Source organism: Cotesia typhae, unplaced genomic scaffold, assembly GCF_013202065.1.
Source record: "Cotesia typhae breed Kobodo isofemale line unplaced genomic scaffold, CoteBio_Ctyphae scaffold_13, whole genome shotgun sequence".
Classification (NCBI taxonomy): domain Eukaryota; kingdom Metazoa; phylum Arthropoda; class Insecta; order Hymenoptera; family Braconidae; genus Cotesia; species Cotesia typhae.
The window spans coordinates 7,954,138-8,162,318 of record NW_027423774.1 but is presented as its reverse complement, the minus strand read 5'-3'; the positions used below and the strand labels follow the sequence as shown (position 1 = coordinate 8,162,318).

At 31.4% G+C, this 208,181-nt stretch overlaps 13 protein-coding genes and 1 long non-coding RNA gene across 24 annotated transcripts; 3 read left to right on the top strand and 11 right to left on the bottom strand.

Annotated features, from left to right (window-relative positions):
- Positions 1–2,031: 2,031 nt before the first annotated feature.
- On the bottom strand, positions 2,032–13,605 carry LOC141534468 (uncharacterized). The gene is made up of 13 exons (XM_074253833.1): positions 13,592–13,605; positions 13,090–13,274; positions 11,448–11,641; positions 7,021–7,227; positions 6,689–6,781; positions 6,245–6,337; positions 5,977–6,162; positions 5,008–5,193; positions 3,983–4,093; positions 3,724–3,880; positions 3,172–3,269; positions 2,214–2,426; positions 2,032–2,149 (listed from the first exon to the last, which is right to left on the bottom strand). Exons 2-12 carry the CDS (start codon positions 13,253–13,255, stop codon positions 2,334–2,336), a joined length of 1,584 nt encoding a protein of 527 aa, XP_074109934.1. The 5' UTR covers positions 13,256–13,274; positions 13,592–13,605; the 3' UTR covers positions 2,032–2,149; positions 2,214–2,333.
- A 6,230-nt stretch (positions 13,606–19,835) lies between these two features.
- On the top strand, positions 19,836–20,320 carry LOC141534519 (uncharacterized). The gene is made up of 3 exons (XR_012480429.1): positions 19,836–19,975; positions 20,049–20,127; positions 20,217–20,320. It is a non-coding gene; the product is annotated as an uncharacterized LOC141534519 (long non-coding RNA).
- Positions 20,188–24,704, bottom strand: LOC141534518 (uncharacterized). 3 transcript variants are annotated; one of them, XR_012480427.1, is made up of 4 exons: positions 24,032–24,704; positions 23,658–23,971; positions 22,209–23,562; positions 20,229–20,738 (listed from the first exon to the last, which is right to left on the bottom strand). XR_012480427.1 is itself a non-coding variant. In XM_074253910.1 (4 exons), exons 2-3 carry the CDS (start codon positions 23,531–23,533, stop codon positions 22,625–22,627), a joined length of 813 nt encoding a protein of 270 aa, XP_074110011.1. In that variant the 5' UTR covers positions 23,534–23,562; positions 23,658–24,704; the 3' UTR covers positions 20,235–20,738; positions 22,209–22,624. The 3 variants fall into 3 exon arrangements, 1 of the variants encoding a protein (XP_074110011.1); XM_074253910.1 differs by having other exon boundaries at positions 20,235–20,738; positions 22,209–23,226; positions 23,323–23,562; positions 23,658–24,704; XR_012480428.1 differs by having other exon boundaries at positions 20,188–20,738; positions 23,264–23,562; positions 23,658–24,704.
- A 3,271-nt stretch (positions 24,705–27,975) lies between these two features.
- On the bottom strand, positions 27,976–32,381 carry LOC141534834 (uncharacterized). Of its 3 annotated transcripts, none has more exons than XR_012480497.1 (4): positions 31,809–32,377; positions 29,617–29,768; positions 29,140–29,236; positions 27,976–28,613 (listed from the first exon to the last, which is right to left on the bottom strand). XR_012480497.1 is itself a non-coding variant. In XM_074254422.1 (4 exons), the coding sequence occupies exons 2-4, from the start codon at positions 29,796–29,798 to the stop codon at positions 28,392–28,394; spliced, it is 501 nt and encodes a 166-aa protein (XP_074110523.1). In that variant the 5' UTR covers positions 29,799–29,842; positions 31,809–32,381; the 3' UTR covers positions 27,976–28,391. The 3 variants fall into 3 exon arrangements, 1 of the variants encoding a protein (XP_074110523.1); XM_074254422.1 differs by having other exon boundaries at positions 29,617–29,842; positions 31,809–32,381; XR_012480498.1 differs by lacking the exon at positions 29,617–29,768 and having other exon boundaries at positions 31,809–32,350.
- Positions 32,382–33,468: 1,087 nt separating this feature from the next.
- On the bottom strand, positions 33,469–35,740 carry LOC141534833 (sperm-associated antigen 7 homolog). Its single transcript, XM_074254421.1, has 5 exons — positions 35,453–35,740; positions 35,298–35,365; positions 35,123–35,211; positions 34,391–34,728; positions 33,469–33,910 (listed from the first exon to the last, which is right to left on the bottom strand). The coding sequence occupies exons 1-5, from the start codon at positions 35,529–35,531 to the stop codon at positions 33,816–33,818; spliced, it is 669 nt and encodes a 222-aa protein (XP_074110522.1). The 5' UTR covers positions 35,532–35,740; the 3' UTR covers positions 33,469–33,815.
- A 17,711-nt stretch (positions 35,741–53,451) lies between these two features.
- On the bottom strand, positions 53,452–59,726 carry LOC141535437 (uncharacterized). The gene is made up of 5 exons (XM_074255360.1): positions 59,554–59,726; positions 58,927–59,337; positions 55,852–56,462; positions 55,545–55,746; positions 53,452–53,867 (listed from the first exon to the last, which is right to left on the bottom strand). The coding sequence occupies exons 1-5, from the start codon at positions 59,696–59,698 to the stop codon at positions 53,452–53,454; spliced, it is 1,785 nt and encodes a 594-aa protein (XP_074111461.1). The 5' UTR covers positions 59,699–59,726.
- Positions 59,727–63,562: 3,836 nt separating this feature from the next.
- Positions 63,563–180,369, top strand: Rhogap100f (Rho GTPase activating protein at 100F). 2 transcript variants are annotated; one of them, XM_074255129.1, is made up of 18 exons: positions 63,563–63,874; positions 64,415–64,510; positions 66,448–66,670; positions 68,172–68,285; positions 71,709–71,891; positions 84,359–84,517; positions 88,017–88,246; positions 88,326–88,584; positions 119,188–119,437; positions 119,521–119,946; positions 120,022–120,185; positions 122,686–123,037; positions 147,275–147,882; positions 148,031–148,447; positions 148,535–148,724; positions 148,798–149,081; positions 159,957–160,324; positions 177,562–180,369. In XM_074255129.1, exons 3-17 carry the CDS (start codon positions 66,473–66,475, stop codon positions 160,296–160,298), a joined length of 4,176 nt encoding a protein of 1,391 aa, XP_074111230.1. In that variant the 5' UTR covers positions 63,563–63,874; positions 64,415–64,510; positions 66,448–66,472; the 3' UTR covers positions 160,299–160,324; positions 177,562–180,369. The 2 variants fall into 2 exon arrangements, with proteins under 2 accessions (XP_074111230.1, XP_074111231.1); XM_074255130.1 differs by lacking the exon at positions 177,562–180,369 and having other exon boundaries at positions 148,794–149,081; positions 159,957–160,135.
- Positions 95,976–177,198, bottom strand: LOC141535275 (uncharacterized). Of its 5 annotated transcripts, none has more exons than XM_074255134.1 (3): positions 176,406–177,198; positions 176,112–176,267; positions 95,976–96,745 (listed from the first exon to the last, which is right to left on the bottom strand). In XM_074255134.1, exon 3 carries the CDS (start codon positions 96,715–96,717, stop codon positions 96,154–96,156), a length of 564 nt encoding a protein of 187 aa, XP_074111235.1. In that variant the 5' UTR covers positions 96,718–96,745; positions 176,112–176,267; positions 176,406–177,198; the 3' UTR covers positions 95,976–96,153. The 5 variants fall into 5 exon arrangements, 2 of the variants coding, with proteins under 2 accessions (XP_074111235.1, XP_074111236.1); XR_012480571.1 differs by lacking the exon at positions 95,976–96,745 and adding an exon at positions 119,285–119,412; XR_012480570.1 differs by lacking the exon at positions 95,976–96,745 and adding an exon at positions 173,621–173,821 and having other exon boundaries at positions 173,959–176,267.
- On the bottom strand, positions 96,755–98,064 carry LOC141535274 (uncharacterized). Its single transcript, XM_074255132.1, has 2 exons — positions 97,083–98,064; positions 96,755–96,963 (listed from the first exon to the last, which is right to left on the bottom strand). Exon 1 carries the CDS (start codon positions 98,060–98,062, stop codon positions 97,322–97,324), a length of 741 nt encoding a protein of 246 aa, XP_074111233.1. The 5' UTR covers positions 98,063–98,064; the 3' UTR covers positions 96,755–96,963; positions 97,083–97,321.
- Positions 101,546–103,772, bottom strand: LOC141535276 (uncharacterized). Of its 2 annotated transcripts, none has more exons than XM_074255137.1 (3): positions 103,416–103,772; positions 102,877–103,136; positions 101,546–102,612 (listed from the first exon to the last, which is right to left on the bottom strand). In XM_074255137.1, the coding sequence occupies exons 2-3, from the start codon at positions 102,907–102,909 to the stop codon at positions 102,220–102,222; spliced, it is 426 nt and encodes a 141-aa protein (XP_074111238.1). In that variant the 5' UTR covers positions 102,910–103,136; positions 103,416–103,772; the 3' UTR covers positions 101,546–102,219. The 2 variants fall into 2 exon arrangements, with proteins under 2 accessions (XP_074111238.1, XP_074111237.1); XM_074255136.1 differs by having other exon boundaries at positions 103,543–103,772.
- On the bottom strand, positions 104,433–108,055 carry LOC141535273 (uncharacterized). Its single transcript, XM_074255131.1, has 7 exons — positions 107,685–108,055; positions 106,532–107,208; positions 106,328–106,458; positions 106,053–106,259; positions 105,625–106,000; positions 104,702–105,162; positions 104,433–104,559 (listed from the first exon to the last, which is right to left on the bottom strand). The coding sequence occupies exons 4-7, from the start codon at positions 106,188–106,190 to the stop codon at positions 104,485–104,487; spliced, it is 1,050 nt and encodes a 349-aa protein (XP_074111232.1). The 5' UTR covers positions 106,191–106,259; positions 106,328–106,458; positions 106,532–107,208; positions 107,685–108,055; the 3' UTR covers positions 104,433–104,484.
- On the top strand, positions 132,948–137,718 carry LOC141535116 (uncharacterized). Its single transcript, XM_074254909.1, has 8 exons — positions 132,948–133,723; positions 135,411–135,511; positions 136,226–136,411; positions 136,485–136,652; positions 136,754–136,898; positions 137,139–137,248; positions 137,353–137,433; positions 137,500–137,718. The coding sequence occupies exons 3-8, from the start codon at positions 136,283–136,285 to the stop codon at positions 137,716–137,718; spliced, it is 852 nt and encodes a 283-aa protein (XP_074111010.1). The 5' UTR covers positions 132,948–133,723; positions 135,411–135,511; positions 136,226–136,282.
- Positions 152,640–159,507, bottom strand: LOC141535112 (uncharacterized). The gene is made up of 3 exons (XM_074254904.1): positions 157,307–159,507; positions 155,140–155,357; positions 152,640–152,684 (listed from the first exon to the last, which is right to left on the bottom strand). Exons 1-3 carry the CDS (start codon positions 157,683–157,685, stop codon positions 152,640–152,642), a joined length of 642 nt encoding a protein of 213 aa, XP_074111005.1. The 5' UTR covers positions 157,686–159,507.
- Positions 180,370–186,696: 6,327 nt separating the features above from the next.
- LOC141535431 (uncharacterized) lies at positions 186,697–190,349 on the bottom strand. The gene is made up of 5 exons (XM_074255355.1): positions 190,005–190,349; positions 189,144–189,362; positions 188,049–189,059; positions 187,008–187,977; positions 186,697–186,923 (listed from the first exon to the last, which is right to left on the bottom strand). Exons 1-5 carry the CDS (start codon positions 190,347–190,349, stop codon positions 186,697–186,699), a joined length of 2,772 nt encoding a protein of 923 aa, XP_074111456.1.
- Positions 190,350–208,181: the final 17,832 nt, after the last annotated feature.

The window sequence follows — 208,181 nt, the reverse complement described above, 5'->3', positions numbered from 1 at the left end:
CAAGGAATCAGTTACTTACCCTGTGGAAAAAGTCTGATAAATCCCAATAAAATACGATGTTTGATTGGAAGTTATTGCATACTATTGTGTTTTTGAAACAGCAATTTCAGATATTTACCGATTAACGAAAAAAATAATGGATTCATTGGATTTTATCTGGAACAGGAACGACAGATTTGATTGTATCAGTATTTTCAATTGGTTATAATCCTGAAATGTGATACTTGAATTAACCGATAGAGTCAATGAGGCTGTATCAGTAAATTACACACATTATAGTTTTCGATGGAATTATAATCAGTAAAAACAGATAGAAAAGTATAATTAAGTATCGGTAATTCTGAGCTACTGTTTTGATAAAGAAATTACGGATAAATTTCCAATGGTTTTCATGTCATCCATGATTAAAAAAAAGTATTGAACCTATGCAACTGTATATCTATATTGTATGTATATACAGATATACAGTGTGTGTAATTCAATACTTTTTCAATACTTTTCAATACTTTTTTTTAATCAGGGATTTTATCAGTCAAATATACATGGTACTCTTCAGTATAATTTTCCATTCTGTCAGTATATCAATCTTTATCGGACAATCCGAACCAGAAGACAATCAGATTGTATGAGTATAATCAAAATATAGATTTTCCATTCATGTACTGTTGAAAAACAGTAATTGCTGATTAATTAATTAATCGTTTTCAATTCTTATTTATATGTATTTTATTAGATATAAATTATATAACGCAGTATATGAGAATTAATGGAAAAGTTTCAGCAATATACGCTTCGTTTTTTAATGTACTATTCCACTATAATATTGTATTTAAATTAATCAGGTTTTATTCAAAAGAAAATGATCTCATTGAATGAGGCTGATGCACATGCATATTTAATATACACGTAGTGCTCAAAAAAAGTAATTACCGTTAATGAAAATCTTCTTTTAATATTTTTTTATATGTATAATATAGTATTTATATGTATAATATAGCTTATAATAATATATGAGAAAGTATCGGCAATACATACATATCCTTCAACGCATGAATCCATTCTTGTTTTACATTTAGGTTTATCAGGTAATCCAAATCAAAAAATGATAAAATCGTATAGGGTTTGTTCCAATTCATTTTCTCCATTCACAAACTGTTTTAAAACAGTATTTTCAAATAAATTAGATCTTTTTATAATTTCCTATATGTATTTCACCCAATGAAAAGTAATATTGCTAATAAAAATCTATGATAATGTATAAGCAATGTTATAATAATTTTTGAACGTAATAATTCATCTTAGCGTTATATTAAAATTTACCAGATAAATCAAATTGAAAAATGATCAAATGACATGAGGGTTTGATCAACAATAATTGATAATAAATTTAATATTTTTAAAATATCATACGTATCATATATATCCCTATTGAAAAACTCCAATAAGATCCCATCAAAAACGACAAAAGCCACTTAGAAAACAATAAAATTTATGGGTTTCTAAGTGGCTTTTGTCGCTTTTGATGGGATCCTATTGAAAATTTTAATCAAGGATATCAGGAATATAACATATTGGCAATAATTGTACTTTGTTATATTACTTGACAAAATTTATTTATTATTTTATTTATTACTTAAAAATTAAAGATAGAAAAAAAAAAGTTTAGTTATCAGCGGCGTCTTCATTGCTACTAGTTTCACTCTCAGAATCAGTACTTTCTTCACTAGAACTACTATTGTCACTGGAGCTAGAAACTTTTTTTCTGGATTCTGGCTTTACTCTTTTTCTTTTTCCATCAGCCTTTTTCTCAATTTCATTAGCCTCTTCTTTTTCAGTTTCTATAACACACAAATATTTATATACTGTGAATGAAATTTGATGCCATAAAATGTTTAGATCTAATTTTCATCGAGACAACTAGGATTAAATATTGTTTATGAATGTTCATGTAATTAAGTTAATGGTATCTCAATATCAATATACAAATATCATTGATAACTTTAAATTATTCTTACTTTTAAGTGGTATTTTTTTGGTCTTTCTAGATCTGAAATTTTTCCCCGAATATATTCCACGTAGTCGTCAATCTTCTCATTGATATGTTTTTCTGACAATTGCCTGTGTTCCTTTAGATAATCTCTGTAAATACCTGTAAAAAAATTTAATTACCCTCAACAAAATTAATTTTTTAACTAAAAATAAAATTAATTTACCTCTAACAGCAAGCATTTTGATGGGATCTAGTTTTGGTTTGGCAAGTCCTTTGGTTCTGTTGCTTCTTTTACCTGTTATACTACTGGTCTTTAATACGTCTCGAGTAAATATATTTACTGCTATATTTTTACAAAGATAGCATCAGTCCCAGCTGCAGCTTTTGCATTATTATAATCTTGAACAGTAATCCAGACATTTTGACCACAATGAATCTAAAAATATTTCGATTACAGCAATTAATAAAAAGTATAAGAGACAAGCGGTTAATTGCAAGCTGTACTTTCATATATGGCTCTTAACCGTAAGATGGACGGTGGTGTTTATTACTCGATAGGTCTTATTAGGTGACTGAATAGTAGTTACGGACAGTGTCTCGGATACCTTAACTGGTAGAGTCCCGGTCTGAGCTGTCTGAATTATTTTTTCAGTTACCGAAAAATTCCTACTGAGTAAAGGTCCTCCCCTTCGCCTTTATCCTTTATATCCCTAATTCCCAAATTTGTCTTTAATGACAAATTTAACTATCATATATGGCTCTAGTACTCTAGTGATTAGATCTTTTCTCTTGAATTTATTGTTAAATCAGATGTTTAATAGAGCATTTTTCCGACTTGGATCAATTAATTTTTTTTGCGCATTTTTATTTTCATCGCAGCATATATTTTCATATATCGAGTAATTGAAAAATAATTAATAAAAGTAAATAAACACTCCAAGTTAACACTTGAAAAAGATTTCTATAGAATATTTAATCGCTGATCATTTATCAAATTATAGGTCTCTTTTAAAGTTTGATAAGTAAACTTGAGATAGCTTTTCATGCAATCGACAAAAAAAAATTGAAAAACAAGTATTTTTTAGGATACTTTTCATTAGAGTAAACGCAGCGATTCAATTTTTTCTACAGCAACAATAAAATAATTAGATTCAAATTTTTTAGTTTAAATAAAAATTTACCATTTCGGTGTCTGTCCGTATAAAACCAACTGGCGGAAGCACTTGTATATTTTCGAAATCTATTGCTTGAACTGCTGTCGGTACTGTTGCGCGTGTACCTGAAAATAATCATAGATATGAATTAATCCATATCAGTTCTAAATAAAGTATGCATTATTGTCGATCGCAAAATGTAAATTGATTCATGTTACATGAAATGTCGATTTTTCCTTTTAAATCGTATTAGTTATGTTGGCTAACAAGTGATATTTAGAGATTCAATGATGGTGCGAAGGTATTATTAAGAAAAATTATATAAGCTAGTATATATTACGTGTATTTTAACTTGAAGAAAGTACGAACTATTTCGATGTATTACTTGGAGAAATAATCTCAAAAAAAACGAAAATAAAATCTATGACAGTTTACGAATATTGGTCTTTGTTATTTTAGTTTTATTACTTATATCAAATTGTAGAGTTTTTTTAACCGATTTTTGCACTAGTTTCTTGTATTACTGATATAGTAACAATGAATTTAAATGGAAATGATTTATAATATATATAATATTACTTTGAATCTGCTGCCAATTTGACAAAATTGTCTGCAAAGCTGCGGTGACTACTTGCTGAAAAGCCTCTTGACTTTTTTTAATGTCATTTATTTCCTGTCTTACTTCGTTCATAACGCCATTTTCCGATTCATTTCTTTGATTTTTGATTTTACTCTTCTGTAACACAGTAAAGTATGTTATATTAAAGCGAAATAAATTATTAATATTTGAAAAACTGATTCATTTGATTTTAATAGTTTTATTACTTTAATTACGCACCTTCGAACTTTTGCTACGTTTCGGCTTTTTGTCTGAAAGCTTACTTTTCTTCTTCTTCTTCAAAGACTCATTCACAGGCTGATCGAAAGAACGAAAAGGTTCACAGGAAATCTGTAAGTAATATGATAAATAGAAAATTCGAAAGAAACACACTGGCTTTTACATAAATAAAATGATAAAATAACTATATTATTCGTTTTGTTAGAATTCATTTGTTATACATTCTTTGAATGACAGGTAACAATTTATTATCGTTTGATTATTTAAGCTTAATATTTTATAATAAATTATTTAATTAAATAGAGTTCTAAAATTCACAGTTTGATTTCTATTAGTTATGAGAAAGCTTCAAATTTTCATAACTGATGGAACAGTTAAAAACTGAAAAATTAATGATGTGATTTCCAATTAACAGCTTCATTAGTTATATTGTATTTTCGCATACTAAAGGGGAAAAATATCACAAAAAAGCCGGCAACAATTTTTACCATTTTTTTGAGTAGCTAGTAAGACGGTAAAAATTCAAATTTTTATTTAATTATTATAAAAAATTTTTATATTTTATTGAAGTTCGTTTCATATTTTTCACATTTGCAAGATATAAAAGAAGATAAGCACTCGAAAGAATCATAAAATATTTCGAATATTTTATAGTTACTACACTGAAAAAAAATTTACTTGATTCAAGAGAAAAATTCTTGAACCAAGAATATAATTTTGAAGAGGGTAATTGTCTTGAATTGTCTTGAAGAGGGTAATTGAAGACAAAAAATTCTTTAATCAAGTAAAATTTCCTTAAATCAAAAATTTTTCTACTCAAATCAAGAATATTCAGTTCTTCAAAATTATATACTTGGTTCAAAAACATTTTTTTTTCTGTGTACTTATGTACGATATCCACTTATTTTTTTATCGATAAAATATGAAGCTTAATATATTCTCTACACTTAAAAAATATTAATTTTTATTAAAAGTTATTACGTTATTATCATATTATCATGATAAATTAATCATTGTATACATACGTCATCTTGCTCAGCGGCACTTTCTTCCAAGACAGTTTTTGTTGATCCACTTTCGAGAGAAGTATTGTTGGCATTCAGGGTAGTTGCGGTCGAGTCTTTAATCAAGTTAATGTGCTCAAGAAATTCGGGAGTTTCAGCAATTTCTGATACCGTTGGATCAACTTCTTGAGATCCACTTATTTTTGTCTGAAAATATGTTAAGATAAAATTTGAAAATTTGCATTAAGCAGAAATAATGCAAATTCTATCAAATATTGATAAAATTTTTCATCCTTTTTATTTCGACAGGCCAACATTATTATTTTTAATTTATTTCCTAATTCTCGTCAACTTAGAGGCGTTTTTAAACTCAAAAATTTGATTAATAAGAATCAATTTTTTTTTAAGAAAAAAAGTCTTATGTTGAGCAAATTGAAGGACATTTCAAAGTTCGACTAACAACTCGTAAAGTTGTGAAAATGAATGGAATGGAAAAATTTCATAGAATTTAAAGCTTAATAAAGAATTTTTATTAAAATCGCAATTTGAGTAATGTAAATGAAAAAGTAATGTAAATTAAAACTTATTACAAGTGCTTTCGGAAAAACTTCACATAAATTTATGTATGTATACTAATTTCAGTGACGTATTCAGGGTTTTCAGTATTCTATAAATACATACATAAATAAATTTTTGAACTTATGGTATTTCTTAAATCCACATGCCAGATTTACTTGAGAAGTAACAAAATCTGTAAAAAGTTGCGCGTTAAAGATAATTTTAATAGTTACATTTCTATGAAATTCACAAGACAAAAACCGCTACGGTTTAATGAATGTCACTAATACTCTCAAAATTTTTATAGTGCAATATCAACATATTGTTAACCTAAATCATAACAATTTCTAAGATTTTAGCATAATTTTTTAGATAGAGATAAGTGTTCCGCTCACGGATATTTCAATTTAAAATAATTTTTTATCATATTACTTGAGATAGTTGGTCATTGTCATGTTCCTCTGAAATAATTTCTTTTTGTTTATTTCCCTCGACTATATCTCGATTTGGAAGTCCATCTGGAAGAATATCATGTGCGTCGCTTTTTGTTACTGTAATAGATTTATCGTCTTTCTTAACTTGTAATTTTACTAATCCTGTTGATTTCATAGATCCATTCTAGAAATATTTATAGATTGATATTAGATACTTTAAACATTTTCGAAATTGTCTGATATGAGCTATTTTTAATTATACTGACATTTTGCACCTGTCTACTGCCACCATCATGACTTAAATAGCTTGTTGTTTTTTCTATGATAGAGTTTCTCTGTTTTTTAGAATCTGCCGATTTCTGAAAAAGAAAAAAAAATATATATCTATACAGTCACTCACTTCGATAAATACTTTATTATAATTTTCACTGATAAATCAATTTTTATACTACGTATGAGAAAAGGACATAAAAATTTTTTTTCCCGCATCTGCAATAGATAACTTTTTACTGTAATAAATTTACTCTATTTCAGTTAGCAGTTTACTCTAAATCAGTGAGCATCGTTTAAGAGCTAATCTTAGAAATTTTGTATTTTTGCCTTCAATTATATTCGTTTTAAATTATTTAATTCTGATCTTTGAATGTATTTAATTATTATTATTAAAAATAAATAATATTATAATTTACAATTTAGTTTTAAATTTTTACCTTCATCCCTTTAGATTTTTTGTCTTTACGATTTTTACGAGATTTTTTGTTGGGCATAGTTTCCATCAATGATTCCGGATCACGCTTTCTTTTCTGTAAAATAGTATGAATTATCGCCGACTATTTGAACGGAATTTAGATATTGTAAACAAAATTTTTTACATATACAATAAAAACAAAAAAACACTTCATAGATGTAAGATGCAAAATATGTCTAATAAATTTTATAAGCAAGAATATTCAAATTTTGATCTCATAATAAATAACAAAAGCGAAATTTTTAATTTATATAGAAAAATGAAACAATCTACAGTAAAATGGATGCAACTGACTTTGACTTCCTTCGACTTTTTTTCAATCTTCATTGAAAGTAGGTCCAATTTTTCTGGATGTAGTGTTTTTGGAGGAGTAGTCACTTCTTTCAGAACATTTTCATGATCTTTACTATGATTTAATATGAATTTTGAATTTTCTTTATCATTATTGTCATGAACTTTGGTTGCCAAATTGTCATGAACTTCTGTCCCATTACTAATAGCCTGTTAGTATTAAAATATTCAAATTTTGTTTATTCAATAAAATATGATTTAATATACACAGTTTAATTTTGAAAAACTTTTTAGACATACTTTCTAATTAAGCAATATTAACAATGAAAGTAAAATTACAGTAATAGTCAATGCTATAAAGTAAGTTACAGATAGTGAGTTCATAGAAATTTATAAGTTATAGTGCTCTGCTTTAACATTACTTAAATATTTATTTGTTATTAATTGGTTCAACCATTTCTGTTATTATAATAAACTAGTTTTTGTGCGAAAAATGTAATGAGATAATGTATGAATTTTCAGAATTTTTTAGCATAATTTTAATAGAGAAAAATGACTAATAATACATGAAAAAAGATTACTATAACACATAATATTAACATAATACAATGAATAATTATGTCCCCAAATTTTTAGGGAAGAAGCAAATGTAATCATTTTCACCAGTTGAAAAAAAAATAACTTTTGTTCGTATACTTTGAATACTGGCGATCAAAATTTCTTGTCTTATGCTTCTTACTTGTAAGATATGAGATAATTGAACATTTTATTGGAAAGCTGTTTGAACAGTTAATATTTGATTGCTATAAAGATAACACGTATTATTTAAAGAGAAAAAACCATTAATCCGAATAAATTTTTTTGTATCTAACTGAACTACAGTATCGTTTGTTTTTGTAGGACGTGTATAAGCTGTGCTGCGAAGCACCATTTTATTATAAATACATCGATCATAAACTTTAGTTGAATGAGTATTGTCAAAATATTGGTGCATCAATAGAATCAATTGATCGTCCGGTGATTTCTCAGTGCCAATCAGTAAAGCATGATCATCACTTCGTGTACAGTTCTTCAGTTTTCGTGGCTTAAACAGATCCTTACAATAATTACGGCATTTCACAGATTCAGTATTATAGTCAATGTTGCATCTAATATTTTTCTCTTTCAATATAGAATTAACTATTTGATTTGAGACACCACTACCTCCTGTTATGTAACGTTTAATAAGAAAAATCATGCTTTCAAAAGGAAAAGCAGAACTTGACCACAATGGTCCACTTTGCCTAACTGATTCTACAACATGCAACAATGAGTGTAAGTTAAATGTCATCGAGTTAACATCGTAAATTAGTTGACAATCACGTATAAACTGAAGTAAATTTATTTCACATAGTAAAAGATCTTCTTCACTTATATTGTCTGTCATCAACGTATATATACTTGAAACTAATAGGAGGTACGACTGAAAACATTTTTCATCGAGAATACCCGCTAGACACGGTACACTATCAAATAATAGCCACGATTCCCATTCTGAAGCTTTCCATTTTGCTGTTTGATCTACTGTTCTCACAAGTCTATGAATTTCTTGAGGTCTTTTAATGTGTAATTGACGAGCCATGATCTTTTTTTCGTTGTTGAGGATTTTAATAATATGGAGTTCCTGGTTTAGTCCACAATGCCCATAAATGTCGGGATACACCTAATAAAATGCCGTGCATGTAATCTAAAGGAAAACCCCACACGCAGTCGAAATGTTTCAATTCTAGCATTGCACAATTACCTTTGACGCCGTTTATTGACTTTCCCAATTTTTCCACTTGTTCTACATCTTTAATATGACTTTGATTTGTTCGCAATAATGGAACTTGTTGAGTGATAGGGTATCTCATAGCAGAACTATCGTAAACTCCAGTCGCATAACACCAACTACAACCTAAATATCCGTTGAACTGGAAACGGTTTTGGATAACTGGTCTAGCAACCGAATCTACGCATAATAAAAGACAGAAAAATTTTAAATTTCTTATTCGATCCTCATTATCAGTTATATTTATACCAGCTTCCATTATATTATTTGCTTTTTCAAGAAATTTTGACATGTAAGTTTGCATAAATTCGGGAGATGGCTCAGCCGATGTAATGTATAAACCACCAAGAAGAACGTTACGAAACCGCAATGTTGGTGATAATTCATTTATATGAAGTTGTATTGACCACATATTTCGTTTGGAGCTTTTTGTAAGTGGTGCGCCATCTGTGTTGACGTTGTAAGTCAATACGCCTGGTGAAAGTTTTTGTACAGCTTTATACAGTTGGCTGTCATATATATCATTTATAACTCCATCATTTCGCGGTTATCTCAATTTTTCCATTGTATTTAATAAATCATTTTTTACTTCCGTATCTCTGAATAATAATTTCAATTGATATTTCAAATCAATAATGATAAATTGATTTTTACTCGCCGATGATAGTTTATACTTTGCTTTACAGTCAGAACATTGAACTTTTATTTTTTTGTCCTTATCCGATAATTTCCTTGTATGTAAAATGCGTTGACATTTTTCTGTCTGGCAATAAAAATTTGATTGAATTTTCTTTCTTGGAGGATTATATGCTTTCGATCGTGAATAATGGGAAGCATTCCAAGATTCAAATGCTGGACCAGCTAAAACTTTTATTAAATTAATTAAGTCATCTTGGTCATTTCTTGTCAAATGTGTAGATACTGAAAATGCCGTAACCATTAGCAATACATCTGAGACAGTACTACTTGACTGTGGAAACATGATTGTAGAACCATTCATTTTATCACAGTTAAAACGAAATGAGTCATCGGTCGATGAATTGTCCGAATCCGACTCGGTAGTTTGCTCATATTCTGAATCTTGCTCTGAATCTACTTCACTTTCACTATCAGAAGTTTCTTCATTATCTGAGTCACTGTCGCTATCAGAAGTTACTTCACTATCTGAGTCGCTGTCGCTATCAGAATACGGCTTATCATTTGAGAAGTTACTTTCGAAACTTAGTTTATCATCTAAAGTATTGCCGTTTTCTAAATATCTTGATGATACGTCACATTGATTGTGAGTAGATTGTTGTTGATGAGGATCCGAACAATCTATCTGAGTTTCCTTAGAAATACAATGCGAGTCTACTAAGCTAGTACTGAAGTCCATGGTGGAATTTTCTTCCATAGGGTGTTGGTGTTGTTCTAATGACACTACAGAAGTAGAGCTAATGGATGACTAAAGCAATTTTGTCGTATTAGAAACTAATGGCTTAGTTATTGGAAAATCTGTATTATTAGCATCAAATATGTTTTGAGGACTGTTTTCTATAAATTGATCAAAGAGAACTTAGGTTTTGCCATTTCAAAAAAAATAATGAATATAGATTTTTTTCCAGAATGCATGTATACGTTACCTCCTGAGAATAAATTTTTTTCATACAGCTGTTTTATTTTATTTTTATGTCGAGATCGAGTTGCTCTACTAACTTGATAAGGATTATAATCTTTAAATAAATATTGTTTATTTATCCGTCGGCTCTTTTGCTGTTTCATCTCTATCGATAATGAAGAATCGAACTGCATTTATAAAGATTGATTAAATGTGAAATCTTGAATAATTATGCTTAAAAATTAGAGATAGTAAGAAAACGGTAATTTTCAAAAGTAGCTTTACTATCGGCGATGGGTTAATTCAGAAGTTAAAAAATTAAAAATACATTTTTAATTTTACTGATTCATACGATACTATTGAAATAAATTGAATCGCTAAACTGTAGTTCAAAGTATCAATTTATGAGCATATTACCAATATAATAATAATATATTATTTTCTCAAAATATAATAGTCCAAGACTAATTATAACTAATGATGATACATACATAATAAACGAAAAACAAGTATAAAAAAATCATTTCAATAACTGATCTCTTTTACTAATCTATTTTGTAAAAAATAAAAATTGAAAATCGCGTAAAAGACACCTAAAAATCAAATGAAAGAAAAGAAGAAATAAGAACAAGTTCGTAAGAGTTATTTTATCAAATACTTTACTTTTAATTCCAAAAATAACATTAGATTTCAATGCTAAGATATGACTAATTTTTTTTTTTAAATACTATAGTAATGAATAGAAAAATTTTTTCAATTGAAAGATTTGAATTTCAAATCTACAATGTGACAAGTTTTTTAGTGTTGATATTATCGGAAACTGATTATTGATTCCTTGTTATTGGGGATTGAAGCACGCTAATGTAGTGCATGATTAAAATTTATAGTTTTATAGTTCCAATTTAAATGACAGTTTTTTTATGATAGACAATTCCAATAGCTAGGTTTATTTAATAATTTTCATTAAAGATTTATGAAAATCTAAGAATTAATTTAAAATAATAATGCCTTAAAAAAACTTACCGCAAATTTAGCCTTCAACTGTTCTAATTGTTGGTTGACAACAGGATTTATGTCAACATTTGAAGTTGTTTTATTTTTCGCACTGCTTTCATCAATTTCAGTGTCACTTAATTCAGTGGCTGTTTCTTGATTTTGAGGAGGTGGAACTGTGATTCTTTTTGATTTTATTTGTTTTTCGAGTACATCAATTGTATCTGAAAAATAATAAATATTATAAGCACATCCATCACATTACACCCCGGGAAAAAATGATCAGACCTGACCATGCCTGTTCATGTATGATCAGGCCTGAAATTAGACCTGATCATGCCTGTTCATGTATGACCAGGCCTGAAGTTATACATGATCATGCCTGATCAGTTCTGTTCATGCCTGCTCATATCTGGAGTACTAAATACGCTCAGGCCTGATCAGGCCTGTCCATGCCTGACCAGACCTATCCATGCCTGCTCATGTCTGTTCATGTCTAAAGTGTTAAATACGTTCAGGCCTGTCCATGCCTGATCAGACCTCTCCATGCCTGATCAGACCTGTCCATGCCTGTTCATGTCTGAAGTGTTAAATACGCTCAGGCCTGTTCATACCTGTTCATGTCTATTCATGTCTGACCATGCCTGTTTATGACTGTTCCTCTCTGACTATAGTCAGAGATATGATAAAAATTTTTTCTTTGACGAAAAAAATTTTTGGTCATCACAAAAAGTGCAAAATTATTTTTAACATTACGTTTATTTAAATAATTTTGTAATAAAAATTTATTACATTTTCTATGGGATGTTATGGTCTGCTCTGCTCCTGCCTAATATGAAAATCATTACTTATTATATTATTTAAATAAATGTGATATTATAATGAGATTCGGTTACATAAATAAATTAGGACTATCAAAATATATTATAAAACCAATTTTAACATTATATTTATCATAAACTTATTCGATACTCTATGTACTTCATAGAATTGTTACATCTAATATAGCAGCACAGCAGGCGGGAAATTCAAGGCAAACGGATAACACCAGAGTTAAACAGCATTGAGCATGGTTGGTAGTTGGATGGTTGACCGCTGGTGTTACATCCTTACAATAATATGTAATTATTTTTTTTTTTATTTTATTTTATTATAGAGAATTGCGTACGACTCTATCAAGTACTACAACCATAAAATTAAGCAAAATAATTAATTAAAAATAGTAATGGGTTTTCAGACCTGACCATGTCTGATCAGGCCTGATCAGGTCAATTCATGCCTGATCAGGCATGGTCATTTTTCATGTCTGATCAGGGCTGAAGACTCATGCCTGTTCATGTCTGATCAGGTCTGATCATTTTTTCCCGGGACGATAGAAAATATAATACATTATGCCAAATTATAAAGATAACAGTGGTAATAAGAACCACATTATAAAATATTTTAATTTCTTTGAGTGGATAATAGTGTAAAATACTGTTATGCATTCGTACAGACAAATTAACTAAGTTTGAAAAAAAAAACCTTTGAAACTTTACATTTATACAGTTATTAAAATCATTTGGTTTCATTTATATTAAAATTAGGACAAATTTTGTTTGTAATTTTAAAGTGTTCAATACATTTTCTTAAGAGTTTAAAAGGGACACATTAAATTCAATAGAATACGTACCTTCAACGAATAGCAGCAAAGCTTTTTTTGGTGGTTGATTTTCATATAAGATATAGTGTTGTTTGTTTCTATTTACAGGTAGCTTTACTTGATCATAATTTTTTACCCATGTAAATGGTATAGTATCATATTTGTCTTCATCTACTAACTTGATGTAAGCAAACATGGTGATTATCCGTAGGTCACTAGAATATAATAAATAGATTCAGTTAAGTACATAGTACATACTTTTCTAAAATCAGAGCATGCATACTAAATTGAATATCTATATTTAACAAATTTATTCTAATCCAACATCAAACAAATATGTAAAGTAAGAAGATACTAGTTTTGTTAACAGTGTATGTCACGTATTTTAAATATTTTTACGTCTCTGAACAAAAATCCGGCTTCGTAAGCCTACTTTTATTAATAAAAACAATTGAAAGTTCCTAAAGTCATTTTTGACCTGCTATAAATATATGATAATTATAATGATTGCTGACTTTTCAATAGTACCTACTAGATTCTACCTTGTTAAACCGGAAATATCAATCCAATCATATCAATTACGGCACTTGTTCGAACAAATTTATTATGACGGTTATAATTTTTTTATAAAATCTCATAATAACTCTTTAATAAATAAATAAACTTTTAGTTCAATATTTAATTAAATTAACAAATTCAAATAATATCTCAAATATTGAAATATATTTAAAAAATTACGAAGTAATTTTTACAATGCAAGTTAAAATTAAAAATTTTATTGCATTTAAAAAAGTAAACACTGTACTGTCTACTGTTTTAAAACACTCATAATGTCAAGCGATAATTGAAAAGTTTTCAATCAGCAAACAATGCAATACTAGAATTTAGAAATAAAAAACAAAACTTTTTAATTTAACGCATTAGATATTAATAGTTAAGCTGGAAATCCACATAAAATCTTTCAAAACCTCATGGTTATCGATCGTTTAATAAGAAAATTCTAACATACAATTGCTGACTTTTCAATAGTATCTACTAGATTCTACCTGTTAAACTGGAAATTCTGATCCAATCATATCAATTACGGCACTTGTTCGAACAAATTTATTATGACGATTATAATTTTTTTATAAAATCTTATAATAACACTTTAATAAATAATTAAATTCTGATTTCAATATTTAATCAAATAAATAATTCAAATAATCTCTCAAATATTGAAACAGATTTCAAAAATTACTTGGTAATTTTTTACAAAGCAAGTTAAAAGTAAAAATTTTATTGTAATTAAAAAAATAAACACTGTACTGTCTACTGTTTTAAAACACTCATAATGTCAAGCAATAATTGAAAAGTTGTCAATCAGCAAACAATGCAATACTAGAATTTAGAAATAAAAACAAAACTTTTTTCATGTAACGCAATAGATATTAATAGTTAAGCTGAAATCTACATAAAATCTTTTAAAATCTCATGGTTGTCGATCGTTTAATAAGACAATTCTAACATACAATTGCTGACTTTTCAATAGTACCTACTATATTCTACCTGTTAAACTGAAAACACTAATACAATCATATTATGCACGGCACTTGTTCGAATTAATATATCACTACATTAACAAACTTTATTTTAAAATTGCAATACTATTAAGTAATGTTATTATTACGTTAATCATAAGCAAATAAAACAAAAACTCTGTTAAATATTCACGCACATTGAAACAGTTATTCGGTAATTTTTACAACACATAAAAATTAAAACTTATTTTCATTGTTCAAAATAATTACTGCAGAGTCTCATGTCGTAAAATACTTACAAAATTAAACAATAATGAAGAAGTTTTTAAATATCAAAAAATAATTATTCTTCCAAAACTTAATAAAAATATTCAGTACTTACGTGTATGTTGGTGTCAATGGATTACTTGAAATTATATTAAATATTAAATTTTAATTATTTAAATAATTTTTTTGTCAATTTAACACCGCAGTTAATTCACTGTGAACGGCTAAAAACAACTGAAACGACAGCCAACGTGACTACCGGCTTCTACACACTTTGGCGGGCTTTAGTTATGTACAGCCGATTCTCGTTAAGAGTTCGATCTCTTGGCCAATGAAGAGTATAGAGACGTGTGGAGGGAGTATGGGAAACTTCTATCTACGGACTTGTAATGAGCGATCTTATAACGCGACTCGACTGTCTACGATAGAACTCTTATACTTTCAAACACTTCAGATTCGACTTCCCCTACTTTTCAGTGGAAGCTTTTTCTCCATCTCGTACCCCTTTATTTTACTAGGTAAGTGAGAAAGACAACTCTTACTCTTCTTTATTATTAAAAATACTCAAGATTGTGGTGTTTATTTTGTTTGTAAGAAATAAACATTTTATTAAAGTTGTATAATTTTAAAAACTACTACAATTACATAAATTCATACTTAATAGAAAATGAGAAATTAAATATTATTTTCTCTTAAGTAATCCAAATGTTGTCAGTCATTCTTCTTATTTCAAATTATAAAATTAAACACGTAATTTCTTTTAGCTTATAGGTACTTTGAAGTAACGATTATTTTTTATTTTGTAAAGCAATTTCAGAGTATATCTAATTACTTTTTGTGTCTAAAATATCTATCAAAAAATAATTAATATCATAAAGATTGTTAATAATTTTTTTAATGAGATTTATTTGATTGTACGGTTAAAACAGTAAATTCGTATACGATCCTTTTAATCATAAAAATCAGTAACTGCAAATGAGACATTTTGGATTTTACAGGTGAAACTGAAATTAAATTTGTTTAAACTTAAAAACTGAAATAAATAAATGAATTGTATTTTGTAATGAATATCTGACTCAATCGGTACTCAAAAAAAATTTCTGATAAAAATTGTTTCTCATTGTTTCTCATTATGGGAAGATTTATATAGGTGTATAACATATAGAAAATCAAAGAAATATTGTTGTGATATCCTATAAAATTCATACAAAAAAAAAACTGCAATTGCTTATAGTTTCAATTACGGTTAACTTAATGGAATGTCAGTTTCAGTTATTGGAATTTAATGTGTTTTTGAAACAACATTTCCTCATGAATAAATATAACATAATCTCATTTCTGTATTGTAAATATATTATTATTAACGATAGAGATGAGAAAAATTAAATGAGCAATTACTGTTAATTTCTGATAGAAAAATTGAGCAGACCATCCTGTGTAATACTAATTCAACTATAAGTTGGAAAATCCGATGCATATATAGCTTGTACGACCTAAATGCATTTGCAGACGAAAAAGTATAGCTTCGAGCAACTGTATATGCTTATGAAATTACTGTTTCGATCGGGATGTATTTAACCCTATGAATACTCTAACCGATTATCCGAGTAAAGTCCAATCAATTGAAAACAATGATACAATCCTATGAATTACGATAAGGAAAACACGGATAGATTTTAATTTTTGGTAACAACGGATAAGTTATGATAGCATTTATATCGGAGCATTTTTTGGTCCACATAGACGTATCAGGATTCTTATGGGAACTTAATATTTTCTATCAGGCTTTTCCACAGGGTACATTCCAAAGAGAACCCTATTACTCATGGGGATATCAAACCATCTAATATCCTTGTTGATACCAGTAGATTTGTAAAAATTTGTGACCTGGGGTTGAGCAAATTTAAGAAAATGACTTTCTCGTTGAAAAGCACTATTGGCCGTACCAGATTTGTTCGAGGAACTCCATTATACATGGCTCCTGAATTATTATTACAAAATTCAGAAGCGAATGTTTATTCTGATGTTTGGGCTTTAGGTTGCACCCTAGTGGAATTATACTCAGAAAAAACTATTTGGGGTGATATAAACAGCGAAGATGGATTAAAAATGATATTACGGCAGAAAAAATACCTGATTTGACCTGTATTCCACTATATTTGAGATCTGTACTTTCCGAAAGTTTTTCTTATGATTGCCAAAATCGGCCTTCAGTATTAGATATTTTGGAACGTTACGCCAATTTGGGGTAAAAATTAGATCTATAAATTATAAATTATGAATAATAATTATTTAACGAACTCATATTTAATTTTCTCTAATTGAAACTTATTTTAAAAAGTTTTTAAATATAAAAAAACTTTAATTATCGTTTTCTAATTACTGTGACGTTACTTATTGCAAGGTAAATGTTTCTAAAACTTTAAAAAAAAAAACTTGCATTACAATTATTTTATTTTGATTTAAAAATAATTTTCATTGTTACAGTTGTTTAAAACATAGTCACATCATTTTTTTATTAATATTCTTGTGATCTCAACGTTTATTTTAAGTTAAATAATTAGTTATTATTAGATTTATAAAATCAGAATTATTAGTCATGTGATCGTATTGGTAAAACTAATTTTATGAGTAACACTAATGAGCTAACTGATATAAATTTATAGTGATTAAGGACTTCTGTCTAAAAAGTTTAATTAAATAAGCTATACTTAAGGCGGCCTTGAGGTTAATTAATATAACTCTATTAAGTTTCCAAAGAATAGATATTTTCCAATAAAATAAAAGAATTTAGTTTATAATTTAAAAAACTTGATTTTATATTAGCAACATTAAATAATGTTACATCAGTCCTGGTTTAATAGTATAAATAAAAATAAAAACTTGGTAATTATAAAGGGTCTCTCTTTTTTTTTCTATAAAAATTTAAAACAAAACTTGTTTTTTTGTAAAGCTTTACTTCGTAATCAAAGTTTCTGGATGTCTATTAATTTTGCTATCATTTGTCAATTATAAATAAAAAATAATAAATAAAAACCCTTCAGCTATGATCTGTATGCTTGTGTCATGGTCCGGAGACATTCTAAACAAAATGCATTAATCCATATCTGAAAGATACAACAATGTATCGATGGTCTGATAAACAAAACAAGTGATAAAAATAATAACAATAGTTATAAATATAAAAAATCTTTTTCACACCTTAAACCAATGTCTATTCTGATTAATTAAGTAAAAACTAATAAAAAATACTTATTCTTCATCCTAAATTGTTAAAAACTGGTATAAACAAATAATAAAAATTATTCAATGGCGATAAGTAAATAATAATTAATAATATAATAAAAACAATTTTTAGTTATGGATATTTATCATTTAGTTGCTAGAATACCAATTTAAACAGATTCAACACCTACTCTTTTTATGTGTCAACAAATATAAGCATTGATGAGCCTTTTTCAGTAATTAATGATGTACCAAGTATAATAAATTGTAGTACTCTTGTAAATTTAATTACTGAACAAGCTTCCAAGGGTGAACGTGGTAGCTGACTATTTTGTGATGGAATAAAATTGGATGAAGTAACCGAAATACGAATTGAATTTTCTAATAAAGTATTTTATAAATACATGTATCAATTTTTTATTGATATTAATAAATTTTTAACTCCTACAGAAATTTTGAAGATAGACCATCTTTGGATTATGACTAATCTAACAAAACTCATAATATCCCACATTATTGGAAACCTCGACTCCCTGGTGAATCTTCAAGATCTTGATCTTTTTTGTAACGGAATAAAAAAAATGGAAAATTTAAACTGTTTGGTTAAATTACAAGTTCTTCTTATTGCTGGCAACAAAATTTATGAGATTGAAAATGTTGAAAACTTGAAAAATCTTAAAATTTTTAGTATCGCTGACAATAAAATCGACAAATGGGATCACGAGAGTGATTATTTTTAATTTTTTTTATCTAAATAAATTAATACCACGACTTTGTAAATAAAATTTATCTTTTAGGTATTATATTTAAGAAAATTTAAAAATATGATAGGGAATCCTTGCACTCTACAAGACAATTATAACTATTATCTTATTGCTTTACTGCCTCAAGTGATTTATTTTTCGTATATCTTAATAGATAGAAATAATAATAGATAATAAAAATAAGAGATAGAAATATATTGAAAAATGTAACTAATGATACCCTGGAAATTATATGAAGAATATAAAAAAAAGTTTACAACAGTATGTCAAGAATTGAAAAAATTTGAAGTAGATCAACACGTACCTCGCAACTTTGAGATCACCGTGGAAACACGTTGTTAGGGCGAAAGAAATTAATGAATTTTTTTGCCCTCCGGGCGGAAAGTGGCAACTTTCGTCCCGCTGCGCTAAACAAAATTGCCGCTTTCCGCCTTCGTCGGACAAAAAAATAGTATACAGCCCTTAGGAAGTAAAAAAGAAAACCTCAGATCACATGTTTGTTGACCTCGGCTTCGCCTCGGCCAACAATTACATGTGATCTGAGACTTCTCTTATTTTCCTTCCCAAGGGGTGTAATATACTATTTTTTTAGTCGTTTGAAAAGCTCGAGAAAATGTTCGTGATCAAGTAAGACAGTAAGTTTATCAAGAATTCTGTTTAAAGAATTAATAAATTTTATTAAAAAAATTTTTTTTTATTTTTTCAAGGTTCATTGAGAGAATGAAAACAGAAAGAAACGGAATTTTCAATTAATTTTATAATTTAGTGAAATCTGATAAAAAATCGAATGAACAAGAAATAAAAGTAGCGAAAACTCAAGAATTCAACGAAAGTTTGACGAATATGTGCACAAAGCTGATGTACAGCGAAGTTGTTTTGCATGAACAAATAGATGATATGTTTGAGATTTTTAAGATAAATATGATTGACTTGAAGAATCCATTTGTAGAATTAGTACGAGAAATTTTTTTTCAAATTCGTGATATTTCTCTCTGATATCGCGAGGCAATAAATGCTGCGATTAAAAATGATTTAAATAATGTTGGAGATTTGACGGTGCCAGCGAAATTTGTTGACAATTATGGCGACGTTGATGTTTTAAACAATACTTTGATCGCTTCACATGATATTCATATACAGGTAATAAAAAGATCTTAGAATATAGAAAAACTGAAAAGAAATAAATAATATTTATATACTTTTTTCTTCAAAGATTGTTGCGGTAACCGCGATGACAGTATCATTGAAAGAATAAGCCTTTGGCTTGAAGAGTTGTTACATGAATTCAGAAAGTAAGTTTAATCGAATAGATTTTTAATTAGTTACTTTATTAAATTATTATTTTTTTTTAGACATTTTAGAAATTTCTCATTTTTTGCAGTTTCAGCGAGAACGGATGCATAATCATTTTTGTATTAATGACGCACTTGCACTTGATTTTGCAGCGGCTCTCAAAAGATAATTTTAATAATAATTATTTCACAATTTAAGTATATTTATTTATTTATAAAACGAAAGAAATTCTTGAATAGCACACATGATCGTTGTATTTATTATTTTATATTATTAATTTATGAAATATGTACAACTTACAAAAAAATAAATAATTAATATATTTATGTAAAATTAGTCAAATCTAAATTCACTTTGTTAATTTTCGTTCATCTTAAAAATTATACTTTTCAAACATAAATTATATTATTCAAAATCGTTACACTCGATTAATATAAAATTAATTTTTTTTTCTTCAAAGCTTCAATATATAGATGCAAATCTTTCTGAACTTCAGGCTGAGATATAAAATTTGTAAAACGAAGGGTATTGAATTTAACATCTCAATTTTTCTTCAGCCATTCAATTAATTCACTTCTTAAATCCATTTTAGTGGTATGTCGTCCTACAGCTAAAAATAAAATAATTATAAGTTATAACATACAAACTATTATATAATTCAATTTTTTATTTTGTACTCATAGATTTTTAAATGGTTTGCATGTGGAATTTTTTTTTGTTACAGTTTATTAAAAGCGAATCCTAAAAATTATCAAATGTCTGTCAGTTTCAGTATCATAAATTTAATATGATAAACATTTGGCGTGGGCAATTAAGTAAATTAGTTCACTAAGAGAAAAAATTAATTCAGAAAAAAAAACCAATGTTGTAATAAGAAATTAATTTGTTGAAAATTTTCAACACTTTTACTTCTCAGCATTTATTTCGTGAATGACAAGAGCTACAGAAAAAATGTAAACAATAACCTTGTACAAAATTCAATTTCCTACTAAAAATCAAGGTCCTTAGCACTAAGTTGCTAAAATCAATATTTCTTGTCATTCACGAGATAAATGCGAAAAGAAGCAAATTTCATGGAAAAATTAAGTTTAAAGGCCCTGCACTACCTCACCGGTTCGAGTTACGGCTTAGCCGTAAAAAAAACACTTTTGTACAGCATTCAAATCTGAAAAAAATTCGTCCATGGCCCAAACGATGCTATGAAATGCCACTGAGATATAGAAATTTAAAGATAATAAAATCAGAGTTTCTGTATTTTTTTAACGGGAAATCTTTAGACGCCTAGGTTGAGGACTTAATATTAATATTAAAGGCCTAAACTTTTAGGGAATTTTTTTTTGGATACGTGCAACAAAATTTCACGATGAGACCGAAAATAAAAAAATAGTCGAAAAAAAGCACCCTAATATATATAAATGGATGTATACATCCAGTAAAATGGATATATATTAAAATAAAAAATTGTCTGGTAAGAAAAAAATGGATAAATTGATAGGAAATTAAAAAAATTAAGTTCTGAAAAATGACAGGTGTAGATTTTGATGTAATAAAGACCTTCATTTTTTTATTTTTATGCTAAGTCTTTTTTTTTAATTGTTACAGTCCAATTTATATAATAATAATAATTTTGAAATAAAAAAGAAATGCAGGTCTAAATTAGTGCAAAAAAGATGCAAATATATTATTTCTAATTCCTCCTTCAGAAAATGTTGATTGTAGCGCTTGTTAAAATTTTATTTTTTAAATTTCGATTCAAAAAAAATTTTTTTTTTTAAATATAAATAAATGAAGTTGTAACTATCCAAATTATGAATAACTTCATTTTTTTATTTTTGTAAATTCAGTTCCTTCGCCGAGATATCGATTCTCAAAGTTATCGATTGTCTGTTGTCCGCTACATTCACACTCATGAATTTTTGACATTAGAGATCCGAAGATTCCGATACCCGTGCTCGAGAAATAGAATTAAAATTAATTTATAAATTATTAATAATAATGATAATAAATATTTAAATAAATACAAGCGTTCATCAACTACATTAATCACAACACCAGGATTCCAAGCTATAAAATTGCTCACCGGTGTGTCTGATGAGGACCACGAAACAAATCAATTGACGGCCCACATCTGTAGACTGTATTAGTTGGAGTTTGAACTTTTGCCTTTAGTATTCTCACTTTGAACTCAATCAAATTATTTTAAGACATAAAACAGTGTTTAAAAAATAATGGAAAGATTGAGTGTTTTTGTTTTCGATTTTTTTTTAAATATCTTGATATTTTGTTTGAAACTATGTATAAATTTTTAACAAACTTAAGATTCTAAAATAAAGTTCAAGACATCTACCAATTGACAAAACAATTCATTGTACAATTTAGGCTCCAGAGTATAATCAAATTTGAGAATATTAACAGCATTTTCATCAATTGATTTCTTGTAATCCCTTGCCCCAATTACCTCAGGAAGATAATACAAACAATTTGGTTTTCCTGAAGCTACATGACGACTTTTTGTTTTCTTATACGATGCCGATTCCACTCATGACGAATCATTTTCAATTCAGCTCTGATTAAATGCCCAAAACAGAAGCGTAAACATTCAACATGTAATATTGACGAATCATTATAAAGACCTCTCTCGCGTAAATCTTTAAATAAATTGATCCAAAAATCTAAACCATGACGTCTGAGTTGAGACCAATAACTTTCTATACGCTGATTAGACGTACTTTTGCCTTTGATAAAACTTTTCCAACCAGCTAAATTATCATCATGATGAAAACGTAAAGTTTGCTGAAGAGCTTCAACAATACAATTTTCTGTACCACAATCTGATCGAATTAAAGTTGGAAGTAACTTTAATTTTTGTACCGCTTTTAAAAAATAATGGGCAATAATTTCCGGTTTATTATTTGATGTAGCGACTTCCAACCAAATAATTTTTCTAGAAAATCCATCAAGACATCCGTGAATAGCGAACCCAAAGGGTTTCAATTTATCGTAGCCATCAATGTGCCAAAGGAAATTAGGTCCAGGAACAGAATATTTACGTCTCAACAATCGTCGACGAGACCTCTCTTCGATAGAATCTGAATCAACTATATGTAAAATTTTATTAACTGTACTCCTCTTTACTTTTAAGCCATAAAGCAGCTTCAAACGTTGCCACATTCTTTTATAGCCAATACACGAACCACTACTGTATATTTCGTCAATCACGGCAGAACCAATTTTCTCCATGGAATCTTCAACAATATTTTTACGCTTCAGTTCAAGTTTTTTAAGAATTCGAATTAAATGTCGACGAGATATTGAAATGTTGTGATATTTATATAGAAAATTTACTATTTCGTTATATGTAAATCCTTCGTTAAAATACTTCCTTATCAATAAATCACGTGCCATCTCTTCCAAGTTTGTTGAAACAATTAATGCTGAAAATTAAATAAATATAATGACATAATAAATACTTAAAAACATATTATTCATAAAAACGAAAAACATGAAAATGACAACAAAAAATAGATACCTAATGTTTGATGATCCTAAATTATTTAAATTATTTATTTATTTAATGAAATAATAATGAATTATTTTAGTATACAAATATAAATTACAGCGTAGGTAAATCCACATGAAACATACACATCATATATTATGATTATTATTCATAAGAAGGAACATTTAGCGCCACCTTTAGATTATTGAGATAGACATACTAAGTATGTCAACGGAGTTGAAAAAGTCAGTGCTACTATCATACGTAGAGGGAGGGACAAAATGCAGAAGGTATAAGGAACTTTTGAATTGTAAGGTTGGTGAACCTGCTGTACTAAAGATATCCTATAGAGAATCATAAAGGGGCGTTTATGATGGTTAAAAATGTTAAGCAGTGCTACCTACTAGCGACTAAGCTTATTGCTAAAAAAATAGATAAAACAGGCCGTTCTAATTGATGTAGCATTAATCTAATAGATGGCGCATACATGGGCATTTTTGCCTTAAATAATTTTTCATAGCATTACAGGGCTCATAGTGAACGTATATGTTTTACATTCATAATGCAGCTAATAAGTGCTCTATTGCTCGAGGAATATTATACTCCAATAGATGATTTTACTAATTGTGAAATAAAATATATATCATTTATTTACAGAATTTAGAAATAATTGTGCAATAAATAATTTAACAGTGGTTTAACAGTAGTGTGAAAAAAAAAATATTTATGAATAAAATTGGAGTGCAAAAAATTGCAATAATAATAATAATAACACAAATACAAATAATACAAATTATACTAGTAATAATAATAATAATAATGATAATAGTAACAATATGAAATAAATAAATAAATAAATAATAATAATAATAATAACAATAGTCAACAGGTTACCGAAATCGGTGATGAAGAAAATATTATTTATTAATATTTTTTACAAACATATAAAATAATGTAATTATGAAATTTTAAAATATCCTTTTGTGATGTTTAAAGTGTACAATTTTATGAACATTAAAGGAGATTTCAATAAAATTTCTTTAATTAGATTTTTCAAAGACCTTTCCTATTTGCAAGTAAAAAGTGGGTGTATAAATTAAATAATTTACAACAAATAATGCTCCAATAGTTACAATCTACAATAAACACGTGTTTTCTATTAAGGTAAGAATAATTAATCTAAATTGAGCTTTTTTATAAAGTAAAAAAATTACAAAAATTACTATTGACAAAAAAAGATAAAAGTTTTTAGACTATGTAAAATAAACCACAAGGCAAGGTCGGCCCGATAATCTAGTAAAAGAAATATAAATATGGTCGATACTCTGCAAAGATTTTGAAAAGAGTAAGAGCAGGTACATAAATCTAGTGAACCCATCTACACATAAGAACTTTAATTCGTTGTTTCATTAAAGATAAAATATAGTTGGCTTGGTACTTTTTATTAAAAGTAAAAATATTAATAACTACCGCGGTCCACCTTGCCACAGATAGCTCGAAATAATATATAATAAATTCAATATTATCAATCAGCTGCTGAGTATGTGTTACAAATAAAGGCGTATGAATATTATTCCACGAATTTATAAGCAAAAATAAAACGATGTAACTCATTGAAAATTAAATTTTACCGGTATCCAGCAGAGTACTCAATAAGACTACAAGTCGAGCAATCTCTTGACACGGATGGCACGAAATGTCATTGTGAAAATCAAATTTAATAAATACAATCCCGAGTATTTGTTATAATTAAAAGCGTGTGAATTATATCCCCCAACTGAGAAGCACAATTAGCACGAGAAACTCATTAAAAATTGAATTTTACTAATATTCAGCCGAGTGATCATTAAAATTAAAAGTTCGGCAATCTCTTGGCACGGATGGCACAGGATTTCGCATCGAAAATTTAATTTAATAAATAGAAATCGAGTATTTGTTATAAATAAAGCTGTGTGTATTATATTCCGCCAACTTTTTAGGAACCAATAGCCCAGAGTGAAATTGAAAATTAAATTTTACTTATATAAAGCTGAAGGTTCAATTTAATTACAAGTCAGACAAGCTCTTGGCACGGATGGCAGAGAATTTTATATCGAATATTTTATTTAACAAATTAAATTCCGGATATTTGCTATAAATAAAGCTGTGTAAATTATTTTCCACCAATTTACAAGCACCAATAGCCCAGAGTGGAATTGAAAATTAAATTTTACTGATACACAGTCGAGTGCTCAATAGAATTACAAGTCAGACAAGCTCTTGGCACGGATGGCAGAGAATTTTATATCAAAAATTTTATTTAACAAATAAAATTCCGAATATTTGTTATAAATAAAGCTGTGTAAATTATTTTCCAACAATTTACAAGCACCAATAGCCCCAAGTGGAATTGAAAATTAAATTTGACTTATATTAAGCCAGAGGTTCAATTTAATTACAAGTCAGACACGCTTTTGGCACGGATGGCAGGGAATTTTATATCAAAAATGAAAGTTTTTAAATAAAATGTCGAGTAGTCGCTATATATATACACGGGTATGAATTATATTGCACTTATTTATAACCACAATTTGCCTAGAATAAAACATCATTTACTTTGGATGTGTTGGTTTACATGATATTTATTATTTATTAAAATTACATATTATTGATGCCTCGATTGTTTAAGAAAATAAAAATAATTATGGTGAATAATTGATCGGAATGTCGTTGGCATGGATGGCACTGAATTGTCCATATCAAATGCCGTTTTGTTAACACCTGTTCACGTATATATTCGTAATTTTGCTAGTCAATTACTTACCTGTGTCGTCTTAGCTAATTTATTGCTCCAGAATTATTCATCACAAATTTATTGAAGTTCATAACTGCCTAATCATTTTAGTATAAATTTTTTCGAAAAAATTTTTTTTTGAAAATTTTTTTTTTTGAATTTTTTTTTGAAAATTTAAGCACTTTTTGGAACGAAAATGTGGAAAAAGCTCGAAAAAACCATTTTTTTCTCATTTTTAAAAATTATGAGCTTTTTAGAGCAAAAACGTGATCCTTTAATTTTTCAAAAATTCGATCAAGTGAAACAAAAAAACGGCTGGCTGGATTAATTTGATTCTTTGTAGGGTTTTTGTGGACATATTGAACTGTAAAAGGCATACTTAACATTAGTGGTTTCCTCAATATTTTCGATCCAGCGCTTGATTTTCCAAAAAACCACTAAAAGCCCTTTTTTTGTTGCATTTTCAAATTCATGTGACGGAAAGAAAAAATTTTTTTTCGAAAAAACAATGGACAGTCGTTAAGGGGAATTCATTCAAGTTCTTGAAACCCACCTTTAACTTTCTGTGCGATCATTGGTTGCTGAGATATCGATAATCAAAGACAAAAAGATCCTTTTCCATTTGAAGACCGATATCTCAGCGAGGAGTGGACGTATCAGGGTGTTTAAAAAAGAAATTAAAGCTAAATGAACAAAGTATCCGATCCTTATGGTGGTTAAGCTAAAAAAATTTTTCCACGCCCGTAGACCAAAAAAAACTAAAAAATTTTGAGAATTTTTTTGTTGCTGGTTTTTCTACGATTACTCAGAAACCGCGGAGGCTACAAAATTTTGAAGTTTTAATCCAAAAACTAGACACTTGGAGCTACAATTTACTTTTTTTTTATTTCCTGTACGACCATTTCTCTCAAAGTTACGGCCTGTTGAAAACTACCGAAAAATTTGGAATTTTTTTTTGATCCCTTAATTTTTTCCAGTAGTGTATAATTATATATAAGTATATATAACTATATATAATTATACACGATTATATATGGAATTGTATATGAGGTTATATATAATCATATATAATTATATATGACTATATATGGAGTAATATACAGCCATGCAGGATTATATATAGTTCCATATACAATTATATATAAATATATATAATTAGATATAATCATACATGATTATATATGGAATTGTATGAGGTCATATATAATTATATATGATCATACATGATTATACATGGAATTGTATATGAGATCATATATAATCATATATGACTATATATGGAGCAATATACAGTCTTGCAAGATTATATATAGTCCCATATATAATTATATATGCTTATGTATAATTACCATATATAAAAATTTTTTTTGGTAATCACAAAAAGTGTAAAATGATGTTCATAATTACGTTTAAATAATTCTGAAGTACAAAATTTGTTACATTTCCTATGAGATGTTTTGGTCTGCTCTGCTACTACCTAATAGTAAAATCATTATTTATTTTATTATTTAAATAAGTGTTATATTATAATGAGATTCGGTAAATTAAATAAATTATGAATTGTGACTATCCAAATATATTATAAAATCAATTTTTATATTATATTTATGATAAACTTATATGATACATTATGTAGATCATTGAATCATAAATATCTAAGACAGCAGCATAGCAGACAGAAACTTCAAGGGGCACGGAGATCACCAAAGTTAAGCAGCATTGAGCAGGGTTAATAGTTGGATGGGTGACCGCTGGTGTTATAACCGTAAAATTGTGTCTAAACATTTTTTTTTGCATTTTAATTGGTTATAGAGAATTGCGTAGGACTATATTAAATACTCTATCCATAAAATTAACCCAATAATTAATTAGATGTAATTAATATATACTTAAATATTGTTATATATAATTATATATAAACATGCATAATTATATATAATTATATATGATTATATTTGGCCATTTTTCATATATAATCATATATAACCAATTTATATATAAATATATATAATTATATATAAATATTTTTTCTCGGTTACTACTGGCTTTTTCATTGTAAGTTTGTCGATGGTCTTGAGGGAACTCGGGCATGATTTTTGGGCATGAATTATTTTATCGCCACGTGGTTTTTTTTTCTCCATCTCTTGGTGGAGCTTGATTGCATTTTCCAGAAGGAGTTGTCGTTGCTTAAACGGTCCATCCCTACCGATAATCTGTAACAATAAAAATCGAAACTTATTAAATCGTTAATTGCAAAAATGACCACCATACATAAAATGGTCAAAGCAAAAAACTTCGAAAATTATGAAAAGTGCTAGATAAAAACAATCGACATTTCTTTTAATTCGAAGTACATATAAATAACAGCGATATGTGGTTACAGGGAGAAGTTGCTCCATGACCAGAAAATGAAATAAAAAGTAAATAAAAACTTCAGAGTAGCCCGAGATAAAATTTAATAAGACGAATAGTTTAAGAACAATAGAAAATATATAATTTCGTCAATCTTCTAGTAATAAATTCAATTTTATAAAGTCAACAATATTTGTTTGATTGAATGTGATAGTGAAGAAAATTATAAGAGTAATTTGAAAATAATTAACAAACACTACAATGTTAATCAAAACATTATAATATTAAGAATTCATCGAAAAAAGATACTCTATGTTTGTTTCAGTTAAACCATTTAAAGAAATACAATTTTTTGTATTAAAATATTCCGACATCATTGTAACTTACCATTGGTGCATGGTTATGATTCAAATGACACTCATTAACCTGCAGTGTCTTTTTATGAGGAGAAGTGCTAACTGATAATCTCGCAGGACACGTATCTCTGTAAATAATAAGTGAATTCCTTAAATGATTTTATATTTACGTTGCATAAGCTCATTCACACCAACAAAAGTAGTATACAATATCAAGAGTTAAAAATTGATAAATTTCAAGACTTTCATCTTTTGAAATGAAGCCAAAAATTCTGCATTTACGAGAAATTTCTGAAACTGAAACGAGCTTTTGATCTAGCAATTTACCTCTTGATTATTTATCATTTAAATCTATCAGAATGGTGTTTTAAAATTAAATTATTTTTCTCTTTAATGGGTTTTAAATTATTAACATCAGAAATAAAACAAAAGTTTAACTCGTTACTTCGAATAAAACTACAGATAAAGAACAAATAACAAAACCTCAAAATTTGAATCAAATACTTACGCTGAATCGAGCTCGTTCTTCTCACGAGTAGAGCATTTATACTTGATACGATCGTAAATCAAGTACGGATTGAAATCTACGTAAGACCTCTTCTTATAAATTTTGATTAATGAATCACTAGTGTGAACATTGAACTTGTTCTGCGTCGTCTCCTGGTAATTTAATAACCAACGGTTCAACATTTCATACGACGAAAATTTTTAGGGATGTCTTCAGCGTTTTCAGCCTATTTTTGCAATAAATAATATTATTATTGACAATAAAACTATAAAAATGATAATAATAGACCGATACTATTTTGAAAATGCGAGAGTCTCAAAATATTTGGTTCGCAATAAAAGAAAATAAAGAAAGAGAGAGAAGATTATGACCTGAGAGCGCAGCAGCGACGCCTAGTATAAAGAGCGCCTAAATCAAAGAGTTTTGGATAAAATTTTACTCTGGGTCATTTGTGCTTAAAAATTGGTGAAATATGATTAATACCCGTGTATTTAGAAGAAAAATTGAACATTTTATGAATAAAATTTCATTTTTGCAATAAAATACCGTGCCATCCGTGCCAAGAGCTTGTCTGATTTGTAATTTCATTAATACTCGTTACATCTAATTTTTATTAAGTAACTCTGAACCATATTTGCTAATATATTGGTAAAAATAATTCACACGCTTTTATAATAGTAAATAATCAGAATTTTATTCATTACATTCAATTTGTAATATGCAATGTCGTGCCAGATAATTGCCAGAGTTGTATTGGTATTTAGTGCTCGGCTGGATACCAGTAAAATTCCATTTTCAATAAGTAACTCTAGGCAAATTGTGCTAAAGAATTGATAAAATATAACTCTGTTTAAAAATATTCATTAAAAAAATTAAAAAAATTCGCTGCAGTCAAATTATATATCGATAGATATATACTGAGCAATTGAAATCAATTGAAATTATTGAAAAAAATTCAAATCTCATGATAGTGAATTTTTTCAATGAATATTTTTAAACAGGGAATTCACACACTTTTATTTACAGCAAATAATCGGCATTTAATTCATTAAACTAAATTTTTGATATAAAATTCCCTGCTATCAGTGCCAAGAGATTCTCTGACTTGTAATTCTATTGAGCACTCGACTGTGTATCAGTAAAATTTAATTTTCAATTCCACTCTGGGCTATTGGTGCTTGTAAATTGGTGGAAAATAATTTACACAGCTTTATTTATAGCAAATATCCGGAATTTAATTTGTTAAATAAAATATTCGATATAAAATTCTCTGCCATCCGTGCCAAGAGCTTGTCTGACTTGTAATTAAATTGAACCTTCAGCTTTATATAAGTAAAATTTAATTTTCAATTTCACTCTGGGCTATTGGTTCCTAAAAAGTTGGCGGAATATAATACACACAGCTTTATTTATAACAAATACTCGATTTCTATTTATTAAATTAAATTTTCGATGCGAAATCCTGTGCCATCCGTGCCAAGAGATTGCCGAACTTTTAATTTTAATGATCACTCGGCTGAATATTAGTAAAATTCAATTTTTAATGAGTTTCTCGTGCTAATTGTGCTTCTCAGTTGGGGGGATATAATTCACACGCTTTTAATTATAACAAATACTCGGGATTGTATTTATTAAATTTGATTTTCACAATGACATTTCGTGCCATCCGTGTCAAGAGATTGCTCGACTTGTAGTCTTATTGAGTACTCTGCTGGATACCGGTAAAATTTAATTTTCAATGAGTTACATCGTTTTATTTTTGCTTATAAATTCGTGGAATAATATTCATACGCCTTTATTTGTAACACATACTCAGCAGCTGATTGATAATATTGAATTTATTATATATTATTTCGAGCTATCTGTGGCAAGGTGGACCGCGGTAGTTATTAATATTTTTACTTTTAATAAAAAGTACCAAGCCAACTATATTTTATCTTTAATGAAACAACGAATTAAAGTTCTTATGTGTAGATGGGTTCACTAGATTTATGTACCTGCTCTTACTCTTTTTCAAAATCTTTGCAGAGTATCGACCATATTTATATTTCTTTTACTAGATTATCGGGCCGACCTTGCCTTGTGGTTTATTTTACATAGTCTAAAAACTTTTATCTTTTTTTGTCAATAGTAATTTTTGTAATTTTTTTTTACTTTATAAAAAAAGCTCAATTTAGATTAATTATTCTTACCTTAATAGAAAACACGTGTTTATTGTAGATTGTAACTATTGGAGCATTATTTGTTGTAAATTATTTAATTTATACACCCACTTTTTTACTTGCAAATAGGAAAGGTCTTTGAAAAATCTAATTAAAGAAATTTTATTGAAATCTCCTTTAATGTTCATAAAATTGTACACTTTAAACATCACAAAAGGATATTTTAAAATTTCATAATTACATTATTTTATATGTTTGTAAAAAATATTAATAAATAATATTTTCTTCATCACCGATTTCGGTAACCTGTTGACTATTGTTATTATTATTATTATTATTTATTTATTTATTTATTTCATATTGTTACTATTATCATTATTATTATTATTATTACTAGTATAATTTGTATTATTTGTATTTGTGTTATTATTATTATTATTGCAATTTTTTGCACTCCAATTTTATTCATAAATATTTTTTTTTTCACACTACTGTTAAACCACTGTTAAATTATTTATTGCACAATTATTTCTAAATTCTGTAAATAAATGATATATATTTTATTTCACAATTAGTAAAATCATCTATTGGAGTAAAATATTCCTCGAGCAATAGAGCACTTATTAGCTGCATTATGAATGTAAAACATATACGTTCACTATGAGCCCTGTAATGCTATGAAAAATTATTTAAGGCAAAAATGCCCATGTATGCGCCATCTATTAGATTAATGCTACATCAATTAGAACGGCCTGTTTTATCTATTTTTTTAGCAATAAGCTTAGTCGCTAGTAGGTAGCACTGCTTAACATTTTTAACCATCATAAACGCCCTTTATGATTCTCTATAGGATATCTTTAGTACAGCAGGTTCACCAACCTTACAATTCAAAAGTTCCTTATACCTTCTGCATTTTGTCCCTCCCTCCATACGTAATAACATGTCACTACCGGGCTTCCGTAAATTTACGATAGCCAATTTTGGGGCTATACAACATCATATTCAATTATATAATAGGTGTCGTCTTTGATGCATTACGCGGCAAATTCGCTTTAATTTGAATTATTCAATTTAATTTACAATAAATTACAAATAATACATTTTGTATAATAATAATAAATTTTGAATTCAAATAAAATGTAGCTTCCGAAAAATAACATATGACAATTTATTGTGGAAATTTCATAACAGTTCGTTCAAAAATTTTTTCAACAAGTCATCAGAAACATTACATTTCATCAAACCCATTTATTACAGTCTAGCTTTAAAATAAGAAGTATAACGATTCTAACCCTGTTTCAGGATAATTAAATATTTAAGATACATAGTAAGTCTCATTTAGTACTTTAAAAATTATTTTGAAAAATTTAATTCTAAATTCTTTTTACATTCATTTTCCTAAAGTTGCAATATAGTCTTATTTTTTGTCTCAAATTTAATGTTGAAATTTTATCTGGGCTAAATCTATTTGTTAGTTACATTTCAGTAAGTGTTGAAGTTTTTCATTTAAAAACACCAATTTCTAAAAGTTGTAGATTACACTTTTTCAGTGCGAATTTAATGTTCATCGTTGATTGTATGGTGTAGAAAATTTTACAGCTCTCAATTCTCGAGATTAAAAATGGGGAAATACGAAATTTACAATTTTAAGGAAAGATATAATTTTTATATAAAATGAGATAGTACTATATACACTTGAAATTATTATTTATTTTTGTATACTTATGATTTTTACAGCTAATTAATCAACCAAATAATTTTATACTTCCTAATTTGAATATTCTGGCTGTAAAATTAATTCAAAGCAACCATATTTAAAAATTGGAAGTATAGAAACTGCACAAAACGGTAGAAAATTTGTCATGGGTACTATTTCATTTGATTATTATGGTGTACTTCCTTTTTTTTTTTTGTAACAATACTAAATATAAAATTTAAACTCTATTGAGTTGTTAGAAACTAAAAATTAAGTATATTCATTGGAAAAAAATAAAAGTATACGGAAACTTCATTAATTTAATTTAGTTTATAATAGAATTATCCGTTCATTTCTTTCATCTTTTTCTTTTTTGCTTTTATGTCTGCAAGCGTTTGTTCAATACTCCTCTGATCTTTTTTATTTTCACAAGGAACTGAAAAGTAAAATATGAATTATTAAAAGAACAAATTCAACAATTTCCAAGTTTACACCTCACATGCTTGTTCAAATAAATAATGATATTTGGTATGAATTCAATTTTGACAAAAAGCCCGCAAAAATCTAATTACGCTCAAAGAAATCGAATAAAAATTAAATAAACACAGGCCATTAAGTGACTCAAATGAATTTTTCAATAAAATCAAATTTTTTGACGAACAATTTGTAAGAAATGAATTAACAGAAAAATATTTTCAAAAATCTTGAAAACATCGATAAAAGAATTAACTTGACTCAAGAGAAAAAATGTTTAACAAAGATTATCTTGAATCTAGACAAAAACATTTTTGAGCCAAGAAATATAACTAATTACATTAATGAATTATAAGAAATTATTGGATTAAATACATCATTATTGTTATTATTTTAAGCTGGAGGTGTATAGAAAATAGAATTACTTAAAATAAGAACTGACCACATCCATAACTACTATTGGCTTCAGTTTTTCTCGCAGCTTCTAAAGCAGCTTCTTCACCAATAATATGTTTATATTTATCTTTATAGTTAGTATTTGGAATAAAATCAATTTTACGTTTCTTTGAATGAAAATTTTCTTGTTTCTCTTTTGCTTCTCTTTCTTTATCTTCTTTTAATTTTTTAGCAATATCATCATTCCACTCTTCTCCACGGCGTAATACATTTAATTGATCCTCAGATGGAGCATATTCTTTTTTAAATAATCGAATATGTCTATCAATTCCCTCTTCTCCGAATGAGTGAGCCAAAATACTGGCAACTTCAGCTACATCGTAACTGAAATTCAAAGTTATAAAATTATTAATAATTTTCTTGAGAATAAATCATGTCAAATCATGACGAAAAACCAAAAACTTGATCTTAAATGAGTCTCTAGAAAATATTAAAAAACTGTAGTGTATATTGTTAACACCGATCGAATAAGTATTGCACAGAACTAAGGTACGGATAACTGTCGACCATTGCCTGAAAATGAGCATGTTGCTTTTGTTATGCTGCCAATATTTTTAGATTTCATCATGCACAAAAAGTTTTAGTTTAAAAATAAAAAAAAAAAAAATTCATGCAATCAATTTTAAAAAAGTATACGGCGCATTCTTTCTGATGACTTAAAAGCTATTGATGATAATACAAAAAACATTTTTCACGTGCTGACAAGCACGATACATACATAATACTACGATGCACTTGATCCATCGGAGGAAATGTATATTCTTTTTGATTCTCATCATTCAGAAATTCATTAACATCGTGTTCGATCTAAAAATATACAAGACATTATAAAATTGCTTTACTGTTTAATATAAACACCAAATTGAAATAAATATGAGTAAAATTTTTTAAACCTTTTCACGAAAACTTTTAAGTCTCTCAGTTTCTATTTTCTGTTGTTTTCGATGTTCATCACGTTGTTCTGAAATGGTTAATATTTAAATATTTGTAATAAAGTATTATGTTCATAAATAAAAAAATGTTATAAGCAATTCATAAAGGTGCTAACTTTTAATCAAAGCTTTTTTTTCATTGCTAATAGTAGGTGGCTTATCCATCGAATCCAATATTGATCCTAATAAATCCATTTTTTTAATAAGTCACAGGCAAATATCACTTAAGTCATTTAAATAAAATACAAAAGTTATATTATTTATCTGATTTTACTGAAAGGTTTTTTATTATGATGATTGATGATTGCATTCAAAATAATTACGCACAAAGATAAATAGGTTATATTTTATTTAATAGTTTTTATATTTATACTAGTATACGTTGCGCGCGCAGGCACGCGTGTAAACTTGTCTCTGATATAGGCCGTGTTCGTTAATTTTTTTTTTTATTTTTTTAGCGCAGGCGCTCTAAATTTTATTCTGCGCATGTCCACACGTAATTTTAAAAATTTTAAAAATAAAAGCTAACTATTTATCTATTACCGAAATTAATATAATTTTTACGAGCATCTAAAAATTATATAATAAACTATAATATTTATTTATATAAGGATAGAAAATTTTGACTTAGACATTCAAATAGAAAATTTTATAGACGAAATAATTGAAGTAAGAATATTCACGAGTAATTAAGTCAAATTAAGAAACTTTAAGTATTGATAATTATTGATTTAGCTCTAATCTTATAGGATTGGATTATTAATGACACTTAATCAGATGAAAGTGAATCGAGTGATACGGGATCTTCTAATGACGATGTACAAAGTCCTCCTCACAAAAGAACCTGTATAAAATTCTTTGTTAATGATACCGTTAATATTTATAGAGATTTGAATTTAAAAGTCATTTTAGATTATTTCGACAAATGACTTATAATTTAATAGGTATCTTAATCAAGATATTTCACTTTACATCGACGTGATATTTGAAAAATTTTTAAGATAATTGTAGGGGTAAGGAGGGGGGGGGGCAAAATGGGTCCCCAACATTTTCAACATTCACAAAGTGTTTGGGAGGTAAAAGAGGCTGATTAGGCTTTAAAAACCAACAAATATTTTTCAGTTAATAAACGGGTTCTAGAATGTTTGTATTATAGAAATCATCAAAAAGTTATATAAAGGACAAACTAGGTCACGAGTTTATTAATAACATTATTTACTATATTTTTTCTTAGAGAACTATTTATTCTACAAAAGCTTTCCTGACTATTTTGACGATGGCGTGTATGTGTGTGTGTAAGCCTCTCATAACTTTTGAAAATTAAACGAAATATTTGGAAAAATGTTTTTCTTACGTAACTTCGACATTTCTTCTTGGACCGTTTTTGATTCAATAAAATAATCGTTAGAGCTTAAAAAATTAAGTCGATCGCTCCTAAAATCGTCAAAATCGGTTGATTGGTTAGAGAGATTTAATTTTAAAAAATTGAAAAAAAGGGTTTTTCTCAACATAACTTTAAAATTTCACGTCCGATTGTTTGGTAAATAATAAATAATCTTTTTGTTCTAGATTGGTCACATAGAATGCCGTTAATTTTTATTAAAATCGGTTAATTTGTTTGTGAGATATCATTATCGAAAAAATTCTTTTTTCATAATAACCTTTAATTGGCTTTATCAATCAATTCTAAAAACTAATCGAGTTTTAATCTTGGAAACTCGCGTTGATCGCCGTCAACGCGATTAAAATTGGTTGATTAGTTCGAGAGATATCGTTGTCAAAATAATTCAAAAAACGTCTTTTTTTTAAATCACTCCGACATTTTTGACCTTATTTATTATTGCTCTTGGTGAGAAATATTGAGCTGGAGTTAACGGAAAATTGCAGGGATGGTCTTTAGGGTCAACCGTTTTCCTAATTTTTTGTACTGAATACATAATAAAAAGATTCATAACATAAAACAAGTAAGAAACATAGCTTTTTTGGTGGCCCGTTTTACCCCACTTTTCACAATTTTTTAATTGCGATAGACACAAAAAAATTAGAGATCGATTCGATTTAAGTCACAGTTCTGCACATGAAGTTATAAATAAATGATGATTGAAACTTTATAAATTCGTTATGTGATGAGTTTATAATATTATATGGCTAACAACTGGAAATGATAGAGCTGCCATTAGTCATAGTTTTTCTCAGAGACGGAGTACTAATGGCGTTATCGATGATGCCATCGATGGCTGCCATGTAAGGATTCGTAGACCGGTGGCTGATCTAAATGATTATTTGAAACGTAAAAAATTTCACAGTGTCGTACTAAAAGCTGTAGTTACAAGCAGAAAACTTTTTACTGATGTTTACATAGATGAGCCCGGATCAAGGCATAATGCTCGAATTTTAAGATCTTCTTCTATATGAAAGAGCTATAAATGATCCTAAATTTTGAGGGAATTATTTTCTTCTCGGTGATTCATCGTACCCAATGTTTACCATAGTTTGTATCTCCTTTCAAAGATAATGGAAGATTAACTCCCGAACAACGTTTGTTCAATTTGAGACACGCTTCTACTTGTGTACATGTAGAGCAAGCTTTTGACTCACTGAACACAATTATGTCAAGGTGACCTCATGCTACGTCATGATTTACGTAAGATGTAAATCATATATGAGTCATATATGAATAATAATTTCCTACTTCCTGACGTAAGATTCTTACGCAATATGTATGACGTACCCATGATGTAAGTGTGACGTTTGCATGATATTTATGACGTAATTATGACGCCCTTATGATATATAACTGATGTCAAAATTAATTATGCGGCAGAAAATTTTTGGAAAAAAAAAAATAACATTTGATTATGCATTTTTAGGTTCACATACTAATTTCGAGACTGATTACATGCTGAAGAAGGAGATTTGGAGTTGAAAAATCCTAGTGTGTGGTGAACTTAAGCTCGGGTCTATTGAGTTCAAAGTTTTGAATGCTGCTCATTCGTCTGTACCACGATTGATATTACATACGCCTGATTAAATCTATATAAAATTAATGGAGTTGAAAAGGATTAAGTTTATACGTTTTTATCAAGTTTCATTAAGATTAATGATGAGATTGCATCGAAATTGATAAATTTTTTCTAAATTTTATAAAATTTCAGAATCGCCCTGATTAAAAAAATCAATTGAAAAGAATTAAAACTATTTCAATTCTTTTTAATTCTGCTTAATTCCGATGGCCGCATTAAAAAGAATAGAAAATAATTCAAATACCGGTAATTTGAATTCTTTTTAATTTTTCGTGCAGTATTAAAATGAAATAAAAAAAATTCAAACTTCTTTCGTTTTAATTCATTCCAATTCTAACTATCATATTAAAAATAATTGAAAATAATTCAAACCCCGGTCATTTGCATTCTTTTCTATTCTTTATGTAGTATTGGAATGAGTTCAAAAGAATTCAAATTTTTGAACTTATTTCAATTTCTTTTAATCATTCAGAATGTACCTGAAGTTCTGAACGTTTTTTTATGAACGAAAATCAAAAAAAAAAAATTTTTTTGCTTTTGAGACTGAAAATGATTTTTCAGTTTCAAAATGAGTTAAAGAGCCCGGGAAATAGTACATTGGATTCTCGAAATACCAAAACTAACCCTCCAGCCACCCCTAAAGACTTAGACATCTAAAAAAAATTTAAAAAAAAAATAGTTCAAAGGGTCGTTTGAAGATGTAATTTGTATTAAACACTCCTTTTACACCCTACAGAATATAAAAAATAAACAAGCCAATAACTCCTCCGAAACTACCATTCGAGCTACCCGAAAGACTTAGAAATCCGAAAAAAAATTCAGAAAAAATAATTCAACGGGTCGTTTGAAGCTGTGATTTTTTTTAAACACTCCTTTTACATCCCCACAGAATATAAAAAATAATCAAGCCAAAAAAAATTCAGAAAAAATAATTCAACGGGTCGTTTGAAGCTGCGATTTTTTTTAAACACTCCTTTTACATCCCCACAGAATATAAAAAATTATCAAGCCGATAACTCCCCCGGAACTACCCCTTCAGCCACCCTAAAGACTTAGAAATTTGAAAAAAAATTCAGAAAAAATAGCTCAAAGGGACGTTTGAAGCTGCGATTTTTTTTAAACACTCCTTTTACACCCCCACAGACTAGTTTTACACTCCCACAGATCCTTTGAACTAGTTTTTTTGAATTTTTTTTCAGATTTTTAAGTCATTCGGGTGGCTCGAAGGGTAGTTCCGGAGGAGTTATTGGCTTGTTTATTTTTTATATTCTTTAGGGGTGTAGAAGGAGTGTTTAAAAAAAATTACAGCTTCGAACGACCCTTTGAACTATTCTTTTTGAATTTTTTTTCAAATTTCTAAGTCTTTGGGGTGGCTCGAAAGGTAGTTCCGGGGGAGTTATCGGCTTGATTATTTTTTATATTCTGTGGGGATGTTTGAGGAGTATTTAAAAAAAATCGCAGCTTCAAACGACCCTTTAAACTATTTTTTAAAAAATTTTTTTCAAATTTTTAAGTCTTTGGGGTGGCTCGAAGGGTAGTTCCGGGGGAGTTATCGGCTTGATTATTTTTTGTAGTCTGTGGGGGTGTAAAAAGAGTATTTTAAAAAAATTACAGCTTCAAACGACCCTTTGAAATATTTTTTAAAAAATTTTTTTTGAGATGTCTAAGTTTTAGGGGTGGCTGGAGGGGTAGTTTTGGTATTTTGAGAATCCAGTATACTACTTTCCGGGCTCTTTGACTTATTTTGAAACTGAAAAATCATTCTCAGTCTCAAAAGCAAAAAAATTTTTCTTTTTGATTTTCGTTCATAAAAAAACTTTCAGAACTTCAGGTACATATAAAAAAACGTTCAGAACTTCAGGTACATCATTTAGACAAAAAATAATTATAGAGTATATATGGCAATGGAAATGAATTGATAAGAATTAAAAAATAAGAATTCCGTTTAATTTTTCACTATTACAGGTACGGAAAGAAATACGGATCATTCACCGATTGGAATAAATAAAAAAAAATCGAAAATTTTGAATTCACTTATATTTGTTTTAATCAATAAAAAAATATAAATTATGGAGTATTTACTCATAGAAATTTATTAGAAAGAATTGAAAAGTTTTAATTCAATTTTATTTCTTTCAATCAATAAAAAAGAGAGGAATTATGAAGTATTTACCGATAGAAATAATATAATAATATTTATTCCCATAAAATTAAATATACAAAGTACATACAAATTAAATATACAACGTACATTTATCCTATAGAGGTAACATAAGTTTCCTGTACATAGGTTGGGAAGAAAAAAATAGGTATATTTGATATAATCATATATTCCTATGGATTTAATCCTTAATATCTATATTGTTAATATTCATTGCGAAAACGAGAATACTTTTAGAGTGCAGTCAAATTAGTTTATATATGAGACGTGTTACTAAATGTAGACTTAGCCAAATCTAAGCATAAAAAAAAAATCAGCTTATAGATATAATTGAGTAAGTGTGTGTTCTTATTAGAGAATGAGCAGATTAGCATGGCTAGTAATTAACCATTGTTTTAATTTGTGTTTCACTGCTTTGGTTAGTTTAGGTACATTCTTTAAATCAGAAGGCAACGTATTGAAGTATTTTGTAGCAGTATATAGAGGGCTACAGCAATATTTAGACTAAGATACTTTTGGTCCCTGAATTATTTTGTGTCTAGAACGACCGTCATAGTTTCTGTATTTGTGTAAACAGAAATCATAATAATTTATTAAACTCTTATAGACGAAGTACTGTTTGATATTCAGTAAGCAACTGGAATCTATTTTTATTTTGTTTAATATTCTTACTTGTATATTGAACAATGGTTTGATTGAGTTATTATATGCACCACCCCAGGCTATAATACCATAGATAATAGTACTTTCAAAAAGTGAATGATACAACATTTTTATAACTCTACGATCCATATGGGTCATTCCATGCCAAATCGACAAATTTATTACCTGACCTCTTTCGATTTCGCTAAAAATTTTCTATCTTTTTCTACCCCCCGAAAGACATTTTTCAGAATTTTTAAAAATTTTTTTTCCAAACTCAAAAAAAGTTACGAATTTTCGAAAAAAACCGCTCTTTTTTTTTGAAAATGCTAGAACTTTTTTAAAAATTGACCGTTTGGGAACTTTTTTTTTTCAAAATTTTTGTTTTTAAATGTAGTTTTTGAAAAAAATATGAAAAATTTTCAGAATCCCAGATATATGAAATATTTTAGTTTTTTTGAAAAAACCGTGATTTTCTCAAAGTTGGACCATTTTTTTTTTTTTTTTTTTTCTAAAAAACTTCAACTAATTCCGCAGTGATCCCCGCATATTTCAGGATGTGATCGCTATTGCTTCTAATTTTTTTACTATTTAAAAAAAAAAGTTTTTTACAATTTAGTTTATTTTTTTAACTTTTCGGCCAAATTTTTTTAGCTTACTCGTGAAACTTCAGAAGTTAAAAATAATGTACCTTTCGAAAATTTTAAGTCGTTATCTTCCAAAATTTTTTTTTTTAAATTCATACTTCCAACCTCATATTTCTACATAAATAAAAATCACTTTTATTACTTGTCCTGAAATCAACACGGAAAAAAAAGTGATACAAATTTTACGTCAGGTGATGCTATATTCGGTTCACTACTATAGAAAATGCTGTATCATAGTATAGTAAAGTATAGGACATAATACATTAGATACAAAATTAGCGTCTATAGTGATACAAATTTTACATCACCTTTTTATCCGTGAATGTATTTCATATAAAACATTTTCTTCTGACCAGGTTCTAATATTTATTGATTTATTTATTCATTAATTAGTTTATTTATTTACAATAACATCTATTCTTTATGATAACATCTATTTCCTTATTTCTTTTTACTTAATGATTGTCTTCTTTTTTCACTGTGCTATGAGTTAAAGACTGATCCGAAAAAGAAAATGACTTAACTTCCACTATACCATCTTCCAACGGCGAAATTTTATGTATTTTCTGTGTTGCTGGGATGGTTTTGGCATTTTTAAAACGATCTTCTAGTTTGTCTTTCATCAGATTGTAGGCGTCAACTGTTGAGAATCGCACATTTATATTTGTCAAATTTTTGACACCCATTCAAAAAATTGTACAGGTGTTAATATTTGCTCATCAGGTGGTAATTGCAGACTTGCTCTCGAGGCCCTCATTTTAACCGTCCCACCGACTCCGTTACAAGGCCCTTTGCCGTGAGCCGTTGCAAAAAATTCCATTCAACTGGTACACCAAAATCTTCACGATAATGGGATAAATTACTAAAATGCTTATAATTTTTATACTGTTGCGGTGCACCATCCGAAAAAAAAAATACTTTGAAGACTGTGGGCGAAAGAGATTTGATAAAGTCGAAAATAATTCCAGAATAAACATGGACAGCAATAGAATCATGGTTTAAGCAGTCTGAAATTATAACCATACTCTGATGAGTTAGTTGATTATTAACCTAATAATAAATAACGACTGTGTAAACTGTTGCTTGATCGTTATTCCAATGGAATCCCGGTGCAGCATTTTGAACAATAAACGCATAATTTTCAGCAAAATCAACAATTACTATGAATTCGTTATCGGTTATCGATTCTTTTAGCGCTCTTAGATATGCCGATTGTTCTTTTGCAATGAAATTATGTGGTAATAGACCAACAAGCTTATCACAAAAATCATCAACAAAATCCGAAGCATTTTTCAGCGTTGTTTCAAGAGTTACTTTTGGGGTAGACACCCATTGTTTGTAACGAATTTCATCGATTGCATGATTATCCATTTCTGTGAAAATTAATTGTTTTATGTTGTCAATGCCTGGACAATTTAGACATGTATTGAAATAGCACTCAGTCTTGGGATTGTCACAGATAATAGCATTCACACAGTCGCTGTAAGTTTTCAATGGCATATTTGAACCTTCTGTTAATCGACTTAATTTACCTCCTAAAATCATTAATTTGACATTCTGATGAATAGAACAAACGCAAACTGTATGAGTCCCCGAACCACCAGCTAAGATACAGTGTTTTGGACGTAAAGATGCAAATGACGAAAATCCGATCTTAATTCCGGGAAATCTTGATTGAAATATCTTATGTAACTCCTTCAAATTACAGAGTACTAAGCGTTTTTCAATTTGAATTTTCGTACCATCATCATTACGCAATGAAACAAAATCTTTTTCCCTGGCATAGGACTGCTCATTTCATCGTCATTATAAAAATTTATAACAGCTGATGACACTTCAACAGATAATCCATGCCCTGAAAAATTGAGTGATGATTAAAATTATATATAAATACGTATAAATTGTTCAAACAAAAATTAGTTAGTAAGTCAATATCTCACCCATTTTCTTTTCAGGTATTGATAATATTCCTTTATCAGCTTCAAGATTTATTGCTAATCGCGCCATATACGTAGTTGTGCCCATTACTTCAACAATCTTCTCAATACTCCAACTTGACGGCATAAGAGTCAACATTTTTATACGTAAAGATTTGGTCGTATTGGTATCATGGAACTTTTCTCTTAATTTTTTAATTATTTCAGCAGCATCTGTGTTGCTGCATTGAAAATCTACAGGATTTGGAATTCCTAATGCCTTTTTCAAACTATCAGCAACACGAGAAACTTTATTGTTTAAATACGTTTCATCATTTACTCTTCTAGCTAGCAATGGAGATTGGTTTAATAATAATAAAGCTTCATTTACGATCGGACGAGTTATTTCCAAACTGAGTTCAGATAACGACGAACTACTTTGCTGAATTTGTGATTCTCCAACACTTGTTGTTGGATCTAAAAAAAATAATCAATAGAAAATACAAAGAACAATGATAGTTGAACATCGAAACATAAAAGCTTCAAAAATACCTGTCAGGTTATTGCCTCCGGAATTATCAACTTCTATAGATCCGGTAAGAATATTTTCATCATTCTCAGAACGCTCATCGGGTTCATTGTCATCACTTTCATCAGAAAGACTTTCAGCGTAATGATGAAGTAATTTTTTATAGCATGAACTGCATATTCGATCAACAGTTGACAAATTGTATCGATTAGCTAAATTTTGTGGTACATTACGCAAAGATGATGTTTTCCGATGGTTCTCCAAATTATGTGGATTACAACATCGATCGCGAAACTTTGGCATTGTAATCACTTGTAAACAAAAATTCGATAAAAAGAACTCTCCGTCAAACTGTGTAAATTTATTTAATAATGTTATATCTTTGTGACACTTTGAACACATCAACGATACGATTATTCTTTTAACATAACCTTCATTTTAATAGAATAAAGTAGAGATGATCTCTTTTTACCGATAGACGACAGTTTAAAAATTATCGGCTGAGGATATTTTTCTGCACACTTCAATAGTGCAGTTGTGATTTTTAGTACAAAAAAATTGAACAAATATGAAACAAAAACATAATTATCACTTAATTTAAAAAAAAAAAAATTTTGGAAGATAACGACTTAAAATTTTCGAAAGATACATTATTTTTCAACTTCTGAAGTTTCACGAGTAAGCTAAAAAAATTTGGCCGAAAAGTTAAAAAAAAATAAACTAAATTGTAAAAAAACTTTTTTTTTAAACAGTAAAAAAAATTAGAAGCAATAGCAATCACATCCTGAAATATGCGGCGATCACTGCGGAAGTTTTTGTTGAAGTTTTTAGAAAAAAAAAAAAAAAAAAAAAAAATGGTCCAACTTTGAGAAAATCACGGTTTTTTCAAAAAAACTAAAATATTTCATATATCTGGGATTCTGAAAATTTTTTCATATTTTTTTCAAAAACTACATTTAAAAACAAAAATTTTGAAAAAAAAAAGTTCCCAAACGGTCAATTTTTAAAAAAGTTCTAGCATTTTCAAAAAAAAAGAGCGGTTTTTTTCGAAAATTCGTAACTTTTTTTGAGTTTGGAAAAAAATTTTTTAAAAATTCTGAAAAATGTCTTTCGGGGGGTAGAAAAAGATAGAAAATTTTTAGCGAAATCGAAAGAGGTCAGGTAATAAATTTGTCGATTTGGCATGGAATGACCCATATACAGACTTAACTTATATATAAAAAATTGGAAATATTTAACTCTTTTAACTATTTCCTTGACATGAAATTCCCACCTTAAACAGCTATCAATATATATACCAAGATATTTACAGTACTCGACTCTTTTTATTATTTCATTGTTAATACTAATATTAATATTAGTCTTTGGTATAGTATCACTGTAACAAGATATAGTTAAATAGACAGTTTTTCCTATATTTAGTGTCAGCTGGTTGTTGTTTAACCAGTCGTAAACCTTTTTCAAAACCATATTCATGTTCTTTTGCACATCGGTCCAGGTTTCACCAGCAACCCTAATAGCTGTATCATCCGCATATGCCGACAAGTAAGGCTTATCTACAGTCTTAAAAATATCATTAATGTAAATAATAAATAATAATGGACCAAGTATTGTTCCTTGTGGAACCCCAATTTTAACAATTTCATATTTACTATAAACTCCTTTAAATCGTACAGTTTGAATTCTACTATTTAAGTAATCTTTCATTAGATCATTTGCAACACCTCTTATTCCGTATCTTTCTAATTTATTTAATAATATGACATGGTTAACAGTGTCGAAAGCTTTAGCTAGATCAAGAAAAGTAACTATTATGTTTTTATTTGAGTTAAGATTATCATATATAAACTGGATGAGATCAGTATGAGCATCACTTGTACTCTTGTTTTTTAAAAACCCAAATTGTTTATCCGAAATAATGTTGCATTCATCTACGAAAATGGACAACCGATGATGTAATATTTTTTCAAATATTTTAGCTAGATTTGATATTAGCGATATCGGCCATCGACATCGGCCGATTTCTAGGTTCACTGCGGTCCCCATTCTTGAAAATGGGAACGATAACAGCAGATTTTAACGCATTTGGCCAAATACCTTTAGATATACATATATTGAATATATGTTCTAGAGGTTTACAAATTCGGTGTGCTATGCTCTTTAATACTTTGCTATTTATTTCGTCTAAAACACCTACCTTTTCCTTTAAGTTTATGATTAATTTCATTATTTCATTCTGATCAGTAGGTCTAAAAAAGATGGACTTACAATTATTTTCTACTAGATCGGATGCTTTGCTCTCACATACTTTATCTATATTAATTTTACTAGCTAAACTTATACCTATACTGCTGAAAAAGTCAATGAAAACATCAGCGATATCTTTGGAATCCATAAGCTCAGTATTATTATAGTTTAATTTTTCAATATCACAATCAGATTTGTTTTTCCTACCCAGTTTTTATTTATGAATTGCCAAAGTTTTTACTGTCACTGCTGTTTTTAGTGACCTGTTCTGCATCATAATTTCTTTTTACCTGCTTGATTACATCGGATAGAATTTTACAATAGGTTTTATAATCATTTTTTAGTCTATCATTATTGACATCAAGCTTCCATAACTTATACAACATTTCTTTGGTACTACACGATTTAACAATACCAACAGTAATCCAATTCTTTCTAGGATAACAAGATTTACCTTTATTTCTGAAATTATTTGATTTAGTTTTGAATGTAGCATTGTTAATCAGGCCTTTTATATCATAAATTAATGCGTCTATAACCTTATTTGGGTCTTGTATATCAAATATATAGTTAAAATCTTTTTGATCACTTAAAATTTTAATTTTGTTATAATTAATTAAAGGTTTAGAACATTTCGTAATACTTTCTGTTTGCCAGTTAATTGTTAAGAAGATTGGATAGTGATCTGTAAAGAGGTTCGTGTATGTAAAAGAATTTGATAAAAATAAATTAGATTTTATGAACATATTGTCAATGCAAGAACCGTCTATACTATTTGGTCTAGTGATGTCGCTAAAACAATTTACGTAATTGTATTCCAACATTGTTTCAATAAATTTTTCAGAAATAGAATCAGATTTTAGTAAATTAATATTAAAGTCACCTACAATACAATGATGCTTGACGTTTTTATTTTGTTTCAAGTATTCAGGGAGTTGGATGTTAAAATTTTCTGCACTGATGTCATGACACTTATAAATACCAGAGATCTTGAGAGAGATATTATTCTTAATTCTTAATAGGATAGATAAAATTTTACATTGGCCTATGTTTTCATTAATGATTGAGTGTGACATAGTAGATTTGACATAAATCACAACACCGTCTGACTTATTAACGTGTCCTTGGTTGTAATAAATGGTATAGCCATCTAGTTGATAATAACTGTAGTAGTCCAGTTTCCATGTTTCAGAACAAACTATAACACCCGGTTTTGTATCAAGATTGTTTATTAAAATTTCTAAATTCTTGTGATTAGCATTTAAACTTCTCACATTGACATGTAGAATTAGTACATTATTATTAGATCCAATAACTTGATTTAGTTTATTTAGGCAGTCATACTGTTTTTCTATACTTGTTGTGTTATTATCATATGTAGCCATTAATGATTATTTATTCATCGTTAGTCAGTAAATTAGGTTCTTTCTTTTGATAAGGTAACCGCCCTAAAAATTTAGGAATTTTGGGTACTGTAGGATAGTCTATTATATTCATCAACTTTTGTAATTTAAATTTAATAAAATCACAATTATTGGTATCATTTGGGTGGTGATTTGTACACTTGTTCTGGTGAAATTTCTTATTGTAAAATTTACAATTGACACACTTAATAACCTCTGATTTGCAGTCTTTAACCTCATGATCACCAGCACACTTTAAACATTTAACTATATTTTTACACTTTTTACTACTGTGGTTCAGCCGACCACATTTAAAATACAAATTCATGTTAATATCATCTACAACTTTACAACACTGGTAACCGATATAGAGCTTATACTGATTTTTGATTATTGCACTGTATAATTCCGATGAAACTTCAATTAGGATAGTACGTTGTTGTGACGAATTTTTAAATTCATTAACTAGTGAGAATTTACCACATAGCATCGATGGATTTCTGTTTTTTATGTCTTCAGTAAGATCCTCAAAATTCATGTCATTTTGTACATCTATTATTTTTAGTCTCGGAGCCTTCAAAGTCTGCACCTCAACTTGATAATCCTTGTTCAATTTATTATTCAGCATAGCCGAGGTTCTGTCAACATCCTCTTTATTCTTACACTTTATGGTGACATCACCCGACTTGTTAGTCAGTAATTTTTTGATTGGTACAGCGATGTCACCGAGTAACTGGTTCTTGACGTGCGTGAAAGTGTATTTATTGTTTTTATCCTTAGGCTTGATATTAATGCAAGGGATAATATTCCTGACATTAGCTTTGTCCGATTTAGTAACGTCAGCATAGCTGATTGCATTATTCTGCTTCAAACTGACGTTACACTTCATTAATTCTCTCAATAGATCATTTTTTTCTTTTAACTCAGTATTTAGTTCTTTCAGTAGCTCATTTTCAATTTTGATAAGGGTTAGATCATCATCAATTATCGTCTTATCTAACAGTAAAGATTCTCTGGTCTTGTTTAAAGAAATATTTTGACATAGTTCTTCTCTAACTTTATTTTTTTCAAAAAGTTTAACTTGTGCAATAATTTTACGAGCATCCTCACATAGGTCAATGTTTTCATATTGACTTTTGGGGGTTAATGTTCACTTGATGTGCTGAGCATATAACGAGCATATCACTTATAAATTTTCCCGAACCACTTTTATTCAAACGTATGAAATCATTTGTATGGAAAACACTTTCGCAAATGATGCATACGACAATTTTAGGTACCTGCATATTAGAATGGTACTTAATAGTTTTCGCACTAGTCTCAGCGATATGTGTATCGCCCGCCATCTTAATACGTTATAAATGAATTAATAACAATTAAAAGATATGAATTCCTTTTAATTTTCTTCTATTACAGGTGCGGAAAGAAATAAGGATCATTTACCGATTAAAATGAATTAAAAAAAATTGAAAGTTTTTAATTCATTTTAATTTTTTTCAATCGTACAAACAAAACAAAATTAAGGATTATTTACCAATAGAAATGAATTGAAAAGAATTCGAATTTGTTAATTCTTTTCAATTCTCAGCAATGCTGAAAATTCAAAAGTATTTACCGATTGAAATTAATTCAGTAGAATTAAAATCGGTGAATTTATTTCTATTCTTTTTAATAATTCGGGAAGCCAGAAATTGAAAAAGTATTTATTAATTGAATAGAATTGATTTGAATTTATTTTCTAGATACGACGAAAAAATCCAGGAATTAAAAGTATAGAAATGAATTCATTTTTCGTCATTTTCAATTCTTTTCAATTGATTTTTTTAATCAGGGGATCTCCACAAATTAATCTCATTGGTCATAAGAATGTCATAAATGTCATGATGATGTCATATTAACGTCAAAAATTCAGAAAGTTGAAAAAAAAAAAAGTTAGATTAATCTGTGCAATTAAACGCAAAATGCAGCTTAAAGTTGACAAATTTTTCCTAAATTCAAGAAAATTCATAAAACATAACTAAAGAAAATTATATTACTTTCATGAAAGCAATACTTTTGCAAAAGCCTGTTCGTCTTTAACTTTTAATATTTCAGCTATCAATGGTCAAAAAAGAAATTAAAAATTTTCATGAAGCTTTAAAGCTCTAAAATACATCCTTCTAGATTTGCAATACGATCATTTTTCACTGAGATATAGCCGGTCAGAAATCGGGAAAAATTCAGATATTTTTTCCCGGGGACTTCTTTGTGACTAGTATGTTGAATTGAATTGAATTTGTTTTTTGTTTACCCGGGCACTCAGCTGTTCTGCCAATGTACCCGGAGCTTACGAAAGACAATTTCAATTAACTATTGCAATCTACTATTGTTTTTGAGTTTACATGGTGGGGGAGCCATGATTGCGGAGTCCCAATGCCTACACAACTACTGTACTAGTCCCCCGTACTCGCTGATCCATCGGGAAGGGCCGTGTGCCTGGCGTCTTCGTTATTAGGCCCACACTAGCGAGCCACCTAACGATTATCTAAGCCCTCTACCTCTTTCCGTCACCTCAGTCGAGCCGGTATCACTAGAGTACAGTCCTGGGGCTTCTTGGGTCCGAAATCATGTTCCAGGAAGTTACTGTGGGTGCATTACGGTCCATCCTATAGAGCCCACTATATAGGACAAGGCACTTTACAATGGAGGATGCCTGTGCTCCAAGGGCAACCGTTGGTGGTGCAGGGCCCTCTTACTATGACACGTTGGCTTCCATCAAAGTGAGAGGTCTTCAGGTATTATTTGCCCCATACGGTCACATCGCCGGGCCATGCAGTGGTCCTCACTGGTTGACAACAGAGAGATCCTCCATGCCGACCCAGCTGATGTGTCCGTAGGGCTCTGAATCTGATTCGAACGTGTTATGGGGTCTCTCTTCATTTTATGTCGAAGTGAAGACCACCTTCGACATAATTTTTTGTAGTTTTTTTGAGATTTCTTAACACTGATTGATCCAAATCGGTCCAAAAATGTATTCGAAATATAAGTTTGGTCAAGTCCTTTCGAATGACGCCAACCACGATTAAATCGGTCAAGCCGTTCAAAAGTTATAAAAGGTTCACACACACGCACACACACACACACACACACACACACACACACACACACACACACACACACACACACACACACACACACACACACACACACACACACACACACACACACACACACACACACACACACACACACACACACACACACACACACACACACACACACACACACACACACACACACACACACACACACACACACACACACACACACACACACACACACACACATCACCCTGGCATCAGTGATCAGGACTGTAGCCCTGGAATACCCAGACATACCCCTGAACGCTTACAATGCATGATTGGCAACTAACACGTTTCCCGCAGTCTGGAAGCGGCAGAGATTAGTTCTTTTAGATAAAAGTAACAGAATCCCTGTAACACCGTCGTCGTTTAGACCACCCTGCATGCTGGACATTGCCGGAAAACTGCTCGAGAAGCTCATACAAGGAAGACTTCGCAATGACATCGACCGTGCTGGAGGCTTTGCTTGCAACTGTATAAATAAATAATAAAATAAAGCTTACAATACTAAATTATTTTTGATTTTCTGCGAAGAATTAAAAAGTAATGACAATTTTCAAGTATGAATTCTTCTTAATACTATTCAATTCTCTGAAGAGAATTAAATCGTATTGAAAGTCTTCACTTTGAATTCTTTTTAATACTTTTCAATTTTTCAAGGAGCATTTAATAGAATAAAAAGCTTATAATGCTGAATTTTTTTAAATTCTATCAAATTATCTGCGGAAAATTCAAAAGAATGCAATTAATTGGTAATCCTTTTTAATTCTCTTTTTAACCAGGGTGCTATGGTAACTGTCACTTTCTTGGAACAATCGACTCATGATCCAAAAATTATGTTTTGTTTAGAAAATTGTGTTTAATGTTTCCGTGGATAAATCATAATCGAACGATGCATTTATAAGTCATTGCTGTTTTAAAATCTCAAAAAAATGTTGATCTGAAACAATTCTCAGATTTTTGAGTTCAAAGTGCTTGGAAATCAACTTATTGGAAGAACGTGTTTTCGAGCGTTTGAAACTCAAAAGGAGCGGGAAGATTCAGGGATGAGCTTCAGGATTAACTAATTTTCAAATGTTTTTTCTTAACAATTATAAATCTACTAAAAATGGACTTCGTGAAAATTCACTTCTTATGCAGGTTGCATCAGAGTGGTGGGTAGTACAGAGAAAAACTATTTTTTTTACAAATATATTATTCCTTGAGACTTAAAATTTAAAGAATGATATGTTACAGTTTATAAACAACATTTACTAAAAATTTGTTTCAAAGAATCATCTCCTTGAAAATAGAAAAAATTCATTAAAAGGTTTTCAAAATTCAATATTACCTGTAATCCCTTACCCGGGTAAAAAAAAAACAATCTATAATAGACTCATGAAAGATCTACCACAGATCTTTCGCTATTAGATCTGCAAGAGATCTACTAGAAGTCTACCTGGGGAGACAAATTTTCTAAAAAACAGTATAGTCCATTAAAGACTTCTAGAAAATCTTTGGAAGATCCGCGAGCGAAATATCTGTGGTAGATCTTCAAAAGACCTCTGAGCGAAAGATTTGTGGTAGATCTTTTAAAAGTCTGGTGTAGAATTTTTAATACATTCTTTGGCAAGAGTGCTGAAGGTTTATTTTTTTGTGCTTCATAATCTTCTTTATTTATATTTCTTCTGTGTGTGTGTTTGTCACTGAAATCCTTCCAAAACGGCTGGACCGATTTTAATGAAATTTTTTGTGCGTCCTCCGGTGGATTCCAGAATGGTTTAGATTCACAATTCAGTCCACGGGAAAATGTTTTTGGAATTCAGTCCATGGGAAAATATATAATATATATAAATATATGAAAAATTGATGTGGGTACTTAAATGAATGGTCTCAATGAGTTTAATGTTGAGATAAGCTTATATCTTTAAAAATATCATTAGTTGACAGGATACAATGTCATGGCTTAATTATTGACGTTTTTAAAGATATAAGCTCATCCCGATAGTACATTCATCGAGACCTTTTATTTGAGTACCCGCTTGCATTTTTCATATATTTTATACATTTCATAAATATCATATATATATATATATATATATATATATATATATATATATATATATATATATATATATATATATATATATATATTTATTAAAGATAGATTTATTAATGAAGCCAAATTCCCCGATCCAATTTTTAGACTATTTTATTTTATTAAAATTTTTTTAAAAAATTCTGAGTAGAGAAAATCGCTCTCAAAAATTTTACTGTCTTGAATCGAATAAAATAATTTTTGAACCAAGTGACATGAATTTCTGTCACTAAACATTACTTGGTTAGAGAATTTGTAAGTATAATTCAAATTAATAATATAATTTCACAGAATAATATGCGTAATTCAAGAACATTTTTCTCAAATAATTGTTTTTACCAGTGCTCACTAACTTTTGCGGTGACTTTCATCACTACATCGAGAATGTAGTGAACGGCTTCTTGATCGTTCACGTGACCAATGATGACGATCAATGGAACGACGGATGTGAGAAGATTTTTTGGAGTGATCATCAGGCTGTCGATAATTGAGAGAATGATCTTGTGATTGATAGTGCGAACGCGTAGAAGAATCATACGCAGACTGACTGGGAGCATGCGATGACGATTCAGGAACATAAGATGATTTTGGTGTCTGCGATTGGTGATGAGATGTTGAACTTGATGACTTTTTTGAATCGACTAGATTTTGTAAAGGTTTTGCAGAAACGTTATTACTTCGCCTGATTGACGTAAACATTTGTGTAACGGCTCGCTCGAATTTCTCAAAATTCAGTCTTGGTTTTGAATTTAATTTAACATATTCTGAAAAATTAAATTTTTTAATCCAAAAGCTTTCATAAATATGCCTGAAGAAATCCAGCACTTGCTATTATCTTTCAGAGTTTTATTATTATTTCCCAACTCTCTTACGTTGTTTAACGTATAAGAATTCATGATTCAAATTTTGTAAAAAACCAAATTGACCCAGAAAGATACTAGTACGCATTAAATTTTTTTTATCAATTATAAAGCAAAAAATCCACGAAAGGAAAAATTTTTTGGTAAAGTGGATCCGGTGGTCTAGCAGCTTAAAGTTTAAGCTATTTTAAAAATTTTATTTTTAAATAAAGGGAATGATCAATCTTTTCAAATTTTTACACTTATTCTATTACTTATCAACTACACAAAAATGAAAATCAAAACAAAAAAATTTTTTTTTGTAATTAGAAAAATGGCGCTGAAGTCCTCTAAAAAAAAATGGACCTGACTGGTAGATATAGATTGATCTCTCCTCTGATCTGAAATTTAAAAATATGACTGATTTTTAATTAGTAGAAGTATTATTATCGTCGATATTAGAATGAAAAAAAAAAAAATATTTGACAAAATGGCGCGTAGTTTAAAATGAAAATCTATAATTCGCTTTCAAAAATATTTTTAACTACGCGCCATTTTGCCAATTTTTTTCATTTTTAATTCTAGTATCGACGATAACTATACCTATGCTAATGAAAAATCAGTGATATTTTTGAAATTTATATGAGAGAGAGAGATGAACCTACCTTCACCAGTCAGGTCCATCTTTTTAAGAGGGGACTTCAGCGCTATTTTTCTAATTAAAAAAAATTTTTTTTCTGTTTTTATTTCCAGTTTTGTGTAATTGATAAGTAATAGAATAATTGTAAAAAAATTTGAAAGCATTTTTCATTACCTTCAATTAGAAATCAAATTTTTTTAAAAAACACGGAAAGAAAATTATGTGAACTATTCCTATAGCATTATAGGAATGGTTCCCATAATGCTATAGGAACAATTCCTATACTATTATAGGAACTATTCCTATATCAATATGGGAACGAATCCCATAATATTATGGGAACTATTGTAATAATATTGTGGGAAGGGTTCCTATAATGCTTTAAGAATCATTCCTATACTGTTATAGAAATGGTTTCTATAATTTATGGGAACCATTCCTATAATAGTATAGCAATGGTGCCCATAATATATAGGTCTAAATCCTACACGGAAAAAAAAAATTGGGGCTGCCACATGATACATCTCTGTGGAAGATACATGAGTTTCCCATTACTATATCATTATAGGAATATTTCCCATAATGTTATGGCAATGGTTTCTATGATTGTATAGGAATCATTCCTATAAGTATAGGAACCATTCCTATACCATTATAGGAACCATTCCCATCGTTATGGGAACCATTTCTATCGTTATGGGAAATATTCCTATAATTATGGGAATAGTTTTCATAATTCATGGGAACAGTTTCTATAGTTGCCTGAGAACTGTACCTATAAAATTATAGAAATAGTTCCCATATTTTTTCTTTCCGTGTAGCTTGAATTTGAGGCCGCTAGACCACCGAGTCCCCTTAATGGAAAAAACTTTTGTTTGCTCCAAAACAAAGAGTCGAGGTAAAATCAAGTTAATTTTTTGTTTTGTATGCAAAAAAAAAACTATATGAACATATTTATATACCGTAAACAGTTTGGCTAACGTCTAAGGGTAATGGCTGCCACCCATTTCCACCAGTTCGGCTCATAGTAGATAATCGGTCTTCTCCAATTATCGATTTGAAGAGTCGTCGTGCCATTTCAGCAGGCTCATGACGAAACTTCACTTTGATATAATGTAAATCCACTTCATTGATGTAAATATCTGAGTTTTCAATTAACTCCTTCTAATAAAGAAATAAATAATTAGAAAATTTTATAAAAAATAAATACATTAGATAATAAGAAATAGTCAAAATAGTGTGAAGAATAGAAAAATGATTCAAACTAACTTTTTTAGCTGAAGGAATATTCCATGCATATTTTGGTTTCTCTTCCCGAGTGGTATTTTGGCCAAGAGAACCACTGTGATTTTGGTTCGAAGGCTTCTTACAGTATTGAGTGGTTTTCACTTCATCACGTAATGAAATCGGTGAATGGAATACTTTTGGTGATTGAATAGGTTGGAAGTGAGGAGATTTTTCAGAACTCGGACAACATGAAACATTTGAACGCGAACGTGCTACTTCCCTGGATTTTTGAGGAAATTTGTGGTGATTCGAGCCAGAAAACTTGTCGGAATACTCAGAACTAGAGGACTTAAAACGTTTCTGATTGTCAGTGTTCCGGGATTCAGTTTCTGAAAATGCATTAGAAGAGCAAACAGGAGTAGAATGTTTTACGTCAGAATGTTGACTTGAATTATCAGCTGAGAAGTTTGTGGTGTCACGACTATGTAGATGGTGTGATTTTTTAGCTGATTCAGAATCAAGTGGAAATAGAGCCCTGGGCTGGGAAAACTGAGATGACTTCGGGTTGGCTGCTTGCGTAGTATGGGGTTGGCTGGATTTTTGGCGCAAAAAAGTTAGTAATTCTTCACACAATTGAATTCCTCTGGCAAAATCTTAGAGTCAAAGAATATTTCTGTTTTAGGATTCAGCAGATAAAGTTATTATTTTTTTATTTTAAAAATTTTGAATGGCTAATAAAATTAATTTTAATATCTACACGGAACGAAAAATATGTGAAATATACCATTATGGGAACTATTCCTATATCATTATAGGAACTAATTCTATAATAGTATAGGAACGGTTCCTATAATAGTATAAGAATGATTCCTATACCATTATGGAAAACATTCCTATAATATTATGGGAATGGTTCTCATAATGCTATAGGAATCATTCCTATACTATTATAGGAATGGTTTCCATAATTTATGGGAACCATTCCTAGAATATTATAGGAATAGTTCCCATAATGACATGGGACTACACTGCATTTATTTATTTATTTATTTCATCAAATTGATATTTATATTAAATAAAAATCATTTCTAATATTAATTAGAATAAAAAAATGAATTTTAATTTTCAGTTCATGTCCACCACCACATTATCATTATTATTAGCGATCTTGCAGTTATTATGTGACTGTCGTAACTTATAAACTATAAATAAATAAAATTTTGCCTCATGGAATAATGAATTTTTTGTAATTGCACCGTACTTTTTTAACTATTGTCGTTTTTAATTAAAGATATAAGCTCATCCCGACCTTACACCCGACGTTTCATATATATATTTATTTAAATTATATTTATTCTATATATCATATAACATCATATAATATCATATAGAATCCTATAATATTATAATAGTAATAATAATAATAATAATAATATTATACAATATAATATAATATTATTATTATATTATAGTTATATTATTATTATTATTATTATTATTATTATTATTATTATTATTATATGAAAAATTGATCTGGGTACTCAAATGAAAGGTCTCGATGAGTGTAATGTCGGGGGGAGCTTATATCTTTAAAAATGTCAATAGTTCACAAGATATAAGGTTATTTCTTAATTATTGATATTTTTAGAGATGTAAGCTCATCCTGATGTTACGCTTATCAAGAGCTTCCATTCGAATACCCATATGCATTTTGATATATTTTTCATATATACATATATATAATATATATAAATATATGAAAAAATGATGTGGGTGCTCAAATGAAAGGTCTCGATGAGTGTAACATCAAAACGAGCTTATGTTTTAAAAAATATCAATAGTTCACAAGATACAAGGTCATTTCTTAATTATTGATATTTTTATAGATGTAAGCTCATCCTGATGTTACACTCATCAAGAGCTTTTATTTGAGTACCCACATGCATTTTTGATATATATATACATATATGTATATATATATATATATATATATATATATATATATATATATATATATATATATATATATATATAAATATATGAAAAATTGATGTGGGTGCTCAAATGAAAGGTCTCGATGAGTGTAACATCGGAATGAGTTTATATCTTAAATAATGTCAATAGATTACGAGATACAAGGTCATTTCTTGATTGTGTATAATTATGAAAACTATTCCTGAAATTTATGGGAAAGATTTCCTAATATCTATGTATAGGTTTAAATCCTATATATTATAGGAATCATTTCAAATTCACTCCGCACGAAGATTTTGCATTATTTTATTTTGAGAATGATTCCTATAATGGTATGGGAACGATTCCTACAATATTCCAGGAATCCTTCCTATACGATTATAGGAATAGTTCCCATAATAATATAGGAACCATTACTATATTATTAGGGGAATGGTTCCCATAATGATATAGGAATCATTCCTATAATGATAGGAACCATTCCCATCGTTATAGGAACTATTCCTATAATTTTGGGAATAGTTCCTATAATTATGGGAACAGTTCCCATAATTTATGGGAACAGTTCCCATAATTTATGGGAACAGTTCCTATAATTGCCTGGGAACTGTTCCTATAATATTATAGGAATAGTTCCTATATTTTTCTTTCCGTGTAGTATTTACAGGTTAATTGAAGGGAGTGTCTTCTGTTATGACGTAATTATAATTCATTGAAAATGAGCTATCAGTAGAAAATCATTCATTCATTTATTAATTTATTCGTAAGTCACTAAACATAAAATTTTTGCGAATTTCAAAATTTTAAATGGGCCATGAAATAACGAGAAACATTTTAAAGTAAAAGTTAAATAGATCAAATTGAAGGGAATTTAATCGGCTTTAAAATGCAATTTTCTGTAGAAAACAGTCTATTCCCAGTCAAAAGTCATTCATAGTTTGAGTCTTTCGTAGTCACCCAATTTTATCGACAATAAAATTGATTGTCTGAGCAATAAGTGTAATAAGTCTTATAATGGTCGGTCAAAAGTAGGCACTATGTTGATGACTCAGTCGGTTCATCATAGAGTAGGTAAGCATTATATTTGTTAGAGGTTACGTGACTAATGCAAAATTATGGGTTATGATAATTAAAAAATTGTACCTTCTTGCGAAGTTTTACAAACTTGACATACAAATGGAAAATTCACATTTTGTTTGTCAGTCTCAATTACAGCCTGGATCATCCGTGATTTTGATCCATTATTAGGGTTAACTACTTCCAGTTCTTGAACTGGTGAGTAACCGCGATCTGATAAAATATCATCTTCATCTGAGTCGCAAAGATCACTTGCATTGGTCCGCGAAGTGATGTCTTGAAGGATGTTTTCAGTGCGAGTGATCGAATCGTTTTCTCGGGATTTGCTGGCATTGAGGGCTTTTGTTGCTGTTTTTAAGTCAGCAACAGCTGAATTATTATTAGCCTTCTTCTTTTCATGACAATCATCCGGGACATCGGGTAAAGTCACATTCCCGTCAGTATCAACAACCAGAGACTCGAGCCACTGCTTATCTTCTAATGACAGTATGATGTGAAATTAACAATAGAACCATGAGAAAAGATAAAAAAAACAACGAGTAATTTACTCTGTAAATTATAAAACTATCAAGACTTGAGTAAGTGAAATATAGGAATAAAAACAATAAGGAAAAAACCAACCAAAAATAAATAAATTAATACAAAAATTGAAAAACATATTGAAATGATCCCATAATAAATTAGTTGACTTACCACTTGTACGTAAAACTTTAACAGAATAAAATTTGTTTTTCCATTTAGCTGAAGCATCACCATTTTTTTTAAATTTAATTGAATCGTAATTCAAAATATCACGTTCACGTGAACCACTCCAAAGGACAAGAGCCCAAAGAATCATTATTAATAAAAAATAATGCAAATTAAAGAGCAAGACGAGATAACCACGACTTAATTAGTTAAAAGATAATTGTTTATGTATAAATAAATAACGTAACTATGGAAATATTATAATCAATACAACGGTAATCGTAAAATAAAAAAAAAAAAAAATAAATGAACGATTAAAAAAAAAAAGTATTTAATAAAAAAAAAAGTTGTATGTGCTTCATTAAAAATAAATTAGTTATAATAATAAAAAATAAATAAAAACTATAAAAACATTCGAGTGAATTACTGCAAAAAATGCCGAAGCGAGTAAAACCATTCGAGGAATATTCGAGATCTTATCGATATAAAATTATCAAATTTTTGAAAGATCAAGAAGATGAGCCAATGCGAAGTGAGAACGATAGATGCATAAGTGAATCAGATGATTTGACTAGCTCAGGTAAGACCAATACAACCAAAAAAAAATTAGGAAAACGGTTGACCCTAAAGGCTTTCCGTGCAACTTCCCGCTCATTTCAATTAAAATAATGATGTTTATAAGCTCTCCGAGCTCAAAAATACCATTTATGTATTATTTTGAGCTTAAAGAGCTTAAAGAGATAACTTTTTATGCTTTTGAACTCTTCAAGCTCAAAAGTCTAATAGAGGTTCGTTAAAACACAATTTTTCAAATTTTTAAACCACAATAACATTTGAATGAATTAACCGATTTTTACGCGGTTGGCGGCGATTGACGTGGTTTTTTTATATTGAGAGCTATACAATTTTTAAAATTGATCAATAAAGCCGTTCGAAAGTTATTTCAAAAAATTTCGGAGTTTTGTTGAAAAAACACGTGTTTCCAAATATTTCGTCGAAGATATCTTTCGAACAAATCAACTGATTTTCACGTTCTAGGCGGCGATCGACGCAGTTTTGTAAATTCTAGAAATAATCTTAGGCCATTAAAAATGATCCGATAAGAAATGTCGAAGTTATATGGAAAAACACTTTTTTCGGTTTTCTTTCGTTCACGATATCTCTCGAACGAATAAATCAATTTTGACCTGATTGGCGGCAATCGACGTGGTTTTTTGAGGTCAAGAACTGATTAGTTTTTAAAATCCATCAGTCGAGCCATTTAAAAGTTATTCCAAAAAAACCACTTCTGAAAAAATTTTTTTTTCTATTTTTTTTGAGATTTTTCTAAATTTCTCAAAATTTATCGGTCCGAATCGGTTCAAATTTTCAGGGAATCTAAGTTTAGTGAAGCTCTTTTGAATGGCACCAACCGCGATGAATCCGATTCAACCGTTCAAAAGTTATAAGAGGTTTACATACTTACACACACACACACACACACACACACACACACGCGCGCGCGCGCGCGCGCGCGCGCACGCGCACACATACACATACATACATACAGACATCGTGACACCCTCGCGGGAATGATCAGGGAAGCTTCCTATGACCTTAAAACGTCGAGATCCGATGAAAACTCGATTTTTTCGAAACGGGGTAAAAGCAATAACTTCCTGATTTTTGAAAATCTTCGATTTTCGCGAGAAGTTAAAAATATGACAGACATAATCAACAGAATATATATTGTAAGATGTAGATGACGAAGTCTCAATGCAGAGTGTGTCAAACAGTTTGGATTCAACAGAATCAAATGAAGAACTAGAAGGTACAGAACTTGGCGAAGTTGAGCGTGAAGATACTGGACTAGAAGATGGTGATATGAGAGAAGCGGAAACGGAAGGTAAAAAAATTACTTAAAAAAAATAAATTTATGTAAAATCGATAACGAAGGGAGACTTGAGCGATTTTTTTTAATTTATCAAAAAATTATGTACCTGAAGTTCCGAACGTTCGTGAAACGAAATTGTTTTTAATTCATAACTTCTACAATATTAAAAATATCACGCCAATTTTTTCTAAGAATCTTTATTTTGGGTACCCACTGCGATTTTGGAATAATAACGCAATTTATACAATTAAACTATTGTAACTGTGAGAATAGATGTGAAAGTTGTGATGCAAATTCAAAATTCTTTGCTATCATAAACAAATTAACAACCACAATGTCTTTTGAAACGCTTTCTGGTGTGATGATAGATTCAATACTGTCATGTAAAATATCTCAAGAAAAAAACTTATTCGTGATTAACATTGATGATTTGAAAAATGTGTGTTATACTGTTAAAAATTTCAATGATGACAATTCTGTATTTGTTATCGATCCAGTCTGTTGTATTGATTCTCAATAATAATTTGTTTATAAATCAAAAACGATATTCTTTGCTTTTCAAACGAAGTTCTGAATGGGACAATAAGGACGAGTACCCTAGCCAGCAAAAAACATCCGTAACAAAATACGTGGAGTAAGATTTTTATGTACACTTCTCATAAAAATTAAGGGATCAAGAAAAAAAATCCAAATTTTTCGAAATTGTTCAGCAGGCTATACTATAAAGAAAAATGGTCGTACAGTAAAATTTGTTTTCGAAATTTTTTCTTGAGTAATCTCAAAAAAACCACAGAAAAAAAAATTGTCTAGATTTTTTGGTTTTTATTTTTAGTCTACAAATTTGGAAAAAATTTTTTTAACTTAAACACTACATGGACCGAATAACTTGTTTATCCAGCTTCAATTTTTTTTTTTAAATCTTGATTCGAGGATTTCTCGCTGAGATAACGGAAAAGGAAATGAATGGAAAAGGATTATTTTGTCTTCGATTATCAATATTTTACTAACCAATGATTACATAGAAAATTCGAGGTGGGTTTCGAAAACTTAAATAAATTTTCTAAAAGAATTGGCTATTGGTTTTTTGAAAGAAAAAATTTTTTTTTCGATCATTAAATGAATTTGAAAAAGCTACACCAGACTTTCAAAAGATCTACCACAAATCTTCCGCTCACGGATCTTCCAAAGATCTTTCAAAAGTCTTTAATGGACTATATTGATTTTTGAAAAATTTGTCTCCCCAGGTAGACTTTTGGTAGATCTCTTGCAGATCTAATAGAGAAAGATCTGTAGTAGATCTTTCATGAGTCTATTGTAGATTGTTTGTTTTTTACCCGGGTAGTCTACAGTCTAAGAATTTCACATACATGTTGTTTTGCTGATCAGATAACCGATGAGTTAAATTTTCATTGTGAAATCGTGGGAATGTAACCGATCAAAGTGAAAGAATAAATAGTATATTACACACCGAGGGAAGTAAAGTAAGAAATGTCTCAGATCACATGTAATTGTTGGCCGAGGCGAAGCCGAGGTCAACAAACATGTGATCTGAGGCTTTCTTATTTACTTCCCGAGGAGTGTATGCTATTTTTTTGCTCGACGAAGGCAGAAAGTGGCAACTTCATTTAGCGCAGCGGGCCGAAAGTTGACGCTTTCTGCCCGTCGAGCAAAAAAATTATAAAATACTATGAAATTTCATAAAAAAGAGGCTGGGTTTTAAAGTGGTCGACGTGGTATGGTATTATCTTTCTATATAATTCTTCTTAATTTTATTCTATTCTAAGAGAATGAATACTCTCATTATCTGAATGACCTGAAAAATAATATAAAACGGACAATATTCAATCGATCAAAACATTATAGAAAATTTGCGCCTAGACAATTGTCTGTTATCTATTCTTCTGGATACTGCATAAGTTGAAACGTAAGGAGGCGGCTTACGATTACGAGGACTCAAGGTTCATGAAGTCGTGAACGTGAGGGGTTGTAAGTGGCGCGCGCATATATACTCATAGTGTAAATACTACATTGATATATGTATATTCAATGGTAGGTGAGCCTCGACTTTTCGAGTCTGCGCCTTGCAAAAGATCAAACATGTCTACCCTTGTAGTTGAAAGTTAAGGGATGCAGTGCGTTATCATTGCACTATCTTAAAATATAATTTTAGTGGACAGTACGAGTTCTTGGATAGCATTAGGTGAATAGTACGTATTGTGATAAGTAAATGACATTTCTTTCAATTAACGCGAATCGTCAATAAATATAAACTCGTTTCAATTTCTTGCTTTCACCTTACTTTAATAATTTTTATCAAGTTTCATGATTAAGATATCGCTTTTCGGATTTTTCTTATTGACTTTAGATGTTACTGGTAATTTTTAATTAATTAATATACTCTTTCGATAAATTTTTTGTGAAGACGAACAATCATTTCTAAAATTGACCTAAAAAGTAAGTATCATGTTAATATCAATTAAAATTAATAGCTAAAATAGTCTATGTTGTTGATTAATTTTTTTTTTTAGTTCTTTAATATGTAGTGTTCTCTTGAAAAAAAGATATATTGATCCACGGCTAGTCCGGGCTATTAGCTAGCACGCCACCACGATATTATAGAAGCTTTTCCAGTCAGGCGCGCGCGATCCCATTTTCTGTCTTAGTTCTATTTTTTTTATTCCTCACGCTAAATTCGATTTTTAATTGTTTTTGTATTATTATAGTTTCTTCCGTAACTTTTGATTATGCGTGTCATTACTATTTTTATCTTTTGTAGAACCGTCTTATGGAAATAACAAATGTGATTCTGTAAAAGTCGGTGGTTGACCTTAATCTACGTCAGTTATCGATTTTACACACTATACTCTTGTAAGTTTCATTCTGAATAAGCATAGTATATCACGGGTTATTGTTCTTTATGAGAAATTATATTAATAACAAGTTTGAAAAATCGAAATAACCTTTTTTCCAATTATTAATGGCATTATATTTCAGGGCAGATCAAATAAGTAAATTAAAATGAAAGAATTTATCGATAAATGGATAAGCAGGGGCTCACAGTCCCAACCCATAAGAGATGATTCTTAGAAGGTAATAAGTTATAAAAATTGCATGAATCTTTAAATAAAAGTTAAAAAAAAAGTTTAAAATAAAATTAATTACAAATGTATTTATTGTTTGCTTGGTTATCTTATTAATACTATTTAATGATACAAACTTACATATATGTGATGTATAAATAATTAAAAAAATAATAAACTAAAAACAGGTTGAGGAAACGTACAAAATAAGTTTTTAATTTTCTGTTACGTTTTATACAGTTTAATGTAATTTAATATGATTAAAATTTCTTCAAACAGTTTTAAATTCATCAATATATTATTTATGATTAAAATATGCAAATTACAATTTTGTTTAATGTATTACTGCTGTGAATTCAACTAATATAAGAAATATATTAATTAATCTATTTTTTTGAGAAATATTAACCATAATACATTTTTTTTGTCGCTTGGATTCTCCTTGAGTCTGAGTAATTGTCCAAAGAAAAAAAGTTTAATTTTTTTTACCTTTATGTTATCATACCGAATTTTGCTATGTGATATAGAATATTATTCTTAGGCCATATAGCGAAATTACCTACGTAAAGGATTCCACCATTTGTAAATCAAAATAATTTGTTTGTTTCTAGTCTCGAAGATTAAAATCACTTTTTTGTTAGCTTGACGTATAATGCAAATCATGACCATTATATTGGGTTCAATATTACATATGCCATATGTAATTTTACATACACGGAAAAAAAATTTTAGAAAAAATTGCAGTAGTAACATCGTAATCGAGGACTAGACTTTGATCATTTTACAATTCAAAATTTACTATGCTAAATCATAAAAATTCGGATATTAATTACTTTTATAGGAATTTATCTGACGTAACATCGTAAATTTTTAAATGTAAAATTATCAAAGTGATCGTAGTGAAAGTCTAGTCTTGTATTACGCTGCTACAATTGTAATTTTTCCTCGAATTTTTTTTTTTTTTTATGTAGCCTAATATGCGTCTCCAGACTCTACAATGAAGCAAACGACATTTCACTTATCAAAATATGATTATCAGCTTTGGAGCTAAATACATGTAAATGCTGGTTTATGTATATACACTATGGAGACTGTCATTTTTCAAGAAGATTTTCTTGAAGTATCTGTTCTAAAATTATAAGATTCCAACATCAGACAATTGTTTGTTTGAGTTTAGTTTTTAAAAATCAAGACTTTATCGAATATTGAAGTTATTAAATTTTAAAATCAAGTGACCGAGATTCGGTTTACAAGAATTGAAAGTTATTTTTATTAAGTTTTAAATTTGAAATGATTTACAAGTAAACCGATAAAAAAATTAATGACTTATTCTCAAAATAAATCTGCAAATAAAAAATTCGTGTAGCAATTTTGTTAAGGTTGTGATGTTGACCGATGAGTTAAATGTCGCAAGTTGAATCTAAGTTGAAGGATTCTTAAATATACTATTGTTTATAATTTCTAAAAAAATAATATTTGGTATATATTATCTACAAAGATTATATAGTAGTTAACTTGATATCATAGATATCAATCTCAAAAGCTTTTTTTGATTGCATGTTTTTTTTAAAGGGCAAATAAAAAACTTAAAAGGTCACAAAAAGAATTTCGGTTTGGATCTGAACTGACTATGAATTTTCAAAAATTTAACATTGTTAAAGCGAGTAGCTACAATTTAACTGATTTAGTCACAGACATCCTAATATTGACTTAAATTCAAAGACATAAAATTATGACCTTCCTTTATTGCTCTACTGTAGTCAACAGGAGCTTAATTTTAAAAAAAATTTTTCATACTTTACAAAAAATTTAATTAGATTAGTGTAATATTTTTACAACTGAAACGCATAGTTTTTATATTCTTTATACAAAAATAAATCTTCTAAGTTATTACAAATAAATTAAGAGTAACAAAGTGAGAAAATTGCTGATTATTAACGTTTACAGAAAGTGGGTATGACGAGCCGAACTAATGCAGTGGCGAAAACACGTACGCATCAAGTACGGTGGTCGAGTTGGTGTTGGTCAAGGACAGCAAGAGGAAGACCAGTTGCAGGTGCACGAAGTGCAGTTGCAAGGAGAAAAGTGTGCTCGACTCAATTACGTTTATCATCAACCTCGACGTTGCAATATCAGTCCGACCATAATGCTTTGTTGTGGCCGGAGAAAAGTAAGTGAACATTCATCACCGTACAGCTTAAGTACTTACTATAAAAAGCATATGAAATCAGAATAAATGTGGTCTCCTTACAATACGTTATGATCGAATAAAATTTTTCGATGAATAATTGATAATATTAATTATTTTCATTAAAACTCAGACTGAAAATTGAAGAAAAAAAAAATTTTCAAATTGTTTTCATTAGCTTTGGAAAAACCAAAAACCAATAGTGTGTTTATTTTTCTTTCAAAATCTAAGAAAACTGAACATTTTTCGTTTGTTAAATTCAACTTTTACGATTAATATTATAAAAACTATTGTTCGATACGTTACGTTAATGTCACTTGTCTAAGATTAAGAATCTATTCTCATCAAAATCTTGGATGTATTATATGGACCCGTTGCGCTTGCCCGTATAACACCGTCTCAATCTTGTTGAAAGTGTAATAATCATATCTTAGTCTTTTAATAATCACTTCAAATCTATCGGAATATTTACATTTGTACATATGTATCAAGAATAACTATTTATACATAGGTGAATTATTTCAAGGACAAATATGAAATATATTAATTTTTTATCATCTATAACTTCAATTATAAGTTATAAGTAACATTACAAACAATTCTATGTTACGTTCTCGCAAATTTTAAATATAATCTAAAATCAATTAATTAATATTTCAGTTAATTAATTATTAATCGAGGTATTTCGAAACGAAAATACCTCAAGATAAGAGATTTCTGGAACGTCAACGCAGCCCAGTAGACTAAACAGTCTACGTTGTGGGATTTGGACTGCATTAATGTTCTCATAGGGTAACCTGAGATGCAACGTTGCTAAAATTCTGTATAAAAACCCATTGTAATTATTATTCATAGGACATTCTGTCTCATGACCTTCTGGAGCAGTCAGTCTGAGGACTTAGCAGAGGAGCAATCTCTGCTGGTCTGAGGCTGAACCTGTCAATTCCTTATTAATAAATATTTGTTTATTGTTAATCAATTACAATGGATTTTTATTAAAACCTCAACTGAGGGTTGAGAGCGCTTTTCAGCGTTCCACCTTAGTTCCTTTACCTAGAGCTCTAGCCAGCGTTCAGATATCCTATCCTCTAAATGTCCTAATTATTACCCCCAGGGTGTGAGTGCTTATTAGCTGTTCTACCCTGGTGAAATCGCCAAGAGCGCTAGCCAGCGTTCAGGCACTATATCCATCACTTACCTGAAGGCAGGTAAATTAAAAGAAATATTAAATCATTTTATAAATAAAATTTTAAAAAGTACTTCGCGGATAAATCAGTGACACGACCCACCTGGAGTCTATTGACTTTCTAATGAGGTCAAAATCTGGACTTAAATTATTTAAAATTAAGTACTCCAAAATTTGGGAACGTAACATCTAATAGATCGAACTTTTATCGGAAATTTTTCTATGATCTAATTAGTTTTTTAATATTAATTGTTTATTGTTCTATGTTTTTGGCAAATTTTTTTCATTGAATTGTAGGAAGGAAGAGGAGAAGTAAACGACATCAGTGCCAGTCCTGGTCGACAGGCTCCCACTACTCAAATGCGACCTAAGGATCCTCCTGCAATGGTAATACAAGGAGATTTCCGGAAGGTAGAGAATTTAATGGGACTTAAATAAAATTTATTTGTAGAATAGAACTTATGCGAAACTTATGACGTTAGAACAAAATCACTTCAATGAGACCCTAGTTTATTTCGATAGTTTTAGGACTAAACTAACTCTCTTTCAATCATCAATTTTATATTATAGGATTTTTCAGTCAACAAAAAAAGCCGTAATCAAAGTCCTGGCTATAGTAATCACAACCTTTAATTACACCTATTGAAAAAGATTGCCATTATGATTTATTAAGTTGTACATATATACTTGCCAAAATATCAAGATGCCAGATGATTAATATTGGCAAGTAATTTCAAAGACTAATCAACTTCAATTCATTTGAAGTTGTTTTTTTTTTTTTTTTTTTCCTGATTATGGTAAGTTTCTGATTATGTAATAATTGATGAATTCAATGGAATAGTAGTTTTTGAGTTCAAAAATCCGAGCATTGTTTCAAAACAACAATTATCTAAAATTTTTAGACTAAGGTATCTTTCGGATATGAGATTTTGAATCGATTAGCTTGCAAATGTATTTTATCTCAAAAAAAGCTTAAAAAATTTTAACAGATTTATTTCTCTATAAACCTGCTCAAATGCATTGTCGCACGTCTCAATTGCTTGATTTTTTTCTAATGATATAGTATGAAAAACTTTTATTCAGATTTATTCGTCCATATACAAGGCGCAAAGTCTAGCCAGAAATACTGAGAATCGTTTCTTTGGAACTCAGAATCTAGAGATCTTATAAAAACTCGACGTTTCCAATTCGAAATCAAATCAATAACTTCTAACTTTGAAGATCATTTTCAAAGCGCAAAGTCGAAAATTTGAAAACTACTTTTACTCGGATAAATTTTATTAGGGCAGATCAGAAATTTTGACTCGCAGATAGTTTCTCTTAATTATTTTGAAAAATAGTATATTACCCGCCAGCAGTGAAGCCAGATCGTGAGAAGAAATGTCTCCTTCCCCAAGCGAAATAACACGATGCGTAATGCTGGGTGGGAATATTTTCTGCTCACGATCTGGCTTCACTGCCCGCCAGGAAGGAAAGTAGACTATCTCAATCCATTTGCTGGTACCTTGGCCTTTGGCTCAGGAGGCAATTCTACATGCGAGTTAGAATGTTTCACTTACCACCCTCGGTGTGTAATATTATATGTTTCTATTGGTTTATTTAATTTAAATTTCATAGATATTGATGAAAAACAATCTGAAAAACGGTTGACCCGGCAGGCCATCCTTGGGCCTCCTTGCCATTTTGGAGCTCAAAACGCCTGAAAAGTTTTTGATTTTGCAGGCTTGAGTTTTTCGGGCCCAAAAATACAATTGATAAACATTTTAAGTTAATTTTTCTTGAAAATTTAGTGGTTATTGGAAAAACCCTTTATTGTAAATTTTAAATTGTGACATCGTTTGAACTCATAAACCGTTTTCGATGCGATTTACGGCATGCGATGCAGTTTTTTGAACAAAAAAAATTACTCCTTACCGGCAAAATAATCGGGAAGAAATTTTGAAGTTTTGTGAAAAAAAAACATTATTTCTGGAAGTTTTCGTTAACTATATCTCTGACACGAATCAATAAATTTTTTGTTGTTCTGGCAATCAGCGCTATTTATTCAGGTTAAAAACTGAGTAAATTAAGGTAACGATTGTTATAGTAGTTTAAAGTTAATATTCCAGAACAAGATTTTTTTTTATTTTGTTTTTGAGATCTCTTAAAATTTATTAGACAGAATGAGTTCAAATTCTCAGGAATTCTAAGTGTAGTAGGATCGTTCGAAAAGTATGAGAGGTTCCCACACACACAGACACACATATACGAAAGGACATCCTTGAAGGAATATTCAAAATAGCTTAAGCTAGAAATTCCTAGCATCTCAAAACGTGGAGATCTGATGAGAACTTAATTTTCGAAAACTGGGGTGAAACTAATAACTTTACGATTTATTAAAAGTCATTGATCTTCATAGCGGGAAATTAAAAAACAAATTAAAGTCAAAATGCTGTCTTATTAATTGTAATCACACATTTTTAAATACTTTTGAGTATTTGCCGACTTATCAGTGGACAATCTACTAAAAATAATCAAAATATTAACGTGATACCATGACTTTTAAAAACATGTTGAATTCACGGCAAACGTATTTTTACATTTATTTCTTGTATTAAAAATTTTAATGTGAAAAAAAATTGCTAAACCAATGGATATTTTACTAAAACATATTATTTCATGATTTTTAGTTATGACAATAACTTCCCGGGAAAAAATGATCAGACCTGATCAGACATGAACAGGCATGAGTCTTCAGCCCTGATCAGACATGAAAAATGACCATGCCTGATCAGGCATGAATTGACCTGATCAGGCCTGATCAGACATGGTCAGGTCTGAAAACCCATTACTATTTTTAATTAATTATTTTGCTTAATTTTATGGTTGTAGTACTTGATAGAGTCGTACGCAATTCTCTATAATAAAATAAAATAAAAAAAAAAATAATTACATATTATTGTAAGGATGTAACACCAGCGGTCAACCATCCAACTACCAACCATGCTCAATGCTGTTTAACTCTGGTGTTATCCGTTTGCCTTGAATTTCCCGCCTGCTGTGCTGCTATATTAGATGTAACAATTCTATGAAGTACATAGAGTATCGAATAAGTTTATGATAAATATAATGTTAAAATTGGTTTTATAATATATTTTGATAGTCCTAATTTATTTATGTAACCGAATCTCATTATAATATCACATTTATTTAAATAATATAATAAGTAATGATTTTCATATTAGGCAGGAGCAGAGCAGACCATAACATCCCATAGAAAATGTAATAAATTTTTTATTTCAAAATTATTTAAATAAACGTAATGTTAAAAATAATTTTGCACTTTTTGTGATGACCAAAAATTTTTTTCGTCAAAGAAAAATTTTTATCATATCTCTGACTATAGTCAGAGAGGAACAGTCATAAACAGGCATGGTCAGACATGAATAGACATGAACAGGTATGAACAGGCCTGAGCGTATTTAACACTTCAGACATGAACAGGCATGGACAGGCATGGATAGGTCTGGTCAGGCATGGACAGGCCTGATCAGGCCTGAGCGTATTTAGTACTCCAGATATGAGCAGGCATGAACAGAACTGATCAGGCATGATCATGTATAACTTCAGGCCTGGTCATACATGAACAGGCATGATCAGGTCTAATTTCAGGCCTGATCATACATGAACAGGCATGGTCAGGTCTGATCATTTTTTCCCGGGTTATTTTGACTAAAATATATAATTTTGGTTTTCATAATTGAATGAAAAAACTGATATCTTTATGTACTGTACATGGCTTTACTCTATTAATGTGAATGGATTTTCTTGAACTTAAGACATTTAATTTTACAGGTTAGTGGGATAAGCACGGAAATTTTCAAACAAATTGAAACGGTTGAAAATGATCATGATGCATCAACTGCGGCTGCTCTCGAAGTAGTAGAAAGACGTGGAGAAATGGTAGTTCGAACTATTGAACCTCGACAAATGGGCAGACAGGCTGCCGAAGCGGCTAAGAAATTGACAGCGTTTCAGGTAAGTTATTTATTTATTTATTTATTTTTTTTTTAATTTGTAAGTATTTAAAAAGATAATCCTAAATGCTTTTCTCTTTAAAATACCCAATTCAAATTTGCACTAAAATTATTTTACTCTACTGTAAAGCTGAATTCTATTGGGTTATTGATAATAGTCACGATCCTTGACTTGACATATTAACATAGTTCTCTCGATATTATGTGACTAAATGTCAAATATGTGGTTTCGTTTGAAATACGTTAATTTTATAAAACTCGACTTTTTTATATTTTGAATTTCCTACCTTCGAGGTTTCGGAATTACTGTTAAATCTCAATAAAATCATTCTCACTGTAAGTTTACTGTGCGTTTAGAGTGATTTCATAGTGAATTCACAGTCATTTTGTGCCATTTTGTCATTGCGGTTGATTTATCATGATGTTAAGGTGGTCTTACCGTATAATTTCCATAGGTTTATGATGATCTGACAGTGGTAACACTGAGGCTTCACAATGGTTTCATAGTCAATTCTCCGACTTGAAATTACTTTGGGATCCCGCAGCCTATACATTCGGACCTGATTGAGTCCCGAAGAGGCACGCTCAATTGGAAAATCCCTAAAAGGGCCTACCCTGTTTAAAATTTCCCATAGGATCCCATCAAAAGCAACAAAAGCCACTTAGAAACCCATATATTTTATTGGTTTCTAAGTGGCTTTTGTCGCTTTTGATGGGATCTTATTGGAGTTTTTCAACAGGGTAATAGCCCCCAGTTGGGAAATCCCAACGTAAAATTAAAAATTTTTATTAAGTTTTTTCCAATAGGGTCCTCTCGAGTCGAAAAATTTAATCTGTATTTGAACTTCTAAAAACATTTTCATCTGTATGTGATCTACTATTCGAATTATTTTTTATCTGTTTTAAGTCTAAACAACCTTTTAGTAAAATATTTGAGCAGCTATAAATATTTTATGCTGTTTCTAATCTAATGAGACTACAAAGTTTGATCGGTTTTTAGTCTAGTTAATTTGTATTTGGACTTAATGTATTGTTTTCAAATTCAATATGAAATCTTATACTGTTCTTGATCTAAAATTTTAAGTCTGAATGTTCAAAGGCCAAAAGTCGACTGAGATGGCGACTTGTAATTTTGTTGAGTTAAGTATCTTATTAAAAATTATTATAAGGGGCATTCCATGCGAAATGGGAAAATGACTAAAATTTTAAAATTTCTCTAGTTAATTCTAAGTTAGTCTTATTTTATTATTAAAAGTATATATTTTACTAATTTATAAAGAAAATTTTTTTTAATCAATAAAAAAATCGATTTTTCTCTCCTAGTAACTTTTCAGTAATTAGTATCCAGATAGTGATTCATTTTATTTAAAAAAAAGAATTCAATAAAGAAAAGAATTACATTTGATTTAAACGAAAAGATACGTTAGATTTCGTATTTGAACATAAGCTTATCACATATCCCACCAGTCACGCAAAAAGAGAGGAAAATTGTTTTCCCATCCTCAAATCTGACTTGTTTAATTTTTTTTCTTTGTAGAAGTAACAATAAACATTTTTTTTTTTTTTTTTATTTATTTATTTTTTTTAATTTCAAATTACATTCTATAGAGGTGTGGGTAACACCTGTACATAGATTGGAATACAAAGAATCGCGTATAATCATTTTACAATAATAAACATAATAAACATATACATAGAAATTGCATATAACAAGAGTTTACGTAATCATGATGAATAATAAGTTCATAAATATTAACTGAGCTATTACAATTGGAAACGTCTAAGAGACACTGATAGAAGGATTTCTTAGCATTTAAAAAGATTTCTTTGTATTTAAGAAATCATTTCTTAATTAACAGTATTTAAAAAATATTTCTTAAATACAAAGAAATCATTTCTTAAACATCATTTCTTAATATTTAAGAAATATTTCTTATTATTTATGAAATGATTTCTTAATAGTTAATAAATAATTTCTTTCTAGTCAAGAAACAATTTTTAATATTAAACAATCATTTTTTAATAGTTAATAATTAAATATACATGAATATATATATACATTGAGAAAATTAAGTTACTTTATAATACGTTAAGCAGATAATTTATGAAATATTAATGAATAAATATTAAATGTTAAATGGTAAAAAGTATGTTATATATATATATATATATATATATATATATATATATATATATATATATATATATATATATATATATATATATATATATATATATATATATATATATATATAAAGTAAATAATGAAAACCATTATTATGTAAAATTGTCAATTTTATTAAAGAAGAAAATTCATAAAGACAAAAAAACAATTTACATTTCTGTAAATGATACCTAATTTAATGAAGTTTAAATTAAACTTCGCTGAGAAATAACATAAAAACCATTCGATAATACGTGGGTTTTTAATGGTTTTATAAATTGCTCGAAATTTATTTGAATAAGAAATTCTGGATCATTTGCTGTTGGTAGTATTAATTGATATGCTTTTATATGAGAGTTTAGTCCAACAGTTACACATTTTCTATAAGAAAAATAAATAGTTTGATAATTTGAGATAATCGAAATTATAATACCAAATACCGGATTATTTTCAAGATTATTTGATAGATGAAAAGCATACAAAGGCTTGTACAGAATCTTATTAATTTTTACGGATTCAAAAGTTTTAAAATTATTCTTATTTATTATAAACTTATTAAGTCTGTCAGAAGTTACTTTTCCTAACTCAACTATATTTTTAAACCCTTCACGATTAATAAATTTATTACTTAAATCTAACTGTAATTTTTTTGCAAGAGTAAATAGTATATTAATTCGACACTTCACAACCTGAGCATGTTGCTTCGATTTTTTATGAAATGTTTCAAAACGTGAGCATGAATAAAATTTTGGCGGCCCTGAACTTTTTATTATGGTAGGATAATGTGTTAAGTTATGAAATTTTGCTGTTAAGTGTCCTCCGAATGTATTTAAATACAACTCATGATGAAGTTTTATCAATTCTCTAAGATAAATTACTTCATCATCTGAAATAGTTGTAGCTGTAACAATACTTATAATATCGTATAAATAAGTATACAACTCCCATGCCGGATCATCTGGTGGAACTAAATCTCCAACTAAAATCCCAAAATAAGCAACCAAACACGACATCTCTGCAGCTGTAATAATCATATGTTCATTTTGAATATGATTTTCGCTGATCGAAGAAATTTTATTACCACAATCAATATCCGAATAATCGAAAAATTTTAATCTATTATTTAAATTTTCTAGAGTAAAATATTTTTGTTTAATACAATGTTTTATAATTTTTGCCATGTCATATCTACAGACTCCTAAGTACAAATCATACATAATGTCAATGGTCAAATTGCTAATATTATGAAAGAATTCTATTTCATTAAAAACACAACTGTTTTTTACACCATAATGATGATCTAACAAATCCAATTCGTAGTTTTGTTTAGTTCTTAACAGACATCTATTTTCTACGGTTAGTTTTCGTGCTTCATTTTTAGATGCTCGGCAGAACCGGCAGTAATAGTCACTAATAAAACATTCATTAAAGCCAAGAAGACTATTTAAAGCTAAATTATCACCTAATAAACCAATTAATACAAAATAAATAGTGTGATTTTCACGATCAACTTCAATTGTTATACCTTTTTTTGCTAAATGATTAAATTCGGTTTTTATTTCGGCAAAACACCGTTCAGCTCCGAACTCCTTGTAATCTGAATTGTATATTAATTGGGCTAAAAGAATATTATCAGTAGCTGATGCAAACTTAGGTGGTAATGACGCGATTGAACAATATAAACCTCCAATTTTATGGATTCCAGCTGCCGATGAAAGAGGATTGTTTATTTCAAAATCATCATAGTACAAATAGAGTGGTACAACTGTTTTTCCAGTAAATATTTGAGAAATATTTTTCCATATTGTACCTTGGAATAAACTAGTATAAACTCCTCCAATATCGTTTGTAGCTGATTCATTGCTGATAAAATTCCTCACAACTTTAAAAACGTTCGGCAATTCCAAAAATTTCTTCAGTGTTGCACGTAATGGTATCATTTGTCCATAGCAAGATTTTTTTGTGAAAACAACGGTGTTTCCGACTGTTTTATTGTCATCTATCTCGCCAATTTTGAATTGTTGTGGAGCAATATAATTATCAGAAGCTTTCAATTGCTGTATAGATTTCCAAGTTGACTGAAAATTATCAAAAATATCGCTTTCAAAACAAACTTCTATGAAATCATGGTACTCGACTGGTATTTCTTTCTTTAAATTTTTCAAGATAGCTGCCGATACTCCAGTCATTAACTGCTTAAAATCATTAATCATGTCTTGAGCCATACTTTGAGTAATGGCAGGATTGCCATACATTTTATTGACAAATTTAAAAACATCGTCTTTAATATTACGTTGCGGACTATTCATTTTTTGATATTATTAAGATAAAAATAAATAATAAATGTATAATATAAATGATAAATATTTTTAACATGTAACTTTTTTCATTTGCTTATTAATTTTACTTTTGGTTAAGGTTCAATTTATTTAAAATAGTGAACATTGATGGTATGGGCACATCAGAGTCCGTTCGTATTTTATAAATACCCCACTGTATGAAATACCAAAAGTGTTGAGTTTCAACAGGATAAGCAAGTTTGAACAATACATAAAATTTAAATAACAAATCAAATCCAGCAGCGAAGCTTGAAGCCTCAAAACGGAAGCTATCAACTTGAACGTAAATTTTTTTTTAAATCCAAAACATTTGGACCCACCACTATCAAGTAAGGCTGAATAGTATATTTCGCTGTTGCTTTTAAAGATACTTTCGCAGCACAAGCTTTCTCGATGTCGCCGGGTATTTTTACATGCATACATACACTTTCTAGAGTATTTTTATTTTTAATATTTTTATCTAACTCCGCAGCTAAAGAGACGTTTTTTGTTCTCTTTCGTGATTTTGGTGTCAACAAATGAAGGAAGATTTCTAGTTGAAGAATAAATCGACTCAGCAATGGAACATCTTTACTCTTCTGCTCCAAAATTTCTAAATGAGCTTGATGCTCCGGATTTATTTTATTATTTAAAGTCTTCTCGAGCTTGATAAAAATCTCGTTCCAGCAATCACTTAAATTTATCAGATTATCTGGATAAACTTTTTCAAAATCAGTGTTTATTAAATCTGCACACACAGACTCTTTCAATATCGGCCAGTCATTTAATATATCCGTTGCACTAGAATATTTATTTCATAAAACTTCACTCCTTCGTAGTTCATAAGAAGTCTTCCAATGTAACAAAACATTCACTGCATCTCGGTGGTGCTTCAACCATTCCTTACTATCAAGAGCAGAATTTTGATGATTGTTTCCAATATTTTCATCAAATTCAGTCGATTCACTAGAAGTATCTCCTAATTTTCGTAAAGTTCTAACAAGCGTTAAAATATTACGATGTTTATCGGTTAGTTTTCCTTTGGCGACAATGCTGACCTGGCGTAAGGAATCTTTTTTTTTTCACTGGAGGAACGTAGAAAGTTTGAGTGCACTCCTATGGAAAGACTTCAACAATTTTTACAGCTAATTCCTCAATATCTTCATTCTGAAGGACTAAGCCTTTCTTTAAACAATCAATCACTATAATTTCGCACAAATATGAGATCCATTGAGCTTCCAAGGTAATCTTTTCGTTTTTAGCAATTAACAAAAGTTCTTTGCCAATAGGGTGATCACTGAGCACTTTTCTTAAATCGAAATTAAAAAAATTTAGATACGTTTTTTTTTCCTGTTGGAAACAGAATTTTCTTCTAGTACAGTTGTATTGCTTTTTGAATTTATAAATTCCACTGGTATTAAATTATCAACAGTAAAATCATTTGACGATACTTGAATCAGTGGAATCATCTGACAACTTGGGGCATTTTGATCATTTTGACTACCAGAGATCTGAAAACAGAATTAATAATTAGTTACATTCGAAATATATTTTATAAGAATTAAGTTAGCCGACATCTGAAAATTGTTCGAATTTTTTTATTGAAAATTATTACAGAAAAATAAAAAAAATTTCATTTGTAAAAAACTTCAAAAACCATAAGTAGAATTTTTCAAAAAATTTTTTTTGTTTTAATTTAATAAATGAAAAAAAAAAATCAAAAAAATTAAAAACGTTGGCTGAATTTAGTGTAATATTAATTTTAAGCGTCAAGTTTAATGAAAATATTAAGCAGTAAAATGTTAACAGTAATGAGTATTATGGAAATTGCGTAATATAAACTATAAAAATATTTCGATAAACATAATCAGATTAGTATAAATTAATAATTGACTTTCTGAAAAATATCTAACGTACATATTCGTCATATTTTTTTTTTAACCGAAGACGTAAACCAACACTTGGAACTACTTCTTTCTGAATTTCTTCTGTTTGGGTGAGGAATTCTCCGAGGATTTCAATATCAGTTATATGGTTTACTATAGGGAAAGGAAAAATAAGTAGATAAAATTATGGTAAAAATAAAAAGCTAAGTGTCAATGAAAGAATACTGTAAACGTAATGTACAGGTTAAGTATGATAATGCTAAGTATAAATTAAATAAATCAAAAACTTACCACAAAAAGTTTCATGTAAATCACTTAACTTCCACGATCTCAACAAATCTTCCATAATTTTAATTTCATATAATATCAACTATTACAAATCAATAAAAAATATTTTTACTACAAACAGACTCTTTTTGTGAGTAAATTGGCGCGAGGTAAACCTCCAATATGGCGACTTGGCCACACACATTCAAACGCACATCGTACAGCCCTTACTAACAAATATAGGCGTAAGTACACAGACAATTCGGAGTACGGCCATCTACCGGTTATTTCTCTTAAAAAATATTTCTTAACTATAAAGAAATATTTTTTTGTTGGTAAGAAATATTTGTTTCCATGTAATAACGCTTTGTTAAGATTAAAAATATTTCTTAAATGTAAATAAATCATTTCTTTTATTTTAATGAGCGTTTTCAATTATTAAGAAATATTTTTTATTCCCTAAAAAATCACTTGAAAAAATTTTAAGAAATCAATTTCTTACTCCCAAAGAAATCCTTCTATCAGTGGATATTTACAGATATCCAGCTCCTGAGTTGTTCAGTTATGTACTTTAGTTTTTTATAAGTTAAGAGAAAATTGTGATGTATTTTTAAGTTTACTCATGTTTTCTAAAATATTTCGACAGACTTTCACAGGACATCATAAAACTTAAAATTCGGAAATTTATGACATTCCAACTCAAGTAATTGCCATTGTAAAAATAATCCCTTGAATGACTGAGACTAACCTTCGACACAAACGGACAAAATTTTACAACCCATCTGTTTATCAGATGTTTACCAGACTATTTTCCAACTTAGCAAACCTTCCCACGCTTCGTTTAAACAACCCTGCGTTAAATAAATAATACCCTTTCCAGGATCCTCTCGTTTAGCAACAATTCCCCAACCCTAGTTATTTTCCACCAACCAAAAACCAAAATACCCTTCCCAAAATTGCACTCTCTGACTGACGATAGTTGGACGAAAAATCGAATAAGACAGTTACCAAGTTACCATTGACCACGCTCGCCGAGCGCTTTGCTTACTGACAAACCTATAACCAAGCTCGCCGAGCATCTTATACCTGACCTTTACCGACTTATGTACCTATTAAGTGAATGTAAAGGAACCGTCAGTAATCAATAAAACAAAACCATAAAACGAAATATTTGTGATCTTTTAATTAAAATCACAAAATTCTTGTCAAGTTAATACCATATTAATCTGCAAGAAAACATGAGTTTTTTTTTTAATAATTTTAGGCTGTTGATTTAACATTTTCAGATTGTTTGGTAAGAGATTGTAGTATTTAATCGCTATATAGTATGCATTTTTGTAACTTATATTTTTTTTTTATTTTAGGTAACGTTAATTGTCTAGTTCTAGTGTGTATAACTCTATCATTAAAAAGTTGTTTACATACAGTGTAATAATAAGTTATAGAATAAAGGCTTGTTTAATATTTAATGGAGTAGTACTATTATGAGCATACGCAAATTTATTAAGTAATTTATTCTGCATTGCAGAAATATTTTTAATCGAATTATCGTAAGCCCCACCCCAGGCAATAATGCCATAGTTTATTACACTTTCAAAAAGGCCATGATAGATAGTTCTAAGAGTTCTTTGAGTTCTTTAAGTTCTAAGAGCAGTTTGCTTGAGAATTCTAGATAATTTGAAAAATAAGAAAGAAAAATATTTCAACTTGTTAGCCAAGACTGCAGCATGCATATTCCATTTCATGTGTGAATCGAAATGTAACCTAAGGTATTTACAAGATTCAACCATTTTTAGTTCTCTGTTATCGATACTGAGTTGAAATTTACATGGTATACTATCTTCATAACTACCAAAAGTTATGAAGGTTGATTTATCTATATTTAAAGATAGTTGATTTACCCTCAGCCACATTTCAATTCTCTTTAGCCAATAAGTTAATGTATTAAGGACTTCGTCCCAAGATTTGTCAACACATAATATTGCTGTATCATCAGCGTATAAAACTAAAGCATTCTCAGGTAGAACTTTAAAAATATCGTTGATATATAAGATAAACAGTAAAGGTCCAAGTATAGTTCCTTGGGGGACACCAACCTTAACCTAACTAGATTTGCTAGTAGTATTATTTATTTTAACACACTGTGACCTATTTGTTAAATAATGCTCTAAAAGTTGGTGAGGAATACCTCTAATTCCATATCTCCAAAGTTTATCCAATAGTATCTTATGGTTGATAGTATCAAAAGCCTTGGCTAAATCCAAAAATACTAATACTGTGGGGTAATTATTATCAATGTTATCATAAATAAAGTTTGATGTGAAAACAAGAGCATCATTAGTACCTCTATCTTTCATGAATCCAAATTGATTTTTTGAGATTAATTTATTTGAAATACAGAATTCATATAATCTATTATAGATAATTTTCTCAAAAATTTTAGCTAGGTTAGAGATTAGCGATATTGGCATATAATTAGATGTAATGTTTTTATTTTCCAGATTTAAATACTGGTATTATTTCGGTTTTTTTTAGAGCAGTTAGCCACGTAGCATTATTTATACACTTATTTAGAATATATTCAAGTGGCGAACTAATATCATAAACTAGACACTTAAGAACATGGGTATTAATACCATCAATTCCACCTTCCTTGTCCTTCATGTCAAGTATAATTTTTTCTATTTCTATGTGACTAGTAGGTACAAGAAAAATATTATTTCTATCTAAATTCCAAATATTATAAAGCATTTCTTTAGTTTTACACAACACAATAAGAAGACCCTTAGTGATCCAATCGCTACGTGGTTTCTTATTAGATTTATTTTTAATAATTTTACAGGTAGAGTCACTAATTAATTTTTGAATTTTAGATATAAAGTCAGAGATAAATGTTAAAAATGATTTAAACTTCTGACAATTGTCAAAAAATCCAAAGTATAGTTTTGAGGATTATTTGAAATATGTCCCACCAATCACATGTGACTGGTGGGACTCTGGCTTATAGTCAATCCATCATAGAATTCAGTTAAGGTACTAAAATTTACAGCTTTGTTTCTCTCAGTGATTTTCAGTTAAATGATTATTTTTTTTTGAACTTACATAATTACTAATTTGGCGATTTTTCTCGCAAGTTATTCTGTTACGTGAATGTGAAACGCTTCACGTAATAATTGCCGTAACTCCTATTCTTTCCCGCTTCACGAAATTATTTAATTTTAAAAGTGTGGAACACTTCACGATTTCGCGTGTTATCCTTATTTATAAATCTTCTCCTATTCTCACTTTATTTCTCATAAATTTTTCGGAGTACATATATATTTCCCATTCTCCTAAGATTCATAACTCGATGAAAACAGGATAAAAAACGGACGAGTTTTAAGAACAAATTTATTTTATGTTCTCCATTAATTAACATCCAAGTTTATCCCGATCGTGTTGTCAGCATGTTTAATTCATTATTTGTGTTCTTTTATTATTAATTTTATTTATCCTAAATAATTAATAGTTGAATATATAAACAATAATGTTTCTAAGGTTAGAATAATATAAAACTCTTAATAAACAATTTCATGTGCCTATTTTGTATTTGTCCCACCAGTTACAAATGCCTGTCCCACCAGTCATAATAAAAAATTTTTTTTTAATTGTTACTACACAGGTAATCAGTCTAATTCTTCATAATATTGAATATTTGTAGGATAAATTTTGTATTAAGAGGGAAGTATTTTTTAAAGGCTTAGTGGTCTAACTGAAATTCGATTTTAAGTATACCGCGGTAAGAAAGAAGGATTTTTCAATGTCCCACCAGTCACACTCAGTCAAACGATAATAACGAGAAATTCAAAAAGTAATCGAAGCTTTTGACAAAATGATATTGTTAATTAGTTAGTATTCTATATTATAAGATACATTTTACCATAGTACAAATTTCAGTCACATAATTGTAGCTTATAATTGATGGAATTCCAGAGTGAAATGTCCCACCAGTCACTCTGGAATGCCCCATAAGATAGATACACATAATAAAATTGAATTGAATGAAAAATATAAAGAATTTTTATTTATCATAGAACAGATTAAATTTTTTGACCCGGGATAATTTTCGTATCATTTTGAGCTCTCCGAGTTCAAAAGTCTTGTGGAAGTTAAATAAAACACTATATTTTGGATTTTCAAACCGTAATAACCTTTGAATCAATGAACCAATTTTTACGCGGTTGGCGGCATTCGATGCAGTTTTTTTAGCCTCATAAATAATCTTCGTTTAGATCCATCTAACTCGAAATTTCAAAGTAATTCCAAAAAAACACTTTTTTCGGTTTTCTTTCGTGAACGATAACTCACGAATGACTCAACCGTTTTTTGACTGGCTTGGTGTCGATCGACGTGGTTTTTAAATATTAAGAGCTGATTAGTTTTTAAAATCGATTGGTCTAGCCGTTTAAAAGTTATTCAAAAAAAAAAAAACCACTTTTGAAAATATTTTTAAATTTCCGCTAAGAAAATTGTTTTTTGACACTTTATAAATAGTAGACTTGAATGGAGTGTAACTTTATTTTTTTACACGTTTAAATAATTTACATATCTTAAATTCAGGAGAATTTGAGTATTCTTTCATAAGTTTATGCGTTGCTCCCAAATGGACCGAACAACAATCTCATTTTTTTGTTTTTGCATGTAGTTTTGGAAAAAATACGAAAAAATAATTCAATGCTTCTTTTAATTTTTGTTTAACATTAGTGGAAAATAATCAAATCTTATCGATTATTGTTACTTTTAATTTTTGTTTTTATTTAACTTCGTTCAAGAAATTTTAACTTCATTCAAGAAATTTTCAGTCTTCCTTAAGATTTTCTTGATTTAAGAAAATTTACGCTTGACTCAAGACTTTTTTTCTTTCTGTGTAGATCCCCATGAAAATCACTTAGTCCAAACTAATGAACATTATTAAATTCTGATTAATTAAATAATCGTCGATTAAACGATAAAATCAATAAATAAAAAGGAGAAGCAACCGAGTATTATAGGTAAACCGCGGTCCACTTCTTTCCCACAGAGTAATAATTGATACCTTGACGAATAAAACGATGATCTAACTCACTAATTGAGGATGAAGTCCTAATTGTAGTTGGCTTTCTTCGTCTCGTCACTACTCCGGGGATCGGTCTTTCTTGATTTTCCGTGGCACTTTCTTTGGCGGTCACACTACTTCTCCCTTTTTCACTGCACGGCTCACCTATAATAACCCAAAACTACCCCCTCCTATTCTCCCTTTAGGCCCGAAGATCGAGACGCGCCAGTGCTATGTCGAATAATTATCGATATCCGGCGACTTATTGATTTAGGGTAATTTTACCCTGCTACAGTCTTCTCCCCGTATAACAGATTGAAAAAATAAAATTTTGTTCATACGGTATCATTACAGTTTAGCCAGATCGTGGGTAAAAAGTTTTTCTTTCCTAGACGAAATAGCACGAAATAGCACAAAATAGCCATAATTCATAGCTAAATTTGTCATAGACAAATTTGGGATAATACGGGATAAAGGGAGAAGGGGGGACCTTACTCAGTAGGAATTTTTCAGTAACTGAAAAAATAATAATTCGTAATGCTGAGTGGGAATACTTTTTACCCATAATCTGGCTGCACTGTATCATTATCTTAGGATTCTTGATTTTTCGGTAAATGCGGTAATGGTTTGTCAAAAAATCGTCTGCGTACTTAGCTACGAATAAATGCCGGTGACATTTTTTATATAATGCGGTATACTTTTCTAGTTTTTGGCAACAATGGCATGAATTAGAAATCATGTTCAATTTAATATTTTCAGGACTCCAAACATCTTGTACACTTTGTAGAAATAATAAAGAGGCCAGGTCAAACGTTGGGCTTGTATATACGTGAAGGAAATGGGATTGATCGAAATGATGGTGTTTTTATCTCTCGAATAGCAATGGAGTCAGCGGTTTACAACAGCGGTTGTTTGAAGGTAATTATAACTTACTAAATACCAATCAAAATGTGACGAATTTAGCTGACGCATTACATCAGTCGATATGATTTTTGAGATGTAACAGAATATATAATTTTTATTTTCGTTTACATAACTGACCCGAGTCGAAATTCGAGTCCTGTTTCAACCGTAATTTTTTCACATTTCAATTTTCGGTTAAAACAGACTTGGTGCCGTATTGATAGCTCATTTAAACTGAGGCCTAGTTTCACCGTAACTAGTGGAGTTTTGTCCCATTCTACCCTGCTTACGGTCAAACCAGGCTTGAAATAATAAAAAATAATAATTAATTAAATTTCAAATTTATTGGGGATCCGGGTTCAAATCCAATTGAAATCCCATTTGCTTATTTATTTTTTTTTTTTTATATTAATCACTGCAATAATAATTATTACTCAGAACGATAATTATTATTGTTATAAACAATGAGTAGTAATAGTAGTATTATTGTTGTAAAAATCGTTTATGAACACAAATAAAATATAAATTAATTTTTTAAAAAAAAAAAAAAAAAAAAAAAAAAAAAAATTGTATATTACACCCCTAGAGAAGAAAAGTAAGAAATGTCTCAGAGCACATGCAATTGTTGGCCGAGGCGAAGCCGAGGTTAACGAACATGTGATACGAGGCTTTCTTATTTACTTCCCGAGGAGTTTATACTATTGTTTTCCCCGACGAAGGCGTAAAGCGGAAACTTCGTTTAGCGCAGCGGGGCTAAAGTTCACGCTTTACGCCCGGAGGGGAAAAAAATGAACAATTTCCCAAATTCGGCAGAGTAATTTTTTACGAACAGGGATTATTTACTGTCCAGTCTTTATAGAATAAGAAATACGGAGATAGGGAGGACAGGATTACTTATGTCAAATTAACCTAATACACTTCGGAAATAAAGATGTAAATAAAAATCGCTTTGCCCTCATCGAGAACCGAACTCGGGACTTATTACTCGCCAGACTTAGACGCTACTCGCATCGCTATACGGCCGACTGGTTAGTCGAATCTCAGTAGTTTTATAAACTTTTTAAATGACGCGTTTTCAAATGACTAAGCCCTGAGTGCATTTTGCCCGATAGGGCCAACGCATACAGAAAAATACGACGGGGCCAGATATGGGCTACGTTTGGCGCAATGCTGTCTTTCTCTGGCCCATGCTTGTAAGCCTGCTTTGGCCCAGCCTTAGTAGAAGTCTGGAGTGATAATAGGGTGCCAAGCTTGATTGCCACGAATGGCCCAAGTATGATAACCAAGACTGGCCCAAGATTGTTAACCAAGACTGGCCCAAGTTTTTAAGCCAAAGCAAGCCCAGGCTTATTCGCCACTGTAGTATTTACTAAAAGAACTAGATTATAAAATCTATTTAGAATTTAATTGTTTAATGTTAAACCAAATTAGTATTAAGAACCCAATTTCGAATAAATTGAATTCTCTGATATAAAATAGTAAAATTCTACGAAACGGTTAAATTATTTTGTATAAAATGAGTAGTTGTTGGTTGAAAAGATACAAAAAAAATTTTTTAACTGTCATTAATTTATTTTAACTTTAATGTAGAGCTAACGCAAAGTGAGACGACTTAACTCTTAATTTAGACCTAACTTTCGCTAATTATAGGAATAGAGTGAAAATCGCATTTATCCTAACCGAGATTCGAACCAGATCCGCGCGCTTGCCAGACCGATCACTAACCCCTTCGCCGTACGACCAATAAGTTAATGCACATCTCATCATTCTTATAAGCTAAATCTGTATGGTCACGGAGTATGACGGTGTATTATTTATATAATTTATGTTATTTAATATTGAGTTTGATGAAAATTATCTATTTTTTACAAACCTTTATTAATTAAAAAATTAGGAAAACGGTTGACCCTAAAGGCTATCTCTGCAACTTCCCGCTAATTCCATTAATACATGACCGTTTTTTTTGAGTTCTTCGAGCTCAAAAATACGATATGTATGTTATTTTGAGCTCTTCAAGCTCAAAAAGATACCTTTTCCGTACTTTTGCGCTCTTTGAGCTTAAAAGTCTGATAGAAGTTTCATAGAACACTATTTTTTGGATTTTTAAGCCGCAATAACTTTTGAATGAATGAAACGATTTTTACGCGGTAGGCGGCATTCTACGCAGTTTTTTAGGCCTCATGAGGCATTTCTAAGTTTTCATTGGTCAAACTAGATATTCCAGAGTAACTCCGAAAAAACTTCTTTTTCGGTTTTCTTTCGTTCACGATGTCTCTCGAGCGAATCAACCGATTTTAACTGAATTGGCGGCGATCGACATGTTTTTTCAAGGTTGAGAGCCGATTAGTTTTTGGAATCGGTCGGTTAAGCCGTTTAAAAGTTATTCTAAAAAAACCACTTGTGAAAAATTTTTTTTTCCTATTTTTTTTGAGATTTCTCCAAATTTCTCAAAATCTACCCGTTCGAATCGGTTCAAATTTTATTCAAAATCTAAGTTTGGCTAAGCTCTTTCGAATGGCGCCAACTGCGATGAAATCGGTCAAGCCGTTCAAACGTTATGAGAGGTTTACATACGGCCGTACACACCCACGCACACACACACACACACACACGCGCGCGCGCGCGCGCGCATCCATGGAAACTCGATTTTCGAAAAACGGGGTTAAACCAATAACTTCCCGATTTTTGAAAATCTTCGATTTTTTTAGCCATTTATTGCCAGAGACGCAAGAACATGTATTATTGCAAAAATTATAATGATATCATCAGTGATCAAATTTTTTGAAAAGCGTTTGCGCGATCCGCTTCTTAAACGTTCACCACATCATCACCACAGTGATGACGAGCCATGTTGCTCATTGTAGGTGTCAGCTGAGCAACTTTGCGACGTAACGCGGTGATTTCGCTGGATTCAATGACTGGAACTTCTGGCGTCCAGGTTACTGTGAAAGTCACTTAATCATGCAATTAGCGATATTGATAAGATAAGCATCACTGACCGCTTTCAACAAACCTAGATCTCGTTATGCATGTGTGATATCAATTACGTTTTGGCAATTAAATCGTCAATGTCTGAACTAACGATTTCAAATGTAAATGTTAAGCGAGCGTATGATCTCAAAATTGCTACTTGTCGAAAAGTTAAACGACACGAGCTTCCTTGGATTTCAAGAAGCATTTTATCAGCCCGCCCTTGAAATTGGCATATGGTATATCTGTTTAGCGCTGGAATATAACCGTTTTAACGTATTTATAAAAAAAATTAAATGAGCGAAATTATATATATGTATATATACATCGAAATTTTCTAGAATAGGATTTTTTGGAGGAATAAACCATTTGGTCAAATTCAGTAAAATCGCTTACATTTTGTAGGTTATCATAAGCATTATTCTTATTTAAAGATTAATTTTGTCCTTCTATAGAAGTAATTCTCTCCATTAATTAAAAACACTTAATAATATGCCTATCTTTTAGCTAGGGATAAAATATTCATCAATATCAAATTTTTTAGGTTGGAGATGAGATTTTAGCTGTTAATCTTGTAGATGTGACGCACATGAGCTTAGATGATGTAGTAATTATAATGTCAATACCAAGAAGATTAGTTTTGGCAACACGACATGGACCTCATCAAACAATTGCTCAAACTCGTCAAAATGAGCACAGACCTCCACCCGTTGTAGTAATCAAACGAGAACTTAATGAGGATGAAAGTGATCATATAACGAGTAACCATATGAGGTAAATTTACAATTCAATATTCAGTTCTGTAAATTAATCAATAGTTTATTTTATTAAAGAAATAACTTATGATAAATAGAGACAATAACAGACGCAGAGGTGATGGAAGGGAAATGCTTCCATCTCGATCAAGACTGGGTCTCAATGGTTTAGAGTCGAATCAGGACATTAATAGTAGCAATGGTGATCTCTACTACAATTCAAGGCCTGAAGGACATTGGTCATATCAGCCTCCGCCACCTCCAATCATAACACATCAACCAAAACCTTCTACAACTCAACATTTTCAGCCGTATGAACGAGGTTATCCAAAAACTTTGGAAAGTTTAGCTGAAAAAGTAAGTTCAATTTCTATTTCACAAAAACAATTATATATAAGTCATAAATAATTTTACATGAATCATAAATATTTCTAATGTATAATGATATTTATTTTTTTATTTGAGCCAATTCGCATTACTAATTAACCTTACTTTCCTCTAAAGAAGTATTTAATGCATGAATCATTTTGACATTACTTAAATGACATGTTCTTAATTAGACCGTTTAAATACTTGCATCATTCAAATAACTGAATTAATATTGAAAATTGTCTAAAAAATGTTAAAGTTTCATCATATAAGAAAGTTTCTCCATGATTTTTTCATTCTTATGTACTCAACAAACTATTGAGACTTTGACAAAGGAAATCAAAATCAACAAACACTTATACATATGGGTCATTCCATGTCGAATTGACAAATAGTTGGAATCGACCCCTTTCGATTTGGATAAATTTTGATCAGAAGTTTTTTTTATCATATAACGAAGTTCTGCCAAAGGAAAAAAAAACAAAAATTTTTTTCCAAAAGATATGCAAATTCAAAATTTTGCAATTTTTCTAGTTTTTCAATTTTGTTTTTGTAATATCTCGAACGCTATTATAGATACAGGAATGGATTTTTGTTTGTTTGAAGAGGGACACTAAGGGTTCTTGAAAAAAAAATATTTTGGAAAAAAATTTTGAAAATTACTAAATTTGTCAAATTTTTAATTTTTAAAAATCGTTAAAAATGAAGTTCGCAGTTGAAATTTTATCTCAATTTTTTTCGTTAAATACCTTGTACTAATCTCAAAAGATCCTGAAACTTTCAGAAGAGTGTTTTTCTTTTTTTCAAAAATATGAAATTTTGAATTTCCAAAAAAAAATTTTTTTCGTTTTTTGAAACATTCGATAAAGGTAAAGTTATGCAGATACATAGTATTGTAATTTTAATCATTAAAAAATGAGATGCATGATGTGGAAATATTAAATATTAAATTAATTTCATTTTTTTTTTATTTTTTGGACATTATCTTAAAGTCATTCTAAACGTATAAAATAATTCGTTAATTAATGATTCGAAAATGACTATTAATTAATTAATTTATTCGAAAACAATCATTTAATTTTAACGAATATGTTTTAAAATTCAATAAATATTTATTTGGGCGGAAAGTATATTTATTAATAAATTATTAGTATTTATTAATACACTTCTCACAAAAATTAAGGGAGCAGAAAAAAAATCCAAATTTTTGGGGGATTTTCAACAGGCTGTAACTTATACAAAAATGGTCGTACAGCAAAAAAAAAAGCAAATTGTAGCTCTAAGTGTTTTGTTTTTGGATCTGAGTTTGAAAATTTTTTTTTTTAAATATTTTTCGAGTAATTATAAGAAAACCACCGAAAAAAAAATTTTCGAAATTTTTTTGGTTTTTTTTTTTAATCTACGGACGTGGAAAAAATTTTTTCGACTCAACCTCCATATGGACCGGATAGCTTGTTTATTCAGATTTAATTTCGTTTTTTTAAAATCTCGATACGAGCATTTCTCGCTGAGATATCGATGTTTGAATGGAAAAAGATCATTTTGTCTTTGATTACCAATATCTCAGCAACCAATGATTGCACAGAAATTTTGAGGTTGGTTTTAAAAACTTGAATAAATTCTCTACAAGGATTGGCAGTTGAATTTTGAAAAAAAAATTTTTTTTCAATCAGTACATGAATTTGAAAAAGCATCCAAAAAAGGGCTTTTTGTCGTTTTTTGGAAAATCAAGCGCCCAATCAAAAATATTGCGGAAACCACTGACGTTAAGTGTGCCTCTTACTGTTCAATATACCCACAAAAACCCTACAAAGTTTCAATTCAATCCAGCCAACCGTTTTTTTTCCCACTTGATCGAATTTTTGACAAAATTAAAGGAGCAAGAATTTCGCTCTGAAAATGTCATAATTTTTATCAAAAATGAAAAAAAATTTTTTTTTCATTTTTCTCTCAATTCTGTATTAGTGACTTGAAAAATTTAAGGAAAAAAAAAAAAAAAAATCGAAAATTTTTGAGAAAAAAAAATTTTTTTTAAATTTTTTTTTCAATTGGCCCAAATCAAAAAAAAATGTAGCGACTCACTTTCTCACCGATTTTACTCTTCCGCACTTTAAGTTTCCTAGTCACAAATTAATTGAATAAATTAAAAGTTGATACCCCCAAGGCAAGTCGAATATTCGTTCTACGAATATTGGGACAATAATTTTTTCGTGCGAATTCCAACAGTGTTAGTTTTTATTCCAACTTTAGTTTTCTTTTTATTTTTTTTCATAATGCCTAGGCGGCATTTATCCGCGCCACAAGTCGCTCAGATAGTGACTCTAGTGGAAGAAGGGTACAATTACCGACAAGTCGGGGATCGTATGGACGTTAGTTCATCTGTCGTATCTCGCGCATACAATCGGTATTTGGAAACCGGTGGTTATCAACGACGAGTTGGCCAAGGTCGTCGTCGCGCAACAAATCCTCGTGATGACCGAGCGATCGTTCGGCGCGTTCGTCAAGAACCTTTCGTTCCTGCGAACGTTGTCGCCCGAAATTTTCCGAACCGTCGACAACAACAACAACAACAGCAACAACAACGACGACGACGACAACAACAACCGCGGAACATTTCAGTTCAAACGGTTCGAAATCGTCTCCGTGAGACTGGAGTGCGATTAAGAAGTGCCGCCCGAGTACCGATGTTATCACCCATACATTGCCGAAACCGTCTGGCTTACGCTCGTCAACATGTTCATTGGACCGTAAGGCAATGGAACAATGTTTTGTTTTCTGATGAGTGTCGGGTATGCCTGTTTAGAAATGACCGAAGACCCCGAGTTTGGCGCCGTCAGGGAGAGCGTTTTTCACGTAACTTCACTCGACCGGTAGCTGCTTACAACGGAGGGTCGGTGATGGTTTGGGGAGAAGTTTCGAGATTTTCACGAACTCCTCTGGTAATCGTCCACGAAAATCTAAACGCTACGCGTTACATTAATCAGATCTTACGACTTGTTGTCTTGCCTCTACGGCAGCAAACTAGAGGTTTTATTTTTATGCAAGACAATGCCCGGCCTCACACAGCAAACGTCACCCGTCGGTTTTTCCAAAGACACGACATAACGTTGTTAAGGCATCCAGCGGTAAGCACTGATCTTAACCCTATCGAGCACGTCTGGGATATCCTGAAGCGCCGATTGCGCCAGAATTATCCCAATTTACGAACGTTAGCTCGTAACGAAAATTTTTTTCATTTTTGATAAAAATTATGACATTTTCAGAGCGAAATTCTTGCTCCTTTAATTTTTTCAAAAATTCGATCAAGTGGGAAAAAAAAAACGGTTGGCTGGATTGAATTGAAACTTTGTAGGGTTTTTGTGGGTATATTGAACAGTAAGAGGCACACTTAACGTCAGTGGTTTCCGCAATATTTTTGATTGGGCGCTTGATTTTCCAAAAAACGACAAAAAGCCCTTTTTTGGATGCTTTTTCAAATTCATGTACTGATTGAAAAAAAATTTTTTTTTCAAAATTCAACTGCCAATCCTTGTAGAGAATTTATTCAAGTTTTTAAAACCAACCTCAAAATTTCTGTGCAATCATTGGTTGCTGAGATATTGGTAATCAAAGACAAAATGATCTTTTTCCATTCAAACATCGATATCTCAGCGAGAAATGCTCGTATCGAGATTTTAAAAAACGAAATTAAATCTAAATAAACAAGCTATCCGGTCCATATGGAGGTTGAGTCGAAAAATTTTTCCACGTCCGTAGATTAAAAAAAAAAACCAAAAAAATTTCGAAAATTTTTTTTTCGGTGGTTTTCTTATAATTACTCGAAAAATATTTAAAAAAAAAAATTTTCAAACTCAGATCCAAAAACAAAACACTTAGAGCTACAATTTGCTTTTTTTTTTGCTGTACGACCATTTTTGTATAAGTTACAGCCTGTTGAAAATCCCCCAAAAATTTGGATTTTTTTTCTGCTCCCTTAATTTTTGTGAGAAGTGTAGTTAACAAATTTTTTGTCAACAGTTAATAAGTATTTTGTTGAGTGAATGTATTTTGCTTGCAATGTCATGATATGAAGATTATTTATAGATAAAAATTATTTTCATAAATCATTTTCATTAATTATATAACATTATAATAACGTTTATTGTAAAATACCAAAATCTATCACAGCTCATAATTATCTTTTATATTTTTAAATATTAATAATGATAATAATGATAATAATAGTAAGAGTCTTTATTTGCCCTTCAAGGGATACAAATAGAGGACCCCCTTCCACTTGACAATAATTTTACAAATAATCTTACAGCTACTTAATATCTTGGATAATTACAAAAAATTTTACATCTAAAATTCACTTAGGCGGGCAAAAAGAAAACATCTAATTATCAAGAAAAAGCACCGCTTCACTCCTCGACACTCATTCATCCATCCTTCACATTCATACCAAAAGACCTCCGTTTCCGTTGCCAACACTAAACATTACTCCTCGCGAATCCCTACCTTAACTCTAATTGGCCTTTACCTCCTAAAAGTTGTCCTCTCATCTCCTGCCATCTTTTCTCTACTCCCCACCCAGAACAAATTTCCCATACATGGTCCCACGTCTCCAGCTCCGCCCCACATACATTGCAGAGCCTGTTTATATTTTCTTCCCAGTACCTATATCCTTTCAGACAATCCCTTAATCTAAACCTAGCGATCCTACCCCATCTATCATCCCCCAGTCTTTTTTCAAGTACTCTGGTAGCCAAGGTCCTTTAATGAACTTATACCTCCTATTATTTTTTGAGTCTCTAATTTTTTCTCCCCTCTCTCTTTCTTGTTTGGCCTTTTCAACCTTTCTCAATTCCTCCTCTTTGATTCGTCCGTCTTCCCACCTTCTTTTCACTTCCACAAAGTTCATCCCTCTATCTTCATGAAAATCTTTTCTTTACGCTTCCCAACCAACCAACCCCTTCCTGATTTTATTTTCTTTCTCATTTTCAACCTACATCTCCCTACAATTAACCCACCTCTTCCCTCCTCTATTCTCTTTTCATAACTCCAAGCCCTCTTACCCACTATACCTTCCAAGCGCTCTCTCTGCAGTTCCTCCCTCACCAGATACCCCGTCACTCTCCTTGATACCCCTAGTATACATCTTAGATACCTCTCCTGTACTTTTTCCATCTCCTCCCTACCTTTCCACCCTCAAATTTCTACTCTGTGACTCATCACCGACCAAATCAATCTGTCGAATATCCACACTCTACTATCCCAGTCGTTACCAAACTTCCTTTTACCTATTCCCCAAATCTACTCTAGGATCCTCGCTCCCTTCGCCACACTTTCCTTCACATGACCACTTTGCTCACCGTTAGACTTTATGACGTACCTTAGGTATTTATATCGACTAACTTCCTCGATCGCCCTACCATTCCAATTCCACTGCACCCTTTTCTTTCTGCCACCCCCTTTTCTACGCCTTATGATCTTTGTCTTTCTTACATTCACCTCTAACCTCTTTTTTTCGACAAATCTTTTCAACGTCCTTATCATACTCCTTGTTTCATCTTCCTCTTTAGCTAATAACAGCACGTCATCCACATAAACTAACGAGAATACCTTCTTCCCGCCCGGTAATTCCACATCTCCCCACCTTCCTTTTTCTAGCTCCTCATCCAAATCAGCAAAGAAAAGTACGAAGAAAAGCGGACTTAGCGGGCAGCCCTATCTCACCCCTATCGTTATCCAGAATCTTTCTCCCAACTCCTTCCCGACTCTCACTCAACCACATAACATCGAGAAATATTAAAGATAATTCCAGGAGTTCCTTATAATTATTCCATGGATGGAAAATCTAATAATAGATAAATTGTAAATTGTAATAATGATTTTTATAACGTCTCAAGTACATTTACGAAAGTTTTTACCTGTAACTTGATTGACGATCACGTTATATAATATAAACTATGTTTCAAAATTTCCATTGAATAATGAATTAATAATTTTTCGAAACTTTTAAATATTAAATTCATTTAACTCGGGTCATAATTTTTTTACAGTAAATGAAATGAAGAAGAAAAAAATTTAATACACGAGTATTTTTTCGTTAAGCTTTATAAAAGTATTATCATATAAGAACCAGTTTTACATATAAAAATAATTTTTAAGGCAGTAATAAATTAATTTGTATCAGTTTTATAACTGAAAAGTCAAAATTTGACACATCTCGAAGTTTACGTTTGAATATCTTTAGAGCGGCTTTCTCTATGATAAAAGTGTAAGAGACCTTTTTTGTAGAGCGTTGAATTCTCTACAAGAATATGCTATAAACTTATTTATATGGGGTGCGAATGCCGAGTTAGAGAAATAAAAAAAAAATTTATTTCCCATGTTATTTAAATGGGAAATTAAAAATTAGAAACAGGCACCTCTAAATCTTAATCTTAAGCACTCCGCTTTGAAGAGGCTTCTTTTCTCACCTTTCTGCAAGTTTTCAGCCTGTTTTTTCGTTAAACAAAAAAGTCGCCTCAAAATGATATACCTTAGTGTATGTATAATAATGATATCTATATATAGATTTATAAAATTATCTACGTATACATAAAATCGCAAAAATGATTCTACGAAATTTTTAAGGTGTTCCGTTGATTTAAAATTTATAGTTATTCCAAATTTAAGAAAATAATAGAGGTAGAATCAGAATTAAGAGCTAAAATTTTGATGGAATTATTTGTTTAGTTTATGGAACTATATATTGCTGGGAAACTTGGAAAACAATTTTTAAACTTGACAAAATGTTAATTTTTGTAAAATTTAATTTTTTTATAAGTTAATACAGTTTTTATTATTTTATCCGCAAAATACTATAGATTAAAATCTCGGCTTCGTGAGAAGTTAAAAATAAAAAAGCGATTTTTTAAATACTTGAGGACAGTTAAATTTAATTGATGAGTATGCTATTTTCAATCTTAATGAAAATGGAATTAAAGTACTTACCGATGCATAAGATACTCAGAGGTCCTTCATCTATAAATTAAACTATTAATTAAATTTACAACAAGAAAATTAAAAACTTTTCAAAATGATTAAAAACTGATGATTCAAATATATAAATTCATAAATAAAAAAAAAACCTCATTAACATTTAACGTATATTTTATTATGTTGTATATACAATAACTACGAGCAAAAATTTATTTACAATTATAATATTCATATTATAATAAAATTTCAAAAATATTAAAATATAATAGTATTAAATCAACTTTTAAATCATATGAATAACAAATTAAAAGTCATACAAAAAATACTCAAATTTTTAAACTGATTACAATGAAGAAGCAATTCTTATTTAATTACAATCAATTACAATTCACAAAGTTTTTTTTTGCCTCTTGTAACGTTTAAAGCGCTTTAATATTCTATCTTGCACTCCCTGCACTGGTGCTTTTCTTTTCATTCCACAGCCGTTGGAACCATTGATCTTCTTGGGAAGGGATGATATTTTCTTAATGGTGACTTTTATACCGACTTTAGACAAAAAACAACGGAACAGGTTGTTCGATAATCTTTTCAAATTTTTTTCGGCTTGATCAATTTTTGCATTGTTAGAACTGGTGCCGCTACTAATGCCACTGTCAGATTGAAAGTTTGTTTTATCTTCTTCTTCTTCTTCTTCTTCTTCATCTTCTTATTTGGAACTGCTGCTGCTGCTGCTACTACTACTACTGCTGCTGCTGCTGCTGCACTGCTGCTGTCATCACTACTGTTATCGCTGCTACTATCATTGCTGTCACTATTGCTGCCACTAATACTATGACTGTTCTTATGTTCATCTTTGAATAAAAAACAAGTTGGCAAAGAACTTCGGATCACTGCTAACGTTTCTTGATTGTCCTGAAGTTGTTTTTTTAACTCCTCTTCACTCAAAACTTCATTTGGTGTTTTTTTGAATACATCCTCGACAAATTTTCGAATTTCGTCCAATGTTGATTGCTGATAAGCCCACAAGTTGAATTCTCCATCTATTTGCACAGAAGGTTCTAATCCCTGCACAAATTTCACCAGGCTTATTTTTGTTTCATCGGTCAGCCTCATGATCGCCAAAGAAAGAAAAACTTTCTGCTGAGAATCCATTCTTAAGGGGCACACCTAGTGTAACGGCCTAAAAAAAACGTGATTTTTGGGAATTTTTATTAAAAAAAATACTTTATCAATTATTTTAAAATTTTAAGAATATATTTATACATGTTTTAAGAATACATAATGAAATTTTTGAAGAAAAAAATTAAATATTTTTTAAGTTATCGTCGATCTCTAACGGCGCGAAAAAAAAAGGTCCTTCACTGCTGCAGTGATTCCGGCCTTCTCCGTGGATGAAATCTAAAAAAAAAATATCTCGTTAAACTAGATAATATTGTCTGTACAATGACCTACGATAAAAAAAAAAAATCAAAAATTGACAATATGGCGGCGTTTTAAAAAAAATAGTCGAATTTTACCTAAAATTTTGGTCGTTTGTGGCCTGCGAAAATTCGATTTTTGATCAGATCAAAAAATCGATAGGTCATTGTACGGAGAACTATATATAGAACATGTAAAAAAAATTCGATAGTGATCGGATCATTTGTTTTTGAGTAATCACTGCAGCAAATTCGGAAAATGCTGTTTCGAGAAAAACGCGTTTAAAGATAAAATGATCGTTTCCACTGTTATAAGTGGTTTAAAATCATATTTACAGCTAATCTGCTATTCCAGGGCCATATAATACACCTTCCTCTTCTTCGAAAAGGGCTTGTTCAGCTGAAGAAGCTTTTCTTCGAGATGATCGACCTTCTTTTGAAGAAGCCCTTTGGCGATAATCAGCGATTCGTATTCTCGTGTCGTCCTTAAGAGCCGCAAAATCTCTTGCTGCAGGTCCAACTATCACTCCCATTACATTGAATATCTTCAAAATTGACGAATAACCGTCATTAAATATTGCAGTTGCAAAATTATTTGACAATTCAATAGTTTTGAAGCCATTATGAAGATGCTTGGGTGAAAAGTGCCAAAGTAAACCGTTGTAGCTTTCATTGTTGTTTTGAGTATTGTTACCTTTACATCTATCAAGCAATTCATATCGAGATAAGTCTTCATAAATAGGTTTTATAGCTTCTTGTACTTCTGGATCCAGTGGGAGGTAATCGTGTTTAAATGTACTAGTGATTCCTTCAGCTTCCGCGCGGCGATAAGCGCACCAACTTTCAGCGCCTTCTGGACAATTTTTATGATTTGGGTTTTTGTCAGTTGAACAGAAATGATAAAATGTTGCCCAGATTGCTTTATACATTTCATCTACATTATCTTGATTCCTCATAATTGCTAAACCATAATATTTTTGGAGTTTATTTATAAAATTTACAGTTAACTTTTGTGATGTTTTACTTTTTCCTCCTAATTTCTTATTAATGTTCTTTACACTTCGGCAACGTGTTCCCATTCTTTTTTCTCATGTAGATAGCATTCCAATTTAGCAACAGGAATATCATAAGGATTCAAATCTATAAGTCCTTTGTGGGTAACGCTATCACCATCACCAATATAGCGGGTATATTTTACACCATATTTACTAATGGAACGACCAAACATGTCTTTTACACTATCCACTTCCATTTTTGAGGCAGATCCTTTTATGATTGGCATCACATTCTTCATCGTGTAATGATAGCCATTCCTCATAATCTTCAGGTTCGCTATCTTTTTTTTTCTTCCAAAAACACAACTCTGACAATATGTAGATTTTACGCATGAATCAAGAATTTTCTTGCTGTATTTTCCTGCCAGCGTAACTACTCCGAAACGGGAAGTATGGCCACGTTTTTTCCAGGTACCATCGCCGCTAACAGTCAAATTTGTCTCCGAATTTTCTTTCTTTAATGTAAGCTCTTTTTCTTCATTTATAGCTTGCTGCATACTGAGCTTACAAACAGTTTCGGCTGCAATCTGTAAATTCGTAAAACATCCCGCAAAAGTTTGGTCGTAAAATTTGCATGCTAAATCCATTAATCCACAGAAAAAATTTATCCCATTTATTCCGATGCCCAATAGACGCATCACAGCAACAATACGTTTATTTATTTCAAATGCGTTATTAATCATTGGTCCAGAATTAATATACGAATTGCCACATTCACAAATAATAGCAATTTTGAACCCTAGACCTCTTGAACTTGCTTGATTGAATGTAACTTTTTTTTTGACAGGTTTTACACACCACTAAATTACTAATTGCACTAAAAACTGATAAAAATTGCAAAATACAATATCCATGAGATGGGTCAATCACAACATTATTGTCATTATTTTGTAATAACTTTTCTGCGGACGTACTGGTATTCGCAGTAGATTGCTCAAATGTAAATCTATTTCCGGTAAACTTGCGTTTTTTCGCAATTGATCGATGCTTAGGAACATTGTGAGTTCCTTTTTTATTTGAATATGAAGATTGATCACTCATTTTCAAGAAAATAGCACGTGTAAAATTATGATGCGCTCGATACAACGATCACAATGAGACTAAATGTGTCTGGCTCCGAAAATAATTTACGTGGCAGTAAACGAAAAATTTCTAGAAATTTCTAGAAATTATTATAATGATATATTTTTGTATACCTGAGAGCCAACAATAGAATCTGGAATCGTGTTATAGGGGCTGGAAGAGACAGTAGACTCTGAACAATACTTCAGGTACGTTTCGCAGCTAATGACACTCTAGCTGCCGAGCGGCTGCTCTTTAAAATGTTATAACTCAAAAACTATTTGAGATATCGATTTGAAATTTTAATATGTTATTTTTAAAGGTGTAATCTACCGAAATATGAAAAAAAAAATCGACTTTTTCGAAATTTCACACTAGGTGTGCCCCTTAACTTATTTTATGAGGAAACGGTTTCTCACTGTGTGCTGAATTTTCGCTTAAACAAACTGCTCTGATTGAACTAGACAAATTATTATTGAATATTATTTTCAAATGTTAGAAAATAATTGTTCACAAGCGATAGTGAAAATAAAAGTTTGAAAAATATCATAAAATTTGAAGATTGATGATAAAAGATATTGAAAAAAAAAAAATTGTCGCACAATATTAACTAATAATCACTTGAGATTCTTCTGACTGTTAACTGTTCAGATATACCAAATTTCTCTGAGAGACGTCTAATTTTCTCAAGCAATGTCTTGAAACTAACTTTGAAGTCACTAGGGTTGTAATGAGAATGACTACAATTATTATTACAAAAGTTGAAACTCTATTCCCATCCGATAATATAGTCTTTTGGAAGGGCAACAATACAATGGGTCTGCAATTGTGATTGGTTTGTCGTCAGCCAGGTATAACTCATTACATTGAGTCTTGACTTCCGCATCTGATTCCAGGAATATGTAATGAGGGTATTTAGTTATCCATTTTTACCGAAAATGAAGGTATTGTTTAGGTCAGGTATATATCTTTAAAATCTCATTGAAAGACTAATATTAGAATGTTCTCGTATTTGCACAAAAGTAACCCTCATAAGTACAGGAATTTTTTCAATAGACACAGTCAGACATTATTCTTGGGGTAATGAGATTATAATGATCAAAATTTTTTCTTGTCTAGTAACAATTAATGAAACTTTTCACGTTTAAATCAGGTAGAATGTTATTACAAGGATTATGTTTTTCAACGAAGAAAATTTACCAAGCTTGGTCCAGCGCCTATATGTATGTATCAAGTACGTAATTATATTCGTAGACTTTTGTAAGCATTTAGAATTTTCAACTTGATCTATAATAAAAACAAATTTTATAGTTTTGTTTCTTCACATCTCTATAATCGTAATCAAGATTCTATAGAATTTCAAAAATATCAAATTAGTTCATGAAAAATATAATTGCATGCCTTAAGCGCGAAGCGCGCAGGTATGCTCTACTCTCGCCTAAAAATCGTGATTTTGAGTAAAACGTGATTTTCATAATTTTAACGAAAAAAATTATGGATAAAAAGCATATTGAAATAAATAATAATAACTCCCGAACATGTTAAAAAAATTTTCTTATCGATTAACTAAGAGTTCTCAGAAAAAACTCCTTTTTTTGATGAATTAAATGAATATGTGCTTGGTATTCACGGGAGCACTGGGCTTGATAACACTACAACTTTGTCAAAAATCACTTTTATGATTAAATTTTTTTTTAATTTTATTCCTGAGGATGTTTGTCAGAACCCTTGTTAAAATTGCGAGTCAAAATAATTCCGTTTTGATACAATTAATTTTTTTCGATTGTCAGTTCTGTTACTTTTCTGTGATTTCGGCAGCCATTTATATTATTTTTCATAAGACAGGATTGCAATAACCACGGAGCTTAGATAGAAGGAGCTCGAACGTATAGTATCAGAAGTGTCCACGAAAAGTAGAGAAAATAAAGTTTCATTACAGAGTGCGCTGCTACTGCTGCAATCCAGTTTTTGAATTTAGCGGTTAAGAGTATAAGTATAACGAGGAGTAAGCTATACTTAACCTACAACTCCAATGTTTACAGATTTTCCAATAAATAATTAAGAATTCGAAAATAATATTGAAATAACAAGTTAACGGCACATTTAATTTTTTAACTAAATTGTTACTTTTATAATGACTTAATTATTTTAAAATTTTTGAGTAAATAATAAATTATTTCATATAAAAAACTGAACATATTAAGAGAAGGACCTGTTGAATAGATTTAAAATTATTAAATTTATTTTCTAAAAGAAGCCTTATAATTATAAAATACCAAAAATAGTATTAACGATGAATTCCTTGGTCTGTTTATAATTAGCAGGCATAGAAGTGAAGTATGAAAAAAATAATTTCTATAAAGATAAAAAATCAAATAATAAACGTAAACATCTATTAAAAAATATATATTGTTACTTAAATGTTTTTTTTTTTTACATAAAAACTCTGCATAAAAATAATTAATAACTATAAAAGTTATCATTATAAAATTGTTAAGTTTGACGAACATTTGTAAAAATCTTTTAAAACTCCGATAAGCACAACTTATACTAATTTTGAAATTTTACGTAATTTTTTATTTTTAATACTTTTTTGCTTATAATTCTTATTAATATGATTAGCTAAGAAATGACCTCTAATAGTTATAAAGTAATTTAATATTTTTTTCATCAACGTGAATTGATGTTCTTGGCAACCAACGAAAGGTAGTGATTTTTCTTCTGCGACTTTATCTAAAATACAATTCATCGTATCAAACCTAACTGTCTTTGTCCCAACAACAGTCAATACAATATTTTCCAATTGCTGGATCAAAGAATATAGATTATTACTTGGACGTATACATTGTTCACTCATTAGATCAATGACTCGATCTCTATGAGAAGATTTATCAGACTCTAGACTCGCCAAGCAAAGATGACACCGAGAAAATCGCTGCATTTTTCTGGCAACGTAACCAGCAATATACGACACAACAAACTCGCTTGTACTAACAACATCGTAGTCATGATGTTCATGAGGATCATTAGCCTGTAATCCATCAGCAATAGCAGAATCCAAATTAACATTATTGTTTTCATCTTCACTAGAGTCAACTAAACTCTCAAAAGGTTTTTAGCTACACTCCTTTTTCAAGAAAATTCATAGTCCTTGACTTTGATGAATCATTGGTGGCAGACGTGACGTCAGTGTCATCTTCACTCGTATCAACTAAATTCTCAAAATGACTCACTGCGACGCTTTTTCTTCGGTAAATATCGTCTTCTTCAATAAATCCATTGTCAATTATAGAATCTAATTTCTGTAGCCACTTTGATTTTTTATCTTGAATTAGCATCAGTGATTCTTTTGTCTCCATCAATGATTGCAAAAGTTCAACGGCAGTTACATTTGATCCTTTTGGTGGCGTAACTAAAGAATAGGAGCAGAGTAATCTGAATACTTGTCCAAATATGATAGGATCTGGATGTTCATTACACCCACAAGCACTCCTTACGATCCCAAAAAATTGCTATAAAGTATGAACAAATGAGAAATTTAAAAATTTATGAAAGCTATAGAGCCGTTTAAAAATATTGATTGAAAAGAATTAAAAATGATGAAATTCAAATTTTTTCAATAATTTTAATTCTTTTGATTGTATATATAGATATACAGTTTGCATGGAGTGATCACTTTTCAATTCTTTTCAATCAGTTTTTAAACCAGGGAGACTCTATGAGAGTATGATATTTCGAGAAGTGACTGTATACAATTAAATCTTCATTGTACTTACTTCTAACTTGTCTTGATTAAGACGGGCAGTCATTAAATAGTCAAAATTACATTTTTCAGTCAAAAATCCAATAGTTCAAGTGTCCCTCCTAAAGTAATCTTCAATCCTGTTAGCGTGCTTTTGGTAATAGCGAGAAAAAAATGTTTTTCAATACTGTCATCACTTTCTACATTTTGATTTTTCTTCTTGCGACATTTGTTTTTGTTATCAACAGCTTCAGCTTCCCATTCTCTCAAATATTTGTCAAATTCTTTGATAATCTACAGCGTAAAAATAGAACTATATCAAGAAGTGTTGGTGAATTGGAAAATGTTCATGCAATGAAATAATTTGAAGTGAATGGTTATTACATATGTACATGTGATTATTAATTTTAAATTCATAACGAAAAATGAAATTCATAACAATACATAAGAAAACAGAGCGGCAAAGCATTACTAACTCAAATTATAAGAAATGTTTTGTCTTAGATTTAGTAAAAGATGTATGATGCATAAAATATTAATTATTTTTTTACTAAATATTGGGAATCAACATACTACAAAATTGTTTGTTATTATTTGTTATTGTTATTGCCGAATGAAGAACATGGAGTATCTGAACTGTGAATAGATGTGTGTAGAAGTGTGACTCTCCTCTCTCTTCAATTTTATATTGTTTACTTACTCCTTCTGATAAATATTGTGATGGAGAAAAAAACTTTCGAAGGTATTGATATTCGTTTTATGCGCCGTTAGCTGTGATATACCGATTTCATTTCCACTTGGTCTTTAACTGAAATAATCAATTATTTCTACTTTATTGAAAATAATACAATACCTGTCTCATTGGACATTCGTCATTAGAACGTAAAGCAGATTCAGGAGTGCGAGAACTCATCGCCTTTATCAAATTATCTACTCTTTCCATAAATTTGATAGTGGGTCCACTATCTTGCAGTTCGGTGCAATCGTTTTGCCAAGTCATCATAGCAACTCTTAATGGTTTAGAGAATAACTAAAAGAATAAAAATTGCAATTTCTGTTGAAATTAAATTTTGATTTTTTCAGTGAGGTAGTCGTTCTTCGGAAATAGTAATGTCGGAAAATTCTAAACTTTTGTATACTTAATAAGGATATTGAAATGCACTAACCCTTTAAATTTGAAATTGATTAACTATCCCTAATGCGAGATTATTGCAATTTAAAGAATGACCAAACCGCATATTCTTGTTTTCACGCTGAATAGACGGTCTGATTGATTTAAAAACAAATATTATACGAATTTATATATTCAAATCCGAAGAAAAAAAAAAATAGGCATTTCCGGCCTCTTAGTTTTCTTCCGAAATTATTATTAAGTTAGTATAGTGAACGTAAATGGAATACCAAATTCGCGATAATTATGAAAAAGCTGAACTACCAATGAATGAATAAAGAGACCAATGGCGGAATCTGTATTTTACAAGGCAACTGTTTCAACTAATATTAATTTTTCATGAAAATAAAAGAATCAGATAAAAAGTTAAAGATTAAAGATTAAAGTTTACTTACTTCTTCCGCTAAACGAACATTCATTTTTGATATCCTTCGGGGTGTATATGTTCAGGTGTTAATTTGTACGAAACTTTCAAGTTAGGTCTATACTGAAGCTCGTGTTGCAATAAAACTTCCCAATGGATTTTTTCACAATCCCATCAGGGGTCTAAAAATGTATTAAGCTATTTAATTACCGTAATGAGAACAATTTTTCATACCAAACATGATATTTTTTCTTACTAAATATTACGCATCGTCAATTTACATACTATTTACAAAATTATAAACATATATATTTGACTTCTTACCCAAAACGAAGGTCCCTCAAGAATTTTGGTTCGGAAACACTTCAGCAAATGAGGAAAGTCTGACATAAACCATAGTTGTCTAGATGTATCATAAGGATGCGTACAACTGAATTTTTGGTCTTCGATACCAAAAATTTTCCACGCTCCGCGGTTCCACTGAGCACCATCCGAGGTGACAACATCTACTTGCATTCCAGCTTTCTCTAACTGGATGATGCAGTCTATGATTAATTTATGCAGAACGTCTTTCGTCACTGCACTTTTGCTTAAAAAATATCCCAACACTTGGACCCATGTATCACGGAAGGGTTGGTACATAAAAACTAGTGCATGATCAGCTCTCTCGTTTATTAAGTTTTGTGGCGTGTAACTGCCTAAATTGACGAAGCCATTAAACTCCATAGTTTTAGTATTTAATTTTACAGCTTCGCTTAAAGCGATTTCGTCAATTAATAAGGTACCTGCGAAAACACGAAGATGAAAGTTAGTGTAATAAAATGCTTGGAGTACTTGTATTAAAAATTGTAAGCAAAAGTAATTTATTTCTAATTAAGCTATGTTAATAATGCATTATCTACGTATTAATAAGCATATTAGCAAAAATGATATTAAGCCTATGTAAATTATTCGAAATTTAGTACTACGCAATTTCTTTGTAAATGTAAAAATGACACAATGTGTATCATTGTTGTGTATGTCATAATTGTATTACTGTAACAAATGCTTTTTGAAAAATAATAGAAATAAAAAGTGGATAATTTATAACGCTAATAAAGCTCAACAGCTCATATTCACGTATAGTTTAACGTAATGTTTCGAAGAAGCAATTGTTATATTGTCTTTGCATTGATTGTTAGTAACCAACTGTAGAAAAATTGTTAGTATCGCAAAGTTTACCACGTGTCACGTAAAATAAATTATACCCCTTTTGTCATAACTTTCCATTCGCGATGCCTTCAAACGGAGAGTGTCAAATATAGCTTTCGGAAAACCAAAAGCGCTATCTAATTTGTTTATGTATCTGTTTAGTGTGTCCTTACAAGGTAATGGTAATATTTGACGTTCACGCAATTTATCATAAACCGCAGGACCTTTAATTCTAATCATTAGACACTCATATACCCACTCAATAGTATAACGTCGTTGTTTCGAATTTTTGACTTTAGCAGCTTGAAAACAAGCACGAACTGCTTGTTTTTGGGCTTCTGGGAGATCCGCGATTTCTTCTTCAATAACACTATCTTTGATTACAGCACACTGGTGTTTTAATTGTTCCATCTTTTCCTTCAATTGATGATTCTGTAGAACAACAAATAGTATAACAGCAATTACATTATAAAACCAATATTACCTTTTTCTTCAGACGATGTAAATTTTTTTGTTTTACATGCAGTTTACGTTTAATCGTAATGTAACGTTTCGTTATATCGTTGTTTTTCGTTTTGACGACATTAACAATCTTTTTCGTAAGGATCGACAACTGAAACATCGATTCATTTTCATAAATCTTTTATATTTTTCGGGTGATTGTAAAATACCATCACACCTGGTTGAACACCTACAAAAAGATAAAATTCGTAATTCATTTTATTCATTACTTCACAAGGAAATGAAGATAATAAAAACCTTCCGTTGTTCACTCCAGCACCACTGCAAAACTGCGATTTTTCAATTTCTTGGAGCATATTAAAAAAATGTATTACTGATGTTAATGAATAATTGTAATTAACAGTCACCCCTGTTTCCATAACAGTTATCTAAATAATAAATGATAAAAATTGAAAGATAAAATTTATATTTCTGGCCGATAATATACTAAAGTCTAAGTACCTGAATAATTAGATTATTACTAATTTTAACTTCTAATTTTAGTTTTTTCAAAAACTATCTATGTAATATAGAATTAAAAGTTTTTGTGGTTCTGATTGTTTTGACCAACACCAATTTTGTGGTAAACCTTGATCTTTCAGTGCTTGCAATATTGTAGTTAACGAAAACGTTCCAGGATTGTCATCAAAAGCTGCAGGACGATAATTTTCTTCGCATAATATTTGCCATTCCAACTCAAGATCTCCAGTATGACTTGTTGTATCTTCAATTATTTCATTTACGATACTTGAACTATACATTTGTTGGCGACAATCGGAAAAATTGTCACTTATGTTGCTGTTCTCTTCCATATGTTTTCCGGCAGAACAGCCAGTATCAAGTTCTTCGTTTATAACCACTTCCTCCGAAACTATTTGCATAGGTAAAGGATTTGTATTTGAAGAATCTAATACACGTGCATCATGGTGGTCTACGATCATATTTGCCTGTACAGGAATTGCACCTGGCTTTAAGTGGAATCTTTCTTTTGGTAAATCAAAAACCTCACCATTTGGCAAGTTTATTCTGTCAAATGTTCTAATGATATCATCATCTTTAAAATGCAATTCACAGACAAAGTTTTTATGAAGAAGATGTTGTGACAATGCCAAGTTCCAATTTTTTAATGCATCGGGACACTAATTTAAGAAAAAAATTATATTTCCAACGATTATTCAGATATTAGTACGCATCTATTACGCTGAATCAAAAAAATGTGCAATTTCTCTTTTTTTTTTTTTTTTATACTTTAAAGTTTGAAGTGTTAGCAAAAACAGGGGAAAAATGCTAGCACGGGTAAATGCTAATAGCCACACTCATAGAAATTTGTTTGAAAAAAAAAAAAAAAAATTTAAATAAATAAATAACTGTGATGTCTTTAATCAATTATAACTTTTAAAAATTTTATATCTTATTTATCCTCAACTTTCATTCTATTAATTATTGATTATAATTCCCGTAATTTTTGATTTTATAAACTAGTGATTACAAAATAAAACTCGACTCTTTATTGAAAAATCACAGAATATAAATTAATTAACTCTTATTATTACTTAATTTAAATTATATATTATTAACTTATAATAAAATGGATTGAACTTATTGGTTATATTACCTTGGGTACTTGAAATAAAGTCGTTTGACGACGGTTTAATTCAACGTTTCGTTTTCTTTCAGCAGTTGAGCCACTTAAGCAATTTTTAACTGAACACTTTTTGACCATTTTCTTAAATTATTTTATCAATTATTTTCACACTTTAACAGCACTGTCCAAGCAAACTTAATTTTACATTTGTTTATGTTTACATACTTCATAAAATCTTAACGGCTTTTTGTGACGTCACAGAGATTGTAGTGATCGTTGCGCTACTCTGGTGGTGAAAATAGGTACATGTTATTTGCTGCTGTTTTTGAGGACACATTTTATACCAAATGACCTATGCCGTTCGAGCTCCTTCTATCTAAGCTCCGTGGCAATAACTATAAACAAGCCGCAACTATACGTAAATGATGGTATAATAACTAACTGTTTTATCATCGGTTAAAATTTTCCTTCAGCTCGATCTACAGAGGGGATAATACTGCTCGCGGGAAAATTCAAAAAACAAAAAAATCGAATACACGAAATAATCGTCATATTCCGTTATTGATTTAATTTCATCATATAAAATAAAATCAAAGAAAATATAAAACTTTGTTCGCTATTATTATTAAAAAATTATTAGAAATATTAGAAAAAAAAATAATTGCATGTTTTTTTATTATCATTAAATCGAACATAAAATTGCAGGCCTTAAGCGTGAAAACTATCATTCACGCATTTTTATTACTGTCTAAAATCAGAAAAATGAGAGAAAAAAAGTACGCCATTACTTCAGAAAAAAGAAATGAACGAACAAAAAAAAAATTTTTTTTTCTTTCATTTTATTATTACATTTTTTGCATGCCTTAAGCGCAGAGCGCGCAGGTATGCTCTACTCTCGCTTAAAAATTTTTTTTTTTTTTTTTTTAATGTACCCATCGGAAGCGGTAGAGCGCTCGAATCGCATTGAGTATATGTTATAAAATTTAAATGAATTTCAAGTCTTGAAAATTTAAATATAAATATAAGAAAAGAATTATGAATGTAGTTTTTAACATATTTATGTATATTATGAGCGCTTAAGGCATGCTCATTTGGATTTTCCAAACTTTTTTTTATTACGTTTCTTTTACTCAAATTTTTCGAATGACTTACCGTTAGATGTAACTTGAGCTGAATCTTTAGATAGTTTTTAACATATTTTACATGTATTTTCAATTAACTTAGAAGGTGAAAATGACGTTATTTGAATAGAAATTTATGTAACAAAAATTTTTTCAAATTATAGACATATATTTTCATTAGTAAATTAATTGGTTACTTATAGATGATTCATATATGAATATGTTGAATGAATAATTATTGTTATAATTAAGTTAAAATTATTTTTATATAGCTTCAATGGCAAAAAAAACTTCAAAATTTTCTTGTTTTAAGAGTCTAAGGTATTCCATTTTGCTTTTCAAAATATTTTATCACAATCATGATTTTCTTAAACTATAAAAAAATTTGTTAGATTTTCATAAATTGATTAATTAATTACTTTTCAAGGAATTTATGACTTATTTATATTCATCAAACGCTAACCGGCATTATATAACAAATTTTAAATTGTATAAGAGAAAAGTTATGAGAAAGAAAAAGAATTATAAAGAAAAAGTAAGATTTCTGTATATTCAATGAGCTTCATTAACTGTTAATAAGTGATTTTTTAACATCATGGGATTTAATAAATCTTTATTATCACTTCATAAATTATTTATTAAATACGATTTATTGAACGTTAATAAATATTTGTTAACAGTTAACCAATATTTATTTAAAATCAAAAGCAAAAATAACAATTTTCTTTTGACCTTTTTTATAACCCGATAGCTGGAGTACATAGCTGTAATACATGATAATAATTCAAATCACTAAATAAATTAACGTTTTTAACATTCAAAAATGTAAAAGATAATTACATGAGCTGTGATAGAATTCGGTATGTTACAATAAATGTAATTATAATATAATATAACTAATTCAAATAATTTATAAAGATGATTTTTGTTTACAAGCAATCTTCATATATCATGTGTGACATGGCAAGTGAAACAAATTCACTCAACAAAATATCTATTATATATAATTATTAAAAAATGCTGCATCTAATTATATATTATTATATATTAACAAATGTTAGTTTATAATTTACATTTGATTAGATATAATTATGTATAAGCTTTACGTTTAATTATATGTGTGGTCCTATCTCAATTAGATCTGATCAGATATAATCAGACATAGCCCTAGAGAACTCAGGTCTAACCAGATCTAATTATATATAGATTTATATATAATCATATATATATTTATATATGATTAGGCAAATTCATGTTTTCCCGGGAAGTACTCCAAAATTTTGTTCGATTAATCCAAACTCAAAGATTCTTTATGAGACTTAAAAAGCTGCGTTGAATGCCGCCAATCACTTGAGAATCGGTTCATTCGTTCAAAAGTTATTACAGTTTGAAAATTCAAAAAATTGTGTTTTATCAAACTTCTATCAGACTTTTGAGCTCTGTGAGTGCAATTTTAAGCGCTTAGATATGGAATTAGCGGGAAGTTGCAGGGGTGGCCTTTAGGGTCGGCCGTTTTCAAAATTTTTTTATATAACTTTGACATTTTTTTTCGGATTGTTTTTGACAAGATGAAAAAATCAACAGAGCTAAAAAACCGTCTCATCCCGGCTAAAAATGTGGAAATTAGTTGATTGGTTGGAGAGATATCGTCGACGAAATATTTAGAAACAAATGTTTTTTTGACGTAACTCCGACATTTTTTTGGAATAACTCTTAAACGGCTCTACCGATCATTTCGAAAAACTAATCAGTTTTTAATATAAAAAACCACGTCAATCACCGCCACGCCGGTCAAAATTGGTCGATTCGTTTGAGAGATATCGTGAACGAAAGAAAACCGATAAAAGTGTTTTTTCGGAATTAATTTGAAATTCTTATTTCGATCAATTCAGACCATAAGATTTGTTATGAGACTGAAGAAACTGCGTCGAATGCCGCCAACCGCGTAGAAATCAGTTCATCCATTTAAAAGTTATTGCGGTTTGAAAATTTGAAAAATAGTGTTTTATCAAATGTCTATCAGACTTTTGAGCTCGAAGAGCTCAAAAACGTCATTAGTGCGATCTGAAGCGCCTAGGTATGGAATTAGCGGGAATTAACGGTTAACCCCTTCAGGGTCAACCGGTTTCCTAATTTTTTTTTTGATCACCCCCTCATACATGCTACCTAGATTTATACATTTGCTAGAAAAATTTTTTTTTTTTTTATTTTAACTTTTATTTTAACTGCTGTGGTCATATCGCTGACTTCAACTGTTGGGAGTGATACTTTGGGGCCGTTTTGGGTTGAAAAATCTTAACCTACGCGGCAAGGGCCAAATTTCAACCAAGCTTGTTTTTAAGACCAGATTAGGATTCGAACCCACGCCTGGCCGGTCGGTTAGTTCGAGCGCTCTACAGGCTTTTTGACCACTTGACTCATGTCACCGGTTCAAAAATTTTTATGGTAGTTTTTTAACTGATACTTGTTAGAATAATATGTTTAGATTAATCAAAAAATAATTTTGAAGCTCCTGACTGTTTAGTTTTTTTTTTTTTTTTTATAAATCATCAAAAAACTGTCTAGTTAAACAAAAATAACCATTAGTAGAAACGAATAAAAGATAGTCTGTGAGAAAGGCAACACTAGCGAGTGAAAAGGAAAGAAATAGCTCTTGGCTGCCAGAGATGGACTAGAGCAGAGAATAGGATATCTTCCAGGTCGTGAGAGAAATTATGAGGATGGAGCTGTAAATAATATTTATTAAAATTCTATATAAAATCAATAATTTATTTAACCAAGTCCTAAATTTACAATAATGTTCCCTTAATTCAATAAAACTTAAAACTACCTATGCGTCTACCGGACCTCTACGCAATGTAATTTTTTAAAAGCCTCACGACCATTAGGATCTTCCACGCTTCATTTATATTGTTGTATATCCCCAAATTGGCTATAGTAAATTTATGGAATTCTTTTAATTCGCCCGTTGGAACGCGGTAGGGCGTTCAACTTGCAGTAAATAGATTAAGGCGGGAGAATAGATTTAAATTTGAATAATTTAAAATAAATTATATATATAAAATGAATTTAAAACACTCAGATTATTTTAGTTTAATTTAGATTTGTCTTGCGCGCAAATCTATCAATTATTGTTTAATGGTTTACAAAATAAAAGTACCGACAATAATTTCAGGAAAGTAAAATTTCGCGTGACGGACTACAGTCTTGCTTTTTGATGTGTCCTCTTGTTCCTTGGTTTTCGACTCCCTCGGTCGAGAGTTCATGCCTTTGGGGGTGGGAGAGTCTCAGAGGGTAGTGAGAGTAGTTGCGCGCGCCTCTGCAACTCCTGTCTTCAGCTAGCATCCCTTCTCAAGTTGGCAAATGGGTCCACGCTGAAATGACGTCACGATGGCCCATGACGTTCCCAGGTCATTTGCAGCCAGCCTGGATGTCTGTTTTTTATTGCCTAGTCTTGAGTATTCGAGTGATCCCTTTTTAGCGAACGTTTTGGAAAATAAGCCTCTTAAAGGATTATGACAATAAAATAAATGGAAATTACTGGGTTTTCCCAGTTCGTAAAGAATATTCCAAAACGTTCGGTATTTTATTCTAAGTGACCATTACATTAAACATAAATTTATTTTAACAAAGTAGTTTTTTTTTATGTCTAAACTACAGAACCGTAATAAAAGTCTTGTAGGTTTTTTCCATGGGAATTTTTGGTAATTACAATTTTATCTATACCCTAAAATTTATGATAAAAAAATTCCCATACTTAACAATAGAATTAAAAAATATAAAAGCTTACAATATTTAAAGATTATTATTTTTCTTACCGATATTATTACAATTGAAAATACATACATTTTAAATCTTACTGGGTTTTTCCCGCTACTATTTATTGCAGTCATCTGCTTATATATAATTCTATATTAATATATAGAGAGCGTTGTGATCAATCCCTTTGTAGTTGTTATTATGTACTACACTATATATTATAATAATAATGATATTATTTGCAAGATTAATTGATTCAATGATATTTATTCACTTATTCCTTACATAGAAAAATACTTAGTGTCTAACTCTATATTAGTCAGGTCACAATCGAGATTCATAATCATAATAATTATAATAATAATAATACCAAATCACGCCACAGCTATGGCGTATAAAAAGGCGGGAGAATTTGAGTCTGTGCGTGACTGTTTAGTCATAGGAGTGCGAGGGTTTCCCGCTCCGATGACTGGCGCTTTGGTTGGTCTAGTTGGTCTTCTGGCCGTTGGTGGCGTAACCGAGGCGGCAGGACCGCCCCCCCCCCGAGTGGCTTTCGGCGGGAGCCTTGAAAGTCACGGTACGTGCATATGTTCTCTTTGGAGGGTCCATCGTTGTTCTCCAGTGATGTGATTGGGCTTCGAGCGACGTTGGATCCACGGGATCTGCTTCGTTATTTTTATCAGTATCACTGTCAGTTTTGCTGCAGTAGTGAGGTTTCAGCCTGTCCACGGAGACGTTTTTTTCTTCCCCGTTTATGTCCAGCTTATAGAGCCTGTCGGTCAGACGGCTGATGATTTTGTATGGGCCTTGGTAAGATGGTTCGAGAGGAGCTTTTACGTGATCGCTGCGTAGCCAGACGTGTGAATACGTTTCCAGGTCTTTAAGTATGAAGACTCTGGTCTTCGTGTGATGAGCCGTTGGTGTTGAGCGAATGCCGCGCATGAACTCTCTATGCTTCTCTACGAAGATTTGTGGATCCGGTGGAAGGTCTGCTGCGATGAAAAATTACCCTGGAATTCTCAGGCACGTTCCATATAACATTTCAGCTGGAGTGGCCTGGATGTCTTCTTTAAAAGATGTTCGGAGTCCTAGTAGGACAGTTGGTAGTATTTCGATCCAGGGCTTGGGCGAGCACATGAGCGCTGCTTTGAGTGTGCGATGCATGCGTTCAACGATACCATTTGACTGAGGATGGTAGCTGTTGTTTGGTTTTTTTCTGCACCCACTAGATTGGCCAGTGCCTTGAAAAGTGCGGATTCAAATTGCGTTCCCTGGTCTGAAGTGATCGTGATTGGGGATCCGAAACGGGCTATCCGGTGGTTGAAGAGTTCGGTTGCCACTGTGTCAGCTGTCATGTCTTTGATAGGTACAGCTTCTGGCCATCTTGAGAAACGATCGACCATGGTGAGGCAATATTGATAACCATTTACGTTTGGTAAAGTGATTATGTCGATGTGTATGTGATTGAATCTCGAATCAGGTACATCAATGTGATTCGGTTGAAGACGTGTGTGTCGGTGTACTTTAGATTGCTGGCACGGCGTGCACTCACGTGACCATTGGGTGGCGTCTTTTCGAATGCCGGGCCAGACGAATTTTTCTCGGAGCAATCTAGATGTTGTTCTGCCACTGGGATGGGCCGGTTCGTGGATCTTGTTGAAGGCTACTCTGCGAAGTGATGCTGGAATGTACGGCTTCACTTGCCCAGAGGAGATGTTGCCGTAAATTTTAATGCCGTTTTCGACTTCGATTTCCTGTATCAGCAACGACGTAGGATGTTGGATCATATCCTGTAATTCTGCGTCATTGAGCTGTTCGTTGGCGATCCTTTCGGGGCTGAGCACCGTTGGCATGTTGACTGAGTAGATGCGTGAAAGAGCGTCGGCGACTATGTTTTCCTCGCCTTTTACGTACTCGATGTTAGTTGAGAATTGAGAGATGTAATCTAGCTGTCTCAATTGGCGTTCTGATGCCTTGTCGTGTTTTTGCCTGAAGGCATAAGTGAACGGCTTATGGTCCGTGTGAATGACGAATTGTCGACAGTCGAGCAGTTGCTGGAAGTATTTAACGGCGGCATAGATGGCGAGTAATTCGCGGTCATAGGTGCTATACCGTTGTTCTGTTGGGGTTAGTTTCCGTGAGAAAAAACCGAGAGGTTCCCAGTTGTTTATCTGCTGCTCCAGTTTGGCACCGATGGCTGTTGATGATGCATCGGTGGTGAGCACGAGGCTCGCGTTTGACGACGGATACGAAAAAAGAGTGACGTCTGCCAGTTTCTGTTTGCAATCTTCAAAAGCTTCGTCAGCCACAGCTGTCCAAGGAATTTTAGACTTGTCTTTTTTAATTGAGCGTTTCAGGAAGTTGCTGAGAGGTATTTGGGCGTGTGCAGCTTGTGGGATACATCGTCTGTAATAATTTACCATGCCGAGGAAGCGTCTAAGTTCTTCGATGATTTCTGGTTTTTTGTATTCAAGTATTGCTGAAACGCGTTCGTTGATTGGTGTGTAACCTTCTGCGCAGATATAATATCCGAGAAAGTTGACTTCAGGCTTGCCGAATACCCACTTGTCGTTGTTGATGCTGAGTGACTGAGCTTTGAGGCGTTCAAAGAGAGTCTCGAGGTGCTTGAGATGCTCTTCTTCGTCTTTTGACATGATGAGAATGTCATCTATGTACACGAAGACGAAGTCGAGGTCGCGGAAGATGGAGTCCATGTACCGCTGGAAAGTTTGTGTGGCGTTTTTGAATCCAAATGGCATGACCACGTACTCGAAGAGTCCCCATGGAGTAATTATTGCCGTTTTCTGAATGTCATCTTCGTGCATTGGGACTTGGTAGTATGCTTTGTCCAGGTCAAGCTTGGTGAAGATGCGAATGTTAGTCAGCCGTTGGAAAAGATCATGTATCAGAGGTGGTGGATACATGTCCTCCACCGTGTTGGCATTCAAGTTGCGGTAATCGCCGCAGAGTCTCCATGTGCCGTTTTTCTTCTTGGCCATGTGTATGGGACTGGCGTACGGGCTGTTTGATGGTCTCAGGATGCCTTGATCAAGCATGTCAGCAATTTGATTTTTTGCTGATTCTGCTTTCTCGCCTCCAAGTTTTCGCGCGCGTGCTGTAGTAGGCTGTCCTATTGTTACGATGCGGTGAGCATATTGTGCGTTGGTGGGATTTTTCTTGCTGACGGGCTTCGTAATATCGATGTATTTTTGAAGCAAGTCAGCATAAATCTGCGGTAATTTGGCATCTATTGTTGAGATGTTGTATGTCTGCGTGCTTAAGGTCTCTCCTTTTGTTGAAATGGACGTGAGCGGGTCGATTAGTCGCTGATTCTTGAGGTCGATTAGTAGATTGTAGTGTGTCAAGAAATCTGCCCCAAGGATGGCTGTTTGGACATCCGCGATGATGAAAGGCCAGGAAAGCTTTCTGCGCAGGCTGAGATCCAGTGAAATAGTCTTGGTTCCATAGGTGCTGATGGCAGATGAGTTTGCTGCGTAAAGCGTGAGTGGATGCTTGTTTAATTTGTCGTTCACGTGACTGGCTGGGATGATTGAGACGATCGATCCAGAGTCGATCAAGAATTTCTTGTGAGTGTTTCGATCGTACACGTGAAGACGTATCTCTTGAGGCGGTAGTCTGGTTTCGCTGTCACCAACTGCCTCGACTGTTGACAGCGGAGCTAGTTTCCCTGGTTTGTGGGGTTGATTGGTACGAATTTGCATGGTTGGACGCATTTTCTCGAGTCATTTCCCCAGCGGTTGTGATAGAAACAGTATCCATTAGGATTAGGTGTTGAAGACCTGCCCCTGGACTGCGATCTGCCGTGGCCTTGCTCAGCTCTGGATTTACGTTGGCTGAGATTGTTCATCAGTAGAAGCTGCTGTTGCATCTGGAGTTGCATGTTGCTGAAGTCCTGTTGGAGATTTTTCATTGTTAGCTTAAGCTCTAATACCTGTTGTTCAAGATGAGATTGGCCTGTGTGAAAGAGATGTTTGTTGTGCACAGCGTAGACCGAGTTGCTGTCCATGTTGAGTACGAGGCGGTCTGCCAGATCCGCCAAGCCGTTGAGGTCATTGATGTGAGGTGAGACCAGGAGGTATGGACGTATCCAGGCTGGAAGACGTTCTTTCCAGAGCTGGTGTAAAGCGTCGTCGTGGATTGATCCTCTTGCCAGTTCACGCATTTCTCGTAGGAGCTGCGAGGGCTTTCTGTCACCGAGTGTCATGTCTCTCAGGAGCTTGAGAAGTTGTGTTTGTCTGGAATCAGAGAAACTGCTAAGTATAGCGTTTTTTATTGTAAGATACTTATCTCGTGGCGGTGGATTGCTGATGATGTCCCAGAGCTGATTTTGGATGTTGGGTGGAAGAGCCTTCAATATCTGACTGTACTTCTGATTGTCACTGGTGATGCAGTTCGCCAAGAAGTCAGCTTCGGCGATGGCACACCACATTTCAGGTCTGTCTGCGGTGAATTGTGGCAGGTTGAGGTTGACAGCGTACACGTGTTGTGAATCATCGGTTTGAGTGGCTTGTAATGAGTGTTGTTGTTGAATTTGCACGTTGTTGTTGTTATCACCATCGTGACCATTGTTGCCTTGTGTCCCATGAGTTTGTGTCACGATGCCTTGTCTGGACGTGGAACTCGTTGAATTAACCGGCGGGTTACTTGGTGGTATTTCAAAGTCAAGTAAAGAGCGATCAAGGTTGTCTGCTGAGTTGTCGTTGTCGTTTGAGAACATCGTGTCTTTTTTTGCAGGAGTTCGAAGCATGTGTTTCTAGGTTACCGGCGTCACTTGATGTTATTACACAGGTTAACTTGCAAAAATAAATCACGTCGGGGTCACCAATATGTAGTTGTTATTATGTACTACACTATATATTATAATAATAATGATATTATTTGCAAGATTAATTGATTTAATGATATTTATTCACTTATTCCTTACATAGAAAAATACTTAGTGTCTTACTCTATATTAGTCAGGTCACAATCGAGATCCATAATCATAATAATTATAATAATAATAATACCAAATCATGCCACAGCTATGGCGTATGAAAAGGCGGGAGAATTTGAGTCTGTGCGTGACTGTTTAGTCATAAGAGTGCGAGGGTTTCCCGCTCTGACGACTGGCGCTTTGGTTGGTCTAGTTGGACTTCAGCCGTTGGTGGCGTGACCGAGGCGGCAGGACCGCCACACCTTCGGATTCACAACAATATAGCCTCAAACACACACTCACGTTTTACCAGCTTATTTCCAACTACATCTCTACAGCAAGTCCATGCAATGATTTTTAAGAAATAGGCTTATTCTTAATTGCATAGCCTTGCATAGCCTCAATTTTTCTACCTCAATTATTACCAAATTTTTTTTTTTTTTTTTTTTTTTATTACCAAATTTTCCTTAACTTTAAATATACAATTTCCAAATTTTAATCAGATTTTAAATTCTTCACATTAAACAAAATTCTCGGAATATTATATTCATAATTCTCTTTGGCTTAAACAGCCATTTCACTTACGATTGAGACTTGACCTTACACGGTAAAAAATTTTGCGTTGTTGCTTCGAAAAATTTTGTGTTAAAAATTTTTATGTTCAATATTTAACACTTTTTTGTGTTCATTAAGCAGAATGAATCTTAAATTTACACATAAAAGTGATAAATGTTTGAGACAAAAATTTTTAACACTAAGTTTTTTGACGCAATGACACAAAATTTTTTAGTGTGTAAGACTACCGTTTTGCTTGATACTTTTTCAGTCTCAATTTACTATTACAAGAATCATATCTAATTTTATTATTTTTTAGTTACTTTCCTATTTTATCAATAAATTAAATTATGTTTTGTTTTCAACAATCTAATAATTTCTCCTGATTTCTAAAATTCTCTCAGATAACCTTGGCTCAGTTTTATAATTAAATAAAATATGGTATGAGCCTAACGAGTTATTAATAAATTAAATTTGGGGAGCTACTCAAAATTTTTCACAATTGATACTAACGAAACTTAGTATTAAAACAATTGACTGAGTATTATAATAAGGACATCGGAAAACTGACTGCTATCATAACTAATTCGATACCTGGGAAAATTCCGATGACAAGTTGCTACGAGAACCGTGAACTGACGTTGTGATAAGATATTGTGAGCGCAGATGCACTGGAATGTTCGTTGTTTGGTCTGTGACAAACTCGTACAGTCTCAAGTAGATTTTTGTTCGGTGTCTTTATTTGGATTTATTCTATGAAATCAAACTGAATTAATCGCAGAGTAAAGATACGAGTTGAAAAATCTTGAATAAACCGTCGCTTTGTTCCACAAAAAAATGATACGAGGATTAGGATATTTAGCTCTTCCGTTCCGGCGAGTACATGTCAACGTTTTCGGTGGCAGTCTCTCAATGCTCGAAGCTAGGCCTCTAGTCGATGTAGCAGGAACCCCGTGACAAAATGTAGTTCTCATGCATTAGAGAACATTTGTTTTGTGTAATAAAGAAAATAACTACGAAAAATGTAATACAAAAGAACATAATAGTAGTTTTTTAATATTTACATGGCTTAAGGAATATTTGTTTTAATTTATTTTCTATTTAATAAAGAAAAATTTATCTGAAATAAAGTGATAGACTTACAATTTTGTATTCTAATTAGGTACATTCATTTTACACAAGTCCTATGATGCCTAATGGTAATCGCCGAATGTCAGCGAGTGGTGGTATTCAATCAACAGTGAACACCACTAGACTTACAGGACAATCCCAAGGCTATGGATATTCCCAGCATGCACCAAGTGGGAGAATAATGCCTCGGAGCGGCTCAGATCAGCATCTTACGCGGGTAGATTATTCAAATATTTCGACTCCAGCGCGGCATACTCTGTTGAGATCAAATTTAAAATCAGGTACATTTCCATTCTATTTGAAACATCTTAAAAATGAGTTCTTAAGATAATAAATAATGATCGTATATTAAATATTAATCTAGGTTCTTCTACATTACGATATAATACGAGGTATGGAACGCAAACTGATACTTCATCGACATCACAACGAAGTCAGAATCAATTTGGGATTCTTACAAGACGACACCGACCTTCTATAGATTATGCTTCCGATACTGAGGCTACTTGTTCTAATTCCCCAAGATCAACGTATTATTATTACAGACAAAATATGAAAGATCAGTCTCAGAGTAACGCAGTATCTCATTTAGCAACAATGTCAAGGACTCAAATAGGTCAAAGTTCTGGTGGTTTGAGATCTAACTCACTACCTCGAAGTGGTCGATCCTTGCCACAACAGCCAAGTCTTCGAACAGGACTCACGACTGTCGCTTCAGGTCTTATAGATCAAGAAGACAGTGATGGTGCGCTTTCAGCGCCGGAGTTACCGTCATTTAGAAGAGACAGAGGTACATTAACTTACACGATAAACTCTTTAGAACAATGAATCATTATTTCCAGTAATAACTGATTTTATTTTCCAGGGAGAATACCTTCTTCCCCAAGTGTATTCACATCTGATGAATATCGAGCGTGGTTGAGTCGGACACCAAGTACAAGTGCATTATATGAACAAATAAGAGCAACAACTAGTAGACCACCGCGATATACTTATAGTGCTGAAAATATTCATGCAGCAGTCAATCAGGTTCATATTAATATTTATAAATAATATAAATGTATAGTCATCAACAAAAGTATCTGAACTGATATTTTTCTCAAAATTTTGTTACTAGCACACTTAGATTAAAAAGAGTTTGTATAATACACTGCAAAAGAAAAAATTTTCAAAAATTCTGGTTAGAACGCTTTTCCTTACGCGACTATCTATATACGATGTGCTTTCATAAATGTAATTACGCAGGATATATACGTCGTAACATGCTGACTATTGAACTGCAGAAAGTTCAACCGCGATAGTCCAATCGTGAAATGTAGTTGTCTGAATGAACATTTTTTTTTTCGAACTAAATTGAGTCTGTTTCTTATGTATTTCGATTGCTAGAGCAAAATCTGAAGTCGGTTAAGCTTGTTCAGCCTCCATCTATGAGTAAATTGCAGAAAAATGCTAAAAATCGAAAAAAATAGACATGAAATAGTATATAATGTAACACAATAGTATTGTTTTTACTCACAGTAAACTAAACACGATTCCATTCAAATTGTGGATATGGAGAATTTGAAGTAAGCAAATCCCTTCATCTGCTTCATTGAAATTGATTTAGAAAGGTTTTTTGATTTTAAATTCGCGAATGGGGATGCAAATAGATACCACATACTGCATGTGTAAGGTGTAATTTAATATTAATAAGATAGTTGATGATAAAAAGCCAGAGACAACTTGCAATTCATAAAACCGAGGATTTAGTCTGTACTTAGAAATAAAAAAAACTTCTATTATTGCATGACAAACATCTCAGTTTTTGCTACTGCGAGCTAATGAAAAATAGAATACGCTAATGTTGATTCAGTTTTGAAACCGGAAAAAATTCATTGTTTATAAAACTGTTACTTCGGAACCGATGAATGTGGAGAGGAAGAAATGCAATTCGTCGCAGTCTTCCCAGAAGATAATTTTGGAGATGAAAAAAACTTACCGGAATGTCACAAAAAAACTCCTGTAATCCTCAATTAAAAAGAACCGAATGAAGAAAAGGTTTTTTACTATCGGAATATTAGTCTACCATCATTGAAGCATGTAAATTATACGAATGTCTCGCTCGAGAGATTAAAAAATATAGTACAGCTACTTCATGCTTTCAAATCACCCCTTCAGAGTCTTTGAAATAAAATCACTGTATGTCTTCTGTGTTAATATGCTTTTAGTGTTTTGAACCAATTTATAAATCCTATTGGGTAGCTAATCTTGAAGGGCTAAGAAAATCAATGATTTTCAAAAAATCTGGAAGTTGTTGGTTTTACCCCGTTTTTTTTAAATCGAGTTTTCAACGGATGTTGACGTTTTCAGATCCTAGGAAGCTTCTCCGAATGTATCCGCGATGATGTCCGCGCGCGCGCGCGTGTGTGTGTGTGTGTGTGTGTAAACCTCTATAAGTTCTGAACGACTTAACCGATTCGATCGCATGTTAAGCTGGTCCTTATAGAGCAGTATATCGAAGTTCCAGACAAATATTATGATTGTTTTCCATGACCGATGCTAAGTAATGAGAACCTTACGATGGTCCACAAATTTGAAGTTTATTTAAAGACCAAAATTTGATCGGAAAATTGAATGACAGTCAAAAAACAGTTTAGGAAAGTTTAAAAAATGTATTTTAGAAAATAATAAGAGTGAGAATAATGAACCTTAAGTTGCACTTATTTCACTCTAATCTTAACTACTGTCTTTAACTTCAATTCTTGGAGACTTCATTGAAGAACAAGGAGAACGATTTCATCAAGAGTATCTATAGATGTGATAGTATAATTTTGAAGGAATTGTGTTTCGATTATTATTGTTAGTAAGAATAATACTATCTTTTCATGTGATTTATTACTTTTTTTGCTATTTTTTAGCGTTTTCTCATAGTGTTAATTGTACATGCGTAAAAAACTGCGTCAAACACGTTCGTCAAAATCGGATGATTTGTTCGAAAGTTATCACAGTTTAAATATATTCAATAAAATGTTTTGTTGAATACTAAGTAGACTTTTGAGCTCGAAAGCATATCAAAGTTTTATTGTGGGGCTTGGCGAGATTAAAATAGCTGTAAAACTAAGTCTTTGAGTTTGAAGAACTCAAAAACGTCGTCGTAAGAAAAATTTAAAGTCAGTTTTTCGACCCGGGGTTGTTATTTGGCCTGAGCTTGTAACGATAGTAACATGTTCAATAAACATTAAAATAGTACTGTTGCCATAATTAAAAACTTAGGTAAAATGAAAATCCTGGGTTGAAAAACTGGCTCTCAGACTGCTTTGTATTTGAAATCAGCGGAGATGTAAGGATGGCCTGTAGACTTAACCGTCTTACTTATTTTTTTGCTTGTAGAATATACATAGTTCTATGGTTGTCTTTATAGATTATCTGTGGAACTTGTTGATATAGATGTTAAGTCATAGAACATTCGTAACTATAAGGTATTCTAATAATATGTATATTCACAGAGTATAACTTTGCCTAATCAAACTTAACTTTTCAAATCAAATAGAAAACAGAGTTAGGGAACTACGGCTCCTATAGGCCTTTACCCGGTACGCTTGATCGGCTTTCAACAAGATCTGCATCTGCTCAACAAGTCAATTTAGCCAATTTACGAGCATCGACAGCTGTAAGTTCAACATCACATCGAGCTGGACCAGGACAAAGATCTACTTCCGTCACTCCAAATGCTAGGTCTGTTCTAAGCAGTCAAAAACCTTCCTTGAATTCAGTTGCAAATCAGAGAGCTAATTCAGTAAGAAGAATCAGAAATTTGTTAGAGCTGGAACAAACCAGAAATATTCCTACACCAACGCCGACAAGAACACAAGATCAAAGGCTGTTAGATATTAATCCTTCCGGTAAGTTTTTTGAATTAAATTTATTAAAAAATTTATAAAAATAGTGTTCGATCAAACTTCTATCAGACTTTTAAGCTTGAAAAGCTCAAAAGCATAGAAAAGCTATTTCTTTGAGCTCGGGGAGCTCAAAATAACACAGATTGTATTTTTGAGTTTGAAGAGCTCAAAAACGTCTAAGTGTAATTTTAAGCACTTATATATGGAATAAGCGCGAAGTTGCAGGGATGGCCTTTAGTGTCAACCATTTTCCAGATTTTTTTTTATTGTTACAATTTTTTAATTCTTATTCATTAGTGTATAGCGGTTTAGAATTGGATCACATAAATTTATATCGTCTTAGCTATTAGTACTCAGCATTATTTCAAACAGATTTCAGTTTTACTTCTTGTTTGGGCTATCGAATTCATTTTTCTTGATGAGCGTGAAAGATTGGAAGTTTTTTACTGGTACTCTATAGCTTTATCCTTGCTCACCTACGTGAAACTATGAGTATATTTTTTCAAACCAACGTTGTTTTTCTAATTAGTTTTGTTTATTGAATTGTATTTGAATAAAAAATCTAACTATTGGATAGAACGGCGGTGCCGAAAAGAATAGATGATATATAGATGAAAGAATAGATGAAAAGGAATAGAGGTAACTGCCGAGAAAAGAGTGGTTCTTCTGCCAACAATTGAAGTTTATTTCCCTAACAACATGCAGTCAGTATATATTACAATATATATGTTACATCTTATTCATTAACTACTCTATTTCATAGAATATTGTAGAATAAAATAATGATTAAACAGTAAATGATAAAGTGGCAATAATGATGTCATTCTACTCAAAATAGCGGCTAAATGACTTTAAACAACTCAAGAGTACTAAATTATAGAGAAAGTGTCACTGTCTCTACTATATATATATCAGATATATATATATATATATATATATATATATATATATATATATATATATATATATATATATATATATATATGTCAGATATATATCAGAAACACCAAATAACGTTTTTGCAAACATATCGTCGACACTGATACTGGGTAACTTGAGGTAGAGAAAATGCTAGGGTTTATTTTCTGCTTAGAGCTTGCTATTGTTCTAGGATCCACGGAATAGTAACATCTTAAATATTCATCAGAGTCCGCTTCAAAGACTGTTTCTAGAGAGGCTCGTCTGGGTTCTTCTCTAGAAGGGGATACTGTTGTACGTACTCAACTACTGTCAAAATATTATTAGTTAGTCGAATAATAGAGAGTATGACTTAAAAAAGATTTGTACACTAAACTGCATTCGAAACCCGCAATTGGAGTGCGAGCCATGAAAGAGAGAATTTATGTTTTCTTCCAGCACTTCTCTGCTCCTACTTCAACCGCTCCATACACTCACTCGCATACATATTCTGCTGAGCTGACCGCTGAAAGTTCTGGTTCATGAATCCCAAGTACGATATTGTATACCATTTGAACTACACAATTACAGCTTACTTTGAAATGTTATGAATGTAATTTTCACGCTGAGGAGAAATAAAATCCCAGATCTTTTCATCGGATAAGGGTTCAAAACTCAACTCAAATTGTAGATACTTTTCCTGAGCTAAAAGTACTGTTAGGTTCTTTTTAATAAAATCACAATCTTTACAGATTTTTGTTTATTTCTTCGTACTACGTTAGCATTCCGTTAAGAAGGAATGATTTGACTGTTTAGTTTTTGGGAAAGATGCTTTTTATTCCCTTGTCTACATCTTTTAAGTATGTCAGTTTCATCAGCTTATATAGTAACTAAATTTAGAGTGATAGGTTTCCCAATCTTCAGCTCTAGTTCGCGTTTCTTGGCTATCCATTTTGCACGTCTTATAATGTGAAAGCGTTTGAGATAGTGCTCTACCCTCAACAGGTGAACGCCACGTAATTTCTTGGTTTAGAATGACTCTACAATAATAATAGTATACAAAAAAATAGTATACAGCCCTTAGGAAGTAAAAAAGAAAACCTCAGATCACATGTAATTGTTCATGTGATCTGAGGCTTTCTTATTTACTGCCCGTGGTGTGTATACTATTTTTCTCCTCGACGAAGGCGGAAAGCGGCATTTTCGTTTAGTGCAGCGGGAGGAAAATTGACGCTTTCCGCCCGGAGGTGAGAAAAAGTTTTTTTTTTGGGTATAAAAAAATTACTGTGAAAAAATGAGCCCTTGATATTAATATTAAGATTGTCCTCATCGCATTTTTCTTCTTCCCATGAGATCAACATGGAAAAAAGTTTTGAAATTATACTTCTTTTGGTGCGTTAAGGAAAAATTATGAGAGTAAATTTCTACAATGCGCGCGCGCACCATCACGAAAAACCAAAACCCTGAAGTTAGCTAGTCAAAAATTTAGTTTTTCAATAAAAGTTACCAACAAAGTAAAAGTAAGGATATCTACGTATGTTTGCGTTAAAACTGACAATTGTACTTACGATATTTATTCTAGTGTTTCTGAACCTACAACATGTGTTTTGTATCCCTGATTTAAAAAGATGATTCGAAATGATTATTTCCATGTTAATTGTATATCTATATATTATTCAAATCCGATGGTTTTTAATCATTTCAAATCATTTCAAATTAGATTTCTTAATCAGGGATTAGTCCGAATAAAATATATATAAATGATATAAATATACATAAATATATATTTTTAACTTCTTGCTAAGAAAATATCTTACATTTTTTAAAAATAACCTTGAAGCGGGGAAAAAAATCATAATAAAATCGTGGATACCTTTTTTTTGTTTAAAAAACTACATCAAATGCTTTTTTGATAATGAAAATCGAACGACGCCATCAAAAGTTATGGTTGTTTAAAAATTCACAAAAAATTTTTTTTTCTCTATTTTCTTAAGAAATCTTTGAAATTTCTCAACCAATCAATGTAAACTTGTATATTTTCTTATTATACTTTGAAAACTGCGCCGAATGCTTTTGTACAAAAGAAAATCGAACGACGCATTCAAAAGCTATAGTTGTTTGATGAATATATTTCAATCTCGAAGAGATCAAAATGTGAAAAACTATGCTTTGAGCTTGAAAAGCTCAAATACTAACGAAAAAACACATTTTAAGGTGCTCAAATGCAAACCTAAGGGAATGTTCTAGGGTTGGCCTGCGTGGTCAACCGATTTCCAGATTTTTTTAATAATGTACAAATAATTTTTTTTGTGATATTTAAATGAACTTTATTTAACTAGACTAGATTATGCGTTATAATAAAACTTTTAATATATGAAATAACTTTTTTTTTCTATTATTAGCGTCGTTTTTTCTACAAACGTAGAATAACGTGAAAGATAACATTTTTAGAAAGATCTTTATTTTGTTACGCCAAAGAAGTATAACTTCTTACATGCGTACGTAAGTACACACACACTTTTTTTGCTTCTTCTAATTTTTGTACCGTTTAAACGACTGATTGACTTATAAATTACTGTTTTTATCGATTGTTTGTTTTTTTACTACCAAATTATATTTGTATAAATTTATGCTTTTTAACACCTAGCGATCAAGTCACTAGTAAATCTAATTCAAGCCAACGGGTGGAAATTCCACCTTCTCTATTGGTCGAGAGACATTCTCTCTTCACATAAGATCAATGGGGATCCATCGAACATGAATACTAGTGAAGCTGAAAGGTTGTGGTATCTGTTCGAGTTATAAAGATGTTCATTGAAATGAAAGAAATAGAAGAAACTAAATGAGAGCAAGACAAACCTTGAAAAAATAAATGGGGTTGGTTACCGAGCCAGGAATCGAACCTGGATCTCCCTGATAACATGTCAGGAGCTCTACCAGTTAAGCTACCGGGCCCCTTCCACCATCATTTTTCTCAGTCTATTCTTATACTCTCGATACTTACTTTATGGCTAGTCTAGATTTACTAGTTACTTGACTGCTAGGTGTTAAAAAACATTAATTTATACAAATATAATTCGGTTATAAAAAAACAAAATAAGTGATATTGTAAGGTCCCTCAATGATTACTACATTATCATCGTAGTACGTAGTTTGGGTGGGGAAAAAGAAGGGAAAGTAAGTAAGAATTAATTCCAATTCAAATGCAGATATTTCCAATTTGTGGCAAGGGCTTTATATGGAGATAAGATGAAAATTATTAATTTCATTAATGATTGATTACAGGCAAAAATTGTCCATTACATTTTCTCAACACAATCAATACTAATACTTTCACTTTATGTTTATTAATTTGGTTTGTTAGATGTCTCAGCCTCGAGATAATTACCGAGAGCTTTTGGTATTATCTTTAGTTTTTCTAGGAAGTTTTTTTATTTAGTTTTTCTAGGTAGTTGTCCAACCGATACGAACACTTTCAAGTGTCCTGGTACTATGCATCATGCACGATGGATATCAAAAGCCATCTATTGTTTGAAAATGTTTATGTTTCGGGATCAATTTCACCTTTCCTCTCGTGAAATAAAAAGTTTACGTCAAATATGTATCTTCATAATTAGGTAGATTTCATAGAAATTAATCTTTTGCATTGATCCTCATGTTGGAATTTACTCGGAATTTTGTCGTAATATCTCTTAAGGGGTTATATCCACTTGTGATTTTCAAAAAATCGATTTTTTTTACATTTTTTGAATGTACATATATTCAAGAATATTCTCTGAAAATTTCAAATCGATCCGACAATTAGTTTCGGAGATATGAGCGTATTAGTAAGAACGTCTCCGAGCGTTCGAAAGTAGGCGGAGCACGAGCCGGAGTAGCAGCTGTTTCTGGTAGCTTCTATCCTTTGGTTCTCGACTTATATTGTGTTTGGGACCCTAATATAATAATACAAAAGATCTAGTTTATACCTGAAACCTATGTTGAGGAATTTTAGGTTAAAAATATGTGAACTCATCAGTTAGAAGTGATCTTTCACGTGGACAAGTTGTGTTTGTGCTCAGTTTATGTATTTCTCAGTGTGTATAGTTTAATTAATTAAAGTAAAAAATGCCTCGTAAAATTAGCAGAGAAACCAGCATGATAATTGTCCTATAGGAGAAAACTGGTGGTGTTCGTGGCAAAAACGCAAGCTTTGGGAACTTTGCCCAGCTATAAACATGATTATGAGGCCTTACCACCTGATGTTGCAACAGCTATTTTTCCAATTTACGAAGATCTAATTAACAAAAAATTATTGGAACGATGCGTTGGTGGTTTTACCCAGAACAATAATGAAAGTTATAATCAGCTGATATGGAAAATAACTCCAAAAATTATTCTAGCTGGCTCTAAAATTGTGGAAATAGCTGCAAACATTGCAGCCGGGGTCTTTAATGAAGGTAAAACATCTCTGCTTTATTATATGAGTGCTATGGGATTATCACTTGGACCCAATGCTCATTCCTACGTGAGTAAAGAGGACGCAGAGCGCATATCAATTTCGGACGCAAGAGCGCAAGGGTCGACGCGCGAGGGAAGAATGGCTCGTAGACAACAACAGTTAAACATTTTGGAGGCAAACGATGAAGCAGAGGGTTCCTCTTATAGTGCTGGAATAGATGACACGATGTAAGTTGAAAAAAAAATTTTTTAATTTAGTGTAAATCGTTCCCGAAACTTTAAACGCGTTTATCTCAAAACCGTGTTTTCAGAGTCGGTGAACAAAATTTCTCCGAAACCGCTAAACCGATCGGTTTGAAATTTTCACACGACTTACTCAGATATATTTTTCAGGTAATGATCGAAGGAATAAGGTTTTGGACAATAATTTCGATTTTTTAAGCCACTTTTAAGGAAAAATTTGCATGAAAAACTGAATTTTTTTTTTGAACGGTCGCCATTTTGTCAAAAATCAAAATTTTGACTAGACCTTCGATCATTACCTGTACTTATTTATTACAAAACTAAATATTTTGGGTTTTTGGTTTTCAGATAATTTGGACCAGAGATATCTTGTTCACCGCCAAGCACCTTTTTTTGGAGGTCTCTCCGCAGATCATCTACAGGAGCTAGGGGATCCAATATTTTTTTAAATAAACCACTGATTGTTAAAATACATTAAAATCTGTTGAAGTACATTTTTTCCATTAATGTATAAAATAAAATGCCTCTTTGGAAAAAATTCACAAAAAAACGCGTTTTTTCTGCCTCGCCAGTGGATATAACCCCTTAACTAGTCGAGTAAAGCTCAAAAATAACGTTAGTTAAAAAATTTATATATGTAATATAACGCAGGATGTTGCCGCGATTGTGTCTACAGTTCTTGACGGATCTAGATGAAATTTGTTACACATATTCTATGGATAATAACCTTGGATGAGTTCGAAGATGAGCAAAATCCATCAATAAGTTTAGAAATGGCAGCTCTTTAAAATTATCAAAATAGTGAAAATCACGTTTTCGGTGACTTCATTGATGTATAACTTTTGATTAAAAAGAGATGCCTAATTTGTGACAAATTCATGTGAAAGCTCATGAAATTACCTTTAATTTGACGTATATGACATTGACATTTTGACCATTTTTAGTTATTTTATCAAAGTTAAGAGTTCTATTGAACCATTTTCAGGCAATGTGTAGTGCAACCGACTTATGAATGTTATTCTGTTGAGAATTCTCAACAGGTCCTAATGAAATTTAGTATGCAAATTCTTTACACAATTAGCTTGCATAGGCCTTAAAATGAGCAAAATCCGTTTAGTTTAGAAATAGTAGCTCTTCAAAATGATCAAAATAGTAAAAATTACGTTTCCGGTGGCTTCATTTATGTATAACTTTTAATACCAAAAAGATAGCTGATTTTTGATAAATTCATCTAAAAGCTTATAAAATTACTTCTAATTTGACGTATACAACGTTAACTTTTTGACAATTATTAGTTATTTTATCGATGTTTTTCACCACAAGAAAATTATTAAAATTACAAAAATTATAAAAATTGTGATTTTTGTAATTTTACTTCTGAACAACTTTTGATATATAACTTTTAATATGAAAACATACGATGGTTCGATTTGAAAATAATTAAAAGAAACTATACTTTCATTAATAAAAGTTTAAGTATTAATTATTCGACAAATTTTTTTTATAATTTTTTATAATTACAAAAAATTGAAATCTACCTTCCATCTCGGGCGGAGCCGAATGGCTTATTTTCTTTTATTTTACATTGAAGCTTGGTACATGGCAACATCTGTTATTCTGGTGCCTAACAAAGATCTCGAGTTGATCTAGAGTTGAAAGGGAAGAAAAATTTGATTTTAAACAAAAATATTAACCCGGTGGTGACAGAAGAAGCTTGTAGAAAGATGAAAGAACATTTGTAGTATTTAAAGTATTCTATTGGGAGTATGAAGTACTTCATTTACGAAAGTTTTTATAGACATGGGAAAATTACATCCTATAACGTTATTAGTCGTGTCAATTATCATACCGTAGCGGTAAAGAATCAACTGAAATTCAGTACTTTACTCCGAAATTCTAAGAGGTAAATCGAATCTGTTACTACCGGTCCACTGTCTAAAATTTTAAACATTGAAACAGATTCCAATTATTTGCACACTGCCTTCCTACTGGAGCGATAAATGTTTATTCAACATCGTCTATGAAGTACATAGGCCAAGAATTGATGAAAAATACAGTATTGATGATGCCCACTGAAAACGGACCATTATTCTATTATATACATAACGTTTTTTTGAAACAAATTAAAAAATTAATTTTGGTCGTTACATACATTAATGGATTTTTTTTTATATACACTTTCAAGGATATGACATTAGTATTAATTATAAAAACTGGTCCTGTTTATTTTACATAGATTTAAAATTTTATACTGTGACAAGGTGTGCAACAGCCGGAAATGGATAAATTTACATTCCAAAACGCTGGATATAATTTACAAAATAACTAAATCCTATTTAATAATAATATGAAAAAAATAAAATAACATATAGATAAAAAATTTTTTTTTTGCATTATTTCTTTCATATTTTTAATAAGGCAGACATAAATTCTTGTAATTTTTTAATTGATTTTTATTTTTACTTTTTTTTTTACTAAAACAAATTCATATTAAAGAGAAAATTAAAAAAAAAACAATCATGTCATGATATAATAAATATTATTTATGTAACTAGCAGCGAACCCCAGCGTTTTTCAGGTTAAAATACATCCTAGTTTAATGGTATAAAAATATATAAGGATCCATTTTTTATCGTAAATATTATTAAGATGTCTATATAGATATTACATAGATATCTATTTTAAATTTTGAAAGACGTATTTGGCCCTTAAATATACGGTATATACAGATAATATCTAATAGAGTAAACTAATTAACAAATTGAAATAATTGTGAAAAACAGCTAACTAAGAAAAATTTATGTTTTATTTACATAATTACATATTATATTATCCATAAACATATAACACGTTCCAACATACATTGACATATATTATACATTTAAATTTTATATTTTCGTATAATTTTTTGTCATAAATTTATTTTTTAGTTTTGAAGTTACACAAAATTAATTTATTAATAGTTACGGTGATATACTGATGAAAAATCACTGAATTTCGGTCTATATATCACCAGACATCGGAATTTCTAGTACTAGAACATCCCTTGCAACCTTCACCTCACTCTGGAATCACTCTGTATTCAGAGTCAGAGTGAAATCATATTGAAACCAGTGTGGATCCAGAGTGGTTTTGTGCTTTTTTTCCAGAGTCAAATCACAGTGAATCCAGAGTGATCCCAGAGTGAATTCAGTGATCCCAGAGTGAATTCAGAGTAATCTCAGAGTGAATTCAAAATGAAACTAGAGTGTTTTCAGAATGTCTTGAAAATGTTTTCAACGTGGGTTTAGCGCTTTTCAGAGTAAATTCGAATAATTCTCAATTTTGTCCTTAGTATATTTATGATAACTTTAACACGAGTGTAGTGTATTGAGTTTTCATAATTTACCTAATTATATTAACAGTTAGACGACAAATGGTTAATAAATTGATAATCATATAGCATTTTTCGACTACATAATTAACAACCATTTCATTCTACAAAATAAGAGATAACAAATTTTGTAATTTGAAAATACTTTCAATTAGTTAAAGGTCTATTTTTATCTTTATTATATTAAATTATGAAGTCAACAGGTGAATTTAGTATTATACATTATTAATTGGTTCCCTATTTAAAAATTTTTAAATGTTATGAATTTTTGTATGACTTAAAAAGATTTTATTTTGAAAATACTAGAAATTCACATAGGGATCAGTTTGATCCCGGGAAAAAAAATTATATATAATTCTATAGAACCATATATAATCTATATATGATTTCATATAATTTATATATAACTATATGTCTTTACATATGTTTGTTTTTAAGATTATATGTAATTATATAAAGCTATATATAATTGCAAATAATTTATATATAACTGTACGTCACTACATACATTCGTTTTTAAGATTATATATAATTTTTATATAACTACATATAATTACATATAATTTATATATAACTATATGTCATTACATGTATTTGTTTTTAATATTTGATCGAGCTAAATTTTAAATTATTTTAATTTTAAATTATTAAAATTTAACCAATTAAATAATTGTCTTCGAATAAATTAATTTATTAATAGTTAATAAATCTTTTTATCAGTGTATATTGATAATTAATAATTTACAAACGAAATAAAAAATTTTGTTCATTACGCATTGATCGTGTATACGATTTACATTACTTGTAGTTGTTAAAAACCCTGATATTCAAGTAATTCTCATCGGTAAACTGGTAAAGAATTTACCAGTTTAAAATTAGTCTTTCAAGCGTCAGGTCCCAGATTCGATTCCCGAGCGTAACAGTTGTTTTTTATTTGATTCCACTCTGGCTTTAGTCTGGGTTCACTCTGGTTCCACTTTAATTTAATTCTGAGTTTACTTTGATTCCACTCTGGCTTTAGTCTGGGTTCACTCTGGTTTCATGCTGGAAAATAGGCACAAAACCACTCTGGAACCATCATGATTCCATAACGTTTCCAGAATTTTTTCAGACTGATTTCAGAATGATTTGAAAGTCGCAAGGGGCACTAAAACATTCAGATAGTTTGTTCTGCGCTCTTTCATTTGTCAAAATCACTTAAATTTTTTGAGTCACTGTTCACTCTTGATTCAAATTGATTCGTCTTCAATTCCAAACACGATTGAACTGACGAAAAGTCACTGAGTTTCGATTTATATACCATCGAATATCGAAATTTTTAGTACCAGAACAGTCTACTCTTTAGTCTACTCTTTTAATAAATTTAGCAACATAATTTTTACCAGCAAATTAGTGATTTTTACTAATGAACTAGCGATATTTTCATTATTTCTATAAGTGGAGCTCAAACTCACTTCTGAATTTGTGAATTTCACAATTTTACTACTGTCTTAAATAGAACCAGCGATTTTTTGCTGATATAACCAGTGAACGAAAAATGCACTGGTTGAGTCAGTGAAAATTGTACATAAGTGCATGTGCTTAAACAAGAGTTTAAAGTGAAAATTTTGGAATATTTACGGTTGTAATGTGTAAATTTTGTGATGATGGTATAATTTAGTGATTAATAAGTGACAGCATTGTGGAATGATTGCTTCGGTGATTTACAACATTTTTGGACTGAACATGATATACAGGTAATTATATACTTTTTTGATAAATTGTTTCGGTCTAACTAATTCAACTATACGTGTAATCATAACTAATTCTCACATTTTTTTTTTCATCATTTGTTAAAATTAAAAACGTCACTAAACTGATTAATGGTTTTACTTTTATTCACTTTTATGGAAGTCAAATATACTCTCTTACAATGTACTGGTGAAATTTCGCCTATTCAACAAGTGAACAGAATATCTAAGCATATGCGCATGAGTTTGTATACCAATTAAATCAGTGAAATTCACTGATTCAAACCGTGCACATATTTACGCGCATGCGTTTAGATATTCTGTTCACTGATTCATTTTAAGAGCGTACTATTGATAATGAAATTTATTTAGTAGCACCAAGCACCTAATGTTTCGCGTTAAAAATTACTCCAGGGTTTTATATAAGAGTATTATTAACTAAAAAAGTTTTTTCAAATTATTAAATAAATTGTTTGTGTGCATTTTTGGAGTAAAATTAATTACAATTTAATCGCACCGAATATTTCTGTTAGATTCTGTAAGTACACTCTAATTTAATGAATTTTTGAGGTTAAATTTTGTCGAAATATAATTTAGATTCTAAACTTGAGTCATGCTCTAATGCATGGATTGTATGCTTAGTGCAACATTTAATTCAACGCTGACGATAAAAACTTCTTTTATTATTTTTTTTATTATTTTTTCAAATTAAAAATTTCACTGAACTGATTTAAAGTTTCGGATTTATTCACTGTTTGACAAGTAGAATATGAACCCCAGCGACGCCATCTAGCCACGCATGATACTATACTGCTCTTTCTTTCAACATATTATCTCACTATAGTATTTATAAAATAATTTATTTAGTAATACGGAGAACGTTGTGTTTCGTGCAGAGTGTAGCTCAAGGATTTCATATCAGAGTATAATAAACTACTTGAGTTTACAACAATTATTAATTACGTCAGTCGTATTAATTATTAAAAGAAAACTTAATTAAAATTCTATTGCACCAAACATTCGTATCGGATTCTGTAAGTAAATTCTAATGTAATAAATTTTTGAGGTTATGTTTTATCGAAAGTCTTATTTTGACTTTTACATTGAGTCATTCCTAAATCTATGAATTGTATGTTTTTTAATGAAATTTTTACTGAATTAATTATTGGTTATATTTTTATCCACTTTTTCGGAAGTCAAATGTACTCTCTTAAAATAAACACGCAGATTCTAGCTGATTCAACCAGTGGATGAAAAATTCGCTGTTTAAATCAGTGAAATGAATATTCAAGCACATGCGCGTGAGTAAACGCACGAATCGAATCAGTGAAATCCATTTTGCTTCGATATTTTGTTCACTGATTCATTTTAAGAGCGTACTATTGATAATGCAATTTATTTAGTAGCACCAAGAACCTAATGTTTCGCGTTAAAAATTACTCCTGGGTTGTATATAAGAGTATTATTAACTAACAAAGTATTTTACAATTTACAAATAATTTATTTGTGTCCATTTTTTGGAGTAAAATCAATTACAATTTTTTTTTGATCGAATCGATTGTTATTTAAGAGAAAAAATAAAATTTAATAAGAATAATATTGCCAAAAATGTATCAAATTCTGACATTGCAGGATATTTTCTTTTCTTATCTTCAACTGTTTTAATTTGATCATTTTTTTTTTTTTACTTCAGAATAATCGAGATGGAGGAGTTTAAGAACTTGTCAGTTGAGGAGCTAGTGGTTAAGTTGGGTGAAATTGTTCATGATTGTGACACTCTTGAAAAATTGAGGCGTAAGTGACTTGTTTAATCATTTATTTTTTGAATATTTTATTTGCCATGGAACGGTTGAATTGTTTTATCTGCCATCGATTAGTAAGTGGGGAATTGAGCGGATTAAAAAATCATTTTATAAACGTTCATGGGCTTACTGTAAGCCAGGGGGTCGGCGATCAGGGATTCAAATGTGATCAAGGTGGGTGTTGTCGAAGATTTTTGAACTTTTCATCTTTGAGACGCCATATTAAAAAAATTCATTTGCATAATCAACTAAATCATAACGACGATGACGAAATGAATGTAGATAATAACGACAATGAAAATGACAACAGAAATGATAATAATATTGATAATAATGATCATTTTCATCCTAATAATGATGGTGAAAATAATAATAATAATAATAATAATAATAATCGGGTGTTTGACATGCGTTATCACATTGTTCGAATGATTGGTCGATTCCAGTGTAAGCCGTCTATGACAACTTCAACATTGACAGATATCATAGGTGAATGTGAGGAATTGTTAATCAACACGTTTAAACTAATGAAAATAATTTGCAGTAGAAAAATAAATCAAATAATCTCTAAGAAAATACTACACAAATCAAAATTCGGTTATTTTGACGTGTCGTTATAAATTTTTTTCCGTGAATTTACTAATTGAAAATTATATTATAAGATTTACGTTTATGAACTATGTGATCAATAAATTATATTTTTTAGGAACCTTACTATGACAAAAACTCAAAGACCGGATTTTTGGAGTATCGTTTGTATACGATGCGAAGCAATTTAAGCCCTTCGAAAAAAATGTATTCTAAGGCAGCTTTGAAACGACAAGAAAAAAAAACGTCTTCCTCGTCATCTCAATTCGTTTCTGGATTTATAGAAACAGAAATAAAGCAAAAAGTTGGTTGTTAATTAGTAAAAACTTAATTGATTTGTTGTAATCTTTTTATTATTTATTTTGATATTATTTTAGATCTCTGTAATGAATAATTGTAATCCAACTGATCAGAATAAGGAAAAAATTGTCACGCTTCTTGAAGATACAAGAGACTTTAGGCGACAGTGGATTGAGCAGTCAGGTCCAACAATTTCGGAAATTTTTAGTCATTATCCACGTTTTCTAGATTATGATGGAGAAATGGTAAGGTCTTTCAGAACAATTTTTAATTTCCTTTTTTACCTTTATTACCTTTTTTTATTTCTTACTAAAAACCGAAATTTTATGATTGTATTAAATTACAGATTGAACAAGAATTTGACTCTCTGTATCCTAAGTCAGCAGACAACTTTCTGGAAAAGTTTTCTACGTTCTATGCTCCCCGGATTTATCATTACGTTAAACAATGCAAACCAGCTTTGTATACCAAATCGGCTATTATTTCAGATGGTTAGTAAACATTTTACGTATGTACTTGATAAAATTAACTAGTTGCTAAGTTGTTGCTTTAATTAATATCATGTTTAATATATTTTATTTCCTATGTCATACTTCTACTGATGTTGTCCGTGCTGATATAACGTGAAATATCTGTATATATATATATATATATATATATATATATATATATATATATATATATATATATATATATATATATATATATATATATATATATATATGCTCTAGAAAATTTGAGGGCTCTGATGATATTGTCAACCTTACTGCCTGTATCAAATTCAATAATTACCAAAAAAGGTAAAGGGAAAGGAAAAGGGAAAGAAAAAGGAAAAAAAAGGGTACGTGTAGACTTAAATTGAAAATTTAATACCTAAGTAATTGTTCTTATTTTTATGATTTTGATCTAAATAATTGATTTTTTAATTTATTTTTTATTTTATAGAAACGTGATGAAAATGATGATGATTCTGAGCCTCTGAAAACCAATGCATTTCCTAACAGAGATTTGTTGAAAATAGTTGCCGTAAGTTGGATTTAATAAATTATAATTATTATATTCATTAAGCCTAATTTTTTATCTTAAACACAGGATGGAACAAATTTAATTAATTATGTAAAAGAGGTAAAAAAACGCCAAGTGACCAACATCCAACCGTATTTAATTTTAGTTAAAGGACAAGATACTGAAACTTTCTTTATCGAAGGCGACAATTGGCTTATGAATGTTAAACAAAAAACAGTACACCGATTGCAGCTTTCAACTTGCTGTACAAACTTTTTATGTTTTAAATCTGAAGTACCCAGATAATTTGCAAAATTTTTATAACTTCATTGATTGTTATATTTTTGCAATGAAAGATGTGCAACCAAGATCCAGTGTATCAGCGTTACATGTCGTTTTTAACCATACTCCATTAAATGATACTGCGGATGATTCATCCTCTGATTAGTTTGGAAAAAGTTAAAGGCACTATGTTCACTGTTTAAAAAAATATTTTAGTATGCCATCGTTTTTATTTTACAGTTATAATTATAGCTTAATTTATATTCACGTTTTTATTATCAATTACTTTTGGTATATTCATAAAAAAAGTATAATTTTAATAATTATAAGTCATTTGAAAAATTTATTATTCGATAAGTTTTATAAAACGATTCAAGTAAAAATTTCAGGAACTTTAAAAAATGTTCCAGTGCAGCGCACTTTATAAAAAAAAGTTATTATTATTATGTTGTAATTACCAAATATTAAATGTGCATTATTAGTTGTAATGATTATAATTATAATTCATATTTAAGCTTTAAATTATCACTTGCTAAGTTTAAAAAAATTGATTGAAGTCAGTATGTTAAGGGTGTTGAGAATGGCTCAGTCAAATATATTTTATAATCAAAATTTAGTTTATAATCATTTTATGCCAATTATGCAATAATTGGCATAAAAAAAATAAAAAAAGTATGTTTTAATTTTAAAGTATTTTGTATGTATTTAATATATATACATAATTTAATATATAATGATTTCATTTTCATGACAAGTTATTGTTATTATTCTTGTATTATTACTCATGGTTCTTATAATTATAAATTACCTCAGTAATCAATCACTTGATTAGTCTCAGAGTGAATAATGATATTCGATAAATTCAGTGGATTTTTATATTCACTAATTACATCAGTGGATTTTTATGTTCACCAATCAAATTAGTGGATTTTCATTTTTATTTTATAATTCAGTGGATTTTTATGTCCACCAATCAAATTAGTGGATTTTTATTTTCATTTTTTAATTCAGTGGATTTTATGTCCATCAATCAAATTAGTGGATTTTCATTTTTATTTATTAATTCAGTGGATTCTCATATTTAATGATCGAATTAGTGGATTCTCATTTGCATTTATTACTTCAGTGGATTCTCATCTTCAATGATCAAATCAGTGGATTTTAATATTCACATATTCATACAGTGAATAGTCACTAATTCTGCGTGGTACGATTCGCACTTTTACAAATAGTGAATATTCACTTACAATTAGTGAAAAACCACTAATTCATGTTTAGAGAGTAGAATATGCACATATAAGTCACTTCGACTTGAGTCCTCTAGATTAATTATAACACTCATACACATTTTATAACTTTCTAGATCAATCTAGGAGATTCTAGAAATTTTTCGAACATCTGAATCGATTCTAATAGTTTGTACTTGTTTAAGAATTTTTTAGATCATTTCAGAAATTTTTAGAATTTTCTCTAATGTTCCAGATCAATTATAGCAGATTGCCCTCATTTTATAATTTTTTAGATCATTCTAAAGATTTTGGAAACTTTTTAGAACATTCAAGATCGATTAAAACGGTTTTACGCATTTTGGAACTTTCTGGATTAGTTCAAAAATTTTTAAATCTTTCTAAAACTTCCAGATAATTTTCAATAGTTTGCATACATTTCGAAACTTTCTAGATCAATCAAAAAAATTTGAGAAATTTCTAGAACATTCGAGATCGGTAATGACAGTTTTACACATTTTTGAACTTACTAGATCAATCGAGAAATTTTTTAGAACTTTTTAGAACCTCCAGATCGATTTTGATAGTTTGCACCTATTTCGGAACTTTCTAGATCAATCCGAAAATTTTTAGAACTTTCTGGAACATTTCTGATCGTGAATAACAATTTTAGACATTTCGGACCTTTTTAGATCAATCCAACAATCTTTAGAACTTTGAAACGGGTGTCGTTTGCTCGTTGGTCGCCCCTTTTATTCATTAAGGGCGCCTCTGGATTTTTAGACTCAGTATCCAAAACTGGACCAGAACATGGAGTAAAAAAAACTTGAGAGGTGTCAAAGGACACCCGGATGGAACGAAGTTTACAATAGCTTACTATAGCTTATAATAGCTTACTATAGCAAAAAGTGTCGTTAAAACTTTTTGTCTTAATTTTTTCCGTCTAGCTCTCTTTCGCAACGCGCGATAAGGAACTTCGTTCCAATAGATCAGGGTCGTGAGAGATTGTTGGAAGGAACCAAAACTTAAACACAGATATTCGTTTTACAAAATTATCTATTTATCCTATCCTTTTTACAATTGAAACAATGGCCAATGTAACAATTAATGAAATTTCATAGAATAAAATACACTCATACCCCACTCTCATACGGTATGTTTCGCGCTGTCCAGCTGGATCCTCACGTGGCTGTAGTGCCCGCTGTCCACTGGACTCTCACACTACTCTATCTACTTCGCGCTGTCTCCTGGACCCTTACGCTACTTTTACTTGTCTCCCAAACCTTCACGTTACTCTAAAAGAACTACCTCGAAGCCAGAGGAGTATACTATGAAACCGAGGTAGCCCCTTTACTCACACACAACCACACCATTTTCCATTTCCAATAATCACATTAAATTTTCCGACTAATACTGTGTTCTTAATGTTACAACAATAAATATTTAATACCAAGAGTTCTTCGTATCTTGAATTAATCGAACTTTGTCAAGTCCGAGAATTTAATAAATAAATTACAATCCATTAATTTTAGTCGAAATTAATTAAATTATTTCGATAATTGAATAAATTTTGCATTGTCTAAATTATTCTTATTTAATCCAAATTATATTTATTTAATCCAAATCATTTCATGTAATCCATTTATCAGCGGTAAATTTAACTAAATTTTATTTCTTTTGCAAAAGTGAAATTTTGACATAAGATATTTTAGTGTAAGCCGAGAGATTTTAGTTTTGACCTTCAAAGGTTTTGTACTAAGTTCAGGCGCGTGACAAGATGACTGACTCTTTCTCAAGGTTGTTAATTTTTATGCTAGTTATTTTTGACAAAAATTGACAAGTGTCTCAATTTTTAATTTTAAGCCAATTATTTGATTAACAAGTTTAATGATTATATCCTGACTCTAGTTTTGTTTTAATTGTAACAAATTATTAAATTATTGCGCTGAATGATTTACCGTGTGATTTTCTAATGTTAAATAAATTTTTAACTTAAATAATTTAATTTGACGATTTACTCAATTTCATTTTTACTGGCTTAAGCCGAATCCCAAACCCTTAATTATCAATAATCGAATTTTACACATGACATTGAAATCTGAGATTAATAAACTGAAATTCTTCCTAGTAATATTAACTCAGACTGGCCTATGTGTTCTAATCTATAATCTGACGTAGACGAATTGTTTTTCCTAAACAAATTAATTAATAACTCCCCTGTTTAAAATTTCCAATAGGATCCCATCAAAAGCGACAAAAGCCACTTAGAAACCCATAAATTTTAATGGTTACAACGGCTTAAGATCACAGCACACTGTGATCTGTCGATAACTAACACATTGTGGATAAAAGGACCTTTAACGGGTAACGAACAGACCATTACAGCGAGTTTCAGGTGGTGTTTATCAATTTACGTCTCGACGGCGTCATTGGTTTTCCGAACTAGTAGTTCGGCCTCTTTTACGCTGTCTACTATTATCGTGGCCGCAACGTCATCTGCAAAGCCCGTTAGCTCTACTTGTTCTGGTAACGGGATTATAAGAAGCTCATCGTAGTCCGCGTTCCATAGATCGGGCTCCATTATTGAGCCTTGCGCCACGCAAGCCGTTATGGCATATTCTTGTGGGCCTTCAGTAGTTTTCCACTATTAGCTTTCTTTCGTCAAGGTAGTTGTGGGCTAGTGCCAGGTCTAGCGTCAAGAAAAGACATACTTTACGAGCTTTGAGGCTACCAGACCATGCTTGTGTTGCTGTCTTTATGACTTTCTAGATTGCTCCGACTTGAACGACCTTTGCGGAAGCCATGGTGATTGGCGGCATAGCCTCCAGCACGGTCGATATCGTTGCGAAGTCTTTCTTATATGAGCTTCTCGAGCAGTTTTTCAGCAATGTCTAGCATACAAAGTGGTCTAAACGTCAAAGGTGTTACGGGGGTTTCTTTATCTTTGTCTAAGAAAACCAATCTCTACCACTTTGAGACCGCGGAAAACGTGCCAATTGCCAAGCATGCGTTGTAAGTGTTCAAGAGTATGTCTGGATATTCTAGGGCTACAGTCTTGATCATTAATGCCGGGATGCCATCAGGTCCAGGTGCTTTTCCTGTCTTGAGTGACTTAGCCGCGTCTTGTAGTTCCTTCATTGTAAAGGGTGGTACTTCACAGTTGTGAGCGTAGTATTTCTCCTCCCGCGGCGGGTGCTGGGGAAAAGCTCCAGTACAATTCTGTTAATTAAGGCAGGAGATTTTGGTGCTTCTGGTAAAGCCTTTCCAAGTTGTTTGGTAACAATTTGGTAGGCTTTACCTCAGATGTCCTTGTCGAGATCGTTGCAGATCTCTTTCCATAATCTCGCTTTATTTGCTTTGATGGCTCGGTTTAGCGTCTTTTTTGTCTGCTTATATTCTTTCGAATATGAGTTCTGGTTCGGGGAGCGTTTCGCAGATCTCGTGACGCGGCGACGTAGGTCATGACGTCTTTTGTGAAGTTCTGCTACGTTTGTTGATCATCAGCACGTCAGCCTGTGAAAATTCCGATATTTCAGCTGCGGCAAAGAGGCATCAAATGCGGCAGTAATCTCCTTCATCACATTTAGCATTGCCTTTTCCGTCTTGCTCCAGGTATCCAGAGTCAGATTCTGAAGGGTAGACCAGCTCCGTGTAAGTGACGTTTGCAATTTTTTTGAATCAAGCTTCCTGGCGTTCCACTTCCGTTGTTGAAGGACTTGTTGTGAAGCTGGAACAGGTGCCAGACCAACGCTGAATGTCACATACTGGTGATCACTACTACTGCATTCTTTAGATAGTTCAGTCTTTAAGGGGCACACCTAGTGTGAAATTTCGAAAAAGTCGATTTTTTTTTTTCATATTTCGGTAGATTACACCTTTAAAAATAACATATTAAAATTTCAAATCGATATCTCAAATAGTTTTTGAGTTATAACATTTTAAAAAGCAGCCGCTCGGCAGCTAGAGTGTCATTAGCTGCGAGACGTACCTGAAGTATTGTTCAGAGTCTACTGTCTCTTCCAGCCCCTATAACACGATTCCAGTTTCTATTGTTGGCTCTCAGGTATACAACAATATATCATTATAATAATTTCTAGAAATTTCTAGAAATTTTTCGTTTACTGCCACGTAAATTATTTTCGGAGCCAGACACATTTAGTCTCATTGTGATCGTTGTATCGAGCGCATCATAATTTTACACGTGCTATTTTCTTGAAAATGAGTGATCAATCTTCATATTCAAATAAAAAAGGAACTCACAATGTTCCTAAGCATCGATCAATTGCGAAAAAACGCAAGTTTACCGGAAATAGATTTACATTTGAGCAATCTACTGCGAATACCAGTACGTCCGCAGAAAAGTTATTACAAAATAATGACAATAATGTTGTGATTGACCCATCTCATGGATATTGTATTTTGCAATTTTTATCAGTTTTTAGTGCAATTAGTAATTTAGTGGTGTGTAAAACCTGTCAAAAAAAAGTTACTTTCAATCAAGCAAGTTCAAGAGGTCTAGGGTTCAAAATTGCTATTATTTGTGAATGTGGCAATTCGTATATTAATTCTGGACCAATGATTAATAACGCATTTGAAATAAATAAACGTATTGTTGCTGTGATGCGTCTATTGGGCATCGGAATAAATGGGATAAATTTTTTCTGTGGATTAATGGATTTAGCATGCAAATTTTACGACCAAACTTTTGCGGGATGTTTTACGAATTTACAGATTGCAGTCGAAACTGTTTGTAAGCTCAGTATGCAGCAAGCTATAAATGAAGAAAAAGAGCTTACATTAAAGAAAGAAAATTCGGAGACAAATTTGACTGTTAGCGGCGATGGTACCTGGAAAAAACGTGGCCATACTTCCCGTTTTGGAGTAGTTACGCTGGCAGGAAAATACAGCAAGAAAATTCTTGATTCATGCGTAAAATCTACATATTGTCAGAGTTGTGTTTTTTGGAAGAAAAAAAAGATAGCGAACCTGAAGATTATGAGGAATGGCTATCATTACACGATGAAGAATGTGATGCCAATCATAAAGGATCTGCCTCAAAAATGGAAGTGGATAGTGTAAAAGACATGTTTGGTCGTTCCATTAGTAAATATGGTGTAAAATATACCCGCTATATTGGTGATGGTGATAGCGCTACCCACAAAGGACTTATAGATTTGAATCCTTATGATATTCCTGTTGCTAAATTGGAATGCTATCTACATGTGAAAAAAGAATGGGAACACGTTGCCGAAGTGTAAAGAACATTAATAAGAAATTAGGAGGAAAAAGTAAAACATCACAAAAGTTAACTGTAAATTTTATAAATAAACTCCAAAAATATTATGGTTTAGCAATTATGAGGAATCAAGATAATGTAGATGAAATGTATAAAGCAATCTGGGCAACATTTTATCATTTCTGTTCAACTGACAAAAACCCAAATCATAAAAATTGTCCAGAAGGCGCTGAAAGTTGGTGCGCTTATCGCCGCGCGGAAGCTGAAGGAATCACTAGTACATTTAAACACGATTACCTCCCACTGGATCCAGAAGTACAAGAAGCTATAAAACCTATTTATGAAGACTTATCTCGATATGAATTGCTTGATAGATGTAAAGGTAACAATACTCAAAACAACAATGAAAGCTACAACGGTTTACTTTGGCACTTTTCACCCAAGCATCTTCATAATGGCTCAAAACTATTGAATTGTCAAATAATTTTGCAACTGCAATATTTAATGACGGTTATTCGTCAATTTTGAAGATATTCAATGTAATGGGAGTGATAGTTGGACCTGCAGCAAGAGATTTTGCGGCTCTTAAGGACGACACGAGAATACGAATCGCTGATTATCGCCAAAGGGCTTCTTCAAAAGAAGGTCGATCATCTCGAAGAAAAGCTTCTTCAGCTGAACAAGCCCTTTTCGAAGAAGAGGAAGGTGTATTATATGGCCCTGGAATAGCAGATTAGCTGTAAATATGATTTTAAACCACTTATAACAGTGGAAACGATCATTTTATCTTTAAACACGTTTTTCTCGAAACAGCATTTTCCGAATTTGCTGCAGTGATTACTCAAAAACAAATGATCCGATCACTATCGAATTTTTTTTACATGTTCTATATATAGTTCTCCGTACAATGACCTATCGATTTTTTGATCTGATCAAAAATCGAATTTTCGCAGGCCACAAACGACCAAAATTTTAGGTAAAATTCGACTATTTTTTTAAAACGCCGCCATATTGTCAATTTTTGATTTTTTTTTATCGTAGGTCATTGTACCGACAATATTATCTAGTTTAACGAGATATTTTTTTTTTTAGATTTCATCCACGGAGAAGGCCGGAATCACTGCAGCAGTGAAGGACCTTTTTTTTTCGCGCCGTTAGAGATCGACGATAACTTAAAAAATATTTAATTTTTTTCTTCAAAAATTTCATTATGTATTCTTAAAACATGTATAAATATATTCTTAAAATTTTAAAATAATTGATAAAGTATTTTTTTTAATAAAAATTCCCAAAAATCACGTTTTTTTTAGGCCGTTACACTAGGTGTGCCCCTTAATCATGTTGGCTATCCTTGGAGTTGCCAGTGAGATGTTGAGGATGGATTCTTTGTACCTTGGTCTTCTAAAGGTTGTGTTAGTTCCAGTGTTTAGTATTGTGAGGTACTCCTGGCAAAAGATACCAATTCCTTCGTTGGATGAAAGGTAGACGCTCATCAAGTGGGTTGTGGGAATCTTTATTCACACGAAGCCCGCTCCACTTCCGTTGTTGTTGACGGTGATCTTTTTCAAGTTTACTATCGATATCGCTGCTGCACCGGACTTATCGGCGAACCATGTTTTATCTTCGATGTTTAGATGCTGTTCGCAGATAAAACAGACGTTGATTTTATCTTCAAAGACGCTCTAGCGCAGCAGGTTTTGCGCTAAAGCGCACCTATTCAAGTTGTCTTGGAGTATGCCCGTCATTTTTGCCTTCTCGTGGCTTCGGAAAGTGCTGTGCGGAATATCATGCAAGCTCCGGTGCCAGAAATATGGCATAAACCATCTTGAGCATCTTTATCCGGAGTACAAAGAAAGCAACATGACTTCTCCGTGCAGTTTGCGGCCTTGTGGTTCTCTCTACCACATTTGTAGTAGCACACTGTCGTGTTTGGTGTCCAAAACCAAGACATTTAAAGCAGCGGGTTACTTTTACAACTGGGCGTATACGGCAGTTAATCCGCATTTTTCAAATTCGAAAATAATGCTGTGAAGCGGGAAAGAATAGGAGTTACGGATAATTATTACGTGAAGCGTTCCAACAACGCTTTGAGGGGAATGGCGGACGAGCACTTCCTAGAATCCAGAAATCGAATCCCCATAGAGTTCATATTTTTTGAACTTGTCAACTGTTTATTTGCACTAAAAAAATTTTTTTCGTATCGATTCTTTGTTGCCGGAAAAATTTTTACATGCAAATTAAATGAATTTTTTTCTAATTTTAACTTTTTTTTAATGCAGAAATCCGAAAAACTGAAAATAATTCATGCAAACTCAAAAAAATTTTTTTTAGCTTAGCTTCATTTTTTGCTTATAGAACCAATAATAGCTATAATTAAAAAAAAAATTTAACCGTATGATTTTTCGCGGAGTCACAGCTATTTGTTCATAAGCGCTCGAGCGGAGCCGTGTATTTTTTTTTTTTTTTTTTTTTTTAAAAATTAACATCTCGTAAACTATTGGTTGCAGAGACATCAGGTTTAGCTCATTTTGTTCCTGATTAAATTTTCTAAATTTTACGTGCAGTATGTCTCGGCTACTTTTGCGTAATTTCTGAGATATTTTAATTTAAAGCTCAACGCAAAAATCCTATTTTTTTTTTTTTAAAGCAATATTTTCCACATACACACAAATGTTCAGAATATTTTTCTGAGTATTTAAAAAAAAATCCAAAATTCGACCGTCTAATCGAAAAGTGGCCGACAAACTACTTTTCTTTCCCAGGCCGACTGAACTACACGTGCACCGGGCAAATACTTCTGAGCATAATAAACATTGTGAGTGACGAAATACTTTTTTTTTTTTCTTTTTCAATGACTAAGGATTTTTGCACAAGGCTCTTCAATACAAATCTTTTGATTTGAGATGAATAACTTTTTAATGTTTAAATATCTTTAATTCTCATAGTGGAAAGTCAAAATTACACTTGATATTTATAACTCACATTCAAAAATTCCTGTTGAATGGTATTACTTTCTCGAAAAAAGCAATCTTATTGTTTTTTCTAGAGTCATATTTTATGATTACAATGATGTTTCTGCTAAAACTCGATGGTTAACAAAAGCTTTTTCATCTTTCAGAATTTTTAAAGTATAAAATTGAAAAACCACCAACAGTTGGCACACCTAATTCAACAAGCTCATTGTTGAGTTCTCTTGGAGAGACTTCAAATAGTGATTTTGCTAGTGGAGTCAGTGGACTTCTCTGGGTCCATCTTTTAGCGGGGCGTGGTCTGCGATCAACGACTTCTTCATCAGCTGCTACAACGCCATCTACACCATCAGGTCAACCAAATATTACTTCTTGTGGCTTAAGAGATCTCTATTGCGTTTTAGAATGTGATCGAGTCCACAAGGCTCGTACGGTTGTACGAACTGGTGATCTCATGTTTGATTGGGATGAAACTTTCGAATTGGATTTAGTTGGAAACCGTCAACTTGACCTACTTGTTTATTCATGGGATCCCCAACATAGGCATAAGTTATGTTATAAAGGATCAGTTCATCTTGCGACATTACTCAAAGAGTCTCCAATACATCAATTAGCTCTTAAAGTTGAGCCAAGGGGAACTATTTATTTAAGATTACGTTATACAGATGCTCATCAGACATTCAAACGACGAGGACTTCCGGTGATATCCTTAGCTACTAGAATTGCTCCTCTTTTCGGAGTCGATTTAGATACAGTGGTTAGTATCATCATAACTTTTTATTATTTTAAAGCATAAAACACTCGATAACCTTGAAGTTGAGTTTTTAAAATTGAAGTTGTCCCTGGGAAAATAGTAATTTATAACTAAAACGTTTCAATATTGTTGATTTTGTACGTAATTTCAGGTGAGTAGAGAAAGTAAGACTGGCGGAGTACCGGGTGGAGTTTCTACAGCTTTAACCGTGAATAATAATATGAACATTCCAATAATTGTATGGCGTTGTGTAGAGGAAGTTGAAAGACGTGGACTCGATATAATTGGATTGTATAGACTTTGTGGATCTGCTACTAAAAAACGAATACTTAGGGAAGCTTTTGAGCGTAACGCTCGATCAGTAGATCTTTCTCCTGATAACGTACCCGACATAAATGTTATTACGGGAGTACTTAAAGATTATTTAAGAGAATTACCGGAACCACTTTTCACCAAGTGCCTCTATCAAATGATGGTTGATGCATTAGCGGTATGTCTCCCTGATGATCCGCAAGGTAATGCTAAGCTAATGTTTAGTATACTTGACTGCTTACCAAAAGTCAATAAGGTAAAAACATTACTATCATTAGTTATTAATCTGTTCTGATTTATTCAATATTAGTTGTTAATAAAACATTTTTTTTCTCTTTTTTAGTGTACCTTGATATATCTCTTAGATCATTTAGCGTTGGTGTTATCTCAATGTAACAAAATGTCACCAGCTAGTTTAGCAGTTTGTTTTGGACCAGTATTAATGTTACATTCCGATGATTCGACGCTTTTAGATTTTCAACAACCAATTGCAGTTTTAAAATACCTCCTCGAAATATGGCCAGTGAAGTCAGGTAATGTTCTCAATGAATTTAATCCTTTAATTTTGATATGAGCTGAGTAATCAGCGGATTTTTTCACAGACAGTTCGGAAGACTTCTTCAGTCGGTTCAACACTTCCTCGAGTTACGCCAATAATCGGGCTTACCAGCAGTACCAGCAGCAGCAATATTATCAGCAATCATCATCCATCACTGCCGCAACTTCACCAATTGTCTCAGCATCAACAAAATCCAGTATATCCGGGTGCATTAACTCGAACCATGCTGCCTTGGCAGCCGCAACTCTCACTTCATCATCCGCCAGCCAATTCAGTTCCTATGGGATACGGCCTATCCACTCGTCCACCTCTGCAAATCAAGCAGCGACAGGTATGTAACGGAGATGAAATACTAATCTAACTTCTGACGGCTGGATAGATCTCGATCAAAATTAGTTTAGAAGTTGATAGTATTACTAAGCAGAACCTAAAATATCCTTTTTTGTTATATTCGCTCCAAAAGTTAAACTTTTGAGTGTTTGGTGGCGTCCGTAAAGGGAATCTTTTCTAGAGACTTTTTACCATACCGTACCGTCTTTTTTTTACGACCTAGGCCGGAAAGTTTTACCTCCTCCTTTTTTTACGAACTTTTTGGGTACACCCAGACGAAATTGAAAGAGATTGTAGGAAAAAAAGTCACATTCTAGTGTACCGACCAATGATTTTGAGTAAATTTCAAACTTAGCTGGCCGTTTATTATGAAGCGGATCTAATGTTAATAAAATAACAACCACGCCATAAATAAATAATAAAAAGATAATTAATATAAAATTAAGTTTTTTTGCCTTTGTGAAACTTCATAAAATTTAAATATATTATTATTTGCCTCCTATGTCTCACAAGTTAAACTTATGGAGCGATAATAACAAAAAATATTCTATGTCATTCGGCCGTTTAGTGGCGACTTAGGCCATGACTTTTTTTTCGATATTTGCTTTAATGTTTGTGAGGCGTATGTTCAAAAATGAACGTAAATTTCCGTTAAAATTGAGCCCGTTTCGATCCTTCTTGCCACAAACCTTAAGCTCATCGAAATATCGTCGCCATCAGAAAACCGCCACTTCACGGCCTTATGACATAAATATCTGTTTTGTAGTAACGACCGCGAAACTTAGATTTTCGAGCTATAGTTAGGAGGAGTAAAATGAATGATTTCTGGTCAGATATAGTTGAATCTACTTTTCTCGAACACGTATTGATAAGCGTCATTTCTCTCTCTTTATCTGTCTCTACATTCCCGGGAAAAAATCATCATGCATGATCAGGCGTTAATTTCATGCATGATCATGCATGAATATTTGCCATGCATGGCCTTAAATGATCATTCATGATCATATGTGATTAAGCATAATCATGCTTTTACATGCCTGGCAAATATTCATGATCAATCATGCATGATCAAGCATTTTTGTCGCGATAAAAAAAAATTTTAGTTGAACAAAAAAATTTTTTTTTGTTCATCAAGGTATTAGTCTTTTACTATTAAGTAGTAATCGATTGTTTCTTTCACTGAAAAATACCATTTGACATCCGGTCTTTGATGAGACTCGAACCCAGGACCCTTGAGACACGAAGTATGAACAATAACCACTACGCTGATCCTTCACAATTCTTCAAAAGATTTTTACTACATATTATATTTTTCGTTCGTCGTTAGAGTGATTGTGACTTGAGTACAATGTTAGTAATGATTTAGCTTTAATTAAATAAATTCTATTCAATGTACATATTTTATACAAAAAATATGTTTTTTACAAGAAAAGTAAAGTCGAAAGTATTTAGAAATGAATGTTATACATTTTTGTTTGTATTCATCTTCTTATATAACAGATCTAACTGACCTTCCAGTTTTTCAGTTTTTAAGATTTGTTTTTTTTTTTTTATTTTCAAAGATGAATATCTTAATTAAAAAAAAAATTTTTTTTTCTTTTAATTTTCAAAAATTCTTAATTCTGGAAACAAAAAAATCTCTTATTAGGAGTTTCAGAATTTTATAAGATCAGTTAGAAATATTATAAATGAAAAATTGAGCCACAAAAAAAAAAACATGAATTTGAATATTTCTCCTTTTTAAATTTTAAAATTCTGTGGTTTTTTCTTTTACTAGATATTATTTTTTTAGCTGTCGAAAACTTTCCTTTTGAAACAGATCTTGAACGATTGTAATGAGTTTAGTACTTATAATATATTGAAAAAGACTTGAAAAATTCGGAGAATGGTAAAAATTTGAATATTGCATAACTTTTAAAACAAATTTTCAAATTTTTTCTTTCCTTCGTAAAAAATCAACACGCGTGATCATGCTTAATCAAGTATGAAGCAGATATAATCATGTATAAATTGTGTATGATCGTGCGTGAATAATGTATAATCGTGTAAGATCATACTTGAACATATACTTTTCAGCATGCGTGATTGTGCACGATCAGGCATGATCGTGCATAATTCAAGCTTGACCAAGCTCGATCAGGTATGACCGTTTGTGATCAAGCTGAATAAGCGAACATAACCCTACTTGATCATGTATGGCTTTGTGTGATCATCCCGAAACAACACTTTTTTTTTCTTATAACTATTAGTTGTAAAACAAATTGAACTTCGTAATACAAATTAATTTCGTAATACATAAAATCAAATAAGAATAATCTTTTTAGTACTTATACTTGAGGGAAAGAGACTTGACGATTGAGTCAGTGTAAAAAAAAATGTAACATAATAATAATAATTTTCTTATCGAATTTTCAAACTTTCAGAACATTTCGAATCAAATCCATAATGGTGTCGAATCCGGTATTGATTTTGGTTACGGAAAGAGTTATCGTGCATGGCCATGCTTGGCCAAGCCCGATCATGAATGATTGTACAAAGCCATACGCAGTCGAACTGGCTGATGCTTACTTATTCTGTTCAATCACAAATGGTCATACTTGATCGAGCTTGGTCAAGCATGAATCATGTATGGCCGTTTACGGGCATGTACAGTCATGCATGATAGTCTCTGCTGTGTTTAACGACTTCATGCATAATAAAGCTTTATCAAGCATGAATCCTGCATGATCAGGCTTGATCAAGCAATTTTTTTGTATGGCCCTACAAGGTCATATTCCTTCATTCAGACTCATGCACGACCTTTTAGTTCTCACGGTACACAGTTATGCACGATCGAGTATGATTGTGTATGATTATGCATAGTCATGACAGGTTGTGCGATATAACACATGGTTACAAGTACACAATTGAGTATTATCTAGCACAATCGTGCACGATCATTCACGACTCATGTATTATCATGCACGATCATACACGGTCCATGCATGATTATGCCTAATTCATGCTCGGTCAAGTACGATCATACATGGTGATTTTTTCCCGGGTTCCCGTACGGATGCTAAAAGTACTACAAGATATTTAGTTTTGTTTACTTCTACAATCGTCCGCCAAGAAGAGTATAAATCGAAAAAAAAAAAAATCTTGGTGATAAGTCGATTCTTGTAAACAATTTTCACTGCATTTTTTTACTGCATGAAAATCTGTTCATTCATTCCAAAGTTATTGCGGTTTAAAAATTCAAAAAATCGTGTTTCATTAAACATCCATCAAACTTATGAGCTCAAAAGCTTGGAGAGCTGAAAAGTTATTTCTTTGAACTCAGAGAGCTCAAAATAATACATAAATTGTATTTTTGAGCTCGAAGAGATCAAAAACGTCATAAGTGCAATGTCAAGTGTAAGTATGGAATTGGCGAAAAGTCGCAGGGATGGCCTTCAGGGCCAACCATTTTCCTACTTTTTTTTTTTAATTTCAACTTTTTTAAGAATACCATTTTTTAATTTATATTTCTTCTTAGTTTCAAATTTTATCGAAATTTGAATTTGAGATACTAACCACATTATGAAACTCGATGTAAAATACTATTAGCCTCGTCAATCATGGACTGTTTGAATTATTTCTAATTTAATGTTTTATAAATAGCAGCACTAATGTTAGAAAATTATTTTTTTAAGTAATAGCACAATATTTAAATGACTGAAATTTAATTTCTTGATGCAAAATCAATAACAATTTAGAGTTTATGACACATAAATTGAACACAGTATTTTTTTGTCATTTTCACACCAAGTCATTTATACTGATTGAAGTCGAAAACATTTTTACAATGTATAAAAGTACTTAAATTTATGGAAAAAATATAAGTGAGAAACATAAGTACCGAAAAAAAAGTATTTCTTGCACCAAGAAAATTTTGACGGAGGCCGAAGTTATATTTTAGCAAGAAGAAATTTTTTGTCTTAAAAAATTTTGACTTCATTCTTGAAATTTTCAGTCATCTTTAATATATTCTTGGTCTAAAAAAATTTACCTTTGAGTCAAGATTTTTTTCTGCAGTGTATGGAAACATACAAGCATACCCAGTAAACACATGACTGTAATATGACGTCATTTATAAGTTATCGGAGTGTCACAATATTTTACGTCAATATGACCTGAAATTGACCTGTCTTTTGATCCAATTGTGACGTGAAAATTTGTGATATTATTTCAAAATCACGTACAACTGTGACTTGTCACTAATGGAAACACATTATGTTAAACTTACGTCGTTATGACATACAATAATGGCATTCTTATAACGTAATATTGTAGTTTATATATTAGGGTGATTCAAAAAAAAAGAATATTTTTTTTTTCGTTTGGTACTCTGAAAAATAGGTTCCTAGACACCTCTAAGAAAGCCTCTCCAAGCATGAGTTCTTAATTGTAACGGGAAGGTCCTCCTTCTTACAGTTTTCTATTTTTTCTTATTATCAGATAGAAAAATTTATATCTCGCTTCCAACTACTTGAAAAAATATCCTGTTCCTTAGATTTTGTAGGAAATTGAATGCTCTACAAAAAAGGTCTCTTACGATTTTTTCGTAAACCCAACCGTTTAAAAGATATTAACGGTTAAAGTTTGATTATTTTTGGGAAAATTTTTTATTTCTTATGAATTTTATAACTCAATGAAAAAAATCATTATGAATGATGAAACTCATAGTTTTGTAGGAAATTTACTGCTCTATAAAAATGGTCTCTTATGATTTTTCGATCAAGTTGAGCGTTTACGAGATATTCATCGTCAAACATCAATGCATATCAATTTTTCTAGTTTTTGATCAATAATTCGAAAAATTTCAATTTATTCTGTGAGTTTCAAGGAAATTTAGACAAATTTGAGTTTCTATGAATAGAAATATGTTATGAACTATTTTTTTAATTAGTTTTTTTAGTCTTGGACATGTTTGATTACATTAAAACAAAAAATTAGTGCATTTTTTAAATATATAATTCAATTTAGTGTGTTTCACTTTTTTATCGAAGAATTTATTTATTTAATTATCAACTGCCATATAATTTTCAATATTTTCAACATAACGGTACACTTTTACTGTAAATAATTTCCTCTATTGCAGTTTGGGTAGTTTTTTCGATGTTCTTTGATAATTTGCAATAAGTATTGGAATTGCTCTTCATTTTTGTCAAGCATTGATTATACTCACTAACTAATGCAACAGCTCGTTCTGCTGAATCATTAACAACTTTCAATTGGTTAAAGTATTCTTTATTTTCAATGTAACTGTCATTAGTAGGCCACGATTCAATATCTTTATCAAGGAAGTCATATGGTAAATCAAAGATTTTAAAGAGATTTAAAGACTTTTTAGAAACAAAGTCACTCAGACTTTTTGCGTTAATGAATTCAAATCGTTTTTATCAATTATAAATTTTTAGCTTTAGAATCTGTACCGTTACGAGTATTAACAGCTCCAACAATATTTTTTTACTTCCAATGAAACGGTATCGTCAAATAATGATAAAATGGCAAGTTCATCACTTAAATACCATAAATGCAAAATCATTTTTCACAAGTTGCTGAAGAAATCAATGAATTGATATTTTTGTACTCGAATAAATTTTTCAAAAACTGCAAGTCATGATTAGCAGCAGTTGTTGCAGAAGTTGATGAAAACCAAGCTTTTAAATACAGTGTAACTATAAATATACAAATTTGCCGAAGACCGTCCAATTCTTTATTAGAAAGTTTAAATTCATTTCTGAATAGAAACATTTTTAAACTGTAAATTGCCTTCGCCATCCACCTAGCATGATGAATTGCACCAGGACGTTTGAAAAAATTTCTTCTTGAGGCATTTCTCCAAGGAAAATCAACGACAATTCCAACAATTCTTTATAGTCATCTCGGGGTTGTAGTAACTATCAAGAACAATTAAAAATTTGTCAGAAACAAGAAAATTTTTTTCTTAAAATCGCAGTTAAATCATACCTGTAAGGATTGTGCAATTAAACTAGATATTTCATTTTTTTATCCAAAATGATATCAGCAACAACAGTATCTTCAATTCCAGATTTATAATTAGTTTTATTTATTTCATCCCATGATTTTTTAAATCTTCCGAACATTGGTACGTTTGGCCCAGATGACACAGGCCAATATACTTCAAATGCACTTCTCAATATGATCTCAAAAATGTGGTGACGACATGGTAACCAGATTAACTCTCTTCCCAAAGTCTTTTCAATTGCCTTACATGTACCGTTATGAATTCCTGTATAAAGAAAATAGATAACTATCGTTAAATTTAATATTTTCAACAAATTGTAGATTATATTTAAAATCCAAATGAGTAAATAATTCTCAATAATTTCAAAAGTGAAATTCAGTAAGCAATAAAAATTAAACTAGAACGTTAATAATTAAATATTTTTAACACGCTTTTATTAACTTCACCTGTATGTTTGTATGTAACTCTCCTTTGCATAAAGAGACTACCATAATGATATTATTTAAATTTTGATTATTATCAACCTAGAACCCAGGTGATGACCTTCCTAGTCATCCTCTGATGACCATCCCGAAGTTATATCTCGAAACCAGGTGTTTTCCTCCGCAGGTTTTCATCGGAAATAGCACAGATAAACCCGTACATTAACCCGGAATCCTCTGATGACCATCCCGAAGTTATATCTCGAAACCAGGTGTTTTCCTCCGTAGGTTTTCATCGGAAATGGCACAGATAAACCCGTACATTAAACCGGAATCCTCTGATGACCATCCCGAAGTTATATCTCGAAACCAGGTGTTTTCCTCCGCAGGTTTTCATCGGAAATAGCACAGATAAACCCGTACATTAACCCGGAATCCTCTGATGACCATCCCGAAGTTATATCTCGAAACCAGGTGTTTTCCTCCGTAGGTTTTCATCGGAAATAGCACAGATAAACCCGTACATTAAACCGGAATCCTCTGATGACCATCCCGAAGTTATATCTCGAAACCAGGTGTTTTCCTCCGTAGGTTTTCATCGGAAATGGCACAGATAAACCCGTACATTAACCCGGAATCCTCTGATGACCATCCCGAAGTTATATCTCGAAACCAGGTGTTTTCCTCCGCAGGTTTTCATCGGAAATGGCACAGATAAACCCGTACATTAACCCGGAATCCTCTGATGACCATCCCGAAGTTATATCTCGAAACCAGGTGTTTTCCTCCGTAGGTTTTCATCGGAAATGGCACAGATAAACCCGTACATTAACCCGGAATCCTCTGATGACCATCCCGAAGTTATATCTCGAAACCAGGTGTTTTCCTCCGCAGGTTTTCATCGGAAATAGCACAGATAAACCCGTACATTAACCCGGAATCCTCTGATGACCATCCCGAAGTTATATCTCGAAGCTATTTGTAATCTTTCTAGATCATTCCAGAAATTTCTAGACTTTTCAGGAACATTCCATACCGATTTCAGCCGTTGCACACAATTTGGAATCTTTCTAGATCATTCCAGAAATTTCTAGACTTTTCTAGAACATTCCATACCGATTTCAGCCGTTGCACACGATTTGGAATCTTTCTAGATCATTCCAGAAATTTCTAGACTTTTCTGGAACATTCCATACCGATTTCAGTTGATCATGCAGTCATTTATCTGGGTTCTCGGCTGTTTGCTGCGGGACAAGCATACGTAGCACTCAGCCGATGCAGATCTTTGGACGGGATTCGAATTGAGGACCTTGATTGCTCCAAGTTGACGGGTAAAACCCTATGTAACAGCGAAGCATTAGATGAAATGGAACGACTAAGAAATAATTCATAATAAATATAGTTTAAAAAAACTAAAAAAACACGCTTTTAAAGAATATTTTGAACTAAAAGTTAAAAATAAATATAGTTAAAAAAACTAAAGAACACGCTTTTATAAATAATATCGAACTAAAAAGTGGAAAATAATTTTAAAAATAAACTCAAAAAAGTAGTATATAAAAAATACTAGCAGAACTGAGAGAAAAGCGTGGGGCGCTCGATATATGAAAATTATGGCACAAGGCGCTCCACGCTTTTCTCTCAGTTCTGCTAGTATTTTTTATATACTACTTTTTTGAGTTTATTTTTAAAATTATTTTCCACTTTTTAGTTCGATATTATTTATAAAAGCGTGTTCTTTAGTTTTTTTTAACTATATTTATTTAGATTAAATTATCATTGATAAGTTACCTGTATTAACTGCCGTCGTGTCAAAACACATCGCCTTAACATAATTAGTAATACCCCATTCACTCAATGTCGATAAAATGGCTGATGTTTGATTGTCTGCCGTCCCAGAATTCATTTTTGGAACCCCAAGTAATTGTTCGGTACCAAATGCAGTTAAAATAACTGGTAGCCGTTCCACAGATTTTGATCCAACAAGGTCATTCAGCATTTTTCCGTCCCAATGCACAACGTATTTATCGTGTGTCTTAAAGTTGTCATTAAGTCCTTTAGCAATGTCTTCTCTTTGAAGCATACGAGCTCGTTGAATTGAACTATAACTGAGCGTTGTATCTTCAATTTTAATACCTACTGCTAGTAAAACCGGAGCAATAATAAACATCGCATTTCTACTGCTGATATTAGCTCGGTCGAGTCCAAAAATGACTTCATGAGTTAAGACATCAAGTTTTGCTCGTTTTGGCGGAATTGGAGGTTCATACTCTGAATCAGATCCAAAATTTGTAACTCCACTTAATGTATACGTAGAGAACGACTCTGATTTTTCACTTGGAACAATCGCATGACTGGTAGACGGTTGATCTAAGTCTGGAATAAGATCTATTTTATAAATTAAACGAAGAAAATGTATAGAATTTATTCATTTTGATGACAAATAATTAAGAAAGGACTCCAAAAATTGTCTAGTCAAATGTCATCTAGTCATCTATGAAAAGTTACACTACTACCTGACTTTATAATAATTAAATATCTCAGATACTTACTACTCTCATCTATTCCCATCATAGTTGTGGTTAAGTTTGATACAGGTACATTATTAGAAAGAATCTCTTTATGGGTACCGAATTTTTGATCCAAATACAACTTTCTAATATTATCATCAAGCACTTTTAAGGATTTTTCGCTCACAATGTCGAATAATTGTTCAAGATCAGTCTGAAATTTCATTTCCTTTTGGTTTTGCGCTGAATTCTTTTTATCGAAATTTTTTTGTAATTTTAACCATTGACTGTGATAGCGAAGAAATTTTTGACTGCATTAGGAGCTCCACTAGTTGGAATCTGATTTTTTCTCCACAGTTCAATAACTTGGTCAACTGAATTTTTAGCACTTTGTTTGATTGAATACTTTAAAATTTTAAGTTGGTAGAAAAACACACGCATAACCTCTTTCACTTTTGTTAACTTACGTTCCGAAATTCTTTGTAGAGGTATTCCGATAAAACGTATTTCTTTATTCATTGTAGGTTAATTGATGATAAATAAATTTATGTGATGATTATAAGACTTATTTAAAATGAATTATTTTATTACGTATTCAAGATGATCAGTTTTAGGAACACTGAAAATACGGTATTAAATGGGTAGATACTGAAGATAGTTGAGAGTAAAAAACATAGATGGCGTTAGTTTCAGAAGACAAACAGAAGAAGAAATGGAATTCAAAACAAAAATCCCCTCGAACGAAAATTTTATGTATATTTTGTGAAAAACAATTTAAAAATACGCACTGAACAAATTTCATAATAATAAATGACAACGCGATTAAGATTTTAAATTATTAAAGATAAAATTTTAAAAAAATATTATTAGAATAAAAACTTTCAAATGAATTTTTGAACAGAAAACATCTATAGGAGTTGCTTTTATAATAAAAACTCAAATTTGTCTAAATTTCCTTGAAACTCACAGAATAAATTGAAATTTTTCGAATTATTGATCAAAAACTAGAAAAATTGATATGCATTGATGTTTGACGATGAATATCTCGTAAACGCTCAACTTGATCGAAAAATCATAAGAGACCATTTTTATAGAGCAGTAAATTTCCTACAAAACTATGAGTTTCATCATTCATAATGATTTTTTTTCATTGAGTTATAAAATTCATAAGAAATAAAAAATTTTCCCAAAAATAATCAAACTTTAACCGTTAATATCTTTTAAACGGTTGGGTTTACGAAAAAATCGTAAGAGACCTTTTTTGTAGAGCATTCAATTTCCTACAAAATCTAAGGAACAAGATATTTTTTCAAGTAGTTGGAAGCGAGATATAAATTTTTCTATCTGATAATAAGAAAAAATAGAAAACTGTAAGAAGGAGGACCTTCCCGTTACAATTAAGAACTCATGCTTGGAGAGGCTTTCTTAGAGGTGTCTAGGAACCTATTTTTCAGAGTACCAAACGAAAAAAAAAATATTCTTTTTTTTTTAATCACCCTATTATATATTATGTTTGTTATACGTACTACCTAAGTCATTTCCGTAATATCATAGAGTCACGGTTGTACGTAATCTTGAAATTATATCACAAATTTTTACATCATAATTGGATCACAAGATAGGTCAATTTTACCTCATATTTACGTAAAATATTGTGACATTCCTATGACTTATAAATGACGTCACATAACAGCCATATGTTCACGGGGATATTTAAAAATATTTATGACTTAGAAAATGGATACAGAATGATTTAAATGACTTATAAAAAATTAAAAAGGTATCATATCGATGATAAATAGATATGTATTACGCATTAATACTTAAAGTAACTACTCGAAATTTTTTTGATGATTTCAATGTTAAATAGACACAAAATTTGATTCGTGTATAAATTTTATGCTTAAATTTTTTTTAATAATTTTGTGCAGGTGGTAGTATCGTCTCCCGGTTCACCTAGCAGTGAGGAGTCAGCTTCACCTGAACCAAATAATAAGAACTCTCAAAACAAATTTAATTCAATAATGAGTGCAACAAAACTTTCATCAGGAACATTTAATGAAACTACGCCTTCAACTACAACAACAACAACAACATCAACAACAACGACAACAACAACAATCAATACGATGCGACTTGAACAAAGCACGCCTACAAGTAGTGCGAATACTGAAGAAGGCAATACACTTAATTCAAATGAACATCCACGAAGAATCGAACATGATGCTGAGGCTAGTCATGATGATCACATTTTAAAAAACAATAAATCTTGAATTCAATAAGCACCATGAAACTAAAGGTGAGGGTGAGAATGATAAAGAATAAGTCGATACAAATAAACCTAACTTATAAAATAATGCCAAATATCTTTTCATCTTTGTTCGATTACTACACAGTCTGACCAATACATCAATTGAAGCCAATGTTTCGGTAAACATATTGTTAGTTATATTTACTATATTAACAATAATATTAATTGTAGTGAAATTAATATTCCGTAATAATAAAGTAATGTCCAATTGACACGGACATTTTATTAATCGCGTTTGTATTAACATTTTTTTCTATTATAATATTTACAATGGATTGTGTATCTTTTTACCTCTTTATAATAATAGATGCTTCGGAGAATATCGAATTTAATAATTTGTAACTAAATCTTTTATATTATTATATTGAAAAAGAAGAAAATAACAACTTTAATGAAAGACCGATGTTAATATAACAATTTGTTCGGTTTATTCAAAGTTTTTTAAACGTTAAAGGTCCAATGAAGTCTGATTTATTTATTGTTAGGCACTTAAGGTCTTTCTTGAATGTCATGATCATTTAAAACGAGTTCTAAAGTTGAAAATTACTGAATAACTTAGTTTCATTTCATATCGGTCACTTTAGTAATATGCTATCTAAGTTATGTCAGTGAAAATGAAAAATGCATACATAGTTGAGAACGATCGTTTCTTCATATTTTAGCTAAGAAATACCATCCATACTTGGATACTGCTATAGCTTTAAGGGCAACTAGCAGGAATAGGTGTATATGTAACTGCACTGAGACTAAGAATCTAGACCGGGTTAAAACTGTCTTAAATATAAACATTTATCATCATGTACAAATACTGATAACGCTTTAAGCTAGCTGAAGTAGTAATTGAATATTGGTCGTATTTCGTAGGCCAATTGCAAAACGATGATTCATCCAACTATTTATGAATTTGTCATTCCATTCACATTACTTCAATGGGATATTTCTCCTGTGACCGATATGGCATAAAATTAAGTTACCATCTTTTATTCATGGTCGTTAAGCAAATTACATTAAAAACTAATATTTTCCAATTTAAAATTAATAAATTACCATTGATCATATCACTACAATATCAATCGTCCAAAATTTTTTGATTATGTATACAAAGTATCATCTCGTTATTGGATAATTTAGAACGTACAATGAAATTGAAATGTTAACTTCCTCAAAAAATTAGAATATTATTATTGTTAATTATGTCGATGAAATAGGAATTATTTAAAAAACGAATTAACAAATAAATTATTTCTTTAAATTAATCAATTTTATTAAAGTATGGGGATAGCGTTTTTATGCCTATGTATATGAAAATACAGTAAATAATTTTTTCTTATTGTATAAAATGTAAAATTTTGGTCTTGAATACTGAACATTCTAGTGTTGATCCGATTTTCAACACAAAAATATTATTTGATACTTGAGTAACAATCTTTTAATGTGAAACAACACAAAAGCTATATAACGCATCACATAGAGCTGTTCTAGTTTATCGTTCCACACAGATTGTGTTGAATTAACACTAATTTCATACAAAAAAGTCATCAACATAAATTTTTGTGTCGAATTTGACGAACAATTTATCACTGTGAAGGTGCTGCCTTTCTCTTTATTCTTTTTTTTTAAATTATTCATCAAATTCCTTATTGAATGGCTTCTTCAATAGAAGACTTGTGTTAAATAAATCATAAATGGAAAAAGTTATTGTTAATTACTCCTACTTGGAATTGACGATTCAAGCTTATTCCAACCAATCCAAACATAAATTCAAAGCTTATTCTTGAAGTTTTTCATTCACGATATTTCCTAAACGTATCGACCGATATAGACGTTCTTAGCAATATTCGACGCCGTCTTTTATGTAAGTGATAAAATTTATGTTAGAAATCAATCGGTATGTTTATCATATACACAGTTTATCATATACACAGTCTCAAACATCATCCCAAAAATAGTCAAAATAGCTTTCTAGGACGTCAGTATCTCGAGATCCGATAAGAATTTCAAAGAGAATATAAAAGGTCATGCGGCAATCGCAAAAAATATGCATTTTACTGTGCTGCTAACAACTTTTAGAATTGGGCACTACATCCAGTAAAATTGATATCTACTGATAACGAATGGTCTAAGACATACGAAAAGTTTTTCACGCAATGAGATTATGTAACCAATAATACATTTGGTTTTTGGACGTTTCAGTGATCTAATGCTGCTGTATTTTAGAATAATAACCATTGTGAGCAAGAAGAGTGTCATTTGAATATGGCTTAAAGAGGCATTAAATGTAAGATATTATGATGACTCAATCAAAGTTATCGAACGTTCCAATTACACAGTTGTTCACTCAGAAGTTATTTTCATCATAGAAACTTTTATTTTCGTTACAAAATTATTATTATTTTCTCAATCTCATATGCGTAAGCTTACAATTAGTAAAATAATAGCTATGATATTCAATCGTATTCAATCGTATTCTCAATAATGAGTGGGTCAAAAAGTCGATGATTTTTTTTTAAACTTCTGACATTGAAAAATTGGTTCTCAGGCACCTCTAGAAAATGCTCATCAAATTTGAGCTCTTAATATTGATAGGAAGATTTTCCTCATCACAGTTTTACATTTTTCGTTAGTCTCTTATAAAAAAGATCATATCTTACAATTAATCAATTTTTTAATCGAATCTTTACACACCTTTTTGTAGAAAATTCAATGATCTACAAAAAAGATTGGATGTGCGTAAGCGATTACATTTACCATTTCAACGATATCCGAGATCAAAGTTCAAAGAATTTATTAAAAAAAAAATCTGGAAACTCGATTGACCCCAAAGGCCATCCCTGCAACTTCCCGCTAATTTCATATCTAAGCACATAAAATTGTACTTTTATGACATTTTTGAGCTCTTCGAGCTCAAAAGTCTGATAAAAGATTGATAAAACACTATTTTTTGAATCATCAAACTGCAATAACTTTCGAATGAATGAACCGATTTTCAAGCGGTTGGCGGCATTCAACGCAGTTTTTTAAGTCTCATCTCAAACCTTTGAATTTGAATTGATCAAACTAGGAATTTCGAAGTAAGTTCAAAAAACGATTTTTTGGTTTTCTTTTGTTCACGATATCTCTCGACCGAATCAACTGATTTTGACCGGATTAGCGGCAATTGACGTAGTTTTTCCATGTTACGAGCTAATTGGTTTTTAAAGATGATTGCAGTTTGAAAATTCAAAAAATAATATTTTATCAATCTTCTATCAGACTTTTGAGCTCAAAAGCATAAAACAGCTATCCCTTTAAGATCGGAGAGCTCAAAATAACACACAAGTTATATTTTTGAGCTCGAAGAGCTCAAAAACGTCATGAAAGTGCAATTTTAAGCGCTTAGATGTGGAATCAGGGGGATGTTGCAGGGATGGCCTTTAGGGTCAACCGTTTTCCAGATTTTTTTTGATAACTTCTTTGAACTTTGATCTCTGATATCTTTGAAATGGTTAATGTAATCGCTTACGCATATCTGATCTTTTTTGTAGATCATTGAATTTTCTACAAAAAGGTGTGTAAAGATTCGATTAAAAAATTGATTAATTTTAAGATATGATCTTTTTTATAAGATACTAACGAAAGATGTAAAACTGTGATGAGGATAATCTTCCTATCAATATTAAGATCTCAAATTTGGTGAGCATTTTTTAGAGGTGCCTGAGAACCAATTTTTTAATGTCAGAAGTTAAAAAAAAATCATCGGTTTTTTTCACTCACCCTAATATATATGACTACGTATACAAGAACACCAGATGTTAATACCACTTTTTTTTCTTTATTATTAAATCGAATTCTAGCAGACCATAAAATCATATCAAAGATCACTTGTAAGCATATCAGATCTGATGTGGCCATATATAACTCTATCGGGTCTCTGCTCAAAAAGTTTTCTTCTTCAAATTCATTAAAACAATAAGCTACAAAAGGCAACTTTGCCGGTATCAAATCATATCAAGTCACGTCAGGTCATATTAATTTATGTCGAGTCATATCAAAAAATCATCAAGTGAGCTTATTTGCCTATATCAGGCCAGATCTGAACATATTAATTTTCGGTTAGCAAAAAAAATTTTTGTTTAATTATCCGAATTTGAGAAAAGAAAATTACATTAGGAAAGAAAATTTTTCGAAAAAATAAAAATTAAAAAAAATAATTTTTTTTATTATTTGCATAAGAAATCATTCAAAATTCTATTTTTGACAGAAATTAAGAAAGGGTTTATTAATTGTAATTTCTTAAATCTTTAAATACGCATTTTATAATTTTTGAACGAATCAAAACTATTTTTTTTAAAAGACAAAAAAAAAATTCCCTCCGAGGAGTGAAAACTATTAATAATGTAATTACAGTAAACATACTCGGTAGTTTGGCATTCCGTTTACAACTGATTTGAATGGAACTTGGTGCCAGATTCTACCGAGTCTGTGGATTCGAATGAAGTGATTCTGTTATTGTCCAATAGGCTGTTGGGACTGTAATAAATAAATAAATAAATCCGTTTTAGAGTGAATTTTATTCCCGGAGGAAGTAAATTAATAAAAAATCATCCATTCTCAAATCACTCCGCATTCACCCCGAAAATTTTTTACAGTGTGATTATTGAATTTTTTTCCCTCATATGAAAGAGTAAAGAGCAATATTTTAACTTCCGCTAAATGATGTTTGTCGCCTTGGACAAGAGCTTATCTATTCCTGGTTTTAGTTGTCAAATAATTAGAAGTGACTTTTTATAGTGCAACAACGCGTTTATTAAATGCATTTTAAAGAGATTTAAAGAAACCTAGAAGATAGAATAACATTTATATTCTGGATTTCTTCAGAGCAATGAGAAAAATGATCATTTTTTTGTCTTATTTTCTTCATTACTTGGCAAGAAATCTACTAATTCCTACCCATGCTCATTTGCATTGGTCTAAAATTGTCTTGTTACGATTAGTTAAAAGAAAAAATTTGAATGAATAAATAAAGCGTGTACTCTTTAATTTTCATGAAGTTTTGAATTATAGAGTTATTTCAAGCAAAAAAAGCATTACTACAAAAACGCAAATGAATGTATACGCAGGGTCTTAAGTAACTGATGCTTGTCATAACTAGCCTATTACTATTGAGTTTAGAATGTATTTGTTTTCAGCTATATTTGATTAAAAACATCAATTTCAAAGAATTCAAAAGAGATCTCTCAATGCAAACTGTATATCTATGTACAGTATATCCATAGATTTACGGTTACACAGAGTAAATTCATTTTAATATTGTTTAGATTTTTTTCAATCACTACATGCTCTTATTATTTGAGATTATTCTATATGTACGCTAGTGACACATGTTAACATAGGCTTTTAAGTGTTGAGTGTTCTTGAGAGTAAAATTATTATTCTTGGGTATTACTCTTTCCATTCTAACTATTTCAAAACCTTATTCACCGATAAACAATCAGATCCGCATTGAAAAGATAGTCTTGACAATGTTTCAAAATACCCACCACTTCATTGGATTTTCATTATTGTTTATAAAAAAAATGTGGTAGAAGATAGAATGATTGATGGTATGGAGATTATTGTGACAAGTATAGAGAGCATGCAAGTATACGAAGAGCAAGTGTAGGGAGATTCCACTACATTCAATGATAATTCATTTGCCGAAAACTATCGACCCGCGAATCTTCATTTTTTTAATTTATTGTTGCCAATATAGTCTATGTATATTAGGAGATAATGTATTTTTTATTAACGAAAGCATCAAGTAAAAAACAATCACATGAAATAAGTACATAAAGTGGCATAGAATTAAAATTCATTTGCTAGAAGTTGTAATAAAATACCTGGGAGTTGAAAATTGTGTATGGATTCAATTACATATCAAAAATGTATGATTCCAATCATTTCCAGTTATATTGATAAAGACTGAACATTAATTCATGGGTTATTCTATTGAGCCGCACATATGCTCAGTAATATGGATTTTCGTCTTTACTACCTTCACTTAATGAAATCTCCGATGAGGAGAATGAACCATCGCTAGGTCCTAGGCAAGAAAAAATGTTACTCTCAAGCTTCTGCGCTATAAATGATTAGAATGAGAACAGATAATATGTGTAACTGTGCCATTTGTCTGCCTAGATCTCAGTGCAATATATTTTAGTAAACCTTCTGCAACTTTATTGTAAAGTACCGGTAAAATTATTGCTTATGCTAATTACGTGTTTTACAAAACTTCATCGTTTCTAGAATTATCGCCTCAATCCTTTTTTGTTATTGATAACAGAGTGATGCGATACCATTTTCTTTCTTTTTTTTTTTATTAATATAATACTGTAAAAATAATAAGTAGTTGAGCATTAGGCCTACTTTAATGGGACCAAAAGCTCGAATTTTAAATTTCACACCCTTGCGAAAAAAAATATATATACTTTAGGAATGTAGTAATAGGGATGTATTCTAGAATATAAATTTTTTTCGTGAAAACCGATGATTATCAATTTCATATAATTCTATTTTTTTATCTAGTAATAACTCTTAAAAATATAATTTGAACCACAAAAAGTACAATATTTTATAGATTTTAAAGTACTAACTTATTTTTTTGTTAAAATTGTTTTATTAAAGGTAACAATTATAATAATAATATTAATAATATAAAATAATTATAACAAGTATATTTTTGCTGGTTTACGACAATGTCAATTATGTTTGAATAATTTTTTTATCACAATTGAGTCTACTTAATCCATTGCTTAAGAAATCTACCCTTTCTTAGCTAGAACTACTGAGAGGGAATGTCAAGCAACTTACAATATTCTCGTAATTATGAATTAACATCTTTGAGTCTAAGCCCGTGATCATGTATGATTAGCGATAAAGTGCAGATCATGTAAATAAACGCAGTGTTACCGTGTAAATAGACTAGCAGTGTTACCGTGAGTAACTTTCTACCGACTTTGAACTCTCTCGACGAAAATTCACGATGTCGTAATTGGAAAATCTATCTCTATCGAATTTCTATAAATTCTCAAATTCTCATTATCTACTCCTACCGCGTATGTTGTGATAAAGAGTTGGATTTCAAAAACAAGCAGAAAATGGTTAACATTTGAACTAGATCTTAAAAGGTTTTATCTTCTGGAAACGATAGTGAGTATAAAATTGTAAAATTATATTTTACTTGAAAAATGCCTCGAGCAAATCATGATCGAACGACACGTTCAAAAGTCAAAACCATTTCAAAATCTCAAGAAAGTTTTCTTTGAGATAACATTAATGTTCTTCAACCAATTAACTTGAGACCCAATAAATAATTATTGTGTTTGAAAACTGCTTCGAATTCTGCCCAGAAAATGAAAATCGAATGACGTGTTTATAAAGTAATGTCGTTTAAAAAAATGTTGCTGTTTAGAAAAAATGTTGATCTGAAACAATTCTCAATAAAAAAATTTTTGATCGTTCCAAACTCAAAAGTAGGTAGAAGTGATGACCTGCAGAATCAAGCTCTTTTCATATTTTTTTATTAGTACTTTGAGCTTGAATAGTTTATGCAATTTATACTGAAGTTTTATTCGTTTCATGTCAATAGAATCGTACATAAATATAATAATATAACATCTATGTTTTCATTCTATAACTCAAAGGAGTAAGAATTTATGAAAACGAGGTATGATTAATGTATTGTACAATAAATAAAATTTTTTGGCGCTCACAGAACCACATAAAACGCTGAAAATAATAACTTGAGCTTATTGAGAGCAGATAAATGTAGTTATAAAAAATTAGTGCTAAACAGATCAATTTTCTTGCTTAAAGCGGTGATGAATATTAAAAGCTGAATCGAGATCGAATCACTTATCCAAATGACATTGTTTTCAAAAACTCAAAGTTTTTGTAAAATAATTTCTTGATTTATGGGCTTGGAAATCTTTAAAAAAGCGTATAAGTTTATGTATTCATGATCTAAAAGGTAGATATCTTCTCAATGATGATATATATCCGAGCGTTTTGAGCAATAGAGTAATGGTTCTAGAGCAATAGAGGAAGGTTCTAGAAATGGCCTACAAAATTCACAAAGTTTCGTATTTTTTATTATGAATTATCAAAATACTCATTCGGACAAGAAAAATGTTGTTTACTATTATGAGAATAAAGTATTCCCAATCAAATCCTCATTAATCGTTTTATATAACTTTAAATTGTTTTTAACTTCCCACTAAGAAAATTGAAAATTTTCAAAATTCGGGAAGTGATTGGTTTTACCGTGTTTTTCGAAAATCGAATTCGTATCAGATCTCGACCTTCTGAGGTCCGAGGAAGCTTCCATGGATGTTTTCGCAATGATGTCCGTATGGCTGTGTGTGTGTGTGTCCGTGCCTGTGCCTGTGTCTGTGTGTGTGTATCTGTGCCTGTGTCTGTGTGTGTATCTCTGTGTGTGTGTGTGTGTGGGGGGGTGTGTAGTGGGTGTGTGTGAAATTTAGAGTTTGAATACAATTTGGACCAATTCGAATCGGTAGATTTTGAGAAATCTCAAAAACAACTACAAAAAATTTGTTTTTCAAATGTGCTTTTTTCGGAATAACTTTTAAATAGCTTTACTGATCGATTCTTAAAACTAACTAGCTTTTACTATCAAAAAACCACGTCAATTGCCGTCAGCTCGGTCAAAATCGGTTGATTCGTTCGTGAGTTATCTTTGTCAAAAGAAAACCGAAAAAAATGTTTTTTCCGAAATAATTTCGAAATTTCTTGTTCGATCAAGTTAAACTTAAAGATTCTTGAATAATATACGTATTTTATTTCAATGGATACCACCAAACGGAAGTTGTACAGCGGTGTTGCATCAGTGGTTCGGCGGTTGATCGAAGTCTGTTACTTTTTCGTAAAGAATAATAATTTTATTTTTTCTCGGGAATTTGATAATTTGTAATCTGTCACAGGTATGGTGCGGTCAATAAAAATATCTTTACTTGTCATGGCGGTGGTGCGGCGATGGTGCGGTGAATAGATAAATTCTTTACTTGTCACGGCGGTGGTGTGGCTCTTGTTAAATAATCAAAATTGTCTCGGTTGTAGTGCAGCGCTGGTGCGATACTTGAAAAGCCGTGCAGCGGTGTCTCGGCGGTGCTGCGGCGGAATTCTGTTTTTACTCGGGTAATAAATACATTTTAAGCTCGAAGAGATCAAAGTATAAAAAACTATGCTTTGAGCTTGAAAAGCTCAAGACTAATCAATAAACACATTTTATCTCTTACCGAAGATTCCTACCAAATGTGGAGTCGATAGGAGCTATAGTTTGAAAAGGGGAATTTTTCATTGCTAACGTCCCCGCCACCCCCCTTGTAGGTGGAATTTCGTAAAATCCGTTCTTAGCTGACCTCTACTCGGCGAAAGGAATATTCCTGCCAAATTTCGAGTATCTAGGTCTTATAGTTCCAGAGATATCGTGATGAGTGACTATATCTATAGAAAGTCTTCTATACAGAAATAGATTATTATGATGATTATTATTATTACTTTTTTTTTTTTTTTTATTATCTATATACATATAAGCGAAATACCACTGACTCATCACCAGATCTCCGAAACTATTGGACCGATTCATTTAAAATTTGGCGTAGGTACTCCTTTTTCACTGTAGACGAGAGATAAGAACGGATTTTGCGCAATTCCTAGCCAAAATGGATTTTTCGATAACCATCACGTATGCTACCGCCTCCCCTCCTTCTCATTTTTCCCCTCCCCAACCGTGCCTTCTTTCCTATTCCCCATCTCTCTCTCTTTTTTTTGGGGGGGATAAAATATCATTTCGATTCTCCACTCTAAGAAATCATCAGTGGCACCTATCAATTATAGAACTCAACCCCAGCCTACCCTCCCCCACAACCGTTGCCATGGTTATTGTTACCATGGTTACTGTTACCATGGTTACTGTTATCATGGTTACCGTTACTATAGTTACCGTTACTATGGTTACCATTAACATGGTAACCGTTGCTATAATAACTGTCAAAATGAATAAATTGTAATAACAAATTCAGTTGTTAATTAAATTCAGAGGAATTATTAGAATAAAAGTCGAAAGTTATTAAATACTAATATTCTATAAATCATCTACAGTATATCTATCTATCTATCTATATACATATAAGCGAGGTACCACTGACTTATCACCAGATCTCCGAAACTATTAGACCAATTCATTAAAAATTTGGCATAGGTACTCCTTTTTCCCCGTAGACGAGAGATAAGAAGGGATTTTGCGCAATTCCTAGCCAAAAGGAATTTTTCGATAACCATAACGTATGCTACCCCCTCCCCTCCTTCTCATTCTTTCCCTCCCGTGCTTTCTTCCCGCTTCCCTATCTCTCTCTCTCTTTGGGGGGGGTAATCATTTTGATTCTTTAATTTAAGAAACCATCAGTGACACCTATCAATTAGAGAACTCAACCTCACCTTACCCTCCCCCACAACCACCCACGCAATTCAACCGTTGCCATGGTGACCGTTGCTATGGTTACCGTTGCTGTGGTTACTGTTGCCATGGTTACCGTTACCATAGTTACTGTTACTATAGTTTAAAAAAGTAACATTATTAAAAAAATTAGAAAAACGGTTGGCCCTAAAGGCCATCCCTGCAACTTCCCGCTAATTTTATATTTAAGCACTCAAAATTGTACTTACTCCGAGCTCAAAAATCTGGTAAAAGTTTACTATAATACTATTTCTTAAATTTAAAAACCGTAAGAGTCTCTGAGTTTTAATCGGTCGATAAAGATTAACATTAATAGTGTGCCCAGCGAAGCGGGCGGGTGGCTGCTAGTTATCATTAAAATAAAATCTACTTCCATTTCGGCCACCGAATAGCACTTTTTTCTATCATTAGTGTCGTTTTTTTTACAAACGTTGAATGACGCGAAAGGAAAATTTTTAGAAAGATCTTTATCTTGTTACGCCAAAGAAGAATAACTTTTTACATGCGTACATAAGTACACACACACTTTATTTTTTATTTTAATTTTGATGTAGAGCTAACGTAAGTTTAGACTGCTTGACTCTTAATTTAAACCTGACTCGCTAATTATAGAAAAAGTGAAAATCGCATTTGTCCTGAGACAAATGTTTAATGTTGTATGTATATATGTATGTATTTATTGCATATAATGATTAATTAAATCTTTGTTACAAAAGAGAGTGCGTGTAAATTATAAATTAATTAATATGAAGTGAGATGATGCAATAATTAAATTGGAAAAATTAGCATTCAGGAGAAAATAATTTGAGTTTAGAACAAGAGTTACCAAGTGCGGCGTTAGTACTAAATGGAAGGAGATTTATCTTACTTGATCTTTTGAGATTTGTCGGATTTTAAGGGCTGCATAAGTGTAGTTGTAAATTGCTCTGACTTGACCTGGTTTTCTTGGTGTAGCGACGACCGTGATGGAAATACCTTCGTTTGCATCAAGGGGTGTTAAGCTCCTTCTTATTGTATTGTAACTTGAGCAAGAGCAAATTTCATCAAGATCGGTTGAAAACTTTTCAAGATATCTTGATGACAAGGCATATACATATATATATATATTTTTTTTAACCAATGGTATTTTTAGAACCTACTCGACTAATTATGATATATGATAGCAAAATCAGGTGAAAATTTGACCGTGAAGACTAATGCAATAGTTAGATTTCTAAAGAAATCTACCTAAAAAGTAAAGTTTCCATTAAATCATGGCGTTCTGAGACCTAAAAAAAGCTATTTTGACTTTTTTTATTGGGGCATACACTTAACTGAATGTATACGCCGTTTTCTGACTGGCTTGACAATCGTGAGTGTGCAAAATCTTTTACTTTCCTTTCTCGGTGAATAATGTACGATTTCTTTAACAACTAAGAAATAAATCAAATGATTGAGATCTAGTTTGTCGTATTTAATAATTTTTTGTGGGACTTGAATTCTGATAGATTATTCATCTGATACATTCAAGTATTTTTTGAAATGGTTGTAAAAAAAAATTGCTTGCAGTTGCTGTCGTGATGACAAGCTACGTCCTATCTCATATTTAGACGGGTAAGATACTTACTGTATTCTGTAAAAGTACTGAGGTAATCGATTATTTTTAACCATAAAAAAATCTAAAAAGTTATTCATCCGTGTTTTTTCTATAATTGATCAATATTCATGAATTATCGTGTGTGAATATCAGGCCTAACTGTTTTCTTCAGAGATTTTTTTCAGTATCAAACGAGTAATTTCTTTTCTGTCAGTCATATTATCTTTTGTCCATGAAAATGTGTGCTGAATGACGCAAAATCAGATCTACATCAAAGGACATGCTTGAAAAATATTTTACTTTTAAATCTTTCAAGATATTAATTCCGTTCAAGTTTATTAAGTTTCTTGAAATTTTAGCATATCTTGTACTAAAAATTGAAAGTATTAATATTTTCTATAGAAAAAATCTTTAAGGTCTTGTAATCTGATCTCAGGACTGAATAGCTTTGGGTAAACTTAAACATGAACTAGAGACCAATTTATCCAATTCGTTTCAGACATTCAAGTTCAAAGGGCTCACAAAAAAATTTACTTACTACTTTTTAGTTCGGAGAGCACAAATTAGTGTTAAAATCCATAATTTTGGACTAAAAGATTTCATAATTTATTAATAAGCAATTTTTAAAAAATTATGAGTTTAAATACAGCTGAAAATGTTTAAAATTACTTACATAATTAGCCATTCTATGTTATTGTTTATTAAAATGTTTTTTTTCTTTTTTTTATTATCACGAATAATACAAATTTTTAAGCCCATTGAGTAAAATGTCATAACTCTTAGTAAAAATAAATTTTAAAGATCCTTTAAGATAATCTTTAGATTCTCAATTTTTTGAATTCTTTCAAATATTCAAGGAAAATTTACATGTTTAAAAAAAATTCTTGAGAATTTTATTAAGATATTAATCTACTTGGAATTTATCTAAGACCTACAAAAAAATTAGTTACATCAAAATTCCCTTTTTTTAAGTAAATCGGTAAGAATTTTTCTTAAATGAATATATTTCCTGAAGTATCTATACTTTACTATGATTTATCCGTTCTTTCATACTAGTACCCTATTAAATAAATTCATAAAGTTACAGTCTAGATTTCTATTTAGTTTTTTGTAGGAATGAATACAGTATAAAAATCTTACTAAGTTGATACACTGCGCAACATGCATAAGGTACCGGATGGTAATAAAACCTAACTGAGGGAGATTTAAAAAAAAATCGAAAATATATATTAATGCAATATTGCATTTAATTATCGAAATGTATCATTGATCTTTATTTCAATACATTAGCCATAAAATATAATGAAGTAATGGTAATTTTCATTATGAACAAACACAAAATTGAACTTTTTCAAAAACCTTCCAAATGGACCTTATTTGACTACGGTAGAGCAATAAAGCCTACGGGTTAAATATACTGTAAATAGTTATACGATACTTAATAAAATTGGTATTAGAGATCAATTATCACTTAAATTTAGCAACAATACTTTTTATGATGGGGATAAAAATTAGAACAATAATTTTTAATTATTAAATATAAAAAAGTCTAACCATTTACTAAAACCGTTTTTAGGCATTCTTCTGCGCTACTTTAGCATATGACGGATGATGAAATATAGAAGACAGAAAACGTGGTGTCGGGACTCTACAAGCTTATTACGATATTTCTATGTAGACGCTTCTAATAGAGTAGTCTTTAGCGGAAACGGTTATTTTAAATATTGAAACGGAAGTTAGTTGGTTGTAACTATTCCACTCGTTCTCTTTGGTCACTCCTTAATTTATTTAGGGCGCTACTGAATTTTTAGACATAGTATCCAGAAACTGGACCAGAGCATGGAGTAAATTCTGCAGGGTCGCGAGAGATTGCTAGGAAAGAAACAAAAATCATCAAAGAAATTCATCTTATAAGAAATTTCATTTAACCAACCCCATTATAATAACAATCCCCTTACAATTAATTAATGCTAAATCCTATTCCCGTTTATAAGCCGGTTTCCTACCATAGTGACTATTCCCGACAGTACCCTCATATTTTTATCATAGTTTCTTATTCCCGACGATACCCTCTTATGGAGCGACCATACCGTGGTTTCTAACTATAATTATTTTCCTCCATTTTCCATTTTTCACATTTTTTTCCATAGTTTTCCCACAGTTTTCCATATTTTTCACACGCACCCACAATATAATAATTATCATTCAAACACACTAATTAATATTTTCATACTTTATTAATTATTTTTCTATGATTTTTATTTAATTTTATTTTACAAATTAAATCTGATTAACTTATTTTCCTTTATTTAATTCTTCATTTATTCCTTATCCAAATTCCTAACGAAATTAATTTCCTTATTAAAATTCTTAACTAATTTACTGCCGTGTTCTTAATTAATAATACAACAATAAATATTTAATACCAAGAGGTCTTCGTATCTTGTATTAATAGATTAAAATTTGATGACAGAGGTCTTAATAATCTGCCGACAAAATATTCGTTACGTCCTAGTATTCTACAAATTTATTTTACTTTGTCGATTTTATTTCGCCACATTTTATAATATGATCTTACTTAATTATTTTAATTAAAGTTGATTTAGTTTCATTATATTAATTGTTCTATTCAAATTTCATTTTGCCGAATTTTCATAAATTTGTTTTACTCTAATTGTTTTAATTTTGTCCAATTTAGTTTGTCAGAGTTTACTAATTAATTTATTTAATTTTAATCTCCGAATGAAGAATTTGTCAATTGATTTTATTTATTTAACTTAGACTAAATTTTTTTATTTGTCTCTGAATAACTGAGTTTATTTTATTTCGACTAAATTACTTTCTTTTACTTTCTTTGTGTTGTACGAAACTTCGAATTTATTTTATTTTAATTTTGGAGATTATATTTTATTTCACAACGCCTTGAGATTTTAGTCTCGACCTTGTATGTCCTTTACTCAGCATTTTAGCTCGAGACAAGATGGCTGACCCTCTCCCAAACTTTTGTCGAATTTTCTTCAAGTGAAATTTACAAGTGATTTATTTTCTACTTTTATCTAAATGATGTTTAACAATTACTCTAACGATTATTTTATGATTCTAATTTTAATTTTGTTTTATTTTACACAATCAAAATTTGTTCCAAATTATTTATGTTGATTTTAACCAATTTTTACTTCTAATGATTTTACTAAAATATTTTACTGAAATTACTTCAATGATCTTAATTGACACAAAATTAACTGATTTTACTTAAACTCAATTACCAGAGATCAAATTTTCACGTGACACCAAAATCATGAATTAACAAACTGAAATAATTCCTAGTAAAATTAATCCAAATTCTTCCTACGTGTTTAATGAATAACCCGAAATAATTCCTGGTATTATTAATTAATAATTTTAATTATTTTATTTCTGACTTGTTCTTAAATTTATTCTTAATTTTAACCTGACTTTTAATCGGACTTCATTCTAATTAGTTTACCAAATTTTGTACTTAAACATTTTGTTAATTATTCTTAATATTCAGTTAAATTAATTCTTAAACTTGGTTAAATTAATTACTTTTTGGTTAAACTACGAGTACTTAAATTTTGTTAAAGCTAGCGATTGTGACCGAACGCGAAATGGCGATGACCTTCAGCCGACATAAGGCCTGGCTGATGCCGCTTCACCGAGAAATTATTTAGAAATGTTAATTGTACCTGGAGTTTCCTTCAAATTTTTGATCGAAATCCCTCGACGCTGCGACTCCTGGATTTTCGTCTCCTTATATAATTTCTCCTCGATGAGATGTTCACTTGGCGGCAAAGTTCTGGGTCACTACGTCGCGTCACGTTCTCCTCAGATAATAATTTTTCCTAGAACAGCAAATTGGCATTAGAATATATTGTGAATTAAACAAACTTAAGCGAGCTGACTTATAGGCCTAGCACGCATTAAATTTATCAAGTTTTATCGCCTCGTTCCAGTAAAGCGAGCGAATAAAAAATAATTACCTGCTTAGAACTTTTTGCGATGTGTTTCATTCAATCGTTCGATCACAATAATTTTCACCAAAATTTGTTGGTGCGTTTCTTCCTTCCTCTGCTCTCCCCACTCCCACTACATCAACACCTCCACCTTGGGGACTCACTTACTAGTCGCAAATTATGTCCATGAGGACTTAAAATCACAGCGCTCTGTGATCCGTCGATAATTAAGCGATTGCGGGTGAAAAGGCTTTTAACGGGTAACGATCACTCTGTTACAATATCATTTCTGTCACTGGAGCCTTATTACCTGACAGACCTTATTACCCTCGGGTACCTTATATACATTTGTACGTATTTACTTCAACGACGTTTTTTCACTTAGAATAACTATTTTTTTAAGTTAATTAGAGAAAAGTGCGTAGTTACATTAAGGTTACATCAAGTTTTCAAGTAAGAATTTTTTTTTTAATTCTCAATTGTTTTCTATATAACATCATTTTCGTAAAAAATTTTAGCTTATCGATTTTATTCTATTTTTAGAAATATTTTATCTTAATTTTTTGGGTTTGTCTATAGTTTAAATTTTTTGTGTTCATATGATAAGAAAATGTCAAAGGATTACAATAAAACGATCACTGCGCTTTAGATAATCTTGTAACCTACATCAATGAGTACGAAAATGAATTAAACTTTGAAACTCATATAGTAGAAATAAGTAAATGAAATCTTGCTATTAGCACCTTTTATAAAAGTATGTATTGACACTTATATATACTATATAAATACAGTGTTAATTGAAGTATTTTTAATGGTTAAACATTTCCCCAAGACCAAATTTTTTAGCTTTTTAAATCTATTATCTTTTTATTGATCTTTTAATAAAAAAGTTGAAAGAATGGTTATTTTTTTTTAATAGAAAGGTAGCTGAAAGTTTTTAAACAAGCTATTTTTTTAAATTCCAGACTCTTACTCAGTATGATAACAAACAATAAAATTGACTTATCTACCATAGTTCTATAATTATAATTGAAGGTAATTCACTAGACGAAATAATTTAATAGTAGGAATTTTATTTTCATCATTTTTCAACATAGTATTAATTACATATATACTTCCACTAACTTATAATCATAAACTTATGGTATAAATCTAAACTCGATTCTGAACTCTAAATTTTCAGCATATCAAGCCGAACGCACATTTTATCACTGCCTTGGATTAAATAGAAATTAACATAATGGATTTGAAGATAATAATGTCTAAATACAAATATACTATCGTTTACTGAGAATGTAAGTTTAATAATACCAGTATTAATTTATGTAATTGGTCTTAACTAATGAATTAATTTGTTGCACATTATCTGTTATATGAACTAAGCTTGATGTCAGTATATACCTATAAGTAAGCTCGAGAATTGATAGAACTATATTATAACAACTAATATAGATACGATTAATGTAAAAATAAAAAATCAAAGCCGATAATATCTATAACGATGACAAATGTATTTATCAGTATTTATATCATAGTTGTAAATTTATTTCAACTATTTATAATTCTACTTTATTAAGAAATAATAGCTTTAAATCATAAATGTATAAAGAATGAGTGTTGCATGAACAAATGAGTTAAATATTTATGTAGTTCGTATTTTCAACTCAAAATTTAACACGATATGAAAACAGTAAACAGCAATCATACGAGGTGATGAAATAAAAAATTAATTTAAAATATCTATCCATCACCGACCGCTCTGTTTAGAAATGTACTTATGTAAGAATAAAAAAATTTTTTTCTATGTCTGTATTGAAAATTTAAATTCCCGCTTTGTTTGTGGAAAGGGTTGGTGCTTTTGTTCTGTGAATAAACAATTGTCACTACTTGATAGGTAATTTAACCTTACTGCAAAACAAAAGCAAAAATTTTTAATTTGAATTGCAGACACGGTGAAAAACAATATAATACCAAAGAGGAAAATAGGATTTCCAAATACCCGTATTAGTTCATTTCATTTCTGAGTTGAATGGTGATTTTCTACATAGTTTTAAATCTCCTACATTCCTTTTTTCAGCGTGTTATATACTAATGTATAATAATAAAAAAGATACGAATGTTTTCAGATGAAAATGATTATAATGCTCTTTTTATTAGAGAATGATAAATATATAAATGTAGGGTAGTAAAAAATTTTGAGGAATACATAGTAATATTGTTGTTTTGTTGATCATATTTAATAGATTTTATTAAACTGTTCCACGTCTCGTATAAGGTCAGCGAAACTTTTGTCTGATTAAAGGAATTTGTCTGATGAAAGTTTTATCAAGCAATGTGTTCATATTTTTAAACATTACCGGTATAATATTGATTTTAACGTATCTAAGATGCATACGCTAATAAGAAATACTGAAAAAAAATCTTTTTCTATATTTATTTCTTATAGTAGTAGATTAACTTTTAAAAGATAAACTATGTTTTAAATATTGCATCATATTGTATATACTAATGAATGAATTAGGCTCATTTTCTTTTATAAAAGCATTGAGTTATTATACAACTATATTTTTTATATGAATCATTACAGTTAAATTTACTTGAATTTATGATTTGTTGAGTAATTTGATTGAAAAGTCTAGATGTTTGACTTCCACTGTAACACAATTTAGGTATTTCATATTAAATTTTTCAGAAAAAACTTTAATTATGAATTAAGGATGTACGAGCACTGAGATAATTTTAAGGCTTATTTTTTTTCAATATCCAGCTTAAATACGCGGAAAGAAATTTTCTTCAAAAATTACCGTTACAATTACAGTAATCGTGGGACATTCGGCAATTCCTGATCTAATAACAATTCTTTCAATACTTATTCACAAATACAACGTAAAAAATACAGAAAAGTACTATTAATTTTTGCTGTAGTATACCGGTAACAAATAACAATCGTAAAAAATTAATTAGATTAAAAGTTATTTTTACTCATTTAATCTTCAAAATTACAGTAAAATCAAAAGATATTACTGAAACTACTATAGAATTTACCGGAGTCTCCGGTAAAATAGTATATTACACCCCTAGGGAAGTAAAGTAAGAAATATCTCAGAGCTCATGCAATTGTTGACCGAGGCGAAGCCGAGGTCAACAAACATGTGATCTGAGACATTTCTTAATTTACTTCCCTAGGGGTGTAATATACTATTAAGTAACGGTACTATATACCGACTTTGAGGTGGCGCTGCAACCACTCTAGACTTCTCAGCTGTCTACAAAACTTCACATGTCAGTGATCAATTGACACTGAATCACAGTTAATTCTAACAAACTTTCATACTATTTTTATTGCAATAAAATTTTATGCAATCAGTTAATTATTAATTCTAAAGACGTACTTAAATGACATTCGCAATTATTCATTAATATTTGCTATAATTCTATGTATATAGATTGTAAAGTGAAATAACCTAAAAAATACATGAAATTAACAAAATTAATTAAACATTTAATGTTGTTAAATTAAAATCCACTTTTTTGCAACATAAATCCTATAAAATTTATAACAATAATATTCCATTGATAACGATATGTCCAATAATAATTATATTCTATGTGTGCAGCAAGCTGCATTAAAAATTAACAAAATTCATTTTACCGGAGACTTCGGTAAATTTTACTCAGACAACTGTAAAAAGTATGCCTGTTACTAGTAAATGGTGGAGCAGCGCCTTAGCGTCCCACGATTACAATACAGTCCGGTAATTTTTCTCGTTAATTTAAGAATAAATTTTAAAGAAAATTTCCTTCCGTGTACGTATAAACGAATTCTGAAAGTTAAAAATGCGGTAAACAAAGTATTCAATTAGATTATCAACTTTGGGAATCTTTAACATTGGTATTATGAGGTAAACTCTAAAAATTGACACATTCGCACATTTTTTGCTTAGAAATTATTGTAAGATAATAAAAAAAAAAAAAAAAAAAAAAAAAAAAATACAGAGTAAAAGTAAATTTACTAACGACTATGTTAATCTGAATCAATACCTGTCGGTTAAAATGAATTAAGATTTTATATTAAAAATATATGCAGCCATTGTTGTTTATGTATATCTATGTATAACAAACATGTTGGTTAAAATTAATTAAGATTTTGTATTGAAAATGTATGCAACCATTATTTTTTATGAATATCTATGTATAACGAACAATCAGTCAGTAATAGCTTTCTCTTTATGATCAAGCAGTTTTTTCCGACTCCACTATAGTTCTCTGTTCGTACTTCCTTAGTCCACAAAGTTGACAATATAGTATTATTTTAGATAGTGTCAATAAATAAAATTTTTTTTTATAAAATGTATACTATGTTTTAAATGAGAGAAAAAAGGATACACATTTAAATTGAGAAATCATCTGTGAAAAAAGCTTTATTTCCGGATACATTACTATTACTTTTTCAAGCATTATTATTTATTTAATAATACGCAATCAAAAAATTTGAGTATAATAACTTAAAATTAAACACTTTTGGAATATTTGTAGAGTTAAGATTTGTGACCATTCTTATTTTTAAAATGGGTGCTTGTCGAGACGCGGTTCTGGTAGCTATGACTATTTTTATAAGTTGCAAAGTATTATAAATTGAAAATCGTTGCATTATCGTTATTAGAGAATATAAAATTAAAATATATGAATATGTAAAAAAAAAGGACGTGTTGATATTTTAAGTAGAAAAATACACGACGCTTAGCGTACGATGCATTTCAGAGTGGTCGATAAAATATTGAATAAGTTATTGATCGGTAATACTTTATTTAGATTAACAGTTTATTACTGAAAAAAAAATATACAATGAAAGCGGCAAATAGCAGAAATAAATAAATTATAATTAACAACGCCTATTGTCTAAGTAGCATTTCATTCCATTGAATGGTGTGCATGATGAACACTAATTATACTACGCCGTAATAGAATTTGTCGTCAGATGAAAAAATTCAAGCATGAATTTAAAATAACGGATAAACTGTTTTAAAAAATCGATCATGTCGTTTTCTAATTTATTTCACATATAATACATGTAATATCATATTATACTGCCATTTATAAAAATACATGTCTATAATAAGAAATATATGATTGACATATAAAAAATAAATATGTTATGGTGAAAATATCATTTATATTTTTTTATCTTACTTTATACATATCTTGCATGCTTCCTGCACCACTTGTGTTTTGAAAAATTTTGACCTTATAAATTAAGTAAAATCACTAAATTTAAATAAATAATCGACATAAATAATATTTCTATTTACCTAGCAACGATATGACTTTGATTGGACGTCACCCAAAAGTTTTGAGTATTACATCATTTTTTTGTTCATTTGACGTAAAATAAACATTTTTAATATTCGAACTATACTGTAAAAATGTAGTATTTTGACATGATATCGTTAAGGCTTATAGTTAATTTAATTGGTAACATCGACTTGTTTCAGTGGATCAATTAAAAATGATAATGATTATTGTAAATAGCCTATAAATATAATCGATGGTGCAGTATTTTTTGTGGTTGCTGGTGACACGGTGTAAATCTTTACGTAGAGCCGTAAATGACGGATGGATTCAATTATCGCAGATCAGTGCATGGGTAGACGTACCAAGTTATCTGAAACAGATATGATTAACTCTTCTGTAACGGGGTAAATATACCCTGAATCGATAAGTCGCCGGATATCGATAATTGTTCGACGCAGCACTAGCGCGTCTCGATCTGCGAGCCTAAAGAGAGAGTGGGAGGCGGTAGTTTCGGGTTATTACAGGTAAGCCGTGCAGCGCAGAGGGAAAAGTGGTGTAACCGCCAGAGAGTGTGCCACAGAAAATCAAGAGGAACCGATCTCCGGAGTAGTTACGAGACGAAGGAAGTCAACAACTACCAGGACTTCAACCTTAAGCAGGGAGTTAGATTGTCATCATTACATCAAGGTATCGAAAATTACTCTGTCGGCTAGAAGTGGACCGCGGTCTACATAATACTCGGTTTACTTCTTCTCTTCAATTTATTTAATTATTAATTATTTAATTAATGATTTATTAATATTCGTTAGTTTGGATTGAGTGATTTTTAAGGAGATTTAGACCCGAGAGTCATTCAGTCGACCTTGAAGTCAAAAATCACTTTTATATTCGTAGTGAAAATTTTTCATCAACAAGAATTTATCTAATTGATTTATTTAATATCTGAAATTGTTTTGTTCATTGTGTTAGTTTATATAATTAATAAATTGGGGTAAAACAAATGATTAATTTTTATACTTGAAAAAAAAAAACCGATAAGTGTTTTCTCACGAATTCCTTGGTCAAGCGTTGGTAGATATTTTAATTCGTAGTTAATCCGAATACTCGAGGTCAAAAACTAACAGACTAGCGAATATTTGGCGTCCATTTAAAGAACGCTAACTTTCGTCGATTTTTATGTTTGAATATTTTTACTATGGAATTATTGAATTAATTTATATTATAAAATATTATATTGCGAATTTATATTAAGACGTGTTATATTTTACTTATTGATTTAATCAACTGCGAATTATTTTAAGAAAATTATTTTAAGAGATATATTGAGAATTTAATTACTAAAATTGTTTATTAGGATTAAATTAATTTATGCGTATTATTTTATTAAATCGAACTTAAGTTCAAGAAAATTATTCGTTAAAATTATTGAGAAGTTATTTATTAATTAATCATCAATGTTGAAACTTAAGTCTAAGAATTTATACTCAATTTATGTTGATGAAGTTTATTAAGAATTTATTTGTATTTACTGAATTATCAGGTTGAATATTAAGTTCAGGAATAATTATGTGATTGATTTTATTCAATCAGTTTTTTTTAACTTCAAAATTAGTATGGAATTAGTTTATTAATTTGGAAGTATTGTGTAATTTATTAAAACCTGATGATTGAATTATCTTATTAATTTGTGGGTAAATTGTTATAAATTATCAAGTCAGTAAAGTCAATTTATTCGTGTGGGTTAAGCGTGTGAAGATTGGTACGGGTTATGAGTGTGTTGAAGAAATATTTCGGTGTGTGATCTCTACTAAACGATCTCTACTTAATGATGAATCTCTGGGTAAAGTAATTAGTACTATTTTGGTTTAGTGTTAGTTGGGTTGTTCTGGATAGCCGCTAATTAAGCTAGACGATCTCTACTTAATGATGAATCTGTGGGTAGAGTAATTAATACAGTTCTGGGTAGCCGACAGTTAGGTTATAGTGTTAAATTGGTATAGTGTGAGTGTGAGAGTGTTACCATTATTATTTTTTTGTTGTTAATAAATGCGATCAGTTGTTAATTGATTATTGATTATTTTAACAGCAACTTCTTCCACTCTCTCAAACCCTAGAAGACAAGCTCTCTGCTCTGGACCAGTTCCAGGAAACGTGAGAATAAACCTGGTGGCGCCCTTATCAATTGATTGGTTATTGTTCATTTTCGTAGTTTATTTTTTATAATTATATAAGAGGCCAGTTTAGAAGCTAATAAAACTGTTACACTACGTTAATTGCATATTGTAAACAAAACTTTTTTTTAATTCAAAAATTCAATAAGTTTGAAAACACAAAAAACTCCCATCTTTAAAATTACGTCCAGAGCTGATTGTACATAGATGTACCTGTTCATGCATGCTCATGCCTATTTATGTATGATTATATCTGATCAAATCTAAAGGATAATAAAAATGCCCAGGCCTGATATGTTAAAGTAAGTATAGAAAACTTATAAGTTACAACTCCTACTATTTTTTTTTTAATTGATTTATTTACCATAATATACAAAAATAATACATACATTATATACAAAGTTTGCACCTACAGAGGTGAAAATTCACCTATGCGTAGGTCTGCTTAAAGACTAATCATGAAAATATTTTGTGTTGTCTAATATATTCATCAATTTCAAATAGATCAATTTATCTTTAGTATGACTAGTAATTTTTATTGCCTTATAAATTTCATATTAAGAATTCAAGCTTCTGCATAAATATTTAGATTTTCCATGTCAAAATTATGATTTTTTATCAATTCTTTTTTTATATTTGTAAGTTTTATATGATCTCTTCATCTCCAAATATATGATGGTTTATTATTTCAACTGATAATCCGGGTCGAAAAATTTGAACTGATTTTGAGTAAAATTATCTGCATTTGAACTTATTGATCTTTATGCTGTTTCTAATTTAATGAGACCTAAAAGTTTGATCGATTTTTAGTCTAAACAATTTGTACTTGGACTTTATGTATTGTTTTCAAATTCAATATGAAATGTTGTACTGTTCTCGATCTACAATTTTAATTCTCAATGTTCGAAGGCCAAAAGTCAACTAAGATGGCGACTTATAATTTTTTCGAGTCTTAAATATCTTTTTAAAAATAATTGTTAGTCGCATTTATTTGAAAAAATAAACTAATTTATAATATATTCATGCGCTCTCTTGTTTTGTGAACTGATCGTTGAACATAATCTTATATCTGTCACAGTTATTTTATATAACTTAACAATTCATGGATTATAAAAGTTTTGAATCTGCGAATATTAACCCTTCGTAGCCCAGACAGTATCCAAGTCAGAAAGACTTCTAGAAGAAGTCTTTTCAAAGACGTCCATAAGAAGTCTAAATATGATGTCTTAACGATCTCATCAGTCAGAACTCTTAATCAAGAAGTCGATAGGAAATCGTTTGACAAACTTTGTAAAACTTCTAAAATATGAGCTCTTCAAGTAGTTTACTTACTGAATTCATAAGACATCAATAATATGAGCTTTTTAAGAGGTCTTTTTTCTGACTTCGTAAGATGTCATGAATATGAACTCTTTCAGAGGTCTTTTTGCTGAGGTAGGATTAAATTGTATTGGCGCATGCGCACAACGATATAAATTTCATTTTTATTTTTTATCTCTGTTTTAATATAACCTATAAGTGTATGGTACGTTTTCTGTTTACATTCAGCGTCGAATTGCAAAACTTTAATTTAGTGAAATCAATTAATTATTTATAACCAGTGATTCCATAATTTGTAAATTAAAAAATCTAAAAATAATGTAAGTGCATATTCTTAGCTAATTAACATTTGACTGTGTATGACATTTCATGTTTTTATCAGTGACAAATTTGACAAATCATTCGATTTTAAAGGTAACGTATACAATTATCCAAAAAATAAATATAAGTTATGATTTTTTTTTTAATTTAAAATATTTTTTTCTCAAGATGACGGAAAGAAAAAGATTCAGTGAACTGTCGAAGAGTCAGAAAAATCGATGAAGTTTGTTGAAATTTTAATCGGTGAGTTGATAAAATAAGTCCTACTGGAATTAAGGTATAGTTTGACTATGAATTTATTGATATTTAAAAGTGTTTTATTATTGTTAATCTCTGAATTATTAAATTTTTCTATATAATTATACTTAACTAATAATTGATTTGCGATTTTAATATTAATTTCTAGTCTTTAATAAAAATGTGCCGTAATTGTTAATTCAATTTTTAAATCCAATAATATAGAAAAAAAAAATATTAAGCTAAAATAGATACAAAATTTTATACAAATTTATTTAAAAAAAAAAAAAAAAAAAGTTATTACTATTAATTGAAAATTATTTAAGAGTGTTGAATTTAATATATTTGATAATATAAGAGTTTTTTCAGCGATTGATAAGAGAAATAATTATTTAGGGCGTTTATTTATTACAGAATTGCTGCAAAGTAAAAAATGATTGTTCACGGATAAGTGAGCTTGAATAAAAATTATAATACGTAATGCCTGATGCTAGTCATTCTATTTTATTTTTCAGAAACGATTATTCAGAATAATCATGCAAGCTCGCACGGCATGATTGAATCAACTATTAAATCATGGCTCCAGCATAGTAGTGATAGGATTGATTATCGTTCAGGAAACAAAATCAAAGATTAGTAACATAAATGTACTTAAAACAATATAGAATTTAATAAGTTACAAAAAATGTACTGGATAATAAAAAATTTAATAAGTAATATAAAATATACATAAGACAATAAAAAATTTAATAAGTAGGGCCAGGACTTTCGCAGTTCTTTGAATGAGAATTTAAATGAGCTTGGCCCTATTAATAAGTAACATAAAATGTACTTAAGACAATAAAAAATTTACTATAAAACAAATAATTGTTTTGAATCAACTACCAATTTTTATTGTATTGTATTTGTGATTTGTCCGGGCACTCAGCAATGAAGCCATTGTACCCGGGCTCTTTGATGGGCTGTCACATTTTTCCTTAAGAAGACAGTTGGATTAAGCCCACTTCTCTAGCAAAGTGAAGCAGTCTTCCTATCCCCGTCTCCAGGAGTTCATTGATGCTATCTGTTTCCGCCTTCAAGACTTCGTTGCGAAGTCTTTCCAGCGTCTCACAGCCTGTCATCACATGAAGAGGTGTTTCATCCTCCTTGCCACATTTGGGGCATTTGGTGTCTTGTGTCAGTCCCAATTTGGCCAGATGCTTTGCTGTTATCCAGTGTCCCGTGATAAGCCCTATGACTAGTTTTAGTCATGATCTATTCAGGCTGATCAGGCTGGATCCTATGTTACTATTAGGTCCTTGTAGGAAGGCCCTCGTGTGATGCATGCCTTCGGCTTTCAGCCATAGATTGGTAAACCTATTACTGGTGTACCCCTCTAAATAGCCGTTAATGTAGCTCGGAGGCACCGGGGTTGGGCAAGTGGGGAGCCCACTACTTGAGTGGGCACCCTGCTTGGCCAGTTGATCTGCCATCTCGTTGCCATGGATTCCACAGTGACTTGGGACCCATACGAGCTTGACTTGGTTTGTTGCCGCCAGCTGTTCTAGAGCCTCAATGCATTCATAGGTCAGCTTAGAGTTCACAATGATGGATGTCATCGAGTTTATTGCAGCTCGGCTGTCACTGCAGATATATATGTGTCTATTCCTGTAATTATGTTGAATGATATGTTCAACACAGGATTTTATAGCATATATCTCTGCCTGTAGTATGGAGGCCGTGTGCCCTAGTCTCATTGCGAGTTCTGTTCTAGGTCCATTGCTCCAGATGCCTATTCCTGTACCTGCTTTTGAGCTGGATCCGTCTGTGTACCAGACTAATCCTTTAGGTACCAGTAGTTCTTCCGCATTATCTAGCCATTCCTGCCTTGTCGGCGATATTGCCTGATAGAGTTTCCTGAAGTGGTATCTGACCGGGCATCGGTCTCCTCCAAGAGTTAGAGTCTCCTTGAAGTCCTCCACCTCCAGGATCCCTGATGCCGGTGTGATGCCTTTCTCCATAGTCCTCCGAATTGCAGTTTGAGCGCCGCTTTTATCGCTGCTGATTCTGCGTATAGATTCGGGGGCCTTACATTTAGTAATGCTCCCATTGCTAGGGTAGGTGTCGCTTTCATTGACCCTGTTATACCCAGCGTGGTTAGTCTGTAGACCTTGTTCAGCGCCTTGGTGTTTGTGGCCCGCTTTAGTGTCGGCCACCAAACTACCGAGGCATATATGATCTGTGGGACTAGAATGGCTTCGTATATCCACTTCACCATTCTAGGTTTCAGACCCCACGTGTTTCCGAACATTCTCCTGCAAGCCCAAAAGGTGGCAGTGGCCTTTTGTGCCTGACTGGCGATGTGCGATCTCCAGCTCAGTTTCTTATTCAAGGTGACGCTTAAGTAGCGTATCTCCTCAGTGAATCTGAGCTGTTCATTGAAGAGGAATGGCGCCTTAACAACGAATTTCCTTTTCTTTGTGAATAGTACTAGTCCTGTCTTGCTAGGGTTCACCTTTAAGGACCTGACTGTGCACCATTCTTGGATGTGATCGAGAGCGCGCTGCATCCTCGATCTCAATTCGTCCGGATGAGAGCCTTTGACGAGAATTGCCACATCGTCGACGTAGCCAACGGCATGTATCTTTTTGTCATTTAGCTCTTTCAGAAGACTGTTGACTACCAGTAGCCACATCAGAGGTGATGAGACTCCGCCCTGTGGGCAGCCTCTCCTCACCCGTGCCTCAACGTTGTTGCTAAGTTCGGTGCTGACCGTCCTGAGCCTGAGCATATTGTGGATCCACCTTGTAATTGAGTCTTCTATTTTGAAGTTCTCTACGGCGTTCCGTATCGATTCCAATGGGGTATTGTCAAAGGCCTTTTCGATATCGATGAATTCTCCCAGTACGGCTTGTTTCCTATGAAAGGCTCCTTCTACGTATTTTACTACGCTATGAAGTGCCGTTTCTACGGACTTGCCTGCCTGGTATGCATGTTGAGAGTCGTGTAGTGATTTGTGTACCAGTGTTCCATCTCTTATATACCTGTCAATCAGTTTTTCTAGCGTTTTCAGTAGAAATGATGAGAGGCTTATGGGTCTGAAGGATTTTGCTTGGTCATACGAGGCTTTCCCCGGTTTAGGTAGAAAGACTACCCTGACCATCCTCCACGCAGACGGAATGTAGCTCAGTGCCACGCAGGATCGGAAGATGTGCAGTAGGTGTTTCAGCAGGATCTCTGTCCCCTCTTTTAAGAGAGCAGGCAGGATCCCGTCTGGTCCGGGACTTTTGTAATTGTCAAAGTTCCCCACCGCCCATCTTACTCTGCTTGGTGTTATAACTTTGGCAGCTATTTTCCAGTCCTTGATCCGTGTGTCCACGTATGACTCTCTTGCTTCTTATTGCGCATCCCACGTTCTCGTTAATTCCGAGCCCGGGAAATGCACCTCAAAAAGGTGAGCAACCATTTCTTCGTACGACTCAGTCTCCCTTCCATCTGGAAGTGTCAGACCATTGAGTGTCATTTTTTGCCCTGAGGTGAACACTCTGCGGAGACGAGCAACCACAGATTGTTTGTCTGTTTCCTCGCAGAATTGCTTCCAGGCGTTTAGCTTTGAGATCCTAATGTTTCTTTTGTACTCTTTCTGTGCCTCCTTACAGTTGGCCTATTCAGAAGTACCATTAGTTTTCATAGCTTTATTCAGTAGTCTCCTAGATGTTAAGCGCAGTTTGCTGAGCTCTTTGTTCCACCAGGATACTCTCTTTTTATTGTTTGTCTTTTCGGAGGACAGGCAGCCTCATAGGACCTTAGGATTGAATCCTGTAGGTCTCTGGTTGCCAGCTCTATGCTCTCCTTGGTCCACAGTTTCCTGCTGGTCTCGCTAAGCCTGCTTCCTAGTTCCGCTCTATAGTGGTCCCAGTCTGTACGATTTGGATCCCTGCATGACCTTGTTTCCCTTTTCGGAGTGTCTCCCAAGATAGAGAACGTTATTTGACGGTGGTCTGAGAGGGTGTCCTCTTTGCTTACCCGCCATCCTGATATAGATTGGACAATCCTTCGGGAGCCCAATGTTGATAGCTATGTCGATTACTTCTTGCCTTCGTGAAGTAACGGATGTTGGTCTGGATCTTCTGTTGAGAATCTCTAGATCAGTGCTGGATAGGTACTCTAAAAGAGTTGAGCCCCTATCGTTGATGTTTGAACTGCCCTATACCACGTGGTGCGCATTAGCGTCGCAGCCTATGATAAGAGGTAAGTTCTTCTCTTGTCAATGCTGAATTAGCATTTTGACCTCCTTTGTGGGTACCTCGTCCGAGTCGTAGGGAAAGTACGCTGAGGCTACAATGAGCCAGGTCCTCACCCCTTGGATCTGGATCGTGGTTAACGCCACCACAAGGTCTCGGGTGCATAATTTGTTGATTCTAATTGCCTCGAGTCTTCTGTTTATGAAGATACATTCCCTCGGATTCAACTCGGATTGACACTGGATAAGCTGTCCGTGCCTTGTGTCTATCCCCATGATGTGCCCCCTGTAAATCCAGGGTTCTTGTATTAGGAATACATCTGTTTGCAGCACTGCTTGGTCTCTGCTTAGTAATGCAGAGGCCGCTTTACAATGCTGTAAGTAGATTTGCGCGAAGCAGGTTCGCATCTCAGTTATTTTCATTGAACTGCTTCCTCCTGTTACATGCGCGTATACGGGGAGGGTTTAGTTGGGATGGGATTGGGGATTGGGATTTGGGGAAGGAGTTGGGGGCAGATCTTGACAGGATTAAGTCTCTGAGCCATTATCCGTCTCGACCCGGGTAGAGTCCTCTGCCTTTTGGGTTGAGGACTCCTTGAGTGAAGGGTTGACCCTGAATTGAGGAATGGTCGTTTGCAGCGCCTTCCTCTTCAAGGTTATCCCCTCCTTTTGGATCCTATCAAAGTCCGTTGGTTTCCCAGCCCTGTCTCGGGGAGTTTCTCCGAAAGAGGAGCTCCTTACGATATTGAACCTGGGAGGCTTAATGATGGGACTGTCCAGTGGAGTGGAAGGAGGAGCACTCATCGTTTCCTCAGTCCTCTCCTTGGAGAGTCCTTCGGTCACGACTTTCGTCTCCCCCTCATCGATCTCCATTGGTCTGTCTACAGTCCCAACTTCCTTCTGTGGTGTCTTCTCTTTTGGGGAGGTCCTACCGTCTGGTGCCTTGTCCTGGGGTATAGGAGAGGTTTTCGCTTTTGCTTGAGTGTCGTAAAAACGAACTCTACCCAGCCCGAAATGAGGCGCAAGCCCCATTTTGGTCAGGTCCTCCATTGACCTCTCGTCCACTCCGAGAACACAATTGAGGTTTTTGTCCACGACCCGTCAGTCCCAAATCCTCCACATCTCTGTGGAGAGTCCGGGATTTTGGCGGAACAGTCGCCTCAAGATGATTTCTTTGCTCTCCCCTGCTGAGTTGGGGAAAACAGCTGTCATGTTTTTGAGCCTAGGCAGTTTGTCTCTCTCGGCAACGATGAGAGACGCGCCGTCCCAAGGCTTAAGAGTAGGAACCGTAGTTCTTAGCCACTCTTTTGCTCTTTCGTCAGAGCATGACACCCAGAAGGCTCCCCGCTTCCAGCGGTTCTCCTCAAAGCACGGGAGCGTCTGTTCTGAAGGAACAGCGTCCAAAGCCTCAAGGAGCGCCCGAGTTAGCAGTTCTCCTTCTGCTTGTTTTAGGGTTACCTCAGGATAGTCAGCCGGTACGATGAACAGCCTTCTATCCGCGGTGACCGCCGCGCTAAAGCTTTTTGGAGAAAGTCGATCTTGTCGGCCCTTCTTCACCATCTTCGTTGCCTCCGGAGGAGTAGTCCCTACACTCCTAGGCCTTTTCTGACTTTTGGAGCAAGGTTTCACACACCTGCCGGGTGGTTTGTTCCCGTTCGAGGAGGTTCCAGGATTGGGTTGCTTTTTGGTTAGCTCTCGGGATTGATCCCTTTGATCTTTCCTCCTTGCTGCCCCGCTCTTCCTCCTCGTCATGATTGTGAAGGTTTCAAAGTCCTTGTCTTTCGAATGGTTCTCCGTCTCCAATATAGGGTTCCCGATAAGAGTACCATCGGTGGTACTAGATACCGTTTGAGTCGGAGTCACGGTCCCTTTCGGTCCCGCTTCCTCCGCGTTTTTATTTTTTTAAGTTGGTCACATTCATATTATTCCCACGAGTTAGCAGGCAAAGGGTTGGTCCCCCTCGTCAGATTTCTGCCTGACGAGGTAAGGCACTTATACAGTGGGATGTGCCAGGTGTCCCACTGGCATCGTTAGCGACACATCTTCCATGTGCCATGCAGCCACTCGGCACGATGGCTCACACCTTTGACTTGGGGAGTTGGTCCACGGCAGGGCCTTGGTTCGCCTGGGCTAGGTTTTACTCCAGTCGGCTCCCTTATAGCTCCTGCAAACCGGTTTCCGAACCAGGCCGCTTGTTGTCCCTCTTTAGTCAGAGATCGCTACCCCGTTCTTCCACCGGACCCCCGCTATCCGCCACCCGCGGACGCGCCCGGTTGGTTCTCAACCGCATCGCCCGCACTCGTCTATAGAGTTAGGCAATTCCGGGATCAACTACCAATGGTTTGAAAAATATAATTTTCCAAAATAAAAGTTATATAAATCTTTTATTTATGTAATTGTCAACATAATAAAATTATTACTATAATAAATTAATAAATGTTATCTATCTGTACTATAAATTTATCAATATTATTATTATAATTATTATGAGTATTACATAATAACAATAATAATTTAATAATTAATATTAATAAATTTATGGCATGAATAAATAATATTTATCAATTTATAATAATAATATTCTGCAAATTTTCTGTATGAAATCAGAAAGAACTCTCAATTCTGATTACTGTAAGTACTCTTTTATTTGAAGTCGTAAAGAGCTCTTAATTCGGATTTCTGCAAGACATCTTATTTTTGAACTCAAGAAGACTTCCTAATTCTAACTTCTGTAAGCACTCTTTTTTTTTTTTTGAACTCAGAAAAAAGATCTCTTTATTTGTGGAAGTCTTATATTGCTATTAAAGTGGCGCATTCGACGTCCTTAAGACGTCTTAGAGACACCATTCCGTTAAAAATTACGACGTCTAAATCTTAAATAGGAGTTCTTCGAGAACCTTTAAAAACATCATATTGTTTACTGGGAGATCGCATAATGAACGCGGCGCCGCCTTTTTTGCATTTTTTTTTCTCGAAATTTAGTGCATTGATAATTTTGAAAAAAATTAAGTGCATTCTTTTAACCTTTCCGAAAATTGTGACGTTATGAACAAGCATTAAAATATTTACAAAATAATTGAAAAAAGCAATTTTCGAAATCGGGCGGCGCTATGTCGCTCGGTGCGAGTGAGCCTCCAGGAGATTTTCTAACTGCGCTGTTGCCAAATGCCGTTACCACCTCTATTTCAGTCTGTTTTACCGCATGTAAGATTCAAAAATAACATCATGGTTGAGGTTAGTTTTTATTATTGACATCATAACTTATATGATTTATTTAGAATAATGTAATAATAACACTCGTGTAAAATATTATTTTTATAAAAATAATAATAAAAATATAATCGGTAAGTAAATTATTTTATAATGCATCATACTAAAATTAACAGATGTCCGGCTTTCATATATTAATAATTATTTAAATAAAAAAAAAATTAGGAAAACGGTTGACCCTGAAGGCCATCCCTGCAACTTCCCGCTATTTTCGTAACTAAGCGTTCGAAATTGCACTTAATATGTTTTTGAGCTCTTCGAACACAAAAATCTAATCTAGAAATCTAAGGGGAAGATTTCTAAGCCCTCAAAACGTCGAGATCTGTTGAAAACTCGATTTTTGCAAAACGGGGTAAAAACAATAACTTCCCGATTTTTCGAAAATCTTCGATTTTCTTAACGGGAAGTTAAAAAAAAATTTTCAGATAAACAAATTAAAGAAAAAAAAACAATGAATGCCAATTTTTTAGATTATTGTTTTTTTTTAATCTTTCGGCTGACAATAAAATCTAAAAAATGGTCAGAAATCTGTTTATTTCAGAACTATGACAATCAATTCCTCATATGATAAGAAAATGTAACTATACGATAAATAAGATTATTCAGTTTTAATGATATATTTTTTTATTTTAGTAAATATGTTGACACGAAGTCGAGCAAAATGGTTAGCTGCAAGTGAACCTGAGAATCATGAATCACTTGGCGATTCTACTATGACAGTAGTTATTCAGACCAAGAACCAGAAATAAGTGTCAATGATGACAATAGTGACAAAGATAACGACAAAAATAGTATCGATGATCATAATGACGAGGATGTTGATGAGGAAAGTACTGAAGACAATAACAATAAGAGAAAAAAATGTTCAACAATTTCCTCTACAAAATCTTGTTATTTAGGTAAAAATCAAGAAACCAAATGGATTACTGAACCTCCCCAGGTAGGGAAAGGTCAATCAAAAAAATATCATTACTGAAAAATCTGGAGTAAAAGAGGGTGGTAAAGAAGTGAATACACCTTTATCAGCATGGAAACTGTTTTTTGACAATATTTTAGAGAAAATAGTTCTATATACAAATCAAAAGTTAAATAAGATTCAAGGAAAGTACCAGCGCTCAAGAGATTGTCTTACGACCAATATCGAAGAAATACAGGCTCTGTTTGGATTGTTGTACTTGGCTGGAACTTTGAAGTTATCACATCCAAAAACAACTGATTTATGGGCACGTGATGGCACTTCTCCATATTTTAAGGCTGTTATGTCTGAAGCTAGATTTCGTTAACTCTTACGGGCACTAAGATTCGACGATCTTGATACGAGAAAAGAGAGATCACAAAACGATAAACTAGCACCAATAAGAGAGATTGTTGATCATATGAACGAAAAATTTTTAAGTTTGTACTCTGTACATGAATATGTAACAATTGATGAGATGATGTTTTCATTTAAAGGAAGGTGTAGTTTTCGTCAATATCTCCCGATGAAACCATATTCATATGGCACAAAAACATTTGCTCTCGTTGATTCGTCAAATTATTATACATCTTTTATAGAAATTTATACGGGAAAACAACCTCCAGGACCATTTTTTGTTGATAATACACCCAAAGTTGTAGTACAACGCATTGCAAAATCAGTTTTGGGAACTGGTCGAAACATAACTATGGATAACTGGTTCAGCTCAATCTCCCTTATTGATGAACTACAAATATCGCACAAAACTACAGTAGTGGCGACTCTAAAAAAAAATTAAAAAAGAGCTTCCTCCAAAATTTTTAGCCACCAAAACTCGTCCGATTTTCTCATCACTAATTGGATACAGTAATGGAAAAATATTAAGTTCATATGTTCCTAAAAAAAAATAAATATGTCCTCGTAATTTCATCCATGTATGAAGAATGTAAAGTCGACGAAAGCACAGGTTCAAAACAGAAACCAGAAACTATTATGTATTACAACGAAACAAAAGAAGGCGTAGATACTGTAGATCAGCTACGCGGGAATTACACAGTTGCTCGGTATTCTTGTCGATGGCCACTCACAGTTTTTTTCTCATTAATGGATCTCGTCAGGATTAATTCCCAAATTATTTATTCTGAGAATACAGGCACAGAATTATCTTGAAAAAGTTTTTTAACTGAGATTGCTAAAGACTTAACTAAGCCTTTCATGATCAAACGTGTAACTATACCTCAAATTTCAACACCTTTACGCATGACGATTAAGCAAATCCTCGACATTTTTGACAAAGAAGTATCTGTTATCGTACAAGATAAATCTAGGTAACTATGTGCATATTGCTCTAGAAAGAAGAATCGTAAGACGACTATCACTTGTTGCTCCCGTGAAAATTGTATATGCAAAGAACATACTCGTACGATGTGCGAAAGATGTTATATGTGCAATGATTCAACAGAAGAATAAGACTGAATCATTTTAGTCCGTGAAACTACACTGCGCTGACGATACTTCATTGAAAAATGATTTAAAAAATATTTTTATGATTGAAAAGACGTTTGTGAAGAATGTGTAAATAGAAAGCACTATAAAATATTACATCCAAGAAATGATGAGATTGCTAAGAATGTTCTTGACAAAGTTCATGTTAATCTAGAAACATGAATGTTTTGTCTCTTGCTGGTGTGAAATATTTTTTATTATTTAAACACGATTTTAGTAAATTAAGAACAATTTATTTTCTGACAAAGTCTGAAGCAATTGATAAATTAGAAATATATCTAAACTTAGTCGAGAATCAAGTTGAGAAACAGATAAAATTTTTTAATGTTAGATAATTGAACCAAAATTAAAAATATTAGGAAAACGGTTGACCCTGAAGGCCATCCCTGCAACTTTTCTCCAATTCCATACCTACACTTGAAATTGCATTTATGACGTTTTTGAGCTCTTTAAGCTCAAAAATATAATTTTTTTGCGTTCTTGAGCTTTTCGTGCTTGAAGAAATAGCTTTTGTATGCTCTTGAGCTCTTCGAGCTCAAAAGTCTGATAGACATTTGATAAAACACTATTTTTTAATTCTTTAAACCGCAATAATTTTCAAATAAATGAACCGATTTATACGCAGTTGGCGGCATTCGACGCAATTTTTTAAGCGCCATAACTAATGCCATCGCTAATTCCATGCCTGGGCGCTGAAAATTTCACTTATGAGGTTTTTGAGCTTTTTGAGTTAAAAATACAATCCGTATGTTATTTTGAGCTCGGAGAGCTTAAAGATAGATTTTATATGATTTTGAGCTCTTTGAGCTCAAAAGTCTGACAGATGTTTGATAAAACACTTTTCTTCGAATTTTCAAAACGCACTAACTTTTGAATGAATCAATTGATTTTCACGCGGATGGCGGCATTCGACAGTTTTTGAAGCGTCATGAAGAATCTTCAAGTTTATTTATTTACTTACTTTAGTCGCTTCATCAGTATGGTTATTCGCGACCACTGTAATTACATATTGTCTATATACTTTTGTATAACTTTACATTTTTTTAGACTTTAATCAGTTTTATTTGTTCTTCCGGCTTGCTTAACAAGGTTTGCATCGAAGATGATGAGTCTAGTTCCTCTCTTTCAATTTTATAACATTCGCAGTTGATGAGCAAGTGATTGAAGGTGAGTCTGGCATCACATTTATGGCATTTCGCAGGGTCGGTTTTGGTGATGGTGTGAATATTGGTCAGGTTCGTGTGACCGATATGGAATCTGTTGATGTTGCATTGGTTATGTCTGCTTTAAGTACTGTAGATTTTACCATTCACATTATCTCGTAGGGAGTGGAGTTTCGTTGTAATGTTCTTCCATTGGTTGTTCTAGTATTCGTTTATTTTATCGTGTATGAGTTTCTTTGCTTCACTGTGGGTTAGCTTAGCGTCTGGGTGTACGTGTGTTTCTGTTGCGGATTTTGCTTCGGTGTCTGCGATCTCATTTTCTCCTATGTCCTGGTGTGCTGGAATCCACGCAAAAGCCACTTGCGAAGATAATTTATGGGCTGCTTCTTGGATACTTTGTACAAGTGAGTTACTGTTGAAGCGGTTTGCGACAACACAAAGAGTCATTGTATATTATGTTCTTGGTAGGATTTTCTACGGCGAAGGCTTCTGAAGATAGCGAAAGCTTCGCAGGTGAAGATGGAGTTGTAGCCTGGTAGTCTCGCCGATTCAAGTAGTCCATCTTTGTTGGCAATAGAATAGCTCGTGGCTGTTTCTGTCCCGTCCGTGTAAAAATTTTCGTAATCATCGTATTTGTTCCGGAGTTCCTGAAATAGCGCCCGATAAATTTGTTGGCTCATGATAGATCTGTTATGTTCGACGAACGAGAAGTCAACTGGTGAATCTGGTTCCCATGGCGGAATAGGTGAATTATTTCGTTGAAATATCTCAAGAATTGTCATGTTAATTTGTTCCAGGCATTTTTTAATGCGTTGCCGTATTGGTCAGGGTGTTCGTGAGTGGTTGTTGTGAGCTGGGGTTAGAACATCTTTAAATGTATTTCGGCGAGCCGAATTAGTGAGAGTGGTTGTAATAGTAACGGTGTATCTTAAACAAAGTTCTTTCCGCCTGATGTTTAGTGGTGGGACACCTGTTTCATTTACAAGGCTGCTCGTTGCGCTATTTCGGAAGGCTCCTAGGCTTATACGAAGTGCAGTGTTTTGCAACGGATCGAGTGTGTTTAACATTGCTATATTTGCAGAGTCATAGAGAATTGAACCGTAATCCAACTTGGGTCTTATGCGGCCTTTAAAAATATTCAATAAGACAGAGGTGGCAGCTTCCCACTTTCTCGATGCAAGAACCTTGAGGGTTCGCATTCGTTTGTGACACTTGCTTTTAATCTTCTTGATGTGTGGTGTCTATGAGGCCTTTGTGTCAATAGTCATTCCTAGGATTTTTATTGTTTTGACTCTTTGGATAGCGTGGTGATTTAAAGTAAGTGTTATATTCTTATTATTGACAGAGTGATTACGACTGATTGTAATGAACACGATTTTGTTAGCTGAAAATTTGAACCTACTTTTGTCAACCCAGTTTTGAAGGTTGTCCAGTTTTTAATTGTGAGATCTATATTGTTCTCATAGCATGCATAAGCAAGGTCATCTACAAAAAGTCCCTTATATAGTGAGTCCTAGATCACAGATAGGGTTTCATTTATGGCGACCAAAAATAATATGACGCTGAGTACCGACACTACTGGGAGACCATTTTTTGTTGTTACTGTTTTAGACAAACAGTTGCCGAGTCTGACTTTTATTTCCCGTCTGTAACGAATTGCGTGATGAATGCAATTATATTACCAAAAATACCGTTTTCGTTGAGGATTATCAAGACTTTATCTATCCAGGTTATCTCGTATGCTTTTTCGATGTCCATTGAGACTAAAAGGAGGTGACCTTGAAGAGCCAATGCATCAGAAATGTTAACCTCGAGGTTTACTAGGTGGTCCATTGTCGATTGCGAGCCGCGCGAGCCATATCGGTGTGGTGAGAGAATTTAATCTTGTCCTAGACGCCATCGAAGTCTTTTGGTGATCATTTTCTCCATTATCTTGCATAAGTTACAGGTCAGTGTGATTGGTCTGTAGCTAGAAGGTTCGGCTTGGTCTTTGTTAGGTTAAAGTATGGGGAAGACAATTGCTTCTTTCCACTGTTTGGGAAATGCTTGATTCATCCATATGAAATTGTATAGCTTAAGAAGGTAGTCTTTAGCGTTATCAGGTAAGTTTCGAATTATCGCATTAGGGATGTCGTCTGAGCCAGGATTAATGTTTCTACAGTTTAAGAGGGTACTGCGTAGTTCGTTGGACGTGAACGATCGGTTCATTGGATCTACATGGTTGCTTTCTTCAACTGGTCTGGTTTCATAGGATTCGCGATATCTTATCGCGGGCGTATGAGTCAGGGATTTATATGCTGGATTTGATTTCCATTGAATCGCCTAATTATATGCCATACTTTCGATAGTGGAGCAAATTGATTCAGTGTTGAAGTGTAATTATGCCAGTATTCACGCTTACTTTGCTTAATAGTTCTTGCGATGGCTCTTTTCTGTTTATAGCAGATGAGATTTTCTTGATTGTAGTGTTTTTTATATTGACGAAAAGATTTTTTGGCTTATTTGATGCTTACATTCAACGTTTCATCAAGGCACTGAATGTAGTAGTGGTATTGTGCTATTATCTTTAGATAATAGGATGCTTATATTTGGGGTGCTTATATAAGGGTGCTTATATTTGCGAGAATGTGTTCCCTGATGCTGTCCAGTCAGTTTGGTTAAGTACCCATTTTGGGTATTTGCTTTGGTGGTTGCAGTCATCTGAATGTCTGTTATTGTTAATAATTATCGGGTAGTGATGATCGCTATCGTATTAGTTATTGATAACTTTCCAGTCTAGGAAGGATGCTAGTTTACTTGATGAGCGGGAAAGATCTATAATAGAGCCGATACTGTTATCCTGAGTTGATACTGAAGTGTGTGTGTGTGCTCCATTATTCAATAATACAAGTTCTTCAGTATTATCTAGCCGTTTCTCTATCAACACAACCCGCGTGTCGTTGTAGCTGAATCCCCATATTGTGTTAGATCCGTTCATATTACTGAGTATAATATAGAAGGTTGGTAGTTGGTTAGTGAGATGTTCAAGGTCAATATTATTTCCTATTCTGCTGTTCAGTATGTTCTTTCGAACTGTTGTTAGTTCCTCGCAATGGAGGATTAGGTGTAGTGGAGTTTCCTCTTCTGATAGACATCTGGGGCATACAGAATTCTCTGAGACGCCTATATGCTTCAGGTGTCTATTATTGGTAATAACTATTAATTATTTTTAATCATTAATCACTGCACGTAATTATTATTCTTTAATGACTATTTAACAACGGAAATTTTTTTTTCAATATGGGGGCATCCATTAATTACGTGAGCTATTTTTCGATCAGTTTAGACTCCTCCCTCCCTTTCCATACAAAGTTGCCGATGCTCAACAATTTCCGTTCATTGGCCAAGGCACGGCTGCTAATGCTCGGCCAAGTATTAGCGTTTTGTATCGGCCTAGCCTCAGTAAACCATCGGCTTTAATGTTCGGGCAAGCATTGGCGTTTTGTACTGGCCGAGTTTAGGTAAACTATCGGCTACCGCACGATATTTATTATAATATAATGGTATGTGATTTGATTATCAGCTATTGCTTGGCCGATGCTCTGGCTAATTCTTTATATACTTGAAAACAATCAATACGTTGTAACAGGGTAAAATTACCCTTAATCGATAAGTCACCGGATATCGATAATTATTCGACATAGCACTGGCGCGTCTCGATCTTCGGGCCTAAAGGGAGAATAGGAGGGGGTGAGTTTGGGTTAAAATAGGTGAGCCGTGCAGTGGAAAAGGGAGAAGTAGTGTGACCGTCAGACTGAGTGCCACGGTAATCAAGAAGGACCGATCCCCGGAGTAGTGACGAGACGAAGGAAGCCAACTACAACTAGGACTTCATCCTCAACGAGTGAGTTAGATCATCGTTTTGTTCGTCAAGGTATCAATTATTACTCTGTGGGAAAGAAGTGGACCGCGGTTTACCGAATACCCAGTTACTTCTCCTATTTAATTATTATAGATCGTTTAATCGACGATTATTAATAAGTTAATTGTGGAGCATTTTCTAGTTTTGGATTTAGTGATTTTCATGGGGGTTTATACCCGAAGATCACTCAATCGACCTTGCGGGAAAATTTAATAACTAAAAACTATCAATTAATTAATTAACATCCGAAGAATTCGTTAAATTTATTATTGTAATTTTTATAACAATTAACTTAGTAAAATTGATTAATTTTTGTCATTGGAAAAAATCGACAAATTTTTGTTCGTGGAATTTTGGTCGAGCGTCAATACATTTTTGTGTCGCAATAAATTCCAATACCCAAGGTCAAGAAAAAACAGCTAGCGAATGTTCTAGCAATTGAAATTTGAATATTTCGAATTGTGTCAAATTTTTCATAATTGATAAAACTAAAAGAAAACTATTAATAATATTTTATTAAGAATTAATTATTAAGAAAATTTTATTATTTTTACAAAGAATTTTTACATGAAAAATTATGTAAATTCTACCTATTTTGTCTGATAGTAGACTATTAACCAGAAAAATACTTCAAAGGTAGCTATACAAGCATAGAATTATAACATTCGATGCTTGTTAAGATCGACCATCTTCCCCCGCCGTCCATCTTACGGCTCAAAACTCTATTGCTGCAAATCAGGAAAGGCAAACTGCGAATATTAAGGCAAACGCTGCATCAATCATCAAGCTCAGTTCAGATCTTGAAAATTTTAGAGATCAAACAAAAAAGGAAATGGCTGCGGTAACTGAGAAATTGTTGCCCGTTGGAAATTGAAGTTCTGTTGTATCTTCTTCCTCTCAGGTACCAGAGAGCTCTGCCGAATTAGTCATTTCGGGTGTTCCCGATTCGGTAGCGAATAACCTAACACCAGATGATATTTGTACAGCCGTCCTAACGAATTTGAGTTTGCCAAATCTAACTGGCTGCATCTTAAATGCTCGTAAATTTGAGAACAAAAACAAGCAAGTGCGAGATCAAACTAGGCCTGCCTCTCACTCTTATATAATTTCAATGATGTCGATTCAAGCTCGTAACTTTGTTGTCAATAAGAAGCGTCAATCTGGCAATCTTCTGGTAAAGAAGATTTTTCCTACTCAAGTCGATGCTGCATTCAAGGGATCTATTTATGTTAATGAATTTTTTCTACCAGAAACCCATCGACTTTTACTCAAAACTAAGGAGAAGGCTAAAACTGCTAAATTCAAGTTTGTTTGGGCGAGAAATGGGCAAATTTTTGCAAAGAAAGATGAGAACTCTGAAAGACTTGTTATAAATTATGAATCTGATCTTATGAAACTTGATTAACGCTTAGACGATTCAACGCTTAGACTTCGTGGACGTAGTCAAAAACCTCGGACCTGTTACAATGTCATCATTTTACCCTTTAAAAATTTGAATGGTATTTTGAACTATTTAGCTCATGGAACAAGATATGCGCAATTGCAGATTTGCTCAGCAGTAATGTTATATTGTAATTTATCGGATACTAAATTGAATACGTTGAGACCTGGCACAAAAACCAAAACATTTTGTACTAAGTTAGAATTAGCAAGTAGAAATAAACGCAAACTTACCTTGATTGCTGAAAAAACATATATTGCTGGAACCAACGAAATCAAACCATATATATCAGCTTGTTACTTCACGGAATTTGAAAATGGAAATGTATTGATCAACACAAAGAAATTTATAATATTTAAAAAACTTTTTGAATCAGGAGTGTTGTATGATTCGGAAGATTATTTGGCTCAAAAACAAGAACAAAATCAAATCAAGACCTAAAAAGTAATAAAGAATTATTCAAGAACAAACTCGAGTTTTGTATAATATCGCTTCCGTATAAGGAGAGCTTACGTAACTCCATTGATGAATAAATCAATAAAGCCAACTGTTGATGCTACTAAAGCTGATGAGTGGCTATACGGAAAAAAATTTGCAGAGACAATCAAAGAAGCAAAAGATGTTGAAAAAGCATGCGCTAACATAAAATCTGTCCCTAAAACGCCAGCTTTAAAGTCGAGGGACCAGGGAAACTCGAAATACCCACCTGCAAGGGGCAAGCAGGTGGGGAACCAAACCAAGAAGACGTTAAAGTTCAAGCTCAAGATCCCAAGATCCAGCTACACCTCAACCAAGCCCTCGAGCAGGTCGTCGAGCCACTACACAGCGCGGAAAAAATAGACGAGGTAAGCATATCAGTCGGTCGGCTAAAAGACGTCTACAAAGAATGGGAACAAATAACCAGCTATAAGTTCAGACTCCAATGTTTAAAAGGGTATAAAATACCCTTCAGGGAAACCCCAGTACAAACTACGCTACCAACTGAACAAAGCAGAAAAAAGCGAATTTAGTAAAATTAATTCGGAAATCAACAAGTTCCTAACCAAAAAGGCAATAGAGCGTTGTGCCGATGAGGAAGGACAATTTATTTCCTCTTTCTTCTTAGTTTAAAAACCGGATGGCTCCAGCAGATTCATTATAAATTTGAAAAAATGAGTTTATAAACTCTAATCATTTTAAAATGGAAGACATCCCTTGTGGAAATAATTCTCTGAAAAAAACTCTTGAAAAGTCTTTATAACTCTGAATAAGACTTTTCGAAAGTCTTCACATCACTAACTAAGTAAAGGAAAGACTTAATAAGTCGTCAAAATTCAGCAAAACTCTTCAAAAGTCAAATTTTCCCTGTAATTTCGGACTTTCTCAAAGAGTTATTAAAACTTGATAAGACTTATTTAGTTTGACAGGAAAAGAAAAGAATATTTTTTTTCAAAAAAATTACTTATCAGAATTAAAGAAAATTGAAAATAAAACTATAAAAAAGAATTAATGCATGTTTTGTAAAAATTTTTTTAAAATAATATTTTCATCACGAAAATACTTTGAGGGGATTCAAATCATTTATAGTTGAGCAAGTCAAAACATCAACAATAAATGAAGTGCACTTGCTGTTGGAAACAGATACTACTCAAAGAGTAAATCCAATCGGTATTTAATTTGGACTATCAAATATTTAAGTCAACTTTCTAGATAGGAGAGAATTTTCTATCCACACGCCATCTGCTGGAATTAATTGATACTAACCACATTTTAGTTTACGAATTTACAGTTAGAATCTTTAAGTGTTCTTAGCTTCTAATAGGTAGCGTGTGGTTAGAATCGACGTCGACACTATAAGGCGAACAGCAGGCTGGTCCAAAAACTCCAAGACCTTCGCAAACTTTTATAATCGTCCAATACAAGACACCGTCACCTTTGCTCAGACAATCCTATCAAAATAATTAATAAAATTAATACTTTATTCTTCATACAGAAACTATCAATCATTATTTGAATCATTCATCAATAAAATAAAATTACTGAAAAATACATTTGAGTTTCCATTTTACGCTAAAAGTCTACAATTTATCATCGAGAACGAGACGTGTAGTATAATTATAAGATCAAACGAGCCCACCAAAGGCGGACGAAGCTCGATCATAATTATACGAAACGTCTCGTTCGAAGATGATCTTTCTCCCACCCAAAAACTCTACCCAAAAAAAAAAAAAAAAAAAAAAATTTAATAATAACAATTTCCCAAGATCATCTAGGAAACTCAAAAGATATAAAAATATGACTAAAGGCGGCGTCACGCGCAAGAGGCCAGCAGTAGCGCCGAATTTTAAACCTACCTCTAAAAAAGTGTGAAATGTTAGCAATGACAAGCATTACTACAATTTATCATCTTCGAACGAGACGTTTCGTATAATTATGATCGAACTTCGCCTGCCTTCGGCGGGCTTGTTTGATCTTATAATTATTTCTGTCCTTCGAACCTATTTTGGAACAAAGCGATCATTCATCCCCTTGCAACCTTCACCTCACTCTGGAATCACTCTGTATTTAGAGTCAGAGTGAAATCTTATTGAAACCAGTGTGGATCCAGAGTGGTTTTGTGCCTTTTTTCCAGAGTCAAATCTCAGTGAATCCAGAGTGATCCCAGAGTGAATTCAGTGATCCCAGAGTGAATTCAGAGTAATCTCAGAGTGAATTCAAAATGAAGCTAAAGTAAATTCAAAATGAAACTAGAGTGTTTTCAGAATGTCTTGAAAATGTTTTCAACGTGGGTTTAGCGCTTTTCAGAGTAAATTCGAATAATTCTCAATTTTGTCCTTAGTATATTTATGATAACTTTAACACGAGTGTAGTGTATTGAGTTTTCATAATTTACCTAATTATATTAACAGTTAGACGACAAATGGTTAATAAATTGATAATCATATAGCATTTTTCGACTACATAATTAACAACCATTTCATTCTACAAAATAAGAGATAACAAATTTTGTAATTTGAAAATACTTTCAATTAGTTAAAGATCTATTTTTATCTTTATTATATAAAATTAGGAAGTCAACAGGTGAATTTAGTATTATACATTATTAATTGGTTCCCTATTTAAAAATTTTTAAATGTTATGAATTTTTGTATGACTTAAAAAGATTTTATTTTGAAAATACTAGAAATTCACATAGGGATCAGTTTGATCCCGGGAAAAAAAAATTATATATAATTCTATAGAACCATATATAATCTATATATGATTTCATATAATTTATATATAACTATATGACTTTACATATGTTTGTTTTTAAGATTATATGTAATTATATAAAGCTATATATAATTGCAAATAATTTATATATAACTGTACGTACATTCACTACATACATTCGTTTTTAAGATTATATATAATTTTTATATAACTACATATAATTACATATAATTTATATATAACTATATGTCATTACATGTATTTGTTTTTAATATTTGATCGAGCTAAATTTTAAATTATTAAAATTTAACCAATTAAATAATTGTCTTCGAATAAATTAATTTATTAATAGTTAATCAATCTTTCTATCAGTGTATATTGATAATTAATAATTTACAAACGAAATAAAAAATTTTGTTCATTACGCATTGATCATGTATACGATTTGCATTACTTGTAGTTGTTAAAAACCCTGATATTCAAGTAATTCTCATCGGTAAACTGGTAAAGAATTAGTCTTTCAAGCGTCAGGTCCAAGATTCGATTCCCGAGCGTAGCAGTTGTTTTTTATTTGATTCCACTCTGGCTTTAGTCTGGGTTCACTCTGGTTCCACTTTAATTTAATTCTGAGTTTACTTTGATTCCACTCTGGCTTTAGTCTGGGTTCACTCTGGTTTCATGCTGGAAAATAGGCACAAAACCACTCTGGAACCATCATGATTCCATAACGTTTCTAGAATTTTTTCAGACTGATTTCAGAATGATTTGAAAGTCGCAAAGGTCATTAATAACTTATATTTACTTTTGCTAGGCATTTAGCCGGCTTAATAAAATCTAAATAATTAGTATAATTTAATTTGATAAATGACTCTGTCACTTAATTCATTGTTTATTATATTATTAGATTAACTGTTTATTACTTTCATTGTTTAAATTATGTATTTTGATTGTTTCTTTGTTTATTAGATCATTTGAAATTGTTCACTAATACTTGAAAAATTTACAGTTAAAAATATTTATTATTATAAAATTTTAATGTATATTATATATTACATGTAATTTGGAAGGCCGCAAGGGGCTTAGACTCCATGGTCTATGAATAAAAAAAAAAAAAAAAAAAAAAAAATTACTATAACAGTACTGTGCTTACATATAACTAACAAGGCCGAAAAATAACGAAAAGCAACGTAAAAATAAAGTTAAGCAGCTACCATGGAAATTGTGTAGCTATTGCACTGGGATCCAAATACGAATTGGAAAAATAACTGGTCTCCAGGAATTTTATAACAATCCCAGGTATTGAAAATTAACCTCTGGGAAATAAACTGTGCTGCTGAAGGAAACACTAGGCACCGGCCAAGTTCCATCTTCCAATCACAAGATTAATTAATCACTTCAATTAATTTAAGAACTTGATTTATCAGTCGAAGTTGAGAATAATTAAAAAAAATTTTAAATTAATAATAAATAACTCGAAATTTAAATAATTAAAAATAAACATTAAAGGAGGTTAAAATTTTGATAATATTGCAAAACTAAAATATTAAATAATTTAAGTAAAAATTAAAATAAAATTCATAAAATTACAAAATTAAAATTATTAATCATAACTAAAATCAAGTTAATGATTAAAATTAAAAGTAAAATTTGTCAATTAAAATTAAATATTACTAAAGTTACAATTAAAAATAACATAAAATTTTCTAAAGTTAACACCCTGTTTAAAAATATTGATTGAAAAGAATTAAAAATGATGAAATTCGAATTCTTTTCAATAATTTCAATTCTTTTGTTTGTAAATACAGATATACAATTTGCATGGAGTGACCGCTTCTCAATTCTTTTCAATCAATATTTTTAACCAGGGCATTGACATTAATAACTCAAATTAATCTCTAAAATTAAAATAATTCTAAAAACAAAAAAAATTCATAATTAAGATTAATCTTTGAAGTTTGAAACTGAGATTAAATTACAAAATTATAATTAAATTAAAATTATCCAAGACTTCGGTTAATAAGTTTTTACAAGTTACAGTAAATAATTATTAAGAAAATAAAAATAAAATTACGATCATGTATAATTTAGCAAAGCTAACATTCCTATCTCAAATCCACTCTGGAATTCAAAATAGACGCTAAGCCCAATTTTCAGACAGATTAAATTCGAAATTAAATTAATCAAAAACTACTTTTGGATTCAAGTAAAGTCAAGTAAAGTCGCTGTGATAAATTATGAAGGAATAAGATTCAGAAATCAAAATTAATTATGTTTCGAAGTCATCCCTTGTGGAAATAATTCTCTGAAAAAACTCTTGACAAGTCTTTATAACTCTGAATAAGACTTTTCGAAATTCTTCACATCCCTAACTAAGTGAAGGAAAGACTTAATAAGTCTTCAAAACTCTGCAATACTCTTCAAAAGTCAAATTTTCCCTGCAATTTCGGAATTTCTCAAAGAGTTATTAAGACTTGATAAGACTTGTTCAGTTTTACAGGAAAAGAAGAAAATATTTCTTTTCAAAAAAATTACGTATCAGAATTATATAAAACTATAAAAAAGAATTAATGCATGTTTTAAAAAAATTTTTTTTAAATAATATTTTCATCACGAAAATACTTTGATGGGCATCGAATCACTCATAGTTGAGCAAGTCAAAACATCAACAGCAAATGAAGTGCACTTGCTGTTGGAAACAGATATTACTCAAAGAGTAAATCCAATCGGTATTTAATTTGGACTATCAAATATTAAAGTCAACTTTCTAGGTAGGAAAGAATTTTCTAACCACATGCCACCTATTAGAAAC

Bases quoted from the DNA above. Each gene is read 5' to 3' on its own strand.
- LOC141534468 (XM_074253833.1), bottom strand. From the start codon at position 13,255: ATGTTTGCTTACATCAAGTTAGTAGATGAAGACAAATATGATACTATA. The intron at 11,642-13,089 runs GTACGTATTCTA...ATTATTTTTCAG, and splicing joins TTTGCTGCTATTCGTTGAAG to ATACAATTGATGTACTCGAA. The intron at 6,338-6,688 runs GTAAAAATTTAA...TTTCTTTTTCAG, and splicing joins AAAAATCTAAAGGGATGAAG to AAATCGGCAGATTCTAAAAA.
- LOC141535275 (XM_074255134.1), bottom strand. From the start codon at position 96,717: ATGGATTCTCAGCAGAAAGTTTTTCTTTCTTTGGCGATCATGAGGCTG.
- LOC141535274 (XM_074255132.1), bottom strand. From the start codon at position 98,062: ATGGGAACACGTTGCCGAAGTGTAAAGAACATTAATAAGAAATTAGGA.
- LOC141535437 (XM_074255360.1), bottom strand. From the start codon at position 59,698: ATGATTCTTTGGGCTCTTGTCCTTTGGAGTGGTTCACGTGAACGTGAT. The intron at 59,338-59,553 runs GTAAGTCAACTA...TACTGTCATTAG, and splicing joins TAAAGTTTTACGTACAAGTG to AAGATAAGCAGTGGCTCGAG. The intron at 53,868-55,544 runs GTATATAAATAT...TTAATTTTTCAG, and splicing joins CGTTAGCCAAACTGTTTACG to AATATGTTAAATTAAATTCA.
- LOC141535112 (XM_074254904.1), bottom strand. From the start codon at position 157,685: ATGTTTATTATTGCTCCGGTTTTACTAGCAGTAGGTATTAAAATTGAA. The intron at 155,358-157,306 runs GTAACTTATCAA...TTCTTTATACAG, and splicing joins CACGACGGCAGTTAATACAG to GAATTCATAACGGTACATGT. The intron at 152,685-155,139 runs GTTGTTGCTGAT...TAATTCAAACAG, and splicing joins AATCTGGAATTGAAGATACT to TCCATGATTGACGAGGCTAA.
- LOC141535431 (XM_074255355.1), bottom strand. From the start codon at position 190,349: ATGCGAACCTGCTTCGCGCAAATCTACTTACAGCATTGTAAAGCGGCC. The intron at 189,363-190,004 runs GTACCCACAAAG...ACTTCTGAATAG, and splicing joins TTCCCTACGACTCGGACGAG to GCCAACTGTAAGGAGGCACA. The intron at 187,978-188,048 runs GCACAAAAGGCC...TCTGAAACCTAG, and splicing joins GATCGCACATCGCCAGTCAG to AATGGTGAAGTGGATATACG.
- LOC141535276 (XM_074255137.1), bottom strand. From the start codon at position 102,909: ATGACTGCCCGTCTTAATCAAGACAAGTTAGAA. The intron at 102,613-102,876 runs GTAAGTACAATG...CATACTTTATAG, and splicing joins TTAATCAAGACAAGTTAGAA to CAATTTTTTGGGATCGTAAG.
- LOC141535273 (XM_074255131.1), bottom strand. From the start codon at position 106,190: ATGTTTCAGTTGTCGATCCTTACGAAAAAGATTGTTAATGTCGTCAAA. The intron at 105,163-105,624 runs GTATAATTTATT...GTGTTTTCGCAG, and splicing joins GGAAAGTTATGACAAAAGGG to GTACCTTATTAATTGACGAA. The intron at 104,560-104,701 runs GTAAGAAGTCAA...ATACATTTTTAG, and splicing joins TTGAGGGACCTTCGTTTTGG to ACCCCTGATGGGATTGTGAA.
- LOC141535116 (XM_074254909.1), top strand. From the start codon at position 136,283: ATGCGAAGCAATTTAAGCCCTTCGAAAAAAATGTATTCTAAGGCAGCT. The intron at 136,412-136,484 runs GTTGGTTGTTAA...ATATTATTTTAG, and splicing joins AAACAGAAATAAAGCAAAAA to ATCTCTGTAATGAATAATTG. The intron at 136,899-137,138 runs GTTAGTAAACAT...TATATGCTCTAG, and splicing joins ATCGGCTATTATTTCAGATG to AAAATTTGAGGGCTCTGATG.
- Rhogap100f (XM_074255129.1), top strand. From the start codon at position 66,473: ATGCAGTGGCGAAAACACGTACGCATCAAGTACGGTGGTCGAGTTGGT. The intron at 88,247-88,325 runs GTAAATTTACAA...TATGATAAATAG, and splicing joins ATAACGAGTAACCATATGAG to AGACAATAACAGACGCAGAG. The intron at 119,947-120,021 runs GTACATTAACTT...TTTATTTTCCAG, and splicing joins GTCATTTAGAAGAGACAGAG to GGAGAATACCTTCTTCCCCA.
- LOC141534833 (XM_074254421.1), bottom strand. From the start codon at position 35,531: ATGGATTTATTAGGATCAATATTGGATTCGATGGATAAGCCACCTACT. The intron at 34,729-35,122 runs GTATGTATCGTG...TTTGAATTTCAG, and splicing joins CAAGTGCATCGTAGTATTAT to TTACGATGTAGCTGAAGTTG. The intron at 33,911-34,390 runs GTCAGTTCTTAT...TTTACTTTTCAG, and splicing joins CAATAGTAGTTATGGATGTG to TTCCTTGTGAAAATAAAAAA.
- LOC141534834 (XM_074254422.1), bottom strand. From the start codon at position 29,798: ATGTTGAACCGTTGGTTATTAAATTACCAGGAGACGACGCAGAACAAG. The intron at 29,237-29,616 runs GTAAGTATTTGA...TATTATTTACAG, and splicing joins AAGAACGAGCTCGATTCAGC to AGATACGTGTCCTGCGAGAT. The intron at 28,614-29,139 runs GTAAGTTACAAT...TTATTGTTACAG, and splicing joins ATCATAACCATGCACCAATG to ATTATCGGTAGGGATGGACC.
- LOC141534518 (XM_074253910.1), bottom strand. From the start codon at position 23,533: ATGGCACGTGATTTATTGATAAGGAAGTATTTTAACGAAGGATTTACA. The intron at 23,227-23,322 runs GTTCGTGTATTG...TTTTACATATAG, and splicing joins TGACGAAATATACAGTAGTG to TTGATTCAGATTCTATCGAA.